General features: G+C 41.1%; 2 protein-coding genes across 8 annotated transcripts; one reads left to right on the top strand and one right to left on the bottom strand.

Annotated features, from left to right (window-relative positions):
• The first annotated feature begins 66,109 nt into the window (after window positions 1-66,109).
• OSBPL3 (oxysterol binding protein like 3) lies at window positions 66,110-249,655 on the top strand. Of its 7 annotated transcripts, XM_033194113.1 has the most exons (24): window positions 66,111-66,444; window positions 150,466-150,709; window positions 164,764-164,851; window positions 171,642-171,758; window positions 171,919-171,972; window positions 172,860-172,973; window positions 177,489-177,656; window positions 178,256-178,379; window positions 180,116-180,219; window positions 180,423-180,515; window positions 181,633-181,789; window positions 190,692-190,822; window positions 194,119-194,226; window positions 202,626-202,760; window positions 204,266-204,359; window positions 210,324-210,574; window positions 214,499-214,636; window positions 225,441-225,504; window positions 229,302-229,380; window positions 230,771-230,915; window positions 235,969-236,113; window positions 239,271-239,397; window positions 241,739-241,861; window positions 245,898-249,655. In XM_033194113.1, the coding sequence occupies exons 4-24, from the start codon at window positions 171,678-171,680 to the stop codon at window positions 245,992-245,994; spliced, it is 2,532 nt and encodes an 843-aa protein (XP_033050004.1). In that variant the 5' UTR covers window positions 66,111-66,444; window positions 150,466-150,709; window positions 164,764-164,851; window positions 171,642-171,677; the 3' UTR covers window positions 245,995-249,655. The 7 variants fall into 7 exon arrangements, with proteins under 7 accessions (XP_033050007.1, XP_033050004.1, XP_033050001.1 ...); XM_033194110.1 differs by lacking the exon at window positions 164,764-164,851 and having other exon boundaries at window positions 245,898-249,654; XM_033194111.1 differs by lacking the exons at window positions 164,764-164,851; window positions 180,423-180,515.
• Window positions 99,004-99,875, bottom strand: LOC117073326 (40S ribosomal protein S3). Its single transcript, XM_033194117.1, has one exon. It carries the CDS (start codon window positions 99,831-99,833, stop codon window positions 99,102-99,104), a length of 732 nt encoding a protein of 243 aa, XP_033050008.1. The 5' UTR covers window positions 99,834-99,875; the 3' UTR covers window positions 99,004-99,101.
• Window positions 249,656-288,358: the final 38,703 nt, after the last annotated feature.

The following is a 288,358-nucleotide window of genomic DNA, read 5'->3' as shown; positions in this document are numbered from 1 at the left end:
TAATCCCTGCTCTCAGGAAACTCACAGTTCATTGGGCAATAACATTATGTCTATCCCAAGTCCTGCAATGTATGGAATCACCCTGCCTGTATTATTTAAATAAAAATGACTCATAAAAGAGGACATAGACATAGTTATCTTCCTAACAGTGTTCTAGAACCAATTTAAAACAAGCATTTTGGTCTTCTCAACACACCAATAAATAAGTAACAGCAATGGGATACGTTTCATGCCACAATGGAAGAACAAATATAAAACACAGGAAGTAAATAGTAAATTCTAACTGGGGGTGTGGAAGAAGACTCAGGGCTGGCTAAACTGGGTCAGATGAAGGACAAGGACCCTATCAAGTGGAGGAAGGGCAGTTCAGGCAGAGGGTTTGTATAAACACAAAATACTGGCACAAAGAAGCGAAGAATATTTAGGGACCGCTGATGGTTTTGTATGACTAAAACATTCAGTGAAAGGGTGAGTGAATAACGGTGGGGACGGCATAATATACAAAAGGCAGCTACTGTCCTCAGCATTTTCCCAACATAAGAGCTAGTCTGAGATAATTATCTTAAACAACCCAGTAGTACCCCAGGCAGGGCCAATAGTATGGTTAGGCAAGTGAGATATTTACCTCCAGTGCAAAATTTAAGGGGGTGCCAAAAAGCTTAGATGGCAAGATACATAATTATTTTAATACAAAATTTTAAATAAAGACAGGATCAGTATTATGAAGTTTTCCTTTTGCCTCAGGGTCCAATATAGCTCAGCAAAGCACTGCTATATTTAAATTTTTGGCACTTGTTCATGATGAATTTTTTGTTCTAATTTTGATTTTTAAAAATATTGCATGAAAAGATTCCTTATCTTGTTGACTGAGTTTTTTGGGCACCCCTGTAAAAATTCTACACCCAAGATGAGTGCCTGGCTCGTTGTACCCTAGTACTGGCCTTGATCCTGCCAAGCCTTATTTGTTAGCATGTATGGAAGGACAAGTGTGTCACCCTGGCAAAAAGACATAGATAGGAAAGGATAAAATTCACAGCACTGGTTGCTGATGGGATATGGAGAATTAGAGAAAAGGAGGAGTCAGTATGGCAGTTCCTCAAAAAATCAGAAATAGATCTACCATACTGTCCAAGTAATCCCACTTCTGGGTGATAACGAAATGAATTGAAAGCAAGGCCTTGAAAATACATTTGCACACCCATGTTCATTGAACATGGGTCACAATAGCCAAGAGGAAGAAGCAACCCGAATGTCTATCAATAAATAAGTGGATAAACAAAATGTGAGGTATACATACAATGGAATGTTATTCAGCCTTAAAAAGAAAGGGAACCCTGTCGTATGTGACAACATGGATGAACCCTGAGGACACTATATTAAGTGAAATAAGCCAGTCATCAAAAAACAAATATTGTATTATTTCACTTATATGAGGTACTTAGAGTAGGCAAAATTATAGAAACAGAAAGTCAAATTGTGGTTATCAAGGACTGAGAGAAAGGGGAAAGGGGAAGTTGTTCAGTGTAGAGTTTCTATTTGGAAGATAAAAATATTCTGGAGATCTGTTTCACAACAATGTGAATGCCCTTAACACTCCCAAGATGCATTTTAAAATGGTTGATAAAATAGCAACTCAAAGTACTATAAAATGTAAAAGGATGGTTGAGATGGTAAATTTTATGTTATGTGTGGGTTTTGTTGTTTTGTTTTGAGACCAAGTCTGTCTCTGTTGCCCAGACTGGAGTGCAGTGGCATCATCTCAGCTCATTACAACCTCTGCCTCCTGATTTCAAGCGATTCTTGTGCCTCAGCCTCCCAAGTAGCTTGGATTACAGGCACACGCCACCATGCCCTGCCAATTTTTTTTGTTGTTGTTTTGGTAGAGACAGGGTTTCGCCATGTTGACCAGGCTGGTCTGGAACTCCTGATCTCAGATGATCTGTCCCCTTCAGCCTCCCAAAGTGCTGGGATTACGGGCATGAACCACCACACTAGGCCTGTGTGTGGTTTTTAAAATTCTATCTTGAGTGACTAGACAGTATAATACCAAAGAAACTCCAGTATATCTGGAGGGAAGATTGTAGGCTTGCTTTTATGCGTGAGTTTGGAGTGTTGAGGGACATCCAAGCAGAGATGGGAGGTGCAATTATGCAGTGATTAAGAGCATGGGCTCTGGAGCCAGCCTGCTGTAGTTCAGGCCTGGCTCAATCACTCACTGTCTGTGTGAGCTGGGCCTCATTTCCTCCTCTGTAAAATGGGGAAAATAAAAGCACATACTTCAAGTATTGCTATCAGGATTAATGAGACAATCCATGTAAAGCATGTCATGTCATGCCTGGCCCACAGTAAGTTCATAATAACTTTAGCTATTATTATAATTTTGTGTTTAATAGGCAGTAGGAACCAGTTAGAGGTTGGAAAACAAATATAAATCTGGTATTTATTAAGTGCATCGAGATATGCCAATCAAGCAGCCAGGCAAAGTGACACACACCTGCAGTCCCAGCTGCATGGGAGGCTGAGGCTAGGGGATCGCTTGAGCTCAGAAGTTTAAGGCTATGGTGCACTATGATCTCTCCTATGAATAGCCACTGCACTCCAGCCTCAGCAACATAGTGAGACCTTGTCTCTAAAAGCAAAGATACACCAACCAAAATCAATTTTGACATTGGACATTTTCATGAGACCAAGTGTCCCTGTCATAGTTAAATAAACAGTTTGTATTTCAGTTTTTGGAAGTATTGGAAAGTAACTGGAGTACACTCACGTCTGCCTTTGTGGATACTCAATAGTCCAGAACAATTGACCTCCTTAACCATTATTCCCATTTGAAGGACAGATGGTAACTTTAGAACAGCTTCTTCTCCCACATCTGCCCTCTGAGTTTCAGTTTCCAGGGAGAGAGACACTGAGCTTATAAAAGAGTTTGGGTCATAGTGTTTGATACCTCTTGGTTCCATTGAAAGATCAGGGGCCACCTTGGCTAAGGTTATTACTTTCCCTATTTCTGAAGTAGTCTATGAAGATTTACCTAGAACTTATACATCAAAATCAGCAGAAATATTCTTGGAATAGTGAATTAACAATATACCAATATACCATTCATAAAACAATCTAATATAGCCATTATAAAATAACATAAATATAGTCATAAGAGGGTTGTTCTCCCATAGAGGTAGTCTTTCTTTCTTTCTCTCTTTTTTTCTTTTTTTTTGAGACAGAGTCTTGCTCTGTTGCCCAGGCTGGAGTGCAGTGGCATGAGCTCAGCTCACTGCAACCTCTGCCTCCTGGGTTCAAGCGATTCTCCTGCCTCAGCCTCTGGAGTAGCTGGGATTACAAGCATGTGCCACCATGTCCAGCTAATTTTTGTATTTTTAGTAGAGATGGGGTTTCACCCATGTTGGTGAGGCGGGTCTCAAACTCCTGATCTCAAGTGATCTGCCCACCTTGGCCTCCCAAAGTGCTGGGATTACAGGCGTGAGTCACCGCGCCTGGCCCCAGAGAGGTAGTCTTTCTAAAAATTCTTAGTGATGTAGATGGTGAGAGCTAAGTTAGAAGTTACAAATACAGAAAAGGATAAGACTGGAATGAACCTTCTGGTGGTGTGTTGAAATCAGATGTATCTCGATACAAACCCATAGTTTAAAATGCATACACACACACAAAGCCATACATAGATATATAGATGTAGAAATAAATACACATGTGTGTGTATACATGGGTTAGTATACATACATGGATTTTCTATCTCTGCTGAGACAGTCTAGGAGCAATGACACTTCAGTAAGCAAAAAAGGATGAAGAATCAGTTGCTATCAAGGTTAAGAGCCTTATATTTCTCAGTAGTTCTTGAGGTCATCATGGTGTCACTTCAATAACTGTTAAAGAAATAGTGACACTGAATCATAAGGAAAAGGTTAAAATTTAGTCTTCTGTCACCATTTTCTGGTTAAGAAAGCATGCATACGTTGGGAGGCCAAGGCAGGATAATCACTTGAGCCCAGGGATTTGAGAGCAGCCTCGGCAACATGGTAAAACACATCTCTACAAGAAATATAAAAATTAGCCAGGCGTGGTGGGTCATGCCTGTGGTTCCAGCTACTTGGGAGGCTGAGGTGGGAGGATTGCTTAAGCCCAGGAGGTTGAAGCTTCAGTGAGCCATGATCATGCCACTGCACTCCAGCCTGGGTGACGGAGGGAGACCCGTCTCAAAAACAATAAATAAATAGATAAATAAATAAATAAGCAAGCAAGCATGCAAAAGACTTCCATCAAAACTTAGCAACCAAGTCTTGGTTTCTCAATAACCATTTTCCAACGTAAGGAGCCAGGGCTTCTTGAAGAAGTGGTTTATTCCAGGGTAGGAAAAATCCAAAATGAGCTTGGAACATTTTATGATGCAAAAGAATAAGGAAGTGCTTGACAGAAAGATGGGACTCGTCAAAAGAACACAAAAGCCAATGAGAGGAGGCTCCCAGAAAGCAAAGATGGAACAATTTGAGGAACAAAGTAAGTAATGATAGAATTGATTATACTCAATAAAATAAGAGTTACATGAGTCCTTGCTAATGAAATAACCAGTCAGTTAATTGGTTAACTTTTAAAAGGAAGAGAAGGAACAATTCTTTCTTACAGAAGAATTCTAATTTAGAAATGAAGAAAAAATGAGGGAAATAGAAAATTACCATTAGACAAACAATGACCATACTACTATAGTCATCACTATTGCAAGCAAAAGCCACCAATCAATGCTAAAATATGTGGGTGAATGCTTGAGGAAAAACAGTTTATAAGCATAGTCTGAAAGCATCTCACCCGATTTTAGATTAATGATGGAGAAATCCAACAGGCACTATCTGAACTAAGCAATCAGGGTTAACATCATCAGTCATAAGAGACACAGGCATCATATGCCCCTGATACTGTACACTGAGAAGATTACAATATCACTTCCATGGTAGCCCTCCCAAAAATACATAACCTCAATCTAATCACTTTTAAACATCAGACAAACCCAAAAGATGGAAAATCTATGAAATCATTGACCGCTACTCTTCCAAAATGTCAAAGTCATGAAAGATAAGAAAACAGTAAGGAACCATCAGATTGGAAAAGACTACGGAGATATGACCACCAAATGCAGTGTGGGATCCTGGACTAGATCTTACAACAGGAATAAGACATGAGGGTAAACAGGCAGAATTCAAATACTGTGCATAATTTGGTTAATAATGTTACACTCATGCTAATTTCTTGGTTTTTCATAATGGTACTATGGCTAGGTAAGATGTTGACATTTGGGGAAACAAGTTGAAGCACTCTGTGCTGTTTTTGCAACATTGCTGTATGCTTAAATTTTGTTCAAAATAAAAAGTTTTTAAAATTCTGGTTTTTTTTTTTTTTTGAGACAGTGTTGCCCAAGCTAATGCATAGTTGTACAACTACGTTCACCACAGCCTCGACCTCCCAGGTTCAAGCAATCCTCCCACCTCAACCTCCTGAGTAGCTGGGACTATAGGCGCACACCACTACACCCAGCTAATTTTTAAATTTTTTGTAGAGATGGGGTCTCACTGTGTTGCTAGGACTGGTCTTGAACTCTTGGGCTCAGGCGATCCTTCTGCCTCAGTTTCCAAAGTGCTGGGATTACAAGTGTAAGAAAAATTCTTAATAAATACAGCTTCTCTAGGAAAAACTCCACAACATATTTCATTGTTTATGAATTAGCTCCAAGTGTACTTCTGACGCTTTGTTAAAATATACATTTCTCAATATATAGTTACAACCAGTGTGTATATACTGGTGTTTACCTCCCCCGGAATATAATTTTACTCATTCATTGAATAATTCATTTATTGAATGATTTTATTTTAATTTTTATTATTTATGTATTTATTTATTTTGAGATGAAGACTTAGTCTGTCACCCAGGCTAGAGTGCAGTGGTGCAATCTTGGCTCGCTGCAACCTCTGCCTCCTGGGTTCAAGCAATTCTCCTGCTTCAGCCTCCTGGGTCACTGGGATTACAAACACATGCCACCACGCCCAGCTCTATTTTTTTTTTTTTTTTTTTTTTGTAGTTTTAGTAGAGACGGGGTTTCACCATGTTGGTCAGGTCTCGATCTCCTGACCTCAGGTGATCCACCTGCCTCGGCCTCCCAAAATGCTGAGATTACAGGCTTGAGTCACCGTGCCTGGCCTCATTCATTGAATAATTGGTACTTGGTCTTTGCTCTTGAAAAATTTACAGTACTGTGAGGACAATAAACATGAAAAAAGATATCAGAATAATATGATAAGCTTCATAACAGGTAGGTGAGCAAAGGGCTGTGGGATATAGAGAAGCTACTGTCTATTTTTAAAATGAATTTGGAGTCTAACATATTGTTATAATCTGCATAATTATGTATAAAGAGCATACACTCTTCCACAGTGTAATATACTGCAGCTGACAGAGCTATTTTTTAACCAGAACAGAAGCATTGGGTTTTTTAGCTCTTCTCACTTTTGGGAGACAAGAACAAGTCCCCAAGTTATGCTTGGGGTCAGCAAGCAAGATCAGTGAGAGGAGGTAGAAAGACTTTCCTTTGCAGAGAGGGAAGATGACTCCCCACTTCCCACCTCTGCAATTATACATCTGCTGTTGACAGTCCATGGATTGCAATTTAAATCAATTATTCTAAAAGAAGGTGAGTTATGGGATGAACAGAGCTCAGTTAATGAGGGGTAAGGTCAATCAGATTCTCATCAAAGAGCTCAACTAATTCATCTTATTTCTGAGATACAGCCTCCCCAGAGAATCAACTATTACACCACTTTTCATAATTGCAGGTAATTGAATAATCGGCACAATTCATTTCCCCAGCAAGGCTTCCCTGTCAATTCTGCCCCTAGGTAACTGTGAGGACTGGGGACCCTACTGAGTATTACTGCTTTAAGCCTCCATCTCACCCAGCCCCCAGTGATGCCCCTTGCTCCTGCACCTTCAACCTCTTCCTCTCTTCTGGCTCCTTCCCTCATGCTGCCAATAGGTAGCCATGCCAGACCAATCTGGTTCAACTTTTATGTAGCAAAATTATGAGTTGTTTTTCAGTTGCCATGGACTCTCAGGTTACATAACCTAAGCATGCTCAAATGAACCAAGCATACAAGCACAGGGGGAATCTGAGTGCTTGGACAGAGGAGGGGGACTGAATTAAGAAGTGAGCACCACAAGGTAGGATTCAGGATCCAATCAGATCACACCTCATTACCCTATGCTTATAAAACCCAACCCAGCCAGCTTGGGGAGGCACTGCATCAGGAAATATCCCAGGTATTTTCCTTACTTGTTGCAAGCAATAAAATCCCCTTGCTAAATTCTGCTTGGTTGTGACCATTGGGTTAATACCCACCAAGTGACCTAACCCACCCATTGTGTGGGTAACAAACATGTCCAGGTCTCTTTCCCTTACTTCCTGGAACTCATCTGAAGTTGACTCAGATCTCTTTGAACAGAAGACAGATGGCTAGGAAGACTAAAAAAAAATTTGCTCTGCCCAAAGAAATAAATAAAGATAGTAAATAAATAAATGAATAAATAGAACCAATTCCTCCCTTGGACCTTTACCCATCTATAGCCACTTCCCTATCCATCTCCTTCCCTTCTCCAAGTCTTTGGTGCCTCAAAGTCATTGGGTGAAACCTGAGCTCATAGTTTATCTCCACACTAATGAGCAAACAACCCTCCCAAACCACAGTTTCTTTCTATTCCACGATCTCGGTTGGTGGCCCCTCTATCACCCAAGTCACCCAAGCCAGACCCGGTATGTGGTCCTAGACACTTGCCTATCTCTTTGTTCTCATATCTTAGTGTTCATCAATTTCCACCAGTTCTACCACCTTAAGTTCTTCCAAATTCATTCTTTACCACTGACTCCCAATCCCTACTGCCATTGCCTGGACTCAGGCTTCCTCATTTTTGCCCAGACTGTTGAGACAGCTGTCCCTCTGCTCTCCCTGCCCTCTCTCTCACCTGGCCTTCCATCTGTCCTCCATATGTTATCCAGGTACAGCTACCTCTCCAAGCCCTGGAATGAAACATTTCAGGTTTATCTTAGTGTGGCCTGCACAGCCTTTCTTAATCCGGCCCTTCTGCACTTCAAATCCTCATTTTCTACCTGCATAAGAATTTTTACTGAAGGACTCCCTCATGCTAGAAAGTGTAATACTGATAGAGGCAGAAGGCAGACAAATGCCTAGGCAGATAGGGGCAGGTGTCCGGTGAAACCCAACCTTCAAGCCAGAAATTGTCCCAAGTAAAACCTTAGACTGGATTGAGAAACTGCCTTCCCATTTGGCACACTTTCCTCTGATTAATTCCCATCCTTCATCTATTTTACATATACCTACCCTTTCCTAATTGATTTTCTCCACTGCCGTGCCCACCTTTGAGTGATATCTTCTCTTTGACCTTTTTGTATACTTACAAACCAATCAGCACATGCTCCCTATTCTGAGCCCATAAAAAGCCCCAGGCTCAGTCACATTGGGAGAACTTTCCTGTCTTTGGGTAAGAGAATCACCTCCCTAAGGTCCCCACATTTTGCTAAGAGCTTTCCTTTCACTTAATAAATTCTACTCCACTAATTCTTTGATGGCCACGTGCCTAATTCTTCCTGGTCATAAGACAAGAACCTGGACCTAGCTGAGCTAAGGAGTAAAAATCCTGCATCGATGCTCTGTGTTTTATGTGAGTTATTTGATTTAATATTCACAAGAGTCCTTAGGTGATGGCATTATTTTCTCATCCCTTCGTCCCTGTCCTTATAGAAAGATAATTTTTAAAGTGTGGTCAAGAATTGCATTCAATTCTTTCCAAAGGCTTGTGAGAAAAAAAAAAAATAAAAATGTAAAAGAATTTTGTTCAAATTTACACAGATTTTAAGTGGTGATGCTGAGACTTGAACCCAGGTGTTCTGGCATCTGGGTCTGCTTTTGACCACAAGCGCCCAACCTCCCAAGCCCCCAACCTGGACATACACACACCAGCAAACCTGAATGGTCATGGTTTGCATATACACAAAATACAGTATTATTTCCTGACTTTGCATGTGCTATTTCCTCTCTTGGAATACAATTCTTCCAGTTATTTGCCTGATGAACTCCTATTTAGCCTTCAAAACCCTGCTCTAATATCACTTCTATGAAGATTTCATGTCCCGCTTCTCTGTAGACCATTATCCATTTTTGTTATTACCTGGTTCCTTAAATAGATATATATTTTGCAGTGCTGAAATTGTTTACTTTTCTTTCTCATCATTTGGTTAGGACATGTTAATAGTCTTATTTGTCTTATTCCCAGCAGCTGGCAAAGAGTCTGCTACACAAAAGGTAAATTTTTTTTTTTTTTTTTTGAGATGGAGTCTTGCTCTGTCACCCAGGCTGGAGTGCAGCAGTGCTATCTCGGCTCACAGCAAGCTCCGCCTCCCGGGTTCACATCATTCTCCTGCCTTAGCCTCCTGAGTAGCTGGGACTACAGGCGCCCCACCACCACGCCCGGCTAATTTTTTGTATTTTTAGTAGAGATGGGGTTTCACCGCGTTAGCCAGGATGGTTTTGATCTCCTGACCTCGTGATCCACCCACTCGGCCTCCCAAAGTGCTGGGATTACAGGCGTGAGCCACCATGCCTGGCCAAAAGGTACATTTTTTAAAGTGTTTTTTAACTGAAAGGATCAGTTTCTATGTAGATTTTATTACCTTTGGGTTTTTTGGCCTTCTACTAGGAAGTAATGTGAGAATAATATTTGACAATTTAAAAATCAGTTACATACAATAGCCCAAAGGTGTAAACAATCCAAATGTTCATCATTGGATGAAGAGATAAATTGTGGTGTATACAAACAATAGATTATTATTCACCTTTAAAAAAGAATAAAATACATGTTATAACATGGATATACCTTGAGAACATTATGTCAAGTGAAATAAGTCAAACACAAAAGGACAAATACTATATGATGACTTTTATATGAAGTACCTAGAATAGTCAGATTCACAGACAGAAAGTCGAATGGTGATTGCCAGGGTCTTGGGGAAGGGAAGGATGAGGAGTTAGTATTTAAGGGGTAGAGGGTTTCAGTTTGAGATGATAGAAAAGTTCTGGAGATGAATGGTGATGATGGCTACACAACAATGTGAATGGACGAATGCTGCTGAACTGTACAACTTCAAATGGCGAAAATTTTAAATTTTATGTACATTTTAACACAATTTTTAAAAATGAGCAAAAACAACACCACAAACACACAAAAATTATCAAGGTCATCAAAAACAAGGAAAACTGCCACAGCCAAGAGGAGCCTGAGGAGACACAAGCACTGACCATAATATGGTGTCCCAGTGAGATCCTGGGACAGAAAAAGGGCATCAGGGAAAAACGGAAGATGGAAAAAGTATCGATTTTAGTTAATAATAACATAACCACACTGGTTCATTCATTGTAACAAATATACTGTACTAAAATAAGTCTAATGTTACTAATTAATTAATGTTAGTAGGGAGAATTGAATGTGAGACATGTAAGAATTCTCTGTACTATCTTCATAATTTTTCTGCAAATTTAAAACATCCTAAAATTAAAAGCCTATTAAAAAATCAATTAGATTGCCCCTTTATTAAGGGTATTCCAATCCAATTAATCAAGAGTATGTATTTTTTTAAACAAATAAGAATTTGTATTTAAAAACCCCAATTCCAAATTAATTTTATACATTGCGATCAAGAAGAGATTTAGAAATCTGTCTACTCTGCAGCTTTTAGCTGCTGACAGCGAATATTTCATGTAAAGGACATAACTTAAGTGGAAAATATGGAACAGAGGACGTTTATGCTGGGTCATGAAAGAGGACTCGATGCATTGGCAGGGAGAAAGGACACTTCCAGGGAAAGGGAACAGCACACGCGAAGGCTTGGGTGTGTGGAGGAGCTTGGTTGGTCCCGGAAGTGGGGAGTAGCTTTCTTGGCTGGAGCTTAGTGTCTGCAGACTTCCAGCGGGAAGGATGGGTTTGGGCTCTTGGGTATGGGACCTTGGGTGCCATGCAGAGGACCTGGATTCCATCCTAAATGCCTCTCTCATGTGTCATGCCTTTCCATCCTCTTCATCCCTGCTGCCATTGTCACAATCCGGCTTTTGCCTGGGGTATGACCGCAGCTTGCTAATGGCTCTCTCCCATCCATTCTTGCTCTCCTCTGATCTGTCCACACTGCAGCCTGACAGATCTTTTAGACCCCTTTCTTTAAATCTATAACAAGCAGCAGTTGAATCAGAACAAGGAATAGCGGTTACCAGGGGCCAGGGACTAACTGCAAAGAAGCAGGAGGGAATTTCTGAGTGATGTGCTGTATCTTGGCTGTGGTGGTCACTCAATGAGCCACACACTCAACAAAAGGACATTTTACTGTTTTTAAATTATACCTCTGTAAAGCTGATTTTAAACCAACAACTTTTGTTTGTCTTGGGATGAAGGCCAGTACCCTTGAAGTGACCACACCAGGCCCTGCATGACCTGCCACTTTCTCATGCCCCCTTCTGTACCCCCTCCCCCTGCCACTCAGTATTCTGCCCCAGCCTCACCAGGTTTCTTTCTGTTGCTGGACTCCACGTGCCCTGCTTCTCATCAGAAACTGTGCCTATGTGGCTCTTTCTGGCCAGGTTGCTCATCCTCTCTTCGCTGTCCACTTTACCAGCTGAGTCCTGCTCATCCTGCAGGTTGCAGTTTAAATCTTAGATCCTGCAGGGGCCGTTCCTGGTTCCTCTGGCTCTTGTTGCCCCCCACTCACACTTCTGTGCAACACTGAGCGCATCTGTGAGCAGCTATTGGGCATCTCTTATGCCCCCTACACTGGGTGATTCACGAAGACGGCTTCTTCACCAACTCTTCTTACTACCTAGCCTAGTGTGTGATATGGTTAAGGGATTAACAAATATTTGTTGAATGCATAAACCTATCTGAGGGTTTTAAATAGATTTAAGAGAGTTGATTTGTGTGTGTGTCTATGTGTGTCTGTGTGTGTGTGTATGTGTCTGTGTGTGTGTGTTTAATAGAGGTTCTCAACTAAGTGGTCTGAAAATGTCTGGGGCATCTCTGTTTCTCACAATGACTGAGAGGTGCTATTGCCATCTAGGAGTCCAAGGCCAGGCATGCTAGATGTTCCTCAAGCCTCAAGACAGTTCCCTTGGGAAATGCTGTTTTAGAAAAACCATGCTACCTGTGCTGGAGATACATTTGTGCAGGATGGAGGACGAGGAAGGAGAGGTTGAAATCAGAGTGACTAGCTAGAAAACTATGACAATCATCAAAAACCAGGAGTGGCTGGTGACAGGGGAGGAAGCCTATACTAGGTAAAATAGAAGCAGGATAAGAGCCAAGGGGGCAAATTGAGGAATATTTAGGAAATAGAACCAACAAACCTGGTAATCAATGGGATGAGAGAGTCACCGTTTGAAGAAACAGAAGGGATGTAAACATGAAGGTAGGTGAGCAGGTAGATGTAAGATGTGTGACCTTAGGCAGGTGACTTAGCCTCCATGTGTCTAGTTTCCTTCCTTGTAAAATGAGAGAATACCCACATCACAGGGCCGTTGTAAGGGCTACATTAATTGAGTTCATCAACATAAAGCACTTGGAGCACTGCCTGACACATAGTAAGCACTAGATGAGTATTTTATGTTAATAGCTGTAGATATAGGAATAAATAGATACAGAGAATAGCAAGACATATGTAAAGGGAGGGAGGGATGGTGAAGAGATGGATAAATGGCACCTAGATGTGGAAGATGAAGGCGGGAGCATGGTTCCCAGAATGTCTTTGCAAAGGCAGTCACACATTTGAGTAAATCTAGCCACACTCTCCCCCTTCTCCTCTGTCCAGTGTCCAGGATAACAGGTGCTCTTTGTTTTATAGGACAGAGCCACAATGACTAATCAACACCAGACCACTGCCCCACACGAGGCAGACAGCAGGCGAAGGGCTGATGTGAGAGAACTGTGCCATGGCAACCCCGTGCAGATGGCCCTGTAAGGCCCATTGAGCAGAACAGTCAGAAAGGGCTCCAGCCACCTTGGTTCAGGGCACTCACAGGGGACTGACAAACAGCTTCATACTTCTCAACTCCCTCACCTTTCCTGCTCACTAAACATTTTGTCCTATGCCCATTTTCTCCATTCTGTTGTCACATTTACCAACACATGATAAATGTAGGAGTCCATGAATATTATCTAAAGCAACACTGACCTGGGAATCAGACCTGTGCTCCAGTGTGGACTACGAAACTAGTTGTTAAGACTTGAGCTGGTTACTTTATCTCTCTGGCTTCAGTATTTGCATTTGTAACCACATAGGGCAATGCCTTTTTGCCTGCAGATTGTGCCTGAAGCTCCATGCAGCCCTAACATGCGTGGGTCTTTGACTTACAACCTGCAACCTGGGCAGTGTCTCCTCTCATTGTTCTTATCCCTTAACCAACTCTCCAACCCTTCTGTCTCATAGTGTGTCCTCTGCCATGCCCTTGACCTTTAATATTATTTTCTTGTCTTTCTGCTAATCTCCTAGAAAGTGTTCAAGTTTCAGTGTGAGTCATTCCTTGGCTTCCTTGAGTTAAGGCGCTCAGTCCTCTATGCTCCCAGTGCACTAGATATGTACCCGAATGTGCATTACCCTCACAGATTTGTTCACATGTCTGTCTTCCCAAAAGGCTGTAATAGCTTTAATGCAGGAATTACATTTGGTACATTTCAGAAAACAGAATCCACTCTAACCAGTTTAAGCAGGAAGGGATATTAAATGACTTGTAGCATCATCGGGAGGGGAAAAGAAAGACTCAAGATGAAGCTTCCAGGAAACACTCACAGGGCTACACTGCTGAACTGGGCCACTAAGGGAGAGCTGCTAAGTCTTTTGCTATCAGGAAGTCTCCAGCTTGACAACTGCCCCACCATTAACACAATGAGGAACTAAATCCTTTCCACACATACTCACAGTCAAATTCTCAAAAGGAGCTAGAGTCTGTTCAGTGCCCTCATTTCTGTATGAATAGGATTTCTTGCACCAGGTCACTCCCTAAATTTCTGACCAATTTAGAGATTGTTTGCTCTTGGGCTAGATGCTAAGTGTGTCCAAAGAGCTTCAGTCAAAGAAAGTCAAGTTCATCTGGTGCAAACATAGTGAAGGGTCATTGGGGATGAAAGTGTGGCTAACACATTTCCTCTTTCCTACTGTTGAGGAGATTAATTTTCCCATTACCAATGCAGTTCTTTGGTGGTGATTGGTGACAAGTCAATCATCTGGCTGATTATCAATTAAATTAAAATCTGCTGTTAACCCTAACAGTCTCTTCAGCTAACACCTGACACAGAACAACAACTGCTTTAACAAAACAGGCCAAGATCATAGAATCTTAGAACTAGGAAGAAATTCAGGGATCATAAAATCCAGTGCTTACTGAATACCACTTTGTAACATACAGAGAAAAATAGGACAATGTAATGAGTTTTATTTTATCTAAATGAATTCAATGTAAAGACCTGGCTTTATTCTGGGATTTTGTTGTTTTTTTGTTTGTTTGTTTGTTTGTTTTTTGATCCTCCTATTTCTTCAGCGATATATGGCTTTTGTTTGTTTAGACTTTTCTTGGTAAAATAAAAATTAGATTTTCCTTTGGGAATCCTCTCTTCAAGTTGCCTGTTGCTTTTTGATCTTATTCTGTTCATGCCCTCAAAGGCCTATACCACAACTTTACTATGACCTCGTGTCACCGTCTCTTTGTCAATTTCATCCTGTATTCCCCATCACCTATCAGGACATGGACTCCAGCCTCTCAGCACACTGAATTTGTGCCTGAGCATGTGGTAAGACCTCAAGATAAAGATTTATCTTTTGTAATTCTTTGTCACTGCTTCGTCCCATGTCACATCTCACAGGGAATTATTTTGTCACTCTCCCTTATAAATGAGGCTCAATTCATTTGTGAGAACTTGAGCTGTAATTTGTAGTTTGTCATGGCATGTTTTATCTACTTTGACTTGGGTTATTTCACTCTGTCTTATCATTTAACAAGCACATGGTCTATTTTTACTTCTCCTAACTCTAGCTTTTATTCCACCTATCCTTCTCCTGCTGTATTTCCCAGGATTTCTTTTTCCGAAATGGTTTCTTATGATCTCACTTATCTTAAATCCAAACGTAATATTTAGGTACAAGAATCTATGACTTTGTCTACCCATTCACAAACATTTACTTATCGATGATTTCTTTTTAGGTTGCTTCCCTGGGCTGGTGAGCTCTTGGATCCATTTCTTCCCCCCGCCCCCACCCCCCCAGATCTGCCCTGTGTCACAGGGCTGTGTGGCCCCATGCAGGCTGGGCTTTACAGGGCCCTGAGTCCGTTGGTTTCCAGCTGGCTTTGTGCAATGGGAGACTGACTATGGGGTCGGGAGAAGCTCAGGCTCCAGCAGCCATGTCTTTCCCCACTGGCCTCACCGCTGCCGGCAGGCCCATCAGGGTCCCAGCTCGGATGACACCACGTCTCACCCAGGTCCCCTCAGCCCAGCAGCTAGATGGCTTCTTGGTGGTGCTCAGCTCTGGGGTGCACCCCTTACTCTAGCAACTACTTCCATTGATCTCTGCTCTGAACACTCAGAGAGCTTTCTGTTTTCCAGGTTAGACCCTAACTGACGTAAAGGTGTATTCTCAGAAGTGGAATTGCTGCATCACAAACTTTAAGACTTTGCAACGGAAGGTTAAAGAGATCTCTTTATGCTTTCTTACTCTCCCCAAGGCCTTTCTTCCACCTGTAACTTTCTGAGCACGCTCAGGGCCCTTGCCTTCTACCATCTTCTCTGTTTACACATCTCAGCCTCTGGGCATTGGAATATCTGTCTGATCACAGTTCATTTTTAAAAATGATAAACAAAGCAAGGAGGTGAGAGGGAAAGTCACCACTTCCTGTGGTAATTGTTATTTAGGCTTTCAGAACACGCCCAGGCAAGTAGAAAGAATAAGCAATTATCTGCATAATTCAAGCAAACATTGACTCCCCTTATCTGACATGAGTGGCTAGTAGAAGGAAGGGAGAATTTGAATTAATTATTAATGTCTTTGAAATCTCAGGAATTAGCTAAAGAGTTGCTGAACTCATGACGTCATTTTCTATTGGGAGTCTGGTGAAGGAATGGCATCTGGCTGGCCATTTCAACCATTTCACCAAGTTTTGAATTTTGGCAGGACTAAGTCAAAGAACAAAGTGACTTTTGTGGTTTCTGGAGCAGAAAGACTTAGTGACTTTAACTCAGCAAGCCAGATGAGAAGGCTCCAGGCACTGCCTCCCCAGGCATGGAGATGGCTGCCTATAAATCTGAGTTACTGCATTTTTCACTTGCATCACACAGGGCCCTGGTTAGAAACAAGGCTACTGTCAAACTTGGGTCAAGGTCTGGCTTCGTGTTGTGATTTACCAAATAAAAACTATCAACTGTCTTTTTCAGGCTGCTGATTTATCTTTAGCTTTCTCTGAATTTGTGACTCTTAAAGACTCTGCTTATTTAGCAATGTGACATAATTACGAAAATAAATTGTATAGCAAGCCATTCTTTGAGTGCAGACATAGGGAGGCAGCTGCAGTGGAAAGAGCCCTGATCTTGCAGTCAAGAGATCTGAGTTTGAGTCCAGACCTTGCCACTCACTAACCGAACAACCACACTCACCCGCCAAATCACAGTGAGTTTCTTATCTATTAAAATTAAGTGCTATTGAAAGTGAAGACGTTAACATGAAAGAGTCACATACAAGTGCAAATTAAAACATACAAGTGCATACAAGTGCATTATTAAATTTTTCACTTGTATTTTTTCAGCATTGGTTGTGGACTTGTGCTGACTCTCCGGCTACTTGCATCCTTTCATTAGTCCATTGTTAAAAGCAATGGATTCATATCCTTTGCCCACTTTTTGATGGGGTTGTTTGTTTTTTTCTTGTATGTTTGTTTGAGTTCTTTGTAGATTCTGGATATTAGCCCTTTGTCAGATGAGTAGATTGCAAAAATTTTCTCCCATTCTGTAGGTTGCCTGTTCACTCTGATGGTAGTTTCTTTTGCTGTACAAAAGCTCTTTAGTTTAATTAGATCCCATTTGTCAATTTTTGCTTTTGCTGCCATTGCTTTTGGTGTTTTAGACATGAAGTCCTTGCCCATGCCTATGTCCTGAATGGTATTACCTAGGTTTTCTTCTAGGGTTTTTATGGTATTAGGTCTAACATTTAAGTCTCTAATCCATCTTGAATTAATCTTCGTATACAGAGTAAGGAAAGGATCCAGTTTCAGCTTTCTACTTATGGCTAGCCAATTTTCCCAGCACCATTTATTAAATAGGGAATCCTTTCCCCATTTCTTGTTTCTCTCAGTGGGCAAAGGATATGAACAGACATTTCTCAAAAGAAGACATTCATGCAGCCAACAGACACATGAAAAAATGCTCATCATCATTCGCCATCAGAGAAATGCAAATCAAAACCACAATGAGATACCATCTCACACCAGTTAGAATGGCAATCATTAAAAAATCAGGAAACAATTGTTGGAGAGGATGTGGAGAAATAGGAACACTTTTACACTGTTGGTGGGATTGTAAACTAGTTCAACCATTATGGAAAACAGTATGGCAATTCCTCAAGGATCTAGAACTAGATGTACCATATGACCCAGCCATCCCACTACTGGGTATATACCCAAAGGATTATAATTATTCTACTACAAAGACACATGCACACGTATGTTTATTGCAGCACTATTCACAATAGCAAAGACTTGGAATCAACCCAAATGTCCATCTGTGACAGACTGGATTAAGAAAATGTGGCACATATACACCATGGAATACTATGCAGCCATAAAAAAGGATGAGTTTGCGTCCTTTGTAGGGACACGGATGCAGCTGGAAACCATCATTCTTAGCAAACTATCACAAGAAGAGAAAACCAAACACCGCATGTTCTCACTCATAGGTGGGAACTGAACAATGAGATCACTTGGTCTCGGGAAGGGGAACATCACACACTGGGGCCTATCATGGGGGGGGGGAGGGGGGAGGGGGGAGGGATTGCATTGGGGAGTTATACATGATATAAATGATGACTTGATGGGTGCTGACGAGTTGATGGGTGCAGCACACCAACATGGCACAAATATACATATGTAACAAACCTGCACGTTATGCACATGTACCCTAGAACTTAAAGTATAATAAAAAATTTTAAAAAAAATTTGGAAAAATATAAATACATTTTATGAATATTGCAGATTTTAATTCACCAAGAAATTAATAAACTGTATTTCTGTTTTACTTAAAAAAAAAAAAAAGCAATGGATTAAACAGCATGCACGTCAGGGTAGCTAGTCAGAGGCCACCATCGACATGGCTACATGGGAGCCAGGGTCTGAAAGCCACAGCTGTAGTAACCCTCTGTTTTATAGTCTGGTTTCAAAACAACACACTGAAAGAGCCTAGCCAGGCTCAGATGGGAGCACATCCCATTCCTTTGCTTCCTCCCTCAGCTCGCCCTTCCTGACTTCCTGTGAGTGCCACTATTTGGACATTCTGAGGTCCTAGCAGCTCTCCTCCCATACAGTTGTGCGGACAGGCTGCTCTCAGCAAGCCAGACCATCTTAGGCCGACTAGACACAGTGAGCATGAACATAGTGAACAATCTTTTAAAACAGACCCAGAAAATAACATGAAGCCGAGAACAAGGTAAATGTCATTTGCAATTTAAAGTGTGGTATCATAGGAACAAAAGCGCTTTGACCATCACTGAAGCTTTGTTTTCCCAGGCTAGAAAAACTGTGACAGAACAACTAGGAATGAATGTACACGTATTTCGTTTTGCTCTTATAAATGCTGGATCAGAGCATGCTGCCTCAACTGCCTACATCCTTTCAGTCCAGAAGAATAACCAGCAGACATCTATCTTCTCCGCAGGATGAGAAACTAAGTTTCATGGATGCTCTTCAGAGATTTTTTTCATTCCTTTTTTTTTCTTTGAGACTGAGTCTTGCTCTGTTGCCCAGGCTAGAGTGCAGTGGCACCATCTCGGCTCATTGCAACCTCTGCCTCCCAGGTTCAGGCAATTCTCATACCTTAGCCTCCCAAGTAGCTGGGACTACAGGCATGTGCCACCATACCCGGCTAATTTTTGTGTTTTTAGTAGAGACAGGGTTTTCCCATGTTGGCCAGGCTGGTCTGAAACTCCTGGCCTCAAGTGATCCACCCGCCTCAGCCTCCCAGACTGCCGGGATTACTCCAGTAGGATTTTTCTGAGTGTTCCTAGGATTGTGATAAAATATTATAAGGCCATGAAAATGGCATTGATCTAGGCCTAATGAACTGATGAAACAAATATTTGTGGGTATCTTCTATATGCCAGGTGCAGTTCTAGTCAATGCACTGAAAATACAGCAATGAATAAGAAAGGTGATCCCAGACCTCAAAGGGCTTATATTCTGGTGGGGGCGGGGGAGGTAGATAAAAAAGTATACAAATAAACATGCAATATAAATTTTAGTAGCCATAAGTTTTAGTAAAAATAAATAAATATGTAAAGTCTAGAAACTTACTATTTATATATAATAAGTATACAAGAAAGAAGTTAGAGACTATTTTAGATGAGGTTGTCAGGGTAGGTACCTCTGAATGACATTTGAATTGAGACCTAAATGAGGTGAGGAAGTGGCCTCTAAGTCTGTTTGTGAAAGGAGGAGCAAACTCCAATAGGATCAGCATGAGCTCCTGAGCTGGGTGTATTTGCAAAACAGTGAGGCAGCCAGGGTGGCTGCTCAGAGTGTGATGGGGAGAGCGCTAGGAGATGGGTCTGAGCCCAGCTCCTACTGCTAAGTAGCCACAGGACTTGGCTCAATTTATTTAAATTCTAGGTGCCATGGATTTCTTGTAATTATTAAGGTTTTTGATAGCTATTAACAGAACCCAATTTTAGTCTAGGGTAACTAAAAAATAGAATGTATAATAAGTATACAAGAATGCCTCCCAGAAAGCCAGGACAGGAGACCATCTAGTCCTCAGGACAGAACTAGAACCAGGACTTGTGGCTAACAAGACATCACCACCACCCACAAAGCAAGACTTTCACTCTGTCTCTCATCTTTATTTCTCTCTTAATGGCATATTTCTTCTTTTCTCTCTACTGTCCAGCTTTATCTGTTCCTCTGCCAAGAGGCACCTCCTATAATCCCTGAGTTTGCCCATTTAGCCCAAATGCCAGCCATTCCCCTGTCCTGCCTCTGCTCTTGTCTCACACAAGCATGGACACAGGGCTCAGCACCACTCCAGAAACAGCCTGCACTCACCAAAACATAAGAGGCCCATCTGGCTACTGAAGAGTTTGCAGGACAGTGCAGGGGTTACCCTGCATACTCCTGGACAAATTCTTCAAACCCATCCTCTGCCTCCAAATCTTCCCAGCAGCACCTCTAATTAGGGTTCTTCTATTTTGCCCCGACTCTAAATACATCATCCAGTGTGCTCCTGGGTCACCCCCTTCTGCACCCAACTCCACCAGGCTCCTCAGTCTCTCAACCCTTCCATGCAGGGGCACCAGCTTTCCCCTGGCTTCTACAGCTGAATGTGAACACTCAGCATTGCCTGTCCTATCTTGGGAGTCGGCAAACAAAGATTCTCCAGACCAGGACCCAGTCTCTCAGAGGGTTGACTCACTCACAAGTTACAGTTCCAGCCCCTGCTGTCACTGAACCTTGATTTCAAACTTCTGGAAGAGAATATCTGATTGGCTTACCTCATGCCACATGCACACTAGAGCAAGCTGACTCTGGTCCAGTTCACTCTGGCCAGAAAGGAAGGACAGATATACCAAAGGTGGCATTACACTCCTCATGTATGAAACAGAGGCAATGACACGTTCCTTTTGCAATATCGTATTAGCTAAGTGAAATAATATCTCATAGGGGGCATTCCACAGTAACTTGCACTCAGTTAATGTTACTCTCCTCTTTTCAAAAAACAAACCAAAATAATGCACACATATCACCAACAACAGCCAAGCTGAGAATCAAATCAATAACTCAATCTCTTTTACAACAGCTGCCAAAAAAAAAAATAGAATACCTAAGAATATACTTAACCGAGGAAGTGAAAGATCTCTACAAGGAAAAGTACAACACACTGCTGAAAGAATACATAGATGACACAAACAAATGGAAACACATCCCATGCTCATGGATTGCAGGAATCAATATGGTGAATGACCACACTGCCCAAAGCAATCTACAGATTCAATGCAATTCCCATCAAAATACCAACATTATTTTTCACAGTATTAGAAAAAACAATCCTAAAATTCATATGGAATCAAAAAAGAGCCTGAATAGCCAAAGCAATCTTAAGCAAAAAGAACAAATCTGGAAGCATCACGTTACCAGACTTCAAATTATAAGGCTATAGTTGGCAAAACAGCATGGTACTGGTATAAAAGTAGACACATAGACCAATGGAACACAATAGAGAACCCAGAAATAAAGCCAATTACTTACAACCAACTGATCTTTCACAAAAGCATACAAAAAATGTAAATTGGGGCCGGGTGCGGTGGCTCAAGCCTGTAATCCCAGCACTTTGGGAGGCCGAGGCGGGCAGATCACAAGGTCAGGAGATCGAGACCATCCTGGCTAACACGGTGAAACCCTGTCTCTACTAAAAAATACAAAAAACTAGCCGGGCGTGGTGGCGGGCGCCTGTAGTCCCAGCTACTCAGGAGGCTGAGGCAGGAGAATGGCGTGAACCCGGGAGGCGGAGCTTGCAGTGAGCTGAGATCTGGCCAGTGCACTCCAGCTTGGGTGACAGAGCGAGACTCCGTCTCACAAAAAAAAGAAAAAAAAAAGTAAATTGGGGACAGGACAGCCTATTTAATAAATAGTGCTGTGAAAACTAGATAGCCACATGTAGAAGAATGAAACTGAATCTCTATCTCTCACCTTATACAAAAATCAATGCAAGATGGATCAAAAACTTAAATCTAAGACCTGAAACCATAAAAATTCTAAAAGCGAACCTAGGAAAAACTCTTCCGGACCTCAGTCTAGGCAAAGAATTCATGACCAAGACCCCAAAAGCAAATGCAACTAAAACAAAGAAATAAATGGGACCTAATTAAACTGAAAACCTTCTCTACAGCAAAATAAATAATCATTAAAATAAACAGACAACTTACGGAATGGGAGAAAATATTTGTAAACTGTGCATCCAACAAAGGACTAATATCCAGAATCTACAAGGAGCTCAAACAAATCATTAAGAAAAAATAATCCCATCAAAAATTGGGCAAGTGACATGAATAAACATTTCTCAAAAGAAGATACACAAATGACTAACAAATATCCTCCTGCCTCAGCCCCTCAAGTCGTTGGGATTACAGATGTGCATGACTACACTCGGCTAATTTTTTGTATTTTTTGTAGAGACGAAGTTTCATCATGTTGCCCAGACTGGCATTTAAGTATTTAAACCTGTATCCCCTAAATCTAGTACATGCATACACATAGGTATATATGAATGTATTATATATTACATATATAATATGACATATATATATATACATATATAATATGACATATATTATATATTATGTAATGTATAATATCTGATAGGGAGCATTTCACAGTACCTTGTGAAGTAATTGCATAAGTAATTATATAATATTATATAACAATATAGGCAGGAGCAAACAAAAATGTTCAATATCACTAAACATCAGAGAAATGCAAATTGGAACCACAATGAGATACTACCTTACTCCTGAAAGAATAGCCATTATTGAAAACGTTGAAAACAGTAGATATTGGGGTGGATGTGGCACAAAAGGAACACTTACACACTGCTGATGGGAATGTAAATTACTACAACTTCAATGAAAAACAGTTTGATTTCTTAAACAACTAAAAGTGGATATACCTCAATCTAGTAATCCCTCTACTGGGTATCCAGCCAAAGCAAAAGAAGTCACTTTATCAAAAAGACACTTGCATCCATATGTTTATCGCAGCACAATTCACAATTGCAAAGATACGGAACCAAATTAAGGGCCCATCAACCAATGAGTAGATAAAGAAAATGTGTTATAATGAAATAGTACTCAGCCATAGAAAAGAACAAAATAATGTCTTTTGCAGCAACTTGAATGGAGCTGAAGACCATTATTCTAAATGAAATAACTCGGGAATGGAAAATCAAATACTGTATGTTCTCACTTACAACTGAGAGCTATGGGTACGAAAGAAGCATACAGAGTGATATAATGAACTTTGGAGACTCAGAAGGGGGAGGGTTGGGCGATGAGGAATAAAAAACTACATATTAGGTACAATGTCCACTAAAATCTTAGACTTCACCACTATACCATTCCTCCATGTAACCAAAAGCTACTTGTACCTCACAAGGTATTGAAATAAAAAAAATGTTTTAAAGAAACCAATAAACAACCCTCAAAAAATCTCTCCCTTGATTTTCCAAAATCCAGCTTTAATATGCTGCCCAGTTCTAGACCTTGTATATACAAATTCATGTGAAAAATATAGTCTCTGTAGACGTATTTAACAAGTACAAAATATTATGACACAAAAGTATCTAGATCTTATTCCATCTCTTGTGCCCTTCTCCCTCGTGCTGAGGAGCTCTTGGTGTCTGATAGGATTGTCCCCTTCCACTTCCTGGTCCATCTTCCCCTCTGCCCCCATTCTAGGATCCTAAATTGCAGATCCCAGGTAATCCAGTGAGGAAGAACAGAGAAGCAAGGATGGGAATTGGCTTTGAAAGGGGAGGGACTAGAGTGAGCTATAGGAAGAGAGGCTCTTGGACAGATTTCTGTGGTGAGAGACAAGAAGAGGAATAAGGAAAGAGCATTTGTTGTTACCACAGGCTATGCCTTGGATCCTCTCTAATGATATTTGAGAGATTTGAGAAATACCAGTAAGATTGGGATTACTTCTAATTACCTTTGACTGCTGGGATCAGTCTGCAACACCCTGCTGAGACTAAGCCAGGTGGGTGCCTGGGGGGGTTAATTTGTCTGTGGGCATGTGTATAAAACCTTTACATATAAAAAGTATATTAACAATATATTGTATATTACCTAATATTTAAAAAATAAGTAATGTGTCATGTTATATATGCAATATATAATATATTCATATATACCTATGTGTATACGTACACTGTATTTAGGGAATACAGGTTTAAATACTTACACACCAGCCTGGACAACATGGCAAAACCAAAACCCTGTCTCTACAGAAAATACAAAAAATTAGCTGGGTGTAGTGGTGTGCACCTGTAATCCGAACTACTTGAGGGGCTGAGGCAGGAGGATGGCTTAAGCCCAGGAGTTCAAGGCTACAGTGAACTATGATTGCACGACGGCACTCCAGCCTGGGTGACAAAGTGAGACTCTGTCTCCAAAAAATAAATAAGTAAATAAATATTTAAACTAATGAGGTGTGAGATGATTGGAATATAAGACAAGACAGAACATAGTAATGTATGGAACTGAGTATAATAAAACATTTAAGGTATATCTGGGGGGTAGAGGCAAACCTGATTTACAAAATCTTAAACCAACTGCTGTTTTCTGGGTATGAAGGGTATTTATGAAAATTATGGAAATTCCTTTGACATTTAGACAATGCATTCTGTGTGAAAAGCAGTTTCCTCGAGGGAGTTTCTAAATAATAATTTTGCTTTTCTACTGTACAAACAAGAGTCTTTATTGATGTAGCATTCAGTATAAGAATGCCTTCCAGATCACCACTGCACCCTTTCACAAACCATCTTTGATGAAAAATTAAACAGCGACTAAGAGACTTCCTGCTTCACAGCTAATGAACAGGCAGGAACACATTCAGGAAACTTGAAGCAATTTGAAAATTTGCATCTAAACCCTTTTAAAATAAATCATGTGTACTTTTCAATTCTGATTATAAAAGCAGTGTGTACTGTTGAATATTATATAGAAAAGAATACTATGTAGAAAAGATCTAGACATATTTACATGCAAACATATTATTTGGGGGGGTGTGTGTGGGTGTTTTAAAGCATTTCACAAAATATTAAGGAAATCCAGGGTGACAAACACAAAAGCACAGAGGCCGACAGATATGAAAATGTGAAGGGCCAGACATATGACAATAGGTGTTAAGCAGTTTATTTGGTAGAAAAGTACTACTTGTGTAGCTATGCGACTGTTGAATTATTGTGTATGTTAAACAAAACACTATACTAGAAGTATCTAATTCCCCTACGGTTTTTTGTAAGCAATGAATTGAAAAAAACCTCTGTGTATGCATTTTCCCTTACATATGTGTGCATGTTTATATATGCAATGTAAAATACCTAGAAAGATAAATCCATAAACTGCTATTGGTGCTTATTTTTGAGAAATCAAACTCACCGTGGGGGACTGGTAAGATAAAATGTTAAAGGAGAATTTTTATGTTTTGCTTTTTTTTAAATTGCTTGACTTTTACAATGGGGGTGTAGTCATATATTAGTGAGTAATTTATGTTTTATAAAGATTATGATGTAAATCATTAATTTTGTGTTAAATTTGGAAAGTGAGAAGGATAGACAAAAATCACTCATAATCTTACAAACTGAGATATTGCTAGTGATCAGTGTCTTCATCTTCTTGGGCTGCTGTAATAAAATATCATAGACTGTGGTATAAACAACAAGCATTTGTTTCCCACAGTTCTGGAGGCCAAGAAGTTCAAGATCAGAGTGCCAGCAGGGTTTGGTTCTGGTGAAGGCTCTCTTCCAGGCTTGCAGATGGTCAGCTTCTTGCTGTGGCTTTACATGGTGGAGAGAGAGAGCTATCATCTGTTACAGGGCCACTAATTCTATCATGAGGGGTTCACCCTCATGACCACATCTAAACTTGATTACTTTACAAAGGCCTCACCCACTAATACCATCACGTTGGGGGTTGGAGATTCACCATAGGAATTTGGAGGAGACCCAAATGTTGAGCCCACCTGAACGATAAAAGCTTGTTGGATGAACAATCTTTTATGGTATATTTCCTTCCAGTCTTTTTTTTTCTAAGTGTATTTAGAATAGTTTGGATTGGATTGTATACACATAGTTTTATACATAGTTTTGTATACTGTCATAACTTCTTTCCTTATCATTTTATCATTATCACCTTAAGATGGATTAATGTCAATGGAATTAGTGGGTCAAAGAACATAGACTTTATATATTTCTTATGCATATTCCTAATTAGCTTTCCAAGAAGGCTGAATAAATTTACCGTTCTGCCAACAGGCTATGAAAGTACTTGTTTCCTATAAAACAAGTTTTGTTATTGATTGCTATTAAATATTTCTACATTATGAAAAATTTTGCATATTTGGGCCAAATATTTTTTGTAACTTGTTTGCCTTATAATTATTTATAATAGCTATTGAGAGAGTCCAATCTTTTTTTGTGATTTTGTTTTTTACATTTACTTTAGGTTTAAAAAGTCTTTTCTTATCTAGCTGTTGGAAACAATATATTTTCTTCTAATTGTTGTGGATTTTTGTTTTTATTTTGTTTTTTATTTATTTTGTTTCATTTTTCTTCTTCACATTTAGCTCTTTGATTCATGTAGGATTTATCTGGATGATAATGTAAGGCAAGAATCTAAGTTGATTTATTTTCCCCTAATACCTTTGATTAAATTTCCTTTTATTAATTGGATGATTGTCTTTCTAATTGATTTATAATGTCTCCTTTATAATAAATTAAATTAGTTTATATGCTATAATTTGCTTCTTAGCTATCTATTCTGATTCTTGATTTGTATGTTAGTTCTCATGTTAGAATTTAGTTTTTAAATAGGTTTTTGGTTTTTCATGGGGCTTTCGTTCATTTGAAGTTTTGTTTGTTTGTTTATATTTTTGCTAGGCATGTTTTCCCATAATTTTTTAACCTTTTCAAATATTATTTTGACTCTATTAATCTCTTTATTCTTCTGGATCAACTTTAGAATTTATTTTGAGTTACAAAAAAGTCCCTTGAGATTTTAGGTTAGTATACTTAAAGCTGTGAAACAACATATGAAGAACTATTTTTTTCTTGAATATTTAGTCTTCCATACAGGAATATATTTTTTTACATCTCTTAATTTATTCAAAGCTTACTCTCTCTCTCTCTCTGTAGATATGGAGATATATACACACACACACACACACACACACACACACCATAATAATGGAAATTTGGATATTATTTGATTGCTCATTGTCTCTTGACCCACCCACTTGTTGTGTCAGCAAACTGAAGTTCCAGCAGGCAGCTCCTTCTTGGGTAGGGAGAAGGCAGTGAGTTAGGCTCTGCATTCACAGTATTTTCCAGCATAGACTCCCTGAATTGGATCAATGGAATGTATGCCAACTAATGAGGAGATTTCTGGAAACTTCCCTCTGTCCTGGAGTTCTCAGCCAGCCACAGGACCCAGAATTGTCACCATTAATATTTAAGCTAGAGTGGAATTGCTACCAGTCATCATCTATTAAAAGCGAAGGAGTGGAAACAGATTTGAATAAAGCAGCAAGAGAATTCAAGCCACCGTGCATAGGCTTATTCCAGTCACTTTATTGATCTTGCAGTCATTCAACGCATATTTTATACAGTTGAAATCACTGAACCCCACTTACTGTGCTATGGCAGCATATTACATATAGATGGCGGTATGGTTGACTTCAAATCACTATATTGCATGGCCCTTCACTATTCCAAATATTAAATCCACAGATACAAAGGATATTCTGTATTTGGATTAGGATGAGACAAATAAAAATATTTACCCCGATTGTTTGCACCACAGCTAATTCTAAATTTCTTGCTCTGGAAAAATTATTTGGACACTTGTATGGTTCATGAGAGTACCCACATAGGATCTGACCCCATGAGCTGATGTAGGATAGCAGCCACTAGTCCTTTACTCCACAAAGGGCTCCACTGAACTCTTCACTATGCCACACACAGCCACCTGCCATGCACATTATTTCCTCCAATATGCCAGATACAAAGGTAGGATTCCCACACCTATGCAGCTTCAATGACAGTGCTTTGTAAGGAGGTGGCAAGTACCAGTGGGATAGGTAGTCAATTATTTTGCTCAACTTGAGGGGACTCAGGAAGACCTCTACCCCAGATATCTCCCTCTACTCAGGTGCTGCAGTTCTCAACACCCTCTATGAAATTCAGTACTTTTGGGTTAAACGTTCTTGTTTCTCTTTAGATTTCATTTAATATGTAAATCTGGTTTTGGAGGTGCAAAGTCATTAACACCTTACTTGAAAATAGTTTCTCAAAAATTAAAGAAACTGACACTATTTAAAAATGTAAGCCCTGGGGGTTGGAGAAATCCTCTGAAAGGGGTGTTGGGGAGGAGGAAACAGGAGAAACTTGTAGAAGGCCAGTTGACTATTTTGTGATTTTACCAGGCATAGCCTTAGATACATAACTATGACTGATGTCATATAAACCATTACACATGTTTACTCATGTTATTTCCAGACATTTTATACTTTTTTTTTTAATATAGAGTCTTGCTATGTTGCCCAGGCTGGAGTGCAGTAGCACAATCTTGGCTCACTGCAACCTTCACCTCCCGGGTTCAAGCGATTCTCCTGCCTCAGCCTCCCAAGTAGCTCGGACTACAGGTGCCTGCCACCATACCCAACTAATTTTTTTGTGTGTGTGTTTTTAGTAGAGACGGGGGTTTCACTGTGTTGGCCAGAGTGGTCTTGAACTCCTGACCTCGTGATCTGCCCAGCTCGGCCTTCCAAAGTGCTGGGATTACAGGCGTGAGCCACCATGCCCAGCCAACATTTTATACTTTAATTAACATTATTAGTACAACTTTTAAAAAAATTATCTCCCCTTTTTTAAATCCCTTCTTCACCAAGGATTTATTGGCTGCTATTGTAAATCCTTTATATTTGAGAAGACTAATGTATTAGTCAGGGTTCTCCAGATGAACAGAACCAATTAGATGTGTGTATGTATCTGGAGAAAGAGATTTATTTTAAGGGATTGACTCACACAATTCTGGAGGCTGGCAAATCCCAAATCTGTAGGGTGGACCAGCAAGCTAAGACTCAGGAAGAAGTGATGTTGCAATTCATGTCTGAAGGCCATCTGCTGGCAGAATTCCTTCTTATTTGGGGGTCAGGCTTCATGTTATTAAAGCCTTCAACTGATTGGATGAGGCTCACCTACATTTTGGAGGATAATATGCTTTATTCAAAGTTCACCAATTTCTATGTTAATCCCACCCACAAAAACACCCTCACACATATATCCAGAATAATGTTTGGCCAGGCCAGGCACGGTGCCTCATGCCTGTAATCCCGTCACTTTGGGAGGCCAAGGCGGGAGGATTGCTTGAGCCCAGTAGTTTGAGACCAGTCTGGGCAACATAGTGAGATTCTGTCTCTAAAAAAAAATAATAAATAAATAATAATAATGTTTGGCCAAATATCTGGGCATCGTGGCCCAGCCAAATTGACGCATAAAATTAACTATCACAACAAATTTCCCAAGTCTGTCTCCAATCCTTAAATATAATATAGTGCAGATACAATTTAAATAAAAACTCCAAAGGTTGCCTTGAGCTAGGGTTGCTGGTAAAGGCCAGACTCACTCACTGGCTAAGTAAAATGATGCTGCTTGCTGTCAACTCAGAATCATTTGTCTCTCTATTTGTTAGACTAGCAGTTTTTGTTCCAGGACCTTTTCACACTCTAAAAATTATTGAGGACCCCAAAGAACATTTGTTTTTGCTTATATGGGGTAAATTCTATGATATTTACCATATTGTACCATAAAACTAATACATTTTTAAATGTTTACTAATGCATATGCAAACAACCAATAACAAAATCAGTCCGTGTTAACATAAGCAACATTTTTATATTCAATAACTGTATTTCCCAAAACGAAAACAAAAAGTACTGAGAAAAGTGGCATTGTTTTACATTTTTGGAAATTTGATGCAATGTAAAGGAACTGGATTTTTATAGCTGTTTCTGCATTCAATTTGTTACCATCTATTAAAGTATATGGAAACAATCTGGCTTTGCACAAACATGAAATTGGAAAAGAAGTATTTTATTAGCCGTTTTAGATACTTGGATATTCTTCTTCTAAACCATCTGTTACATACTACCAAATACCCATTGTTTATCAGCCAGTAGTCTTTTTAAGTAAAAATAATGTTCCATGGGGGAAAAAGCGAGCAAATAGAAAACACCTAGCTCAACTCATGACTCAAATAAATGCAAGTAGTCTGGAATCACAGATGTAGTCCTGGTCACAAAGGAGGGGTGCGGAACAGTGGGGAGCGACTCTGAAGAGGGGAGCAGATGAAACGCAGCCCATCCTCTTTAGAGCTGATGATGAAAAAGGATGGCTGTTTAAAAGGCTTGTCATGCTGGGGGTCATCAGCACATGTCCCCTTTGCTTGACTTGGGGCCCCAGAGTGCTCTCTGAGGCCTTCTTACCATTTTGGCTTCCACCAACTGCTTTGCTCAGTTTCTAAGACCTGCTCACCAGGAGCCTGACTTTCACCTTAGCTTCACCATCTGGTTTTGAGTGCTTTGTCCAGCTTCAGAGTGCTACTGTGTTGGGCTCAAGCTTGTCCAGCTTCTGACCCTGAACATGTTCTCCACAACAGTATCCCTTTGAGTCTGGTGTGCTAATCCTCTCTTTGGTTCTAGAGCTTTTTATTTTTTCTTAGAATTTATGACCCAGCAATTGCAAGACACAAGCCTGTCTTTTGAATTAAAAAAAAAAAGTTCTAAAGATGGATATTTTCTGTTTTTAAAAAATCTCTAAGTGGCTAAACAAATATCTACTACATGATATCTTTGGGGATGGAGAAAAATTTGTATTCCAATAGAAAATATACATTAGGGCCTATCCTTCAAAATGATCAAATGATCAAATTCTAGCTTATTCATTGTCCTTTTTTTTTTTTCTGAAACAGTCTCACTCTGTCACCCAGGCTGTAGTGCAGTGGCATGATCTCAGCTCACTGCAACCTCCGCCTCATGGGTTCAAGGGACTCCTGTGGCTCAGCCTCCTGTGTATCTGGAATTATAGGCATGCCGCACCACCATACCCAGCTAATTTTTGTATTTTTAGTAGAGCCAGGGTTTTGCCACAATGGCCAGGCTGGTCTCAAACTCCTGACCTCAAGTGATTTGTCCACCTTGGTCTCTGGAAGTTCTGGGATTACAGGCATGAGGCACCATGCCTGGCCTCATTGTCTTTGAGCCCTATTCATTGTCTTTGTAAGTTGTAGGTAACTGATAGATAAGTAAATTCTGTCTTGTCGGGCAGTGATTTTAATTAACTTCCTCCTTATGTGGAAAAACCAGCTTTGTCTTTATTTGCAATTATTTTGTGAGATAAACAATGTTCCCTATTGTTTAAATTGGGTTTTCTATTACTTGCAGCCAAAAGCCTCCTGAATGACATATCAGGGTCAGTAGTACTATGTTGCCTGTCCCCACAGATTTACTGTATAAAAACTCTGAAAGATGTTTGATAAAACTTATTTTAAGTGATGACATATAGTAAGTGGGAAGGATGACACATGTGTGCCCTGAGGTGGCTGGATGCTTTTTTTTTTTTTTTTTTTGAGTCCAAGGATTAGAAAAGAAGTTAGTTCATATATGCTTACGCTAGGCTTTAACATAGTTGCAGTTTTTATTTTTGATACTAACTTACAAAACCAAGTCTCACTCACATATTTACATTAAACTGGAAGTAGCCATTGGAATTCAAGGAAAAATGGTCAAGTAGAAAAGTCTTCAGTTAATGGAATATTAATAATACAGTGATTAATATACAAGGTATAATTTATTGCCATTGCATTTCATTGTCAGCACTTCATCTGTTATCATTTGTTTCAGTGCTGCAGGTGGCTGAGTTTGTAGCTCACCATAGAAACGAGTGCTAGTTTCTAGCATAATACGCAAGACCCTTCTGTCACCTTTAAGGGATGGTACTTAGTTATAGTTTGGGCAAGCTTTTAGTACACATACAAGAGACCATTTATGAATTCCCTTTGATGATGACAGTTACCATAAAAGCTCTCCCCAACTGTAGAAACCACCCCTGTCCCCCAATTTACAGGCACTTGTAAATTAGAGCCTTTCTTTTTTTTTTTTCTATTTGTCTAAGCATGCTCTGAAAATTGGGTTTCCATTTAGGGTGATAAAAATGCTCTGAAACTACATGGTTGCTATGTTTGCACAAAATTGTGAATGTACTAAACATCACTGAACTATACGTGTACCTTAGCTGTACATTGTAAATGGTTAAAATGGTAACTTTAATGTATGTATATGCATTTTATCACAATAAAAAAATAGCTTGGGCTGGACTCAGTGGCTCATGCCTGTAATCCTAGTACTTTGGGAGCCCGAGGCAGGTGGATTACCTGAGGTCAGGAGTTCAAGACCAGCCTGGTCAACATGGTGAAACCCCTGTCTCTACTGAAAACACAAAAACTAACTGGGTGTGGTGGTGTGTGCCTATAATCCCAGCTACCCGGAAGGCTGAGGTGGGAGAATCATTGGAACCTAGGAGGTGGAGGCTACAGTGAGCTGAGATCACACCACTGCACTCCAACCTAGGAGACTCCATCTCAAACAAACAAACAAAATTGCTTGAAAAAAACTTTAAAAACCCTTTCCAATGATTTTGATGTGAAGCCAGGTTTCAGAATATCTGCATGAGAAATGGAAGATATACCTAAGAAATAACTAATTCTAAGAGAAGAGATTTGAGGTATCCAAGCTTGACCTAAGAATGGTCCCCCAGCTCAGACAGGAGGGTAAGTTGTAGGCACACTTGGTTTCTGTCAACAAGCTCTTAGAGGTATGAATGTTAAAGGCATCTTCAATAAAACAGCAAATATTAACTAGGAGATGCAATTCAAAATGGCCAACTGAGTGGGCATTGACTTACCCTTCCCCTTCAATCCCTTTTGACAGAATGAAAATGAAAGCTAGGAGACAAAACAAGACAAACAAAACCTAATCAGCTTCAGGACAGAAGAATGGACTCAACTGAAAATCAAATCAGAGGAAGACTGAGCTGAGGGCCTCTCCCAAAATGATGGAAAATAAGAGAAAAAAATGAGTTATGAAGGATAGATCTAAAGTTCCTAATAACTTTATTATTATAGGTCATCCAGAGATGTTGAAAAGGTAAAAACAATCAATAGAATGTTTCTTTTCTAAATCCCATAGCTGAAGACATACGAGTTCAGTTTTAAAAGGGCTCACTAAGTACCTAGCAGAATTAGTGAAAAAATAACTAGTCATTGAAACATCCTACTAAAAAATCTGAACTACAAAAATAAGGAAAAAGTTCTGAGGGCTTATAGTCAGGAAAAAGGAACAGATTATCTATATTGAATCAGAACCACTGAAAATAGATTGTCAGAGAAAATGGAGTAATTCACTACCCTGCCAAAATGTAAATTAAGAATGAGAAAAAAATAAAGATATTTTCAGATATGTAAGGACTTGAAAAATGTATCCTTCACAGACTCTACATTAAGAATTACTCAAAATTGAAGGTATCAAAATGAAAAATAAATGCAGGAAAGAGAAAGACATAGGACACAAGAAAAATGAACAAAGATACTAGTAAAACTTATATGTAAGTCCAAATAATTCTTGATAATATGGATGAAAACCTTAAGGCAATTGTTAAGGAATTCTTCCTAAGAAAATAAAAGCCTTATGTTAAAAATAAAAACTATCACAATCCACAGTAGCACTGTCCAATAAAAATATAATGCAAGCTATAAATATGAGCCATTTATGTGATTTAAAATTTTCCAGTAGCCATATTAAAAAGAGTAAAAAGAAACAGGTAAAATTACTATTAATAATGTATTTTATTTAGCCCAATATATCAGAAATACTATCATTTCAAAATATCAGTATAAGAATTATTAGCAATAGATTTTACATTTTTTTCATACTAAGGTTTTGAAATCTGGTGTATATTTTATTCTTACAGCACATCTCAATGCAGTCTAGCTACATTTTAAGTGCTCCACAGCCACAAGTGTCTGGACCTATCATATTGGACAGCACAAATCTAGAGTTAAGAGTGCAGACGATTTTAAGAAAATGAAGATTTAGGTGGGGAGTAAAAGCATGTAAACAGTCTTGTCTTATTCTCAGAGTAGGCAGCAAGGTAAAAATGCTGACCAGAAAATGTTAAGAATTAATATTAACCAATGTATAAATTCTAAAATACTGAAGAAAAAAGTAGAAGTCATCAAATGAAAGGCAGAAAGTGAAGACAAAATAAAAAAAAAACAGAAATCATGGCTGATATTTTAAAAATTACAGTACATTCAAATTTTGGAATGCTGTGCTGCAGTTAAAAAGAATGAGGTATGCTGTGGATGTGTCATAAACAGTGTCCGATAGTGCCCAGTGATTCCTGCTCATTGACATTTACACCCTTGTGTAACTGCTTTTCCTTGGGTGTGGGCTGGACTTCCTGGCTCTCTTCTTGAACAGAAGTGATGAGATGTCACTTCCATGATTAGGTCATTAAAAGGATTTGGTTTCCATCTTGAATGCACTCTCTCGCACTGTCTCGGATCACTTACCCTGGAGGAAGCCAGTTGCCATGTCCCAAGGCAACTCTGTGGGGAGGCCTGGGTAGCAAAGGCCTGAGGCCTGGCAACAGCCACGTGAGTGTACTTAGGAAAAGATTCTCTCGCTCCCAGTCAAGCATTCAGATGAGACCACAGCCTCAACCAACAGCTTGCCTGCAGTCTCATGAGACACTTTGAGCCAGGTCACCTAAGTGAGTTATATGTGAAACTTATCCACAGAAACTGAGATAATGAATGTTGGTTGCTTTAAACCCCTAAGTTTTTGGATAATTTTTCTGCAGCAATGGATAATAATACAGTAGCTTTAATTTAACATTAAGTATAAAAACTCAATTACTGTTTCATACATGTAGTAGGATCCCATATGTGTGTGTGTGTGTGTGTGTGTGTGTATATATATATATATATTTTTTTTTTTTTTTTTTGAGACAGCGTCTCGCTCTGTCGTCCAGGCTGGAGTGCAGTGGTGCAATCTCAGCTCACTGCAAGCTCCGCCTCCTGGGTTCATGCCATTCTACTGCCTCAGCCTCCCAAGTAGCTGGGACTACAGGTGCCCGCCACCACACCCGGCTAATTTTTTTGTGTTTTTTTAGTACAGACGGGGTTTCACCATGTTAGCCAGCATAGTCTTGATCTCCTGACCTTGTGATCCACCCACCTTGGCCACCCAAAGTGCTGGGATTACAAGCGTGAGCCACCGCGCCCAGCCATCAGATCCCATATATATTAAAAACACAAAAATAAAAATGTATGGGAGGTAGATAGAGTAAGAGTAATTGATATGTAATTATTCCCGCCTTTCCTCTCCTCCTTTTCCTCCCTCTACAGACTAAAGTGAGTCTTCGCCTTCTCCCACCCTGCTTTTAGATACTGAATCAAGACAATGCATATAAAGGGATGTGCCTGAAAGTAGGGAGGATTTACTGAGAGGCCAAGCTAGTCTACGCAGTACAGAGCTGAAAATTAGGGAGAAGAGAGAGGAGAAAGATAGGCACAAACTGAGGCTTGAGAAGAGTTTTGTAATTTAGCATGCGAGATCCCTAGAGCAGCTTGAAAAGTGGAGTGTGTGGTGTGAATTGGGGCACCTTTAAGGGTTTTCAAAAGATCAGTACAGGGGTTGGAAATGCTTTTTAATGAGCATTTTATGCATAGACTTTATTTCTTTAAATTTAACTTTGTTTAGAGACTGGACTATGTGGAGAATATAATTTATTAGAGTTACGTGTGTATAGAGATAAATATTGACACATAAAAATCTTGTAAGGAAGCAATGAAAATTGTAGTCTATGTTCTTCTTTTAGATTTGAAATTTCATTAGCAAGCCTTTATTGATAAAAATTTGAAGGAGCTGTTTCAGTAAAATCTCTGTAAGATACTGATGGTATAAGAGTCACCAATCAAGACATAATTTGCACGAATAGCTATGACACAGACAGGGATGAGTGTTGGTGGCCCCACTGGTGACATGAGACAGAGCAAGAGAGGAAAATGGTGATACCACCAGTATCCAAGAGGCCTTTACTATAAACACCTGTGAAACACCGAGAATTCATTAAAAGGAACTTTGAGGGGTGCCGAAACGTGTACTGTGGGAGTCAGAGAAATTCTGTTTCCTGACTGACTGGAAACCCCAGGATTGTGAAGCCTGGAGAAATAAGGATGACAATTTCATAAGACTACTAACACCCCCCAATTATCCCCTAAGCAATGCTCCAAAAACTATCAGTAAATGAGGTCAGCTCCAGAGTGCAGAGAAATGGGAACTCTCAAATAGTGTGATGACAGTATAAATTGGGAAAAAAACAACTTAGTAGATGGCAGCTTGGCTTTTAAAATATCTGAAGGAAGGTAATTCTCCATCCATATTCCCATTTCCACATTCCCTAAACATCTTAATCATCCTTTGCCTCTGAAAGGTTGCAAACCACCAGGGGCATTACATTTACTCTGGTATAATAACTATGTGTTGTGTGTCTCCCTTGTGTTGACATGGTGCTGGAAGCCATGGGATCCAAACATCCTGCAGTGTATGTCCCTGCCCATCAGTTCTTATAATCTGGTCAAGGAGAAAACACACACCCAGCGAACAGTCGGTGACAGTGTTGGGCACATAAGACTATCTACTGACTGCCAAAGTACAGAAATACAAGTACAGGAAAACCTTTCTTTCTTCCTTCCCTACCTCTAGCCATTTAATAAACATCTATTGAGCAATTACTATGTGCCAAGTTCTGTACTAAGTCCTGGGGAAAAAAAGTTAGCAAAAACCCTGGCATTCAAATATGTTGATGTAGATTGGGGAGACAGATGAAATAATCACACAAATAAATATGAAATTATATAAAGTGAGGAAGAAAAACAACATAGTGCTTTGAAAATACATAACAGGCCGGGCGCGGTGGCTCAAGCCTGTAATCCCAGCACTTTGGGAGGCCGAGATGGGCGGATCACGAGGTCAGGAGATCGAGACCATCCTGGCTAACACGGTGAAACCCCGTCTCTACTTAAAAAAATACAAAAAACTAGCCGGGCGAGGTGGTGGGCGCCTGTAGTCCCAGCTACTCGGGAGGCTGAGGCAGGAGAATGGCGTAAACCCGGGAGGCGGAGCTTGCAGTGAGCTGAGATCCGGCCACTGCACTCCAGCCCGGGAGACAGAGCGAGACTCCGTCTCAAAAAAAAAAAAAAAAAAAAAAAGAAAATACATAACAATATGTATGGATGATACATGACGTAGTAGAATGACTATGGGCTTTGGAGCCTGAAAAACCTGGCTTAAATCATTATTTCTCTACCTGGGGCAAAGGGCCATTTTTGTTCCCTGGGGACACTGGGCAATGTTGGGTACAGTTTTGGTTATCTCAGTTGGAGGTTGGGGTGGGGTGGGGGGATGCTACCAACATCTATTGGGATACTGCTAAACATCCTACAACGCATACAATGCTGCACTCCCTAACAAATATTATCTGTCCCAAAACATCAATAGTGCTAAGATTGAGAAACCTTGGTTTAGACCCTTGAATATGAGATTCAAGTCTAGTTTGACCCCAAATTCCCTGCTCCTCTTACCAACCACCCTTTGCCTCCTACTAAGTAGCCAAAAGATGATATTGCTCATCTTGCTTCTAGTATGTCCTTAACTTCCTTGAACCTGTTAGGCTATGCCTGGATTTGCATCACAGTTGTCATTGCTGTGGTGTAGTGGCATGAGGTCAGACTTCAGATTCCAAGAGCCCCTGTTTCAAACTTACTTTGTCACTTTCTATCTCTGTAGTATTGGGCAAGTCATTGGACCTCTCTGAGCCTCAGGGTTCTCAACAGTAAGATGAAAATGGTGGTACATGTCAAGCACGTGGGCATAATACACACACAAGAAAGGGCTGCTGTTATGATTATTTACAGCAGAGAATGGCATTGCCTGTAAATATGGACTTCCAGATCCAGGGAAATAGGATAGTTTGTCCAAAATTAGAACCATATCTGACTCTAATGTAAATTAGAGTTTTATACGTTCGTTCATAAAATGTGTTTGAGATATGAAATAAGCGTTGTAGGTTTGAAGAGAGAAAAGCACTGGACACATATATCTGTAAAGGAAAAAGACAGGACCTTTGGTGTTTGTGTATACAGAGCCATTGTTTTCTGTTAAAGGAATCTATCTGAGTAAGAAGCTTCCAGCTAAAGCACTTGAGCTGTAACTTTTGGCAGCAGTAGTGTTGGGACTCTTAAACACCCTGTGTTTCTGGAAAGCTGGAGTCAGGGTTTTTGTTCCTGGAAGTGACATTAAATTGTCCATTTACATCCAGGAAGTCTATTAACCACGGATTGTAATGCATCACAGCACTTTGGAGATATTTGGGCATCAATTCTATTGCATTCTTTCCTGCTGGCTACCACCTTTTTTGACATTTTATCCAGATGAGCAAGTTGTTGTCAATGGATCTGCATAACTCTGAGCAGCTCTGTGCAAGGAGGCCATGGAAGGGCCAGTGACCCCTCCAACTGAATGGTCAAGGGAGCTGTAGACCCCTCAAGCTGGAGGCTCAGAGGCACGTAAAGGATCATGTTTGGACTAGTTTCTAATCCTGCTCAGCCACTCACTAGTGGTGCAACTTGAGTTCACCAACCTTTCTGAACTTTAGCCTCCTTATTTTGGTTTTCTGTGCCTGGCCCGTTGTGAGTCCTTTTGAAAGTTTTAGGTATTACCACTGTGACATAAGTATTATTCTCCCTATTTTTATGTAGGAATATTGAGTGATACTCAGAAGGGTAAGCTCGAAGCCATATATTTGGTTGGTGATGAAACCAGTATCTAAACCAAAGTTTCTCAATCTTGGTACTATTGACATTTTACACTGGAATGTCTCATTAATATATTTTCATTGGTTACATGTTGAAACAACAACATTTTAGGAACATGGTATAAAAGAAAATATGTTTTGGCTGGGCGGTGTGGCTCACGCCTATAATCCCAGCACTTTGGGAGACTCAGGCAGGTGGATCACCTGAGGTCAGGAGTTCGAGACCAGCCTGGCCAACATGGTGAAACCCTCATCTCTACTAATAATAAAAAATTAGCTGGGCATGGTGGCGCACACCTGCCACATGGTGGCAGGAGAATTGCTTGAACCTAGGAGGCGGAGATGGCAGTGAGCCAAGATTGCACCACTGCACTCCAGCCTGGGCGGCAAGAGTGACACTCCATCTCCAAAATAAATAAATAAATAAATAAAATAAAACCAAAAACCATAGTGAATACACAGATTCATTTTTATTTGATTGGGCCAAGGCATCACTGACATGTCTTTGACACATTTTGAGCAGCCCTAGAAAGGTTTCCACACCAGCTCCCTCAGTCTAGCTACACACATGTCCCAGCAAAACATCGCTTCATTCCTGAAAGAAGCCGTGTGGGTCTTGCCGTGAATACACAGCCAAGACTATAAAGAGGTCTTGAAAGTGCACTGCTCAGTCTGCTCTTGAGAAAGAAAGAATGAAATTTGTTAATTCAGTGGGGTTAGAATGTAGACAAGCCACAGTTAGAGTGTAGAGAAGAGGTGCAGAACAGATTTAATTGCAGGCCTAAGACTGCTGTCCTTAGGAAACGCCTGCTTGCAAGGTTAGCCCTAGGCTGGCATCTGGGAACTCAGATGTAGGGAGGGTTCCCACAATTCCTTACCTGGTAAAAGTAGCCTGAAGTGTCTGTGTAAACAGTGTGGTTGATGCTGTACACCTGCCTTCCTCTGGAAATCTGGTATTTTAGTATATGTCAGGCAAAGAGTGCCTATGTGACCATCCCCCAACAAAAACTCTGGGCCCTTGGCCTTCTTGGTTGGTAGATCTTCACGTGTGTTGTCACAACTTGATGCTGGAGAAATCAAGTGTGTTCTGTGTGACTCCACTGGGAGAGGAGTCTTCATTGCTTGTGCCTAGTTTCCTTGAGACATCACCACATGTGTATTTTCTCTTTATTGGTTTTGCTTTGTGTTGTTTTGCTGAAATAAATCATACCCATGCAGATGACTATACACTGAGTCCTGTGATTCCTCCTAGAAAATCCTTCAACCTGGGGATGGTCTTGGAGATCCTTGATGCAGAAGAGCAGCTGTTAGCAGAAATAAAAGACCTTTTAAGCTAAATACTTACAAAAACTTGACACTTGACATCATTGGTACTTTTAAATTATTAAAGCAATAGCACTCCAGTTGAGATTACTATAGCATACAATTGAGTACATAAACAACAATTTTCTGGATTACAAGCAGCCCAAGGCAATCAAACATGTGGTAGGTTGTTTTTACCTTTTATATAAGACTCTCCTGAGAAAACCGTGAGAGAGCTGGAAGCAGGGCCCAATCAGCTGAAAATTAATTAGAAGCTTTTTTCTTCCTCCTAAACTGTTAAAAGTCACTCAATCTCAGGATATAACTTACTTGGAATATTCAAATTTATCTTGAAGATTTAGATTCAGCCCTTCTTTACTGGAGTAACAGCTACTGAAGAAATATATACAAATGTTGTTATCTGAGGCTTGAATGCAGTCTCTGGAAAAATCTTTAGAGTAATGTCATCTTAAAGAACAGTCCAAAGCACTTTATGAAAGGGAAATAAAAATGAATAGTGAATAATGAGTATGCAGGAAACTGAGGATGACTGTCCTCAGGGAATTATTTACTGAATCTCTGATTTTTAATGTATGGTTCCCAGAGACTGTTTAGAATTGAGCGTTTCATTCAACCTTGGTGTTTTAGGACTTGGAACTCTGCACCAAACCCTGGAATTTCTAAGTGCACTTTCCCACCAGTTAGATCATACTCAGAGCGCTCAGAAGGGATGCAGGAGCCAAATGGTCTGCAGTCAGATATGTTAATGGAGCGATCCACACTTCTCCGATTTCCTCTCTTCTGTAGGGAGAGCCACATGACAAAAAACATGTCAGCTACAGGCACCAAGGATAATTCTCTACTGTCCAACTTTGGGCATAAAAAGTCCAGGATGTTTCTGGTGACTCTTGTGGAGCTGGAATACATGACTGACAGTTTTTTTGTGCCCCATTTGCTTTCTCTGGAGAACAGAGAGCTGTCTGGAGTTGCAGTGGCTAGGAGGGCAGAGCCAACTGTAAGTAATAGGAACACATTGCTGAGAGCCTTTCATGTACACAGCATGACCTGGGGAAGCAGGAACTTGATGAAGATAGAGGAACCATTCTTGGCCTTAAAGCTGTGTGCAATCTGACATGTGTATCATACCAACAGGATAAAAAGAATTAATCAAGAAGCATGAACTCCTTATTGAAAGATTGGTTATCCAACAATCTCAACTTTCTGGAACCCAGATAAAACTTAGAAATTAAACACAAAATGGAGTCTGTTCCAAGATGGCCAAATAGGAACTGCTCTGGTCTGCAGCTCCCAGTGTGATTAATGCAGAAGATGGGTGATTTCTGCATTTCCAGCTGAGGTACCTGGTTCATCTCATTGGGACTGGTTGGACAGTGGGTGCAGCCCATGGAGGGTGAGCTGAAGCACGGTGGGGCATCGCCTCACCTTGGAGGTGCAAGGGGTCAGGAGATTTCCCTTTCCTAGCCAAGGCAAGCCATGACAGACTGTACTTGGAAAAATGGGACACTTTCGCCCAAATACTGCACTTTTCCCATGATCTTAGCAACTGGCAGACCAGGAGATTCTCTCTCGTGCCTGGCTCAGCAGGTCCTATGCCCATGGAGCCTTGTTCACTGCTAGCACAGCAATCTGAGATCAACCTATGAGGCTGCAGCCTGGCAGGCGGAGGGGCATCTGCCATTGACGAGGCTAGAGTAAGTAAACAAAGCAGCTGAGAAGCTCGAACTGCGCAGAGTCCATCGCAGCTCAGCAAGGCCTACTGCCTCTACAGAATCCACCTCTGTGGGCAGGCCATAGCTGAACAAAAGGCAGCAGACAACTTCTGCAGACTTAAACGTCCCTGTCTGACATCTCTGAAGAGAGCAGTGGTTCTCCCAGCACGGTGTTTGAGCTCTGAGAACAGACAGACTGCCTCCTCAAGTGGGTCCCTGATCCCCATGTAGCCTAACCGGGAGACACCTCCCAGTAGGGGCCAACAGACACCTCATACAGGCAGGTGCCCCTCTGGGATGAAGCTTCCAGAGGAAGGATCAAGCAGCAATATTTGCTGTTCCACAAAACTTGCTGTTCTGCAACCTCTGCTGGTGATACCCAGGCACACAGCATCTGGAGTGGACCTCCAGCAAACTCCAACAGACCTGCAGCTGAGGGTCCTGACTGTTAGAAGGAAAACTAACAAACAGAAAGGAATAGCATCAACATCAACAAAAAGTACGTCCACACCAAAACCCCATCTGTAAGTCACCGACATCAAAGACCAAAGATAGATAAAACCACAAAGATGGGGAGAAACCAGAGCAGAAAAGCTGAAAATTCTAAAAACCAGAGTGCCTCTTCTCCTCCAAAGGATCGCAGCTCCTCACCAGCAACAGAGCAAAGCTAGACAGAGAATGACTTTGACAAGCTGACAGAAGTAGGTGTCAGAAGATTGGTAATAACAAACTTCTCCAAGCTAAAGGAGTATATTTTAACCCATCACAAGGAAGCTAAAAACCTTGAAAAAAGGTTAGATGAATGGCTAACTAGAATAAACGGTGCAGAGAAGACATTAAATGTTGTGATGGAGCTGAAAACCATGGCACAAGAACTTCGTGATGGAGGCACAAGCTTCAATAGCCTATTCGATCAAGTGGAAGAAAGGATATCAGTGATTGAAAAATAAATTAATGAAATAAAGCAAGAAGACAAGATTAGAGAAAAAAGAGTAAAAAGAAATGAATGAAGCCTCCAAGAAATATGGGATTTTGTGAAAAGACCAAATCTACATTTGACTGGTATACCTGAAAGTGACAGGGAGAATGGAACCAAGTTAGAAAACACTCTTCAGGATATTATCCAGGAGAACTTCCCCAACCTAGCAAGGCAGGCCAACATTCAAATTCAGGAAATACAGAGAACACCACAAAGATACTCCTTGAGAAGAGCAACCCCAAGACACATAGTTGTCAGATTCACCAAGGTTGAAATGAAGGAAAAAGTGTTAAGGGGAGCCAGAGAGAAAGGTCGGGTTACCCACAAAGGGAAGCACATCAGACTAACAGCGGATCCCTTGGCAGAAACCCTATAAGCCAGAAGAGAGTGGGGGCCAATATTCAACATTCTTAAAGAAAATAATTTTCAATCCAGAATTTCATATCCAGCCAAACTAAGCTTCATAAATGAAGGAGAAATAAAATCCTTTACAGACAAGCAAATGCTGAGAGATTTTGTCATCACCAGGCCTGCCTTACAAGAGCTCCTGAAGGAAGCACTAAACATGGAAAGAAACAACCAGTACCAACCACTGCAAAAACATGCCCAATTGTAAAGACCATCGACACTATGAAGAAACTACATCAATTAATGGGCAAAATAACCAGCTAACATCATAATGACAGGATTAAATTCACACATAACAATACTAACCTTAAATGTAAATGGGCTAAATGCCCCAATTAAAAGACACAGACTGGCAAATTGGATAAAGAGTCAAGACCCATTAGTGTGCTGTATTCAGGAGACCCATCTCACATGCAGAGACACACATAGTCTGAACTAAAGGGATGGAGGAAGATCTACCAAGCAAATGGAAAGTAAAAAAAAGCAGGGGTTGCAATCCTAGTCTGGGATAAAACAGACTTTAAACCAACAAAGATCAAAAGAGACAAGGTCATTACATAATGGTAAAGGGATCAATTCAACAAGAAGAGCTAACTATCCTAAATATATATGCACCCAATACAGGAGCACCTAGATTCATAAAGCAAGTCCTTAGAGACTTACAAAGAGACTTAGACTCCCACACAATAATAATGGGAGACTTTAACATCCCACTGTCAATATCAGACAGATCAACGAGACAGAAAGTTAACAAGGATATCCAGGACTTGAACTCAGCTCTGCACCAAGTGGACCTAATAGACATCTACAGAACTCTCCATCCTAAATCAACAGAATATACATTCTTCTCAGCACCACATTGCACTTATTCTAAAATTGACCACATAATTGGAAGTAAAGCACTCCTCAGCAAATGTAAAAGAACAGAAATCACAACAAACTGTCTCTCAGACCACAGTGCAATCAAATTAAAACTCAGGATTAAGAAACTCACTCGAAACTGCACAACTACATGGAAACTGAACAACCTGCTCCTGAATGACTACTGGGTACATAATGAAATGAAGGCAGAAATAAAGATGTTCTTTGAAACCAATGAGAACAAAGACACAGTGTGCCAGAATCTCTGGAACTCATTTAAAGCAGTGTGTAGAGAGAAATTTATAGCACTAAAGGCCCACAAGAGAAAGCAGGAAAGATCTAAAATTGACACCCTAACATCACAATTAAAAGAACTAGAGAAGCAAGAGCAAACACATTCAAAAGCTAGCAGAAGGCAAGAAATAATTAAGATCAGAGCAGAACTGAAGGAGATAGAGACACAAAAAGCCCTTCAAAAATTCAATGAATCCAGGAGTCGGTTGTTTGAAAAGATCAACAAAATTGATAGACCACTAGCAAGACTAATAAAGAAGAAAAGAGAGAAGAATCAAATAGACGCAATAAAAAATGATAAAGGGGATATCACCACCGACCCCACAGAAATACAAACTACCATCAGAGAATACTATAAACACCTCTATGCAAATAAAACAGAAAACCTAGAAGAAATGGATAAATTTCTGGACACATACACCCTCCCAAGACTAAACCAGGAAGAAGTTGAATCTCTAAATAGACCAATAACAGGCTTTGTGTAGGACCTAATGGGATCTCTCCTTATCTATTAAACCCCATCCAGCCCTGGAATGTCTACTTGACAGTGTCTTCTCTGCTTATACAATGGTTAGATTCCAAAAGTATTTATCAATCTAAAATTATACAACATCATTATTTGCAATTCTTCCTGTAGAGTTCATGCATTTATTTATTATGTTTATTATTATTTATTTAGTATTTATTTATTTATTATTTATTGAGGCAATAATTAATAGTCTACCAACCAAAAAAAGTCCAGGACCAGACAGATTCACAGCCGAATTCTACCAGAGGTACAAAGAAGAGCTTGTACCACTCCTTCTGAAACTATGCCAATCAATAGAAAAAGAGGGAATTCTCCCTAACTCATTTTATGAGGCCAGCATAATCCTGATACCAAAGCCTGGCAGAGAACCAACAAAATAAGAGAATTTTAGACCAATATCCCTGATGAACATCGATGCAAAAATCCTCAGAATACTGGTAAACTGAATCCAGCAGCACATCAAAAAGCTTATCTACCATGATCAAGTTGGCTTCATCCCTGGGACGCAAGGCTGGTTCAACATATGCAAATCAATAAATAATCCATTACATAAACAGAACCAATGGAAAAAAACCACATGATTATCTCAACAGATGCAGAAAAGGCCTTCAACAAAATTCAACAGCCCTTCATGCTAAAAACTCTCAATAAACTAGGTATAATAAGAGCTATTTATGACAAACCCATGGCCAATATCACACTGAATGGGCAAAAAAAGGAAGCATTCCCTTTGACAACCAGTACAAGACAAGGATGCCCTCTCTCACCACTCCTATTCAACATAGTGTTGGAAGTTCTGGCCAGGGCAATCAGGCAAGAGAAAGAAATAAAGGGTATTCAATTAGGAAAAGAGGAAGTCAAATTGTCCCTATTTGCAGATGACATGATTGTATATTTAGAAAACCCCGGCCGGGCACGGTGGCTCAAGCCTGTAATCCCAGCACTTTGGGAGGCCGAGGCAGGTGGATCACGAGGTCAGGAGATCGAGACCCTCCTGGCTAACACGGTGAAACCTCGTCTCTACTAAAAATACAAAAAAACTAGCCGGGCGCGGTGGCGGGTGCCTGTAGTCCCAGCTACTTGGAGGCTGAGGCCGGAGAATGGTGGGAACCCAGGAGGCGGAGCTTGCAGTGAGCCGAGATCGCGCCACTGCACTCCAGCCTGGGCGACACAGCAAGACTCTGTCTCAAAAAAAAAAAAAAAGAAAAGAAAAGAAAACCCCATCATCTCAGCCCCAAATCTCCTTAAGCTGATAAGCAACTTCAGCAAAGTCTCAGGATACAAAATCAATGTGCAAAAATCACAAGTATTCCTATACATCAATAACAGACAGAGAGCCAAATCATGAGTGAACTCCCATTCACAATTGCTACAAAGAGAATAAAATACCTAGGAATTCAACTTACAAGGGATGTGAAGGACCTCTTCAAGGAGAACTACAAACCACTGCTCAACGAAATAAAAGAGGAAACAAACAAATGGAAGAGCATTCCATGCTCATGGAGAGGAAGAATCAATATTGTGAAAATGCCCATACTGCCCAAGGTAATTTATAGATTCAATGCCATCCCCATCAAGCTACCAATGACTTTCTTCACAGAATTGGAAAAAACAGCTTTAAAGTTCATATGGCACCAAAAAATAGCCTGCATTGCCAAGACAATCCTAAGCCAAAAGAACAAAGCTGGAGGCATCACACTACCTGACTTCAAACTATACTACAAGGCTACAGTAACCAAAACAGCATGGTACTGATACCAAAACAGATATATAGACTAATGGAACAGAACAGAGGCCTTAGAAATAACACCACACATCTACAACCATCTGATCTTTGACAAACCTGACAAAAACAAGAAATGGGGAAAGGATTCCCTATTTAATAAATGGTGCTGGGAAAACTGGCTAGCCATATGTAGAAAGGTGAAACTGGATCCCTTCCTTACATCTTATACAAAAATTAATTCAAGATGGAGTAAAGACTTAAATGTTAGACCTAAAGCCATAAAAACCCTAGAAGAAAACCTAGGCAATACCATTCAGGACATAGGTATGGGCAAGGACTTCATGACTAAAATACCAAAAGCAATGGCAACAAAAGCCAAAATAGACAAATGGGAACTAATTAAACTAAAGAGCTTCTGCACAGCAAAAGAAACTACCATCGGAGTGAACAGGCAACCTACAGAATGGGAGAAAATTTTTGCTATCTACCCATCTGACAAAAGGCTGATATCCAGAATCTACAAAGAACTTAAACAAATTTACAAGAAAAAATCAAACAACCCCATCAAAAAGTGGCCAAAGGATATGAAGAGACAGTTTTCAAAAGAAGACATTTATGCAGCCAACAGACACATGAAAAAATGCTCATCATCACTGGTCATCAGAGAAATGCAAATCAAAACCACAATGAGATACCATCTCATGCCAGTTAGAATGGCGATCATTAAAAAGTCAGGAAACAATAGGCGCTGGAGAGGATGTGGAGAAACAGGAATGCTTTTACACAGTTGGTGGGAGTGTAAATTAGTTCAACCATTGTGGAAGACAGTGTAGCGATTCCTCAAGGATCTAGAACTAGAAATACCATTTCACCCAGTGATCCCATTACTTGGTGTATACCCAAAGGATTATAAATTATGCTACTATAAAGACACATGCACACGTATGTTTATTGTGACACTATTCACACTAGCAAAGACTTGGAACCAACCCAAATGTCCATCAATGATAGACTGGATTAAGAAAATGTGGCACATATACACCATGGAATACTATGCAGCATAAAAAAGGATGAGTTCATGTCCTTTACAGGGGCATGGATGAAGCTGGAAACCATCATTCTGAGCAAACAATCACAAGACAGAAAACCAAGCACCGCATGTTCTCGCTCATAGGTGGGAACTCAACAATGAGAACACTTGGACACGGCGGGTGAGTATCACAGACTGAGGCCTGTCAGGGGGTGAGGGACTGGGGGAGGCACAGCATTAGGAGAAATACCTAATGCAAATGACGAGTTGATGGGTGCAGGAAACCAACATGGCACATGTACACATATGTAAGAAACGTGCACATTGTGCACATGTACCCTATAACATAAAGTATAATAAAAAACAACAACGACAACAGCAACAAAAAACAAGGTATTATTTGGAAACCTTGTATTTTGGATATTAAAATTCCACTTTTACTCTATTTTTCAAGGTATGAAATATACTTAAGAACTTTCAGTTTATAAAATGGTATAGATAAGAGGAAATCTATACAAGTGACTTAAATGCATCAACTCTACATGAAGATGTGCAATTACTGATATTGTATAATTTTAGATTGATAAACACTTTTGGAATCTAACCATTGTGTAAGCAGAGAAGATACTGTCAAGCAGACATTCTGGGGCTGGGTGGGGTTTAATAGATAAGGAGAGATCCCATTAGGTCCTACACAGTCAAATTTGAGAAAAGCACTTGCAATTAGGTTTCAGACTTGCCCTTCTTCTGTTAACTTGTGTTTTTATTTTATTGAAGTGCATCATAGAACCCAATCAAAAAGAGAATAGAGCCAAAGGAAATTCAATTCTTATTTGATAATTCATTTCTCAGAGAATCAAATCATGTCTTTTTAAGGCAGCTCAGTTGTATCTTAAGTGAAACGACTCAGAAACAGAAAACAAATACCACATGTTCTCACCTATAAGTGGAAGCTAAATAATGTGTACACAAGAACACAGAGTGTGGAATGATAGACAGTAGACTCAGAAAGGTGAGGAGTGGGACTTAAGTGGAGAATGAGAAATTAATCGGTACAATTGTACTTCGTTCTGATAATAGATACCCTAAAAGCCCTGACTTTACCACTACACAATATATCTATGTAACAAAATTACATCTGTATCTCAGAAATTTATATAAGTAAGATGAAAACATGAAATTCATATGTAAGCATGATTTCTTATTAAAAAAATGAGACAGGCCGGGCGCAGTGGCTCAAGCCTGTAATCCCAGCACTTTGGGAGGCTGAGACGGGCGCATCACGAGGTCAGGAGATCGAGACCATCCTGGCTAACACAGTGAAACCCCGTCTCTACTAAAAGATACAAAAAACTAGCCGGGCGAGGTGGCGGGCGCCTGCAGTCCCAGCTACTAGGGGAGGCTGAGGCAGGAGAATGGCGTAAACCCGGGAGGCGGAGCTTGCAGTGAGCTGAGATCCAGTCACTGTACTCCAGCCTGGGTGACAGAGCGAGACTCCGTCTCAAAAAAAAAAAAAAAAAAAAAAAGCAAACAATATAAGGACTAATAAAACAGAAAATTGAAAATAAAAACAAAAGCAAAAAACGCAAAGAGAAACATCTTTCTTTTTTTTTTTTTTTTTTTTTTTTTTGAGACGGAGTCTCGCTCTGTCGCCCGGACTGGAGTGCAGTGGCCTGATCTCAGCTCACTGCAAGTTCCGCCTCCCGGTTCCCGCCATTCTCCTGCCTCAGCCTCCCGAGTAGCTGGGACTACAGGCGCCGCCACCTCGCCCGGCTAGTTTTTTGTATTTTATTTTTAGTAGAGACGGGTTTCACAGTGTTAGCCAGGATGGTCTCGATCTCCTGACCTCGTGATCCGCCCGTCTCGGCCTCCCAAGTGCTGGATTACAGGCTTGAGCCACCGCGCCCGGCCGAAACATCTTTCTAAAGACTGAGAGTAGGAAAACACCTCATAAAATTTTTAATTCTTAAATTATGTGTCAGAATATATTATTTGAAAACTCTTCGGCAGTTCAAAGTAAGAAAGTATAAATTCAATAAAGTTAAACAATTTTAAGGCATTAACAACTGAGCTAAAATGTAGCCGGGTAAAATGTATAATGATACAAATGAGATGAATACATGATACAAAAAAAGCATGAAAGTACTTAATAGAGAAAACAGGATTGAGAGTAAAATAAGTCAAATGAAAATGTGAAGGTCAAGTTTATAAAGTTTTCTCAAAACATAAGAAAATAACTAGATGAAAATACACAGATAAGATGTTACAATTTAAGAAACCAAATACAAAAATTTTTAAAGACCAATCATTAACATGTTCTGCAATATTTAAAAGTGAAACTATAAATTAAAAAATAATACAAACACCAAGTCAATTGATTCACATTGTTTTCCAAAGAATGCCATTTTAAAATTGTAATACATCCAATCCATAAATATTTCTTTACTGAAAACTTTTTGCTTACTTTATTTCCATCTTTTCTAATTTTGTTCATGATTTATTGTAACATATTAAGAAAATCGAACATATTTATAATAGCTGCTTCTTATGTATCCTTGCTTCCTAACTCTAATTTTCTGTCATTTCTGGCTCTTTAAAAACACACATTTTTATAATTCTGGAACATAATTTCCTGTTTGGGAAAATGTGTGTTAATATTTTATTAGATGATAGAATTTGTTTTTATACATGGTTCAATGCAGAATTTTACTATATTTTAAAAATGATGTTGGACATTCTTTTAATCACAACTTCCAGAGAACAGCCATAATCTAATGAAATTTTATGAAATCCTTATTGTGCAAGAGTACATAATAAAGCTGCTAGTTGTAAACTTTTACTTATTTTCAATGTTTTCATGTATTTTTAGGACAACAATTAAAATCTTGTGTGGAAAAAAGAAGAAATTAAACACAAAATACTTCTTAACGGTCAGAAAGAATGTCAAAAAGTTCATATTATTTCCTCAAAAGCATTGCTGCTTTGGTCCTCACCTAGAGTACATTTATTCTTTTTTTTTTTTTTTTTTGAGACGGAGTCTCGCTCTGTTGCCCAGGCTGGAGTGCGGTGGCGCGATCTCCACTCACTGCAAGCTCCGCCTCCCGGGTTCACGTCATTCTTCTGCCTCAGCCTCCCGAGTAGCTGGGACTACAGGCGCCCGCCACCGCGCCTGGCTAATTTTTGTATTTTTAGTAGAGACAGGGTTTCACCGTGTTAGTCAGGATGGTCTCGATCTCCTGACCTCGTGATCCGCCCGTCTCGGCCTCCCAAAGTGCTGGGATTACAGGCGTGAGCCACCGCGCCCGGCCTAGAGTACATTTATTCTTATTTTATGGGAAAAAAAATCTGACTTCAACCTCCACTAAAACTGCTGTAAATGGACATCAGTGCCTTCCTTGAGAAAATAATGTGCTTTCACTTATGAACTGATTCTCTTGGCAGCATTTTTAACGTTGAATCCTTTCTCCTTTTCTTATGACTTTTAATCAATTAAATAATTGGATAAAGAAAATGTGGTACTGGTACATATACACCACAGAATACTAACCTGCCATAAGAAAAGAATGAAATCATGTATTTTGCAGCAACACAGATGAAGCTGGAGGCCATTTTCCTAAGTGAACAAACTCAGAAAACAGAAAATCAAATACTGCATGGCCTCGCTTACACATGGGAGCTAAACAATGGGTACACATGGACATAAAGGTGGACATAATAGACACTGGGGATTCCAAAAGGCGAGAGGGTGGCAAGGGGGCAAGGGTTGAAAAATTACCTGTTGGGTACAAAGTTCACTGTTTGGGTGATGGGTATGCTAGAAGCCCAGACCTCACCATATCTCCATGTGATGTATCCATGTAATAAACCTGCACATGTACCTTCTAAATCTACAATTTTTCAAAAGAAAAATGAATAATAACTTAAAGTAAAATTTTAAAAATTAGGCTGGGCAAGTGGCTCATGCCTGTAATCCCAGCACTTTGGGAGGCCAAGGCAGGCGGATTGCCTGAGGTCAGGAGTTGGAGATCAGCCTGGCTAACAAGGTGAAACCCTGTCTCTACTAAAAATACAAAAATTAGCCGGGTGTGGTGGCACATGCCTGTAGTCCCAGCTACTTGGGAGGGTGAGGCAGGAGAATCGCTTGAACCCAAGAGGCGGAGGTTGCGGTGAGTCAAGATAGTGCCACTGCACTCCAGCCTGGGTGACAGAGTGAGACTCCGTCTCAAAAAAACAAAAAACCAAAACAAAACAAAAAAATAAATTAGCCATTTTAAAGTGTGCGGTTCAGTGGGATTTAGAACATTCAATGTTGTGCAGTGACCACCTCTATCTAATTCTTAAACATTGCTGTCATTCCAAAGTAAAACCCTGAACCCATTATGCAGTTTTCCCCATTCTTAGCCCCACACAGTCACACATCTCCACTTATCCCTATGGATTTATTTATTCTGGACATTTTCTATAAATGAAATCATACAGTATGTGGTCTTATGTATCTGGCTTCTTTCACTTAGCACAAAGTTTTAAGGTTCATCCATGTTGTAGCATGCATCAGTACTTCATTCCATTTTATGGCTATATTTTATGAAATAGTATTTATGCATAATGTTCCATTTTATGGATATGCCAAATCGTATTTATTCATTCTTCACTTGATGTACATTTGAGGTGTTCCCACTTTTTTGCTGTTATGAACAATGCTGTTATGCACATTTGTGGTGTTCCTAACTTTTCCACCTCAGTTTTCTCATCTCTAAAACTGAGTTGATAATGGTAATTACCTCATGAAATTGTTAGGATTAAATGAGGCTTAAGCACTTAGAATCATGTCCAGAACATGGGAAAGGCTCAGTAAATCTTTATTATTTTCTTAATACATAAGCACTCAAAAAGTATCAGAAGTTGGTTTGTGGTAGGACAAATGACTTTAAATATCTCAATTCTTGAAGTCATCATTATCTTACTTTAATAATTAATGTAAGAAATAGTAACCCTGAATTATACGTGAAAGGTTAACATTTCAACTATGGTCAGCATTTTTAGGAGGTAAAAAGGCAGGGATGAGTATGACACCATCTTGATGGATTTCCATCAAAACCTAGCATTAGGGGAAATAAATAAGGCCTTACAGAGAGCCAAATGCCTTTTTAAAAGTAATAAGTTATGAGTTTGAAGAGGTAGTGTGAAGATTAGCTCATGTTCTAAGGGCCTTTAAGTGCCATATCTCAAGGAGTAGAATTATGTGATGAAAATTATAAATGAAGAAGAGCACCCTGGAACTTCTGAGCCCAGCAGATGTGAGATGGGAGTGGAAGTAGGAGGACCAGAATGGATATTTGTACAGAGGTTGGGGGATTGTCCTGGAGAGGTGACTGGGCATATGAAGAAGAAACAACATACCCGAGAGCCACTTTGTATGAAAAATTGATAGAAAATTGGAATAGACCAGCAGGAGAAGGGAAGATTCAGAACAAATGTTCTAAGCTTATGTGAGGAAAGGGCAGGAATGTCACACATGGGAATTAGAGAGTTGGAAAGGGCAGGAAGGACTGCTTTGACACCTGTCTTCCCACACGTTTTACTTTCTATTTAAGATTAAAAGGAGATATAGCAACACTCTTGGCTGCATTCGTGAGATATCCATTTCCCATTTCCCCCTTGCTGTATCAGTCACAATGGGTTGAGGCCTCACTGACACGGCTTAGCACCCTTTGAGCAGCCCTGGAAAGGTTTCCACACCAGTTCCCTCATTCGAATCTGCATTTCCTAATGAAACGTCATTTCATTTCCTAAAAGAAGCCATGTGGGTCTTGCCAAGAATACACAACCAAGACCATGAAGAAATACTTGAAAATGCACTTGCTCAGCCTGCTCTTGAGAAGGAAAGAATGAAGTTCTTTCCTTCTTCAGTGGGGCTCACGGGGCTTGGCTTGTGGACAAGCCACGCTTCAAATGTAGAAATGTGCAGAAAAAAAAATGAATGGCAGGCCTAAGACTGCTTCCTTAGAAAGGCCTTAAGGCTGGCCCTTGACTGGCCTCTGGGAACCTAGATGTTGGGAGGGTTCTCACAATTCCTTAACTCATAAGAGTGGCGTGAAGTGTCTGTGCAAACTGTGTGGTTTATGCTGCACACCTGCCTTCCTTCTACATTTACTAATTGAAACTCCAGTTTTTTGTTTTGTTTTTCAGGTATGAACCCTATGGTCTAAATCAGTCATGGCAGAAATTTTGTCTTGTCTAATGACTGCTTTCAGTATGGATGGGCATGGGCACCATTTCTGACCAATGATACACAAAGGTAACTCAGCTGGGGTCTTCTGGGAGAGGTTTTCATACTTATAGAATGTGCTCAAGGAAGGTATATTCTTTTCTGCCTCTGGACATGAGTATTTCTGGACATGATATTGATAACTGCTATGTACATCCAGACTGAGGAGGAAATCCTCATGGTAAACTTGGCAAAGCAGAGGTACAGAAAGAACCTGAGTCTTTTGCTGACATGTTTGAACTACTGAATGAACCCAGGTCGAAGTCACCATATCTCCAGACTTTTTGCTGTGTGATAGTACATCTTGTTTAAGTGATCTTTAATTGAATTTCTCTTATTTGGAGCTAAAGTATCCTAGCAGACAATTAAAATATAATTCCACTACCTTGTTAAGTGAATTTAGATTATAGTGTTTTGTTGTGGTTATTGTTTCATTGAGAAGAGGCTCTTGCTATGTTGCCTAGGCTAATCTGAAACTCCTGGACTCAAGCAGTCCTCCTGCTTTGGCCTTCCAAAGTGCTGGGATTACAGGTGTGAGCCACTCCACTGCACCTGGCCTAGATTGTAGTTTTTGAACAAAACGTATTTATGTATTTGTTTAACCAACAGTTTATGGAATGTCTTTTGTGTGCTATGTGAATGGAGGACATCCAAGAAGGATAAGAAAAAGAGCTTACAATTCAGAAGGGAATATAAGTTCCCACATTTATATTCCCTAATATAAATAAGTATATAATTGTTTACCCAAATAAATATATAATAAATATCATGGCCGGGCGCGGTGGCTCAAGCCTGTAATCCCAGCACTTTGGGAGGCCGAGACGGGCGGATCACGAGGTCAGGAGTTCAAGACCATCCTGGCTAACACGGTGAAACCCTGTCTCTACTAAAAAAAATACAAAAAAAGCTAGCCGGGCGAGGTGGCTGGCGCCTGTAGTCCCAGCTACTTGGGAGGCTGAGGCAGGAGAATGGCGTAAACCCGGGAGGCGGAGCTTGCAGTGAGCTGAGATCCGGCCACTGCACTCCAGCCCGGGCGACAGAGCGAGACTCCGTCTCAAAAAAAATAAATAAATAAATATCATATGAGGCATCTTAAGTCACATGAGGTACTACAACATAATGCTGGTGTTATGTAAGTTGTTTCATACCAACATTGTTCTGAGTTCATGTTATTCAGGACACAAGTTACTCCAAAGCCCTGAGCAGAGCTATCTTCCTGTCTTGTTGTCCAGAATTGGGGCATAAGCCCACTCATGCTTAGAGCAGTCACTGACAAGTGAATGCCCACCATGACAGATTGAGTCTCTAGGCGTGATCAGGACAGAACTTGTAAAGTTGAGGTCTTTTTGGTCTGCTTCCTCCAGTAAGAAGAGTACCCACGTGAGGTACTCCCCTGGTTTCAAGCTCCTTAAAGTGACAGTTGCTTGTGGTTCAAGCACACACTAGCTAGCCTTCAGCTAAACACAAATGGTCAATCCAGCGAAGAATGTTTAGCCTCCCAGAGCTCAGGCTCCCTCATTCTATTGAGCTATTATGATTTTCTATTTCTCTTAGTTGGGAAGAGGTTGCCCAGGTACCATCCTATTCAAGGGATACATGGTTCGGCTTACTGGATAAACAAGCAGTCTTTCTGACTCTTATTTGTTCAATGTATACTTACTGTCCACTTCCCTTAGAAATGTGGCTCTATAATGTGGGAGAGGATGAGGTGAGAGCGACAGGCTCCAGCATCGCCACAGCAACACCAGCTAGCACCGGCTTGAGGAAAGCAATTTTCAGAGCCATATTCATGGCACATCTTTTAACCCAGTAAATCCACTCTAGAAATTTCCCTAAGAAGGAACTAGTGGGCAAATAGATACTTCATTATAACATGATTGAAAGAGAGATCAATTAGGTTTCCTTGTGAAAGGAAGGTTTATTAAAAATGAAATTACTAAAAAATAAATTTTTATAAGTATCTTCCTTTCCTTAAGGACCTGTCTCAGCTGATTACATTATTGCTTTCAATCCCTGTAATAAACGACGAGGCAGCTATTAGGAAGTTCATTTTTAAAATAAAGAGGCAAAAATTAAGAAGGGTTAAATTACTTGCCCAAGATGAAAGAACTACTAAATTGAAAAAGTAGTACTTAAACCTAGTTTTTTTGTATTCAAACCAGTTATTTCTGTTATGGTACAAGTTAAATTGATATTATACATATTTTTCAGGGCTTTTTATAGTCTTCATAATGATCATTTGAATGAATATATAATATTTTGTTGATAATCATGACATAACAATTAGGAAAACATATATAATATCAAATCAAAAACATAACTTAAGTGTGTATTTACCCTAAAAATACAACTACATGAAAAAAATATTACAAGGAAACATTGAACAATAAAAACAGCTGTTGTTTTTAGGTAGCATTATAGGCAATTTTATTCATTTTCTTTAATGTCTATTACTATTATTATTAATATTATTTTAGAGACAGGGTCTTTTCATAATGCCCAGGTTTGTGTGTAGTGACTTTTTACAGGCATGATCATAGCCCACTATAGCCTTGAGCTTCTAGACTCAAGTGCTCCTCCTACCTCAGACTCCCAAGTAGTTGGGACTACAGGTATGTGCCACCACGCTTGTCTAACTTCTATTATTTTTTGTTTTTGCTATTCTGTTGATGTTATTTTGTACAGTTGCTTTTGCAAGAAATACTGGGGTAAAGCAAACACTGAAAGATCATTCTTTTGGAATCATCAGACTTTCTTCCCCATCTCATAGTCCCAGCAAGTTGCACTCACTTTGAGGAAGGAAAAAAAAAAGGATTCTATAGGTATTGATATGTCTAATTCTAAGCATATACTCTTCATAGACAAGTTTATTTTCGGTTCCAGGAATTCAGTTTATTATCTTAACAGTCTGTAAGAGTAAGAGCAAGATAGTCACAGTTTCCTCCCTGAAGTGCTAATTTCATCTGAGTGTGATATTCCAACTGCCGTGGATCAGTAGGGAATTGTGTGTAAGAAATAAGCATCAGGGAAGAGGGCACTTTGTTTTGATGAAACCACAGGTTGAAAAAAGCTTTTCACCTTTGTGCTAGTCTTTTCATATCTCCACAGTGTTGTTTAACCAGCAATATATGGAATGTCTTTTATGTGCTATGTGAAGAGAGGACACCCAAGAAGAATAAGAAAAAGAGCTTATAATTTAGAAAGAAATATAAAATGGGCACCCAAATAAATACATGATAAATATAATATGAGGCATCTTAAGTCACATGAGATACTACAACATAATGTGAAAACACAATTTTCACCTTCGTAAAATACTCTCAAGAATTATCGTGAAATGACTTACACACAATTCCCTACTACTCCACAGCAATGGGAATATCACACTCCACAGTGTTGTGGAGTTGAGAAGAGGCTAACACAAAGGTGAAGAATTTACTTCAAGTAAAGGTAACACTATACACAGACATGGAGGATTCCTAGTTTTCATTTCTGTACATGGGAAAGGTCTTTGTGAACCCGGCTATGGCAGGATGGAGGCAGCCAAACTAAGCCTACTTCTACCATTTCTTTTGATACATTCGGCAGAGTTGATGTGGACATTTTAAGGAATAGGGAAATATATTGAAGAGGAAAGGGATAAAATAAAAATCAGTTAACTTATGACCTTGGCAAAATAGCAACTTTAAAGGAGGCAGCCTCTTTCTGTTGTCGAGTTGCTACAAAATCATCTCTATGACCTTAGCACGAGCATGTTATCTCCAATAACATCTCTGCTCACTGGGCCTGGGGTGGGCATCCACCTCCCACCTCCCCAGCTCCAGCCACCATTCAAGTTTTTTCTTTGGGATTCTGTTTATTCAACAAATATTTGAATGCTTACTAGGTGCTAGGGATTGAGACAGGCACTGAGAGTGTGAAAGTTGTCAGAATCAAAATGGAGTAATTTGTGTTAAAAACTCTGACAAATAGAGGTGGGGAAAGCCATGAAGGGAGAGTTCCCAGGCTTGTATGCTTGATACCCAGAACTATCCCCAAAGACTCTGCAGAAACCACAATCTTGCACAAAAAAATACCTCTGCAAGGGCGTCTACCCAGCAACTGCCTGTCCAACCTCAAACTGGCGCCACCTTTGTTACTGATCCTTGAAGCCAAGGATAATTATCTCAAAAACAATGTAATTCTCTTCACTTTTCCCTTAAAAGCCTTTACCTCCCTGAATACACACATAGGTGACTATGGCACACATAGTCCCACTGGAATGCCCTGTCCAGGAATAAATATCATTTTCTTTTAGAGAGCCTCTCTCTGTTTTTTATTTAGGTTGGCAGAAGACTAAACATATACATGATCTTCGACTTGTGGAGCCTACAATCCAGCTAGAAGACAGAAATTAATCAGAAAAATCACCAAAAATAAACATAATTTCAATGGTGATAGGTGCTACCAAAACAAACAACTCCTCCACACTGCTCCAAAAAAACACACAACTTAGTTTCAACCAGAGCAATGATAGGCTGAGTTGACCTGATTGTGAACATCAAGGAGGACTTCCCTGAGGAACAGATGACTGAAGGAGCACTGAAGGAAGTCTGCATTAACTAAATGAAGAGAAAGAAACAGCATATTCCAGCAGAGAGTGGGAAAAGTTTGTCCAAGTGCCCCATGCCAGGAAGGAACAAAGTCCTGGAAGCAGATCAATGTGGAGAAAGGGAAAGGAGGAAGGGGCAAGTTGACACAGGATGAAGCTGGTTGGATGTCAGATCACATGGAACGTTGAAAACCATGTAAGTAGTTTAGTCTTTATGCTAAGAGCAATGGGAAACTGTGGAGGATGTTCATGATCAGATTTGGGTTAAAAAAAAATCACTCTGGGCCAGGTATGGTGGCTTATTATCTGTAATCCCAGCATCTTGGGAGGCTGACGTGGGCTGACAGCTTGAGCCCTGGAGTTTGAGACCAGCCTAAGCAACATGGTGAAACCCCATCTCTAGCAAAAAATGCAAAAATAAGCCGGGCATGGTGGTGTGTGCCTGTAGTCTCAGATACTCGGGAGGCGGAGGCATGAGTATTGCTTGAGCCTAAGAGTTTGAGGCTGCAGTGAGCCATGATTCTGCCTGCCACTTCACTCCAGCTTGGGGGGTTGAGTGAGACCCAGCTTCAAAAAAAAAAAATAAAATAAAATAAAATAAAAATAACTCTGGCTTCAGAGTAGAGAAGGGATTCTAGTAAGAGCAATGGTGGCTCCTGGTCTGTTGTAATTTTCCAGGCAAGAAATGATGGTGGTTTACACTACAGTGGTGATGTTAGTGGATATGGAGATGGGAAATGAGGAGGAATTCACAAAGGTTTTCTGGGTTACTCAATAAAAAAGGAAACATACCACAAAGCATAACATATAACAACTTTTTCTGCCAACATATTTGTTGGAGATTTGGAGGAAAAGATATGATGAATGCTGGGGCTTGGATCACTCAAATTCTAACCCAATTTCCTTCTAATGTGCTTTTCTATAGTGGAGAGGCCAGAGAGAGAAAATTGCATTGCAAATTCCCTGCAGTTAGATTTGCAGATGTGGTTTAGAAGGTACCAACCCAATGCACTTACATAAGATGAATTCGGGAAAGAGGTAACAAGGGAAGAAGCAAGATTCAAGGCATACTTTTTGCTGGTGTGGCTTGTAACAGAAGGAGTAGGGTTCTGGCAATTCTGCCAAATCTTTCTGATTTGATAGGTGGCCTCCTAATGGTGGCAGGAGCTATGGCAATTGGCAGCCCAGTTTGGCAGTGCCTGGCACATAAATGCTTAAAACTCATGGGCTACTATTATTACACTTAGGATATGCAGCAGATAATAATATAGGATGTCTATGTGCTACAGAGACAGAAACTAAGGGATAATTAAATGCTCACCTCAACTTCTGAGGTAGTTCAGTCCTGAAGGGAATATTGTTTCATGGTTTAATAAAGTGTATGACATTGGTGTCCCTAAGCCCGTGTTATATTCCTTTTTACAAGTAGCCTACGTGCCACAGTATAACAAGCTAAAAAACCTGATTCTGTCAAATGTTTGGGAGAAAGCTAGTCTATTGAAACTAAAGGAGGGCTGGGGGCAGTGGCTCATGCCTGTAATCCCAGCACTTTGGGAGGCCAAGGTGGGCAGATTGCTTGAGCCATGGAGTTTGAGACTAGCCTGGGCAACATGGCAAAACCCTATCTCCACAAAAAATACAAAAGTTAGCCAGGTGTGGTTAGTGGTGGTGTGTGCCTATAGTGCCAGCTACTAGGGAGGCTGAGGCATGAGAATCACTTCAACCCAGGAGTCAGAGGTTGCGGCAAACCAAGATCACACTGTGGCAGGCCAGGTCTCATGCAGGCTTCCGTAACAACTGTGTCAGTACCGACTGAGTGGATAAGTTCAATATGAAAAGCCAGTGTAAGAAAAGCCCACCAGGAGTTTTGCCTAGGCCTTTCCTGGGTCGGAAAGCATGACAAAATAATGAAGGAATTCTTAACAGGACTCATTTAGGATTAAACAAGTTTTATTGTGAGTCTGAAGAAACCCCCCGGGGTTCCACAAACAAGCTTATTGGGGGGTCGGAAGGAACTCACCAAACCTCCATGATTTAGCAGGAGACAAGATAAGAGTAATCATTCCAGCACCTGGACCTATTCAGATTAAGTAAATTTACTTAGGCTCCAGAGGAAGGTCTTCAGGACTCAGACTTTAGTTATAGATTAAAAGAAGTTAATTATGTCTTAGATGAATGTACACTTACACGTAGACATATAACTTAGAAAGTATATAAGCTCTGGAAAACTTTGTAATTTGGAGTTGGTCTGGCGATGATTTCCAAGCCTTCTCCCTGTAACCAGTTGCAAAAATAAAAACTCTCTTCATCCTGAGTTCATCCGCATCTCACTATTGGGCCACAAGAAACAGCAGCCCAACACTTAGTTTGGCCTGGGAACACCACCACCACACTCCAGCCTGGGCAACAGTGAGATCTTGTCTCAAAAAAAAAAAAAAAAAAAAAGAAAGGAAACTAAAGGTGAGCATCCTCCTCTAGAATATCCCAGAAATCCCAGAAATTGTAAACAGCTGATGAAAAACAATTTAGAATTAGAATAATCTGTGACTTTTAGTTGCACTGATCATGTTTTTTTTGTTTGTTTGTTTGAGACGGAGTCTCGCTCTGTTGCCCAGGCTGGAGTGCAGTGGCGCAATCTCCGCTCACTGCAAGCTCCACCTTCCGAGTTCAGGCCATTCTCCTGCCTCAGCCTCCCGAGTACCTGGGACTACAGACGCCTGAAACAACGCCCGGCTAATTTTTTGTGTGTGTGTATTTTTAGTAGAGACGGGATTTCACCGTGTTAGCCAGGACGGTCTCAATCTCCTGACCTCGTGATCCGCCCGCCACAGCCTCCCAAAGTGCTGGGATTACAGGCGTGAGCCACCGCGCCCGGCACACTGATCATGTTGACTTAAACTAAGCAGGAAATGTATCTGAACCAGGAAAACTAACAATGTTGCAACTTCCTCTACAAGGATAACTTTACTGTAATAAATAAGAATTTTTTTTCCAAAAGTTAAAAATGTTAACAAAGACATGCAGGAAATGGCTCTAGCTCCTAATTCCCAAAATAATTTCTCTCTTTTCTGAACACATTTTTGGTACCTCTCAGGACATTTTCCATTTTTTAGCTTGTGTTGTAGTTATTTATGTCCACATCTGATCTGCCCAATATAGAAAACTATAAAAGCACTGAAGGGACACTCACTGATTCATTTTTATTCACTTTGAAGTGCTTGCTAAGAATGATCCCTTATACAAAGCAGGCAATCTAATAAAGGAATTGGTGAATTTTTGAACAATCCTTGTCAAGAATTATACTAACAGTTGTAAAAGAATGCTTACAAGGTGTTCATATGCAACTAAATACTTTGATTCATTTTTCAGATAAAAGTGAAGGAGGAAGAAGATGAGTAGGGCTGTACAGGTTGTAGAGGATGGCAACTCAGATTTAGACAGGTGTTTTTCCCACTTTCCACAAGCAAAAAGATGGCCGTTTAAGAGGGTTGGAGATTTAGCCTCTGACCATTCATAGGATGTATGATTATGGTCAAGACACTGGGAACTTTCTGGGCCTTGCTCCACCACCCCTTCATAAAAGAAGTTGATGAAGTGATAAACAATAGTTCCTCCTCACTTGTAATTGTATCAGAAAACTGAAGCTATTAGGGATCTTAAGTTCATCTAGCCCCAGAATGGCAATTCAGCATTATCTTAGATGCTGATCTTGGCCTATCAGTGGCAGCTTCTTGCAGTGTTGAGAACGATTCTGAGGCTCTATTTGGACTCAGCGGAAAAGGCAGCCTTGACTTAATAATGATGTCTGATACAAGGCAGGAGGAAAGTGGCAGCAAATAAGTCAAGATATGTCATCCCCAATTTAGCCCAATGCCTTCTCTTCACAGGAAAAAAATAAGACCAGAAGCTCATATGTTGAGTTTACCATGTGCCAGGCACTGTGCAAATTGCTTTTACATTCACAATTGTATTTAATCCTTAGCTTTAAGAAGTTAGCATTATTATCATTCCCATTTTACAGATGAGGCTTAAGGAAACAAAATTTGCCTGAGGTTCACACCTTAGAAACCCATATCCATAAGCATTTCCCTGTATCGCCTCCTGTAGGCACTTACTATGTGTTATGCCAGTGGTTCTCATGGGGGGATTTTGCCTTCCAGAGGACTTCTGGCAAAAGTCTGGAGATTTTTTGTTGTTACAAATGGGGAGGACAGGGTGTTCCTTGAATCTAGTAGGTGGAGTCCAGATATGCTGCTAAATGCACAAGACAGCACCCCTCCCCACCCCTTGCCTCCAGCAGGAAAGAATTATCTTTACCTAAAATGTTAATAGTGCTGAGGTTGAGAACTCTGTATGCAGGAACTGTTTGCAAATGGATGATCAAACTCTTCCTGTAGTCCAGCAGGTACATAATTATCTCCATTTTACAGACAAGGAAAGGTGATCACAGAATGAGGTGGTCATCACAAGACAGGAACTGAGTTAGTTTGATTCTAGAGGCCCTCAGTTTCCTTTACTATCAAAACATGCAAACTCAGGTAGCACCTGAGTACCTATTACCGATTTCAGAAGCTAAGACCACTGTGCCAAACGTGAAAAATTCCCACTGTGGTGGGCGTGTCTCCAAAGAGACAAAGTATTTGTTCAACAGTTCAAAGAAGAGGGTCTCTAGGAACTCTTAATATGGAACCACTGATCTTTATTAGACATTCAAATCGTTATTTTAAAATAAGACTTTGAGGAGAAAGCTAATTTTAGAACATTAACAAGCTTTTCAAGAATAATTAGCTCGGCTGGGCGCGGTGGCTCAAGCCTGTAATCCCAGCACTTTGGGAGGCCGAGACGGGCGGATCACGAGGTCAGGAGATCGAGACCATCTGGCTAACACGGTGAAACCCTGTCTCTACTAAAAATACAAAAAAAAAAACAAAAAAACCAAACAACTAGACGGGCATGGTGGCGGGTGCCTGTAGTCTCAGCTACTCGGGAGGCTGAGGCAGGTGAATGGCCTAAACCCGGGAGGCGGAGCTTGCAGTGAGCTGAGATCCGGCCACTGCACTCCAGCCTGGGCGGCAGGGCGAGACTCCGTCTCAAAAAAAAAAAAAAAAAAAAAAAAAAAAAAAAATTAGCTCTGCGTGGGTTTCAACTTTTTTTTTTTCCTTTAGATTTTAGGAGCTGGAGAGCCTGGAAGCTTATTTAGGAGTAGAAGAGGAAATGAAACTATGAAAAGCCACAGTACAATTCCTTCCTTACTTGGGGACAAGGCACAATGTGAATAATTATCTCATCCTGTCCAATTAACGCCTCAAGTACACACACAAACACACACACACACACACACACATACAGAGAATGTACACTCTATAATGATTTGATTTGGAAGACATTAATGAAAAAACCCAGAACGGCATGCTAGTGTAAACAACAAAGTCCTATGCAAATAACTTCCTTTCGGATTGAAGGTTGGTCTCCTACAGAAAAACCAATGCTAAAGAAACAGGCGGAGAGGCTGAAGATGGAGAGCAAAAGAAAAAGAAATAAAATAGCTTGAACGAGGAAGGGGACTGGCAGGAGGAGGGCAGAGCAAGCCTCTCTCAGAGAGGAAGTATAGAAAAATGGAAGGAGGTTTGGGAAAACCCAGTCTAAGCTGCTCCGGCGGCGGGGCTGGGCGTGGGCAAGGTGCCTCCTTGGACTGTGCGCGCGCCTGCCAAACACGTCCTTCCACTACCCATCCAGCCACCTGGCGCTGGTCAGGCTTTGCGAGGTTGTTTAGGAACCGCGGAGTCACTCGATTTGAAATCTTCTCCAATAAGCTTTTCCGTGTGCTGACGCAGGCGGCCTGACAGTCGGTTTGCTAGGCAGCATCTCTGGCGCCTCCCGCCCTCGCCCGCCGCCTGTCAGATCCGAAACAGACAGTCCCAGACATTTCGCGAGGGGGATGGTTCCAGAAAGCGGAGATCTGAACGTGGTGAATGAAACGTGAACAAAATAGCTCCGGAAAGAGTCTCAGAAACCTTGAACTGGGGTCAGTTTGGAGACTGGAAATGCGACGAGCGCCTCAGGTGGTGGTTGGCAGGGGGATTTAACACTGTGGAGTCCTTTGTGCCAGGCGCCGAGCCCAGCGAGCCACGCGCGGTGCCCAGCTGGGTGAGGTCGGTCAGTTGGGTCTTCAGGGAGGCTAAATACCCTGTCTTTGCCATTCCCTTCGCCTGGAACGCTGTTTGCGAGACTGGGTGTGGCAGCTCCTTTCCCATGCTCAGGAATCTGCGTAAAAGCCACCCTCGCCTAGAGGCCCCTCAGGGTGAGCACCCCATCACGCACTAAACCACTTTCGAAAGCTGGGCTTGGCTCTCATCTCAGTACTAACAGTCCGTCAGCCTTTTATTTTGTGCATAGATATGTATATTCTCTTCTTTATTGTCTGCCTTTCCACAAAAATGCAAGCCCCGTGAGTACAGGAGCCTGGTACGCCTTTCTCACAGTTGCAAGCTTGCAACTGCTCCTGGCACATAATAGGTGCTCAGTAAATGCTCATGCCCTTCCCACCCGCCACCTGCGGCACTCGACACATTTGCAGTCTGCAAACTGACCCCAAATCATCGGCTGCTTGCATTCGTTCGTGCTAGGATCAAAGAAGGCCATTGGGCTAGTGGGAAGTCAAGTCGGGTGGACTTTCCTGTCTTTCAGGGAGATTTAATAGTAACGACGGTGCTCTCCCGACCCCCTACCCCCTTGCACATAAACTGCACAGAACAATATCACTCCGGCACGTATCTGCACGGCTGCCTCTGGAGGTAGGGTCACGTTCTCCGAGTCCCGGGTCTCACAATGATACTGTCCTTTGTCATCTCGTGCCTAGAGTGCTGCCTCATATATTTCCTCTGTTTTCGACTCCTCTGCCTCAGTCTGACTTCCTCGGGAGGTAGAGTTCTCCTAGCCTGTGCGAACGAACGCAAGGGTCCCCTGGAGCCTTCTTCGTAAACCTGCCCCTCCCACTCTGCCTTCACTTCTTCCTCCTTCACTGGCCAGGAAGAGCCACTCGAGGAACAATTACCGAACGCCTACAGCGAGCAGGCACCGAGCTGGGCCGCCGGCAGCCCCCACTCCGTGCCTCCTCGCAGCACTCGCCTACCTCCGCCCTCCCAACCCGTCTGGAATCCGGGATCCCTAGTTCCCCGGCTGCGTCAGGGAACCCGCGGGTTTCTTCCGAGGGCATCGCCCCACCTCCTTCCCCCAAAGGCAACTTATGACTGGTCGGAGCGTGCGTCACTCTACCGCCCTCCCGCCCCCTCGGGGCTCCGCCCCCTGGCCTCGCAGGCCCCTCCCCTGCGCTCCAGCCCCTGCGCTGCTCCTCTGGCTAATCGCCGGCGGCGCGCGCCGAGAAGTTCTGGGCAAAGTACTCAGAACTGGCCGCGTGCTGGTGGCGCCCGCCAGCCGACCCGGGAGAAGGGACCAGAGCGCGACGCGGCCAGGGCGCAGCGCGGCTCCGGCCCCGTCTGTCCGCGAGTGGCCATCCCTGCCCCCGACTCCTGCGGCCGGTGCGAGAGCTGTCAGCTGCACGTTGCGGGGGGACCGGAGAAGCCGGTTTGCTTTCTCCCGGGTCTGTGCGCTAACCCCCGAGCCCGGCACCGGGGGAACTAGGGAGCGTCTCAGGCTGCACAGCGCTCAGGTGAGTGGCGGGGCGCCTGCCTAAATGGGGCCGAGGTGTCGGGGGGCCTGGCGGCGGCGCGGGCTCGGAAGGGCTGCGGTTTGGGGGGCGCCGCAGGTCTCTGCAGAACCGGAGTCTGCCCGTGTCGGCCGGGGAGGATCCGGCCCTGGGGCAGACCCAAGCCTGGGAGCTCGCCCTCGGTGCCGGCTGCAGCTCTCGGGGAGGGAGGACCCGGTTCTCACCCACCCTAGGGCTCCGTCCCTCGAGGGACGATTCAGAGGATTGACTGCCAGGAGGAGCCGAGCGCATGGCTGGGGCGCAGGTGCGGGAGGACGCGGCGCGCGGAGCTGTCCTGGGCAGCGGGGAGGCTCTGCGCCGGGGCTGGAGGCTCAGGAAGCCTGGTTAATTGGGCGGAGCGCGACGCTTTACCACATCCGCGGGATGGGGCACGCCGGTGAGACTGAGACAACGCTCTCGGGGCAGGCGCTCAGCTCGCCCGCCTTCCCAACCCCGGCTTGCCCAGATCCCCCGTGCCGGGCTGGAGCCCCAGGGCACATTCCTTTCCTGTCTAAATTTACGTATTCATCAGCTCTCTGGCCCCTTCTGGAAATTTTTTTCTTTTGACTTTCCAATTACTGCTGGTCAGATCACCTTTAGGCTCACCCTAACTCTTGTCTCAGTGTCTCTCACATTGGTCCTTTCCCGGAGACCCTGCAGCATCTTAGTTCAGGGTCTTAGGGACTTATGCACTCTTTCTGAACGTTGTCTGCAGTTGGGTTTTCCTACCTCTGTCTCTGTTTATTCCATGGTCAGGTAAATTCTTTAAGTACTATCATCATAAGCCAGATACTCCCAGGCAGCCCCTTAGCACTGCCCAGCTTCCCGGGGAGCGTTCGTAGCCTCTGGAGTCGCTGATGGGCACTGTCGTAGGTCGTCCAGATACTTCTTAAGCCGGGGCGCGCCGCCCCTCCTTCGGCAACGCAACTTGCTTACTGCCTTCTGCACACTTGTGCTTGTCCTTCTACACCTCACAAGCCACCAGTCTCCCCAGGCAGGACTCTTGGAGCTGAAGGGACTGTGAAGTTTTCGGTTTCCATGTGTCTGCATACTGCGCAGAGGTGCTTGAGACCCCCTCGGTGTTGCTCTGACCCTCAGAGTGTGAGTATTGGGATGAGGGCATTTAGAAATGTTTTAAACTACAGCTGCTAAAGAGATACTTCCACAGATAGGTGAAAGCGAAGGCCTGGTTTCTCATCATCTACACTGTACCCCGCAAGTATCATACAAGGTGAGGTCCTCCTGGCTAAAGGAGATCAGTCAGGCAGGCCTGGGCTTGTATGCATCCAAGCTAAATGACCATCCCGTCTAGCCAAGCCACATCACCTGTTTGCTGTTGCTCGTAGAAGTTAAATTTCTCCCTGAAATTGTCTCCTTGGGTTATTGGGTTATCTGTCTTCTCTCATTAGGGTGTAAGTACCAGGAATGCAGAGATCTTGTCTGTCTTGTTCATCACTTGATCCTCTGTGTCAAGAACACATAGTAGGTTTGCAATAAACATTTATAGAATGAATAAATGAAACCTTCTCTGTAAATATGAGAAATGAGATTTCATAGCTGATTTTGATTTTCATCTTTATCCTTAATTTACTATTGGGAAAATTAACAAATAGCAATACTAGGAACTTTTGTAGATTAAAGCTCATTAAATTTACAGAAGTCTGTTAGCTAGGTATATTTAACCAGATGGGAAATTGAGGGTCCAGCAGGTTAACCAGTGTTGCCAAGGTTATCCTGGCAGAACTAGGATTCCAGCTCATTTTGTCTCTATTGTGCTGGACCTCTTCCAATAAACTAAAATGTGGTTTCCACCATTACAGCTAATAGACGTTTAGCTTTATTTGTATCAAAAGCTATGGCTTAGCCAAAAGATTTACTGTTTTCTTACTGAGATATATTTCAGTAATCGCTAATAGTTACATCATAAGCCAGATACTCCCAGGCTGCCGCCATAAGCTGTAGTTTTCTTTTTCCTTTCCTTTCCCTTTCCCTTTCCCTTTCCCTTTCCTTTCCTTTTCCTTTCCTTTCCTTTCCTTTTGACGGAGTCTTGCTCTGTCGCCCAGGCTGGAGTACAGTGGCATGATCTTGACTCACTGCAAGCTCCGCCTCCGGGGTTCACGCCATTCTCCTGCCTTAGCCTCCGGGGTAGCTGGGACTAGAGGCTCCCGCCACCACACCCGGCTACTTTTTTGTATTTTTAGTAGAGATGGGGTTTCACTGTGTTAACCAGGATGGTCTCCATCTCCTGACCTCGTGATCCGCCCGCCTCGGCCTCCCAAAGTGCTGGGATTACATGTGTGAGCTACCGTGCCCGGCTGGTAAGCTGTAATTTTCACCATCTTGCTGGGCAGTGTTGTGAGGTTATCTCCATTTTTCAGGTGAAGAATTGGAAACCGAGGTTTAGGAACTTGCCTAAGGTCACCAATAAATTGCTGAGCTAGATTTTTTAATAGTCTGACTTCAATTCTTGCCCCACTATTTAATTAGATGTTAACTCATGATAGAGTCCAATGATACAGATATTAAAACCATCTGAGATTGTGCTGTAAACTTTCTGGTGCCGATCTCAAGTGTCTAGTTGTACTGTTTTCAGGTTCCTTGAGACTCTTACTGCCATTGATTTTTGTGGTTGCGTTTATGGTTTGTGGGCCTGGTGGATTGGGGACTTTTAATCCAGAAGGAAAGGAAATCCTCCTTTCATCTAAATCTAAAGAGAAATCTGATTGGTTTTACTCACTGTGGTAAATGAACCTCTCAAGTAATGCTTTAAAGCTCTTAAAGAAAGTGCTGGAAAACCACCTAGTTCCTCTGTTCTCTAATGCAGAGTGGAGAGTTAGAAACTGCTACTAATTCCAAAAGCTTCTGCAGTAGGCTTTCAGTAAAACAACTACATTTCAACTCCACTCTTGCACTGATACTGAGGGTGAAAAGTTGGGGAAGAGTGGCATGGGTACCACCTAAAGGGCTCATGGCAAAATGGGATGGGGAAGGAATTAGTGATTCCTTCTTTCTTCTACTTCATTCCAGTTTGGGTGCTGGTGTAACATTTCCCTCTGCATAAGGGTCTGGATAATGCAGTTTTATTTATAATGTGCTTCTTGGCAGTACTATATTTTCCTATTTGTTAATTCTATTTCAAGAGTACTCCAGGAAGGTTTGGAGAACTCTGCAACCTGGAATGCCTGAGGAAGAGATTGAGGTGTAGGATACTAGGGAAGATGGACACTGTTAGGTGGAAAAAGTCTTCCATGCATTAATTGAGAGTTGTTTATGGTTCTCTGCACATTCCTTTCCTGTCTAAATTTACATATTCATAGCTTTCTGGCCCCTTCTGGAAATTTTTTTGTTTTTTTTTGATTTTCCAGTTACTACGTTCAGATCACCTTCAGGCTCACCGTAACTCTTGTCTCAGTGTCTCTCACACTGGTCCTTTCCTGGAGGCCTTGCAGCATCTTAGTTCAGATTCTTAGGGACTTCTGCATTCTGGCCTAACATTGTCTACAGGTGGATTTTCCTACCTCTGTTTTCCTGTCTCTGTTTTCATGGTCAGGTAAATTCTTTAAGTACTGTCATTATGTTGTTAAAAATTATTGGGTGGCTTATATAGTGAATAACGTTAATAACAGTAGTAACAGCTGCTGAACTTTTATGTGTCGGGTGCTGTCATAAGTTCCTGTACGTGCATTATTGCATTTAATCCTCAGGGCAGCATCAAAGCAGGCATTGTTATTATACCTCTAGTCTCCAGATGAGCCTAGGAAAAGTTAAGTTCACAACTGCTTTGCAACTAACATGGTGGATCTCAGACTCAATCCCCAAGTTATTTTCTCTACTTACTTGCACATAGATTCCTTAGCCTGAAGTCACGATCCAGCAGACTGGGCTCAGCTTTGGCCTCATCCCATCATTCCCCAACCCTGTGAACTGGTAGTCTGAGTTTTATTAATCAACAAAGGATTTTGCCTTTGTCCATGCACTCCTGTTGCCTAGAAAGCTCTCTGGTCTCTCCGTGTGAAAACCTAAGTCTTTCAAAGCTGGACTCATAAACTACTTTTGTCAGCATAATCTCTCTAAACCCAATTTCCCAGAGCATTTGGTTTTTTAAAATATGAGAAACTTCCCAGTTCAGTTTCTGATCACAAAGTATATTGCTGGTGTCCTTCCTTCCTTCCTTCAGCACTTCTTACCTTTTATCTTCCCCTATTCCTCTCATCCTGTTGCCTCCTGTGCTAGTAATTTATTCAAACTTACTGCCTCCCTTACTAGATTTTAAATGCCTTGAAGGCAGGGTGAATGTGTGTTCCTTAGGTTTCTATTCCTCACGTCACTAAACATGGTGTCGTATCTATAGTAACTGTTCAATTGAAAAAATATTAATTATATTTGCTTGCATTTTGTTAGAATATTCTGTGAAAAGGTAATTGGAATGTGACATTTTGTTTTCTAGTTTTCTAATTTGTTTTAATCCACAGTATTTTATGCCATCATCATTTTATGATGAAGCAATAGAATATGCCATCATCATTTTATGATGATGTAATAGAATTTCTAGTTAAATCCACGAAAAGCACCTGTTCTGGTTGCTGTCATCTTTGGACCAAGGAGATATTGCAAGGAGATCTCAAATTCATATGTATAATAATCATTGTCTGTAGAATAAATATTTTGCCTATGTTATGTACTATTTTTTCATATCTATGGTAATGCTGTTAATAAAAATGTACTAAAATCGTTATGGAATTCAAATGGAATTTTTGTGAATATTTTATGGATCAATGAATATTTCACATTTTAAAGCAGATTTGCAAGACCTTCTCTGAATCAGCTCCTGCTTCCCTGTCTAGACTCATAGCTCACCACTCACCATTGAGACACAATTCACATATTACACAGTTCATCCGTTTAAAGGTACAACGTTTAATGGATTTTAGTATATTGAGAGTTGTGCAACCATCACCATCATTTTAAAAAATTTATCACCCGCTAAAAAACATTTGTACCCATTACCAGTCATTCCCCATACTGCTCGTCCATTCCCCCCATCCCCACCCACTAATCTACTTTATGCCTGTATAGATTTGCCTATTCTGGACATTTCTTTTTTTTTTTTTTGAGACGGAGTCTTGCTCTGCCACCCAGGCTGGAGTGCAGTGGCCGGATCTCAGCTCACTGCAAGCTCCGCCTCCCGGGTTTACGCCATTCTCCTGCCTCAGCCTCCCGAGTCGCTGGGACTACAGGCGCCCGCCTCGTCGCCCGGCTAGTTTTTTGTATTTTTAAGTAGAGACAGGGTTTCACCATATTAGCCAGGATGGTCTCGATCTCCTGACCTCGTGATCCGCCCGTCTCGGCCTCCCAAAGTGCTGGGATTACAGGCTTGAGCCACCGCGCCCGGCCCTGGACATTTCATATAAGGGGAGTCATATAGTATGTGGCCTTTTGTGTCTGGCTCCTTTCACCTAGTATGTTGTTTTCAAGGTTAATTTCTGTTGTAGTATGTATCAGTACTTCATTCCTTTTGATTGCCTAGTAATACCCCATTATATGTATATACCATGGTTTTATTTATCTATTTGCTAGCTGATGGGACTGGCATTTCTAAAAAAAGTTTGATTCAGGCCGGGCGCGGTGGCTCAAGCCTGTAATCCCAGCCCTTTGGGAGGCCGAGACGGGCGGATCACGAGGTCAGGAGATCGAGACCATCCTGGCTAATATGGTGAAACCCCGTCTCTACTAAAAAATACAAAAAACTAGCCGGGTGAGGTGGCGGGCGCCTGTAGTCCCAGCTAGTAGGGAGGCTGAGGCAGGAGAATGGCGTAAACCCGGGAGGCGGAGCTTGCAGTGAGCTGAGATCCGGCCACAGCACTCCAGCCTGGGCGACAGAGCCAGACTCCGTCTCAAAAAAAAAATAAAAATAAAAAAAATAAAAAAAAAGTTTGATTCTAATGCGACCCTAATGTATAGTCCTGAAGTTCCTTTGAGCCCTGTTCGCTATTTTATCGTGGAGCTAGAACAGAACCTGGCACAAGATAGATGCATAATAAACATTCAAATGACTGCAGCATTTTACTAAAAGTGTAACTCCTATTATGTTGCAGTCAGCAAAACGTCTCGTCGTTAAAAAGAGGTCCTCATAATTGATTTTTTAGATACTGATTTGAACAAACCAACTGTTAAAAAGAATCAAGGAACTTTGAACATGGCTGCAATGCTACAGTTTTTAGGATTTGCTTTGAAATAATCTGGGGGTGAGGAGGGGGAGTACGGAGGAAACAAGGCTGTCCGTGAGCTGATGATCGTTGAGGCTGGGTGATGAATTCTCTATCTGTGGTGTCTGCTGGGCAGCCATTGGTCGCATGTGGCTATTCAGCCTTTAAAATGTGGCTAGTCCTTACTGAGACGTGCTGTAAGTATAACACACACACTGAGTTTCAAAGACTTAGTATGAAAAATAATGTAAAAATACCTCAATTTTTAAACATCACATGTTGAAATAATATTTTGAATATATTGTAATAATGTGTAATTAAAACTAACTTGTTTTCTTTTACTCTTTGTCTACTTAAGAAATTAAAATTACATCTATGGCTCCTATTAAGCTGGGCAGTACAATGCTATACTTTTGTATATATTTGAAATTTTTCATAATAAACAGTTTAGAAATATCAAAGGCATCTTTTAAAAGTCTTGAGTATCATATTTTTATAAAGGATTCTTCTGGTATGAAAGGATTGGGAAATATTGATTTTTTTCAAAGATGCTTCTTTGCAGAAGCTTATAGCAGGCAGGCTATAGCCTTCCAATATCATTCCTGGACTTATTTAAGCTATGTGAACATTTAAAAATTCTTTTGTAATAATAAATGAAATAGCAGTGTGACGAATTGCTTCTTTAGTTATTAATCTGAATGATTTTGTTGTAAAGTTGATGAAATATTTCCTTCATCTTGGAAAAATACAGAAGACTCAGTGGTAATTTCCTTGTTCTGAGTCACATTGTTTGTACCCCTGAAATTGAATTTTCTCTGGACTTGGTTTATAACCACCTCTCCCTAAGTCTGTTGTTTGAGAGCTAGAATATGGTTGTTTCTAGATGCTCCAAGACCCCTTGAGTAAGAGTGGAATATGATTGTTAGGGAATAATAATAATAATGTGTGGGTTTAAAGCCAAGAAGCAAATTTCTTTCATAAAAATTTCTTTAGATGAAAATTATGTTGCTGTCTGTATGTCTGTGTTTACTTATGAAAAAAATATCTGAGGTAATCAACCTAGTTCTCTGAGCGAGTGTGGGCTGGATGAGCAATCTTAGCGGAATCCTCATCTATGATTTCTGAGATTGCGTGAGAGTAGATCTGAATTAAAAAATAGCTTAAATGTAAAGCAGAACAGAATCAAATTGCAATGAGCAGTCCAGTGCGGTATTGGCAGAGGATCCCTGAACAGTTACTATAAATAAAGTTTGCTATTTTGTTTACCCTCTACAGTTAAAATACTAAAATCTTTATTTTTAGTATTCTGTGGGTCAGATACTTTCCTCAATGTAACATTTCTCCAAACATGTATTAAAATGTAGTACTTGTAAAGATTTCCACCTCCACTTGTAAAGGTTTTCTGTCTTGATATCAAATACCGTAATGGTTACAAGAACTTTAAAATTATAGTTTACATCTTATAAAATATTTTTCCCTCCCCAAGTAACTTGTGGTGGACAGTCATCTGAAATATTTAGAAGCTAAAGCTAATATATATGTTTTAATCTACATATAAGTATACATATGTGTGTAGATATTTATGTATGCATATATTTTTTAATCTCAGCAACTCCTATTAAATTTGAAGGAGATGCCTCCCTAGAATTAAAGCATGCACTAAGATTTTTGCTCATACATTTCACAAATATTTATTAAGCACATGCCATGTGCCAGACACCAGTCTGGGTGCAGGGGATGTGGTGATGAATTGAACAGATACGGAAACCTCCCTTCAAGGAGCTTACAGACTAGAAGGGGATGTAGACATTAAAGAGTTGCAGAGAGTTCATTAATTACAGTGGGGAGATGTGGCTCAAAGGGAGTGAGTCTGGGTTTTAATTGGGACCCTGGAGAGAAAAGTTTCATTGTTTTTGTAGGTTGTGATTCAGGCTGCTGAAGGGGGAGAAAAGAGAATGTGGCTGGGGAATCCTCGAAGGAGGATGAGAGGAGCAGAGTCCTGCCCTTTTGTGTCTTTCTGTCATTGCTAGAGGCCATGTAGAACTGAGTGGGAGGAGGCCTTAACTCCTCTTTTGAGGTTTTGAATTTCTCTCTCTGATACGACACACCGGTTTGTTTATTTGCTAATGCGAGTTGAATCCAAAGTTGAGTTTTTAACACCTTTGTAGCAGAAACAGAATGATATCTAACAACCTGCCCTCCAGCATAGCCCTGCGTGGAGCTTAAAATAACTTGCTGGCTGGATTCTAGTGTAGCTCAGTTGTCTGGCATCTGAGGCACAGTGGGTTAGCGGTATGTAAAGCCTAAAAGAATACAGGGAAGCCCACTTGGGTTTTTCTCAGGTGTAGGGCTGCTTCGTGCAAATTCCTGATGTATACAGAATTAACTGAGGTTTCCTTCAGAGCTTGTTGGAGTTATTAGGGAAGGGGAAACCATCCTTCCTTTGAAGGTGGAGGTAATTATGAATAACAGTGATAACAGTGGCAGCCGTTAGCTGTTGGGCGCTCCCCATGTGCCAGGCTAAGTGCTTTACTTACACTACCTCTTTAGCTCTTACAACTTAGGAGGTGGTTACTATCATTCCAGTTTACCAGTGTTAAAACAGAGACTGGGGAGCAGTCACTTGCTCTTTCGTTTTTCCAACATCCCTTTACCCTTCCTGATTTCCATTCGATAAATCACTCCTTGCCTCTGGATATATAGTCTGCTGGGACCAGAAGGAGGGGCCCCATTCCCCTCAGCTGTGGTCCTGTGAGCCAGGTCAGTCACATGCCTCTCTCTGGACTCTGGGTGTGGGAGGGTCATGGAGAGTCTGCTGTGAGATGTGTCATGGCCAGACCATCTGTGCATACAGCTTTGTTGTGGTGTAGCTTTCTATCCCACAGAGCTGTGCCCAGGCTTGCCTCTCCAGCCTCCTCTTAGTTCCTTGAACTGGTTTTTTTCCTAATACATGTTCTTTGGCTTCATTTACCAAATTGTTTTCTGTTGCTTCCACCCAAAGAACCCCGGCTATCCAGTCTTAGAGAGGGTGAAGTAGTTTCCTATGGTCACACAGAGAGCAAGCAGCAGAACTGGGGTACAGTTAGGTCATTCAGCCTCTATTGCCAAGCCCTTGACCAGAGACCTCTTCTGTGTGCTGAACAGCATTGGACTGGCAGTCCCAGGAACTAGGTGTAGTTCCTGTGGTACCTGCCTCTGGGGCCTTGGGCCACTCCTCTTTGAGCTGGACAGGGTAGATGGGATGAAATCTGTACGTATCTAAGTGACACCCAGTTTGAGAGGATTTTCCTGTCTGTGAGACTTTTGGACACATTTTGTCCCGGTTTTCTAAAGGCTTTTACTTTGAGGTTTGAGGAATGGTTTGAGGCAGTAGTTTTCAAAGTATGACTCCAGGAGATGTATCAGTGTCACCTGGGAACTTGTTAGCAGAACTTGGGTGGGGCCCAAACCCATAGAATTGGAAACTCTGGGGGTGGAGTCCAGAAAACTGGTTTTAGCCCTTCGGGTGATTATGATGCACACTAATGTTTTAAGCCCCAGACATTTTCATTTTATTAAAAACAATTTGTTATGTACAAGGTGCTACCTAGAAGCAGGGAGCAGGCAAATGTCAATTAACCAACAGCCCCTGACCTTAAAGAATATTCACTTCAGTTCAGGATATATATGTTTATAGCACTCCTCCTTCTCCCTACAATTGTGTTTTTTATATTTATATATCTGTCTGTATCTCTATATATCGATCCATCTTTTCTCTACTTATATAAACAAGATACTAAAGTGCCATAGGAGCTCAGGAGGAGTGAGGGAGATGCTTTTGCAGAGAAGTCAGTGTTTGAGACATGTCTTGAAGGGCACATAGAATTGAGATAAAGAAAGGGATGAAGGGGCCGAGTGCGATGGCTCATGCCTGTAATCCCAGTACTTTGAGAGGCTGAGGCAGGCAGATCACCTGAGGTCAGGAGTTCGAGATCAGCTTGCCCACATGGTACAACCCAGTCTCCACTAAAAATACAAAAATTAGCTGGGCATGATGATGGGCACCTATAATCTCAGCTACTCGGGAGGCTGAGGCAGGAGAATCACTTGAACCTGGGAGGTGGAGGTTACAGTCAGCCAAGATGGTGCCACTGCACTCCCTGGACGACAAGAGTGAGACGGGAAAGGTAGGAAGGACGTTCTAGGCAGAGGTGGTAGGTAGGATGAGCCAAGGCATAACATTTTAAGAGTTGATGGACTATCCAGTTTGATGAAGAGAAGGACTGTGTAATGGGAAAAGTAAGAGCATACAGGAGTGGAGAGGTAGATTAGGGTCCAAGTGGTGTAAGTCCTAAATCCCATAGTAAGTCCAAAGACTATTCTGTAAACAGCGAACAAGGAGGTGACATGGTAAGAGCTATCTTAGTGGAAAGTGTTCTGGTGGTGACAGAGAAGGGCAGAGGCTGGGAGTACAGGCACAAAGTGATGAGACCTGAACTGGGATGGTCACAGTGAGAGGAGGAAAAAGACAGATAATATCAAAATACTGGGAAGTTATAATGATAGCCCCTAGAAACTAGGAGTTGGGAGTAGGGTTGAGGGAGAAAGCAAAGATGATTCCACAAGAGATAATAAGTGGTGTTGGTACAATCAGGCAAAAAATAAAATAAATTCCACATGGATCAAAACTTTAAAACAATTAGAAGTACAAAACAATACACTTTTAATAATAAGATGAAAAATCCTTTCTAGATAGGACACAAAATCCAGAAGCTATAAAATAAAATATTGATTTATTTGATTACATATCATTTTTGTGGGGTCAGTTTTTAAAAATGATGTCAAAAGGCAATCAACACATTTAGGAAAATAATTGCAATTCATATCACAAAGACCTACTTTTATCAGTATATAAAGAACTCCAACAAATCAGTACGAGAAAGGCCAGTTACTGTAAAGGCAAAGAGTTTGAACACATAGTTCACGAAATGGCATGCAGATGATTCTTAAACATATGAAAACTTTAATCTCACTCATAAAAAGAGAAAATGCAAATGAAAACTTCATTGAGATGCTATTTTTCACCTATCGGGTTGGCAAACATCATAAAATGTGATAATAGTGTTGGCAAAGGTTTGAAGAAACAGGTATTCTGTATACATCGTGGATGGAAATGTAGATCGGTCCAAACTAGCAAGCCATTGGCAGTATCTGTCAAAATTGCAAATGCATGCACTCTTTGACTCAGCAATAACAGTCCTAAGAACTTTATCCTACAAATATGCAAAATTCACAAAATGATGTATATGCAAAATTGTTTCTTGCAGTATTTGAATAAATAGATTACAAGTAACTTAATTTTCATCAATAAGTACTGATTAAAAAATAATGGAGCTGTTAAAAATGAGGCAGCTCTAGCCGGGCGCGGTGGCTCAAGCCTGTAATCCCAGCACTTTGGGAGGCTGAGACGGGCGGATCACGAGGTCAGGAGATCAAGACCATCCTGGCTAACATGGTGAAACCCCGTCTCTACTAAAAATACAAAAAACTAGCCGGGCGAGGTGGCGGGCGCCTGTAGTCCCAGCTACTCGGGAAGCTGAGGCAGGAGAATGGCGTAAACCCGGGAGGCGGAGCTTGCAGTGAGCTGAGATCCGGCCACTGCACTCCAGGCCGGGCGACAGAGCAAGACTCCGTCTCAAAAAAAAAAAAAAAAAGAGGCAGCTCTACATTTTCTGATATGGAATGATATGTGAGATTTATTGTGAAGTTAAGAAAGTAAAGTATAGAATATCCATATATATTTTATATGTGTATATACATATACACATGGACATATATTCATACGTATATGCATACATAGTTAAAACTGGTGGGCTGAGGCTGGTGCTGTGGCTCACACCTGTAATCCTAGCACTTTGGGAGGCCCAGGTGGGCGAATCAGCTGAGGTCAGGAGTTCGAGACCAGCCTGGCCAACATGGTGAAATGCTGTCTCTACTAAAGATACAAAAATTAGCTGGGCGTGTTGGTGTGTGCCTGTAACCCCAGTTACCCCGAAAGGTGGAGGCAGGAGAATCACTGGAACCCAGGAGGCAGTGGCTGCAGTGAGCCAAGATCATGCACCTGCACTCCAGTCTGGGTGACAGAGGGAGACTCCGACTCAAAAAAAGCAAAAATCCTGGTGTGCTGAAGCCAGTTTACACCGGTATGTGGGAACCAACTGTACACGACTTCCCAAGCCCTTGGCTGATTACTTCATGTTGGTAATTTGAAGCCAGCCACAGTGGGGTATTTACACCATGGAAATCAGGAAACACAAGACATGAGAACATTTTTGTTTTTGTTTTTCCAGAGAGCTGGTTGATAAATGTTTAATTGTACTCACTGTATATATATATAAATATAAAATATCTTTTGAAGATTATAAAAGAGGTTGCTGTAACATCAGATTCTCCTAGGAAGGAGTAACGGAAGACAGGATAGGTATGAAGTTGAACTTATACCTTTTGAATATTGTTCCATGTAAATGTGTTACTTATTTGGAAGTAAATGTATAAAGCAAACCAAAAAGTAACTGCAGAGTTTCAGGCCTATGTGACTGTGTTATTTCTGGTGCCATTGACTACTGCTGGGGAAAACAGGAAGATGAGTAGATCTTAGAGAAAGAGAATGCTTTTGGTTTTGAATATGCTGAGCTTTAAGTGTATGGGTGGTATCAGTACAGACATGTCCAGCAATAGCTCAAGAGAGAGGGCAGAGCTGTTGATCAGTTCTAGGAGTCAGCAGTTTAGTTAAAATTGTGACACTTAAGGCGGCCCTCACCTGTAGAACAATGTTGCTATAACCTCAGCCTGAGTTGAGGCAGGTCCCAGGAGAGAAAGGGGGAAGCATGTGGTACCTTGGGGAAGGTAAGCCGAGAGATGGGTAAGGAAAGGGTAACTAGTCACAAAGATTGGAGGACCATAAAATAATAACAATGGTAGTTTCTTAAATGAAATATTTGCTGGAAGTGAGACACTATTCTCCGTACTTTTTGAAAGAACATCATCTGATTTAATTCTCACAATCATTCTCTGGGGTGGGTACTTTTTCCATGATAACCGTTGAGTTGGGGAGGGTAATTTCAAAGAATAAACCAGGAGAGATCTCATGGGAAGGGTGTTAATAGAGCAGGACCTTGAAGTGTGATACAATTTCAAAAGGTAGAGAAATGGGAGAGAAGGACATTTCAGGTAGAGGGGAGTGATGAGCAAAGGTGGAAACAGGGTTATCCCTTGCAGCTATAGCGTAAGAATTCATGGGCACCCAAGGGTGGTACATGGCTACTTCATCCTCTGGTCATTGGAGAGCCACAGACTGTTTTGAGCAAGGTAGGATGTGTTAATCTGTTCAACTGGTAGTCAAATACAAATGTTAAGTGTTGTATGATTGGAAGATTTCTGTGTGTACGTTGTGGGAAGGAGGGATGATAGGAAACAGGAAAAATTACCATAAAAATTTGAGATAATGTAGATGGCCTGTGAATACAGATTTAGACTGTCTGCGAAGAGGCATTGTGATGGCTTATGCAAATTCAGTCTCTCAAGCTGAATTTGCCTGTGTGGCAGTGTATTGCTTATCTTATGTATTAGTCACTTAGGGGATGTTTTTCATATATTTTCCAGAAGACTGTGAATGGGGAATAAGCAAAGGGGCGGTAAATAAAGAAATGATTATTTGTTGACATACATTTGTGTGTATGTGATTTATATATGAGTTTTGCCTGGGAAGTAATGATCAGCCTCATGAGGCACACACAAGCCCAACCTCTTTAGAGAGGCACTGTGTTTGTACTAGCAGTTATTTTACCTTATAAACATACATATACACAAACATAGTGTAAAATTCCACCCTAATTAGGTTTTCAGCTTAGTCTTTCTCTGGGCCAATGTCTTCTTTAAGTTTGTTTTGTATGTGTGTCATTAAGGAATGATACAAATAATAGGGTGTCAAAAAGGAGAGTCTTTGGCCTAAACATTGCTCACAAAAAGGATTGCTTGGCCTTCTTCGTGCACACCTGCCAATGCATCATACTTCTGACTTGTAATTCCTGTTTTTCTAGTCTTTCATCCTGTGGGGCAAAATAACATTCCAGCTTGTTTGTTACTTTCAGTTCTGCATCATTTGTTCCTTGATTAAGGGCCTGGAAGCCCCGCTTGTTTGTGGCATCCAGAGGTCTTATTTTCCTGCGTGTATCTAGTTAGGTGTAGATAGATCTTTATATTAGATGACTGCCTTTTCCGACCCACAGATAAGATGCCTTTGTCTGACGGATGCTAGGGGCCAGAAGGACAGGTGGGAGTTTGGTTTCTTTTGTAAAATGTGCAGTGTGTGGTCTCCACAGGTGCTGGATTTCTCTTCGTGGTTAAGAACTTCCCAGTCTGGGGAAAATACCCATGTTGTAGGAAGTGAGATCTGTGGGTCTTGCTGTAGCTAGTTAACTCAGGCTGAGGTTATAGCAAGTCATGGACCTCCCACATCCTTTTGAACAGTACTGTTTCTCCTTCTCTCAGAGGACTTGTGTGAGACTTAGCCAGGTGTCAATGGATGTGAAGGGGATTTGGAGGAAACAAGGGCAAGGCAACATTCTGGCTGGGCAGGGAGCCAGCTGGAGGGGTGGGGCCACATGAATGGGCCACACCCTTGAGGGCAATAGTTCTGAACCTCAGCAGTGTCAGAGTGTCCTGGAGGGACTGTAAAACAGTGAGTTGAGTCCGTGGCAGTGGCTCCTGCCTATAATCCCAATACTTTGGGAGGCTGAGGTGGGAGGATCGCTTGAGGTTAGGAGTTCAAAACCAGCCTGCTCAGAATAATGAGACTCAGTCTCTACAAAAACAAACAAATAATTATTTAATGAAACAAATTGCTGGTCCCCACCCCCACAGTTTCTGATTTAGTGGGTTTCTGATTTAGTGGAACCTGAGATTCTGCAGTTCTAATAAGTTATTAGGAGATACTGACTCTGGTTCACGGACCCCTTAGCAAATCCAAGCATTGGTTCAGTAGGCAAAAGACCAAGTCTTAACCAGCCTGGAGTCCATTCTGATTCTGAGAAGAACGAGAGAATTCTGGTTATTAGATTGTCATAACCCCCTTATTTTATATAACACTTCCACAATTGTAAATCACTTTAATATATGTTGCTTCTCACAACAAAATAACCCTTTGAGGTAGGCAGGGCAGGTATTAACCTTGTTGGATGACTAAGGAAAATCAGATTGAAGACAGATGACTGACTTACCCTGGGGGCAAAAATAGCTTAGCTCATACTTATATCTAGATTTTCTTACTGTAGATTTATTGCTCCTTCTACATTGTCTTTTTTCCTTGGAAAATACTACATTTTATTCAAATGATTTTTAGACAAAACAAAATTAGGGAGATGTAGAATCCTTTCCCTCATGCATTCACAGTAAATGTTTTTTGAAGACATAATACAGAGCACATACTTATTGTTGAATAAATGAATGAATGGTTTCCATAACTCACTAACTCTACTTCTAAACTCATGCACTTTTAGTGGCCCAGTAGTATCAATTACAAATAATAAGAAAAGCACAATAAATTAATTAATACAACATGCCTATTAAAAATACTTCCCAAAAGATTGCCTTTAAAGCTAGTAAAAAGCGGCCGGGCGCGGTGGCTCAAGCCTGTAATCCCAGCACTTTGGGAGGCCGAGACGGGCGGATCACGAGGTCAGGAGATCGAGACCACCCTGGCGAACATGGTGAAACCCCGTCTCTACTAAAAAAATACAAAAAAAAACTAGCCGGGCGAGGTGGCGGGCGCCTGTAATCCCAGCTACTCGGGAGGCTGAGGCAGGAGAATGGCGTAAACTCGGGAGGCGGAGCTTGCAGTGAGCTGAGATCCGGCCACTGCACTCCAGCCTGGGCGACAGAGCGAGACTCTGTCTCAAAAAAAAAAAAAAAAAAAGCTAGTAAAAAAGCTTAGAGATCATCTGCTCAGTTATTGCTCAATGTTTGTCCAACTTTACTTGTTTTACTCACAGCCCCCGACACAAAACAACTTTTAAGTTTATAATAGTTTTAGAGGAAGAGAAAAGATGGGAAGATAGTACAAAGAATTCCCATATGCCCCCAGTGGTTTTCCCATTGTCAACATCTTACCTTAGTATGATACTTTTGTCACAATCAGTAGACCAGTACTGTTGCAGTATTAATAACTAAAGTCTATACTTTATTCAGATTTCCTTAGCTTTTCCTTTGTGTCCTTTTGCCGTTCCAGGACTCCATGTGGGGTTCTTTGTTATCTTAGTTGCCATGTCTCCTTAGACTCCTCTTGGCTGTAATAGTTTCTCAGGCTTTCCTTGTGTTTGATGACCTCGAGAGCTTTGAGGAGTATGGTAAAATATTCTGTAGAGTATGTCTCCATTGGGATTGGTCTGATGATTTTCTCGTATTGGACTGGGGTTATGGGTTTGGGGGGAAGAAGATTACAGAGGTAAAATGCAATTCTTATCACATCATATCAAGAGTATATGTTATCAGAATGATTTATAGTTTTGGTCATGTTGACCTTGCTCATCTGGCTGAGGTAGTGTCTGTCAGGCTTCTCCACCATATGGTTATTTTTTTCTTCCCCTTTCCATACTATACTCTTTGGAAGTAAGTTACTATGCACAGCTCATATCTAAGGAGTGAGGAGTTACGCTGCACTTCCTTAAGGGCAGTGTAGCTACATAAATTATTTGGCATTCTTCTGTGAGTTGGATTTGTTTCTTCTCCATTTGTTTATTCAATCAGTTTTTTAAATCAGTGTAGATCCAGTGATCTTTATTCTATACTTTGGATTATAATTTAGTAGTACTTTATTTTGTTGCTCAAGGTTGTCCAGCTTTAGCTATTAGGAGTACTTTCGGTTGGCTCCTGTATCCCTTTGACGTAAGTCCATCATTGTGGATTTTTTTTAGCATGTCCTTACTTTTTGGCACTACAGGGTACTCAGGCTAATCTTGTATAGTCCTTGTCCCTCCTCTACAATCATTTTTTTGTATGGGTAGTGTTGGTCTTGACCCACTAAATTGATTTCATCACCCACTACATGGTTTATTACCCACAGTGAAAAACACTGATCTGTTTTCGCTCCTCACATGTTAAAGATAAGAAAATAGACACCTCAGAAGGTGAAATGGTTTATCTAAGGTTACGCCTCTGGTAGCAAATCCCAGGCTTGGACAAGGTCCTCTGAACTTGTAGTCCTGACCCTTTTTTACCACTCCATGCTGGCAGATTCCACCACTCAGAGTCTGGTTCAGTGTACTCCCATCTCACCCAGGTCCTTTTGCATAGGCAGTCAGATGTGCACTCAGCCGGATGTGCTACTGTCTGCCCTGGGCAGATATCAGCACAAAGGGGAAAGTGGGTTGGCCGGATTCTTGGTGGAGGTTGCCATGGTGAGTCTGTGTTGCCTGGTTGGAATGGAGTTTTGTCATGGTGAAACAATTACAGACGCCCAGAGTGGCACTGCTGACATCAGCATTTTGCAGTTGTGGTTTGACCACATGACTGGCCTCTGTGTTCTGGGGAAGTTGGCAGAAGAGAGGCTTTTAGAATCCAACACCTGCTTCTTTGAGTTCTCTTCCTTTCCATGGGGGAGGATGAATTCAAGAAAGAAGTGAATTCAAGCAGCAAACCCCTCAGATTTCACTTTATCCTGTGAACTCCTGACATCCACAAAAATAGAACTAAGTAGACAGGTTTTTGGTGTTCTAAAAGCCCAAACAATCCGGTATTAGGATCGGGTGTGAAAAATCAGTTATGCCAAGAAGCTTATTTTCTTTTGTGAGCGGAAATAATTCAGTCATCAAAAAGTTCTGAAGATGCAGGGAATAATAAAGGACAACCTTAGTTCATATTCATTTCCCAGAGTGTTACATTTCAAAAATATTTTAAAACTTTTTGTTATAATTGAGGATGGGCACTCTGGCTGAAGAATTATTCCTATTAAGGGTTTTAAAAGAATTCAGCAATGGTGCTGTATTAGGGCATTTGTTTGCAAGTGACAGAAACTCATCCAGCATAAGGACAATGTAAAAGAAAATTTATTGGCTTATGTTGCTGAAACGTCCAAGAGTAGTGCTAACTTCAGGCACAGCTGGACCTACGGGCTCAAGTCATGCCGTTAGAGCCCTGTTTCTTGCCATGTCTTAGCCTGTTTTCACGTGACTTCATTCTCAAGCAGGCTTTCTCTGTGTCTCTTAGCAGCTATAGGCTTGTTTCCTATATGCCTAGCAACTCTTAATTCTGTAGATGCGTCTTGGCTCTGGTTGTTTCCACCTGGGTCATGTGTCTGATCCTGAACCAGCTACTGGGGCCAGAGTTGTCAGGGCTGTTACTGGCCAGGCACGGGCCAAGCATTTTGTTTTGTTTTGTTTTCTCTTCTCTTCTTTTCTTTTTCTTTTTTTTTCTTTCTTTTCTGTCTTTCTTGTCTTATCTTTCTTATCTTTCTGTCTGTCTTTATTTCTGACAGAGTTTCACTCTTGTCGCCCAGGCTGGAGCATATGGCATGATCTCGGCTCACTGCAACCTCCGCCTCCCAGGTTCTAGTGATTCTCCTGCCTCAGCCTCCCGAGTAGCTGGGATTATAGGCGCCCCACCACACCTGGCTAATTTTTTATAGTTAATAGAGATAGTGTTTCACCATGTTGGCCAGGCTGTTCTCAAACTCCTGACCTCAAGTAATCCACCCGCCTCAACCTCCCAAAGTGCTGGGATTGCAGGTGTGAGCCACCGAATGTCTCTTTATTAAACAATAGAAAGGTTGATGTGCTGATACCAAAATGGGGAGTTGGCTGGGCAGACAAAAATAATGTATGTCTGTCCTTTATGATGTTGTGAACAGTGAGGATAAATGCTTGATGAATGAGTAAATGGCCAGCTCGATGCTATCCATGCATTTGTTTATTTAGTCCTTTACCAAGTTATATTCATTTATTGTATGGACTTTTGAGCCCTTTTAGAGAGATATCCTTGTTTAATGCACTATGCCGACTACCAGTCCTTGGTGGGCCCTGTTTTAGTGTGTTCAGACCACTATAATAAAATGCCAGAAACGGGGAAGTTTATAAACAATAGAAATTTGTTTCATTCAATTCTGGAGGCTAGGAAGTCTAGTATCAAGGCACCAGCAGATTTGGTGTCTGGTGAGGGCCTGCGTTCTCATAGATGGCACCTTCTAGTTGTGTCCTCTAAATGGTGGATGGGGCAAGGCAGCTCTCTGGGAGCTTTTTTGTGGGAACGCTAATGCCATACAGGAGGACTCCGTTCTTAAATCACCTCTCAAAGGCCACACCTCTGAATACCATCACCTTGGGGGTGAGAATCTCAACATATGATTTTTGTGGGGGACATAAACATTCAGACCATACATAGCAGGACCTCAGCAAATGCTTCTTCTTGTGAATTTCAAGTACACTTGGCTAGATCATGGTGAGCCTCTCTTCCCTGAACCTAGTCAGATACTGCTCTAAGACTAACCAGGTGAGTATTAGACAGTTTATGATTGGTTTTGGCTGAATGGATAGCCAAAAGACCATCTTTAGTAAAGACACAGATGTCCTTAATAAATCTGCTTTACTGTTGGGGGAAAGAAGATATCTTCCTTTTTCCCTTCGTGCCATTCTTAGCTCAGATTATCGGTGGTTAATTCTAATCCTTCCTTTTGTAAGGGGGAGAAGAATTTAAAAAAGAAGAATTACATGAACAAAGAATTGTTCCAGGTTTAAAAAAATTATTTCGAAGTTTAATTATTCAGATCCCTTGCTGGTTTTCCTTGTTGCTACCTGCCTTCTGCAAATTTCGCTGCTTATTAGTACCACTTCCCGAAGGTGGGCAAGGTAAGATTGAGGGGTGTAATTAAAACCTTGATAGCATCCTATCTTTTTTCTTATTTCTTTTTGGAGGGACTCTGTACTTGGTGATACTTCTGTGCAAAACCAGTTTTGTACATTGACCAAGATGAACTGTGATGGATTATCTGTGAAATTCAGTTAATTATCTTTTTGTGTTTCCTTTTACAACAGGAAGTTTAAAGTTGGCTGTGAAGTCACCCCTGGTTACTGGTGGTCACCTAGACTTCACATCTTTTTCCTTTTCTTTCCTTTTCAGTTTTGTTGGGATCAGATTAAAAATGAATTAATGTCAGATTCGGAAGAGGGTAAGTGTTTGGGCCTGTTCATCCGTCTCGGAGTGCCTCTTCTATATTTTACAGCCCAATAGAAAAGATTTTTAAAAATCTGCCTCCATTGGCACAGATAATTGAGTTTACTATATTTTGATTTTGTGTTGTCCAGCTTCTGCATTTTTTCTGCTCTGCTTGACTAGCTTAGCACTATCAATTTATTTTCCTGTTTTTAATCTCCAAAGTATTTGTATGTGGGTTGTGGTCAAGATTCATAAAAAACATTTTGATTAGGTTTCTCATTCATTTATATACCACACAAGCGGGGCATGCCTTTGTATTATGAGAATATTTTTAGAAGAATAATGAGGTGGAAGGATCTGTGTTTCATTTCCCTTAGTTTTCCTCTATTCAGACACCTGCAGTTGCCATTAATTACTCCTCCTGCGGTACTCTTACACTCTCTTTGTCTGTTGTGCAGTGTTTTAAAATAATATTGGGAGGGAAGCTAGGTGCTGAGGCATATATCTGCACTGGAATAAATAATAGTTTTTTTCTTAGTAGTTCAACAGAAGGTTCATATAAGAGTAATAGCTATTTTGGTACTATTTAAGGAAATTCTTTTCTTTTATCTTTCTCTGCAATCTTTGCCTACTCTCAGTAGCTGATCTCTGTTGGTCACCTCACTTTATTCTTAATCAAAAAATTGGAATACGATTTGTGACTCATGCATTGTTTCGGAAATAGAAAAAATTTTTTGTCCAAGTTCTCTTTTCAGTGATAGGCTCTTTGGTCAAACCAGTGCAAATCAGTTGGGTTTTACAAGTGGCTGATAAGCATGTCAGCATTTAGAAAAACATTCATTCATGAAAGGTATTTTAAAAGGAATATATTTTCTTTTGGAAGTTTCACCTATTGATTTATTTTAGGAACATTTTTATTAAAGTATAATATGCCTGCAGAAAAGTATGCAAAGCATCAACGTATAATCTAATGAGTTTTCAGAAGATAAATAACCTGTGTAAGCAGCATCCAGAACAAGAAACAAATTATTACCAGCTCTTCCGAAGTCCCTTTAATATAGCCCCTAGTCCCTATCCCTACCCGCAATGGGTAATTTCCATCCTGATTTGTAACACCATAAGATTAGCTTTGGTTGTTTTTGTAACTTAGGTAAATGGACTCATGCTTTAGGTCTGTGAGAGTCATTCATACTTTGATATGTGTTTTTAGTTTGTTTATTCCCATTGCTGTTAGAATCGCATTGTGTTAATATGCCAAAATTTATTTATCCATTCTATTATTGATAAACATTTGTTTTTTTTCTGTTTGGGGTTTTTATGATTAGTGCTGCTAGGAATATTCTCATACATAACTTTTGGTGAACAAATGTGTGCGTTTTTATTGAGTATATACCAAGAAGTAGAATTGCTGGGTCACAGAGTTAATATATGTTTAGCTTCAGTTGATTCCCCCAAACAGTTTTCCAAAATGGTTGTGCCCATTTACGTTTCTTCCAGCTGTATATTCTAGTTGCTCTGTGTCTGTACTTGTTCTTTTCTTTTTTATTTTAGCCATTCTAGTGAATGTTTAAAAATTAAAATTCATGGATTATAGAAGTCTCTAATCCCCTTTAATACTTTGATCTTAGTTATGTCCTTTAGTCATTCAAGTCACAGCCAGAATTTCAGTGTTAAAACAAACATTAAAAAAACTTAGAGAAAAGATGATCAGCATTTAAGTGGTGATATGGATGTCTAGGCCAGAGAAGAAGTCTGTGGATCTTCACTTTATTCTCTTATCCCCATCACTAGATTTACAACATTGGTTTGGAAGTTGAAAACCACATATGCAGTTAAAATGCAGTCTTTTTAATTCAGTCTTCCATGCCACATTAATTGAGTGAATGTGCTGAATATCACAGGGAATGCTAAGATGAAGAATATAATCTGGACCTTCAAGAAGTTCATACGTGTACATGGAAGAGTGAAGTGATGCTATTATGAAGCATTAAAAATGCTCCCTGGGCACTCTGAGGAAGGAGTGATTAAGTCCTATGAGAGGAATACAGGAACACTTCATAAACATTGAAATGCCTTTGAACTTGACAGTTTTGTAGGTGAAGTTGGAAGTAATGGGCGTTTCCCAAAATGTAGCCCATTTGGGGAATAGCAGATAGCTCAGAGTAGTTGGATCATAGAATGTGCAGAGTAATACAAAGGGAGAAAGTTAAAGGGCGTGAAAGAAATTTTTTTAATATTCAAAGAGAGACTGTCAATAAAAAAAAAAAAAGCCAAAAAAACCTCATTAGAAAAAGCAATTAAAACACATGGAGATAGCATTTTTTACTATCCTATTGACTGAGATTTAACAACAGTGTTTGATGAGAGATTTATATTGATCAGCATGTGGAGAAATGGTCTTCATTTATGGCTGGCAGGAGAGTAAATTGCTCTAAACCTCTATGGTGGACAATCTGGCGGTCTTTTTGAAAATTGAAAACGTGCATGCTGTTTGACCCAACAATTCTCCTTTTAGAAGTGTACCTTACAAATATGCTTATATGTGAGCAAAAGATTATGACAGTAAAAGACTGGAAATAACCTAAATGTGGGAGAATGTTAAGTAAATAATGGCTTATATAGAGAATGGGGGAGCTTCCTCTTTATTGATATGGAACAGTCTCCAAAATTTATTGTTAAATGGAAAAAAGAATGTGTAAAACAGTATATGATGGCATTTATGCAAAAATTGGGGGAAATGAACATATTTCTGAAAAAATAAGTATGGAATTGAGTATATTAATTGCTTCCTGAGAGAACAAGATCATGAGGACTTTGAATTCTAGTCTAACAGTTATATTTTTTTAGGTTTATAAAACTCATCTAAGTGCACTCCCTCCTTTTTGGTTACTGTTCTCACAGTAACCAAGTGAGAAAGCAGTTTTTATTTGTGTTTTACAGACGAGAAAGCTGAGACTCAGGAATTTAAGCAAAATAATTCAGTGGTTGATATTAGAGAACATTAAGTATATTATTTAAGAAATCACTTACATTTACTGTATTTTGTTACTAAAAAGACAAAAAACAAAATACTAGAGTATTTTTAGAATGAATGTGTACTGAATAACAGCAGTTGAAGCTTAGTGATTTGAGACATGTTTATTAGTAATTTTATCTGGATCCTTACCTGAGTACCCTATTACCATGATCAAATTTCAGCTGTTCAATCTAGATTAAAGTTTGGTTTCATACTCTCTATCCCTAGGTGGAAACGTTGGAATTCGTTAGGAAGGAAGTAATTGAGGCCTTGATAAGTTTTTGCTTAATGCAACCTGAGGATTTGTTTTTTAGGGGCATTTGGAACTGTAATCCTGTTTTTTGTTTTTTGCTTTTTTAATTGACCGGAAGGCAGGTATTGGATTTGATGGTGAGTTTTTTTTTGGTCTTTTTTTTTGTCTGTTCTACCATGTCTCAGCAAAGTGTGGATTAATGTGACTTTAATAGTATTGGCCCCCTTCTTTTAGAGTATTAAATTCCTCTCTTATTAGAAGCAATGGGCCTATTCAATTACAGAGACGGAAACTTTCTAGAGTGGCTTAAATAGCAGTTCTGCCTACTTAGTCTTACACCTGCATAGCACCAGGCAAGGCAGATAGCATGACTTATTCTAGTTATATTGATGAGCAGACAGAACTCATGGTTGTAAAGGGATGTGCCCAAAATCTTACCACTTTAATTGATGGAAGAGACAATGAATTAAAAAACTAGAAATTCAGTAAAACAAAGAGAAAACATTTTAAAAAGGAATTTCAACGGACTAAAAGAACTCCATGAGAAGAAAGTAATAATGGTTGAAAGGTAAAAGCATTAAGAAAGGATAAAACCTGAATTTTTCTTATAAAGAAACAAAACAATATATCTCCATTGAAAAATAAAATTTTACTAAGATAACACAAGTATCTAAAAGACAGATGGGAAAAACCACAAAATATAGAAGAAGGCCTGTTTTACAAGGAAGAATACAAAGAATCAAAAAGTTTTAGGTCTAACAATGAGACTAACTTTATAAACAGAAAACCTTCCCTGATAAATGTATATATGCCTCATGTGCATAAGACAAAGGAAGATGGCCATTGGATAGTGAAAATATGAAAATGGTAATTCTAGTGCTTTACGTGTTTTATTCTTCAGTTCTTCATAACAACAAATACATGGACAGGGTAGGTGGGACATAAAGCCCACCAGAGTAGAGAAAACTAATGAGAATTGGTTTTTAAAAATTAGGTGTATTCTATTCTGAGTGCCCTCATTCCATAATGAATAAAACAGTTCTATCCACTGGCATCCTTTGCACGTGTGGAAATATCTCAGAAGAACAGGGAAGAGTTGGTTAACTGGGAGCCAGGTGGCACCTTTGAGGCTGAGTCAGGGGCAGGCTTTTCAGTATTTCAGTCACAGAGCAGTTTTATTGAAGCCTTCATGGCTAAGTGGGTACATGCATGATGGGAATCAGCACTGAGTTCATATCCAGATGTTGACTGTGGGTCACTTTCATCCTGGGAGAAGTCAGTGAGTATTTTCCATGGAGACTGATCCAGGGCCTGATGGAAACGGGCATTTTCATTAGTGATGTAGAATATAAAATGGAAATTATACTCTTAGGGTTTGCATAATCTCATAGCTACAAATGCAAGGTTTTCTCAGCCAGACCAAGAACTAGTTTGAGTGAAAAAAATCTGAAAGATCTGTGACTAAACTGCACAGCAGTGGCTGTGCTGAAGAAGCTCAATGATGGTATGTTTTTAAAAAACATTCATTCTGTAGATATTTATTGAATGCCTACTAATGTGTCAGACCCCCTTGTGGGTCCAGGGGATACAACAACAAAGTCTCTGCCCTCATCGAGTTTGCATCATAAGCAAATAAATATATATGTCAGGTGATAGTAAGTGCTGTGGAGAACAGTAAAGCAGGGATAAGTAGGTTAGAGTGTATAGGGGACGGGGTGCTGCTATTTGATTTTACATAGAAATGGCTGAAGGCCTCTCTGATAAGGTGACATTTGAACAGAAACCTAAAGAAAGAGGGGAAGCACAGATTTCACAAACATCTACTTAGAGAAAACAGGAAGTGCAAAGGCCCTGAGGCCACCCCAGTAGCCTCTCCTCCACAGAACAGCCAGGGAGAATCACTAGAATGGAAGCTCTATGAGGGCAGGAACAACATGTATCTCATCTACCGCTGTATTCCCAGCACTAGAAAAATTCCCAGCACATTGTAAGTGCTCAGTATATTTTTGTTGTTGGGATAGATTAATTGCTAAATGACATGGTAGCCCCCAAACTCATTATGGGAAAAATTTGCTTTTTTCCTTATTGGTGGGGAATTAACTGGTAAATTGACCTGCTACTGGCTTTCAGCAAATTCATGAATGATTGAACTCTAACAGTTTATTAATTAAAAAATAATTTTGTGGAATTCTGTTATGTGTCAGACACTGTTCAAGTGTTGGTAATATGTATAGTAGTGAACAAAATAAAATCCCTGCTTTCGTGAAACTTGAAATAAGGCTAACTCCCTGGCAGAGTTGACAAATGGTCAGATATTGAGAATCAAGAAGTAACCAAGGCACATTATGGATCTTTGAGGCCATGATTATGGAGGCATGTTCACATTTCCCTTGCCTGCCCTGTTGCCGCACCCTCTACTCCATCCTTAGATCCATTCCTTTAGTACTGTTAGCAAGAACCCTTGGCCCCCATGGGATACTTTTTATGCTCTTTCCAAAAAACCTTTCAAAGTGTCTTCCACTTTTATAATTTCTAGGTAATGTGGTTTGGTCATCATATTCCTGCTAAAAATTTCCAGGTTTGAAATTAAAAGAGAGGGTCAATGCAAAATGACTTTTTGTTTGTTTGTTTAGGGTCCACATCTTTAATTCTTTTCAGTGTACTGTTGGAAGAACCTAAGTTTATTTGTAGGAGATGGGGTCAGGAGGATTGCAGACTTGCCTTTTTACATATTGGCCCCCTCTGTCCCCCCACCTTTTTTTTCCTGATTTGTGTGAGAATTGGCCAGGCAGCACTGAGTAACAATGGTTGGGATAGAGAGAGTGCTATTTGTCTAAACACTTTGTTTGCAGCAGAAATGCCAGGGTTAACTGGGTCTCTTGCGGATATGATTATATGAATTCAAGCAGTGTATATGATTCTTGGCATGAGAGTAGCTGTAAAAATATTCATAATTATATAGAACTTTTAAATCTATTTTGGTCTGATGCCTTACCTTGGGACTGAAAGATTTTGACATCCTTGTGGAGAAAGGATTAAAAAGTAAGTCTCTCTTGGTGCAGAGAATAAATAACTTCACGTCTAAAAATATCTTAATGTGCAAAAAAAAAAAATTAATCCAAAGTGTTTGGACAGACTTTGCAGCGCAGCCAGATGATTCCTGGTGCTCAGGAGAGTATTTTGGCTTGAGTGATTCTGTGTTTGGACATTATCACTACTTTGTTTGCCTACATGAAAACGATAGTTTTGGGAGAAAGTAGAAGAGTGGAATACCATGAAAGAGGAAGGAAAGTCTTGGATGAAGAAGAGCTTCACAGGGCCTGTTTGGAGCTGCCATTTCCAGTGTACCTAGACCCCTTTCTCTGAGTTTGTTCTAAGGTTCATCTAGTGACTGAGGAAGTGTTCCAGACTACTGAGCATCATTGTGATGATTACCATGAAGATTATTTTCTTCATGAGCTGTTTTGTCTCACATTTTGTAGCAAAAGCTATTCCTGGGATACATGTTGCCTCCGTCTAGTTCATGCCGTTGGACATTTAATGGAGAGTTAGACGGCATTGACCAATTATTAAATGGAGCTCCAGTTGTGCCTTGATCTAAGTGACTTGGAGTTTTATTTTCATTCATTTGTTCAGCATTTATTGGGCACCTACTATACCAGGATCTGAAATAGGTAGTGGGTATAAATCTGCAGCTTCTGTTTAGAGTAAGCTTCCTTCCCTGGCTATGAACTGTTTGATCACTGATACAATCTGACTGCTTCCTAATGTGCCTAATTCTTTTTCTGATGATCTATTTAGTTTTCATACTGAGAATAATAAGGAATGCTCAATTAATAAACCATTTTTTAAGATGAATATTCAAGTTCGGTTGCAATTCAGCAGACGTAATACTTTTTTTTAACACAATACTTTTATAAGACACACTTAAACTCAACTTCTGAGCAGCCTTTCTGGCAGAGATAGGAAATTAGAACCTGCTGGTGTAATTTTTTTTGAAAGAAACTCCAGGGAAGAGTTGCTTGGTTGGGAAAGATTGGGCTTACTCCTTGGCAGAGCTGACAAATGATGGCATATTGAGAATTGAGCTATAGATGGGTTGCCAGAATAATTAAAGTGATGAAGCAAAATTACTCAAGTGAAGGCTTTAATCTTTTAAGATAGTATTATTAGCAAAAGCCCAGAGTATGTATTTGTTTACTTTTTAGAGACATGGTCTCACTCTGTCGTCCAGGCTGGTACACAGTGGTGTGATCATGTCTCTCTGCAACCTTGAAATCCTAGGCTCAAGTGACCCTCCTATCCCAGTCTCTCAAGTAGGTGGAACTACAAGCATGCACCACCATGCCTGGCTAATTTTTAGATATTTTGTAGAGACAGTGTCTTGCTGTGTTGCCCAGGCTGGTCTTGAACTCCTGAGCTCCAGGGATCTTACCACCTCTGCCCCCCAAAGTGCTGAGATTACAGGCATTGGCCATCCCAGAGTTATTTTAAATGAGACTGGGGAGGGGGAGCAGGGTTGGTAGGGAATTGGGTAGGGAACTATTTTAAATCTGGGAACCTTGATGGTACTCTTGTTTATAGATTCAGCGGATGGTTTGCATATTGGTAGAGCAGGCCTAGAATCCTGGAAATAACCTTACCATAATCTCTATAGAGTTGATGTAATGCACAGTTAAGAATGTTGCAGGATTTTGCCTGTGAATATACATATGCCTGGCATGAACTGTACTGAGATACATAAAAAATTTGAATACCTAGTCTCCAAAGGTGGCTCATATGAGGATCTTTCCATATTTATAGAGCGACATCTAAAATTTCATCCAGTTTCAGGATATTCCTTAAGGGTATTAAAAACAATATTTTAGACATATTAGATTAGATCATATCTTCTGAGGTTTGTGAGGTTTCAGTTTGCTACAGGGCATTGTATTGAATGTCAGGAGACCTAGATAACCGGGTGTATGATTAGTGATTACATGACATTGGGCAAAACTTGAGCCTTGTGGGCCTCAGTTTCTCTGTCCTTAAAATAAAAAGTTGGACTACTTATGTTCTGCTTAGCTTCTTAATTTTTTTCTTAATTCTGTTTAGATTACAGATCCTAACCCACATGAAATATTAGCCTATTGAACAGAATTTTGTGCATCATTTCAGTGTCTGGGTAGTTCAAGTGCCTCCTGCCTATTGCATTCGAAGACTAAAACTTAAAGTCTGAGCTCCTTTTTTGAAGCTTGAAAGAATGGCTGGTGGGGAGGCCCCTCTCCATTCATCCCTGTCCTTCCTTTTAGTTATTAGATGTTATAATCCAGTTAATAATATCCCCAAGAAGTGTTGCCGTCAACAGTACTAGAGCTCTCTACAGTCTCATTCATGTTGGAATAAAATGATTCCTTTTTATGTTTTTAAAAAATGAAAACATTTGAGGTCTCACTGGAAGTGTTTATTCATTCGAGCTGAAAGATGTACCGTGGGTGTTGTGATTTTGGAGAGCTTCTGCAGCAGGTTTATGTCTAGAGTGTTTTGTCCCTGTTTGTGTTTGTTTAGACTGAAATTAATAGTTTTTCTTGCAAGCTATGAGGATCATTAATACAGGTTTCTCCCCCGTGGTGTGTTTGTCAGCTCTTACATGGAAGAGCAAAATGAAAGAATATTTTTTCTTTTAAGCTCAAAGCTTATGTCTTTACCATTAAATTGGGGAACTTGGGAAAAAATAAAAAAAAAAAATCCTGTGTGTGTGAGTAGGGGAAAGGATTTGTGTGTATGCACAATGATAAAGTTTAAGTCATAAATACTAATAGTCTTCTGGCTTTTGTAAACCAGATTTCTTTCTTGGATCTAAAATTTTTTTATTTTTTGTGCCTACACCCGTAGTCAAGGATTTGATGTATATATTTACAGTGATTTATTTTTTGGTTCACCTTTGTTTTTCATTTTTCCCCTTCCTTTTTACCAGAAGGAATATGAAGTTACATATAAATTCTACATAATTGAAAAAGTGATTTTGATTTACTTTTTACTTGAGCAAGGAGTTGCTTTTACTTAAAGGCATTTCTATTTTTAAGAAATTTGAAAAAACCCCACTTAAGGATCTTACATTAGGCCACTAGCATTTACATTAGGCCACTTACATTAGGCCACTAGCAAATATTTTTAGATAAGATTTTGATTGATTTCTTTCAGTCTAATTCCATAATCTCGAATTTCTTCATTTCTTTTCTCCTACTTTCCATCCTCTTGATGTTACAATAATCAATAATTTTATTTAGGAGATTCTTTCTTTTTGTTGGGGCTGGTGGTGGGGAGGGAGATTGTTGTTTTGAATATTAAATGATCATTTAATGGGGCTTTGATACAATATCATATAAATGCAACTTTAATCCATTAATTCAGATTTAAGGCTTAGCTTTATATAAATATTAAACTTAATTTTTTTTTTCAACTCAAGTTCAGTCTCCTCTGATTTTGTAACAGACTTCTAACTGTTGAGCATTGACTTTAGACAGTCCTCTGTGGTGACTTGAGTTCCAAATTACACAACGACTTTCATTCTGCACTGATTTGTTCTGAATGACCCTCTTTCTTTCATTTTACCCTTATCATCTTTGGCTAAGAAATTTTACACGTTTTGTGTATTGAACTAAATAGTTTATGTTTTTCCCTTTTGAGAGCTTTGATGAGTTTAACTTTTTCTATATTTCTTGGATTTCAAGTTGTAAGCCCTAGTTATAAGGACTTAAATGAATATTGATATAGGCATTTCGATTCTCTAGAAATCTGCTTTCACCAATGTGTGTGTGTGTCTGTGTCTGTATTTTTGTATGTACATGTCAACGTGGATGGATATTTGCTCCTGGAGCCTTAATTGCATTACTAATGTTTTTTTCTGGTAAAGAAAGGCAGTATGGCAAAATGACATGTTTCCTTAGGAGCTTTTGTGCTGGCACTCCATGCTGCTACAAATACTTTTTATGACCTGGCTTGCGAATCTAATCATTTATAATAGCATTTCTGTGGGGGAAAAAAACAGATTGCAAATTCCAAGCAGTTGACCTATAAACATATTTTTGAAGCATGAAGTATCGGTAAATTGGAGACTGTTGAAACAGGTCCATAAGGTCTGGGCTTAATTTGGGTTCCCATGAAAGCAGAGCCTGAAGCAAGGAGATGGATGCAAATAATTTATTTGAGAGGTGATCTTAGGAAGCAGCGCTGAGGGAGCAGGGAGAGAGGCAGGGAAGGAGGAAGTCAATAATAACAGGGTGTGTTATAGTTAGAGCATTTACACAGCCATCCCTGTACCTCTCTGCTTGAGGTTGTGCACTGGGCCATTTGTACTCCTGCTTTTCTGGGTCACTTTTGCCTTCAGGCTGAGTTGATACTGCCCAGCATCAAAGAAGGCTCTGGGGACAAAAGAGACACTTAGGCTGTCTTTAGTGGGAGGTGTCAGCTTGAGGCCACCCTATTCTGAACTCCCCACCATGGCGATGGCTAAAATCAGAGGTGGGCGGAGGGAATACGACAAGGGGACATCAGGAGTATCTGCTGCTAACATCTAAAATGGATTGATTATATACAGTTCAGCTAACCTACTTCATTGAATCAAAGACTGTGTCAATTGTAAGATCTCCCATTAGTTTATGTACCACTAAGAAAGAAAATGTCCCACTGAGGAAAGAAAATATGATGCCAAGTAAACTATGATGGCTGTTAAATGTGAGACACACCCAGTATCAGAGGTATTAAAATAGGAGAAAGAATGTGTTCCAGAATTGGTGGAACACAGTATGTGATGAGTACTGTGAAGCTATGCTGTAGGTCTGTATGTCATATTATGGGAAGATGTCAGGAATACATTGTTAAATGAAAATGGCAGGTTATACAACAATGTGTGAAATGTGGTTCCGTTAATGTGAATAAGCAGATTGATAAATTCTAGGTGAATTTACACTAAACTACTAATATGAATTCTCCCCAGTGTGGTGAGATTACTCACTATGTTTTCATGGTGAGATGTGCATGGTGTGACATAGTTTACAAAGAAAAAATAAAGATGTAGAAGTCCAGAGAAATCATGATATGCAGACTCTTTTGGTAAATCATTAACGTCATAAAAGCCAGATCTAAAACCTCCTCTTGGAAATTGTTTAATTAATTTCTGTTTCTGTTGACTAGGAGCAGTGTTGTCGTTAGGAACAACTGATTTCCTGTGATGACTCATAACTCAGCCACATACTTTGTATCCACACCTTGGAAGAGCTTGTCCTGAGGGAGCCCCATCTACCCTCTCAGTTAAGATACTTCAGATCTCTTTCTTCACTGTTGATGACAGAGGGCTTAGTGAGATTAGCTGGCTTCAATATTAGCCTAGGTAGACAAATACCAAATCAAGATGTAAAATTGAGGATCCTGAGATCTTTAAAAGATAATTTGGGAATTATTTACTCAAAGAAAAGATGGAGACTTCCTCTTCCATAGAATGGATAATAGAGTAGGGCTGGAGGAAGGTATCGTAGTATCACCCATTCCAATACACCATCTGATTCTGTAATCTACGCAGCTTTGCTGATGGACATCATTTAGCCTCTGAAAGCTTTTCCATTGACTCAGTACCACTGCATGAAACCCATTCCAGCTGTGAGCTATCAAATTGTTAGAAGGGTCTTTTTTTTTTTTTTTTTAAAGATGAGGTAAATCTGCTTGCTTTGACTTCCACCTGTAAGCCGTAGGTCTACCTTCTGAAGTATTAATAGAAAAGTCTAATGTCTTCTGTATGGAAGTACTTCAACTATTCCTCTGAAGTAGAATAAGTCTGATGTCTTCCGTACAACAGTGCTTCACATATTTGAAAATACCTATCTGTCTTCTTTTTTTTTTTTTTTTTTTTGTCTTTGTACCAGATTTTATTAAAGATCTTTACAGAGCAACATCCAGACTCCAGAATACAGCTGCCAAGGAGACCCTGCTATGCTGTGGGGACTGGCTGGGGCATGGCAGGCGGCTCTGGCTTCCCACCCTTCTGTTCTGAGATGGGAGTGGTAGGCAGTATTTCATCTTTGGGTTCCACGATGCTCACGTGGTCAGGCAGGGGCTTCTTAGGGCCAATCTTACCAGTTGGGTCCCAGGGCAGCATGATCTTCACCTTGATGCCCAGCACACCCTGTCTGAGCAACACATGGCGCACAGCAGTGTCAACGTAGTAGTTAACAGGGTCTCCACTGTGGATCATCAGGCCATCCACAAACTTCATGGATTTAGCCCTCTGTCCTCGGAGTTTCCCAGATACCACGACCTCGCAGCCTTTGGCCCCGCTCTCCATGATGAACCGCAGCACACCATAGCAGGCCCTCCGCACAGCAAGCCCTCCTAGGAGTTTGTAACGCAGAGACTCTGCCTGGGCAATGGCACACAGACCTCTAGTGGCCACCTTTTCAGCATAAAGCTCTACACTGCCCTCTGGAAAGCCAAACCTCTTCTGAACTACAGCAGTCAGTTCCCGAATCCGCCGGCCCTTCTCACCAAGAACATTCTGTGTTCTGGTGGCTAAGATAATGATTTCTGTCCTGGTTGGTGTAACTCGCACCTCAACTCCAGAGTAGCCATCTTCAGCCAGCTCCCGAGTAAGAAACTCATTCAGTTCAGCTTTGAAGATGCCATCAGCGACAAACTTCCTCTTCTTGGAAATCTGCACGGCCATCTTGCCGCCGCGTTCCGCCGAAAGAAAAGGACCTATCTGTCTTCTAAGACTTTCTTTTTAGGCTATCATTCCCAGACTTGAAACCACTTGGGAATCTTCTCTCTCTCTCTTTGTCTTCCATAGCCAAGGGAGACTGTTTCTCTGTGATCTGTCCTTATTAGCTCCAGCTCAAGGGATTTCTGTATAGGTCTGTGCGCTTGCTGTATGGCATATGATAGGTTGTCTTAGTTTGATTTTTTTATTTCTTGTAAACGATTTAGAAATGAACATTGGATTAAAAAAATCATTCTTTAAGCTTAATCTGTGATACAATCTCTTGCATCTTTGGGACACAGTGAATGGATGGAGCTCTCTGGGGACATTATATTGTCCGCCTGTACAGTGTCAACCAGCACTGATCACAGAATCTGGCACATGGGTAGTATGCAATGAATGTGTGTGTGTGTATTGTGTGTGATTTAATTGGATATATATGTATACATATATATACACATGCATATATTACTTGTGTTCAGATTATAGTTTAGTTTGCAGCATATTTCTGATGTTCAAATTTCAATAAATACTGTGCTATCTACTCAGAAATAGTGATTCCTAGATATTTTTGGCAATATTTGGCTTCCTCCTTACCCATATAGATAAGTTGCTGGTATGGTGTTAGGGATTAAACATTATGCTAAAAGTGTTACTTTGAAATTCATTTCTTGATAGGGACTGAGGAAAGGTAGTTTCTGTGAAATAAAGATATGCAACTTTCAGGGGTAGTCACCAGGGGAGCAAAAGCAGCAGTTGGGAGTGATGCTCTGGAGGTTTCTGGTGCCTGGGTAAAGCTAGGCTGCATACATGCTGTGGGCTGATTCCTTCTGTAGTTGTTGAACTCTACCTGGAAGAGCTTTATTCAGAGAATTTCCTAGCTGTCTTTTTTCTATATTAATACATTTTTGGCAGGAGAATAGTGAATAGTGACATTGCACACATTTATAGGAACTCAGTTTTGCTTTTATTTTCTAAATCCTTTGTCATGGAATTGTAAAGTCTTTCTTAGAAGGGACCTTGGAAACTTAGAACCTCCATCTGATGTTTTACTCCTCTCTACAACACCTTGACTTGACCATCATCAAGGATGGGGCACTCCTGACTTTGTTTTTTGTTTTTTATTTTTTTTTGAGACGGAATCTTGCTATGTCACCCAGGCTGGAGTGCAATGGCGCAATCTCGGCTCACTGCAAGCTCCGCCTCCTGGATTCATGCCATTCTCCTGCCTCAGTCTCCGGAGTAGCTGGGACTACAGGCGCCCGCCACCATGCCTGGCTAATTTTTTGTAGTTTTAGTAGAGACGGGGTTTCACCATGTTAGCCAGGATGGTCTTGATCTCCTGACCTCGTGATCCGCCTGCCTTGGCCTCCCAAAGTGCTGGGATTACAGGCGTGAGCCACCGCGCCCGGCCCTGACTTTGTTTTTAGACAGCTCCATGCCTTGATAGAACTCAGCAGTCCAGCCTCCTGTGGTACAGATTTTTTTCTTTGTTTTACAATTTAAAGACATGAAAGGGGCTAGAATAATGAACAATAATGCTTATCCTTTTCATTTTGAGCCCAAGCCAAACAGTAAACCTTTATTGGATGCCTACTGGGTATTGTGTTAAAGAAAAAGGTTAAGGCAGTTCTTATCCTCACAAAGCAAATGATATAGATGGAGTACTCTCTCTCTCCTCCTCTCCTCTTTTTCTTTCTTACACACATCCCTGCTACTTCAGCTCATGAATCCAGAGCATATGATAAAAAATGATGTGAGTCGAGGAGGGAGAAATGTCTGCCACATGGAGTGGATAAGGTGGACCTGAGCCTGCCCTTCTTAATGGCAGGACTCTGGTTGTGTAACCTTTTGTTGCTTAAGAGTCCAAAGTCCAAAAGCAGCTCTGTAACCCTCTTGTTAGGCTAATCATTCAGTTAAGCTTAGTGTATTCAACAAAACAAGATACTTGTACTGAGCAAAATAACAGATAATGTCTGTTATTTCCCTGTTAATGTCTCATATCTAAAATATAGTCTTCTACCTAAACACATTTATTAACTAATGGAAACTTACCCCTTTAAAATACTGTGGAAGTTTTAAAAACTGACCAGAAGTTCATAGATGAGGTCTGTGTACCCTTCTCTTAAATACGAGTTGGTTTGTGCTCCAACCGATAAAAGTACGGCAAAAATAACACTATATGACAACTTGGTAGTCTAGGTTGTGAAAGGCTGTGCAATTTCTGCTTACTTCTCTTGGGACATTAGTTCTGACCATGCTAACTGCCAAGTCAAAGTATGGCTACTCTGAGATTCCATGCTGGAGAAACCATGTGTAGGTGACCCAACCAGCAACCCCAGCTGAGCTCCCAGCTGATAGCCAGCATTGACTACCAGCCTTGGGAGGGAGCCTCCTAAGACACCTACCCAGCTGAGCCTTCAGATGACTCTCGCCCACCTAGCTGCAGCCCCACCTGGCATCTGATTGCCATTAAATGAGAGACCCTGAGCCAGAGCTGCCCAGCCCAGCCTTTCCTGAATTCTTCACCATTTAAATTATGAGCCAGATAAATAGTTGTTTGAAGCTGCTAAGTTTTGGGGTACTTTGTTACTTAATAATACTAACTGGAACAAGTACTAAGAAATAAAAATGTTTAAAATCAACTCTTTATACATTGCTCTAAAATGTATTCTCCACTCTCCTGTTTCTTTGAACAGAGCCTTGACATAATTCGAACCTCTTATGAACAATGAGCATCTTACCTCTTACATTATGATTAATGTAGTTATGTCCTCAAGGTATAAAATGAGTTGCAAAGAGACTCTAGACTGCTCATCTTTTCAGAGTCTTACGTGTACTTCTAGTTTTTTTTCCCTTGCTACCAGTAATCATTTCACCATATCAGAGTGTGCCACTTTCAACATGTTGAACCACATTTGGAATCATTGTGTTCAAATTCAGATACTGCCCTTCATGCAGGATGTTTTCAACAAGTATTTAGTGAGTGCTTGCCTTGTGTCTGGCCTTGTTCTAGGTGCTAGATGAGATGTTAAGCTTTAAGATAGCAGTGATTTTTGTCACTGATATATTTCCAGTTCCTAGAATAATATTAATACTTGTTTTCACTAAGTCTTTGTTGAATGAATAAATATACAGGACACTGCTTTAGGTTGTCAGAGCACATACTCATGATGGATTCTGCCCTTAGAAAAATGAATAGGATGGAGAAGGAACTGGAAACTGTTTTCTGAGAGAATAAATGAATTAAATGGAGATGTTTAGACTAGAAAAAAGAAGGGTTGATTGAAGGAGGGAAGGATTGTCATGTGGAAGAGAAATGGTACTAGATTTGAATTAAAGTGTTTTTCTTTTTTATTTGTTCCTTTGTTATCAAGTGATAATATTATTTAAGATAATATAGGTGGTAAACACCACCCAAGACTTGATACTCAAGTAATCAAATCTTGAATAGGGTTTGCCACCAAATGACGTGGCAGTGACAGTTCTGGTTTAAGAATGCTGCTTTCTCAAATACGAGGAAAAATCTCCTCATGGAATCCATCAGGAAAAGAAAGTCAGATGTTAACTCCATTGGGCCAGAATGATTGTTTCCTGTTTTCTGGTTTCTAAAATATTTTTTGAGAATGATGTCATTGCTCATTCATTTAAAATGTCACTATTAAAGCAAATGAGAAGGGCGTTATAGAGGAGTTATGTACTTTGCTAGATAAGAAAAATACAAATACCATATTGTGGTACAAACCTTTGGATAAAATAGCGCATACAGGAGAACCTTTGGCATTCCTTCTCTTTTGAAAGAGAGAGGATGATTGGGTTTATTGAGATTTTATATTTTTAAACATCACCATGGCATTTTTTTTTTCAGAGTCTCGCTCTGTCACCCAAGATGGAGTGCAGTGGCGCAATCTCACCTTACTGCAACCTCTGCCTCCTGGGTTCAAGTGATTCTCCTGCCTCAGCCTCCTGAGTAGTTGGGATTACAGGTGCGCACCACCATGGCCAGCTAATATTTTTTGTATTTTTAGTAGAGACAGGGTTTCGCCATGTTGGTTGGGCTGGTCTCGAACTCCTGACCTCATGATCAGCCCGCCTGGTCTCCCAAAGTGCTGGGATTACAGACGTGAGCCACCGCACCCGGCCACCGTGGCATTTTTAACATTTGGAGTTTCTTCTTATTAACGTCACCACCATAGTCCCAGTAATGATCAGGTAAGTTTAATGCAAATGAGAAAATAAAAGCCTTTGCTCAAAAGTCTCACAATAACTTTAGGAGGTGCTACAGCCACTATTGTAACCAGACATCTTATTTTAGTGTACGAAGAATCCAGTAATCTCTTCAAGTCAAGGTAACTTTTAATCTTTGGTTTCTCCCTAATAAAACTGTTTCCTTAAATTTTTTTTTTTAAATTTTAGACTGGAAAATTTTTAATTTATTCCTTGGTTTTTCTATGCCTATGAAAGGAAATAATTGACTACTTATAGTCTCCTGTCCATGCTAGGAAGACAGATTAAGTAAAGGATTCTTAATTCAACTATTATTGTCTCTTCCAATTTGTGTTTAATCTGAAACATAAGTAAATTTCACAAATTGACTTATCTGGTGGAGTACAATGATAAATATCAAGATTCAAAATGGAGCAACCAAAGGCACATCTGTTTATGATATTTACTCTGGATAATGACATCTTCAGCAGTCCATCCCAATTTAGTCTTATCATAGTGAAGATATAGTCCGCACCAGGGAACGTGAAAGCTTTTCTTAGAGTCACATTTCCATTTTAGTAAATTCCACTTTCTGATCTGTTTCAAAATTGAATCTGTTTCTTAGCATGACTCTAATAGTATATGGGTTTCCTTGGAGATATGTAGAGATAACAGAGTTATAGTGTTAACTCTGATCTTATCTAGTTTAATGGAACTCTTCTTAGAAAGGTTTGCTGTTATTTCAGTCATTAAAATATCCCACCAAAGCAAATATAGAAACTATGCAGGTAAGATTTGAGGTGATAAACTTCAGTGTATGAATGTGGTGCTTGATTGCTTTTCATATTGCAATGAAATAGCGAAATGAACAGACTGAAATGTGTTTTGTCCTTCCTTTAAGCCTCTAAGGTACAAGCACATATGTACAGGCTGCCTCATAGCTTGAGTATCCTTGTCTCAGTCACTGTGTCGTGATTTGCTGTGGTCGTGATTTGCTCCCTAGACTATTGGAGAGTGAGAGGGTCAGATTTATCAGTATGAATCTAGCCAGTGTACTGGGCATGGCACTGCACCAAGACAACCATAGAAGGGACATAAATTAGTGAATTCATGAACCCCTGGGCTGCCATAGCCAGGAGAGACTATAGTACTTAATGATCTACAGCATAACTTGGGAAAACTTTCTGAGGTTCTGTTTTACCTGGGCATTTCTTCTAGCCCTGGGTTGGTGTTCTCTTTGGAGCCAGAGAGAGGATGGCCTTTGCACTGCTCAGCTCCTTTAAAGTTCCAGTGTCACACAGTTGTTTGTAATGTAGTTTCTTAATCACAATTGTGAAATCTGAATAGTGACAGGTTTTGGGCTTTTTGTGGAGTTCATTTGATGGCATAGTCTGCCCTGCCCTGCCATGAGGCTATTCATGATCATTATCCCACTTAATAGGGATGTTCATACTTGCAAAAATATCAGTGTTTCTGACTGTGAGGTGCTGCTCTAGGCCCTGCTGGAGGTGTTGTAAAATAGAAGACAGATGTATTGTGTTACCTTAAAAAAGCCATTTTGAATATTCCTAGCCTTGAAGGTTTCAGAAAAGGAACTGAAGACTTGTACCTAACAGGAAGAAAAATGGCCATCACCATAGAAACACAGAAGCTTTCATACTTTGCATTTGTCCTAATATTTCAGGGACTCTAAATTCTGTATGGTTGAGTAGATGAGACCTGATAGCAGGATTCCCTATTCTCTTGGTGATCAGCATGGAATGCATAGATTACCATGGGACAGAGAAGAGGCCTGTGAAGGATCTAAATCCAGGAAACAACGGAAGCAGTGTCTGGAAAGGCGCCAGACAGACATGGCTTCAGGCACTCCTGGCTACAAGTGTACTTAGTGCCATGGTCAGGCGTGGGGGCCCTTAGCTGTATTTAGAACTACAGGTTCATTATATTAGTTGTATAAAAGAATGCCTGTGCTTAGATTGACTATTTACTAAATTTGGTTTAGTTCATTCCATATTGTATGAATTTCATTCTTTTCAAATAGCCGCTTTGTTTTCTTATAAAGTTCTGAGGTTAAAAAAAAAAAAAGCATCTTGAGATATTGTTAAGGGAAGGCTTCTTGAGTCAGTTGGACACAACATACATTTCTGGTGGTGCCCAAAGTACTTGGAGCAGATGGGCAACAAGCCTTACAGAACAAAGCTTATTCTTTTCTGTTGTGTTAATGTCTTACAAAGAGAGACGTGAGCAAAACACAGCCCTGGGTCCTTGGAATGACACTGAAGTGTGGATACTGATACCTATACAGCTTGCCTGGCTTGCCTTGCATTTAGGAGAAGTGGAGTAAAATGTGAGCGATAAAGGGGCAAAGGAAGGTTGAGTTGGCGCTTGGGAGGCCTTCAGTACCACCACTGTGTAGTTGGACTTCATTTTATACATCATTTGTTCACAAGTTTTGCATTTAGAATTCCATGCAATGATGTATTACACTTCAGATAACTAAATGTGTTACTTTATGCTAAATGAGAGAGCTCTTCTGTTAGGTGTGATTATGGTCAAGTGGGAGAACAGATTGTCATTACTTGATTTTTGTGGTGGGAATACTGTGACCTGTCTTACAGGATGCAGGTGCTGTAAGAGCTTGAAAGCCAGTGCTCTGGGTGAAGAGGAGTCATTGCAGGTCTTTGCATAGAGAGGAGTATTCAAAGAGATACTTTAGGAGGATTTGGTTGGCAACTCTATGTGGCATCATTTAGTGGGGAGAGCTCACTACACCTTGGAAAGCTACGGAGGAGCTATTGTAGTCATGTAGGCAAGAGATGATAATTGCTACCTGAACCTGGCAGGTAGCAGCAGGAGTAGAAAGAGGGGAAATGTTGGGAGTAGAGACTTTAAGAGATATCCTAGATGCATCGGATTCATCTCCGCTTTTCTCATTTTATTCCTCCAGGGTTTTTATAAATTGATAAGAAGAAAGACCCATTTAGGAGGAATTATCTGATAATAGACTGGAATCTTTAGGATTTTCTCAGGGTTCAGGGCAACGTTTCTTATACATATGTGAAAGGTCATCTACCTGAAACTATTGCTAAGGCAAATAGATTTCTCCTTAAAAGAAATAAATGTTGGCCGGGAGCAGTGGTTCACACCTGTAATCCCAGCACTTTGGGAGGCCAAGACAGGCAGATCACAAGGTCAGGAGATGGAGACCATCCTGGCTAACATGATGAAATCCCGTTTCTACTAAAAGTACAAAAAATTAGCTGGATGTAGTGGCAGGAGCCTGTAGTCCCAGCTGCTTGGGAGGCTGGGGCAGGAGAATGGCGTGTACCTGGGAGGTGGAGGTTACAGAGAGCCGAGATCGTGCCACTGCACACCAGCCTGGGTGACAGAGCGAGACTCCATCACAAAAAATAAACAAATAAAAAAAAAAAAAGAAGAAAGAAATGTTAAGAAGAGCGATGTGGGAAGTGTGAGCTTTGGTTTGTAGCTGTCTCCTGTTTGCCTTTGAGCCCCTTTCCTGTTATTATCCTCCGCTGTGCTTATATTGAGGACTTACCTGACATCATCATTCACTGTTCCTCTTCTCCTTGGTGTTAGAGACATCCCACACCACCTCAGCAGCCCGGTCCAGTGGCCAAACCCTGCTGCTCTCACTTGGAGATGGTTATCTCTGAAATGCCCTTTACTCCATCACAGCCCCTGTCTTTCCTGTCTGCTTTCTGTCAGTAAACCTTTTCTTCAGACTCATTGTGAATTTATTCCCTGATCTGCACCCTGTTTGTTCAGCCTGTCCGGTCTTTACTCTTCCACACCCTTTACTTCTCCCCGGTGTACCTAGACTATATAGTTAACCCTTTTGATGATCTGTCATTGGTACCAGTAATTTCTACACCTCCTGATCTTCTATAGGATTCATTTCTTTCTCCAACCCTGATTCAACACAACAGTCTACTTCTGTCCTTGTACTCAGTTTACCACTCTGCTTATTGGCTTTCTTACAAATTTATGATTTTAATGTTAACAGAGCCTTTTGATATTTTGATCTGAAAATATATTTTCGGATCCAAAGTTCACACCCTTTCCCTTTTTTTTTGTAGCAGCTATTCCAAACCTTTATTATTTTCTTCAAGAATACAGCTTTCTTCCACAATCTCATTCTCAGCATTTGACCTTGTTTTCATTTCATCTAAAAACAGAAGTCAATAGGAAGAAATTCTCCCAACTTTATTTTTATTTATTTATTTTTCTTTCTTTCTTTTAGTTCTGGGATACATGTACAGAACATGTAGGTTTGTTACATAGGTATACATGTGCCATGGTGATTTGCTGCACCTGTCAACCCGTCATCTAGGTTTTAAGCCCTGCATGCATTAGGTGCATTAGGTATTTGTCCTAATGCTCTCCCTCTCCTTTTCCCCCACTCTCCTAACTTTAGTTGTGGCCCCCTGTTACTGATTTTTTCCCCCTTCTCAGTGACTGAACTGGGCCGTTCCGTTCTAAATCTTCACTGTCTCCCAAGGCCTCTTGATAACATTTTGGCCTGTCTGTTAATGTTTGAAACTGTTGACTATTAGGATGATTTTGGCTGCAAGTAATGGAAAACCCAAATAGAAGAAACTACGTTAAAAAAGCCTGAAATTAGGGCAGTTCCAAAGTTGCTTAATTCAGTGAGTTGACTGTGTCCTCAAGGACCCAGTTTCTTTGGTCTTTTCTTCCTGCGTGTTTAATTTTTTAAAATATGCAACATGTTAACTTTTTGTCTCCCATACTTTCCTTAGGGTTCCATTGGCCAGGATTGTTTCAGATGCACTTACCTAAGCCAATCAATAGCAAGGGGGAAATGGGATTACCTGATAGGTTTAGAATTGTCAGGATTTACAGCTGGGGTTGGGGAAGAGCCCAAGCTCTCCTCAAGCACCTAGCTTCCTAATAGCTGAACAAAGTTGGAATTCTTATTAGTCACAAAGAAGCACAGGAGAGTGGCTACTGGGCGGACGATTACCAGTAGCTTATACCTTCTCCATGCTCAAAGACCTTGGTCCTTTGGATTATGGACAATGTTGTTCTTCCTTCTCTGAATATTCTTGATGTCTTAGTTTTCTTCATTTATCTTTCCTCTTTCTTTCTCTCTTTTTTTTTTTTTTTTTTTTTTGAGACGAGTCTCGCTCTGCCGCCCAGGGTGGAGTGCAATGGCCGGATCTCAGCTCACTGCAAGCTCCGCCTCCTGGGTTTACGCCATTCTCCTGCCTCAGCCTCCCAAGTAGCTGGGACTACAGGCGCCCGCCACGTCGCCCGGCTAGTTTTTTTGTACTTTTTTTTTTAGTAGAGACGGAGTTTCACCGTGTTAGCCAGGATGGTCTCGATCTCCTGACCTCGTGATCCGCCCGTCTCGGCCTCCCAAAGTGCTGGGACTACAGGCGTGAGCCACTGCGCCTGGCCTCTTTCTCTTAAGTACTGCATTTCCTGGGATACTTACCTCACTGTCTCTTCTTGCTCAATGCTGATTCCTTGGGCTATCTTAACTATTCCTATGATTTCATCTGATATCTCTATGCTAAAAATTCTTGAATCTTTATTTCTACACCAGTTTGTACCCCTTGTACTCTGTTTCCTTTCATTTGTTCTTGTGTTCTGCATCTTAATTAATCACATCATATACTGTGTCAAATAATGTTGCCTTCCGTTATATACTTTTCCTTAATAACAGAATCTTTTTTTTAAACAAGGGCTCACTCTGTCGCCCAGGCTGGAGTGCAGTGGCCGGATCTCAGCTCACTGCAAGCCCCGCCTCCCGGGTTTACGCCATTCTCCTGCCTCAGCCTCCCGAGTAGCTGGGACTACAGGCGCCCGCCACCTCGCCCGGCTCGTTTTTTGTATTTTTTAGTAGAGACGGGGTTTCAATGTGTTAGCCAGGATGGTCTCGATCTCCTGACCTCGTGATCCGCCCATCTCGGCCTCCCAAAGTGCTGGGATTACAGGCTTGAGCCACTGTGCCCGGCCACAATTATTTCTTTTATTAAAAAGCCTCCCTCATGCCTGTTTTGTCATTTTAATGGATGTCTTATAGGTTATTATGTAGTTGTACTACAAATTATGTATCCAATTTTCTATGCATTAATATGTCTGCCTTTTTTTACTAGTACAAACAACCGTATGATGAGCAACCCTGTACATATTTTTTGAAAGGGGGCTTAAAGGAAAAGCCACTAAAGGTTCTTGTGAGTCATTTTCAATGGCTACATACAATTTTTAAGAAAATGCCTTATGTAAAAATGAAACAAACCCATGCAGTAGAAATAATTAAGTCTCCCAGAAAGAAAGCATTTCAGCAAAGTGATAATTTCTGGTGTTTCCATCTGCCTGTTGCCAAAAGTCCAAGAGTGTTGAATCCCAAGCCAAGGAATAGAAGACATAACTGAAAATTGGCCTAATTCAAACTTTTGTCATTACATTGCTTCTGAAGGGTGAAATATTTCCAGAAAAGATCCATTCAAAAGTAAGCTGTATGGCAAACTCTATTTTACAGTATTTATTTAAAGGATAAAGCCATTTAAGTGGTTATGCTGAGTTTCATCCTGATTTCTAAGCCGATTTTGAGAAGGTCAGCTTGCATGACAGACTTCTTGACACCCTAGTGTACTTTGTGGTACTCCCTAGTGGTTGGGGGCCGAAAGATAGATATGTTTTTGATAACACATACATTATATGAGGATTGTTTTCCATTTGGGCACAGCAGGTACTCTATTACTCTAGCAGTAAATGAAGGTGTTTTGTGTTCTTGACAGTGTTCAATTCACTTATGTTCTATTCCTGGCTTTTACTGTGTCTTTGATCCGAGGAGCTTGGTTATCTGTCATTAAAGCTTAAAACTAAAACACAAGAAAGGATTATAATGAAAAGGTTATTGCTTCTGAGACATCCAGCAAAGCAGGCTTACATTTGTCAATAAGATCAGTGTTGAACATGTCATATCTGTGTAATATTTGAATAAAAATTTGTTGAGATCATTGATACTGGTGTTTTTAAAATGAGGCCTGTATTGAAGTGGTGAGATTTAATTTTTCACATAAAAGACTGCTCCAATATGACCTTATTTTCCATCAGTTACAAGCTTTAACTCTTGGCTCCAGCTGAGAAAATTAACTTTCTCTCAGATTCCATTTTAGAGCAGTTAAACACATGATCTATCTGCATTCTTAAGCTTTGCTTCTCTCTTGTCGTCTGTAAAGGTATTTATAGACTAAACTGATTTAATGCCAACAAATCTTAGTATTTGTTGTTTTACTCTATTTATGCTAAGTGGCACAGCTCTTGTGTATATATGTTTCACTGTATATTTGACTGAAATTCCAAATTTTGATAGCAAAAGCAGATGGTAACTTTGGGAAATACCCATTGGTTTGCTTTTCTCATAGCTAATTATTTAAATATCAACTAATTATTTAAATATCAACTTCTCATCAGAACTGAGAGCGTAGGCAAATACTTGCCTCAACTGGAGTTTAAGATAAATAAATAATAGAAATGCAACATTTATTTTTTACACAAGCTTAAAGTTTGCTCAATTCCTAGTTTTTCTTGGGAATGGAAGCATAATCAGAAATATTAATGATTTGAGTGTTTTGCAAGGTAGGGTGAATCTTGTTTGGGTTTTAGACTAGCTTGTGACTATTAGTAAAGTTTTCTGGATGCTTTTCTGGATTTTTTTTTGTTCTCCTGATGTTGGGCATCTTTTTAAATATTCATAAACTTACGATATTTTTATGCACGTGAAATTATTCAGTAACAAATCAGAGTCCATTGAGAGAGAAAATGTTCTAAAGGGTCTATGTTGGCAAGGTTGCTTTTTACCTTCATGGGTTGGTTCTTTTTTTGACTCTAGAACAGTGTTAATAAATAGTCAAGCTGAAATGCCTCATATTTGACTGCCTTTTTGGGAGTTTGCAGGTGGTACTAATGATCTTTTCTCCCTTGAACACGTGTAATTGAATGTTCCTGTCCTCTTTATCCTCCATTTAACCTTGAGCAGTGAACCGCCCCCTTAGCTGGGTCCCAGTTCTGCAGGCGTCTGTGTGCGTGGCCTGTTATTTACTCTCTGAATCACTGCTGGCCTTATTAAACTATTTTGGGCAGCAGCCCTTCCATTCTCCTCCTGTGAATGGTGAAGACTGGAGTTGCTGCAGCAGCATCAGGTCCAGTGTGGAATCTGAATATGGAGGAAAAACGGTTCACTGGTTTGTAACATGGCATTCTGCATTACAGAACAGTGAGGGTCTGCCCATGGGGACCACTTTGAGTCTTGAAAGTTTTCTTTTGTTTTAAAAAGTGATCTTAGAAAGATTGTTCCTGAATGCCCAACTTTTAAAATGCTTGAATATAAGGCAGTTTGGTCTTTGCCCCTGTCTTAGTCCATTTGGGCTGCTCTAAGAAGATAGCATAAATTGGGTGGCTTATAAACATCAGAAATTTACTTCTCATAGTTCTGGAGGCTGGAAAATGCAAGATCGAAGTACTGTTGGATTTGGTGTCTTGGGAGGCTCGTGTTTTGGTTGGTAGACAGTGCCTTTTTGCTGTGTCCTCACAGGGTGGAAGGGACAAGGCAGCTCTGTGGGGCCTCTTTAAAAGGGCACTAGTCCTATTCATGAGGGCTCTGCCTTCATGACTAATCACCTCCCAAAGACCCCACATCCCGATGCCATCAAATTGGTGACTAGGTTTTAATGTATGAATTTCAGGGGGACATAAACATTCTCACCAGAGCACCCCCTTTTCCCTTTCATTTTCTCTAGGATGCTTATGATCCTGGTTTGTGTTGGTGGTGTTCTCTTGCTCTTGCATTCTAACCTATCTCAGACCCCTGGGCGCACAGCTTGAACCTTGACCAGAGAATGCTGCAAGTACACTGGATAAAAAGGTGACCTCCAGTCCGAAATGCCTGCATTCAAATTCCAGCGATGGTGGACAAATATGACCTTGTTAAACCTCAGTTGCTGAAGCTTTAAACTGGGACAGATGTGCCCATGCAATTCTTATTAATTAAATAAGACATGGTTTATGGGAACTGGTTTATGGGGAAACTGACCACTGGTTTGAACTACTCTGTAGGGAAAGCCCTCTGGCCTTTGTTAAGGAGAGATTATCATTCATCTAGTCGACGTGTTTTGTTTTATAGATTAGTCATTGAGACGCGAAAGGGTTGTGCTTGCACAGTGACACAGCCGTATGTGGGAGAGTGAGGACAAGAGCCCAGGTTTTTCCATTAAGCCCCAGCTGTCCCATATATATTGCTGACTCAGGGCCACATTTGAGACAGTATCAGTCTTGTTGGTGGAAGTGTTTGTTGTTCATCAGAAAATGCTTTTTCATATGCTGTTTCACACTTCTCTTTATAGCCTTACATCCCCTTCCTTTTTTTTTTTTCTTTCAGGAAAGACTGTATTGGTTGCCTATTACTGTTATAGCAAATTATGTTGCTTTGGGCTTAAGTTGTTTAAGTTTATGGCTTAAACCAAAACAATTTTATTTTCTTTCAGTTCTGGAGGTCAGAAAACTAAAATCAGGTGTCAACGGGCATTGTTCCTTTGGGGGGCTTTTGTGGAGAATTCACTTCCTTGCTTTTTCTGTCTTTTAGAGGCTGCTTGCGTTCCTTGGTTCATGGCTTCACATCACATCTCCTTTTCTTCCTCTGTTTCCATCATCACATTGCCTTCTGCATCTCCTGACGCCCTCTTATAAAGGCCCTTGTGGTTAGATCAGACCTCCCAGGACAATCCAGGATAATCTCCCCATCATATCTGCAAAGTCCCTTTTGCCATATAAGATACATTCAGTGCTTCTGGGGATTAGAACATGGACATATTTGGGGACCATTATATTATTCTGCCTACCACAGACAGACACCTGCCTTATAACCCAGAGATCCCAAATTATCTCTTTTCACCTATAGTTCTGAATTCTTTCCAAGTTAAATAACATTTATCAGTCTGCTCACAAACATTTTTGCTAGCCATTCATACTCCTCCCTCTGTGCCCCACAGTGAATACCTTCTTCTAGAAAAGACCTGTTCTAGAAATGGAAGGAACTGGCAGCACCCCTCAAATCACTGTTCAGATTTGTTGGCTTACCTTGATATCAGTTCAGGAAGCAATGGTTGGGAAATGGATGTCGGGGAGCATCTGTCTTCCCACAGCTCACTTTTTGCCTCTGAACATGCACTTCCTGTGAGAATGTTAAATAATTTTTGGAATTAAAAAAATCATCTTCACATTCTACTATGTATGTATTTGGCATTTGGATTGGAGAGAGGTTTGCCTTCTTGTTTTTGGATATAGGTCAAGTTTGAGTGACAAAATCTCATTGATGAATTCATTTAATCAGAAGTCCTTCATCTCAACCTAGGTTCTCAAACCCTTAAAGACTCCACAGAAGGCTTTCAGAGAGCCAGACCCTTTGGGACTGTGCAAAACCATGTAATCCTTTCTGGAAAGACTGGACCATAACTTTCATTCAATTTTTTAAGAGGTTAATCTGGAAAGGTTAATGACCAACTAATTGATGGCTTTATTCTTCATTTCCCCCTTAGGTAAGAGGCCCTTTGAAGTACACTGCATATGTATTTTTAATAAGTGATCTTTTGTTAGCTGCAACTCAGCATCCCCCGTTCACATTGAAATAGGCCTCCCACTGAAACCCATGTCTTTTTTACTGTCAGCAATAAAAAATTTACTTACTTTTTTTTTTGTTTTTTGGCATATTTTGAGGTATCTTTAGAACAGGAGATGGAACACCTTTGTTAAGTGTAATCTTAATCTTGGATAGGCAATATGTAATTTGTTTAGACAGAAATTGATGATAAAAAGTGTTGAGTTTTTCCCCCATATTCCAACAAGCACCAGATATTTTATTTGCACATTTTTTTCTTTTAGTGCATATTTCCTTGGAACTGAAAAAACTAATTTCCTTCAGTTTTGCCATGCATTTCTCCCTCACCTTTGATCATTAGTTACCCTTTCTTCTAACTGCTAAAGTTTCCTCATAAAGAATGTATGATATTTTCCTTCCTTTATCATTAACAATGCCTTCACCTTTACTTTACCCTTACCTTGCTTTATGAGAACCCAGAGAGGTGAAGACTAACTTTAGGGATTTGGTTGGTTTTTTTTTTTACATTGCTAGATATACAAGGCTGAACAATAGTAAAGAGATATTGTATAAGCATACGGCAGAATATCAGATGAAGTGCAAAGATTTGCCAGTTGATTCACTCCACAATTTAAAGCTTAGTGAGCAAAGCATACATGACCAAGGATGATTACTTATGCTTTTTGAATCAGGAATGTTTTTAAAAACAGGTACAATTTGGAGTTAAGCTCAGATGACTGTGAAAAGGAATGCATTAATGTTCACATGAAAGTTCATGATTTGGCAGATTAGCTTGGAAGCAGCAGGCAAGGAGGGAGCCTTCCATTGAATGGAACTCCTTTGTTGATTTATTCTTATTCCTTGAAACAAAGTGTGGTGTTTGGGAGAGAATTATAGCATGAAATAGAATTTATTAATATGCAAATTCTCTTTGAAAACTGTGGGACAATCTGTAAAAAAAAAAGTGCTTAACTATTATGAAAGTATTGCGATATTTTTGGTAAAACTTATTTATGTTCATTTTTACTTAGTACAAGAATTTAAGCCTCATTTGGCCCAATTAACTATTTTATCAATACGGGAAGAAATGAGGTGGGATAGATGGTCTTTATGGCGTTATGCAACTATTTAATGACAAAGTCGGTGATAAAATTTAAGACAACGATCCTGATCCAGCGACCTTTCAGTATACCACATTGCCTGTGTTCCTTAGAAAGAGGAAAAAGTTAAACACTGAATGAAACAGATTTCAGACCTTCTAAATTAAACTACAGTGAGGCACACCTGCACACCCATCAGCATGACTAAAATGTAAAAGACTGACAGTAGCAAATGTTGGCTGGGATGTGGAGCAACCAGGGCTGTCAGGCATGGCTGGTGGGAGTATAAAGAGGTGCAGCCACTTTGGAGAGCAGTTTGGCAATTTCTAAAGCTAAACATGCTTACCCTCTGGCTCGTCATACTGCCTTTTATATGTACTCAAGAGAAAGACCTGTAACACAAATGTTAATAGCAACTTGATCGTAACAACTAAAAACTGGAAACAACTCAAATGTTCATCAGCTGGTGAACAGATAAATTGTGGTATATTTATACAACAAAATGCTACTCAGCAGCAAAACAGAAGGGACCAGTGATATTAGCAACAACATGGCTGAAACTCAGACACATCATATTGAGGCGAGGAAGCCATAAAAGAAAAGAGCATATTCTGTATGATTCCATTAATACAAAGTCCTAGAACAGGTAAAACCAGATGGTAGTGATAGAAATCAGAGGCATCAGGGTCAGACTTGACTGCAAAAGGGCATGAGGGAGCTCTTTGGTTGAGGAAATGTTCTTTGAGGTGTTGATTGAAGTGATGGTTACATAGGCATATACATTTGCTCCAAACTCATCAGTCTGTACACTTAAAAGGGGAGCTGTATTATCCCGTTCTCTTACTGCTATAAAGAAATACCCTGAGACTGGGTCGTTTATAAAGAAAAGAGGTTTAATTGGCTCACGGTTCTGCAGGCTGTACAGGACGCATGGTTGGGGAGGCCTCAGGAAACTTACAATCATGGCAGAAGACAAAGGGGAAGCAGGCATGTCTTACATGGCCTGAGCAGGAGGAAGGGAGGGAGGAGGAGGTGCTACACACTTTTAAACAACAAGATCTCACAATACTCACTATCATGAGAACAGCACCAAAGGGGAAATTTGTCTCCATGAGCCAATCACCTCCCACCAGGCCCCACCTCCAACGTTGGAGATTACAATTTGGCATATTTGAGCAGGGACATAGACCCAAACCATATCAGGTGCATATAAATGATACCTCAAGAAGCATTTTTTTCTTTACAAAAAGAGATAAGGTAGTGAGAAGCTCAGGTGTTGAACAGCAAAGCACAGTTGGTATAAAGTGTAAAATATTTTTATCTTGCCAATGAATTTTCTGTGGTCCTATTTTCTCTCTCAAAATGGTAAACCTTATGTTATTATGCCCTTACCACTTGTCTGAGAATGCAGACATAACTAGAAGCAAGTGTATCACTGTGAAAAAAACTGAACAATCCACCCATACACATTTTCATCAGCAAGTTTCTTCTGTGCCTGAGGATATTTTGCCAACTTAAGCAGTAATCATGGGAATCATTGAGAGCTTCAGTTATTAATTCTTCTTTAGTCACCAAAATTTTACTAGCATAACTATATATGCAAGTAAAATAATACCCCAAGAAATGCCAAGTGCTATTCTGTTCTCTAGGAGGAAGTTTAGAGGATTTGTAGACTGAGTAGCTTGGAGTTATTGCCATATTCCTTGCTAAAAAGTATAAAAATAAAAACGTTGGCATCACAGTTGGTGTTCTGAGTCGTATTTTAAGGTCTGCAAGCTTGTAGCTTAGAAAAATGCTATTCAGAAAACTCTAAACTGCACATAAAACATATCTTCGTTTTTGTCAATTCCCTTGCTGGCTTCTTTCTTTTGGGTTTTCTTTCAGAGATATCTAGGACTAGAATTGAAGACATACAAATCCTCTTGAAATGAGTTCCAGACATACGATAGAAGCAGCACTAGTTCTAACTGAGTCAAAGATCCCCAAACATTTTCTCTTGTGGCATGCTTGAGGATGATTAAGTAACTCTTGGAACCCAAAGCTCACTACAAAAAAATCTATTTGAATAAAAATTTGTGATTATATCCATTCAAATTTTCTTCTGTTCAATTCAAAATAATGCCAGCAGTCTGTTTCTTACAACATTGACTACATTGATTTTATTTACATGGATGCAATTATTAGTTCATCGGAAATTTTTTGAGTACCTGTCATATGAGGTCCTGCTAGGCAGCAGGACATAAGAATCACAGAGACCAGGTCCTCCAGGAGCTTACAGTTCAGGTAGGAGAGAAGCATGTACATATCTTTATTGTAATAGTGTTGTATATACAAGGTATATGCAAGGGCAGCCTGGTGCATGCCAGCCTGGGAATGTTAGGCAGAAATGGACAAGAAGGCCTCATTTGAGCTACGACCTTATACAGTGGTCACTCTGCTGTGCCCACAGTAAGGGTGAGCATGGCTGCTACAAAGGTTCAGAGATAGTCTGTAGAGAACTGCAGGTAGATTTGCATGGCTGGAAGGTGGAATGTCAGCTGAAAAGTGGTGGGAATTGAACCTTGTATGTAACATAGAGACTTCCTCTTGCAAGCCAGTAGTCCTCAATCCTGTACATTTCAATCATCTGGAAAGTTTTTTTTAAAAAAATGTTTATACCTGGATCCTGGGACCATTGAATTAGAATCTTCAGGTAGAGCATGTCCTGAGCATGTATTTTTCTTTGCATTGTCCATGGATGATTCTGATTTGCAGCTAGATAACCTCTTACTTGTTGTAGGTAATGAATATCCACGGAAGAAACTTGATCAGGGGCATGGCATGACCCTACACGTTCAAACTGAAAACTGGAAAAGTTTGCATGAAACGGAGTCCATCTTATAAACACTACTTCTATAGGTGCAAATAGGTCCCTATCATCCCTAGTTTAGTACACCTAAGGGGTAATTGTTCTAGACACAAAGAAATAATAGGATCCAATTACCACGGCATACCAAGCCCTGTTATGGGAACTGCCTGATAGTAGTGTCTGGCTCTTCATCACACCATTGCAAAACTGAAGGCTCATAAGATTTCATCTCTAGCTGTTTAAGGATCCTTTTAATGAAACAGGATAAACTTTATATTTCTAATTCCGGTTATATCATCTTGTCTTAATAGTGATCCGTGGAAACTAAAACTGGTATTCTGTTCAACCTTTTCCATATCACAAATCTGGGTGAAATAAATATAGCTAGCCAGCCAACTCTCTTCATTCTAGCAACATTGAGATTTAAAGGAGAAAGCTTGCTTTAATTACACCATCAGTCAAACCTATGTCTATTCCTGCTTTTCTCTTGTATACAATTCAGTGATTCTATCTGCTACAGTGATAGAGAAAAGCAGTGAAATGTTCCAATCAAAATAGGAACTGCTGAATGCATGTTTAGCCCTGAGAAACTAGAGAATGCTCTTGCAGAGAAGGATTCATTCCTTAGGAGTTAAACTTGAAAGGAAAGCCATCTTTGTAGAATTCCTTTGAGATATTTCGGTGCCTCTTGCCTCAAGCAGGCCTGTCCGCTGACTGTTTAAAAGGAAGACAAATTTTATTATTAAATAAGAACTAGCAAGGAAAGATGGAGAAACGGTATTGGGTCTTTGAGTATTTGGGCTGGATTTGGGATATTTCTTCTTTTCTTGAAAAGGCATCTGGCCACATTATAGGCAGACATCACCCCCAAGTGTTCCAAAAACTCAGACGACAATAACAAACTCAGATGTGTATGCCCATGTCAGCCCGGAAGGCTAACCACCCACCGTCTACATGTGCTTCTGGGGTTGATGTTGAAGGGGCTGAGGGAGGTTTGTTATCACAGCTGTAGGCTTGTAAACAGTCTACCAGGATAATTTCTGTTTCAGCTATTGGCTTTTTAAATCCAACTCTGTGCTAATATACATGGTATTTAAAACACCTAATTCTGTGGTCATGTCATTTAGAAATCTTTAGTAACATTTTTTTAATATTAATTGTATGTATAGTTCCACTGTGCTCTTACAAAGAGCAGAAAGACATATAAAAAGGATGAATTGCTATGCCTTTTCCCTTGTCTCCTTTGTGTATAAACACACAAAAAAGAAATGAAAAAGAGTAACAGCTATATATCATTGACTCTTATTCTATCTAAAGAAGGGAAGACAGGCAGACCACCTGAGCCGGGACAAATCTGACTGCTAGGCAGAACTGTGAGCGTCTATAGGTCTAAGTATCTCGAGAATAAGGGGAACTTGTTGGTCATCTAACAGCCTTCTGATTACTGTCCGATCGGTGAGCTGCTCATACAGGCCTCAGGGCACCTGATGAAGTTGGAGATAATTGATGTCACCCAAACATTTAAAAATGGAATTGGCTGTCTCAGAAAGAATGAGTAGTGAGTTGCCCATCAGAGTATCAGTAGCCGTTAAACTCAACCTTGTACAAAGTGGGCAGGCATTGAGGAAATGTTTACTAAGTTAAGGTTATCATAACGATACTGGGAAGAAGCTTAGCCAGATGATGGCAATTCTTAGAGCCAGTTCTGTGTAGGAATCCATACTGGGTATTGTAGCAATATGAAAGTCACAAGTACAAAAGTGTATCGGTGTTAGACTCTTACTACTTTTCCCCTTTTTATTTTTTATGTTTTTACGTAATTAAATATATCATTTTGAATATATTCTCATTATAAAAATGTTGAAAATACAGAGAACATATAGAGGAACAAAAAATCTCTTAGCATTGCCACCCAAATGTAGCCTCCTATCATCTCCCTGGGTATTTTCTTGTGATCTTTATTTTCAATGTACATTTTTACATAGTTCTACGTACTTTTATATTCAGCATTTTTCTCTTAACCATAAATATTTTTAAAGATGATATTATTCACTGCATGAAATAAATGTATTCTAGTCTTAATTTGCTTAACTTTTATTCTACTCTTGGGCATTGAGGTTGTATACACTTTTTTCTATTGCAAATATTGAGTCCAAAGGTATGAATATTTTATAGAATTTTGTTAGTGATAGCTAAGTAGGTTTCCCAGATATTTTAACTTATTTATCCACAGCATGTGTCAAAATTGCCAATGTTGCTTCTCATTAGGTGTTGATATTTGAAATTGTTTTTCTAGATTTCATAAGTGAGAAATAGACTGGATCAGGTAAGAGAAGGTTTATTGGAGTGGTGCAAGGGGGCAGCTCTCAGAGCCCCTGGCAGGCAGCAGGAAGCACCGCTGTGACGTGGGAGGGCCTCCCACTCGGTGGACAGAGCCCCATGAGGATCTCCCTTGGCCCCAGCCGGCCGCCTGCCCCACTCTAGCTGCCATCTTCCTGGTCTCCTTTGGGTTTCTATTTACCTGCCCCTGTGTTGTTGCATGTGCATGCTGTCTGTCTGCCTGTCTCTGTGCCTCACACTCTGCATTTCTCTGGGACTCTTGTCTGTCAGCCTCTCTTCTCTTTTAGTCTCTGCCTCCCTCTGTCTGCCCCGCTGTCCCATAATCACCCCTGCTTGCTCCTCTCATGGTTAAAAATAGCTGCCCTGGCAGTCCTACTCATCTACTGAGTTCAGTGGTCTTCAGAGTCTGCCTAGGTCACTGTGCGTCTAACTTCCAAATTCTTCCACGTTCTGAGGAAGGGAATCAGGTGGGCTCAGCTAGGTCAGCACAGTGACTGCTCTTGGTTGAGGTCACTCCAGTGGCCAGGGAGACACGAGGCACAGACCCGGATTCTGATTCACCCTGAGAGTGGAAGAGGCTGGTTCTAGGAGCAGGTTGCTGAGGAGTGGAGATGCTCTTCTAGCCCTGACTTCCCAGTCCTGAGGAGCTCCACTCTGTAGAGAGAGGTCAGCAGGCGTGCTTGGGCTCCTCTGTGGGCCTAGTGATGGACCTTTCTAGATAGATAATCTATCTTGATTGATGGAAACTATCTTCTAGGATTAGATTTGCTGTTCTGAACTAAGGAAGATTTGCTTAATTGGTTCCACCTCTGATTCTGGGTGTGTGTTGGGGTGGGGGAGGTATGTGGTGGTTATAGTGTAGAGTATCTCTGATGCTCATGTTTACATGTTTTTTTCTTTTTCTTATTCTTTTCCTTTTTTTCTTCGACTCCCAAAACTGTAAGCAAACTTGCTTTTCTGTTTGTTTGCTGCATCGACCCTAAGATAATAAGCTTACCTTGGAATCAGAATTAGCCCTGTGGTTCTCCCTGAGAGGGTAGCCCATCATTTTCACCAAGAGGTTGGGTTGGGGGGACAGGGTTGGACAGAGATCCTTGACCTGAAAACCTGAAGCAGGACTGGGGGGTTACATGCAGAGAACAGAGTTCATAGCAAGACTGTGAGTCAGAAGCAGGTGGTCAGGCTAGAATGAGGTCAGACTGAGGACCAGGGCAGAGCTGGCAGCTCTGTGGAAGTCACAGGAGAACCAGGAGAGGGCATAAGGAAATGGGGGAAGGGCTAGGGAGATTAGCCTGCCGTTTTACACACTTCCCTTGGGTTTTACTGTAACGATGAATCACATAGTACATTTTATGTATTTAATTGTTTAATGAGAAAGTCATGTTTGTAGAACCAGACTCTAAAAGCACCACAGTATCCACTGAAAACTTAATTTCCCTCCCACCCTGGTCACTCAGCCATACAATTCCCTTCAGAGGAAATTGTTCCCTGGTTGAGAATATCAAGGCACAAGGAAGCAGATTTGCTCAAGGTCACATTGTTGGCAAGGACAAGCCACTTTTCTAACACCAAAGTTTGTGCTCTCCCCAGTCCACCTCACTGTGCCCTACTAAGACTTTTTGTAACACAGTCCAGACAGTACAGTGTTTGTAGATAGTTTGTATTTTTTAACCTTCTATTTTCTATTTCTCACCTAAATAATGTCTTTTCTGAGGCCAGGCCAATCCTGTTAATCCCCATTGCACTGTATGTAAATTACTTTGCAGTAGTTAAAAAGTAAAGAGCATTCACAATACTAATGATGTTAGAAGTATAGAGATTCTGGCTGACTAGGTGGCTCACGCCTGTAATCCCAGCACTTTGGGAGGTCGAGGTGGGTGGATCACGAGGTCAGGAGATCGAGACCATCCTGGCTAACACCGTGAAACCCTGTCTCTACTAAAAATACAAAAAATTAGCCGGGCGTGGTGGTGGGCGCCTGTAGTCCCAGCTACTCAGGAGGCTGAGGCAGGAGAATGGCGTGAACCTGGGAGGCAGAGCTTGCAGTGAGCCGAGATCACACCACTGTACTTCAACCTGGGAGACGTGAGACTCATCTCAAAAAAAAAAAAAAAAGTGTAGAGATTCCATAAGCATTTTGAGGTGGCTGCTATGTGCCAGCCTCTCAGCTGGGTGCGAGACATAGAGGTGGTGAAAAATTGAATCTGTATTGATCATAGATGTTGAGAAGCTGCCAAAAGTCGTGAATCTACTTTTACTAATCTACTTTTCATGTATCTTCCTTATAAAATACATTTTTGAAAAATCCAGCAATTTGGCTTTCTGTAAGAACGGCAAGTTCTTAAAAATCCAGTAATGTGAACTCATGTTTGTTTTCATTTCCAAATTAGCAGAATTGTACTGAGGTTAGAACTCTGGGATAGTAGCTTAAGGAAGCCACAGGTCCTTCCTTCCCTCAGACTTTAGAGATCCCTTGTGAAGGATTTGTATGTCTCAGTGGGACTAGGATGGAATTCCCAATGTGGACCATGCCCTGTATTTGCTCCCCAGTTTAGGGTACCTGAGAGGTACCCTAGAGGGTACACTGTTTCTCTTTCCTGCTGCTGCAGCCAGGATGCTGCCACTTCTGAGCCACATTCTGGAGTTGACCTTGGAAGGCATGATTAGCTTGAAGTGCATTGCATAGGCCTCTCTGGGCTGGCCTAGGCACATGACCAAACATCTATGAAAAAATGTGTTTTGAGTAGTGTCAAAGAGCTGATTTACAATTACCTTTCGGAGCTCAACCTCTCAAAAGTTGGGATTGTCTGTGCTTGCCCTGTTCATGTTGTTCATTTGACTGCAGACAGTGCAATTCAGGCTTTTCATTAGCTATGTCATTCTTTGGATTTGTGATGGGTTGATTTGTGTGAATATGGGTGTACATATGTGTATCTGTTTTAGCCTACATCATGATATTTCTGAGAATTAGAGTTGTAACTTTTTTTTTTAAATGTGGGCTTGAGTCACTGCTAAATGTAAAGCAAGCATGTAGAGCAAAGATCAATCAATTGTTTCAGAGTTTGAAAGTCATTTTCATGTCACATCCAGATTAGACTTTTAGTCACTCTGTAAAGATTTTCATTAGACCTTGGATTACACATAAATAGATGCTCAGAGATCTAAGCTGGTGCTGCCTCCTGGGATAGAAGAAAGCCTTTGAGATCTTAGAAGACCCCAGGTTCATTGCTAGATATCGTTGTCAACAACTTCTCAGGTGAGTTCTAGGATGACTAGGGTGGCAGCAGGATTGACAAGTCTTGTCATAATTTGTACAGGTGTTTCAATGTGTAGAAGTTGAATCTGACCTCTGACTTTTGCTATTTCATTCTTTTATTTCCATGAGTTCCTAGATGGTATAGATTTAATAGACTTTATGTAGACTGATCCGAAATCACAGGGTTGATTTTATTTTATTTTGTTGATTTTATTTGGTCATTTGTTTTCAACTGAGCTTGCTATTTTAAAGCAGTCTTGGTGGGGTTTTCATAACTTTCTTGTTGGAGTTTTCAAGGGAGTTTTACATTTAGATATAATTCACATACCACAAAATTTACTCTTCTAGAATATATGTCAGTAATTTTTTTAGTATATTCACAAAGTCTTGTTACCATCACCACCATGTAATGAATCTCTATCACTCAAAAAGAAACTCCGTATTACTTTGTTTCCTTCAGCCTCTAGCCAGTCCCTGGCAAACATTAATCTGTTTTCTGTCTCTATAGATTTTCTTATTCTGGACATTTTATATAAATGGAATCATATAATATATGGCCTTTGAAAAGAGATCTATCCTCATTCACTTAGTGTAATGTTTTACATGTTCATACATGTTGTAGCATGACTCACTATTTAATTCCTTTTTATGAATTAAATAATATTTCATTGTGTGGATATTCTACTTTTTATTTATGCATTCAGTTAATAGACATTTAGCTTTTTCTACTTTTTGACTATTATAAATAATGCTACTGTGAACATTGCTGTGTAAGATGTCGTGTAGACATACATTTTCGTATGTCTGGGTTTATACCCGGCAGTGGAATTGCTGGGTCACATGGTAACTCCATGTTTAACTGCCAGAAGGTTTTCCAAAGTTCACGTTCCCATCAAACTGTATAAGGTCCCAGTTTCTCCACATCCTTGATAACACTTGTTATTGTCTGTTAATTAATTAATTTTATATAAACATTTTAGTGGTACCTCATTTTGGTTTTGATTTGCATTTCCTTAATGGTTAATGACATTGAGCATCTTTTCATGTGCTTATTGGCCATTTTTTGTGGCTTCTTTGGAGGAGAAATGTTTATTGTAGTTATTTGCCCATTTAAAATATTGGGTTTTTTTTTATTATTGAGTTGTAAGAGTTCTTTATTCTGCATACTAGACCTGTATCAGATGATCAGCAAATATTATCTCTCATTCTGTGGATTGTCTTTTTATTTTCTTAATATTGCCCTTTGAAGTGCAAAATGTTTTAATTTTGATAAAGTCCAGTTTATCACTTTGTCCCCCCTTAGTTGCTTGTGTTTCAAGTGCCATATATCAGAAACTATCACCTAATCTGAGGTCAGGAAGAGTTACCCCTGTGTTTTCTTCTTAGAGTTTTATAGAGTTAGCTCTTGCATTTATATCTTTGGTCCATTTTGAGTTAATTTTTGTACATAGTGTGAGGTAGAGGGCCCAGCTTTATTCTTTTGCATGTAGATATCAAGTTCCAGCACCAGCACCATTTGTTTTAAAGGCCTTTATTCCCCTTTTGGATTATCTAGGCCCTTTTGTCAAAAATGAATTGACCATAAATGTGAGGGTTTAATGTCTACATTCTCAGTCTGATTCCACTGATCTGTATGTCTGTGTTTATGCTAGGACACGTTGTCTTGGTGCCTGTAGCTTTGTAGTAACTCGAAATCACAGTATGACTCCTCCAACTTTGAAAATACTATTTTTTGATGTGTTGCTGATGTCTGTTCTTCTCCCACACGTATTTTGAGATATCTTTTCTTTGTCATCATGAAGTCATATTGGAAATGCTATTTGAAGTGGCCATGAATTCATTTTCAGATCTAACCTTGGTATTTATATAAAAGATGTGGATTTGGATGGAATCAGACATATTCCAAAAATTTGGCCACTGGCTCTGTTTCTTAACTATCAAATGAAACTCGACCAAATCAAAGGGTAATTCTGGGAATTAAATATGTGACATACGTAAGAGCATCTAACATTGTACCTGGGAAATGTTAGGTACAAAATTTATGTCTGTTGCCTTTTCTATCCCCTTCTCATGGATGCAGAAGCTTTCTTGGTACCTTGTAATACAATTCTAAATTCTTCCTTAAAATCATTCTTCTTCCATTTAGAAACTGTTTTCTCCAGGGTCATGATAGGAATTGGAATTACTGAATTTTCTAGTCTGTGCTGCAATATTTGTATAATGTTTCAGACTAAGTTCACTGCTCTATCTCCAGTGTCTAAAACTGTGCCTGACCAATAGTAAGTGATCAGTGAACATTTGTTAAGTGAGTACTAAATGTTGATCCTATTTCCTTATTTGCTTGGATAACTATAAAGTTAATTGCTTGTATATATGTTTCTAAGTGAGCCCACATAACAGTTGTGTGAATATTTAATTACTGAGGTATTTTCCACAAGATTTTTAAGAGTAGTTTATCCGGCTGACCTAGTGTTTTAACTTTCTTGAGTGGCACTTCTTTCTTCCAAATACTCACATATTCCCATCTAGATGTTTTCTCTGTAGGGTAATTCCAGACTGAAATAGGAAGGATTGAGTCTGGGTAGTAAAGTTTAAACAGCAAGTGGAGAGGGGAGTAGGATATTGGGGATGGCAAAGATATGTGGTCATGAGAACCAAGGAGGGAAACTTAGAGAGGATAGGGTCAAGTAGGAAAGCACACTGCCAGCTTCTGACCATTGCCGTGGTGTTTATGTGACGGTCAGTTTCTCATGACTCTGTTGACTTCTCAGGTCTATACATGAAACTGTAAACAAAGAGTATCCAGGTGTCATTACTGGCTACTGTGAGCCTGATACACACTGAGAAATGGCACCTGTCTTGTTATTATGTGCATCGAGAATAAGCCAACCTTTATAGGTAAGAGTGCAAGTCATTTTGTGAGCTCGTAGGATCACTGAATTTGAATGCTAGACAGGATCATCAGACTGAAGGAATGTTGGTAAATGGGAAAGTGTTGCCTCAGAGAATGGATTCCATTATCAAATAGGTTTGGAATGAGTTCCACCAAGTTAACAGGTTTGGGTTTTGTTGTTGTTGTTTTTGTTGTTTAACTTCAGAATTTCTCAGAGCCTGTAATGTGTCAACATATGTTACATGGTGTCTTTAAGAGTGAATGTAAGAGCAGGACTTCCCAAAGATGACTAAAAGGCTCCCACAGAGAACCTTCGGGGACTGGTACTTGCCAGGGCATATTTTGCATAGTTATGGTTCAGGGTAATGCCTTTATTTCTCAGAGATGAAGTCGTATTCTTTAGTCTTTTTGAGTTGCTGTTTCTAAGAAAGGTCATGTCTGCTGATACATAACATAGAAGCTGACTGTGTCTGTTCTCTTACTAAGAACTGTCACAAAAATGAGAGCTTAAATTAGGAATTACAAAAAAATTGATGAAACTGTCTGTGTAAGTGTATATATATAAGTTACAAAATATCCTATGCTCCAGGATATCAATATTTGGGTTTTTAAAATCTGTTACTTGTATTGCTCAGTCTGTGTGGTGCCTGATAATCCTTGATATAGCAAACTTGAAAATTCGATTTCTGTGGATTTTGCTCTGATGCACACTCCTTAAGATGGAGAACAAGGAAGAGGCAGGAGGACAAACTATGGAAAACATGACCACTGACTTCTGCTATAGAATAAACAAAATATGGACCACTATCATGGTGCTGGGGTAGTAGATAAGCTTGTCACTGGAATGCATTCTTGGAGTTCTGTGGTAGAGCAAATTGTATATAGTTACAAATATGGGTGCAGCCCTCTCTATTCCTAGGAATTCTTTTTCCTTCCCTCTTTCTACTCACACACTCATCCTTCCTTCCTTCTTCTAAGTCATCAAATAGGAGTTATTTATTTAATTTTCTAAAAAGAGAGAGAGAAATGGGAGAAAATGGAAGATGTCTTAGTGGCTGCTAGTAAACCTGGTTTGTGTGTGTTGGTGTATGTCACCATTGTGGTGTAACAGCAGCACAGCTGGGAATCCCAGCATGGATAATTTCCATTGACATCTCTAGTGAAAATACCCAAACACCACGTTTTTCTTATCTGCATTATCAGGGGGTTTCTGCACTTCCCTAGTAGATGATGGTGTTGGGAGGAGTGGTATTAGGCAGATTCTTTCACCTTAGAGCATGGCGCATAATGTATCTCCAACAATTGAGACACAGCCAGAGAAGAGGGTCAGGGAATGAAGAAGACTGATGGAGGTGTATGAGTCAGAATCTGAGGTTGGGGAGTGTTGGGGGAAATGAGAGAAACACAGATCGAGTGAACAAATGGAAAAAGAACCATGCAAGCCAGAAAGGTAATTGCTATTTTATTTTTACTTCATTGATGTTTCCCTAATTTTAAAAAATTAGGCAAAAGAAAAGAAAGTAAAAAATCTCAAGCAGAAGATAACAAATGTTAACATTTATTTCAGCCATGCCTCTGTACATACAGTGAGAGAGGAACAGAAGGATGGATAAATGATGGGCAGAAATAATTGTGTAAGACTGGGTTCAAACAAAACATGGCTTTAAAAGTAAAATATTCAATTTGATCTTACTTGAATTTAACAAAAGGGAAACAAATTGTCCATTTTCTGAAAAGTAATTCTGTAGCATAGGAATATTTGTTCTCTTAGGTTCAGAAAAGAGATGAAAACCGTCACGAGGTTGGGAGTCAGGATGGATTGAGAATAACAGGAAAACAAGATAAACATCGAGTGCCTTCTCCCTCTATCCCTGCCTGGCTTTCTGATGTATGCTGCTTGTTTTATTTTTGTTTTGTTAGGCTTTATACTTTTAACACTCTGTAGCTCTAATTTCCCCTGGGTATCCCTCCACCTATTTATTCCTAATCAGTGTACTGTTAACCATTGGTCTTTTTACTATGGCTTTTCATTCTTAAAAATGTAATGGGCTGGGCATAGTGGCTCATGCCTGTAATTCTAGCACTTCGAGATGCCGAGGTGGGTGGAACACTAGGTCAGGAGTTTGAGACCAGTCTGGCCAACATCATGGTGAAACCCCATATCCACTAAAAATATAAAAATTAGCTGGGCGTGGTGGCAGGCGCCTGTAATCCTAGCTACTTGGGAGGCTGAAGCAGGAGAATAGCTTGAACCCAGGAGGTGGAGGCTGCAATGAGCTGAGATTGCACCACTGCACTCCAGCCTGGGCAATACAGCGAGACTCTGTCAAAAAAATAAAATAAATAAATAAAATTAGTGTTTGGTGAGCAACATGGTGATTTTTTTTTTTTTTCTTTTAGAAAGGGGTTTTGGGTGCCATATTCCTTGAGTTTGGAAATATTTCATGTTTGAGGATTATTATGTTTGGAATCATCTGTTGCCTTTATTTTTGAAAGACAACTTTTCTATTGCCAAACTGTCTTCTAAAGAGGTTGCTCACATTTCTCGTCTAATAGCAATTTATGAGAATGCCATTGATCTTTTTACTTCCATGGGGGAACTTTATGAGAATGCCATTGGTCTTTTTACTTCCATGGGGGAACTTTAAAGACTTTGCCTGAAATGACAGAACTCTATTGGGTAGTGGCTGAAGTAAGTTCGAGTTGGTAAATCAGTGGCCAGATTATGGAAAAACTTACATGTTGGAGAATCAACTGTTTTCTTGGTGAGTTTCTCCTTTCTTTGACCGATTAACAACTTTCCAGCAGGTCAAATGAGAGCTACTGGGCAGCTTTGTGGAGCTGTTTACAGACTTTGTAAATTGTGTGGGAACCCTCTTAAAAGATTTTTCATTCTGTCTGCCTGCCCACTGTGGAAAGGCACCTCTCTGGCTGATGGTAGATTTAGGTTGCCATCTGAAGGTAGTAGAAAGTGGTAAATAATTTCATCTACCAAAAAAATTGGCATCTGATTTTTTTTAACTGATAACGTTTTTGATTATGAAGTATGGTCTTTTGCCTTGCCTGACAGCCTGTTGTCTTGATACTGAGCAGTCCTTATGAACTATAGCTAAACGATTTCCAGTTGAAGCTGTATGAGCTGGAGGGTCTGGTCGTGTAGGGCAACTCATCTCTTGTAGTGACACAGTTTGAAGTACTTGTAAGTTTACATTGGGCTTTTTACTAAAAAACTTTGCTGATCTCATGTAGAAAACCAATAGCCTGTTTCATCTTTGTTTCATTTTATCCAGACAATAGAGGAAATGGGAAAGAAAATTGCCCAGATGTGATTTCATACACTTAAGTTTTGGCCATCAATACTTTGTGGTGGCTCAGATGTACACCAGCCATTGACTTTTTCAGAGGAGGTGAGCAGGACATACCTGGAAGATTTCAGGAGGCAGAAATGTGTCTAGGTTTGCCCATTTTTTGCTACAGAAAAATGGGAGAAAATAGGTGGTTTAGAATGGTATGGCCTAAAACTGGGCTCTCCAGTATGATAGATGCCAGTCATCTGTGGCTATGCAAATTTCAATAATTTAAAATGAAATAAAATTTAAAATTTAGTTTCTTAGTTGCACTGGCCACATTTCATGCACTCACTGGAGCAAGTGGCTGGAAGCTACAATATTGGACAGCATCAAGTTCTACCGGCTAGTAGATGCTACTGGCCAGTAGAACTTGATGCTGTCCAATACTGGCTCTGCTGTCCAATGACTGGCTCTGGTCTGCGTGCTGATCTTTTCTTTCCATGATCCTGCGGGGTTCTTTCCAGCCTTAAGAGTTGGGCTCTTGTCTCTTCTCCCTTGTTACCTCTACTTTCTAGCTTGAGCTTACTCACATCGTGGTGGCTGAGTTGAAGGGCAACACCCTGAGACAACAGAACAAGCGGAAGTTACATTGCCATTTCTAATGCAACCTCAGAAGTCACGTAGCATCATTTCTGCCACATTTAGAAGCCACTCAAATTGGAAGGATGGGAATATAGAAGCCACCTATTGATGAAGAAGTGTCACTGTCACTTTGTTAGAGGAGCATGTGGGATGGGATGTACATTGGTGTGGTCATCTTTGAAAAATACATCTTCCACACCCAGTAATGAATCAGAACTGGCATCAGCTTGCTGTAAGCCATAAATAAGCCTTGACGTCTGCCTTGGGTCTGGAGACTGGGTGCTTCTCATTTTCGGGAGCTATGATGGTCATTGTTCTGTGCTGAGGCTGTTCTGTCTTTGGGTGTGAGGATGGGAGAGTTGCCTTTTGCATAGTACTCGGAGTTCTTTGATGAAAAACGGCAAGCACAGAATGGTTTATTAGAATGCCCTTAATGTGCTAAACTCCCGAAATCAATGGATGTCTGCAGTGAATCTGCAACATAGGGGAATGTGCAAGGAAGATCAGGCCCCTGGTTGCTGGATTTAATTTTTAAAATTAATTTGATGGAAGGCAGCTTAGAGTTTTAACACATTACTTATATCCCACATTTTGACTTACATTTTCTTATTTGTAATTCCTATGAACTATTATTTTTTGGTAACATTCTCACTAGATGTAAACTCCTAAAGAATTAAGATCCATCTTTCCGCAAATTTTTAAAGTTTGATAAATGGATACTTGAGAATGTTTTCTTACTTCTGAGATAAAATAAGTTTAGTAAAAATCTTCTGGCAGCTAGTGTGAAGGGGAGGGAACACAGGTTATCAATTTGATAAACAAACAGCGTGCCACCTACCGTGTCAATTAAGAAAAAACAAAAACAAGAATGGGACAGAGTCTTCAAATTGCTTTTGATCTATACACTCTACTGAAGAGAATAAAATAGCCATGCCATTGTTAGCACTGGGAACAGAGGTGCTTTTAGATTTTTCTTGCCTTTTTAGCTCTAGTCTACCAGTAACCACCCCACCTTTTTAAAACCTGTTTTCTCTGCCTTTTCCTTTTATGTCTCTCTTTTTACTAGTTTGTGCTAGTTTAAAAGTGTCTCAGGTTAAATTTTTTGCAGTAATCTTTCTTTCCCCTAGAAGTGAGTAAAACTTCCTGTATCCCTTTTTCTCCCCACCTACGTTCCCTAAATTAGTGATTCTCTTACAAGGAATTGCTTATTATTGCCCCTGCAGTTTTAGAAGGATACCTCCAAAATATGTCTTGGGGACTTAGATTTATAGAATTTGGTTTAAGCTTAAATTCTCAGTCCCAGGGTTATTTTTAGTTAAGTGGACAAACAAACGTGAAGGGTGTACATCTGATACATGACCCACTAAGGTATTTTGTTTCTCGTTATTTGAGTGTTCAGTTAGCACTTACAGAGCATTACCCATTGTTAGCTGGCTGTTTACATTTCTGAAAAGATGATAAGTAGATTTTTATAGGAAATAGGGAAGTTTTAAAACTTCACGTTCACATTTCATAGTAACTCAATTGATAGTCTTTTGAGATAAGTAATGAAATGCTGTCTGTGGTTGCCAATTGTTAAAACTCTACCAAGCTTCCGCAAGCAGTTGTCAGTTAAGGGAGCGTAACAACACCCACTGATAAAATTCAAACCACCAGATGTTATTTTAAGTTCTTGGGTGGTGCTATCTTTTCTTACCCTTTAAACTGCTAAGTCACATCCTGCTTTGCATTTCAATTTGTTATAAATTGGATGCAGCAGACATAGGCCTGGCATAAGATGCTCAAACACAATTAAATACCAAAATTAAAGAAGGCATTTCTGTGGAGTTAATCTGTCATTTCTGGATGCAAGATTATATTAGACCAGTGGCTCAACTCTTGCTGTTTATCCAAATCACCTGGGAGCATCTCAGGATGCCCTTGCCCTGGCCTCATCCCCAGTATCTGGACCAGTTGGTATGAAATGGCACCAGGCTTTGGGATTTTGTAGAAGCTTCCCAGGGTGATCCTGTCATGCAGCCAGGGTTGGGGTTGAGAAATGTTGTAGGAGGTGCCCCTCCCTGCCCAGCTCACAGCTTTGTCCTCCATGGGTCTCTCTACCTAGTCAAGCCCTAGCCACATCTTCATGGCTCCCTGCAGGCCACCTCTTCCCAAGCTTTTTCTCAAAACTACAGCCCCACCGAGCTCTTCCCTTGTGACTGCCCACAGCACCTACCAGATGGCCCACCCTGGGGTGTATTCTGGCTTATTTCATTTGTGACATCTTCTCTCTTTGATCACAGTGGTTTCCTCCTTGGATTAAGCTTCTGTCACTTAGTTTCCATCACTGAAGGGTTAGCACAGCAGTGGACACATAGTAGTTACTTTATAGGATGTATACTGAATTGAGTTTTCATCAATGTGCCTGTCTTCTTTTGGCCACCTGTTTTTCCACTGTAGCTTCCTTTATTAGCCCACATTTACTCATAAGTATTTCTTCCTTGTAAGGTGTAGAAGGACACGTAAGAGTAACTAAACTGCAGAAGGAGGAGGAAAACTCAGCCCATTTCTGATTTCTCCATTCAGGAATGGAGGAGTTGTCGTAGGACCTATGGACTCATCTCTCTCCATTCAGAACATTGATTCATCCTGATCTGTAGTGACTCTTGGGACCACATGGGTGACAAATGCAACATGAAAGGGGCTGGCTTGCTAGAGAAGGTGAAAATTGTTTGAGGATTGGATCTCTACCGTCTATCCTATTTTGAGAATTTGGGATTATTTCAGGCCAGGATAATATACACCTTCAAACTGAAAATAGTAGCTTTTGGCTGGGTGTGGTGGCTCACACCTGTAGTCTTAGCACTTTGGGAGGCCGAGGCAGGTGGATCGCCTGAAGTCAAGAGTTTGAGACCAGCCTGACTGACAGGGTGAAACCCCATCTCTACTAAAAAGTACAAAAGTTAGCCAGGCATGGTGGCGTGCGCCTGTAATCCCAGCTACTCAGGAGGCTGAGGCAGAAGAATTGCTTGAACCCGGGAGGTGGAGGTTGCAGTGAGCTGAGATCGCACCACTGCGCTCCAGCCTGGGCGACCAAAGGGATACTCTGTCTTAAAAAAGAAAAAGAAAAAGAGAAAGAAAGTAGTAGTTTTCCTTATTTTGTCAAACAATGAAAAGGATTCTCATTGCCAGAGGTTCCTGTTTCTGGCACAGAAAGCTGGCCAGGACAGGGGTGATTGGCAGCTTTCTGTGAAGACGTACAGAGGTGACCTAAGGTTCCTAATTTTAAGGCATGCCAGCTTCTAGGGCCAACATTATTTGTACTATACCTGTGTAACTGAGAGATCCAAAAATTAAGTGACTTTAACAAGATTAAAGTTTATTTCTGTCTCATGTAACTGTTCAGATATTGTTATTCCTTGGCTGGCATGGTGACACTACGGTCTTCAACTAGTGGCTTTCATTTCTGGGTCCAGCTGTCAGCACCTCACAGACCTCAGGAATGGGGAAAGGGCAGGGAACATGTGCATCTCTTTTAGGATCATGACCTGGAAGACAGCTCTGCTCACATCTCATTGGCAGCCCTTAGTCACAAGCCCCCACCAAGCTGCAAAGAATGCTAAAAGTGTAAGCCTCTTATTAGATGCCCACGAACCAAACTAAAACTCGAGAGTTCTATTATTAAAGAAGGGGAGAGTGGATATTGCTGGATAACAAGCCACGGCATGCATGCTAACTTGCCAAAATATCACATCTTACCAGTTATCACCCCTGTTCACTGGTTTGGGTAAAAATACACTAAATGTCAAAAGAAACCTCAAATGTATTATGAGTTCTATGAAGTCATGGTAGGAAAGTAAAGAACTTGAGGGGGATGTGTGATGTCTCTACCTTTCGGGGAAAGGTAGACCACGAGCTTGAAGAGGACGTGGAAAGTATACACATAACCTACAGCACAGATAGTGTTGACAAGCGGAGTTTGGTTTGTGGAGCAGGCTCTTGCCATCTTTTGAGGACAAGTGTGTTTGGCAAGAGATTTGCTAACCTGTTTAAGAGAGTTGAACTGAAATTTGATGGGAAGGAAAAACATCAAAACTTGATTGGCTGGCCAGGTGTGGTGGCTCACGCCTGTAATCCCAGCACTTTGGGAGGCTGAGGCGAGTGGATCACAAGGTCAGGAGATTGAGACCATCCTGGCTAACACAGTGAAACCCCATCTCTACTAAAAATACAAAAAATTAGCCGGGCGTAGTGGCGGGCACCTGTAGACCCAGCTACTCAGGAGGCTGGGGCAGGAGAATGGCGTGAACCTGGGAGGCGGAGCTTGCAGTGAGCTAAGATCGTGCCATTGCACTCCAGCATGGGCGATAGCGACACTGTGTCTCAAAAAACAAAACAAAAAAAAACTTGATTGGCTGGAGAACAATAGGCAGAGCAAAGATAAGAAGACCAATAACAGGAGGAGAACGTCAGTAATTTCTTTTTTAAAAAGCCTGGGCAGCTGGTTGGTTATAATACCTGCAGCTCTTTGCCATTGCGCAGCCTATGAGAATGAAGCAAAATAAACTTGAAACATTGAAACTTGAATATAGATAGCATCACTGGATCTGTCTCACCATGGTTAGCATGGTTCTCATGACTAGAATATGATTTTAGAAGGGGATGTTTTACTGTAAAGAAGCAGTTTTCGGGAAATCTAGACCTTAATGATGAATCCCTGGGTAAGGGGGCATGGTAGGGAAGAAAGATTGTAATAGGATCAGTATTATGGATGGCCAGATGGAGTCTATGGAGGGCGCTCTCTTCTCAGAAACTGAAACTTTAGAATTAATACCACATGGGCTGATAAAAAGGAGATTCAATCAGATAATCACCCACTGGATGTTTCATTCTGCTAACTTCTGATAAACTCTTGACTTGTTTTTCTGATTATTTAATTTTTAAGAAAACTGAAAAGATAATGCAGAGATTGATAGCTCCGGGTTTCTTTCTGAGCCACCAAAGAGGCATTAGCCAGTGATGGAAAGTGGCAGGAATCAGGAATTGAAATCCCCAAAGAAGGATGCTTTGGGCATAACAGCTCTATGATATTAGAAATATCTGAAACAAGTCAGAGAAAAGAGAGAAATGATGTCTCTTGTGGCCAAAGACTTAAACTGGCAAGGAGATCTCACAAGGAAGGAATAGCTAAAATATTCTGAGATACAGAAGTAATCTCAAGTGATTCCAGTGAACAGTAAAGACAGAAGGCTCCTATGGGAATAAATAAATGTGCTCACACAGAGAACTCTTTCCCTGGCTCAACAAAGATTGCTGCCAGTCTTTGTAAGTTACTTTTCCACAGACTGTAGAAATGTGAATAAAATGCAGTGCTCGAGTGAGATGTAGACCCAACATCTAGCAGTCAGGATATGAAGAGTGAGTCAGGGTACAGGAAACGTGACTAATACTTTCAGGTAGCACAAAAGTAAAGCAGAGTCCAAGAGGAAACAAACCCTTTGGAGTGGAAGAGAGGTTGAGAAAGGCTTCATGGAGAAGGCAGTGCTGAAAGTGATCTTCAGAAGATGGAGGACTTTGCCACAGACAGAAGAGAGAAAATGGGTTAGGAGGGTCCTCCATGAAGAAGGACTCACTAGGACGAAGAGAGAGTACAGAATGCAGGGTTTGTATATGTGAGTTGTTAGAGATGAAGTTTGAGTAATAACAGCCAAAGTGTAACTGAGTGATGTCTGGCAAGGACTGTACTGAGTGTTTTACATGCATTATTTCAGTCAGTCTTCACAAAACCCTGTGAGGTTAGTACAGTCATTCATGCCTGCTTTTGCATGACGAAGCAACTCAGACATTTAGCCACAGAGTGAGTGAGAGGTAGAGCCAGAATCCAAAGCCAGTAAAATGCAACTGTATAGTGGAGGGTTTTGCCTGCCAGGCCTTGCTATTTTACTTAAGCCTGTAGGCATTGGGAATTTGGAGCAGGGGAGAGCCTGGAGATAAATTGAACTAGGGAGTGAATATAGGGATTGAAGCGTTGGGAGAGAAAATGTGGAGTCAACTGCGGGGCCTAATGGTGGTCTAAAATGGATCAGTTGTTTTGAGAATAGAAGAATATAAAACACATTGGAGGGTGATGAGGTCAGTGTCAGGGAGAGATAGAATCTACAGTACTGGGGGCTCTGGGAGAGGGAGTTTGGTTGGATTAGTAGAGGGTGGGTGTCTTAATCAGAGTCAGGAAAGCCAGTGGCAGGTATTAATATCAGCATGAGGGAGTGATGAGCATAAGCTTGCTGTTCCAGTGATGAATCCAGGGGCCAACACCAGGCTGGGGACTGGAGTGGGGGTAGGGAGCAGAGTAGAGACTTTACTAAAGTCAGGGGCCTGTAAGGTGATCAAGAGCTCCAGTGCATAGAGAGAAGTGGATGAGGGACAAAACTTTGGTGAGTGCCCGTGGAACTGGGAGAGGAAAAGAGGAGCCAGTAAGCAACACTTGAAAGATAAGAGGTATCAGCGCTCCTGTGTTCACAGAAGCACTGTTGATGATAGCCAAAATGTGGAAACAACCTAAATGCCCATCAATAGATGAATGTGTGAAGACACCGTGGTAGGAACAGAGTGGTCAGTGGCCTGGAGAGCAACATGCCCATGTATGCTTGTGACTACTGTAATAAATACCTCACTCATGACTCTTCATCTGTGAAAAAGATACTCTACAGTGGTATCTACAAAGAGAATATGAAAGACTGCTGTCAGAATGGGGTGGAAGAGCAGGCTCAGAGCCCGATGGACAAAACAATGGCTGCACTTCAACAAGGAAAGTTTCCTCCTGCTCCATTCTCTGCCCCTCCCCAGCAGGGGCAATGATCCCACCTTCCCCCAAGTCTCCCTGCTCCTCTTTGCCCTGGTATGATGCCAGCACCTCCTATAAGGGGCCCTCTCATGATGTCAATGATGGGTTCTCCTCCTCCTGGGATGATGCCAGTGGGACCTGCTCCTGGAATGAGGCTGCCATGGGAGGTCACATGCCAATGATGCCTAGGCCCCCAGTGATGGAACCTCCCACCTGCTCCATGATGATGCCTGCTGAGCGCAGAATGACTCACTATGCAGATGAGAACAGCAGGGAGGCCTCTTTATATCAGTTTCCTGTTACTTCTTCTGCTTCACCAGGAGATCATGGTTCTGTGACTCTGGGTGATTTCTCTTTTTTTTGAGATGGACTCTGACCCAGGCTAGAGAACAGTGGCGCAATCTCAGCTCATGGCAACGTCCGCCTCCCAGGTTCAAGCAATTCTCCTGGCTCAGACTTCCAATAGCTGGGATTACAGGTCCCCGCCACCACGCTTGGCTAACTTTTGTATTTTTAGTAGAGACAGGGTTTCAACCATGTTGGCCAGGCTGGTCTTGAACTCCTGACCTCAAGTGATCCGCTCACCTCGGCCTCCCAAAGTGCTGAGATTACAGGCATGAGCCACCGCACCTGGCCACTGGATGTTTTCTTAACAGCATGGCAAGGAAGACTTATGCCCTCTTCTTGTCAAAGAGAATAGTTTTAGAGCCCATACTTATCAGTATGGAGTCATGACTCTTAGCCCTGGACGCCTGTGAGAATGTCCTAAAGAACTTATTCCACTTCAATCATGGACTCTGGGCTGGGGCCTGGGCAGCAGTATTTTGTAAAAGTTCTTCACTAGTTTGCAGCCAGGGTTGATAACAATTGGTCTAGACTTTTCTGAAATTCCCTTTCTGTTTCTAATAATCTTCACAGGATCTACCCAATTTTCATTTTCCGATACCTATCTCACTCTCTCTCATCCGGCATAGCTTACTGTCAGGTCCCATGAAGATTGAAGTCATTCAGTTCCTTCATCTGTTTGGGCTAAATTGGTATCCAGAACCCATTTAGCAGAGCTGGGTGCACATTTCCTATCTCTTCTCTGTCGTGGGTTTCAAGTTTATCTTCTCTGTGGTTATTCTATTCTTTCCCGTTAGTACTTCTTTAAGAAAAAAGATGGAAAACAAGTGGGATTGGAGCAATCCTCTTGGCCTCGGATGCTTTGTGAAGAGAGTTTCCACACCCAGAAGCTTATATTCTATTTGTGCGTCTGGCTCTGGCTATGTGTCCACAAAGCCCTTTAGTTTTCACCACTGCGGTTTGCAAGCCTTGGCTTGCTCCTGATACCAGTCCTGCAGGCATTATTCCAGCATGGTTGTGCAACACTCTTGATTATGAGCCTGGCAGTACACTGTTCTAGTTCCTCTTAACTTTACACAGACACACACACACACACGTTTATTATGATCAGAACACTTAACTGAAACTCTGTATCCATTAAACAATAACTGGCATTCTCCCTTCCCCCCAGTCCCTGACAGCCACCATTCTCCTTCCTGTTTCTATGAATTTGATTGTTTTAAATATCTCATATAAGTGGAATCATGCAGTATTTGTTCTTCTGTGACTGGCTCATTTCACCTAGTGTAATGTCTTCCAGAGTCATCTGTGTTATTGCCCATTGTAAGATTTCTTTAGTTTTTTATGGCTGAATAATATTCTGTTGTATATATAGCTGTCCCCTGGTATCTGTGGGGTACTGGTTCTGTGATCGCCGCAAATACCAAAATTCATGGATGTTCAAGTTCCTGATATAAAATGGCAAAGTATTTGCACATAACCTGTGCACATCCTCCCGTATATTTAAATCATTTCTAGATTACTTACAATACCTAACACAGTGTAAATGCTATGTAAATAGTTGCTATACTGTATTGTTTTAAAATCTGTATATTTTCATTGTTGTATTGTTATTGCTGGAATACTGTTGCTCTGTGGTTGGCTAAATCCACAGATGTGAAACCTGCAGATACTGAGGGCTGACTGCATATACCACAACTAAAAGAGTTGACAGTTATATTTTAACATTTCAACTGTACTTTTTCTGTCCCACTTCTCTCCTCCAAAATTATTCTCTTTGATAGGAAGAGGGAGTAAGTCTTCCTTGTCATGCTGTTAAGAAAACATCCAGTGGCCAGGTGCAGTGACTCACACCTGCAATCCCAGCACTCTGGGAGACTGAGGTGGATGGATCACTTGAGGTCAGGAGTTTGAGACTAGCCTGGCCAACATGGTGAAACCCCATCTCTACTAAAAATACAAAAATCAGCCAGCTGTGGTGACACCTACCTGCAATCCCAGCTACTTGGGAGGCTAGGACGTGAGAATTGCTTGAACCTAGGAGGCAGAGGTTGCAGTGAGCTGAGATCTCACCACTGCACTCCAGCCTGGGTGACAGAGTGAGACTCTGTCTCAAACAAAACAAAACAAAATTGGTGAGAACATGGTAGCCAGTGGGGAGGACACAGTCTGATGAAGTCAACCCTACAGCAAAACCCACTGTCCCGGGTGACATCTGTGGTCAGGGGTCAGGGGATATGTGCCAGTAGTGAGGCCCATGTGATCAGGAGGAGGGACTCAGCACTGGAGCAAAGCCCTGGGCGTTCAGGTATTGAGTGCTGGCAGACACAGGGGTGGATGTGTTGGCAGACACAGGGGTGGATGTGTAGCAAACATCTGTCTTTTTTTAAGGAGGATGTCAGACTTCTGAAAAGTCCACTTGAGATACTCATAAACATATCCGTTTGGTGATGCTCTTGTGAACAAGGTAGAAAACCAAGATCTGAGTCAATAGCATTTCTTCTGGTGAAGGATAGTATTACATTTGCATAAAAATCATTTGGAAATTATCTTTCCCTCCTTCTCCCAATCTGCCTGCAAGTGCCCTCTCCCAGGAATCCTACCAGCTTTGAATTGTCCATCGATGAACTTCAAAAGGCTAGTAGTAAGCAACAATGGCCACTTGGGTCTCTCTTGATCTCTTCCTTACTTCACTGGCAAGTATCTTTGATATGTGGCTTTCTGATTCTGTGAGCTAGAGGCTATTATTTGTGTCTACTCTTTCCTCATTTTTCACTTGTTCTAAGGACATTTGTGGCCATAGGAACTGTCAAGTTGAGGCTAGGAGCCATAGGGCTCACCCAGAAGATGAAATGGAAGGCATCTTAGTGTTGGAAGCCAAGTATTAGGTTGGTACACAAGTCGTTGCAGTTTTTGCCAATGAGAAGACCACCAGTACCAGAACATCTTGCCAACAGCCCAGCAGCAGCTTGTCTTACTTTCTAACTTAAGAAAAAAGTAATTTATTTACACATTGTCATATTCCACAGAGTTTTTGAAGCGGCCTCCAATAATACACTGCACATGGAAACCGTCCGTAGTTGAGAGAATTGGAGCACAGTGACGATAGAGGGAGGCCAAGCACAGAGAAATACTCATCTCTTGCTACTGAGGATTATCAGTGGTGAGCCATCAATTTGACCCTCTGTCCATCCTAGTACCTCAGACAAAGAGGGAGGTGCTCTGTTCACAGTCTCTGAAAGCTAAGAATAAGCCAGTTGTTTAGGCGTGGCGTTCGAGAGTCCTTTCTTTATTATTATTACTTTTTCTTTTCTCTTGTAAATGACCGTAGAAGAGACTTTAAAAAAAAGAAGCCTCTGTGCAGTGTAAGTTGGTGTGACCATTTTGAATAGCAACTTGGAGTATCCAGTAAAACTAAAACTAGTCCTACCTTAAGGTGCAGCAGCTCCACTTGCTTTAGAAAATTACCATCACAGCCTCACGGGGAACAGATACAAGTTGTTCATTGCATCACCATTTTTAATAGGAGAGAGTCAGAAACATCTGAACGAGTAAGTTCAAGGCATAGTTATGTTGCAGGAGTGGAAGAGAACATGTGTTTTTGTGTGTGCAATAATTTTCAGTGAAAATAAGCCAGCTGCAGAGAGAAATTAAGTTTAAGAAAACCCAGAAAAATGGTGAGTATGTATGTGTGGAGACCCATTAATTTTGGATGATAGTAATATGGATATTTGTATATATCCTTTGCGTTTTTCTGATTAAAAGAGTAAAATACCCATTGTGATGTTGTGCAGGATGGTGACCAGTACATCCTACACTACCTGACTTACAGCAACGTTGATTGCCTTCTGCTAAATGGTCTTATATGGATTAGCTCATCTAATCACCTCAACAACCCCTTTCAGGGAGATCCTTTAATTATTCCCATTTTGCAAATGAAAAATTGAGATCTAGAGAGACTAAAAGCTTAACCTAAAGCAACTTAGTAAGGCTGGCCTTGAACCTGGGCAGTTAGAGTCCACAGTGTGGGGAAAAAAGAGGTCAGCTTGTTACTGTGTTTATATAGAAAGAGGTAAATTTAAGAGACTCCATTTGCCTCTGTATTTGAGATGCTGTTAATCTGTGACTCTACCCCCAATCTTGTCCTTGCTGGAGACATCGCTGTGCTAATTAAAGTTGAAAAGATTTTGGGCTGTAAGGAATGTGCTTTGTTAGGCAAATGCTTAAAGCCTGCTTGTGGTTGAAGGTCGGTACCATTCTCTTAAATCTCAGTAAAAGAAAAACATCTGTCTCCTGCCCGTCCCTGGTAAATGTAACATCTCCGTGTATCTGTATGTCTTACTGCTGATTTACTCCCTTATCTTTTGGCAATAAATACTGAGGGAACTCAGAGACCGGTGCCGGTGTGGGTCCTCTGTAAGCACAGCACCGGTCCCCTGGGCCCCGCTTTTCTTTCTCTATACTTTGTCTCTGTGTATTATTTCTTTTCTCAAGTCTCTCGTTCCACCTAACGAGAAGCACCCACAGGTGTGGAGGGGCAGGCCACCCCTTCACACAGCTTTTAGTCTTTATTATACTGCTCTACAAAATCTTCCAGTATCGTACAGTGGGTTGGTTATTTATTTATTGGCAGCAGTTATCTCATTGTAGGCCACGGGCATACTCCTAGAAGACAATGCAGGGAAAGCAGTTCTTAGAGATCAGAATAGGGTAGTTCCATTATCAGATGATATGGCTTGAGCTTGGTGCACACATTGTCTTGTCTTTTTGGATCATTTAATGGTGGCTCACAGCCCAGAAGCACCTTGTCAACCCTGGTCCTACACCAGAAATACCTGTGGAGGTTTAGGAATACCAAAGCCTGACCCCACCAGAAATTTCAACATAATAGACCTAGGATAGGATCTGTTTATTAGCATCTTTAAAAGTTTCTCACATAATTTTAGTATGCACTCCGAGTGTGATCCACTGAATGATAAAGTCTGGACAGTACGTAGTTCAAAGTTATAATGTTTGGCAAGAGCCTGGTGAATGGGTGTTTTGTGTTGAGGATCAAGGACAGGTCCGTATGTGCTGACCTTGATGACCAGAGTGCAGCTAATGTCCTGTGAAATCATGGCTCTTAATCAGGATAAGGCAATGCGTCTTAGCAGGATAGATCTGTCTTACCAACTCGGTCTCTCTCTCTCTTTTTTTTTTCTTTTTTTTTCCTGGATGTAGTCTTGCTCTGTCACTTAGGCTGGAGTACAGTGGCGCCATCATGGCTCACTGCAACTTCCACCTCCTGGGTTCAAGCAGTTCTCCTGCCTCAGCCTCCCAAGTAGCTGGGATTACAGGAGCCTGCCACCGCGCCCAGCTAATTTTTGTATTTTTAGTAGAGACGGGGTTTCTCCATGTTGGCCAGGCTGCCTTGAACTCTGACCTCGTGATCCACCCGCCTTAGCCTCCCAAAGCGCTGGGGTTACAGGCATGAGCCACTGCACCTGGCCATCTCTCACTTTTTTTTTTTTTTTTTTGGAGACAAGATCTGACTCCGTCGCCCAGGCTGGAATGCAGTGCAGTGGCAAAATCTCGGCTCACTGCAACCTCCGCTTCCCAGAATCAAGTCTTTGTTTAAGCCAGAGGTTTGGCTAGAATTCATTATTAGGCTCCATAATTCTGTCTAATGACTGATGTTATAGCGCTTGTTGTTTTGTTTACTCAGTGATGACAAGTGTTTCCAGCGTAAACTGACAGCCAGATACCATTGTCCAGCTTTTTGTCTCATGGAAACTGCGCACTTCAAATATGCATCCAGGTGCATTTCATTTGCTGGATTGGGCTCTGAGCAATCTGATCTCCCCTGAAGAAGTGGATTGTGAAGGCCATGGATGGAGCAGGGAATAGAAATGGATACTGTGTTTGAATGTGCCAGAGTAAGCATTTGAGTCTTTAGGCCTCTTGACTCCTGTCTTGCCAAAAGTCAGAATAAGATACCAAAAAAAAAAAAAAAAAAAAGGTTTGTGGAGGAATTGTTTGACTTTAAGGAAGTGACTTGTGTGGACACTGAGCCTTAGTACTCATCTCCCAGAAACAGTCAGGTATTGATGCCCTTGGATCAGACCAGCGGTTCAGATAGTTCAGACACATGGACAGCACTTTAGAGGTCCAGGATCACCAATTGGTATCTGAAGTTGTTGTGTTTAGAACCTGCTTCCAGAAACTTCTGATGCTGAATCTCTGGTCTGTTGTGCTTAAAGCCAAGTAACCAAAGCCCTGCTTTTGACCATGTGACATTTTTGAAATTAGGATGTTTCAGAGGGTACCATTTGTAAAAAGATGCATATCTAGGATTTGAATAATTTTATTTTACTGAAGACCAGAAATAGATATCCCACTTTAAAAATATATAGTATTAATCCAGGACGTAATTTCTTTATATATTTTACTGGGAAATTGCAAACTATTTGGAATTACATGCCATCTGGCCTTCCTGAAAGTCGTTTCCAACTATGGAAGCAAAATCTGTTTCTCAAGCAAAACATGGCCAAGTGTCTGAGTGCAGACCCCCAGGCCTAATGGATTAACACGTAGCTGTGTTATATGCCACTCTTTGCAATCTACCAGATAATATTGCTTTTTTGGAGAGCTAGTGGTGATGAATTCTGTGGCTTTTATCTTTCTGCATTTATGTCTTCTTCCAAAGTAAGCACACTGCTTTAATGATTTAACACTAGTCTGTTCACACTCGCGTTACGGATTTTGGGAGATGTTAATATGTTGAAGGACACACGTTTTAAGATGCTGTCATCTTTATTTGTTTGTAGTTGAAGGAGGGGTAGAGCTTCTTATCTTGTGCTGCACCTGCCACTTTCAGGAAGCCAGGAGAGAGGAGGCAATGAGCTTTTACATCTGTTGAGTGTCTATTCTATTCTAAAGCCAGACATTGTATCCTCATTTTCTTATTTAATCCTTCTAATTTTCCTTCCTTCTCTCCTTCCCTCCCTCCCTCCCTCCCTGCCTCCCGCCCTTCCCTCCTTTCCCTCCCTCCCTCTCAGGCTGGAGTGCAGTGGTGCAATCTCAGTTCACTGCAACCTCTGCCTCCCAGGTTCAAGCAGTTCTCCTGACTCAGCCTCCTGAGTAGCTGAGACTACAGGCGTGCACCACCATGCTCTGCTAATTCTGATATTTTTAGTAGAGATGGGGTTTTACCATGTTGGCCAGGCTGGTCTTGAACTCCTGACCTCAAGTAATCTACTCACGTCCACCTCCTAAATTGCTGCAATTATAGGCTTGAGCCACTGCATGTGGCCAAATCCTTCTAATTTTCTGAGGTGGCTATTATTATTCCTCATTTTATACAGGAAAAAATAGAAATCAGAGAGCTTAATACACTTGTCAAGGTGTACAGAGTTTGTAATAACCAATTCAAACCTAGGTCTGACTCCTTCCAGCGCACATATATTGTGTGTAATGTCACCTTTACATCTTTTCCCAAATTGTGTCATCTTTTCTAAGTCAAACCTACTAACATGAGTCTTAAAATCAGCCTTTGTTGCCAAAATACTTGACAGTACATTGATCATTTATTCTTCCCCATTCTGGGTAGAAATCAGAGTTCTCTTTTCCCAATGGAAGCCCCAGGACAGCTTATGTTTGCATGTCATATGTCCATTTGACTTTTCACCAAAACACTAGCGTTTCACACAGTCCTGACCCATCAGCTTCTCAAAGGTGGGTGGCAGTGGTGAGAGACGATGAAGCTCATCTCATAGGCACAAACAGGGCATTTTTGAACTGACCCAAGTGCATCTGGTGTATGATACCTGTTGGATTTGGTGGCCTCTATGATTTAGATGAAGGGGAGGGCCATAAGTTTTCTCCTCCTCAACCTTACCACCAGGTAGTTTGTTGAAACAAAAGCAGATCCCAGACTGAATTCTGTCACACATCAAATACTGACATTAGGCAGAATGCACCAAAGTAGCCATAAAACCTGTTCCTGTAAGCTGAGGAAGTCCTAGCTCTCCATCCTTAAGGTATGTTGACAAGTACTTGCAGGAGAGATTTACTCAGGGACAGCAATCTGCAAAAAGATCAACTCCAGGGGACCAAGAAGCCTTCTTGGCAGGTTGTAAATGTTCTATTTTTTTTTTTTTTATCCAGCTGATGATTATTTGAGTATTTGCAAGCATAACATTCTGTATGTGCACTTAAGATTTGTGCCCTTTAGTATATCTGTTATTTCTCAGTACAAAATAAAGTGGAAATAAATGTTTGCCCTTAAATTATTCACAGTCTGTGAGCAGGGAAATTATCATATATTGTTCAAACCCATAAACCCTTTGAATTAGAGGTTTTCCATGGAAGGGTCTCCCGGGGGGAGTGAAAGCACTCAGGGGTCTTTCATATGCACTGTCCTGCCGAGGCCTCCTCTTTGGTGACCCCAGCCCATCCCTGTGGTGTCCCCTAGAGTGGACACAGTAGTTGCCTCCATCCAAGTGACCATCTTGGCACCTGGGATACTTTAGTCTTGGGCTACTGCTGCCTTCTTTCATTATTCTTCCCTGTTTTAAGTAGAGTCATGCATCGCTTATGATAGAAAACACTGTGAGAAATGTGACATTAGGCAATTTCATCTTTGTTGTGGGAACATCATCGAGTATACCTAGCAAACCTGGATAGCAGAGTCTGCTACACACCTGGGCTATGTGGTACGGCTTACTGCTCCCAGGCTACAAACCTGTACAACGTGATACTCTCCTGAATACTGCAGGCAGCAGTAATACAATGTAAGGACTTGTGTAATAAACATAGAGAAAGTACAGTGAAAATACAGAATTATAGTCTTATGGGACTACCAGCGTATATGTGGGCTGTCACTGACTGAAACCCCATGATGTGGCATGCGACTATATATCCTTCTCTTGGAATTTGACTTCTTTTACTTTTTAGGCCGCTTTTGGTGGCTTTAACCAAATTCCTGATGAGGCTAGGCAGGAAGGTTCTGGGGAATGAAATAGATCTATTTCCCTGGGCAACAATCCCAGACTCCACCCTGGAGTGGGGCATGGGAGGGGCTACGGGTCCCCTCTCTTTTCTTTCCCAGAAAGGGAAAGGAGACAGGGGTAAGGCTCACCAGGGGGTCGTGCTGGCAGAGCCCTTAGCTCTAAGTGCCAACTTTGATAGTTACTGGATTTGGCCTAGCAAGCCCTGTCTGTTGCCTCCCAGGTAAAATTCTGCAGGACAAAGAGATAAAGATGACTCCGGATCAGCTGCCTCTAGGACAGGGTTGTGGTGTTTCTGCTTTGGCCGTTGTAGAATTGCTGTGACTTTCATTTATTGCCCACGTTTCTCTCCCTTTACATTGCACACACACCCCTCTCATCCCAGACTCTCGTTTAACAGAACCTCAGCCTTAAAGAAAAAACTAAAACATAGCTTGTACACACACACACAAACCCTCCGCTAGTATTCCTAATCTACTGTGGAATCTGTTGCCATAGCAGCAGGGAGCGGCTTCCCCCTCCCCTCCCCAAGCACAGACACACACTTCATCATGGGGCTCCCATCACGTTTTTAATTTTTTTTCTCTTTCTCAAACAGCAACAGCCAACACTGCTTTTCCACAAACTATTAATATATCTTTACAGTACTCTCTTGGTACTTTTTAGACTGCATTTGCTTCTGACTTCAGGTACACCTAGTCATGCCCCCATAAGTAAGGCTAACTTTATGAAGAGGCTGGTGCTGGTTTGCTTTTAGTCTTACTTATTATTGGATCCAATACTAAATGAATAAAGAGATTTGGGGAGTTATCTAAAAGTGACATGGGAATTGAGCTCTATGGCTCTGGGCACCTTAATTTCATTTTCTGAGATTTTGTATTTCTTTTCATTGTTTTGATTTTAGCTTATTGCTTTAACATACTCTTTTTTATTTTTAAAGAACTACGTGTTAATGAAGGCATAGGAAAGAGTATATGATAATTAGCCAAGTTTGATATCATAGTTAACTAGCTGGTTCCTAGACAAATATATGATACTCTTCTTTTTATGATTAGACTATGTGAACATTAATAACGGAATGGGTTAGATTTTTTTTTATGTTAACATGCTTAGGAAAGTTGTAGAATTTACTTGAACTTAGTGTGTTAAATAAAGTCCTGGTTTTCTGAAGCCAAAACCAAACATGTTAGTTACTCTTAACCCAGGGCTGTGGGAGAAGCCAGTGATTCTAGGCTCACATTTCTCCTCTTTGAGAACTAGAAACCCCTCCATCAGGGCAAGACTCCCAAAGAGCTGCAGGTGGCAGTCCAGCTGAGTGCTTGTAGAGGGCGCCCCCCCAGCCCCCCGCCACCCTTCTCAGTCGCCTTCCCCATCACAGACACTGTGCCATCTTGGAAATGGATACTCTGCTATAGGAGGGAATGAGATTTTGCCTCTTCAGAGCTTGATACCTCCCTCCTGATTCTTTTTAGTCCAGCTCCCCAGGTCTCTTAGGTCTCAGAGATGGAGCAACAGCTGTTATCATCAGACCTGGTCACCAGAGAGGGATGTGCTCATTTCCAGCAACGTAGTTGCAAGTTCCCTAATCTCTTAGAGACTCAGTTTTCTTCTCCATAAAATAGTGATGATACTCCACTTCCGTCATGCTGTTGATTAAATGAGACAATGCTTGTGGGAATCCTTACTATAGTGCTGGGCAGTAATTTGTATGTACTCAATGAATGATCATCCCTTCTCTTTAAATATGCTCATAGATGATATGGAAAATTCTACTTTACCCCCCACAGTTATTTGTCATATCATGTTGTAGTTTTTAAAGATTTTTCCAAAAACCTTTGGGAGAACAAATCCTCTACCCTACTACCAAAAAACCAGGAAGAACTTTTAAAAAGTTGTAATAAACTACACATAAAATTCACATTTTTAACCATCTTCAAATGTACAATTTAGTGACATTTAGTACATTCACAGTGTTGTACACCCATCACTGCTAGCTAGTTCCAGAACTTTCTTCTTTTTTTTTTTTTTTTTGAGTCAAGAGTCTTGCTCTGTCACCCAGACTGGAGTGGAGTGGCGTTATTTTTGCTCACTGAAGCCTCCACCCTCCCAGGTTCAAGCGATTCTCCTGCGTCAGCCTCCTGAGTAGCTGGGATTACAGGAACCCACTACCATGCCTGGCTAATTTTTGTGTTTTTAGTAGAGACAGAGTTTCGCCATGTTGGCCAGGCTGATTTCGAAATCCTGACCTCAGGTAATCCGCCCACCTCAGCCTCCCAAAGCGTTGGGATTACAGGCATGAGCCCCTGAGCCCGGCCTAGTTCCAGAACATTCTTATCACACCAAAAAGAAACTCTGTAGCCCTTAAGCAATCGCCCTACTCTCCCCCCAGTAACCACTAATTATTGGCCTTCTGTCTCTATGGATTTGCCAGCTTTGGATATTTCATATGGAAACATACAATGTTTATTTTTTTGTGTCTGGGTTATTTGACTTAGCCTAATGTTGTCAAGGTTCATTGATGTTATAGCATGTATCAGTACTTCATTCCTTTTAATATCTGAATAATATCCCATTGTATATATATACCAGATTTTGTTTATCCATTCATCAGTTGTTAGACATTTGGGTTCTTTCCACCTTTGACTATCATGAATACATTGCTGTGAACATGGGCCTACAACTTTTTGAGCACCTGTTTTCACTTCTTTTGGATCTATACCTAGGATTGGAATTACTGGATCATATGATAATTCTGTGTTTAAATTTTTGAGAAATAGAACAGCTACCAAACTGTTTTCCACCATGGCTATGCCATTTTACATTTCCACCAGCAACGTCTGAGGGTTCCAATTTCTCCACACTCTTTCCAACACTAGTTATAATTTCCCATTTAAAAAATTATTATTATAGCTATCACAGTGGATGTGAACTGGTGTCTTACTGTGTTTTAAGATTTTTTTATAGTACTGATTTTATATGTGTCTGGACTCAAATTTCTATATTGATGTTCTTAAGCCTGCTGTATTGCAAAGCTACATGAAAAACCACCTATACAAAATTCCCAACAAGAGAATGGTGTAAAGCTTCTTTTCCTTCTTGGCCCGTGCTATAGCTAAACATCGTGACTCTGTAATCTGTAGTATGTTTAAGCCACTTGCAGACAATTTGTGGCAAATTAGAGATGATATCTGATGCCTCTGACCTTCTTTCTAATTTCTCTTTTTTAGGTTTTGGGGTTTCCTTTGGGTCACCCAAATGTTTTTTAAACACTTTGGATAAGAGCTAAACCACCTGCCACTGGGGACTTCCATACTCTCGGCTCCCTTGTCATCTGATGGCATTTTGACTGTCTTGAGGCCAAGTGACTTGCTGTTCATGATGAGTGATGAGAAGAACCTTGGTGTGTCCCAAAAATTGGTGTCACCTTCAAGGAGCACAAGTAGCTGCTCTTCCAAGCAAGGAAGTCGACAGGTAAAGTTTAACTCATGCAAAATTTAATATGCAAATATAAGCCATCAATTTTGCTGGTTAAAATGCGCACATTTATTTGGGAAATCCTACTTCTCAGTTTAAGAGCATTTACTTTTGGTTATCTCTTGACTGTGTGAGAGAGTAAATTCTGTATAATTTTAATAATGTGTGCCTACCAGGTGGAAAGAACTGCATTTGGTTCTTCATGTAATTTTGTTTAATTCTGGCAACTGTCCTCCAGTGTAGGTATTAACATCTCCATTTTCCCCATGAGGAAGCTGACTCAGACTGACCAGGTTACTTGCCCGAGGACACACAGCTAGTAAGGAGCAAAGAAAGAACCAAAGCTCAGTCTGTTTGGCTTCAGAGCCCACACTTTGCTTTATATCCTGCTAAGCAAAACAAAAAAACAATCCATCATTTTTCCAGTAATTATAATATCCACCCCAACTTTCTTCCCTTCATCACACCTTTTATGGCAGCTTGTAACCACAGATTGCCCTGTTAGTAGCTTCGAGTCTCACCTGCTTTAATATCTGTAATGGATGAGGGAACCTAATCTACAGAAAAATTGTCCAAAGGAATTAAGTAAGAGGAAGAAAGAATTGAAACAAAGGACTGAATCATTAACTCCTAAATAACTGTCGGGTAATTATATGTTGTTTCTTGGTGTCCTTTCTAATGAATCTTTGTTGGCAGAATTTGCTGGTTTTAGATCAGTGGCAGTAAATGCACAGTAATCATTATAATTCTTCCCCTCACAGTGAGGTGGCGAGAGAATGAGCTGTCAGAAAGCTGAATTTATGACCGAAGTGGTCTGTGAGCCTTTTCAGCACCTGCTGGCTCTCTTGGCATTTCCTTTTCCTCATAGGAAGTGCTGGCCTGAGAAATCACCCAGAGTCTTTGGTTCCAGAATTGGAAGCAGCAATTAAATAACTCCCACCTCAGTCACATCTACACATTTATGAGACATCATCAGGGGTCTCTCAGACTGAGCGTTGCCTGGGATACGGAGCTTTGCCACCCATGAATCTGTGATTCCAGGAAACTTAGATTTTGCCACAGGTCTGACATTTGGGAAGCCCTCCAGGATCTCCCCTGAGGGGTTAAGAAGGAGAATTTTGTCAGCACTGTCATCGGTTCCTTCTGGGATTAAAAAAAAAAAAAAAAAAGAAAAAGAAAAGACTAAAATTAGTCATTGGCTAATGCATCATGGCTCCCTGGAGTTCTGTTTTCATGAGGGTCACTGTGCTTGTCCTCTTTGTCAGCTTTCCACAGGAGTATTTTTCTCCCTAAGCCAAAACTCTGGTTGGGGTTAAAACAGCATGTGGTATATCCCCTACCTGCGCCATCTTCCTTACACCCAGGGATTGTTATGTCCTTCTTTGATAAAGGGGGAGAACATGATTCCTTTAAGTAGCAGATGGTGATTACACCATAGGAATTGGAACAGTACAATGAAATTCTCAGATCAAATACTACGAAAACTTTTTTCAGTGTGTTATTTGGAATTGACTGGGTTTTTACAAAGCTTTTTTGGAAGTTACATCATAAAGGGTAAGAGGAATGTGCTTGATGCCTCAACTTTTTTCTGACTTGGAATGCTTGGTCAGTCAGTCAGTCATTCATCAAATGGTCATTTTTTATATTTAGGGTCTCCTGCTTTAATATGCATATAATGTGGCTTTATAAATGGAGACACTTCTATTTCTTCTGTGGCAGAGAAAGTGGAGAATTTAATAAGTTTATTTCAACTTCATCCTATAGTTATAAAGCCCGTGTTTGATTTCCAGAGGTCATTTTCTTAGTCCATCTGCTTTCTCATCCTTCTGTCGAAGAAAGGTGTTCTGTCCCAGGGTATGCTTAGTGTTTCCATCCATGTGGTCCACCTTGGCCCCCCCATACCCACTCTGCCTTTGCAAACTGGCCCAAGATTGTGCTTCCGTCTTTAAAGGTGCTGCAGCGGTGCAGGAACCCTTGAAGCTCTCCTCCCTTAGAGCACACAGCCATCTCCGATGGTCTGTCGGTCGCTAAATATAAGGATGACACTGTGTTTCCAGTCACGTCACTGAAGAGTACCAGTTAAACACTTAAAACTTCAAGATTTACATAGTAAGAAATTTAATTAGAGGAATATGAAATATAACTAAAGATAATCTGTGCAAATACCTACTTGTATTTCAAACACCAGTTTAAAGTCATTTTCAAATTGCTCTTTTCCTTTCATCTTAAGGGGATACATCTGATGTTGATTTTATTGGTCATTTTTCTTAGTGCTAACTTTTCTCATGTGCTTTGGAATTGCAGCTTAGAGCTTCATCTAGAGATTGCTTTCCATGTATTCTTTCTCTGCACTCACCCTGACCCATCTAGGGATTTGCTGTTGCCAACTTCCTACCTCTCAGCACCCCAGTGCAGAGTCAAGTCTAATATTTGCAGCAAGGGCCTGCTGTTCCGTGATGATGATGGAATACCTGGGACCCAGCACCAGGCCCCAGACAGCATAGCCCAGTGCCTGGCTGTGAGGCTATGTCTCCCTCCTCACCTCTCCCTGGGCAAGCAGATTTTTAAAGCTCTCTTTCATTGTGGTGTGGGGGCTTCCCCCTCCACAGTTTCAGATTTCCAGCAGCGAGCTTGGCTCAAGTCCCAGCCTTTTCCTGATGACATTTTTCACCCCATTAGCCCACAGAAACAGGCTAATGGACACCTCTGTCTACAGTATACTTTACATTTCTGTTTGGTTCTGATCCATGGAGATACTTATCTTTTTTTTGCCACATTATTCTTTTTTTTCAGGTTTGTTGAGGTAATAAATGACAAATGAAAGTTGTATATATTTATGGTGTATAATGTGATGTTTTGATACATGTACGCATTGGGAAGTGATTACCCATTATCAAGCTAATTAATATACCCATCACCCCCTATAGTTATTTTTGTGTGTATGTGTGGTAAGAACATTTAAGATCTACTCTTACAGCCAATTTCAAGTAAATAATGCAGTATTATTAACTATAGTCGCCATGGTGTTACATTAGATCCCCAGAACTTACCATTCTATCATCTGTTTCTCTAAGTGTGACTTTTTTAGATTCCACATGTAAGTGAAATCATGCAGTATTTTTCTTTCTGTGCTTGGTTTATTTCATTTAGCATAATGTCCTCCGGGTTCATCCATGTGATTGCAAATGACAAGATTTCTTTCTTTTTTAAGGCTGAATAGTAGTCCACTGCATAAGTATATGTACCACATTTTCTTTGGAAATATTTAATCTTGTTTTTTATTGCACAGACAAAAAAGAGCCCTACGTGCTTATAACTTTGTATATTTTTGCCATATTTGGAGTGAGGGTGACATTTTGTATGTTTTTGCTGTATTTGGAGTGAGAGTGGCAATAGGGAAGGGGCACTAAATGCATGAACTTAAAACACCATCTTAGCTGGAAGACATGGTTTTTTAAAGTCATTTTTACTTAAGTTCTCATCCAGTATTGCCAGGTGACCTTGAGAGTCTCTGTACTCCAGCCACACTAGCTTTCTTTCACTTTCTGGAGCTGAATTTTCTCTTGTCCTTGTTTCTTGAACTGAACTTAAACTTGAACCCGGTCTTCCTATCTCAGACCTATTCATATAAAATCTCATGGAGCTATGCGTTTATGTATTGATACTCTCCTACCTATATATCTATGTTAAAAGAGCTTGCTTCCTTGAAGGAGAAAATGATTGAGACCTGGTGTTTTCATTTTTACATCTGACCTAAGACAAAATGTACAACTTAGGGCCATAAAAACCCTAGGAGGAGGGTTCTATCGTCTTTTAACTTAAATGTTGGGGCTCCTGAGATTTTAAAAACAGTAAGCCTCACTTTGCCAGTATGAAAACAACCTGTCAAGAAAATCTCTTCAAGATAATTTGAGGAGAAAGGTATGCATAGTGATTAGAACATTAACTCTCCAGTCTTGGGTCCACCCATTAATTGGTTCTATGACCTTAAACTCTCCAAGCCTCAGTTTTTTCATCAATAAAATTGGAATAATAATAGTTCTTTTCTCATAGCATTGTGGTAAGGATGAAAAATAAGTACTTATTCCAGGGTCAGACTTAGCATAGATGCTGAGTAAATGTAGACGTATGTTTTTATCATTATAGTTAACATAATTTGACCTTCATTCGTATTTGTGAAAGTCCTAAATGCTCATAGTCAATAGTTCTAGCTTTTTTTCTCCCAGGAAGTTTTACAGGATCATACATGTATCCACTCATACCTTTTTAGTGTTGTACAAAAGCCCACTAAAATATACACCGTACATGTGAATATATACTTTTAAAATAAAAAGTGCCTTACTCCACACATTAACAAAATGCTTTTGTGAAGAATACAATAGAATGTTTAATAATTGGGCTACATTTGACATCTTTAGGCATAGCCTATACCTAAAACAAGTGAAAACAGTTGATGAATTCTTACCCCATTCTGCTAAGCCGTGCCCTTGCTTGGGTGGTAAGTGATTTTCCCCTCTCGCCCCCTATGCCAGCATCTATCTCTTGGTAGTAGCTGCACAGAGCATTGTGTTAAGAAGGACTTTGCAGCTGAGTCTGCATTCAGGGGAAAGATTGCCATATTTTTAGCTGTGACTTCTGGGCATAAGCCAGGGAGAGCACAGCATGGGCACTGTGTTTGTCACCCCTTAGTGACAGAGAAGAATTGAAATCAAGAGCTCTCTGTTGCAATCTTTATAATGTGTTATTGGATGAACTTCAGGTAACCGTAGGTTGTCTCAGTTCTCCATTCATAAAATGGAGGAAAAACTCTCCTCCCGCCTTTTCCCCTGGAATGCAGTAAGAGAACATGGAGTGTTTTCAGTGGCTAAAAGACATTGAAAGTCTTTGGAGAAAAGTCCTCGGTAAATTCAAGAAACTGGTATAATTACAGATAAGCTGCCTTTACTTTGGCCAGTTCTGGAAGCAGAACTCACATGACCTTGTTTCAAGAACCCTGACACTCTGCAGAATTGGTTCTTTTTGAAGTAGATCACTTTTCAGATATCATGCCTTCACTATAGAGGAATCTACTTTTCTTGTAGGAACTAAAGGCACCCTGCTTATTTAAAAAAAAAAAAAAAAAAGGTTGTTTGTCCCTCCTGACTGTCTTAATCATACCCTATTATTTGTAGAGTTCTAAGTGGATCTTCAATGTTCTTCCTCATCCCAGGTTTTGGCTCCACTATTCCTTTAGCTAGAATGATCATATGAAACCTTACTACCCTTTTGAATTATGTCATTTCCTTAGCAATAATTTTTATTTATTGCTTTAAGATTTTAAAATAATTTTTATAAAAACAAGATTTGCTCATTGTAGATCATTTACAAAGTAAATGTGAATTGCTATGCTTTAATTAACTTGTTTTTAAATGGCTGCTGATAGGTCAAATAAAATGCCTGAAAATGACCGTGGTTTGTGGAGGTCATTGGTGTCATTGTCAGATGGTTTCCTTGCAGTCCTGGGGGTGAAGGACTGATTAGTGTTGATTCATGAGAGACTAGGAACAGAGGAGTAGAACAGCCCAGTTCTACCAGGCCGCTCGACAGGATTTGAGAGAGGCTTTCGCACATGTTCTGGTTTGGAACCTTGAGCTTGGCTAATACCATGCTTAACACTGCCATTGTCTCTCCTCTTTCAGTTGCTTCATTGGTTAAAAAAGTGTATGGTTCTTTAAGTACTGGGTCCTGTGTATACATCCTTTTATTTCTCATAGCACCTAGGACAGGGCTTTGCACGTAGAAGATACAAATCGTCGGATAGAATTTATTGAAAACCAGCGACAAATATCCTTCTATTGGGGCAGGTGAGAATGTATGGCCAGGTATACATGGAGAACATGCAGGAGCAAAAAGCCCACAGATTCTTAAGTTCCCCTGCTCCAGTGACAGTTGTGAGGATCTATAATAAAATGAAGAAGGGCTTCCCATTGATTTTATTCAGCAAATGATAGCATCCATAAATGTTCTTCTATACCTGCGGTCTGTGAAGGAACTACTCTATTGAACGTCTGGAACAAAAGTAAAGATGCTGGCTCTAGAAACTGATGTGTGTTCTCACTGGCTTTGCTTCCTGCTGGATAACCCTGCCATGTTTTTTTTTAACACATTCTGGGTCTCAGCTTTTTAGCTGTGAAGTTTGGATAATTTTGCTTACTTTTGAGAACTAAATGAAACAGTAAATAAGAAGCATCTAGACTAGCACATGGGAAACATTCAGTAAATGTAGATTAAATTAATGAATGAATTTAATCATTCATTCATGCAGTTGCTCAGTAGAATTAGGTTAGGGTTAGAATTAATCATTCATTCATGCGGTTGCTCAGTAGAAAGATTACCATTCACAAAGTCTTGTAGATACATTAAGTGGGTTAAGGAATATCTAAGTGGGAGGGAGAATTGCTATTTTAAAATGTGTAAAATATGAGTAATTGCAATTTCCTCTTATCTTTTTCCCACTGCCCCCTTATATTTCCTTTCTAGAACTTTCAAAGTAACACATTCCAGAGACCAGATTAGCTTGATAAAGATAACTGAATATGCTTTGTCTTTATCAAAAGAGTCCTATAGCCTTGAGTTTTATTTCTTCAACCAATATCTATTGAGAGCCTGTTATTAAAAGGTCCTGAGCAGGGATATACGAAGCTATGAAGGACAGGACAGCTGAACAGTTCATCATAAATAAGAAATCAACTCTGACTGGAAAGACTATGGGTTGTAAAGAAAGCACAGCCTCTATTCATTTTTAAAGTGTATTGTTAGCATTTGGCATAGAAGTTAGCAGTAGAGAGTAAATCCTGACAAAATAATTGACAAGTGCTTCACTCATGATTGCAGGGGTTTTGAAATGGAGAGATCTGTTGCTATGTAAGTTTCCATACAATTATGCAATTCACTCTTGTCACCCTGCTAATCTACAGTGACTCGAACTCTCCTAGGGTCACCCGATGAGAGCTTATTTATGCAGGGTATTAGATTATGCTGCACTCCAGGGAGCCCAGCCTGGCTGGGCTCTGGGCCGGAACTCATAAAACAGGTGAGTGGAATAGGGAAGAATTTGCTAAGGAGGGAAAAGAGAATTAACACTTTAATGTCCAGGTGTTATTTCAGCTGTCTGGGTATTGAAAATGCTTAGTCCCATTTCTCTCTCTTTTTTTGAGACGGAGTCTCACTCTGTTGCCTATGCTGGAATACAGTGCCACAATCTCGGCTCACTGCAACCTCTGCCTCCTGGGTTCAAGCGATTCTTCTGCCTCAGCCTCTTGAGTAACTGGGATTACAGGTGTGCTCCTGTAGTGCCACCATGCCTTCAGGTGATCTACCCTCTTTGGCCTCCCAAAGTGCTGGGATTACAAGTGTGAGCCACCGTGCCCGGCCCCATTTATTTCTTTTAATTTCATAATGTCTTTAGAGATACTAAGATTTAGTATCTCTAAATTTATTTCAGTATTCAGTACAGGCTGAATAAACACCACAAGACAGTCCAATCAAGGAGGAGGGACCTTGGAAACATCGTGGTTGTCTCACATTGTTCTATGATGATCATAGAAGAGGAGAGGCAGTGAGCATGAATGCTCGAGCCAGATGGCCAGTGTTTGAGTCTCCAGCTGTTTATAAGCTGTTTGATCTCAAAGTTAATACCCTCTCTGTGCCTTGTTTTCTTATTAGGTGTAAATTGCTTAGTTTGAGGAGAGCATGTAGTAGGAAGTGCTATGTAAGTGTTTGACAAATAAACATAGCCTTTTGTGAGCAGTGGAGTCCCGGGAGCCCTTAGGCAGTGTCACAGCTGCTTCCCTGCTTCTTTCCAGCTGGGAGGCGGGTGGCACAGTACAGGGGCAGGCAGTTTGGCTTGTGTCTAGGCTGCTCTCAGAGGAAGAGTCAGCATGGGACACTGGAAGTGAAAACTCTCCGATAGCATCTTCACAGCTCATAATATCCTTTCATGCTACCCTTTGGAGTCTCAACACAACTCAGTGAGGTCTGTAATGTTTCCCCCACCGTGGAAAGGAAATACGGCCCAGAGATATTAACTGGTTTGTTCAGAGTCCCATGGCTAATAAATGGTAGGGGACCAGGCAACCAACTATTTGGAGAGCACTGGGTTTTTTTAGATGCTAGAAGGCTTCTTCAGAAGTTTATTCACATTCCATGCCTTATGTACAAATGGTCATTATTTAAACAAGCCTCCATCAGCTCACATCTTTAAGAATGCAGGGCCAAGAGGAACGTGGATGATTGAAGTAGCCTCAGGATCGCCGTTTGCCTGGAGCTGGTTTTTTTTTTTTTTTTTTTCTTTTTCTTTTTTCTAGTGGACCCCACTGAGAAAAATAATGAACTATATATTTCTTATAGTTTTCTAGATTCTCATTTTCTGGGCCTTTTACTTCTCTTCCTTACTGCTGACCTTTTAGCCACCCCTATGGTTATGACATACCTGAAAGGTAGGAAGGCGAAGAAATAAGACTGAGTTCTCAATATATTCCCACTCTGAGTAAGTCTTATAAGAAACAAACAAACATTTGATATCAGAAAAGGTTAAAGTATCGGCTCAAATGGCATATTTGAGTTGTCAGGACTTCTTTGTTCCTTTCCACATCCACAGATGACAGACTGTCAGCTGCATTCCACACTCTGAAGATCACGAGAAAGTGAACTCTTAAAACACTTCTGGAAAGTTGCTGAACTGTCTGTATTGTTCTGCAATTCCGGAATAATAATCACAGCAAATATATTTGGGTGAGATTTAGAAATATTACTTTGATGAAAACTACATGGAATGCCTTAAGAAAATAAATATATTTTATTGGGTTGGGAGTGGGCACATTTAAGATGCAGGAAGGCAGAACCCTGGCCCAGATGCTCCGGTGGAGAACACAGTGTAGCAGCTGTACAAGGTAAGGGAATGTTCTCAAGAAGCTGTTGATGCAAATGTAAACTAAACTGACCGATTCAACAGCTCTTTCCTGGGGAGGGGAAAGTCTACTTCAGTAATTTGATAATATGAAAAAACTAAAGGTCCAGAAGTGACAGCGTAAGAAGTAGGACAGAGGCACAACAGAATACTTCCCTAGTGTCATCTGACATTGCTCTAAAACCTACACCCTGGCCCTACCATCGAGTTCAGCTGTGTTTTCCACTGCATCTGTACACAAGCCCACATCACCATCTAAATCACCTCCTCTCTGGTCCTACTTCAGATGAATCACATTCCTGGCACATCTTGGCCCAGTGGTCCCTGGTGCCCTGTGTAGTGAGTTGAATCATCAAAAAACATGTTTACTTCCTACTTAATTAAACTAAAAAGTTACTGCACAGCAAAAGAAATAATAAACAGTGAACAGACAACCTGCAAAATGGGAGAAAATATTTGCAAGCTATGCATCCAACAGGGAACTAATATCCAAAATATACAAGAAACTCAAACAGCTCAACCACAACAACAAAAAACAAATAATCTCATTAAAAAACAAGCAAAGGACATGAGTGGACATTTTTCAGAAGAAGACATACAAGTGGCCAACAGGTATATGAAAAAATGTTCAACATAATTAATCATCAGGGAAATGCAAATCAAAACCACAATGAGATACCATCTTGTATCAGTCAAATGACTGTTAATACAAAGACAAAGAACAACATGGTGGTGAAGATGCAGAAGAAAGGGAACTCTTTCACATTGTCAGTGGGAATGTAAATTACTACAGCCTCATCGGAAAACAGTATGGAAATTTCTCAAAGAACTGAAAGAAGAACTACCGTATGATCTACTGGGTATCTAACCAAAGGGAAAGAAATACATATATCTAAAAGGTACCTGCACTCATATTTTTATTGCAGCAGTATTTACAATATCAGAGATCTAAAATTAACCTGTTTCCATCAATGATTGAATGGATAAGGAAAATATGATATGTACACACAGTGGAATACTGTTGAGCCATCAAAAAGAGTGAAATCATGTATTTTGCAGCAACACGGATGGAACTGGACCAGGTCATTATCTTAAGTGAAGTAAGCCAGGCACAGAAAGACAAATATCACATGTTCTCATAAGTGCGTGCTAAAAAATGTGTTTGGGTGGACATAGAGAGTGGAATGATCTAGATAACGGAGACCCAGAGGGTGAGGGTGGGGGAGGGAGGAGGAGGACGAGAAATTAGGCATTGAATACAATGTACATGGTGATGGATACCCTAAAAACCCTGACTTGACCACTGTGCAAACTGTGTATGTAAGAAAATTGCACATGTACCCTATAGATATATACATTGTTTTAAAAGAACAAGATGTGTCCACATCCTAATGCTGGAACCTATGAATGTTACCACATTTGGAAAAAGGATCTTTACAGATGTAATTAATTTAAAGATTTGAGATGAGGAGGGCATCTCAGATTATCCAGGTGGGCCCTAAATTCACTGACAGATGTCCTTATAAGAAACACGTTGGGAGGCCGGGCGCGGTGGCTCAAGCCTGTAATCCCAGCACTTTGGGAGGCCGAGACGGGCGGATCGCGAGGTCAGGAGATCGAGACCATCCTGGCTAACACAGTGAAACCCCGTCTCTACTAAAAAATATAAAAAACTAGCCGGGCGAGGTGGCGGGCGCCTGTGGTCCCAGCTGCTCAGGAGGCTGAAGCAGGAGAATGGCGTAAACCCGGGAGGCGGAGCTTGCAGTGAGCTGAGATCCGGCCACTACACTCCAGCCTGGGCGGCAGAGCAGGACTCCATCTCAAAAAAAAAAAAAAAAAAAAAAGAAACACGTTGGGGAGAAGACAGACATAGAGGAAAAGGTGATGTGATGGTGGAGGCAGAGAGGAGTGATGCAGCTACAAGCCAAGGTATGCCATGGAATGCTGGCAGCCCCCAGAAACTAGGAGAGGCAAGGAATGAATGAATCCCCCTGAGAGCCTCCAGAGGGAGCGTGGACCTGCCAACACGTTGATTTTGGACCTCTGGCCTCCAGAACTACTAGAAAATAAATATCTGTTTATTTCAGCCACCAAAGTTTGTGACTGCTCATCAAGTTGGCCTCAAGAATCTAAGACACCCTGCTGCTTACTGTGTGTCAATTTTTCTGGAAGTCCCAGCTCAGGTGGATCTAGGCCTTGGAGATTATGCCTGTCTGAGCTCCTGCAGCAGGTTTGTGTCACTCTCCCATTTGACATTTACAAATTTTCAACATTGTGGTATCCCTTTTATTAACATTTGTAATGTAAGTTAGATTCTTGAGAGCCAGCGCTTGATTTTACGTCTTTGTATCTCTAGTTCCTGATGATGAGCTTTGGACCTTTGAGCAGGGACCACCCTATTAAAGGGAAGCTCCATTACAAACTGGACTATAACATACTTAGCACTAAAGTCATTCCTTCTTTGATTTGTAAAGTTCTCTGAGATCTTAACATTGTCGCTAGGTTCTCATTATGAGAACCAGTTGTTGTGTAGCACTGTGAAAATAATACACTTCTGATTTAGATCAAGATAAAGAAGAGTTTATTGTGCTAAACTTCTGCCACCTACTCCTGTGATTCTAAGTCATGCATGTGTTGATTAGTCAGAATGTATCTCTGCTTTGATTGCAAATTTCAATTAGCTCTGAAAAAATAGTTTTGAGCACTCTGTAAGAGAGAACACTGTTCTCAGCTGGTGCTGTCCAGCAAAGCAGTGGGTCTCCTTGAAGAATCGTGAATGCCCTGTAGTTGGCATACAAAAGAATTATATCTGAGTGTAGAGTCTGTGATTCTCTTTTGTGCTCAGACACCAAAGGGCAGGGCTCTGTGACATGTCACTGAAAATTTTTTTAAATTAAAAGGTAATAAAGGTAAAATATTAAAACAGTCCTGGGTGATATAAAAAGGAAAAATGTCTCACCTCTGGCCCCAGTCCCATTCACATAGGAGCCTGTTTTGGAGTTTTTCTCCCCTCCACACATGGTGTGTGCTCATGAGTTGGAGTCAAAAGACCTGGGTCCTGGTCCTTAGAAGCCCCTCACTCATTTTTGTGGCCCCAAACAAATCACTCAGCGTAGATTTCTCATCTCTAAATGAAAGAGCTGGGTAAATGACTTCCTCATTCTTTGTCACACTCTGAGACTTAAATATTCCATGATGGTACAGGAAAGCCAATCATTATGGTATACTTTGAAGGGAAGAGAAAAGCCCAGAAGAGACCCTTGAGTTACTTGGGTGGACACAGCTATCTTGTCTTTACTGACTAAGCCACAAGCATATGGTGGGCAGAAACATGCCCCTGGAACAAAAGACAGACTTGTTCCGCTAGGGGAGAGAGTAGTGGGGGTGAGAGGCAGGACTGGTAGGGGAGGGTCAGTAGGTGGCCCTGGATGGACTCAGCTAAGTGCTAGTGTGCTTCTAGGGGATCTTGTCCAAAGTGGACACTCAGCTGCAAGGTTCTGCGTGGAATCTCCAGACTCAGTCTGCAAATGGGTTCTGCCTCTTAATAGTTTGTGATCTTGCACAAACTAATTTGGAATTTCAATTTTCTCATCTGTAAAATGAGGATAATAATAGTTTCATTATAGAATCACCACAAGGTACATCATATTAAAAAAAATAGTAGTTGTCACTTTTGTAACTATAATCACTACCACAATAGCAACTATAAAAACCCCATCACCACCCCAGTGGGCTGCATGGCCAGAGAGGAATGACATTTATGGGCTGGGTGTTTTCATCTTTAATAGTCCAAGAGACCCTGCTTTCCGAACAGAGCATTAGGAGGAGAGAAAAATGCATAGAAGATGCTGTTTGTAGCTTTACGGGGCTTGATACAATTAGGGGAATATTTAACAAATATTAATGATTTCCACATATATCTGAGGGGCCTAAAAACATGCCAAAGTAATTGTAGCCATAAATGCTGAGTGAGTAATCAACAGTGTGGAAAAAGTCATACATGCATTGAAGTGTTTTTATTAATGCTGTTTTAACTATAAATCCATCTGCGGTCAATACAGTTGGAATGCGTTTTTCTCTTTGGAAACTCAGGATGGGAATGACCTCAGGTGGAGCCACCGACAGAACTGGCAGCCCACAGGGTTTTGTCTCCCTGCTGTCAGTATCAGCTGCTGGCAAGGACTGCTTTTCCTTACCTTCTCAAGGGTTCACCACAAAGACTGTGTGAATATTCTCCCATTATCTAAGTAATGAAGGCACCAGTGTTTTTGGTCTGTGGCTAGCCAAGTTATAAGACTTGAAACATTCTGGGGCCTGAATCATCTGGATATTCACTTCCCTAGCCCTGGCATGAGATTGGAGAGCTACATCTCTGTGTGAAGGGAAAGAAGGGACGGTGACAGTGGCAGGTAGTGACTGCTACTCCCATGTAGCCATCAGAACCCAAGTGGGAGCTTCATTCCTCAGTCTCCTGCTTTCTTTAATTTTCTCACTTAGATTCCAAAGTCAGGAATTGTACCCGAGGTTATAGGGCTAACGCAAATGCTGCTGTTTAGTCCAACATGAGTTTATGATAGAAGATTTAGAAAGGATCTCATAGCTCACTTGTTCTAAACTCCCTGCCAGTCTTGGAATCTTCTCTGTGGTGCCTCTGCCAAGTGGCCACAGCCTCTGACGGAACACTCCAGAGACTTCCATAGAGCAGCCATGTCGTTTTTGTTATTTTTCATAGCACTCAGTAGATAGTAAGACAACCCATCCTTTAGGCAGAGCTGGAATCCAGGGCTTTGTAGTTCCCACCCATTAGTCCTGGTTTTGCCCTCAGAGTCTGTCAAGTCAAATCCCAATTTTTCGAGACAGCCTGGTGTCCTGAAATGTGGCTACTCAAGTTGGGCTTATGGTCCAGCAGCAGTGATAGCCTCATCTGTGCAAGTGCAGAATCTCAGGCCTCCCCCAGACGTACTGAATTTAAATCTGCATTTTAAACAAGATCTCCAAGTGACTGACATGCAAATTACAGTTTGAGAAGCACTGAGTGAGAGCTCATACACTACCTTTCTCCCAGCTAATTTTTTCTTTTCTTAAAAATTGCCATTGCTATCAGACCTGCTGGTGCTAAACAAATAAACAAACAACCATAGCTGAGAAACATCTAACAAGAAACGGCAACTCCAGCTCACAGTGATTGAAATGTGAGTACAGTTTTGGTCTAGCATCAGTTAAAGCTGTCATTCTATTAATTGAAAATCTATTGACAAGTATTGTCAGTGTTCATAAAACAATCATAAAAGGTAATGCTGATGATTGTTAGCCTTTCTTAATAGGCTGTAGAAGATCCTGAATGCCTTTAAAATCATCAAAGACAGATTAAATTACATGATTTAAGGCTGGGTATTGCCTTATGATTTTTAAAAAACTGATAAACAGATTAAACAAGTAATCAGGACACCCGTTTTCCAACCATGCCTGAGAGAGGCAACCACAAAACTTTCTTCCCCAACACTCTTCAGCTGCAGGAAGAATAAAAGTTTAAATTGTTTTCTATTTCTGACATCACTGCAAGGGTAGTGACTGAGGATTCAGCATTTGAAAGGTGCCTGTGGAAACAGCTGTGCTGAAGGGAAGTGCTTTCAATTCGTGCACTCAGCAATATGGAAATTAACTTGGCCAGCACATGAGCATGAATAAACGCTTAGCTGCCTTTGCAATCACAAAGTAGCTTTCTATCTTTGGCACTTTTCAGACATTCAGTAAAACAGACTAAATTTAGTGCCAGATGACAGCGCCAGACTGTCTTCAGTGAAACTCAAGCAAAAACCTTAAGAGGCCACATCCCCCAACCCCTCCCATGTTTCTCTCTCCATCTGGTCTTCATGGTGACCTTTAAGCTTGACACCCCACAGGACGAGACATCAGTGCAGCCGTGTTGGGCTAAGTCAGCAGGGCCTTGATTTCCCCAAGGGCCCAAGTCTACCCTGTACTGTGTCTCAGGATATGCAGCTCAAGGTGCGTGCCCTACTCTTGGGTCACCAGGAGACACTCCTAAGTCCTGGTTCCTTTAGCCAAAAGAAATCAACACCCCTCTTGTTTTCTGTCCTGAGTGCCAACTCATTCTAATCCAGCACACGTTATTAAAGTCCCATGTCCTGAAGGTTCTCGGGGATTCTTTTGATACCCCCCTTGCTTTGCAGACTCATTCAGTAAATATTTATTTCGGCCCCTATTTCCCAGGTAGTAGTATTGTAATAAATAAGACACAGTCCCTGTCCTCACTGAACTCATGTTCTAGCTAGGGAGGCTGATAGTGCAAGGTGACTGTCATCCAGGGAGGAGGTTTGGACCTAAATGAGAATTGACCAGGCTAAGAAATGGGGCAGACTTTCCAGATACGAAAAAAATGAATGGCAAAGACTTGGCAGCCTTAAAATGCACAGGCTAATTTCCCTTCCCTGTTTGGTGGGACTACAGGATAGGGAAAATGGTAGCTCTGAGCAGGGTTGAAGACCTAACTTGCCTCCATCCATACTGCACTGTTTCTTAACTCCTTCCAATTGTCTCAAGGTCTCGACCCTCCACTGTTCCTCTACCCAGTGGGATTTACTCCTTTTTCTTCATCAGAATTTACATACTTAAACTACAGTAAAAATGCAGTATGCTATAATATGTGACAGAATGATTAAAAATGTAAGTTCTGCAGTCAGGTGGCTTCATCACTTGGTTTTATAACATCAGAGAAGTTACCTAATTCTCTCTCCCTCAGTTTCCACATGCAAAAAAAAAAAGAATAATAAATCCAATCTCAAAGATTGTGCAAGAATTAAACATGATCATGTAAGTATGGTGTTTAGCACATTATCTGAAATATAGAAGATGCTTAATAAGTGTTAGCTATTGTAATTGCTCTATTCTTTCAACATATTTATTAATATCTACTATGCACTATTTTAAGTAGTGAACAAGACAAAAGGTTCCTACTTTCATGGAGCTAGAAAGTGTTTTCCAATTATTTTATATTATTATTGCTTATATTGTTATGTTTATGTATTATTTCAGCCGACCCCGCTGTATATTTAAATGGCATGCTGTGCAGAATTGTGGATACAGCTTAATATTTCTTTGTAAGCCAGCTACTCAGTGCCATTTACTTGGTTTGAGAACTTACTTTCTCGGTTTGAGACCCCAACAATGAATAAACCAGGAGAAATATTTTAGTTCCTACTATGTATATACTTAGTACTTTACTAAGATTCTAAGCAGGTTGAGAAAATGGTCACTGCAATAGTGTGGGAAGAAAAGACGAAAGCACTGGAGATAAAAATGAAAGGGAAGAAAAAAAACCTTACCAGTTAATTAATTGCTAAATTATTTGGTAATGGGCAGTAATAATAATGTGATTTACAGGAATATGTGACTGATGTGGTTTGGATAATTTAGAAATTTCATGGAAGGAGGTAGAAACCAAACTAAAATCCTGAAGAGTTCGCATGGTTGGTAAAGATCAAGAGAAGATTCTGGGAGGCCAAAATATAAGTAAATCGCCAACGTGGAAATAAAGACAACCATTTTGTCACACTCTTTTTTTTTTTTTTTTTTGAGGCGGAGTCTCGCTCTGTCGCCCGGGCTGGAGTGCAGTGGCCGGATCTCAGCTCACTGCAAGCTCCGCCTCCCGGGTTTACGCCATTCTCCTGCCTCAGCCTCCCAGTAGCTGGGCCTACAGGCGCCCGCCACCTCGCCCGGCTAGTTTTTGTATTTTTTTTAGTAGAGACGGGGTTTCACCGTGTTAGCCAGGATAGTCTCGATCTCCTGACCTCGTGATCCGCCCGTCTCGGCCTCCCAAAGTGCTGGGATTACAGGCTTGAGCCACCGCGCCCGGCCATCACATTCATTTTTATATTGCATGAAGGACAGGACACAACAAGGCCCCGTAAGTGGTTGTTGACTTTAGTGCAAGTGAGGAATTAATGGAATGGATGAGAGCCAAGGTTAGGATGGTGGCTGAGGAATCGAGAGGAAGGAAGTAGAAAATACACATTTTGAAGATGGAACCAACAGGACTTACTTACAAGAAAATATTAAAGCCTTTACAATTTTCAAAGTGATTTCACATATGCTGTGTCCTGGCCTAGTATTCTTTCTTACAGCGGCACACAGAATTTGCACCAAGTTCATTAGTGGTCCTTACCCTGTCATCCACGTAACCAATGTCCTCTTATTATGACCAGTATTTTAATGATTGCTTTACTCTCTTGTAAATTTGTGTGTATATATATATAATTTATATATGTAAATATATATAATGTATATAATTTTTTATATATTAAAAATTACATATATATATATACACACACACACACACTTTTTTTAAGAGACAGGGTCTCACTCTTTCACCCAGGCTGGAGTGCAGTGGTGTGCTCATAGCTCTCTGTAGCCTTACACTCCTGGGCTCAAGCGTTCGTCCTGCTTCGGCCTCCCAAAGTCCTGGGATTAGAGGCATGAGCCACGATGTCCAGCTGAAATTCATTATTAATGTCACCTACTTGAATACATAATTTTGAAAATGTCAGCATCGTGCTTCACTGTAATATAAAGGAAAATTCAATGAATGTGGTTAATGTTAAAACATACATTTCAATATGTGAAAGCCCAGGCATGACCACACCAGAAGACATAATGAAGTGATCAGATATACCTATACATAGAAAGGGACCACTGCAAATGGAGAGGATACAGGTGTGCTGTATTAATAACTCAAATAGCATGGCCTTCAGCAACGTCGTTCTCTAAAATAGTGGGAGACACTTGGTAAAGTTCCAACAAGAACAAAATACAGTCTTCCCTCAGTTACTCAGCACTTACATCCCAAGAGTGCGAAAAACCATGCGAAAATACTTTGATGTATGTGTGAAACGGAGTTCGGTTCCATGCTCAAGTGATGTTAAGTACATTTCACCTACAGAAATGGCTAATGGCACTTTGGGAAGTCTTTGGGGTGTGGGACAGCATTTTCATTGTGCAAGACCAAGGCATTGTGGGACATCTAACATTCCTGGCTCCCAGCCATTCCATGCCAGAGACATCTCCTTATCATTGTCACAACCAAAAGTGGTTCCAGGATTCCACAGTGGTCCCGAGGGAGCACTCACAACCTCACTGAGGACCACCAGGCTAGATGTTGGCCTCATGACTCATGGACAGTGACAGGGGAGTTGGCGGTGGGGCGGGGGGGTCAGATTTGGATGTCGAGTCCAGAAAAGGAGTTGGTTGCATTGCTTTTTTAGCCAAGGAGATTCTTCACTTTCTTAAATATTTCAAATCTGGCTTTTCCAACCTGGTAACAGTTTCAAGTTCTGACCCTAGGTGGAAGATAAAATGAAGAAAACACAATATTTTGTAGGAAAAAAAAATCAACTCCTATTTTTGTTTGTTTATTTATGTTAAGGGCCAACAGATGTGCTTTAATTCCCTGCGCTCCTTGATGGCTCACTGATAGGAATGCACTCTGTCTCAGGAGGAGGAACAATCCAGTTCTAACAGGAATTTTTGAAATAGTTCTCAGATTTAATTCTTGTTTTCCTTTAAACTTACAGGTATGATCTTATCTCCTTTTTTTTTCAGTTTTGTAAAGGATGCAATAACGTCTGATTCCTCTTGGTATTTGCTCAAAACAATCGAGTGTTTTGAGCAGATGTGCATGATTGTTTAGTATTAGTGCTCTGCAGGTTGCTTCTGCCTGGGACTCTTAAAACAAACAAATCAAAAGGACTTGATCCACTTAGAGTACTTTCCAGAGGATTTTAGGTCTTGGATTTTTATTTAACAATGACAACAACACTCACACCCCCTTCTTTAACAAATGTGGATGCATTGTATCTCATTTGTAAATAGTCATTTGGCTCAAAGATACCGGGCATACTTCAAACGCATACTAATTTATGACATTCCAAGATGATAAATCTGTTTGCAGACTTATTCCAAGACTAAGTTTATTCATTTGCCAATCAGATGCATACTATTCACAGGACAGCAGGTTAGGTATTGTGGGGAAATCAGAAATACTCTGGACCCTTTATGCCCTCAAGGAGCCTACTGTCCAGCAGGGATGATAAAATCTCATGTACATATTATCATAAGTAAGTGGTGAACCTCCGGAAAAGTGAGATGGAGTCCTTATGGAGTCTCTAGGGATTAAATGGTATTTTCCACTGGAGGGGGTGAAATTTGAGGTGGAAGTTTTAACTTGACAACCTTAAAGGTTCATTAACATTTAGACGGGTAAAGTGTGTTAAATTTTGAGGAATGGCTTTCTGAGCTAAAATAAATTCAAGTAAGATTTTTTTTGGTGTTTTTAAGTAATAGGAAATCTGACTTCCCATCACTTATTTGTATGCATTTATTGTCTGAGTGTAATTAAGTGACTTGGAATAATTGGTAATAATTGCTATGAAGAAATCTCATTCAACATTGCTACCTTCCTTAAAAAAATCATCTAATTTAAAAGCTGGATCTTTTTTCTAAGCTTTGCTTTTTTCCATTGAAGAAGTCTCTTTCACAACTCTGGATCTTGGGAATACCACTGTGATATTTTAAAACTCTGGAATGTACCTTTAATTGGATTCACAGTGAAGTGCTATCAGATAGAAGACAGACCCATCACGATCATGATATAAAGAGTTCCGTTGCTAACGTAGGAAAGGGTTCTCATTACCAGGTGGGTCCCATGTATTGAACTTGAGGACAACACAGAAACTGAGCCTGAGCCACTCAGGACCTTGTGTGGTTTCTGTGCCCTCCCTATTAGACCACTTGTGTCCCAGGACTTGAATCTAACTGCCTCCTGGTGCTGGTTCAGACTCACTGTCCATCTCCCAGTGCCCTTGGCTTCTGTCTGTAGCACCTGCTTGTGGGCTGGAGATTTGACTCAGAGCAAGTTAGTCCAGGTGAAATCTTGGCTAAAGTGTCATGCTTGTCAAAACTTAATTACTCTGTGTTGGAAATATTTTCTGTTGGATCTGGCTGGCAGTTACTAAGTATATGTATAAATGTATAAATTATCAAGGCATATTCTTTAAGATTCGTGCATTTCATGTAAATTATATCCCAGTAAAAAATTTAAAAATAATAATAAAAATAAACTCTCCCAGTCACTGAAGTATTGCCACTTTTGGTTTATCTTCAGGTGATTAGCAATGATGTATTCCTTTTTAAGTATTTAAAAATAAATTTTCAGAACTTTTAGTGTTTTTCTTTTTTATTTCTTTTAAAATTCTTTTTCAATTAGTTGAAATAACCTAAATAGCCAATAGTAGAAGATTAGTTGTAAAAACTGTTTGTAATAATTGGCCAAAGAAAGAAAAGTTTTTGGAACAAAAAAAGATGGAAAAAACAAATTTCTGGGAAAAAAGAGTGAAAGTTCTTGTTGCAAAAATATACTTTTAATGCATCCAGATTTCCGGTACATTTAAATACCTAGAATTTGTGGATGCTGATTTTCAACAAAATAATTATTTCAACCAAGTTGTCATATTTACTGATTTGCATTGTCTCATACTTTTTAGCCAATTCTTAAACCAGCTTCCTTCCCCCGTCAACACACCACACACACACACTCTCTTCTGGTTAAAATTCAGACTGAAGTCTAGTGCTGAGCAAACAGTAATTGCATGGTAATGTCAAAGTGAACAAAAATAGAACTTACAGGAAAATCTTTACATTTAGCTGTGCCTATTAAGATTCAAACACCGAAAGAAACATTCTCTTCTCAAAAAAAGAGCTTTAAAAAAACTGAAATTCGATGCCACTAAATTATAGAATTAAATCTATGAAGCCCAGGGACTGTATGGAAATTACATTTGGATTTCTTCTCCCCAACAAACCCAGCCAGCCTCCCCATCTTGAATAAATTTACTGATAGGATGCGTGCTTTTTACCATTATTATTTTTCAAAAAGGTAGACATTTAACATCAACTTTTTTGCTGGAACAGGACAGCTGGGAAGTGGTGGAAGGACTGAGAGGGGAGATGAATTACACCCAGGAGCCACCAGTTCAGAAAGGATTTTTGCTGAAAAAGAGGAAATGGCCCTTAAAAGGTTGGCACAAGGTAAGATTGGTCTTGGCCTCCCCTTTATTTGCATTCACACTGCCCTGACACTCAGCACCTGGTTCTTAGGCACTCATATTTAATTTCTAGTTGTAATTTGAGACCAAGAAAAGGGCACCTAAATTGAATGTCTTAATTAATAATACTTTCTTCCCCACAGAGATTCTTCTATCTGGACAAAGGAATCTTGAAATATGCCAAGAGCCAAACCGATGTAAGTCTTTTCGTGGGCCCGGTGTGGTATTGAAGAATCCTAAAGGGGTAACCATCAGCTCAGAGATGAGAGTGCGTATAGTTGAGGGTAGCTCCTCTCAGAACTGGAAATCATAGAGGGGAATCACTTCTGTCTGAGCTCTGGGTTCCAGGCAGGCTCAGTTCCTCCACCAGGTCCAGGTGCAGGGGCTCCCCCAACACTCTCTGGGCATGCAAAGGTCTGTTCTGGTCTTAAGGTTGTGCTAAGGAGTTCCCCGGGTGGGAGAATACATCCTTGCAGCTAGATAACAGGAACAAAACATAGGGCGTCCCTCTCTCTTGTACTGTGACCAAGGGGTTCAGGGGAGAAGGCCCTGGGTGAAGAAGTTCCTTTTCAAAATAATCCCAGGCAGTTGGTGCGTGAGGGCTCTGAATGACCATTTGTCCTGCCCCTTGAAGGAGTCCTGCTCTTCTCCCTTCTTCCTTTTCTGTCCTCTCAGTCCCCTGCTCTCACTTCTTTTATTAATACATCACTTCTAAATGAATGCAGACACCAGAAACTAATTCAGCGGGAGGCAGTGCAGTTGACGGTGAATTCACTGCTATGGGAGTCAACCCACAGTGTTTACTCTTTTGCTCCCTCACATCCTGACTGTGTAAACTGCTTGTTACTTAACCCCTCTGTACCCCGGTTTCTTCATCTGTAAAATGGGGAGAGTACTTCCTACCTCAGAGATTCAGGAAGACAGTGCATGTCCAGCACGTAACTCAGCACTGGCTCACGCTAAGTGCTTGAGGAGTCGCAGTGTTTGTGATTTTACTGTCAGTGGGTGTGGAAGGGTGTGTCAGGGTTGTGACTACTGCTTTTAACACCATGGTTCCCAAGTGACCCTCTTGGTGCCTCTGCAGATAGAGAGAGAGAAGCTGCATGGCTGCATTGATGTCGGGCTCTCAGTGATGTCTGTAAAGAAGTCATCAAAATGCATAGACCTTGACACTGAGGAGCACATCTACCATCTGAAGGTGAGGCTGCTTCCCACTGTGCAGAGTTGACTTATGTTGGGGAAGGATTGTCAGTTATTATACTGTTGGTGATGCCTTTCGGGGATTCAGCCAACATGTAGAAGACCTTCATTACCAAAGTGTTTCTCATGGACAGTGTTGGTATTTGAATGGGATGTCATTGTGCAGCAGGACTGTCAGCACTGCTTGAAGGTTTAGCCTCCTGGTCACCTCATCCCCTAGATACCAGCCTGCCCCCAGTGATTGTGACAACAGTCAACAATGAAAAATGTTGTTTCCGAACCATCTCCACTCAGGCAGTCACATCTTTAGTGAAGAACCATTTACTATAGGTTAAAATGTGTTCCTGAAATATATATAACATTTAGGCCATGGAGCCCTGTTTTATCACTTTGGCTAATTTTATAGGAATCCCACTAAAATTCTAATATTGTAGTGAAATGTCAGGAATTTTTCCCCTAAAGCGTGGGTTCCGAAATAGTACTTCAAAGCTGCTTACCCTCTTGTGCTGTCTCTCCTGCCGATGGTAGAGATAGTCAAAGCATGAAGCGTGAGATCTAGATCTGGTTCAAATCTTGATGTGGCTACTCACTAGCCATTGAACTTTGGCAAATTACTTATCTCTGAAAGTCTCAGTTTTTTCACCTAAAACAAAATGAAAATTATTATAACACTCATCTTGTCGGGCTGCATGTAGAAAACTTGGCCTAGTGCCTGGCCCAGGGTAAACTCAGGAAGTGTAGTTATTGTATGTGCTTGTTGGATGGTACCTGAATGTTAGAAATGACTAAGAAAATACTAATTGAGAAAATACTAAGACTGTTTTCTTACTTGGGAAAATTACTTGAGATATTGGGAATGGGGCCCGAGGATTAGGAAAATGAAAGCATGAGATCATGAGCTCCTTGTCTCAGTGTGTCCCTGTCCTCTCTATGGCATGTGTGTGGTGATTGAGCCGTGTGGACCACATACCTGTGGTTGGTTGAATGGGCAAGACAGTCAAATCTTCACTATTTCCTAGCCTAACTGTATCTCTGGGTGTAGCTAATTGTGTAAAGCAAGGTTTCTCAGCCTCAGCACCATTGACATTGTGAGCTGGATAATGCTTTGTTGTGAGAGGCTGACTTTGTATAGCAGGATGTTGAGCAGTGTCCCTGCCCCCTGCCCTCTCTCTAGATGCCAGTAGCATCCTTCTCCAGTTATGACAACCAAAAATATCTCCAGACATTGCCAGGCGTTCCCTAGAGGATAAAACCACCCCTGGCTGCAAATGACTGGTGTGAAGTATGGGAGGGAAAAGCCTATATCTTAAGAGAAAAAAGAAATTTAAGAAAGAATACTATCCTTTATTCTGTTGCAGTGATCGGTCTCCACTAGAATAGTTTAGGTTATTTCTCCAGGTACTTCCAATGAATCTTAGCTCTGTATTTTGACATGGTCAGAAATTAATAGGTTCTTATTTGCCCACTATTCTGGTTAACAAAATAAAAGTAATTATGAATTAATAATTTTTAAAGGGTTAGAATACCCTAAAATATATTGAATGCTAATACTGTGATAAATGCAGTTTAATATTTCTCTATGTGATTTGCTTTAAGTTCTGTTTGGTTTCTTGTTCGTTCTTTTGAACATCAGCTCTGATTCTTAGCGTAGGCAAGTATAGTTATTTGAGGGTTCTAGTTAATAGACTCAGTCAGGCAGTTTTAAATTGTGGGCTGTTTGATCCCGTTTATTTTATGGATACGGGATCCTGGATAGCAGAGAGATTAAGCGGCTGTTCACCCATGACCCTAGAACTACTTGAGAGACTGGAACAGGACCCTGGACAGTTATTTAATAAAGTGCTCTTATTTTTCTACCTTGTTTAACTGATAAAAAAGTGAGTTCAGATGAGTGCTTGGGCACTGACTTATAAGGGCCTCTGAGAATAGATCAGAGCAAAGGATGACACAAGATTCCTGTAAAATTCCTCTTAACCACATCTGGGAAATGAAATACATTTCAAGAACATAATTTAGGGGAGACAAATAGGTGTGAGTCTGTTTGTATTGCTTCTTCCTGTAAATGACACATTAAAAAGCCCCTGCAGGTGCTTCCAGTCTTATAGGTACTTCTAACAATCAGCACTAGAGCCAACCTAACAGTTCCTCAGTGAGTGATATTGCTGGCATTTATTTGCATATCCTAGCTCTCATCTCTGGCATTAGTAAAGATTTTCACAAATTGACCTGAACTTTTCATCTTGGAAGTTATCCTACTGTGCATCCCTTTGGAGTATCTTAAATTATAGCTTCTTAAGTCTTAATGTTCTAATATATGGGTATCTATCATTTTTTTTACTTTGAAAATATCAATGCATTGTCACACACACACGCGCACACACACACACACACACACTGACTTTTTTTTTTTTTGAGACTAAGTCTCGCTGTCACCTAGGCTGGAGTATAGTGGCGCGATCTTGGCTTATTGCAACCTCTCCCGCCCGGGTTCAGGCAATTCTCCTGCCTCAGACTCCTGAGTAGCTGGGACTAGAGGTGCATACCACCACACCCAGCTAATTTTTGTATTTTTAGTAGAGACGGGGTTTCACCATGTTGGCCAGCATGGTCTCGATCTCCTGACCTCGTGATCCACCCTCCTCAGCCTCCCAAAGTGCTGGGATTACAGATGTGAGCCACCGTGCCCGGCCAAAATTGACTTTTAGGAAATATTTGTGGTATATAGGTGCTTGTTATATTCTTTTTCTATATATCACATATATTTTTATAAATGTTTGAAATATCTTTAAATAAAAACTACTAGTTACAAACAGTATTCTTCATGGAAATTAGAAATTGATAATTGCTCATTTATGGAGAGAATGGCTAAAGGTTTGTGAGTATGAGAGGAAAAAGAGTTGGAAAAATAATATTGCTGTACAGTGCTTTATTTCTGAGAGTGGGAGAAATGTTCTTTCAAATAACCTTCACGTTCATTAACATATTATATTAGTTCATTTTCACACTGCTGATAAAGACATACCCAAGACTGGGCAATTTACAAAAGAAAGAGGTGAATAGGCTTACAGTTCCACTTGGCTGGGGAGGTCTCATAGTCATGGCGGAAGGCAAGGAGGAGCAAGTCACATCTTCTGTGGATGGTGGCAGGCAAAAAGAAAGAGTTTGTGCAGGGAAACCCCGCTTTATAATACCCCCAGATCTTGTGAGACCCACTCACCACCACGAGAACACTATGGGAAAGTCCTGCCCCCGTGATCCAGTTCTCTCTCACTGACCAGGTCCCTCCCACAAAATGTGGGAATTCAAGATGAGATTTGGGTGGGGACACGGAACACAGCCAAACCATATCACATATACTCCTCAGCAATGTATTCTTTGTTGGAGAGATGAACAAGGTTAAATATTTTAGGAAGAATTTACTAATTCATTCCAGTTCAGAAAAGATTGATCTGAAAAGTCTGAATTAGAGAAGAGTTCAAAAAGAAAAATGGTGCTCATATTTTCAGTAGGGATAGAGAAGCTGGGATTAGAGAACTTAGAAATGCTTTAAGAGGCAGATAAATATACATTTCAATTTATTTGTTGCTTAATATGATTGGCAGTGTTCTGTTTTCTTAAAAATAGCGTAACAGGCCAGGCGCGGTAGCTCATGCCTGTAATCCCAGCACTTTGGGAGGCCGAGGCAGGCAGATCACAAGGTCAGGAGTTCAAGACCAGCCTGGCCAACATGGTGAAACCCCGTCTTTACTCTAAAGATACAAAAAATTAGCTGGGCGTGATGGTGCATGCCTGTAATTCCAGCTACTCGGGAGGTTGAGGCGGGAGAATTGCTTGAACCTGGGAGGTGGAGGTTGCAGTGAGCCAAGATCGGGCCATTGCACTCCAGCCTTGGGCGACAGGGCAAGACTCCATCTCAAATAAACAAACAAACAAATAAATAATTAAATAAATAACAGTTGGATTCACTCATAGAAAGCCAAAATACATACTTTGTAAAGATCATTTTTACTCTGCATTTCTTTCTCAAACTTGTTCCTGTAGACCACATCAATGTAAACAGTCAGTGAGGGGCTATTTCTCCATTCCTTTTCTTATTTATGTATTTTTTTTGAGGCAGAGTCCCCCTCTGCCACCCAGGCTAGAGTGCAGTGGCTCAATCTCGGTTCACTGCAGCCTCAACCTCCCAGGCCCAAGTGATCCTCCCACCTCAGCCTCCTGAGTAGCTCAGATCACAGGCGTGTGTCGCCATGTCTGGCTAATTTCTTTGGTATTTTTTGTAGAGATAGGGTTTCACCATGTTGCCCAGGGTGGTGTCAAACTCCTGGGCTCAAGTGGTCCTCCCTCCTCGGCCTCCCAAATTGCTGAGATTACAGGCATCAGCCACTGCGCCTGACTGTTGAAATTATGTGCCAACTGAAAAAGCGGATTTCGGGAGTGGCCTCAATTTGATGAGTAATTGTTCCTTCCCGTGAGTGATTCTCTTCTTTCCTTTTTTCAATTGAATACATCATAGGTCAAATCAGAAGAAGTCTTTGATGAGTGGGTATCGAAACTTCGCCATCACAGAATGTATCGTCAGAATGAAATTGCCATGTTTCCACATGAAGCTAATCACTTTTTCTCAGGGTCCACTGTCACAGACTCTGCATCTGGGGTGTTTGACTCCATTTCAAGTAGGAAGGTAATGAGTGTTTTGCCAATAATGAATCTGAGAACGGGGTGGCTTTGTTTCGTGGAGTCCTATCTTGGGAGCTGATTCCGAAGAAGGAAAGGTTTTCAGGGACAAGCAGGTAGGCTTGGGGTGGTATTTAATTAGTCTGTTTGCCCACTGAGTCAGAAGCAAGACCAGATGAGCATCTATTATTTGGGGGGGACAGTGACTGAAGAATAAGGAGGAATTTAGCATCTCTGAATGAACTAGCTTTGTCCTGACTGGTTTGAGTTTGGTTTCCTTTTCTGGTTGTAAACTACAGTAGGTATGCATGTAGCTATGCAGGATTGCAAAATAGTTCCAAACATTTATATTATTGTTTTGGTGTTATTATTAATATGTGATAAAAGAAGAAAATAAGGTCCACCATTCAAGCATGCCATATCATAGCATGGTATGGCCAAACCAGGGTGATAGTCAGAGGTCTTAGTACTTAGCTAGAAGCTTCTTCCTCATTATAGGCAAATGGTGTCCATTAGTGACTAACCCACTCTGTTATCCTTTACCTTAACATGTCCCTGCTCGGCTCTGTTTCCATTTACAATGTGCTTTTGTCATCTGTGGAACAGCGTAGCAGTATATCAAAGCAGAATTTATTTCAAACTGGAAGCAATGTATCATTTTCTTGCGGTGGTGAGACACGAGTTCCATTATGGTTACAGTCTTCAGAGGACATGGAAAAATGCTCCAAAGGTAGAGTGACTTGAAACCTCTGCTTTCTGTCGTGGCTATTAGATGATACTGGTTTGGTGTTTACACTTCAGATGCATTTGTGTCCTTCCCCGTTGCTTGTCCACATTCCCTTCCATATTTTGCTTGTAAAGGTTGTACCCATCATCAACAAGAGACACTCTCCTTGCAGATCTTTGCATCTTCACCTGGCTGTACATGCAGACAGGTTTCTTCTTCTGTTCCTTCAGTATTGATGCCTGATACTGATGCCTGATTTCCACATGGGCCTCTAAGTCAGTCTCCAAGGGCAGAGTCTGACACACACCCAAGATTGAGAATCATTGTGCTAGAGGTGAGGGGGTGATCAGATGGAGATCTTCACGACTTAGGTGTTCTCTACCCTGACTGCACGTTAGAATCACCCAGAGGACTTTTAAAATGCAGTAATACCCATTCCCAGTCCTCTGTCTCAAATCGTCTCTTTAAATTGGTCTGAGGTAGGGCCCTGGTATCACTAATTTTCCAAAGTTCCCCAAGTGATTTTGATAAGGCGCCTGCCATAAGGAAGCTCAGCATTCTCAACCTTAATTAGCCAAGACCGACTTAGGGAACTAAAAACCAAAAAGATCCACAGCGGGATTGGGAGTGCTCTGATTGAATTGTCTGGGGGTGGGATTTAGGCATATATAATTTAGAAGATTTCTCCAATTGATTTAAAAGTGTAGCCATGATTGAGAACCACTGTTAGAGAAAGATACAAGAGGCAGCCTTGAAAATTGCATTATCTCTTGTTGAATCTAGGTAGTATCACCCTTGGGACCATGTAGGCTTTGCCCCTCCAATAAACATCACTCATGAGCTTTACCGAGTGACAGCTTGTCAAAGCAGTCGCTGGAGCCTTGTCTCTGGAGCAGCAGCGTCCACCCGGGAACTTATCAGAAATGCACATTTTCAGGCTCAACCCGGATGTACTGAATCAAAAACTAGGGGTAGAGCCCAGTGAGCTATGGTTTAACAAGGTCTCCAGGTGATCCTGATGATATCAAAGTGTGAGAGCCTCTAGCCTAAGGCATTTGGGCCTGTATTCTTTAGCAGAAACATCCATCAGCATCCAGCGAACAGCAAATTATGGACTATCTTTTGGGTTAGCGACTGGGATCTGGTTGGAGAGTCCTCTTATGTCCGCTCAGGTCCATCTGCAGAGGCTCATTATGATCCTCAGGCAGGTCCGTGATTGATAAAGTTTTCCTTAGAGACTGGTACAACTTTCATTTTAGTGTTATTAATGTGCATTAGGTCCTGACAAGTGGATAGCATCAGCATATTACTACAGGATTAAACTTAATGATGATGATGATGATGGCTGATTTATTTAGTTTTTACTCTATGCCAAACACTCTTCTAAGAACTCTGCAATATCAACTCATTTAATCCTCACAACTGTCTTGTGATCTACATGTATAATTATCCCCATCTTTGTGATGAGGAAGCTGAGGCATGCAGTTTTGCAGTTTTCTCAATAGTTACAGTTCATTAAGTGGATTCAAACTGAGGCAGCCTGCTTCTCAAGATTCGTGCCCTTAACCACTAGAGTCTACAGCCTTTCCTGTAAAAAGGGAAGTAAAATTTCCGATCCTTACAGATGAAAAAAGAAAATCAACCACAGATAAATAAGGAAAAGTAGCTGGCATGGGGACAGCACAGTGATCCCTCTTGCTAGTGGACCATTGTGAGCACTGTCCCCTTTTCCCCCACAGACCTGGCGCACTGTCATGCCTACCTGGTAGAAATGAGCCAGCTCCTGCAAAGCATGGATGTCCTGCATCGGACATACTCGGCACCAGCTATCAACGCCATCCAGGTGAGCCCGACCCCTCTTCTGTTGACATTCTGGCCCTCTTCTGCTTTCCTTTCTCCTCCCAGCCTTTCACTAACAGTGGGATGCTGTGGTCAGTTGCTTCAGCCAAAGTCAAGGGGATGGAGGTAGTCACCTTGCTATGCATTTATCCTTGTCGGTTTGGTGGACTTTACTGTCTGTGCTCTCTTTCCTGTTTTGAAACAAAGGGTGGAGCTTTTGAAAGTCCCAAAAAGGAAAAAAGACCACAAAGGAGGTGGCGGTCCAGAGCTATTGGCAAAGATGCTAAAGGAACACTACAGGTAACCATGGCTTCCCCCGACAGACTGGTTTCTTCATTGGCCCTGCTCTGCGTGCCATGTGCCGGGAGCTGCCTTGCCTCAGCTAGGAGAATAGATGAGTGAATATTCTGTAGTTGTTCTTTCCAATGTACTCTGCAGAGAGATGAATTGAATCGCTTAGACTGTCTGGGTGCTAGGATATGCACATAATGGATCGTGGGCAAGGGAGATAATATTTTCTAAGGGAAAAAGGGTGTGAGGTTGCAGGGACTGCTGCCATTTCTAGGGCTTTTGGTTTCCCCATCTTCACTGTTGAGCCTGCCTGTGCTCTTCCCTGCTTGTGTTTGTGCCTTGTTTTGTGGCTGCAGTTACTCTGTGCTCTGACCTGTGTCTTCTGCTGATGCTCCATGGATTTGTCATCCCTCTAAGCCCACAGGCATGATTCGCTGGGCACAGGACATGGTGTAGATTCTCCTTGGTCTCTTATCTCCAAACTCCCAGTCCCTCATCCAGGATTCACTGTGTCATGCATGCGAGGAGCTTTCCCAGTGCACAGCTAAGCCACAGGCCAAGATTTACAGCTTAACGGTTGCATATTAAATTGCAACATTTTTAGAATCAACATAAATCTCAAGCTTCTGGTTAGGTCACCTGATACACTCTTGTATACTCTTTGGTTCAGAGTAGTTTATGGACTGAAGATAAGCACTTTGGAAGTAAAGAAGGTCCGTGTACAGATGAAGGTCATTTGTTTTGTAGAAGCCCTAGGTACAAAGGAAAGCATTTTAAACCTATCCATTACTAACCGCCTGGATCCATGGATGATTATTGCCATGAGGAAGGAATTGAGTATAAATGAGAACGCCTGGCAGCTTTAGCTGTCATTTTCAACCTAAAGCTTTAATGCTTCTATCATTTCCAAAAGAATATGTGATTTCTCACCCATTTTTAGCTCACAAGAAGCAAGTTGCTGTGGAAAGTGTTGTCCTGACTTCTCATTTTTAAAAATAAGTTATCACTCAGTAGAAAGACCTACCTATAAAATGTTTTCTGTTACTATATTTCAATCTTAGAATCAAGTAAATATTCTAAGCAATCTGCATCTGAAAAGAAATATCTCCCTTTGGTGTTACTTCAGGTCCCCAAACCTTTTTCTGGCCCAGTAAGACTACACTCCTCCAATCCTAATTTGTCAACACTAGATTTTGGAGAAGAGAAAAATTATTCTGATGGCTCTGAAACCTCATCAGAGTTTTCTAAAATGCAAGAAGATCTGTGTCATATTGCCCATAAAGGTAAATGAGTTTTCTTTCTTCCTAGTGTGTTTGATGAAAATGTTGAATGCATATCTGAATGTGAGATGTCCTTAGAGAGGGTATCTTAGTTGGTTCATTTTCTGCTCTATTAAGATTTAGGGAAACCTAATTTTTATTTTATTTCCCTGGTAGTGGAGAATGTATTGGCAAGAACTGTCTTTTTAACCTTGTAGGGGAGAGAGTTAGTACTTTCAAAGCTGAGCAGTTCATGTGATGCTGATGGGAGTGTAAATTGGTAATTTTCTGGAGGGCAATATGATATTATTTTCCCACTATTTTAAAAATCTGCCTATCTAGCAATTCCACTTTGAATAATTCATTGTAGGAATTAACTTAGAATTTATCCAAACAAAGTATCCATTTTGCATTGTCACATCAAAAATTAGAAATAGGTATTCAACATCATTAGCCATTAGGAAAATGCAAATTAAAGCCATGATGAGATATCACTACACACCTATTAGAAGAGCCAAAGTTAAAAGAAAATATAGTATCAAATGCTGGTGAAAATGCATATAAATTTAATCTATCATACATTTCTTGTAGCTATGTAAAATGGTGTAGCCACTCTGGAAAACAGTTTGGCAGTGTTGTATAAAACTAAACATGCATTTACCATGCAACCTAACACTCATTTCTGAGCATTTGTTCCAGATAAATGAAAATTTTTGTCCACACACAAATCTATACCCATGTTCAGAGCAAGTTTATTTGTATTGGCCAAAGACTGGAAACAAACTCAAGTGGTTTTCAACAGACGAATGGTTAAACAAACTGTGGTACATCCATACAATCGAATACTACTCAGCAATACCAAGGAACAAACTATTGATATACATAGCAACTTGGATGGATCTCAAGGACATTACGCCGAGAGAAAAGAGCCAATCTCAAAACATTACATAGTATAGGTGTATTACTCCATGTTCATGCTGCTGATAAAGACATACCCGAGACTGGGTAATTTATAAAGAGTTCCATGTGACTGGGGAGGCCTCACAATCATGGCAGATGACAAAAAGCTTGTCTTACGTGGTGGCAGGCAAGAGAGAATTAAAGCTCAGTGAAAAGGGAAACCCCTTATAAAACCATCAGATCTCATAAGACGTGTTCACTACCACAAGAACAGTTTGGGGAAAACCGCCCCCATGATTCAATTGTCTTTCACTGAGTCCCTCCCATAACACATGGGAATTATGGGAGCTACAATTCAAGATAAGATTTGGGTGGGGACACAGCCAAACCATATCCATAGGGTTCCACTTACATAAATATTTTGAAATGATATAATTATGGAGATGAAGGAAGTAAAGGGGAGTGTGATTATAAAGGGGTAGCACAAGGGATCTTGTAGTGATGAAAAGTTCCGTGTCCTGGTTGTGGTGCTGGTTACAGGAATGTGGACATGTGATAAAATTGCATTTACTCATACCCACACACATATAAACGGATCAGTGCATGTAAATCTGGCGAAATCTGAATAAAGTCTGTAGATTATACTAATGTCAACTCCCACATTTTTATATTGTATCATAGATGTGTAAGGCGTAACTACTGGGAAAAACTGGGTATAGGGTATGTGGGACTTTACTGTTTTTGCAACTACCTATAAGTCAATAATGATTTCAAAATAAAAGGTTAAAAAAATAAAAATAATCTAAATGCCAAACAATAGAAAATTGAATTTTTTCAAAAATGTAATAGAATATTCACTACTGCTAATAATGATAGCTACTTAACATCGAGCATATAACTGTCGTGTCAGGTATTTGCTAATTACTTTACATGCATTATTTTAATTCTAGCTGTAGCCTGTGAAGTAGGTATCGTTGTGATCTCCATTGCATAAATAAGAAACTTGAGACTTAGACAAAATAACAGCTTCCTGAGGGTCACATGGTTATAAAGCAGCCAACATGAGACTTGAATTCTCACCTGTTTGACCCCAGAGTCCGTATTCCTTACCTGGTATTTCTCTGCTCTTACAGATGGAGTGGCCAGGATTATTTTTTATAGACATAGAAAGATGTCCTCAGCATAAAATGTAAAGTAAAAATGTAAGATTACAAAGCAATATATAGATATGATTCTATTTCGAGCATATATAGGTATACTAAAAAGTCTGGAAGGATATATACCAACATTTTAGTGATGGAGGCTGGAGTTATAAGTTCTTATTTATCTTTCTGCTTAACTTTGTTTTCAATTTTCATGTATTATTTCTTAAAGAGAAAATGGATTTAAAATGTTTCAGTGGGAGGGCAGTGTGTAATGTGGGAAGATAAAAGATATTCTCTCTATTGCCTTCCTTTCCTACTTCATATTTTTCTTTCGTACATTACTGATTATTTCAGCTCTCTCTTCCCTTACATGTTGGATATGAGGTGGGTTATAAGGAAACCATTTCATCCTTTATACAGATTGCTACCTTGAACGCTTGTCCTAATTACCGTTAGAATGTTGCCAGTATTTTGCTGTGCTATTGTACAGTCCATCTGTGAAATGGCAAGAGTTACCTGGCCCACCCTTAAAGGCTCTTCAAAGAATTTGAAGAATTTAAATGATCAGCTGCATTTAGGGCATCTTAAGTTTTGTGGGAGGAAATTCCTATAAAACATTGTTACTTTTTAATAATATGAACTTTAAAAAAAATGAGAAGATAATGCCTCCCTACACAGAGGAAATGTCCTGAGTTTCACCTACATTGAAGAAGCTGCCTCCTCAGTGGGACAAAGGTCGCCATATTGAGTGGATCCATTGATCCAGTCCTCCTGCAGAGGCCTCCACCTTGTTGAAAGTCTGTAATGGGCCCCAGCCAGCAGTTCTGTCTTTCCCACTTTGTGAAAACCTGCTGGCTGCAGAGCTGCCACATACCTAGCCTGGGCCAAGGTTTGTCCTGGAGAAAGGTCCAACGCAGTTATTCAACAGTCGTCTGAGCCCTGTGGGCTTACAGACAGCAAATTCCACAGGGAGCCTAACAAGCTGTTTCATTCCTGTGGTTTTACAGTACACTTGCAGAGATGGAAAGATCTTCCTTTTCCTGGTTCAGGGAGTCTCTTACACAGATGGTAATTTGGGGGCCTCAGAGAATAAAGACAGCTCTCAGGTTTGTGCTAAGTCCTGTGACCTTGCATGCCTTCTCACTTCCATACATTCAGACTCGAAGCATCTTGACCTTTCTTCTTTTTAAACCTCATTTTGTTACTGACAGTATCTGTTGTACTTTCTCAACTGCATCACTATTCTGTTGACTACAATTCCAAAGCAGCTGAACTAAAGGCAAGAATCCCAGTGATGTATCATAGTCTCTGTGACCTTCAACTTGTTAAATGCATCTGAATTCTCCTGGTTTTGTAGATCAGATGGTAGGGAACCAATATACACCCATCCTAGTTTTGAAGTCCTTATTCTATATTATAGACTGTGAGTTTGATTTTTATGGCATATTGTTGAACCAGTTGTTGGCTTATGTTTCTGTCTTTGTGTGGATGTTCACACACATAGAAGCAGAGAATGAAATGTATTGAAACCTAAAAGTCTTAAGTAATTTTTGTTGCATGTATTAGTTTTTACGTTTCCCAAAATAATTTTATGGATCGCTTTGCGCATACAGTACTTCTAAAAATGAAACAAAAACTTCATGATTAAAAATGTTTGGAAAACACTGCTGACTGTGGTCTCCTTTTGGATTTACATAAGAATAGTAAATAATAAAGGCCCTGAGAAGTCCTGCAGCAAACAACAACAACAACAAAAAAATCTGTTGGCTTTGTTTAACTCAGTGACTTTCAATGTTATTTGGGAATCTTCCCCCCATTCCCAACAGCTATTAACATCCTGGAATTTAAGTTTCTGAGAAACATACTTTAAGAAACAATGTAAATAATAAGCCTTTTTTGGAGCTCCCTCTATACTGGCTAAGTAGGCCACCTCTGTTACTGACTAGCTGTGGAACTTCGACTTCATTTATTAACCTCTCTGGCCCTTGATAACCTGTTAAATGTCATATAGTAGTTGTCCTGACTCTTTTGATTCTCAAATTCTGTAGTTACTTTCTTTGATTATTTTACACTGAATAGAAAGAGTCCATACTATTGCTTATTGTTACAAGAAGGTTTTCTGAGAGAGTGGTCTGTTAGCAGAAACAGAAATGACCAAACTTGGTGAGTAGATTTAGGATGGCAAAGCAAGGAACAAGACAGGACTAGGGTCAGGTGTTCCAAATGGAAGTGGATATCTGTGTTCTCTGACTTGGAAGGGAAGCAAATGATGTTTTAGGGACACTTTTCCTACAAGTGAAGGAAATCATTATTCACAAATGTGAAAGCTAAATAGAACAAAATCAAAACTGTATTTACCTATTCTTTTCTTCCTGGATTCTTTCTCTGTGTTTGAGTAGTAATTATTGAGTGGTCATTTTATGAACCATTTTCAGCTTATGGAAGCATTGAATAAAAAAGCCAATTGTGTTACAATGATACCTCTTTCATAGATCAAAAAGCTAAAAGAGATATATGACTCAACAAAAAAAAGCCAAATAATTTATTGTTCATAAATTAGAATTCAGCATAAATGTGCTGAGCAATTAGATTCATAAGTAGGATCATTTAGTAAAGTTACCTAATGTATCTAAATCAATTCAGATGGAATATGGGTTAAAAAGTATTGTGAAATCATGGGCATCCTGTGAGGTTTGAAACTTCTGCAGATTACAGAAGATCAGAGTTTCCCAGATATATTAGGAATGTTAACATTTTAAAGAAAATTCACCTAAAATTTGATTTCCAATTAAAAAGGGGGGAAAATGAGTCTTACTATTTGTTAGGTGCTCTGTGATAGTAGGTTTTCTCCTTGCTTAAAGCACTCCTCAGATGTGCCCATTATCTACATGTACAGATGTAGAAACCAAGGATTTGTCCTAAATATAAATGGCAGCTGCAACTAAGTGTTAGAGGTAGGATTTAACTTCTGGCTGGCCTTATTAGAGAATTTCTTTCTCCTGTACCACACTGCTTTCTAGAGCGGTGCCCATGACATTCATAACTGTTTTCTCCAAGATCTTATTCTTTCCTGATGCCGAGAAACTGCTAAAGAAGGAGCATATTAAGAAGTAGAGCTCAGATAAATTGAGTCCAACTCTCCTTCAGTATTGACTCTCACTATCCAAACATTCCATCTATTATAGTCTCACCATACTAACTCAATAAAAGAACAGCTTGGAAACCTTAGAAACAGAAAGGTAGTGACCATGAAGAGTCACTTGTACGATGCTTATGATGTTCCAGTCTGTAGATGCAACTTAAGACTTCTTATAATCAAAGACTCAGCCTGTGCCTGCCTCTCGTAGTCCAGAAAGGGTATCTGAGAAGTGGCTAATGACAGTTTGGGACAGAGATAAATAAACATAGATGCCACAGTTGCCTTCCGATATTTGAACACCTAATGAAAGAGGAAATACCTCCTGTTTGACAGTGAAGAGACACTGAGGCAAATGTCTTAGCAGCAGGGAGGACTTTCTGAGTCCCAGAGCACAATGTACCATTTTAGGAGATAGCAAGTGCTCTGACAAGCATGAGCCAACAGAGCATTTGGCAGGGAAGCTGGAGATGTGAAGAGTTGTTCATGTTGTGGGTAGGTGGCTTTGATAATCTATGAGGTCCTTCATACCTCCGAGCAGCTAAGAGTTTCTGTGTGGCTTTATTTATTGTCAGGTAACCATAGATGTGATGCACTCATTTGAATCTTCTATTTTTTAAAGCTGTTTATTTGTCTTTAGTAAGCTTAGATTCATGTTAGAAATAAGTAAGAAAACACTCCTGTCACAGAGAGTGTTCCTGACTTTTGGGATCCTGTGTCTTAATTAATGTAAATGTGGGGTCTCTCATGAGCAACCTCTGATCGTTGCCCTGTGTGTGGCAAATCGTTAGGTGGCTGTGAATGACTATTTTAACGTCCTGAGTGGGCCTTAATAATCATTTAAGAAATTTAGTACACGGGGATCTAGTCTTCCAAACCCTTTTTTTCAGATGATTTAGGAAGCGTTTTATACCTTACAATAAAATATAATGACTATATGAGTTTCTTTCTGCTTATCTTACACCTGCTGCAATCTTGTCAACTGTACCTTTTGAACCAAATATTGTATATTCTGCCAGTTTTTAAAATTTATATAGGACTCTTCTCATTTGGTGGAAAGCCTTGCTTTTCTGTGAGTCACCTGGAAGCCAGAGGAATTGATTTGGAAAAGTGGCAGCCAGCTGAGTGCCACATTTATTTTATTTGGAGCAATAAACAAGACAGGGGAGAGGTAGCTCCCCAGGGGATCCACTGAGATGGCCATGGGCATCCTGTGTGTGTGGCAGGCAGGGGAGAGGCATAGTGCCTATCTAATAGGACATAGGATGTAGTCCGTAACTGTGTGGCTTCTGCTCTCCTCCTGTGGCTGTTCTCCTATAACTCCATAGATTCTGGCCAACCCCTCATTCCTAGAATTTCTACCCTGTGTGCAGTTACTTACAAGCTTTGTCCTGGCAAAAGATTAAAGCGTCCTCTAGAGCTGCTGCCAACATTTCAAGAGACTGCAGTCACCATCACTTTCATCCTCATGCATCTCCTTCATTGGTATCACTATGATTATTGCAGTAACACTTGTTATGTATTACATACCATGCATTGTGTTATGTGCTTTACCTGCATTCTCTCTCTCATTCAATCCTCATGACAACCATTTAAAGTAAAAGTTATTATTATCCCCATTTACAAATGTGGAAACTGGAGTTCAGGCACATCATTTACTCATCCAAGGTCATGGAGTGAATAGATGATGGAGTAGGGAAGAATCCAGGGCTGGTGGTGGAACCCCAGCTGTTGGTCACTCTATTGTCCTGCCTATTTTGCTCAATTAAATTGTTTAAAGCAAAGAGCTAAGTGTGTTTCATAGGCATTGTTAGAAAATTTTAGTTCCATTTGACCCCCATTTTCTCTTGGCAGAGGCAGCGCCATTGTGTGTGTGTGTGTGTGTGTGTGTACACAAATTGTAACTTTGTTAAGATGTCTCATGTCCATCACTAAATGCCACAACCTCAGACAAGTTCAGCAACAACATATAGAGAGGTTTAGTTGTCCTCTTTGCTATTAAATGAAGTAAGTCAATAATGCCTATTTAGTTTCTGTGTTACTAAATAGGCCACTCTTGAATAACAATACCTCTAAAAATGCAGCCCTGTGGAATTCAGTAATGTGCTAGGTCATTTGAGAAGACATCTGTCTGAGTCTCTTCCGTCTTCCTGCTCTTCTAAAACAGAATATAATCAAGGAGATTGGAAAGATAATATTGAAATGTGATAGCCACGATCAGTAATTTAGAAAACAGCTTCCTCATCCCTAGGAAGTAATTTGTACATGATGTGATCAAAACCTAATGAATAATGATTTTTTTTTTTTTTTTTTGGCTGTATGTGTTAATGTTTTTTAAAACTTCAGTTCAGGCATTGGAGGCCATAGTGGCTAAGCCCTCATTGTACCTGAGTGCTCACTCAGGAACAGAGTAGCTGAATGCCAGGGTTAGAGCTGGGGTGTTCTGGGTCCTGCAGCTGGAAGGGCTAACAAGCAAGGAGGTAGACAATAAGACCTTGTTTTGAAACAAGTACAAACTTACAGAAAAGTTGCAAGAATTATACAGAGAACTTCTGTATACCTTTTACCCAAATACTTCATTTTAAATATTTGCCACATTTATTTTATCACTCTCTCTCTACATGCACACTTTCACTTTTCGGAACCATTTGAGAGTAGGATTCATACATCATGTTGTTCTTCATGGCTTTATACTTTAGTATATAAAATAGGAATACTCTGTTATATAACCCCAGTATAGTAATCAAATTCAGGAAATACAGCATTGAAACAATTTTATCTATTCTACCTTCCATATTCAAATGCTGTCAGTTATCCCAATAATGCCTTTAGTATCATGTTGCCCCTTGAGTCAATTTCATTGTCATTCCTCTTTTGCCTCCTTTAATTGGGAACAGTTCCTCAGCCTTTCTTTCTGTTTCATAAAATTGACACTTCTGAATAGTATAGGCCAACTTTTAAAAATAAAATGCTTCTCATTCTGGGGTTGTCTGATGTTTCCTCATGATCAAATTCAGATTACATAGCCTTGGCTGGTATGCACCAAAGGAGATGTTGTATCTTTTTCAGCGTACCTTACCTGGAGGCACATGGTCCACCTGAGTCTCACTGATAGCTAATTTTAATCACTTGATTAAGGTGCTGTCTAATTTTTCTGCTGCAGTGTTAACATTTCCCCTGAAAAACCAATAAGCTTTGTTTTTAACCCTTTCCAGTCTTTGGGGATACAAACAAAACAAAACACAGATCATTGAGGATCCAGAAGCAAAGTCCAAGCATCAAAATATCTTGATGATAAGTCATAAAGTCATGAGACGTTATAGTGGATAGGGGCCTTAGAATTGCCAGATGTGTGTGAATGCGAGTTAGTTTTAATAGACTTAATTTTTTTCGAGCAATTTTAGGTCCACAGCAAAATTGAACCAAAAGTGCAGAGCTTTTATAAGCCCCCTGCTCCCATGTAGGCACAGTGCCCCTGCCATCAGCATCCCACACCAGAGTACTGCATCTTTTACAGTCGATGAACCTACGTGGACACATCATCATCCAGAGGCCTTAGTTTACATTAGAGTGTTTTACATGGCAAATGTGTTTTTTAAAAGTCAGGGTAGAGTGTGCATTTGCTACACTCAAAATATTCAGGGCTGTTACTTTGCTTATTTCTTTTATAAGAGATAGTTTTTTTTCTGTATTTTGTTTTAATTATGCCTCCTTATTCCTTTTTATAATGATTATATCTCTATAGTTTACTTCACTTTAAGGTCAGCTTTTAATATCATGTCAACGGAGAGAGAGAAACTGAAGCAGCTGATGGAGCAGGATGCCTCCTCCTCCCCATCTGCTCAGGTCATTGGTCTGAAGAATGCCCTGTCATCTGTAAGTTACATGTCTGCATCCAGGAATGCCTGAGATGTGTCCAGGCTCATGAATGTTTTGTAATTTCTATTTCCATGGTTGTGTTGAAAATTCAGGAGAAAACCAAATTATCCGAATTATATTCTAACCTTTCATCAGATCTGTTTATTTGAAACATCAAAACTTAACCTATCCAAATCTTAATAGCTAGTATTTTATTAAGCGATACCTTCTTTAAGTTTGGTTTCCTCTGACTGATCTAAATTTTTTTGTTTCTCTAACATTTTTATTGTACGTTTTTGTGTGTATGTGTGCATGTCTTACAAACATTTTTCTGTTAATGCATACAAAATCTGACAGTTTGGAGGAAATTTTATTGGCGTGAGAAGCCACAAGTTTAGCCTTACTTTCCAGATGACGGGTGGCAGAGTGAAATTTCCAGTTCATGCTCTTACCTTCTCTATTGCAAAGCACTGATCCTGTTTACTACTCTTTGAAAGACATGAGAGCTATTTTGTTTGATTGGATAGTACAAGACATCATTTAGCTTCCCCCCCCGGCCCCACCTACTGTGGCTACAAAGAGATGAGTCACATGAAAGTGCCTGTCAGGCAATCACTATACCTTCATAGTAACAGGAAAATCACTGACAGGGTCCCAAATGATTCTCAGCCATTCTGTCTCTCATTCTCTCTCCTTTTTTCATCAGTTTCAATTAATTCCTCAGAATAGTTAGGCTCCGTTAAAGTGCCATGTCCTACCTCGATTTGAATAAAGTTATCTGGTTTTTTTTTTTTTTTCCCTACATCTATTAGGAGGCTAGAGAACTTTTGAAATATCATGCTGATTTGGTTTTACTCTTTTCCTGTACTTTGGAATTCCTACTTTAGAAAAAGAAAGAATGTGTGCACATATGAAATCACCATTTGAAGCAATACTGAATTTTCTATTTCAGGTCACGTAGGGGAGATGAATTTTAGGATCTTGTAACCAGAAGCCAACACAGGCATTGAGAGAACTAGAAAATGTTGATTCCTATTTTCTATTCATCGTATTGCTAAGAAAAGTGATGCTCTTGATATAATGTTAGTGATAAATCCTTTGCCAGTAGCACGTATAGTTGTTGTAGAATATGTAAGGAATATTCACTCATGGACCAAGTATGCTATCTTCAAAAGAAATTAAAAATAACATTGGCTTGCTCCATATATAAAAAGAGTCTTAATGTTGTCTTAAGGTGACAGATAGAATCACCCCCTTTTTGTTGTAGCAGACAGCCATACACTGGGTGCCATTTTGGTTTGAGAGAAGCAGAAGCAAAGTGTTTTTGGTTTTTTTCCCTGAGTTTCTTATTGTTCCCATTAAGCTAGCTTTTAGTGTATTCACAAAAGGTACCTCTGATGGGCTTCCAAGGCCCCTCACCCGTAATCTTCCTCTCCCTGCTTCCTCCCACAGAAGCCTGGCCTCATCTTGTCAATCTGCCTGTCTGGCCACTGAGACCTATTTGGCTGTGGTATCCTAGGCCAAGGCTGTTCTCACCTTCACTAAGGAATTCATTCTCACCCATATTCATGATTTTGGAAACTTCGGATAAAACTGAATGATCCTTTCTTTCCTTTTTGGCTTGGATTCACAATTGGGTTTAAGACTTGCTTTTTGAAAATACAACTTTTAGAACCATATAAGAGCTATCAGAATGGGTATGTCGGTGCTGTATGTACAGTGTTGCTATATTTTCTTCTTCTGCCTGTGGCTTACAAAGGAAAGAAAAACTAATAAAATAGCACAATTTTCAGGCTGTACTAAGATTCTAGCCTCCGTACCACTGACATATTGGCCAGAATAAAGTGAGTGCTCCAGAGAGATTGTTACATGTGGTTGTGTGAGCTTAGCTCTTGTACAGTGCTTCTTAAGTGGTCCTCAAGGATTTTCAAATAACCCATATGTTCTGCGGGGACTGAAAAATAAAGCCAGCATCCCTGCTGGAGATCCAGGTAGAGGATTAGGCAGTGCCACATCCTTCTGTGCTTTCAGCAGGTCAGTCCTGCAGGCCCTGGTGGATGGAAAAGGCTCAGAGCTTCTTAGAAAACAGTCAGGAACACAGACACAGGCTGAATCTGCGTGCAAGCGCCCATGGAGCTGATCCTGTGAGTGTCTGGAAAGACAGTCAGGAGAACTTAACCCCTTCCACAGACAGACCATTGGAGAACAGTTGGTCATGAAGTGCACAGGAGTATCAGCGTGAAAGAAACAGCTTCCTTTACCTTTCAGTCACTTTCCTCCTAGTTGACAGGTTGAGATAAGGAATGGGCCCTGCCCAGGGAAATACAAAGGAGGCCTGGGGTAGTCTCAGATGTGCTTTTCATCTCACGTTTACCCATTCCCAGAGCCATGGTCCTTAAGCCCTTATGCAGGTAAGTGAGGTTTACTTATTTCTTTTTTGAAATAAATTGCCTTAGTCCTGAAGAATGAATAGAACAATCAATACTCATATTGGAAAAGAATAAAAATCTTTCACAAAGCCCTACTTCCCAGCACACAGCACACTTTCTTTCTTTTTTTCTTTTCTTTTTTTTGAGACAGGGTCTCACTCTGTCACCCAGGCCGCGATCTCAGCTCACTGTAACGTCTGTCAGCCTCCCAGGTTCAAGCAATTCTCCCACCTCAGCCTCCCCGGTAGCTGGGACTGCAGGCATGTGCCACCACACCCAGCTAATTTTTGTATGTTTTGGTAGAGATGGGGTTTCACCATGTTGGCCAGGCTGTTCGCGAACTCCCGACCTCAAGTAATCTGCCTGCCTCCACCTCCCAAGGTGCTGGGATTACAAGTGTGAGCCACCATGCCCGGCCTCCAGCACACTTTCTAATATCTGATTCAGTAGGTATGATAATTAAGTAGCATTGAAATACGTCCAGTCATAAGGGGTGGGGACAGCATATTCTTCAAAGCTGATAGAAGCCTGGATTCCTTAGGAAGGGATTTGACCAAAGAGACTCCAGACCACCGGTCTTAACAGAAGCTGACAGTGTCTGTGACTTCCCTCTCTGTCACGCTTACCAACCCTCCTTCCATGTCTGGAATGAGAAAAGAGAAGGAGCATCATTTCCAGAACCTCCAGTTTGTCATCTGCCAGGCTTCTCAGAACCAGTATCCTCTTGGAGAGCATTCAAGGAAAAAGTCCAGAAAGTGTGCTCTCAGACCACGTCACTGAGAATTTCGTCAAGCTCTTAGAGATTGTTCCTGCAGGGCCCACTGCTGTGCTTTTCTGAAACATCCCCATTTATTAACAGAGCCCCACTATTTTAACATGTTCCAGGCCCTAGCACAAAACACAGATCTTAAAGAACGCTTACGCAGAATCCATGCCGAGTCTCTGCTCCTCGACTCCCCCGCTGTTGCCAAGTCGGGTGACAATCTGGCAGAGGTGGGTAGGTTTCTCATCTGGTAATGTCTCCTCAGCTGCCACCCGCTCCTGTGATACCATCTGTCCAGTTGCACGGCCTCCCTGCTTCCCCTCGTGGGTGCTGTTCACCTCTCTGCCCTCCTCTTCTGGGTGCTGGCCGCAGCTGGCTCATGGACTGGGGTCTCGGGCTCAAACGCTTTCTTGAGCGTATGCTGCTAATTGTATTTTTAAACTGCTCCCTACCCCTGAACTCTTCTTTCTTTTGTATTTCTTCACCCTGTTTCGCTCCTAAATGTCACCCCTTTCAGTAAGTGATACTGGAGTGGGAAGTATAGAGAGAGAAACATTTTCTCTTGTTACTACTGAAGAAACCTACATGACTCTGACCTGCAGTATCTTGGTTCCCTGCCAGCCTCCTCCCCCTCTAGCCCTTTCTCTGTGGCTGTTCCCTTCTCCCTTTTCTGTGATTTTATTTTTCTTTTATAGAATGTGGCTGTACACTCTGAGGGAAAAATAATACTTCATTACAATTAAAGTGTCTCTTGGTCAGTTAAAAGTATGTTAAAAAGTTCTTTCCTCAAGACTAGGGATGTTTATCCAAAATAGTCTTTGCATGTTTAAAATGAGAAATTTCAGAAAAGTACAAGTAGGTTACTCAAAAAATAAGTAGGAAAGAGTAATGAAAATAAGAACTGTTTTTAAGCTATTTTTTATATTATATGCCTGCTTCAGATATGCTAAATTTTTATTAAGAAATGAATTAGACTGAGTACACTTAAAATAAAAAATATAAGGCAGTTAATAGACAAGAGGTGTGTGTTTATATAAGTTTTTAAAAGAAGTTTATAATGTTTAATCGTAATCCTTCATCCTTCTTTTCCTGTCCTCAAAAAAAAAAAAAACAAACCCCTCACACACCTTCACTCCTTGGGAAGCCATTGTGCTGGGTGGTGAGGCGAGTTGAGGCTGAAGTCAGTCAGTACATGGACTATAGGGCCCCGGGCACCCAACCCATTTGGAGACCATATGGTGCCATGTGTGAACAGGCCCATCCGCTCTCATGAGCCTCACCCTCTGTCTGACAGAAGCTCATGGGTCTCTACTACTTCTGAGGCACATGCTAGTGGTTAAGTATGACGTTCCTTTATAGAAACACTACCCCCAAGAGGTCACTTTTCAGATATTTTAGACCAGACCTAAACCGTCACCGGCAGCATTGAGCACCTAAACATTACTTATGGCACCTTGACTTTGGGCCTGGGCAGGCCCTCTTTTGAATCTGCACATTTTCTAAAAGCAGGACCCAGTCATGGCCAGGATCAGCCATTACTGACCAGCTGCCACTTACTATGGTATTCTCTGGAGTTTGTGCATGTTTTCAGACAGTTATTTACCTTTTTAATAGTATTATCACAATTTACTTATTTAACAGGTAATTAAATACATAACCTTCATTTATTCTTTTGTGAATTTATGCTTGGCATGTCTACTTGGAACTATTTGTGTTTTGGAAAGGAAACCAAAATCACAAGCCTTTTAAAATACATGTTTTTAAACTATATGTTTAAAACGCATATTTTAAAACTGATCTTAAAAGTAACATACCTGAAAGCCGAAATGCTGTACACTGTCCTTGAGAGGTAACAATAACATTCTTCAAACATACACCTTCCAAAACAGCCTTCTTGAGTCTACATGCAGTTGTCATCTGTATCTATTTCCTCTTTCAGAAATTTTCTGTTTCCCTTATTTTTATCCCTTTTATCATAGAGTGACTCAGGCTAACTTTCCCAGCAAAGGTAAAGTTATTGTTGCCTTCAGGACGTAAGTAGGAAAGTAAGTGAAAATGGCCTCCCAGACTGAAAACTTGACTCCAGTTAACTTTTTTTCAGTAACTCTGTTACCTCTGATACTCTACTGGGGAATAACAGTCTCCAACAATGGGGTCAGCCCAAGGTGCTCTCTTTTTGGAACTCTCACTTTCTTTGCTCACTTTGTTACCTTTTCTTTAGCCTCATATATTACCCATCTTTGGTGTTGGGCCTGGCTAATTGAATTCTAAAATGCCCACGTTTTTAAAAATCAAATTACTCCACAACCTACAAATTTCTCCTGTTTTATATTCCTGAATGTGAAGATTTAATATTATCAAGTTATCAGTTCTCAGATTATTTTAGATTCCAAATGAAAGGGCAAGTGACTTTGGGAGGTAACACTATACTGTATCCAATGTCCATTTAAGAGACTAAAAAAGGCCAAAACTTTTAAAGAAAAGTCTGGAAGAGAAGGGAACTTAATTCTTTTAATTGTCTGTTTGCTATATCAGTGTGCCCTTGAATGCATTACCTCACAGAATCCTAACCATGACTCTATGAGTTGGATGGTGGTGGTTTCATTTGAGAAACAACAGAACTAAAGCTCAGAGAGGTTAAATAACTTCCTCCAGACACACAGCTTGTAACAGACAGAGCTGGGATTTAAATTCACATCTAATGAGGCCAAAGCAATTCTTTTCTCAGTGGTATACACTGCTATATAATGAAGAACAGTATGCCAAGCTAGAAAATAAAATACTCATTGAAGCTCCAGCAGTTAAAATAAGATGATGATGGGTAAGAATGGGATGGAGTAACTCTCTTAGGCATAAACGTTATTTTGTATATAAAAGAAATACAGATTATGGTTCAAAAAGGCATCAAAAACCAATGGCAAAGAGGTGGATTATTCAATAAATTAGGTTGGCACAGCTCAAAGAAGTTTATTACATTATTATTATTAATTACCATTATTTTGGAGTTGCCCAGCCTGACCTTGAACTCTTGGACTCAAGCAATCCTCCTGCCTTGGCCTCCCAAGTAGCTGAGATTATAGGCATTCACCACCCACCATGCCCTGCTCAAAGCAATTTAAAAAGAAGTTTAAATCTTCATTGCATGCTAAAATGAATCAAAAGCAAATTCAAGTTAAATATAAAAATTCAAACTGAAAAATATTAATGTAAATATCAAACTGCTAGAATAGGGAAGATTTTCTAAATTGGGGTACAATAGAAAAAAATTTCAAAAAATGTTGATTAGATCTGACTCTCTTTTAGGAAAAAGTAATGTGTGTCAAAAAATAAGACAAATAATAGACTGGGAAAAATATTTTCAGTGAAATTGACAGACTGAGATAATGCTAAATCACTGATAGTGTTTTTCATATGTAAGCAATGAACAAATAATATCAAGTAACTTAAAACTTTAATAAGTAAATGGAAAAAGACCATAATTCTCTCTCTCTCTCTCTCTCTCTCTCTCTCTCTCTCTCTCTCTCACACACACACACACACACGCACACACACACACACACACACATATACACTCACACACAGAGTGGGAGGGAGGGAGAGAGAAAGGGAGATAGGTATGGGTTTTCTTTTTTTTCCTTTTTCTTTTTCTTTTTTCTTTACTTATTTTGCAATATTTGTAAATTCACAGGGAAGTACGAAGAAATGCAGAGGGAGGTCCCATGAACCCTTCATCCAGCCTCTCCCTACATTAACATCTCTACAAGCTTGTTTTTTAAAAAGGAGTAATTATTCAGCTTAATGAAAATTAAAACAGATTAGCTCAAAAGTTTTCTAAATTATGGTATGCAGTGCCCTTAATATAGAAAAAACAGAGGTTTCCTTACTTGTTGATGTGATTAGGTAATATATATTTTGCCTTAAAGGTTATTAATAATTCTACTTCCAAAAGTTGATTCTAAGAAATAACACGATACAAGCAAAGATATATTTACAAACATGCTAAACCATTTTCGCAAATCTGTAAACATCCCTAATTTTATTACTCTGTGACACAAATATATAATAAAATATTTATCAATTAAAGTTCATTGTCTCAAAGAATTTTGAATGGTCTGGGAAAATGTTCACAATATAATGGTTAGTGAATGAAGCGGACATTAAATTCTAAAATGCCCGCCTTTTTAAAAATCAAATTACTCCACAACCTACAAATTTCTCCTGTTTTATATTCCTGAATGTGAAGATTTAATATTATCAAGTTATCAGTTCTCAGATTATTTTAGATTCCAAATGAAAGGGCAAGTGACTTTGGGAGGTAACACTATACTGTATCCAATGTCCATTTAAGAGACTAAAAAAGGCCAAAACTTTTAAAGAAAAGTCTGGAAGAGAAGGGAACTTAATTCTTTTAATTGTCTGTTTGCTATATCAGTGTGCCCTTGAATGCATTACCTCACAGAATCCTAACCATGACTCTATGAGTTGGATGGTGGTGGTTTCATTTGAGAAACAACAGAACTAAAGCTCAGAGAGGTTAAATAACTTCCTCCAGACACACAGCTTGTAACAGACAGAGCTGGGATTTAAATTCACATCTAATGAGGCCAAAGCAATTCTTTTCTCAGTGGTATACACTGCTATATAATGAAGAACAGTATGCCAAGCTAGAAAATAAAATACTCATTGAAGCTCCAGCAGTTAAAATAAGATGATGATGGGTAAGAATGGGATGGAGTAACTCTCTTAGGCATAAACGTTATTTTGTATATAAAAGAAATACAGATTATGGTTCAAAAAGGCATCAAAAACCAATGGCAAAGAGGTGGATTATTCAATAAATTAGGTTGGCACAGCTCAAAGAAGTTTATTACATTATTATTATTAATTACCATTATTTTGGAGTTGCCCAGCCTGACCTTGAACTCTTGGACTCAAGCAATCCTCCTGCCTTGGCCTCCCAAGTAGCTGAGATTATAGGCATTCACCACCCACCATGCCCTGCTCAAAGCAATTTAAAAAGAAGTTTAAATCTTCATTGCATGCTAAAATGAATCAAAAGCAAATTCAAGTTAAATATAAAAATTCAAACTGAAAAATATTAATGTAAATATCAAACTGCTAGAATAGGGAAGATTTTCTAAATTGGGGTACAATAGAAAAAAATTTCAAAAAATGTTGATTAGATCTGACTCTCTTTTAGGAAAAAGTAATGTGTGTCAAAAAATAAGACAAATAATAGACTGGGAAAAATATTTTCAGTGAAATTGACAGACTGAGATAATGCTAAATCACTGATAGTGTTTTTCATATGTAAGCAATGAACAAATAATATCAAGTAACTTAAAACTTTAATAAGTAAATGGAAAAAGACCATAATTCTCTCTCTCTCTCTCTCTCTCTCTCTCACACACACACACACACACACACACACACACACATATACACTCACACACAGAGTGGGAGGGAGGGAGAGAGAAAGGGAGATAGGTATGGGTTTTCTTTTTTTTCCTTTTTCTTTTTCTTTTTTTTTTACTTATTTTGCAATATTTGTAAATTCACAGGGAAGTACGAAGAAATGCAGAGGGAGGTCCCATGAACCCTTCATCCAGCCTCTCCCTACATTAACATCTCTACAAGCTTGTTTTTTAAAAAGGAGTAATTATTCAGCTTAATGAAAATTAAAACAGATTAGCTCAAAAGTTTTCTAAATTATGGTATGCAGTGCCCTTAATATAGAAAAAACAGAGGTTTCCTTACTTGTTGATGTGATTAGGTAATATATATTTTGCCTTAAAGGTTATTAATAATTCTACTTCCAAAAGTTGATTCTAAGAAATAACACGATACAAGCAAAGATATATTACAAACATGCTAAACCATTTTCGCAAATCTGTAAACATCCCTAATTTTATTACTCTGTGACACAAATATATAATAAAATATTATCAATTAAAGTTCATTGTCTCAAAGAATTTTGAATGGTCTGGGAAAATGTTCACAATATAATGGTTAGTGAATGAAGCGGACATTAAATTCTAAAATGCCCGCCTTTTTAAAAATCAAATTACTCCACAACCTACAAATTTCTCCTGTTTTATATTCCTGAATGTGAAGATTTAATATTATCAAGTTATCAGTTCTCAGATTACTTTGGATTCCAAATGAAAGGGCATTTGGAATGCCCTTTCAGATAGACTGTCTATCCCAGTTTTTCAAAATAAAATTTGTCCACAAATATTTTAATATGAAAATACCAGCAAGTTAATAGGGGCCACATCCACTCTCACATTCATACAATGGTACTTGAAGTGATACTTATTTGCATTTTTAATTTTCTGTTTTGAATACATATTTTTGTTTTCAGAATGCATTTTAATTTTGAAAAAAACTATCTTGCAATATTGTTTGGGCGAACTTTATAAAATTACATATATAGAGATATGAAAATAGCATGATTATTTCACAAGAAAAATGTGTCAAAATGCTTGTAGTGGTTGTTACAGTGTGAACTGTGAATGTTCCTTTCCCTCCCTTCTCTCTGTTTATTTAACTTAGGGGTGTTCAATCTTTTGGCTTCTCTAGGCCACATTGGAAGAAGAAGAATTGTCGTGGGCCACACATAAGATACACTAACACTAACGATAGCTGATGAGCCAGGAAAAAAAAAATCACAAAAAAATCTCGTAATGTTTTAACAAAGTTTACAAATTTCTGTTGGGCCACATTCAAAGCCGTCCTGGGCCGTATGTGGCCCCTGGGCTGTGGGTTGGACATCCTTGATTTTACTTTTTATAATGTAAGCAATAGATAAGCAACCAGTCATGCATTATATATGTGAAAGGAAATTATTGAATTGAACTGCCTGGGTTAATATTTTAACAAATGAGATCCTGAGTTGTTTAAGACACCATGCTGGAGACTTGGAGCTGCAGCAGTGCTGATGAGTTTTTAGTACATATAAGAAGACACCAGAAAGGGCTAGGGGCTAGGAGTACTATTTTCAGTGTTGGTCAGCCAGGAAATCCTTCGGACCCATCAGTCTAGGAGGAGGAAGATACAGAGAGAGCAGGAGTGACTAGTAATAAATTAATGAGTAGAACAAGTAAATAAATCATGAGCATCTTTTGTGACAGGAGCACACAGAAGACACAGGACAATTCTGTTGTTTGAGTGAGTGACAGAAGCTGTTCGTTATGATGTTTTCAAACTCGGTAGCTTTATGCCTGGCTCTTTTGAGGAGAGAGACCTTTTCCTTGAAGTTAACATCTGTGATACAGATTCTAAAGTGATCTCTTTGTTAGGGTAGAGAAGAGGCTAGGTTTTCAGAAGGCTACATGGGTATTAAAATGGGTTGGATCATTAATACTTTGGGCAGATGCCTTATTTAGGAAAGGGATATATATTTCAAGAGTTTGTAGATACATATTTACAAACGGAAGCAACCAGTTTGCAAAGGGACCACTTGCCTTTTATTACAAAAATCTGCTATGGCCCTCCTGTTGTAGCATCCCCTCCCTATGAGACTGAGGGGTGTGTCCTGAATTCAGACAATTTCTGGGCAAGATATAATCTGCCTTTTCCCCAAATTATTCTGGATGATATGGAAGCAACTTCTTTGCTATCCCAATAAAAAATGTGAGTGGTTTTACTACTACCTGTCTACTCTGATTGAAAGAAATCAAATCATCCTGTCCTGAATCTGTTCTTTTTCCTCAAGTGCCACCTCCGTGAAGCCCTCCCCAAACAAAATCTCCCTAATCAGAATCAATCTCTCCACTTTGCCAGCACTTTGTCTATTCCACAGGCCTGGTCTGATATGTGTTGGATGCAGTCTCTCACCACTCATTCAGTCCACAAACCTTGTCTGGTTCATTGTTATATCCTGCCATGGCCAGCTCAGGACTTTAGTCCTCCCCAGAGGGAAAGTCCAGACCCAGCGGAGTGGAGAATAGAGGGTCATGTGAGAAGAGAAAACAATGATACTCTGTTGTGTTATTTGTACAGAGGCTTATAAAGAGGACTGGGGACTTCCTTTCCGTGCAGAGTCATTGTGGGTGGAAAGAGACAGACAAAGAGAACTTATGTCATTCATCCATGAATAATAAATTATCTGCCACCAGGGTGCTTCTGTACCAAAACACACTGTGTATTTGTCAAGGGACACCTCAAAAGCAAAAGCAGCATATTCCTTCAGAGAGCATAGGGGCAGAAGAAATCAATGTTGCTCTGAACCAGCCATGCAAGGACATGCATTCAGTGCAATGCAGAGGAGATTTTAGTATAAAAAGAAACATCCAGCAGTGGTAGCGAATAAGAGGATATGATTCAGAGAGCATTGGAATTTTTCCCTTTTTAAATGGAACAAAGAGTGACCTGGACAGTTGTTTTTGCCTTGTGATTTGTTGCATGTGTGTGAGAAGTGATAGTGCCTATAAGTGAGCTGGCCATATTGGGGGAGAACTTTGTGTTTTGCATGAGTCTCACTTCTCAGCGTTGGAGCTGACCTCTGCTTTGAGTTGCTTATTTGCATGGGCCCGTGACCTTGTGTATTGTGCAACTAAATCACTTATTTTCTTTCTCTTGACAGTGTTTCTAAATGTATACATTTTTGGTTTTGTTCTTCAAATAGGAAAACTCCCGAGATGAAAACCGAGCTCTAGTTCATCAGCTTTCTAATGAAAGTAGACTCTCCATCACTGACTCCCTTTCCGAGTTTTTTGATGCTCAGGAAGTTCTGTTATCTCCAAGCTCTTCAGAAAATGAGGTTTGAGCAATGTTTACAGTTAGGTGCCTCAAAAATCTCTCTTGTTGCTTTGCTGGTTAATCTGTTCAGTAAATAGTCCATAATCAGAAGCACTAAACTCAGTGGCCCTTTTTAGTCATTGTATTCTGAGAGTTCTATCATAACTCATACCCAAAAATGATACCATATGTGAGAAGAAAAAGTAAAAGTAGAGAGCATTGGATATTTTCTCATTTCTGTGACTTGATGTGTTAAATTTGTTATGCTTTTTTTTTTTTTTTTTAAACGGAGCCTTGCTCTGTTGCCCAGGCTGAAGTGCAGTGACACAATCTCAGCTCACTGCAACCTCCGCCTCCCGGGTTCAAGTGATTCTCCAGCCTCAGCCTGCCAGATAGCTGGGACTACAGGCATGCATCACCGCGTCTGGCTAATTTTTGCATTTTTAGTGGAGACTGGGGTTGGACCATGTTGGCCAGGCTGGTCTCAAACTCATACTCCTAACCTCAGGTGATCTGCCTGCCTCAGCCTCCCAAAGTGCTGAGATTACAGGTGTGAGCCACTGTGCCTGGCCTCTTTTTTTTTTTTTTTTTTTTTTTTGAGACACAGTCTCACTCTGTTAGCCAGGCTGGAGTGCAGTGGTGTGATCTCTGCTCACTGCAACCTCTGCCTCCCAGGTTCAAGCAATTCTCGCACTTCAGCCGCCCAAGTAGCTGGGGATACAGGCGTGCGCCCCATGCCCAGCCAATTTTTGTATTTTTAGTAGAGACGGGCTTCCTCATATTGTCCACGCTGGCCTCGAACTCCTAGCCTTAAGTGATCCACCCGCCTCAGCCTCTCAAAGTGCTATATTTCTTTTCAAGTACAGGTTAATAATTTTGACTTCTACCTATTTAGTAATGTAATATGTCTACTGCAGAGAAGGAAATTAGCATCCTGTATGTTTCTTAATCATGAAATTTAACCTACATTGATTTATAATATATAATAATTACATTTTTTCATAATGTGGTTATTGTAATATTAGTTTATAACATTATTTGTTTTACATTGATGCATAACAATTATACTTTCCTGAATAGCAGTTATTATAGTTAATATTGCTTTGTGTCAGTGTGTACTAGTAATATTACCCCTTAAATATAGACATAGTCATCTTGTTTAGGTATTAATTCCCATAGAAGATACTTTTTACACAAATAGCTCAAAGACAAATTGTAACTCCTTCTACTCAAACACTAATTCTAAAAATGCAGTCAGAATTAATAAGAATCTTTATAATAATAGTCTTGAGCTTGCTTGCTGTTTTTCTTGTGAGAACTAATTCAGAATGTATAAGAATTTTAAGAACAGGTATTTGTTGTGAATACCTCCTTGGCAGATTGGTATATGGACCTTTATGAAAACAGTACCCAAGACTATTTATAGTGTGGGACTCAACATGTTTGATCATTTGGAGTAAGGGTTTTATGAAAATCTGGCTCTTGTTTATTCTAACTCTAATGAATGTTATTTCTTCTTTCCCATAGATTTCTGATGATGACTCATACGTCAGTGACATAAGTGATAATCTTTCCTTAGATAATCTCAGTAATGATTTAGATAATGAGAGACAGACCTTGGGTAAGATTTACATTATTTAATCTCTGAAAAGTTTGGATTTTCATAGAATACTAATACGTTGTATAGTTAACTCTTGAACAATATGGGGGTTCAGGGTATATGCTGATATCCCACACAGATGAAAATCCATGTATAACTTTTGACTCCCCAAAGATTTAACTACTAACACTCAATTAACACATATTTTGTGTGTTATGTGTATTTGAGACTGTACTCTTACAATAAAGTAAGCTAGAGGAAAAAATGTTATTTAGAAAGTCATTAGGAACAGAAAAGATATTGACAATTCATTAAGGGGATCATCATAAAGGTCATCATCCTGGTCATCTTCATGTTGAATAGGCTGAGGAGGAGGAAGAAGAGAAGGGGTTCGTCTTGCTGTCTCAGGGGTAGCAGAGGCAGAAGAACACCTGTATACAAGTGGACTGATGCAGTTCAAATCTGTGTGGTTCAAGGCTGAACGGTGTAGAGGACCTGCTACAAGCAAAGAGCTCTAGCAAGTACTGTGTAAGAAAACTAAGACATGGACCCCACCCCCTAGGATTTTATAATCTAGGAGAGGAGACAGCACCCACATGTGAAAGATGTATTAATTCAAATAAATTTATCTGCTTGTACAAATTTTTATTTTTATAAAGTGAGTGTATGCCAATTATATGAATATAAAAAACGTAACAGATACTTTTTTTTTTGAGACGGAGTCTCCCTCTGTCGCCCAGGCTGGAGAGTACAATGGCGCGATCTTGGCTCACTGCAACCTCTGCCTCCCGGGTTAAAGCGATTCTCCTGCCTCAGCCTCCGGAGTAACTGGAGAATACAGGCACGCACCACCATACCCAGCTAATTTTTGTATTTTTTGGTGGAGATGAAGTTTTACCATGTTACCCAGGCTGGTCTCGAACTCCCGACCTCAAGTGATCTACCTGCCTCGGCCTCCCAGACTGCTGGGATTACAGGCGTGAGCCACTGTGCCTGGCCCAGATATCCCTTTTGCAGTCTAATGTTGTCTCTGTGGACATATTAGAATATGGTTTTTTGCCCTTAGATATCGGGGGGTTTTATAATTTAGGAATGAGATAGGACTTATATAATAAAAGATATGATCCGAGTCATCATTTAGCTTCAGATTCTTCAAAACAACACATTTGAAAGTAACAAATGGCTACCTGTTGGACGGACCCCTCAGGGTATCCTAAGATGACCCTTTACTAAGATTACTGCTTGATCCCAAGAAGGGAAATGATGGGCAGGAAAGATATTTCATAATGCTAGTTCGAACTGTGGAATATCTGGAGTGTCTGGCTAGCCCCCCAAACAGCTCTGATTTAGGACTTCAGTAAGCAGATTGGCCTGTTTAGGAAGGTGCCCTTAAAAAGAATCTGCCTACCTGGACAGTTCCCTGCATGGGTCCTTGTAGCATCAAACACTTACCAGTGTTGGTACTCAGTTTGCCTTGGAGTCTCTAGGTTTGTCTGCACTATGCATTGGATACTCGAAGCACCACCTATTTTCATATCTACACGGAGGAGAGGGACCATGCCAGGCACCTTTTTGATATTTCAGTGTTCTTCAGTTCAATGTGTATGTGTGAACTGATGAATTGTTATCTGAATGCTTAAGAGCCACCTTTTGGGGGACCACAGTATAGGGGAAGAAAGCAGGTAGTTTTACCATGCTTTGGAAGAGTATCCTTTCAGTATCACACCTGCTAGAAGTGAGATGCTCATCATGGTTGGTATTTTGTTTGAAATGTTTCTTGGGAGATGAACCCCTTAGTGGAAAAGTCTAAGAACAGTGGGTTGGAAGAAGAAGGCCAAAAACACTGGAGCAAGTTTGTGCGCTACTTATTTTTCCAGAAAAACAAGGAGGCAAGTTGAAAGAGAAATGAAGAAACATCACTCCCTTGGCAAACAGCACACACACTAAAGTGGTGCTCCCACCGTAGATGAGGAGGATTGACGAATGTGGAAGTCCTCCATTCCTTTTAGAGAGGGAGCCATAGGGAGTACAAGAGTTAATGGAGTGTTCAGAGGTCAAAGATAGAGGGCATGGTTCAGAACCTAAGACCACAGCTATGCTGTGTTGATACCAGCCAGGAAAAGCCTAGAGGTTAGAACTGGTTCTATCGTACTCTACAGCCATGTTGCTAGAATGCTAACTAACATTCCTTTTTTGTGTGTGTGAAGACAGATTCTCACTCTGTCCCCCAGGCTGGAGTGCAGTGGTGTGATCTCGGTTTACTGCAACCTCTGTCTCCCGGGTTCAAGCAATTCTCGTGCCTCAGTGTACCAAGTAGCTAGGATTACAGGCACACACCATCATGCCCAGTTAATTTTTTTGTATTTTAATAGAAATAGGGTTTCACCATGTTGGCCAGGCTGGTCTTGGACTCCTGGCCTCAAGTAATCCACCCGCCTGAGCCTCTGAAATTGCTGGGATTTTAGGCATGAGCCACCATGCCTGGCCTACATTGCCTTTCTTGAACAAGCACTGGGCAAAACCCAGCTTTCTTCTTTGTCAGTGTTTGAATACTAGAAGTGTATGTCCCCCAGTTCTTTACAGACATTCCCAGGGTTTGGGGGAGATTATATTTCTAAGCATCAATACTCTACTGAAAAGATTGGATATAGAAATAACCTTTACATTTCATGTCATCATTTTGCCTATGTTAGGACCAAGGTCTTGATACACTATTGTTGTTTGAGTTTATAGTAAACATGAGATTTTTAGACTATTTCCTATAAATTTCTTCCCCACAATGTTGCTGGGCACACATTAGGATCTGTCTCTATGCTGGGTACTTTGGGGAAGTTAAGTGGTTAAGAATGTGGATTAAGGGACCAGACTTCCTTGGTTAGCCCCAGCTCTGCCACTCAGTGGTTGTGTGTTCTGGGACCAGATACTTACTTCCTCTATGCCTTATTTTCTTCATCTGTGAAATGGGGATAATAATACTGTTTACCACAAGTGGTAGTTACAAAGGATAAGTGGGAATAATGCATGTAAAATGCTTAGAAGACTGCCTGTCACAGAATAAAATGCCAGATATGTGTTAGCTGTTAGTAGTATTGGTGGTTATGATGGCGGTGGAATAGCACTCTTTCAAAATTTAGATTAGTGTAATCAAAGAAAATTTTTTGAGAATACAAAAAAAACTGTTTTCAAAAATGACTGTAGGCAAGGCACAGTGGCTCACACCTATAATCCCAACACTTTGGGAGGCTGAGGCAGGAGGATTGCTTTAGGCCAGGAGTTTGAGACCAGCCTACGCAACATAGCAAGATCCTGTCTCTAAAAAAAGATACAAAAACTAGCCAGGAGTGATGTAGCATGTCTGTAGCCTAAGCTACTCAGGAGACTGAGGTGGCACGATTGTTTAGGCCCAGGAGGTCAAGGTTACAGTGAGCTATGATCGCACCACTGCACTTCGGCCTGAGTGAGCCTGTTGAGAAGGACCCTATCTCAATAATTAATTAATTAGTTTTAAAACTGCCATTTGCAGCTACTTACCTATGTTGTATTTACCCGTATTAAGCAACTAAAACAGGCTGGGCATAGTGGTGAACACCTATAATCCCAGGACTTTGGAGGCTGAGGTGGGTGGATCACTTGAGCTCAGGAGTTTGAGGTCAGCCTTGGCAACATAGTAAAATCTCATCTCTACAAAAATACAAAAAATTAGCCAGGCATGTTGGCATGCGTCTGTGGTCCCCGCTACTTGGGAGGCTGAGGCAGGAAGATTGCTTGAGCTGGTGAGGCAGAGGTTGCAGTGAGTTGAGATTATGCCACTGTACTCCAGCCTGGGCAACAGACCAAACCCTGTCTCAAAAAAAATGTAATTTAATTTTAAAAAAGCAAAACAAATTCAAAAGTTAATTGAATGATTAGATTAACATGAGACGCACAGTGTGGCCCTGTTTTCATGTGTTTCTGTTCATCAGAGCAGCCCCTTTATTCAGTGATTGGCTTTATAATAAGTAAATGTTAAATATGTATGTTTAATAAAATATATATTAATAAAGTATGTTTATTTATATATAAATAAAAAACAAAATGCAAGAGATTTCATTTGAAAACAGGTACAGTGGAGGATAGGAATTTCAGTGCATGAAATGAAGGAAAAGATTGATAGATTGACATACCTAAAATGGGTGTCATTCATCAAAATACTCCATGGAGCAAATTTAAAGGTAAATGCCAAGTGGGGATTAAATTGTAAAACAAATATAAAAACAAAAGAGTATGGTCGTAATACATAAATAGGAAGGTAGGCAATTCAGCAGAGCAAAAGTGCTCATGAAAGCACTCCAGACCACACAGGAAATCTTTTAAATGTAAGCTAAAACAAGGAGGTTACACCGTCCACCTGACAATCTGACAGAAATTAAAAATGAAAATGACAAACCTCAAGAGTCCTCAGGAGATGGATGCTCACATTTGCTGCCGATAAATGGGGAAGTTGGGGGCAGCCTTTTTGAAAAGCAGTCTGATTATGTGAATCAAAAGTCTTAACAACATTCAGAGTTTTTGACATAGTAATCCCACTTCTTTGTATCCTAAGAAAATAATCAAAGATACAGGCAAAAAAATATTTTTACCGTCATTAAAAATGATGTTAAAAGAAAACTCTTAGGTTCCGGGGTACATGTGCAGGTTTGTTATGCAGGTAAACTGCATATCACGATGGTTTACTCTACAGATTATTTCATCACCAAGGTCATAAGCATAGCACCCAAATAGGTAGGTTTTTGATCCTCACCCTCTATCCACCCTCCACCCACCTTCCACATTCCAACAGGCCCTGGTGTCTATGGTTTCCTTCTTTATTCATGTGAACCAACGTTTAACACCCCTTAACAAGTGAGAACATGCATTTGGTTTTCTCTTCCTGTGTTGGTTTGCTTAGGATAACGGCCTCCAGGTCCATCTATGTTGCTGCAAAGAATATGATCCCATTCTTTTTTATGGCTGCACAGTATTCCATGGTGTATATGTACCACATTTTCTTTACCTAGTCTACTGTTGATGGACATTGAAACTGATTCCATGTCTTTGCTGTTGGGAATAGTGCTGTGATGAACATACACGTGCGTGTGTCTTTATGGTAGAACAATATATGTTCCTTTGGGTATATAGTCAGTAATGGGATTGCTGAGTTGAATGGCAGTTCTGTTTTAAGTTCTTTGAGAAATCGCCAAACTGCTTTCCACAATGACTGAGCTAACTTACATTCCCACCAGTAGCGTATAAGTGTTCCCTTTTCTCTGCAACCTCACCAGCATGTTATTTTTTGACTTTTTAATAATTGCCATTCTGACTGATATGAGATGATATCTCATTGTAGTTTTGATTTGCATTTCCCTAATGATTAGTGATATTGAGCAAAAACTGATGTTTTCAAAAAATTTTAAATAATATGGAAAAATACTCTGTTAGCTGAACAAGCAGAATATAAAATATGCTTACAGTATGAACAACACAGATGGAGAAAACATGAAATGAAGATACTCCAATATATAAATGGCTGCTATTTTGGGATGGTGGAGCAATGAAATGACCATTATTTCCTGTATTATTTTCCTGTAATAAACACAATTGTTTTACCAGAATTTAAAGTGATTTTTTAAAAACTTTACAAGTTTTTATAAACAGTAAGCAGCTATAGGCATAGAAATCCAATTTCCAGTTTTATTCTAAGTGTGTGTGAGCTACGAGGAACTGGATTTTGAGGAGCGATTCAAGGTCTTCCCTGTGAATAAAGTCGATGGGTTTTAGTGTGTGTCAGTTTGGGTATTTAATTGCTCAGAATTCTTTTGCCGATTTTCTGACTTCCAGTCATACTCTGGACAACTGAGTTTAATAGTAACATTGAGTACTTGCTAGCTAAGGTTTTATTCGTGGATTAAAAATAATAGAATAAAATGAAAAGCTTTATAGAGACAACCAGGCCTCTTTCCCTTTCAGGGCCTGTCCTTGAAAGCGGTGGGGAAGCGAAGTCCCGGAGAAGAACGTGCCTGCCGGCACCCTGCCCGAGCAGCAGTAACATCAGCCTGTGGAACATCCTGAGGAACAACATCGGGAAGGACCTGTCCAAGGTGGCCATGCCGGTGGAACTGAACGAGCCCCTGAACACACTGCAGAGGCTCTGCGAGGAGCTGGAGTACAGCGAGCTCCTGGACAAGGCGGCGCAGATTCCCAGCCCCCTGGAAAGAATGGTGAGGAATCAGCCTTCCCTTGTCACTGTCCAGCCTCAATCCCCGAGCCACGAGGCCATTCACGGGGCCCATCAGAGACAGCCCCTGTTCCCTCTGGTTTCATTTTGATTGTTCTGTAGACAGGTTCATTACTCAGAGCTGTCTGGCTTCCTCCGCCTGGCTGTTTCCAGTCACCTTGTCAGGATTTGGAGGCAGGGTTGGGGTGCTTCTCTGTGGCACTCGGTGCCTGGGGTAGTTCTGTTCTGTGGGTTTATGCTTCCTCTTCCTCCAGAAGCCTTCTAGCTGATTGTTCCAATGTGCCCGGCTGGAAAACATGTCTTTAGGGCTGTCTGCATGTTTATTTTTACTTCCCTGGGTGGACAGAATTTAATTTCTCGAGCTGTTTTTCTCATCCAGGGTAAGTTTCCTCTGAGAAGGTTTGTGTTTATTTCTGGAATTGTCCCATCGGCTCCTAGGTTTTTGGAAAATAAGGTTCACTAGAGGAGGTTTTCACATCAGAAATACTCTTTTTTTCTCTCTCCCTCTTATTTTATAGAGTACTTAAAAAAAAACTCTTAGAAAAGCCCACCTTCTCTTCTCTACCTGGCATCAGCTCCAGTCACAGCATGCTGGCTTTTAAAAGGGCTTCCAAGTATTTCTCATCTTTCCCCCGTCTCATGGGTAGGGAGACTGGGAATGGAGTACTCAAAGGGCAAGACTTGGGCAGATCAGCCCTCTATGACTGTGACTGACTTTGTTCTTTTTTTTTTTTTTTTTTTTTTTGAGACGGAGTCTCGCTCTGTCACCCAGGCTGGAGTGCAGTGGCGCGATCTCGGCTCACTGCAAGCTCCGCCTCCCGGGTTTACGCCATTCTCCTGCCTCAGCCTCCCGAGTAGCTGGGACTACAGGCGCCCGCCATCTCGCCCGGCTAATTTTTTGTATTTTTTTAGTAGAGACGGGGTTTCACCGTGTTCGCCAGGATGGTCTCGATCTCCTGACCTCGTGATCCGCCCGTCTCGGCCTCCCAAAGTGCTGGGATTACAGGCTTGAGCCACCGCGCCCGGCCCCTGACTTTGTTCTTGAACGTGGGCGTCTATACCTCTTTTTGCTTCTTCATATTTAGTGCCCTTAGAGCGGTAAGGTCATTGTCTCTATGGGATGCTGGGACATCAGTGTCCCCCAAATGCAGAGTCTCTCTCCTGGGCGTTTGCCAGTTGGCTACATTGGAATTGGAGTGGCCCCTCGTCTTCACAGACCTAGCCCTGCCGACACCCCCCATTGATAGAGGATGCTATTCTTTTCTACATTTTAAGCATTCTGTAGTTTTAGCGCTTAGTAAAACATGATTACTTCTATGATTTGAAGATTGAGGGGAAATCTTACCTGCTGTCTGAGAGGGATATCCCATCGTCATTCTGCCCAGTCTCCAGGACCTCCCCTATCAAAGAGACTTTCTTTTTTGGAGTCAGGGTGTTTGTCGCCCAGGCTGGATTACAGTGGTGCAGTCCTACCTCATTGCAACCTCGAACTCCTAGGCCCAAGCAACCCTCCTGCCCTGGGGCCCAAAGCGTGGGGATTACAGGCATGAGTCACTGTACCTGGCCCAAAAGACTTTCTTTCTTGTTACTGATAATCAGGGTGGGAGACAAAAACAAGCTGTCTTTTTTAAACTCTTCTTGGTTACTTGTCCCCAGATCATTTTTGCTGAATAAAAGGAAGGCAAAACTTCTAGAAATAGCTTCTAAGGCAAGTGTTAAAAGTCAGCATTTATGGACAGCTCTTTTCTTTAAAGGAAATGATTGGCTTTGAGGGCGAAAGTTTCTTAAAGATGTTTCATCCTGTGGCAATTTAGAGACCCTTAGGATATTCAGATGATTGATTGGTGTAATTGCCCTTGAGCAGAGGTTTGAGGAGAGGCTTCTCATCCCCAGCATAACCAGTAAGCAGGAGTCTTATCGCATGGGTTTTGTTTACTAACCTGCAGGTCTGCTTATGCCCCTGCCTGGACTCTCCCTCATGCTGCCAACCCGTAGGGAGACTGCTTCCTTCCGCCTCCCCTTCGGTCTCTCTTCCCCACAGCATCATGCATGGCACTAGGTTCTTTCATCGGTTGTGTTCTATTTTACATGGTGAAGGTGACTAAGGGTTGATTCAGCATTCCATACACGGTATGGCTGTACTGTTTCACAGGTTACCAATGTGGAGAAGCAGGGAGAGGAACACACACCCAGGTTTCAAGAACACAGGCAGTCACAAGTAGGACTGACTTGAGTGTAGTTGATTTTTTCTTCTTTTTTTTTTTTTTGAGACAGAGTCTCTCTCTGTCACCAGGCTGGAGTGCAGTGGCACAGTCTCGGCTCACTGCAGCCTCTACCTCCCAGATTCAAGTAATTCTCCTACCTAAGCCTCCTGAGTAGCTGGGATTACAGGTGCGTGCCACCACATTCAGCTTATTTTTGTATCTTTAGTAGTGATGGGTTTCACCGTATTGGTTAGGCTGATCTCGAACTCCTGACCTCGTGATCCACCCACCTTGGCCTCCCAAAGTGCTGGGATTATAGATGTGAGCGACCGTTCCTGGCCTTATTTTTTTTATTTTTATTTTTTTTGAGACAGGGTCTTGCTCTGTCACCCAGGCTGGAGTGAGTGCAGTGGTGCAATCACGGCTCACTGTAGCCTCGACCTCCTGGGCTCAATCAATCCTCCCACTTCTGCCTCCCAAGTAGCTGGGACCACAAGCATGTGCCACCACACCCAGCTGCGTCTGTTGTATTTTTTCTGTAGAGAAGAGGTTTCGCCATGTTGTGCAGGCTGGTCTTGAGCTCCTGGACTCAAGTGGATCTGCCTGCCTTGGTCTCCCAAAGTGCTGGGATTACAGGCATGAGCCACTGCACCCAGCCAAATATAGCTGATTTTTATAAGCCATCCAGCTGCTCTAGAGAATTCTATAGCATGTGGTGGTGAGGTGGCCCCTATTATAGGCAACACCAAAAATTTAGCAGAAGGTTATAAAGGAAGGTTATGTGACTAGTGAGCATTTATGAAAGGCCCTCAGCTCTTCTTCAGTATAAGAAACTGCATGAATGGTGCTGGGAAGAAGAAATCTTGAGATTGTTACTACCCGACATTAGAAAGGAAAATTTGCCATCACTGCTTAGGTTTAACTGTTTTCACACACATGGAAAAAAAGACAAAGAAGGTAATGTGCCTCCCTGGTGCCCTGACGGGGAGCCGCTGAAGATGCCAAGACCTCACAGTGAGGGCCGCCCAGAGAGTTTGTTCACTTTGTGTTCACGTAAAGTTTTTCTTCCTTCCTCTCTTTATTTTAATTTTTTTTTTTTTTTTTTTTTTTATGTTTCACTTTTCCTCCCAAAAAAGCAGAACTTTAAAGTCACTATATCCTGTGGCTTGTTTCCCAGGCTTAGGAAATGACTCAGATTTTCTTTGGTCAAAATGAATGTTTTGGTTTCTATGATATCACATTTTGAATGGTTAAATTTATGATGCTGATTCCTGAGTTTTGGAGGGATGTTTTAACACTCCTTTTTTAATACTCTTTCCCCACTCCACCCCTAAAGCCTTAGCACCTTATCAAGATCCTCAGATACTGTCAGGCTTAAAAGTACTGGCCTCAGCTTAACAGTTTCCAGAAACAGTGTAGTCCAGTTTAGAAATGTCATCGTCTTGATAGCATCTCCCAACTTTTCGGCATCAAGATAAACGGACAGCTTGAAAACGTTGGATTAATTCGTTTGGGGGCCCAAATAAACATTATTTAAACCTACAATTTTAAACCTGTGTTGGTTTGGTTGTTTTTAAACAACCAAAGACAAATCTTTGGCTTTCTGAAAGAAAATCCTGGAGGTTTTATTTTGTTAAGTTCTTTGTGAACAATAAAGCTCTTGGTGACTCAGAAGTGACAACGTTCTTTTCTCTTGTCCTTAGGTGTATGTGGCAGCCTTTGCCATATCAGCGTATGCATCTAGCTACTACCGAGCTGGGAGCAAGCCATTTAATCCGGTTCTTGGAGAAACATATGAATGTATTCGGGAGGACAAGGGCTTCCAGTTTTTTTCAGAACAGGTATATACACCCTTTTTTGCTTGTTGGGAGGGGTTGCTTATGTCTCCCATTCAATGTGCTTCTGAAATATTTATTTCCTACCTTTCACTGGCTTCAAAGCAGCCGAGATAATTACAGTACTTTTCAACCTAAAGGGAGGGATCGATTTCTCTTCCACTGAAGCCAAGCCACCACCCAGTGGCATAAAGGTACCACCAGTAATTCTGCACACTTGCTTGGCTACATGCATTGCCGGTGTCCTTTCTCTTTAAAATCGTTAGCACAAGGAATTCTGAAAGGGTGAACGTTGGCCCAACCTTCAATGTAGAGGTTTAACATTGCTCCCTAACACACTGACATCGTTATTCCAGAGCATGAATGCCCCCAGCAGAATGGGTAGCACCAGATAAATGTGTTATTCTCAATTTTGATTTGAGAGGAATCATTCATTGATGTATTTATTCATTCTAGTCAATAAATTATTTCTAGAACATATACCATGTGCCTGCCACTGTTCCAGGTGCTAGGATATCACAGTGGGGTGGGGCTGAGGGATCTGGACAGGAGTCCCTGCCCTCATCTGATGGATGCACAACCTTGTACTCATGCAGCCTAAGGTTCCGTCACACTCTTGCCATAGAAGTAGCATAGAGTAATACTCAGACATCAGACAGCCTAGGATCCATCCTATCTCATTTCTACCTCTTACTAGCATTATAACCCAGGGCAAGTTACATAGCTTCTCTGTGCTTTAGTTTGTTCTTGAGAGTGGAGATGATGACAGTTGTATGTACCTCACATGGTTTTGTGATGATTCAGCGAGACACTGTCTGCAAAGCGCTTGGAGCAGTGTCTGGGACATGAAGATACATGTTATATGAGTGTTTGCTGTCATTATTGATGCATGCCAGCATGCATCAATAATTTGGGGTGGGAACATCTAAAATACTTGTCAATAGGGAATTATTTACCTAAAATAGAGTGTGTACATATTGAAAAATTTTTAAAACCTTCTCTTACTAAGATGCGCAGGAAGAAATTTTTTAAAAATTATAACAAATTAAAAAAATAAAATATACCCTCTCCCACCTTGTTAAGGTAGCAATCAAACATGTTCACTCTCTGTATATCCCTAAATCCCTAGGAACGTTAAACATCATTGTTTCTATACATTTCTCACCCCCCAGTTCTTAGAGAACTGAGGAGAAGTGGGGGGTGGATTGCTAAAATATTCTTTTATCTTGCTGCTCTCTTTATCAATGGATTTGCACTACAGGGAGAGGAAGGGAAGCGTGGGTTGGCTGAGAGACTTATGATGATAGTGCTTATCTTAACTGTAAATGATAAGGAGTGTTCTCTGGAACTTGAAGGAAAATGAATATACAGTAACCCAAAGCACACTGTCAGTAGCTTGCCAGTTAGAAGCTAAAACAAGAAATTAAACATGGACTGATACTGGGGAAGTAGGGAGCTAAATCAGTAGTTAAAGGGGATAAGATAATCTGTGTGATTCAAAATTCATCTGGGTTATTTAAATACTGAACCTGAAATAGAATGAGAATAAATGAAAATATAATTTGGTTTCCATGGTATCATATGCACTCTTGTGAAAAAATAAAGGCCAAAAATAGCCTCAAACTACAGCAGACAATCAGGACAGGATGAATAGCTATAAGAAAAGAATAGTAACATGAGCTGTGTAAAGTTGAGCTTCAGTCCTCTGAGCCCTGGTGGGACAGGGCCCAAAACAAGATCTGTTTGTGTGTTTCCCATGGTGGCACAGTGGGGAGAAATCAGAGCTCCTGGGCACCTGTGCACAAAGACAGAAAGAGGGTTACATAACAGCATTTAGTTCCATGAAATAAGCAAGAAAGAGAAGTGGTTATTGTTAGTAGTTTAGGATGTGCTGGGTGTAGGATGTGCAGACCTGCCTGCTTCCAATCTTAACTCCACAGTTTGCTCCATGCGTGACCTTATGTAAGTTCCTTCAACTTTCTAAGCCTCCCTTTTTTTTTTTTAATCTATAAATTAGGAATGATAATGTTTGACTAATAGGTTGTAGTAAGGCTTAAATAAAATAATACACTGATGGAAATACTCAGTAAATGGCTACTGCTCTTACATTTACTGGGAACTTCTACGATGCTTTTTTTTTTTTTGAGACAGAGTCTCACTTTGTCACCCAGGCGGGAGTACAATGGCACGATCTCAGCTTATTGCAACCTCTGCCTCCCAGTTCAAGTGATCCTCGCACCTATGCCTCCCAAGTAGCTGGGACTACAGGCTTGTGCCACCATGCCCAGCTAAGTTTCGTATTTTTAATAGAGATGGTGTTTCACCATATTGGCCAGGCTGGTCGTAAACTGACTTCATGGGATCCGCCCACCTTGGCCTACCAAAGTGCTGGGATTACAGTCTTGAGCCACCATACCTGGCCTACAATGCCTTTTATTATAAAGTATTAAGAATAGTAAGAGTGGCCGGCCGCAGTGGCTCACCCCTGTAATCCCAGCACTTTGGGAGGCCTAGGTGGGTGGATCACGAGGTCAGGAGATCAAGGTCCATACTGGCTAACACGGTGAAACCCCGTCTCTACTAAAAATACAAAAATTTAGCTGGGCGTGGTGGCAGGCGCCTGTAGTCCCAGCTACTCAGGAGTCTGAGGCAGGAGAATAGTGCGAACCTGGGAGGCGGAGCTTGCAGTGAGCTGAGATCACGCCACTGCACTCCAGCCTGGGCGACAGAGCAAGACCCCATCTCAAAAACAAAAACCAAACAAATAATAGTAAGAGTTTGGAAGGCTGAGGTAGGTGAATCACTTGAGGTCAGGAGTTCCAGACAAGCCTGGCTAACATGGTGAAACCCCATCTCTACTAAGAATCCAAAAAATTAGCCAGGTGTGGTGTCACATGCCTATAATCCTACTTACTCAGGAGGCTGAGGCAGGAGAATCACTTGAACCTGGGAGGCAGAGGATTCAGTGAGCTAAGATCGTACCACTGCACTCCAGCCTGGGCAACAGAGCAAGACTCCGTTTCAAAAAAAAGGGAAAAGAATAGTAAGAGGAGTGTTGACAAGGCAGAGAGGAGCCTGAGGAATGACTTGATGAAAGAAAACTAGAAGGGCATGTATCTGTAATATATACTTTCTTATGTTCAAATAAGGTATGCTATATCTCCACTTCTAGTACAAGTGGCTCGAAGGGGCCTTAATGTTGCTGGTGAGTCTCTGACAGAAGATGGCTATCAGGCAGCCAGGAGTTCTCACAGCTGGCTTCACCATGGTCATACCACCAGTCCTGATCATCATGGAGCTGCTTCATCTGTCTGGAATTTAGCCTGATGGCCACAGATAGTTGGTTATTTTAATATACCTAAGAATGGATGAGTATCTCAGGGATAAATTCACACTAAGCTTACAAGAGACTGATATATAAACTAGAATGCTACTATATGCATTTATTGTGAAAAATAGACCTGCTCTGGGGATCAGAAAGCATTGTCCAGTGTGACTAGGTATGATTTTCCCATAGGCAGATTACTGGGAAGCCACTGAGAATCCTAAGTGAGTCTACAGTGTGAAGATGCACCTATGTGATTCAATACACCAGGCAGCCCTCTGCCTTAGGAGTGGGAAGGGCGTAGGGTCGGAGCCTCCCTTTTCCTGGCCCGCAGGAGCCTATCAACTCAGTGCCCCTCTTTCCCTCTCCTGACCTTGTCTATTCTAATTTAACACGTCTGAAGAGTGTGCCAGAGCATTTATTCTGTTTCCTACTGGTACCTGGTATGGCTCTTTCTGCCTCCAGCCCAGGAGACAGTCTACCTTGATGGAGGCAGCATGACTCTGCCCTTGTCCATTATGTGTCATTGATATACTTAAGCTCTCATGGCTTAGAGGTTTGTTTTCTTGCGCCTCTCTACAGTGAGTACAGGTTTCTGGATGACTAATATAATAAACTGGGCAAGCCCCCTGAATTAATATAGGGTGGAATTTTTTTCTAAGGAGGATGTTGATGGAAATTATATCTCCAAGCTTAAGGACCTGGCAAGAAACAACTTGGCCTTTCTTCTGAGTTTCCTAGACAACAGTCTGATTTGGAAAGCGATGGCTGTCTCTCCCTCAAAGCCCCTCGATTTTGTTATCCTGTGGATTTGCTGGATATGTGGATGTTCCAGGTGGTGAGCAGCCAGGCAAGTGGAAGTCATTGCTGCTTGAGAGTTCGACTCCGTTGAAACTTGCCTCTCTATTGTTTCTCATCTAAAAGACCCAAAACCACAATATCAAAATGACTCATGTGGTCAGAAACCAGAGAAAGCATTTCTTGTTAAAAATTTTTCTTATAACAAGTATTAGATGTGTAGAGTGTTCTGTGCATTCATGATCTTACTTGATCTCCAAAATAGCGCTCTGTGGAAGGTGAGGCAGGGATCAGTTACAGGCGAGGAAACCAAGGCTTAGAGGATTTGAGCTTCCCAGTGGCCCTCAGCAAATGCTAGATCTAACCCAGCCCCTCTGTTTCCATCCCTGCGTCCTTTTCCCCTCACCTTTTGTGGGGTCTCTTGTGTGGACTCAGTGACTGTGCTCAGAGCTAGTGGAGTCTGCGGTGGATGTGAAAGCAGCCCTTTGTGTATGCTGTTCTTTCTTGCCATGAAGAGTCTCTCCAGACTCACATAGGACTTTGTTTTCAGCTCCCGTGGTAGACTGGGGTGTGGCCTTTGTGAAAGAGGAACGATCAGGAGTGAGTCATACACATTCCTGTCCTGGGTTCTGACCCTCTGGCTCGTCCACCTTCTCAGAGGTTTCCTCTGTGCCAAAAAATCCAATTCAACCTTGGCTTTCTACACAAACCCACAAAAGGAGGAATTCAGAGAGGAGGGACTTCCCTTCTTTCCTTATTGGTCAGGGACTGAGCATCCTCTGGCAGGTGATTCCCTGCTTGCTGAGTCCTCCTGCTGCCTGGCAGAGCTAACACACTGTTTTTGAGCTGCATCAAGGGAATAGATGGGTCAGAAAACTTATTTCAGTTGGCTGCGTTCCTTTTTTCAGACCTTTGGGAAAGGTTTGGTGTTGAAAGGATATGCAATTAAGCTATAGTCTAAAAAGTAGCTTTTCCTAATTACATGAAACTTTAGTTGTCCAGATCATTGTTCATTTTAACCATTTACCCACCCACCTGCATACCCTTGAGAGTGTCAGAAAAGCTGAGTGCAGTTATTAAAAGTTACTAAAATATAAGAGATTGAAATGAAGATATTTTCCTTTGCTCTACAGGCTCAGCTTTTCTTCCTTTTCTGTTATTTATTGGAAGACTCTGAGTCCATACATTCTTGGACAGACTTATACTTGCCACACCCATCACTTCCTCCTTGCACACTCATGTAACCTCTCTGAATAGTCCTTGTATCTACTAGTAAGCAGTTATTTATTACCTATTAAATAAGTAAATACCATCTTAGAGACACTGTCAAAGGGTAAATTCAAACCATTCAAATAAAACCAGCAGTAAATCAAAGATGAGACAACAAAACCATTGCTTTGTGGTTTTCTACATTTCTAGGGCAAGTCAGCACTTAATGTGTTTTTGTTTTTTAATTTTTTGCTAGAAGCCATGTGTTTATGAGATAAGTGATTCACTCTGAACATGGGAGAAGGGAAAATAATTGACATCTGCATTCTCCCCAGAATCAGGTCAGAATTCTTGGCATCATCCTTAATAGCTCTTTCTCTAATAACTCACATCCTCTCATCAGCAAATCCTGGGGTCTTCCTTCAGAAACCTGCCTTCTACAGCCAGCCATTTTCACTCTGTCTCCCATTTGGTGCTGGTCACCTAGCTCAGGCCACTAAAATCAGTGACTGGTATTATTGCAGTTGGACTCACTACTGATCTCCTGTTTCCAGAGCCAGTTAATTCCTTATCCAGCAGCCAGAGTGACTGCTTAAAACAGAAGCAGCAGCTGCTCTAAACCCTCCACCAACTTCCCAAGTCACTTGGAATAAAATCCAAAGTCCTGGCCATGATCCACAATGCCCTCAAAAATCTCACCCTCAGACACTTCTCCTACTTTCCCCGCCTGGTCATTTAGCTCTGCCACACTGACTTTGCTGCTTCTGCTTCGTACCAAGCATTTTCCAGCCATTGGCCTTGGCTGTGTCCTCTACCTGGGACGTGCTTCTCTCAGATATCTGTGTGGTTAACTTCCGAACTTCTCTCAGCCCCACAGGTTTCCATTATTAGAGTCCTGCCCCACCACCCTGTCTAACCAGCCCTCCTACTCACTGTCCCCACATCCCCATGCCCTGCTTTATTTTCCTCAACACACATTACTACTGACAAATTATGTGCTTCTTATGTGTTGTTTGTCTTACCCACTTCCATACTAAAATACAACTTCCATCAGGGTAAGAATTTTTGTTTCTTTAGCTTATCATTGTACCCTTGGTGACTAGGACAGTGCCTGACACATCGGAGGCAATCAGTAAGTGCTTGATGAGTGACCTGGAAAGAATGGCCACTTGGTCCCCCTCTCTGGATGACCTCTTCACCTGGCACTTGCCCTCTTTTTCATTATTGCCCTGTATTGCTGCAGGGAAGTCAGGACCTGGGAGTACTGGATAGTTATGCCTTGGAGCAGTTGCAGGGGAGAACTGATGGTATTGAAGGGCTACTTTTCTAAATCTGAAAAAGAAAAGCTTACAAAGTACAAAAATACTGAAAATACATCCTTTCCCTATCTGCTTCTCCCTTGACCTCTTCTATAAAGTGCATTCAAAGCATAAATTAAAAATGATTAGGTCAAGGTAAAGAAAGGCCTCAGATATATAAATAAATTATAAATTACCAGAATTCTTAACTGCCAGGGGAACTATATTGGGGCTTGTAGAAAGAAAGATAGATACATGTGTTATCATATGAATACTTGCATAATAAAAACCGTGTGTAGTAATTCCTTGAATGCTTGGACATCCTTACCAATCAAGAATTGCTCTTCTTTGATTGGAGAGGAAGTGATAGGGAAGAATGCTTAAAAAAAAAATGTCTAAATTGGGTTTATTCAATAGGCTAACAGACAGCTTCTCTTCCAGGGCTGGGTCAATTCAGACAAATGCATCTACTGCCTTTTTTTGCCTGAGTTAAAATGTAAGGAGAATACAGACTCAACCAAAATCCTACAATAACAAAGACAGGTTAGATTCTGCTCATTATTCTCTACTCTAATAGATTTTAGAAGGATTGCCATCAACAAAGATTAGTGATTAAGTGTGAATTACATTTTTCCATGGGCATTGAAGTTAATCAAAGCCTTTGTATAATATTTTCAAGTTGGCCAGCATCCGCTGCCACCTTTGATACTAAGATTCGAAGAAGATATTAACATCAGATGTTAGAATCAGAGCATTTTGAAGCCAAGAGGGATCCTCACACCTCATTTTACAAAGAAATATGCGAGACTCAGGTTGGAAAGGTCAAATTCAAAAGGTTTTTTCTCTAAATGTCCATGAGAAGGAACCTTAATGATGTGTCCTGGCTTTGGGGAGGGACAACGAGCCCTGGATCTGGAAGAGGATGACGTAGGTTTGGAGTGCTACCTTTATCACTCATTAATGGTGTGGCATTGGGGAAGCTCTTTGCTGGACAGAACCCCTATTTCCTAATTTATAAAATCAGGCTAATGAAGATAGTAAGAACCAAGTGAAAATACACTCATTAAAAAGAAAGCAAAACATAGTCTCTGCCTCATCCACATCAGCATACGATCCTGGACAGTTTGTATGTGTTCTCTTTTAGTTGGCCAAGTCAGTGGAATCAGCCTTATTTCACAGATGAGGTGACAGAGGCTGAGGGGATTGGAAAGCTGTGAAGGTCAAACAGCCAGCAGATGATGTTGCAGTCAGGGCTCAGGTTCGTGGAACGACAAAAACCTTTCCCTCATTCCCGGACACTAGTGTAGCACATGGCAGATGCTCCACAAATAGGAGGAAATATACAAAATAATAATAATAATAATAAGCTATCAATGTAAATCTCCCCAGAAAGCTTTGTAAAACTCTTAAAAGCAATGTGGGCCAAATAAACCATTCCCAAAGGCCTGTGTAAGCCATAAAGAAATAAGCAAAGTTACTGATATTTGAAGGTTGAGACTTAATTCAGAAAATGTGTTGAATCCATCTAAACTTAATCTGCTAAACATTCATTCATTAACACAATAGTTTAAAAAAATCAAGCTTGTGTTGTTATGAGATGTGTGTATACAGTAGGGGTTCTTTTATAGTTCATATGGATAGTGTATCCCTATTTTATGGTGTTTAAAATTATTACAAAAGAGGTGTATGGTTTTTCTATACTGTGTTTGGCTTTGATGTTTACATTCGGCCATACCTGTAAAGATGCCAAATTCTTCATCAAAGCTATAGTACTCTTCTCCCACATTGCTACATTGTTTTTGTGGGATGAATATAATCTACTTCATAATAATCCACTTTAAAATATGTCTCCCTTATGGGGGAGAGGAACATTTCATAGCTGTCCTTCCACTCTGTAGTGGGTCATGCCAGGTTCGGTGGAGAAGTGGGGAGTGGGGATTGTCTTGAGCTGATTTATGGTTGTTTTTAATTATTATTATTATTATTATAGATAGGGTCTCACTGTATTGCCCAGGCTGGTCTTGAATTCCTGGACCCTGGGCTCAAGGGATCCTTCTGCCTCAGCCTCCCAAGTAGCTTACAGGGCTGTGCCACTGCACCCTGATTTTGTTTTATATGGCCCCATGGTTTCAAAGCTAACTCCACTGTTTTCATTGAGAGACAGCTAGTGAAGAAAAGGAGAAGAATGTAGCATTTTTTGATATAAAGTATCTCCAAGTGGTAGGACTTTTTTAAAAAAGACAACTGGATATGGTGGCTCACACCTGTAATCCCAGCACTTTGGGAGGCTGAGGTGGGAAGATCACTTGAAGCCAGGAGTTCCAGACCTATCTGGGCAACATAGCATGACCCCATCCCTACAAAAAGTGAAAAAATTAGCCAGGCATGGTGGCACACACCTTTAGTGCCAGCAACTTGAGAGGCTGAGACAGGAGGATCACTTGAGCCCTGGAGGGCTAGGCTGTAGTGGGCTGATTGTGGCACTGCACTCCAGCCTGGGTGGCAGAGTGAGACCCTGTCTCAAGAAAAAAGACAACATCAAAGGAAATATCAGAGAGTTACATTATGGGATTAGGTTTCTAAGTCAGTGCTTGAAGTGAAAATTGCCCTTGAAAATCCCACAGGCACAGAAGGGCTCACGTTCTTAGGAGGCACATGGGAACTAAGACAAACCAAAGAGCAGCAAATTTGAGTCTCCTGCTTTGTATTGCAACTGGTGTTTATGTTCATTGAGGAATCTGAAAGATACCTACATGATTTACATCTTTGTCTCTACCTTTCTTTGGCCCACACAGCTGTAATCCCATGAGTCACATGTGGGTATGGTGTGTGTGACTGCATCCTCCCAGCCCTGCAGTCCTCCAGCTGGAGGCCTGGCACACAGTAGTAGTTTTCAAACCATGTTCCTCAGCCGAGGGTCCCAGGAAGGTGAACAGCTGTGGATTTGTTACCCACTGTCCTCCCTTCCTCCCCACCTGTTTTCTCAAGCAGGGGCTCAGTATTCTGGGTTCTTGATAAGATGGGTTTGAAAACCGTGCAGCTGCTCAAAACATTTTTTTTTTCCTTTTTTTGCAAAGTTTGAAAACCAGTGAGGTAAACCAAAACCGCTTGGTCTTTCCTTTATCTCTTCCCTGACTATCAGTGTGGCTTGGGAAATGTTACTTAATCTTTCTGGTTTCAGTCTCTTTGTTTATAAAATGCAGGCTTTGAGCTAGATACTCTCAATGTAAGACACCTCTGCTAGGAATCAACTACACCAGAGAACTTTCTGGAAACAACCCTGGCAGCATTACTGTGGTTTCACCAGTACTGAATTAGAATAACAGCATGTACATCTCTCAACGTTCCCTGAGTGCAACTGAGATAATGAGGAAATAGAGGGAGGAGCCATTTTCTCTTCAGCCTCTTCATTACTGAATAAAATGAGTAATGACTCCTTGCCAAAAAGCAGTCTCTGCTCCAGGGAGTTCTCTTTTCTGGAATGAGATTACTTACTTGCTCAAGATAGTTTTTATCTTGACAAAAAAATAAATAAAATGTTCTTAACAGTTGACTAACATTTCCTCAACAATTGTGTGTTTCCCCCCTCTCCTTTTTTTTTTTTAATAGAAACATTCTTTTTAAAAAAAATTACCTTGCATTGGTCTTCTTGTAGGTGATTTGAAAAGAGGCTGGCCTTTATTATGCAGAGTTTTCAAGAGTTAAATTGGCTGAGCCTGAGGAAGAGCATTTAGGTTGCTTGTTAGAATACTTGTTACTTGATATCTTAATTAAAACATCTGCAGCTACTTTCAGAACAGCTGACAGAGATGTTGACACATTGGTAACCAATGTTAGATTATATGTTATGGATGAGCAATCCTCACATGTCCCTGTTTTTATTTTTATGTCTTTCAAAATGCACCTCTATCCTCATCACTCGCCACCTGGCCGCCCTCCCACGGAGGCTTCTGGAGGCTTCCATTCAAGGGCCTTGCCCTCACCCTTGACCAACCTGAGCAAGTGGGAGCTGACTGTATCAGGAGCGCCCTCTTGAGGACAGACTTGTTGAGGGAAACTAAAGAAGTTTTTCCTTCAGTTCAGCACTGCACAGTGTTACATCTCAGTGCAGTGGAGAAAGAATGGATTTCATGAGATGCAAAAGTTCATTTTTTGTTTTTCTGTCCTTTGTTTCCATCAGGTCAGCCACCATCCGCCTATCTCTGCATGTCATGCTGAGTCTAGAAATTTTGTTTTCTGGCAAGGTAATGTGCTAATACATTTTACTTCCATCATATTGTGTAATATGTATCTATTTACTTTATCCAAGAATTGCTATCAATTCTTACTGAGATCAAAAGTGGTCCCTGGATTTGGGCCTGGTTGGAAGGATCTACGTCACCTGTTCTTGCCGCTCATCTCTCACTTACTTTATCTGAGCCTCCTCCATTTATTTCTGTAACTTTATCTTATTTAAAAATCATTTGAAATGCTTCACATATTTCAAGAGACACTAAATATTTACAGTTGTTTATCAGAGTGTAGACAGCAGAGGAGTTTTCTGCTTTTGTCAGACTTAAATTTTATTTCTGAGGTCATGTTTTACATTGCTTATTACTTCTTTTCATTTTTGAGATGATTGTTCCTAAAATTTTGTTCAGTTTATATTTTGAGTTGGGGGTGGGTGGGTAAATCTTCTGAAGAATAAATAAGGCTATAGCTATTTCCTAGATGGATTAATTTTGTTAACCTCTCAATTTATTAAAAAAAAGTGTACTGTAGAAGGAAAATATAAGCATCCTAAGTTTTTAAGACAGTAAGCACATATACATTTTTAAAATATTTTTCTCTGCTACCACTGATATCACATGTTGCCTTTACACACACACACACACACATGCACACAGGCAGTCTATTAAACTTTAAAAGTACAAAACAGTATACTGTAACCCCCTTCCCCAGCCACTCAGTTTCTCTCTCTGGAGGCAATCAGTATTTCCAGCTTAAAGTGACAAGTACCATGGTTTTCTTTCTTCACCTTTGCTATTAAAGTTTAAGATTGAAACTGCTCTCTCACCAAAACCCTCTGGAAATATTCTCATAAGGTTCCTAGCCTCCTAACTGATAAATCTCACTCATGCTATAAGCACCTCTTCTTTGTTGTTTCAAAAGTTGGATTTTTTTTTTTTGTTTGAGATGGAATCTCAGTCTGTTGCCAGGCTGGAGTGCAGTGGCGTGATCTCGGCTCACTGCAACCTCTGTCTCCCACGTTCAATAATTCTCCTGCCTCAGCCTCCCAAGTAGCTGGGACTACAGGCATGAGCCACCATGCCCAGCTAATTTTTGTATTTTTAGTAGAGATGGGGTTTCACCATGCTGGCCAGGATGGTCTTGATGTCTTGACCTTGTGATATGTCTGCCTCGGCCTCCCAAAGTGCTGACATTATAGGCGTGAGCCACCTCGCCCAGCCAAAAGTTGGATTTTTTTTTTTTTTTTAATGAGAGGGGTCTTCTCCAAGTAGTTCTGTGTGCTTCCTACATTACATCCTTCCCTTTCCTGAGCATCCTTCTCCTAGGCCATCCTTCCCCATCAGCCTTTTCCTGAGCAATCCACCTATTTCCATGGGCCTAGGATTCCCAAATCTTGGTTTATAACCCAGCCTGACATTTCTCTGCCTTTTATGTAGGTTATGTAAACCATTTCCATTTGTTGTGATTGTAGATGTAGCTGGGCTTAAATCTGCCCTCATGATGTTTCTGTTCTGTTTGTCACATCTGTTCTTTGTTCTCCTTTTCCTCTTTCTCTGCCTTTTGGATTGAATAATTTCTTTTTTTTTTTTGTTGAGACGGAGTCTTGCTCTGCCACCCAGGCTGGAGTGCAGTGGCCGGATCTCAGCTCACTGCAAGCTCCGCCTCCCGGGTTTACGCCATTCTCCTGCCTCAGCCTCCCGAGTAGCTGGGACTACAGGCGCCCGCCTCATCGCCCGGCTAGTTTTTTGTATTTTTTAGTAGAGACGGGGTTTCACCGTATTAGCCAGGATGGTCTCGATCTCCCGACCTCGTGATCCGCCCATCTCGGCCTCCCAAAGTGCTGGGATTACAGGCTTGAGCCACCGCGCCCGGCTGGATTGAATAATTTCTATCATTCTCTTTCATCTCCCCTGTTAGCTTATTAGCTATACTTACCTGTTTTATTTCTTGTTAAAGTTGTTACTTTAGGATTTATGTTATATATTTTTAATATCATCAAATAATATTATGCCAGTTTCACCTATAGTGAGATTTACAGAAGTATACTTCCATTTTCCCCTCCCAACCTCTCTACCATTTTTGACGTACATCTTACTTCTGCATACCATAAATCATGTAGTACATTGTTACTACTTTTGCTTTAAACAGCCAGCTATCTTTTTTTTCTCTTAGTAACAATTTTATGAACATACAACTTATATACCATATCATTCACCCGTGTAAAGTGTACAGTTCAATGGTTTTTATTCACAGAATTGTGAATTTTATAAACTGTGCAGTTATCAGCACAGTTAATTTTAGAACATTCTCATCACTCCAGAAAGAATCCTCTTTAGCAAATATTACCCCGCCCCTTTTCTCTCAACATTCCCCAGCCTATAAATGTGCCTGTTTGGGGCATTTTATATAAATACGATTATACAATATGAGGCCCACTGTGCTCGCTGGTCCCAGCCCCACCTCCACCTCTCTCACCTGGACCCCAGCCAGGGCTCCCCACTGTCCCCTCTGCTCCCACCCTGTGGTCTGTCTATCCTCAGTGCAGCAGCCAGATGGGATCCTCTTGCTGTTCTTTTTCTATTGCCTGGCTTCTCTGTTGGTACCACCATTCACGCAAGTTAGAAAAACCTGACATTGTTCATAAATTCTTTTTCAGTCTGTATCTAATTTGTCACCTAATTGTGCCTGTTTCTTCTTCTTTAGTATTTCTGGGCTCACTCACTTCCCCATGTCTGTTGTCTTGGTTCCCTTCATCCCCATTTGTTATCCCCTGGGCAACTGCAGTAGCCTCTTAACTTGTTGCCTTGCTTCTCCTCTCTCCTACTCCTGTTCCATTCTCCGTATGGCTTCCAATTGCCTTTGCAAGGTCCATGTCTAATCACATCAGTGGCCTGATTGTTTCCACTCATTGCACACAAACCAGACTCTTAGCCAGGCTTGGAGAGCCCATTGTTCTTCGTTTTCAGTTTTGTTTGTTTGTTTTTTGAGACAGAATCTCACTCCATCACCCAGGCTGGAGTGCAATGGCACAGTCTTGGCTCACTGCAACCTCCACCCTGGGTTCTTGCCTCAGCCTCCTGAGCAGCTGGGACTATAGGCACCCACCACAATGCCCAACTAATTTTTGTATTTTTAGTAGAGAAGGGGTTTTACCATGTTGGCCATGCTGGTCTCGAACTCCTGACCTCAAGTGGTCCACCTGCCTCTGCCTCCCAAAGTGCTGGGATTACAGACATGAGCCACTGCACCTGGTTTTGTTCTCAACCTTTCTACTCTTCTCTAGATAAGACAGTCTGAGACCTGTAGGATAGAACCATACTATGTGACTATGTTTTCCTATACTTCTGTCCCCTTGGACAAGCTATTTAGCCTTAAATTGCTTTTTCTCTGCCCAGTGAACTCCTGCTTTTTCCTCAAAGCCCCATTTAGATGGCCCTTTCTGACAAGCCTCTTCTGATGCTTTCTCCAAACATGTTCATCACTCCTTCTTCTCAGGTTTCATTTTACCTTATAGCACACTTAGTTATAACCTGGGCCTCTCTGTGTGCTACTTGTTTTCACTTCTGTCTGCCTTTCGTGCTGTTAATGCATTCATGGAAAGGACTTTATCTTATCATTTCAGTTTCCCTGATTCTGCTCCAGGGGCCCAAAGGGTTGGTACTTATATTTTATGAAAAGTTATCCTATATAATAATTGACTTGATTGTGAAGAGGTTGTACTATATAGTGATTGATCATTTATCTAGCCTAGGAACTATTTAATCTACCTAACTCTCCTGCTAAAAATGTAATATTTGGTATTTCATTTCAGATGTGAGATGGAAAAACAAATTCTGGGGCAAATCCATGGAAATCGTTCCAATTGGCACAACCCATGTGACTCTGCCAGCGTAAGTTCTTCTTCTATGATTAAGGAGCTTTATGGAATTTAGGGCCAAGATTTTGCTTTGGGAGCCGGATGCCCACCCCCCCGCCCGTTGCATTGAGTGTGTGTTTTTTCTTGTAATCTGTCTGACAGTAGGTTTAAATGTTCCTCCTTTTGGCAAGCTCACTTTTAAAAAATGTTTCACCCTCAAATGGAAATGCCTCCTGGAGACCAGAGTTCCCCGAATAGATGCTTATTAAAAACTCATTTCCACTTCCTAGCAAGATTAAGAATGGTGGTTTTGGCTGGGCACCGTGGCTCACATCTGTAATCCCCGCACTTTGGGAGGCCAAGGTGGGCGGATTGCTTAAGTCCAGGAGTTTGAGACCAGTATGGGTAACATGACAAGACCCTGTCTCTAGAAAAAATACAAAAATTAGCCAGGCATAGTGGTGGCATGCACCTGTATTCCCATCTACTCAGGAGGCTGAGGTGGGAGGATCCCTTGAGCCTGGGGAGGTTGAGGCTACAGTGAGCTGTGATCATGCCACTACACTTCGGCCAGGGTGACACCCTATCTCAAATTAAAAAAAAAAAAAAAAGTGTTTTTCCTTTATTGTGCTGCTTTGCTGTCAAAATCCCTTTTAAGAAAGGTATGGCCTTGATCTGATAGGGGTGATTGATACTTATTTATTAAACAAGATGCTTCTGAGCAGGGACTCTGGAACTGGACTGCCGGGATTCACCTGCTCACTCTGGCACTTACTGACAGCGAATCGCTGGACAGTTCACTTCACCTTTCTCATCACCAGTTTCCCCGTCTAGAAAGAGAGAATAATAAATCACCTACTTCCTAGGGCTGTTGTGAAGATTAAACCAATAATATACATAAAACACCTAAAATAGTACTTAGCACACTGCATATGTTTTGTAAGTATCTGGTCATATTATTAATACCATTTTCCTCATAATTATTGAATTCCATAAGTAATATCTGAATACTTTCTCATCATAAAGGATGCAGGCAATATATGTTCAGCAAATTGTATAAAATCTTCATCCCTTCCTCAAGCTTTCCTTTCCTAGTTCAGCAACATTGGACAAGCCCCTCTGGCTCTGAACTGCCTCCTCTGTCAAAGGAGGGAGTGGGCTGTTCCAAGAGACCACCAGCTTCTAGTGAAGCCTCTGGTAGCTTCCAGAGTGCAGAGTCTGAATGCTGTCATTCTCTGTGGCATGCACGCCTCCTTGGAGAGTGGAGGCTCCTAGAACATCTAGCGTGGTGTGGACACTCAGCCAGTGTTGCTTCTGTGAATAAAGGGATGAGTAATGACTTATTTTATAAAAGAGCAGAGTTTGTTTGCATTTGCTGCTGGCTCTTCTGGAAATTGGTACTTCTACTTTTTCCTTCTTTTTAGTTTTGGGGATCATTTTGAGTGGAACAAAGTGACCTCTTGCATCCATAACATCTTAAGCGGGCAGAGGTGGATTGAGCACTATGGAGAGATTGTCATCAAGAATCTGAATGATGATTCCTGCTACTGCAAAGTGAATTTTATAAAGGTAACTCCAGTGACTCTCTGAGCTCTGTCCCTGGAAAGGCTGTGGCAGAGCCAGGGCCCCAGAGCACAGGGCATTTGAGAGATATTTCACCTTCACCTTTATGCCAGCAGGCAAGCAATGCTGGAACTCCCTGGTCCCAGCTGCACCTCTGTCACCTAGACCAGGGCAGTGGCCCCTCCTGGGGGCCACTAGGGTCTGTCCTCAGTACAGCAGCCAGAGAGACCCTTTTAAAACATAAATCACCATGCTGCAGTGTGGATACACCTTGACAGCATTATGTTGAGTGAAATAAGTCAGCCCCAAAAGGACGAATATTACATGATTCCACTTCTGCAAGATTGCCAGAGGAATCCCGTTCACAGAGAAAGAAAGCAGAATGGTGGTCACCCGGGGCTGCAGGGGGGAGGAAGGGGGAATTAGTGTTGAATGGGTATAGAACTTCAGTTTGGGAATATGAAATCAAGTTCTAGAAATAGATAGTGGTGATGGTTGCACAGCATTCTGAATGTATTTAATGCCACTGAATTGTACCCTTAGAAATGGTTAAAATGGTCTATGTTACATTAGGTATGGTTTACCACAGGCTCTTTTTAAAAAAAAATCTCATGCTGTATCATTCCTTTGAGCAAAATCCCCCAACAGCTCCCATCTTTCTCAGAGTTGAAGCCTGCATCCTTATGGTGACCCGCCAGGCCCTGCACAGGCTACAGTCCCCGTCCCCACCCTTTCACACACATACTTGAACACTTGCAGATACACACACCACCTCCTTCCCCTCCAACCTGAACTTCTCTTTTTCCTCCCTCTTTTTTCCCCACTGTCCTCTGGCCACACCGGCCTTCTTTCTCTTTCTTCATTTCCTTCTGCTTGGGCAGCTGTCCCCAGATCTTTCCATCACTAGCCCTAGCCCCATCCTGTTATTCGCTGCCTATCCTGTCCCATTTTCTTCAGAGTGCTTGTCACCATCTGAAGTCAGCCTGCTTATCGTTGCTGTGTGTGTTTATTTTCTGCTCTCCATACCCTCCTCATCATCCTTGACTCCAGAAGAGCAAAACCTAGTCTATCTTGCTCACTTCTGTAGTCCTGATACCTGAAATGGTATCTGGCACACATGAGAGACTCATAAACATTCAGAGAAGAAATGGAAAGATTGGCCAGAGGCAAAAAGTATGGAGTCTCTTTATCATTTTAACAGCCTTGCTGGGCAACCCTCCCTGCTTTCTCTCCCTCCTAGATTCCTTCATGCTCTTAAAAATTGTATGTAGTTAAAACAGCTTTAAAACATGATCCTCCTCAAGGAATATTTGCATTTAACAAAGATGGAAATAATAAGCAGAGAGTTGAGGTTTTACTGTGGAACTTCGTGTAATGCCTCTCTGCACCACCTGTAACCTATAGGGAATACTTAGGAAGAGGTGGATTGGGGTCTTTATTATAACCTCAAACTGGTTTATAGAGCAACATAAAGCCCATAATGACCTTACATGTGGGACAAAATAAAAATGACCCTACCCTGAAAGTTTTGTCTGAGCTCTCTGCAAACAGAAACAAAAGGAAGCCTGAAGCAGGGATATATTACCTGTGTCCCACGTGAAAGCCACATTGCTCTCAACGTTTTCTCCAAGGAAACATGCTCCACTCCCGTATCTACCACCTACCTGGTTCTCATCCACTTACATGCAGAAAATGGGTTTTATAGTCATGAGAGATGAACACTGGGCATGTCTGGTGTTGAAAGAGATGCTGCAAGCAGATGCCACACTCGCCTGTGGAAGGTGACAGTGTCCCTTGGTGGCTTCCAGCAAATTCTCAGCACTGGATTTGTTGGCATATATCTCTAAGGGAAAATCTGACACCTGATTCAGAATAAAATTAAGAGCCCTGGTACCATGGCTCACACCTGTAATCCCAGCACTTTGGGAGGCTGAAGCAGGAGGCTCACTTGAGGCCTGAAATTTGAGACCAGTCTGGGCAAAATGACAAGACCCTATCTCTATAAAGAAATTTAAAAATTAACCAGACAGGGTGGCATGCACCTGTAGTCCCAGCTGCTGGAGAGGCTGAGGCAGAAGGAGCACTTGAGCTCAGAAATTTGAGACTGCAGCGAGCTATGACTTTACCACTGCACTCTACCCCGGGGAACACAGTAAGACCCTGTATTATCAAAAAATAAATAAACAAACTTAAGATCTTTTTGCTTTTCCCTCATTCTTACATGGCTGGAGAACTTAACTTTAAATTTCTAATTCAACTCTGAGACACTTCCGTGCGCCACCATTTTTACCGCAGCCTTGAAATGCAGAAGCTGAACGACCGGAATCTGACCTGAAAATGCCATTCAACATTATTGGTTTCCAAATATGGATTCTGTTTAAGCTGAAAATAGTACTAGGGTTTTTTGATTTATGGAGAAATGCCTTTGCCATTCTTTCATAGAAACTTTTAGGGCAGCCAGGTAATTTGGGGGGAAAAAAAAAAATCAACTCTAGGGCGCTAGAGCTCCCTCTGCTGGCTGCAGTGTGGAACTGTATAAAATCCTCTGGACTGGGCTGGCCTGAGCTGAGCTGAACTGAGCAGAATAGAGTGCAAGGTTGCCTCTCACCAATACATAGTGAGAATACCCACGCTACTCGCTTGATGTATAGAAACTGAATCTTTTCCTTTCTTGTTTTTGTTCTTTTTTTGTTTTGTTTTGATATGGAGTCTCATTCTCACCCAGTCTGAAGTGCAGTGGTGCAGTCTGAGCTCACAGCAACCTCCACCTCCCGAATTCAAGTGATTCTCGTGCCTCAGCCTCCCAAGTAGCTGGGATTACAGGCACCCACTACCACAGCCGGCTAATTTTTGTATTTTTAGTAGAGATGGGGTTTCACCATGTTGGAAAGGCTGGTCTCAAACTCCTGACCTCAAGTGATCCACCCACTTCGGCCTCCCAAACTGCTGGGATTACAGGCATGAGGCACTGATCCCAGCCGAGAACTGAGCCTTCTTTTACATTGTATGTAGCAAAGGAAGTAATGCAAATGTATCTTACACAAATATTAGTTGAGTTACAAACTACAGATCGTTAACCATTCATTTTTATTAAATAACTAAAGGTATGAGTTTTTTAAAGCCAAAGTCCAAGCATAAAAACAAATACATAGACCAATGGAACAAATAGAGAACTCAGAAGGAAATCCACACATTTATAATTAGTTGGTTTTTGACAAAGATGCCAGGAACTCACAATGGGTAAAGGACAGTCTCTTCAATAAATGGTGCTGGAAAACCTGAATATCCACATGCTGAAGAATGAAATTAGAACTTTATACTGTATACAAAAATCAACTGAAAAGGACTAAAGACTTACAGTAAGACCTGAAACTGTAGAACTACTAAAACAAAAACAAAAGGGGAAAAGCTCCATGACGTTGGTCAGGGCAGGTACTATTTTTGGATATGACCCCAAAAGCACAGCAGCAGCAAACATAGACAAATGGGATTATATCAAACTACACAGCAAAGGAGACAATCAATACAGTAAAGAAACAACCTATAGAACAGGAGAAAATATTTGTAAACTATACATCCCCTAAGAAGTTGATATAAAAAATGTATAGAGAGCTCAACAGCAAGAAAACAATCTGATTTAAAAATGGACAAAGGACCTGAAGAGACGTTTCTCAAAAGAAGACATGTAAGTGGCCAATAGATATATGAGGAAAAAATGATGAACATCAGTAATCATCAGGGAAATGCAAATTAAAACCACAGTGAGATATCATCTCATATCTGTTAGAATGGCTATTATCAAAAAGATGAAAAATAACATGTTCAGGAGGCTATGGAGAAGAGGAAACCCACACCATTCATGGAAATGTAAATTAGCACAGCTATTATGGAAAACAGAATGGAAGTTCCTAAAAAAAATTAGAAATGGAATTACCCTATGATCTAGCAATCCCACTACTGGGTGTATAGCCATAGGAAATGAAATCAGTACGTGAAAGAGATATCTGCATTTCCATGTTCATTGCAGCAATATTCATAATGGCCAAGATAGGGAAACAGCCTAAGTGTCCAACAATGGATGAATGGAGAAAGAAAATATGGTACATATAACATATAACAGTGAAATACTGTTCAGCCTTTAAAAAGAAGGAAACCCTGTCATTTATGACAACATAGATGAACCTGGAGGGTAAGTGAAATAAGCCAGACACAGATGCCACATAATCTTACTTACATTTGGAATCTAAAAGAGTCAGTCTCATAGAAGCAGAGAGTAGAATGATGGTTGACATGGGTTTGCCAGGGACAGAGGGGAGGATTGAGAAATGTTGGCCAAAGGATTCAAAATTTCAGACGGGAAGAATTAGTTCAAGAAATCTGTTGTACAACATGATCACTATAGTTAATAACAATGTGTTGTATACTTGAAAATTGCTGAGAGAGTTTTTGTTTTTGTTTTCGTTTTTTTTTTTTTTTTTTTTTTTTGAGATGGAGCTTCACTCTTGTTGCCCAGGCTAGAGTACAATGGCGCGATCTCGGCTCACCACAACCTCCACCTCCTGGGTTCAAATGATTCTCCTGCCTCAGCCTCTCGAGTAGCTGGGATTACAGGCATGTGCTACCACACCCAGCTAATTTTGTATTTTTAGTAGAGATGGAGTTTCTCCACGTTGGTCAGGCTGGTCTCGAACTCCCGACCTCAGGTGATCCACACGCCTTGGCCTCCAAAGTGCTGGGATTACAGGCGTGAGCCACCGTACCCGGCCACTGAGAGAGTTAAGTGTTATCATAAGTAAGTATGTAAGGTAATACATATGTTAATCAGCTTGATTTAGCCATTCCACGGGGTATACATGTTTCAAGACACTATGTTGTACATGATAAATACATAAATTTTTAATTTGTTGGTTAAAAAAACAGAACCCAGAGCTAGCAAACTAATATGTAGTATGGAACCACTCTTACAGTTCTTTCTCTAGCTTTTCCTTTTTTCTTTCTTTAATATCTGTAACAAGCTGATGCTAAAGGACTAAGCCAACAACTCTCATTTGAATCCTAGGCAAAATACTGGAGCACTAATGCCCATGAGATTGAAGGCACAGTGTTTGACAGGAGTGGAAACGCAGTTCATCGGCTGTTTGGGAAATGGCATGAAAGCATCTACTGCGGTGGCTCCTCCTCTTCTGCTTGTGTATGGAGAGCAAGTGAGTATCTGGGTTTGTGGACCCCAGGCTGCGAGGGGGTGGGTGAGTGGGCATGGCAAAAGAAACTACAGAGGACAGGAGCGGTGTCTGTTCAGCATCTCCAGCCTCTTCTGCTTTGAACTAGGTTAGAGGTGTTGGCCCTCTTCCTTCATCCAGTCTTCACCTACTTGTCATGCTTACTGATAGCAACACCTCTGTTGGGCTCCTGGGTCCCGGGTTCTTAACCCCAGAACAAGCATTGCTAATCCACGGGCATTCTCTGAGGGAATCTTGCAGTCCACATGTGTGACTATACTGGGTACTATGAAAGAATATCAGTGAGATGCAAGAAGGCATTCTACAGCAAGGACAAAGAGGAAAAGCAGTGACCCAGGAGACCTACAAAAGCTAGCTATCCCCAGGCTGACCTAACCCCAGAAGCCATCCTTATCACTCCTGTGATTCCAGAGGGTGCTGAGCTCTTGGAGCAGATACGGGCAGAAGAGCTAGGGAACCCCAGCTTTCATCAGCATGTCCCCACCACACTTTAACATCTTATTCCATCTTCTAAGTCCAAAAATTATGTTGTTTCCAAGTCACAGCCATATTGTAAACCATTGTTTGTTAGGATGCTTTAGGTCGGTAAAAAAACAAACAGAAAACCATTTGACTGGTGGCTTAAACTGTTAGGCTATGTGCTATTACGTAACAGTAAGTGAGGCGGTGGGTGGCCCCAGGGTTGTTACCTAGGCAACTTACCTGTGTCAAGGGCACACGGATCAGTCAGGATACATTCTGCCACTCCCAGTGTACTGTGGTGTTTCCCCTAATGGATGCAAAATGGTTGTTACCATTCAGTGTCATACCCCTGCATGACAGTGTACCAAGCACGTATTGAGAGGACAGAAGAGTTTTTCTCTCTTGTGCCTCTCTTTTCTCAGGAACATTTTCTAAGATTCCCCAGCAAATAGGACTTTACATCATGTCAGCCTGCAGTGGGTTCAGACCCATCCGTGAACCAGTCATGGGCAACAGGGTAGGCAAGAGAGATTTAGATGTCTTGGAGTAATCCCCAGTAAGGGAATAATGCCATTTGAACAGAATCAGTATTCTGTTAGCAAGCAAGAAAGAGAAATGATGGTCAAGTAGGCAGCCAGCAGTGGCTCTTTCGACGGGTAGCTGCCACATCTCCCACCGTTGCAGAGGTTGCCATGAAGTTAGAATGAACTGGCACCAGTGGAAGCCTTCCTAGCTTCAGAGGCACACATGAGATTTTGCAAATGGCACAATCTGTCTCCTTTGCTTAAAGTATGCATCACAGATGAGAACTACCATCCTGTCTCAATGTTAAAGTACCACCTTGATAAAGCGACACTGTTTAAATTTTTGTCACTGTCATTATTCCTTGACTTTATGTCTCTCTAATGGCAATGAGCATCTCTGGCCCATCTTTAAGAAAAAGCACTATCAGGCCGGGCGCGGTGGCTCAAGCCTGTAATCCCAGCACTTTGGGAGGCCGAGACGGGCGGATCACGAGGTCAGGAGATCGAGACCATCCTGGCGAACACAGTGAAACCCCGTCTCTACTAAAAAAAATACAAAAACTAGCCGGGCGAGGTGGCGGGCGCCTGTAGTCCCAGCTACTCGGGAGGCTGAGGCAGGAGAATGGCGTAAACCCGGGAGGCGGAGCTTGCAGTGAGCTGAGATCCGGCCACTGCACTCCAGCCTGGGCGACAGAGCGAGACTCCGCCTCAAAAAAAAAAAAAAAAAAAGAAAAAGCACTATCTTTACTCCCTGGTTACTGGGTTGCTGACCAAGACACCACAGGAAACTTTGCTACTATTTTTATGCTTAGGATACACAGAGAATTAGACTAATTACAAGGAGGACTTCTGAAGATTCAAAAAATTGGTCCCGGTTAGGCATGGTGGCTCACGCCTGTAATCCCAGCACTGTGGGAAGCCAAGGCGGCAGATTGCTTAAGGCCAGGAGTTCGAGACCGCTCTGGACAACATGGCGAAATCTCATCTCTACTAAAAATACAAAGATTAGCCAGGCATGGTGGTGTGCATCTACTGTAGTCCCAGCTACTTGGGAGGGTGAGGCATGAGAATCACTGAAACCCTGGAAGTAGAGGTTGCAGTGAGCCGAGATCCTGTCACTGTACGTCAACCTGGGTGGACTGAGACCCTTTAATTTAAAAGAAAAGGTCTGCATAAGAGTTCTTGGAAAGCGTTTCTCTTGTTATGTGTGAAGAGCTTAGACTATAAGTAGATCTTAGTAGTCTACATTGGATTTATACAATATATAAATTTGGGTATGTTTAGCTTGAAAAGCTGGAATTCCAGTTAGGGCAATGCACCTAATGGTTTAAAGATGTAAGATTGGGGGGATGGGGGGCCAGGAATGGAAGAAAAGAATAACACTTATTAACCACTTGCTATGTGTTCAGCACTGTTCTAGGTACTAAACAGAGTTTCAGTAGAATTTGACGTCACTTAAAAACAGATTCTCTAGGGTGAGAATCAGGAAAAATGGACCCAGAGCTTATATTAGTATGTTTATTTGTTATTTTTATTTTATTTTTGAGACAGAGTTTCTCTCTTGTCACCCAGGCTGGAATGCAGTGGTGTAATCTTGGCTCACTGCAACCTCTGCCTCCCAGGTTCAAGTGATTCTCCTGCCTCAGCCTCCCAAGTAGCTGGAATTACAGGTACCCGCCACCATGCCTGGCTGAGTTTTGTATTTTTAGTAGAGACAGTGTTTTGCCATGTTGGCCAGGCTGGTCTCAAACTCCTGACCTCAGGTGATCGGTCTGCCTTGGCCTCCCAAACTGCTGTGATTATAGGCATGAGCCACCACGCCCAGCCTAACATGTTTATTTTAAAATCAAATTATTTTCATAGCTTAAGCACTACAGAAACTTCACAGCATTGTATAAATTTGCCTTCTGAACACACTTAGGAGGCTACATCCCTTTAGACAGAAGAAAAATTATAGAAAAGAAAATGTATAGAGAAATGTTCAGTGCCTGTTCATTAGTCAGAATATTTTAACAGAAGTGGAAGGGAGCTGAGAGAGAAAATTTGTAGCGAGGCTGAGATGAAAAAGGTGAAGGAATTAAAATGTAACATAAGCGACATGCACGTTAGGGGTGAATGATTTATTTTCTTCTTAGATCCCATGCCGAAAGGCTATGAGCAATACTATGGCTTCACACAGTTTGCGCTGGAATTAAATGAAATGGATCTATCATCAAAGTCTTTATTACCACCTACTGACACGCGATTTAGGCCAGACCAGAGGTAAGGATTTTTTTAAAGATTTTTCTCTCCAGAGATGTAAAACGCTTTGCAAAAAGTCGTATTAGCAATCCTCGGGCCACCAGAGGCACCTGAGAAAGGTGGAAAATGTCATCAGGAGTTGAGAGGTGGAGACGCTTTAAACAATTGTGTCACGGAGGAGCTGGGGCCCAACTCGAATCCATGTGTGGCAGGACCTTTGTTATCCGTAAAGCCCCATTTCCATTGAAATGCCAAAAAAAGGTGTTTATTTTGAAGAGTTTGACTGCATGCAATCATCAAGAACTTAGTGTGTATTTGAGAGGGTGGAAACATCCAGCTCCCCGAGCCCTCAGATTTAAATGATTTTGGTGCACTGAGATCTAACTACTGATTTCTAGGTTGCTACTCACAGGGTGTGTGATATATGGTAGGTCTTTTCATCTTTCCCAGCCTCAGTTTCCTACTCTGTAAAATGGAAATAATAATGTCTCCCCTAAGGTCTTTCTAATTAAGACTGAAAATCTAGAAGCCCAAGGAAAGAAAAGATTGTTACATTTGGCTTTAATAAAAACAAACACCACTTTGGGATGCCGAAGCAGGTGGATCACTAGAAGTCAGGAGTTTGAGACCAGCCTGGCCAATATGATGAATCTCCGTCTCTACTAAAAATACAAAAATTAGCCAGGCACGGTGGCATGTGCTTGTAGTCCCAACTACTTGGGAGGCTGAGGCACGAGAATTGCTTGAATCTAAGAGGAGGAAGTTGCAGTGAGCCAGGACCACACCATTGCACTCCAGCCTGGGTGTCTCAATGAGACCCCGCCCCCCCCCAAAAGCAAACATAAGCCCTTGTTTTATTGTTTTTATTTATTTTGTGGCAAAATAAATAAAACTATATAAGGTCAAAAGATAAATGATAAACAGAGAAGTCCATATCTGCAACTCATATCATGAATTGCCTCTAGAAATCTAGTAATAGATCGGAGGTAAATTCATTTTGCAGGGGTTGAACACTCGTTAGCAAGCGCCTAAAAAAGGTGTGAAGCCATTTACATATGTCAGCTGTAACAGTAGGTCCCAAATGGGCCCATTCCCCTAATTTATTTTAAAGAAAGCCACACACAGAATGCTTCAAGCTATCTTGCTATGCACATTATGCTTGTACTGTTTCATGCAGTTTGTCTACTTTTTTAGGGAAGTCTTTTTTTGTATAAAATCTGTTACAATTGTGTTTCTTAAATCAAACCTAAGAATGGAGTTAATTTGAAATATACAGTATATATTAATAACGTATATGGTGTTTAAAGAATGGTAAGCATTGTTAATGTCTATAATGAACATTTTCAATTAAATTTATCTTAACCTTGTGTTAACAAAAAAAAAAGAAAAAATGGACATAGGAAAATGAACAGTCCACAAAACAGGAAATGCAGCTATCCCTTAAACATCTGAAAAGATTCTCAGCCTTAGTCATAATAAGAAAAATGCAAATTTAAAAATCATGTCGACATCCCATTTTTTTAACCTATCAGATTGACAAAAATTCAGAAGTTTTATACATTCTGAGGTGATGGGGAAAAAAGGGCACTCTCAGCATTGCTGATGGGAATATAAATTGCTGTAATCCCCACAAAGGGCCGTTCAGTTATATATAAATTACACCCCCTTTCACCCAGCAGTTTCACTTCTAGAAATTTCTCCTGCAGATTTTTCCTACTTACTCATGTAAAATGGTGGATATTCAAGGTCATTTATTGCGGCATTGTCACACTGAAAAATTGGGAACAATTCAAATGTCTATCCATAGGAAATTGTCTAAATTCAGATACATCCACACAACTGGATATGATGTGGCTATTAAAAAATGAAGATGTCTATGTATGTCCATGGAAAGATCTCTGAGATAGATTGTTAAATAGAAAGTAAACCAAAACAAAAAATCAAGGAATACATAGCATGCTACCATTTATATTTTTTAAATAGAGGGAAGGGTAAGAATATGTATTAATATTTGTTTATATACACATGAAGAATCTCTAGAAAGATGCAGAGGAAAATAATAAAGTAGGTTTTCTAGGGTAGTAGGGTGAAGGTGGTTGGAATTAGAGACCAGGAAGAAAGGAAGACTTTGCCCCAAATTCTTTTTTGTAGATATAATTTTTGAATTATGTAAATATCACCAATTCAAAAAATGTCTTCTCTGACTACTTCAAGATACTGATTAAAGGGTTGGGGGCAGGGTCTTAGGTATAGGAACGGATTTTGAATATCCAGTTGTGGACATATACAAGTTGAGTAGTAATGATTGTTTTGTTTTCTTGAATTCATATCCTTTCATTTTTTTTTTTCCTCAATGCCTCAGGTTTCTAGAAGAAGGGAACTTAGAAGAAGCTGAAATACAAAAGCAGAGGATTGAACAACTACAGAGAGAAAGGCGGCGAGTCTTAGAAGAAAATCACGTGGAGCACCAGCCTCGGTTTTTCAGGTTCGTGCCCAGATTGAGTAGGTTTTTGGTTGATAGGTGGTGCCAGCACGTTATGTTGCTGGTTCACAGCAAGTAAAGAGCACTGTCCCCAGATGAGAGCATTCTCCAGGCTTTTCCTGTTTCCGCCTGGGGGAACTGGTCCTCTGTGCCAGGCTCTTCCCTGGCACTTGCCTTCAGGGCCTCCCTCTTTCTGACTTCAGGCAGAACGAGGGCCTGTGTTTTTGCATTCCTTGAGCTTTCCCAGTGCCTCAACCAGTGAGTTTGCAGAGGAGGTCCTCAGTCAGGGAGCCTGCCAGAGCTAGGTGCCAGTGCCAGGTCAGCTTATTAAATTCACAGCTAAGGTTGGTCACCCCCATAGGCACATTTTACACCATGACAGAGATCATTCACAATCACTCCACAGTTAAGCAGTATGGAAATTCCAAGCAGTCTGTTTTCTTGCATTGTAGAAGTTCCAATACACTTGGGCTTGCATTTACTGTTATCTTTAAAATAACTTGTCAAGAAGGTCTTGTTAAAATAGATTTAATTTTTTTTTTTTTTTGAATACAGAATCTTGCTCTGTTGCCCAGGCTGGAGTGCAGTGGTGCCATCTTGGCTCACTGCAGCCTCCACCTCCTGGGTACAAGCCATTCTCCTGCCTCAACCTCCCGAGTAGCTGGGACAACAGGTGCATGCCACCATGCCCGGCTAATTTTTGTATTTTTAGTAGAGACGGGTTTCACCATGTTGGCCAAAATGGTCTCAATCTCCTGACCTCGTGATCCACCCGTCTCGGCCTCCCAAAGTGCTGGGATTACAGGTGTGAGCCACCGCGCCCGGCCAATAGATTTAAATTTTTAAAGGAGGCATGAGAGATCTTCAACCCTTCACCTCCCCATCTCCTCCTATAACTGAGCAGAAGAGAAAGCCTAAGGCAGGGAGGGGATCTGTTGAAGGAGTTGGTATAATACCCCGGAATGGGGCCTGACTCTCCTCACTACGAGGCCAGGGCCTATATCATTTTAGTTTTTCTGTTTGTTCTTTTTTTAAAAAAGTTAAATAGGCATTATGTAAAAAAGCAGCAAGTTCCTGCTCTGCTCCATCTACCCAAGTCCTTCCAGGGCCACCAGTGTCTTTTCATTGTTTGAGGATGTTTTTTGTGTTTTTGTTTGTTTTTAGTGGACAACAGAAGTACTTTTATGAAGATTTAGTTATTAATAACAGCAGCAGTAATAAAATATGTATTCCAAAACATCAAAATAGTAACAAATAAGGTTTTGTCTCGAAGAATATGATGCTCTTTTCCCTAAAGTTGATGTAGATTCTACTAGATCCCTTCTGATCATTTCCACAAATTCACCATATCAGTGATTGAAAATCAACTGGCCAAAATTTCATCCTGAAATATTCAGGCTTCATTTAAACATTTAAAGAATAAGATGGAAATGTTACATTCTTTTTTGAAAAAGGCAAGAAATAGAAAAATGGATAGATTAACAGACTGCTCAGTTGATTTACTGATCAGTTAATAAACACAATACACCCTTAAATAGGTTGGTTCTTTTTCTTCCATACGTTGTCCATTTTCATTAAAAAAAAAACTACAATTATAAAGATGTTCATTACAGTACTTTTTAGGATCATTAAAAATGATAGATAACTAAACTGTCTCAAGGACTAGTTAAGGAGATTCACCAACTGGATCCAACATGAGACATTAAGGATGACCTTAGGAAGCCTGTGGAGCTCTGCTGGAAACACATTACCATGTAAATGCAAGATACAGAATATGATTGTGCTGTCATTGCAATCAGGAAGGAATTAGGTCTGGAATGAAAAAGGGCAGCCACTTCCGCTGGGCAGCCGTCGCTCTCTTTCTGACTGTCTATAAAATTATCATCGTATTAGATGGGGCAATATTTTTAAATTGGAGAAGGAGCAAGAGCTGTTCAGCAGTAGCAGTCCTCCATGGGACTGTTCATATTAGAAACCTGGCAAAGAGATTTTGGAGAGGAATATGGGGACTTGGATGTTGTCATTAACACTTACTGAGGAACAACAACAAAATCACTGAAAATTCTAAGTGGAAACTGTAGCTCAAACCAAACTGAGCCTCTTTGTTTTAAAATGGTGAACTGTCTGATACACAGATTGACTCATTTTTAAACACATAGTGTTACTGGAATAGGGAAACAAGTGTGATAAAAATCTACATTCCTGAGAGTGTGGGAAAACAGGCACGCTCCACTTTGCTTCTAAAGCATATAGTAATATCAGTCAGAATCACAAATGCACATACTCTTTGACCCAGCCATGCTAATTACAGGAATTGTTAACGTAACTATACGCACACACATATACAAAATAACATGTACTGAGCTAGAGTTTGGAAATAACCTAAGCATCAGTAGGGTACCTGTTAGGTAAATTGTGGTCCATCCATACAATGGAATATCATACAACTGTATAAAAAGAAAATGAGGAATCCTTTATTGCTGGAGTCACCAAACTTTTCCTATAAAGAGCAAATGATAAATATTGTTGGTTTTGCGGGCCATCAGGTTCAATTCATTTAGTAGCAATTATGCAGCCCCGCTGTTCAGCATTGAAAGCAGCCATAAACAGTATTTAAACAAATGGCCATGGCCATGTTCCAATAAAACAGATTTCAGAGATATGCAGAAGGCTGGATTCGACCCTTGGGCCATAGTTTGCTGACCCTTGCCTTATTGTACTAATCGGAAATGATCTCTAATATATTTCATTATGTCAAAGCTGAAAGAGTAGAACAGTGTCTGGTGCAACATTATGTCAGAATGAGAGGGGATAGAGTACGTGCTCACACACACACGCACACACACGCATGGAATTTCCCTGAAAGAATGAAGCCGATAACATCACTACCTCTGAGGAGAAGAATCAGGAGGCTGGCAGAGAAGGGGAAGATAAAAACTTGAAGCTCTATACCCTTTTGTGCCCTTTGAAATTTGATCTGTGTCATATATTCTCTATTCAAAGAATAAAAAATCAGGACTAATCTTTCCAGACTCTCTTATGGCTTCCAATTACTTTTTTTTTTTTTTTGAGATGGAGTCTCGCTTTTGTTGCCCAGGCTGGAGTGCAGTGCTGTGATCTCAGCTCACTGCAACCTCCGCCTTCTGGTTTCAAGCGATTCTCCTGCCTCAGCCTCTCGAGCAGCTGGGATTACAGGTGTCTGCCACCATGCCCAGCTAATTTTTTGTATTTTTAGTAGGGACGGGGTTTCGCCATGTTGGTCAAGCTGGTCTTGAACTCCGGACCTTGTGATGTGCCCGCTTCGGCCTCCCAGAGTACTGAGATTACAGACATGAGCCACCACACCCAGCCTCCTTTAAAAATAAATAAATAAATGTTAACCACTTCCTACGCACAACCTGGTTGATGTGTAGCTTTTGTGCAGTCATTCCCAAGGTGCTGACAGTCATACAAGTCATGTTTTGTATATGACAGACTCTCCCTGCATCCTCCTTCTGCCAGAAGCACCACTTTTCATAGCCTCTAAGTTTGAGAAGTTAAAGTTAAGAGTAACAAAATGGGCTGGCGTGGTGGCTCATGCCTGTAATCCCAGCACTTTGGGAGTCCGAGGCGGGTGGATGACCTGAGGTCAGGAATTCGAGACCAGCCTGGCCAACATAGTGAAACCATGTCTCTACTAAAAATACAAAAGTCAATCGGGCGTGGTTGCACGTGGCTGTAGTCCCAGCTACTCAGGAGGCTGAGGCAGGAGAATCGATTGAACCTGGGAAGCAGAGGTTGCAGTGAGCTGAGATCATGCCACTACACTCCAGCCTGGATGACAGAGCGGGACTCCATCTCAAAAAAAAAAAAAAAAAAAAAAAAAGTAACAAAATTATTTCTGGATTTCTAATTCCCAGAATTCCCAGTCCCAACACTCTGGGACGCTGAATGCGTGTGCGAATGAGGATGGGGAAAGCAGGGCGGTTAGGAAGGAAAAAGACTTGAGAATATGACGCTGGTTTCAAGAGTCTGCAAGAAATTGTTTCTTCTTTCACAGGAAATCCGATGATGACTCGTGGTTGAGCAACGGTACCTATTTGGAACTTAGAAAAGATCTTGGTTTTTCCAAACTGGACCATCCTGTCTTATGGTGAAAAAGTAAAGAAGAAAGATAACATTAGTGTATTTCTCCTGTGCTTGCTTTCTGAAGCGGCACAAACCTGTGTTTATGTATTTAAACCATACTCTAGGATGATCACTTATGCTTAGCTTAGCATTGTAACTCATTAATTCTGTATTTTCCTCAGTGCATTTCTTTACAATTTCAAATGTTACCCTGATTGTTTATATGAATGTAGAACACCTTGACATTTCTTTTTATATATAAACTATTTAATAAAAATGAAAGATTGAATGTTCATGTGTGGGTTAAAAAAAGAGGCTTTAACACTAATTTTCCAAAGTTTAGGAAAGATTCCAATTAAATTTATGCCTTATAAAATTATGTTGTAGGAAAAAAAAATCAACCTCTCCCAGGTGCATTAAGAAGTGAGAATACCCAGGGTTACTCACCCACTCGTAAGCTACCCAAGTTTAATTTGGTAGCTGAGATATCTTTTTGCCTCAGACAGCTCTTGAATTGCTCATACAGAACAATTCTGCTGGTGCTGGAGTCTGAAGAATATCTTCATTTGCATTTTAGTGGTTAGGGAGAGGATATAAGATTAATGGAATGTATATTTTTATATAAGATGAATATGGCACCTTCTTGAAAAGGAAGCAGTTGAACTTGTTTCTCCCTATAGTTCTATTGCCTTGTATGCAAAATTGTACCCTCTTGCTCAGAGAAATTCATTAATAAGAGGAAAAATTCCAATTAATTAAATATCACAGTAGCATCCCAGAGAGACAGTAGGAAATTTCTCCTTAGTGAGAGCTGAGTCCTTGAGAAGTTAAGAGACTGTTTCCTGCTTCCCAGCCCACCCCTACTTTTTTGACCCTCTGTTTGATCACCTCCCTTATGAGTATGGAATGTCCCAGTTTAATATAAAACATACAGTTTATTCCACACAGCAGTTTGACTTTGTAAAAGTTTAGTAAAGTAACTGATTGTTTTGGATAACTCAACATGTTTTTCTTAAATGCTGTTTTAGTATTTTCTACCTCTTAATAAGCACCATATTTTAGATCTTGTATACAAAGTTTGCCATCTGCCTTATAGACAAATGTAGAGAATTGATGTTCTTGCTTTGTGTTGTGTTCTGGTAAAGCTTTAAGTAAGTATCTTACCCCTTTCTTATACTTTCTTGTTATCCATATCATTCTTTTGTGAGTTTTGCAGCAGTCTTGAATAATACAGATTATAACTACTGAAAGGGGAACCTTTGCCTTTTTAAATGTGTTATTTCACATTACAATAATATGTGTAGTAGTTGAGTTGTGTTATCAAAGCAATTCCAACTTCTGCCCAGATGACATTAAAACCAAAGCCTGATTGTTAAGCCTTTTATTCTAAAGTCCATAGCAATCCTATGGAATATCAAGTATAATGATGTAGTAAAAAGATTTCTCCAGAAAACACTTTTAGATACTTAAAGAAATTCAGAGCATATCGAGTGTTATGAATGAAGACTAAAATAATTACAGGAAGAGAATGCATGATTTTTTGTTGTCATACCAAATAACCAGTTGGACAATATTGCATTTTCAAAATGGAGAGTTATTTAAAGTGGATCTGTAGCCTTCTGGAATCTGCACGTGACTGGCATTTTAAAACAACTCATTAAATATGGGATTCATTTTATCGAGATGCCAAGATGAACACAATGTGAATATCATTTCCATTTCTAAGCAGTTGAATGACACAGTCAGATTCTTTGGTGTGTGCTTTGTTCTTTCCATTTCAAGCATTTATCCAAATTCTGCTCACAGGCATGAGGAAGCAGGCTGTAGATTTAAGGGCACTCAAGGGGAAAACAAATGTAGTTTCCACAGTGTGAGGGTAAATGTAGAATCTTAGTAATATTGGCTGTTAAACTGGCCTGCTCCAGAGACTGGCTCAAAAAAGAAAGAAGCAACGAAAACAAAATTACAGGCTGAATGGATGTAGCACTGTCATGCAGCATTTGGAAATTCCTTAATTATCCTAATGTTGTTATTTCACTTGCCCTCATGCTTTATTTTAGAGTCCCAAGGACAACTGGAAGAAACATCACCTCTGTAGTCATCTTATTTGAGCTGGGGGTGGGAATGAATTAAAATATGATACAGAATTATATGCAGATTTTAAAATCTAGTCAGTACTAGCATCTATAAAGGGCTTTTCTGAAATTTAAACAGCTTAGTGATGCATCATGATACTATAAGCTTAAAACTATCTTGAGGGGCAAATGACTTCTTTTTTCCTTCTGTCTCTTTTCTCAAAAGCATCTTTACCCCGAATGTTGTGTCTGTAGGACATTTTATAGTTTTAAGAGGAAGAAAACAGAAACGTGGCATCATTTGGGAAGAACCAAGGTAGAATTTAATTTTCTGGACTTTAAATTTCCTGGTTAAATAATACTAATCACTGTACCATTTGAGTTACATGTTTTAACCTCTTTTTTCCCCCCCGTAATTATTCCATCCAAAAGTTCTGGTGAATTACACAGAAATTCTTGGAAATGGGACTTTGTGCAGGTAACCACCCTGCACTTCAGGTGATGTTCCTGTCACAGCTGTTGACTACCCCGTGCTGCAGGAAATCCATTCAGAAATGAGCTAACAGTCTCAGTGTAGCAGGAGAGCCAATCAGTTCCCTCCCCAGGCCCCAAAGCACCCCAAGGCTGGTATTCCTTTGAGTCAAAGGTATTAGTAATAAAAGCCTCAATGCAGCTTCTCCATGCAGTTCCTCTCCTAGAAGCCAGGTGGATTCTGGTCCTAACTAAAGAGATGGGAGTTCGCTTGAGGGCAAGAAGTACCCAGGATGCCCAAACAGCCGCACAGGTATCCTGTGCTTCCTGTGAGACTTCTGGGGGAAGTATACAAACTAATTTTTTTAAAAATGTTTACTTCACTTACGCTGCTGCTTTTCTCATATTCTGCTTTTAATTACTTGCAGTAAGTCATTTGCTTGGGCTTCAAGCACTGTCCCCCATCTGCATCTTCCAGATTTATCATGAGTGGTCTTGTTCTACTGTTAAAGATGTCAAGCCTAAAAATAAAAATAATAAAGTTTTTATTTGGCTGTTGAACCTTGATGTAGCCCCTACTACATACACTACAAGTTATGCCTTCTGGCTACCACAGAACCTCTGCAGACGTTTTGGTTATGAGTAGAAGCAATAAGAAGTTGTCCTTATAGTCTTAGGAATAATGGTTCCAATGTATTGGCATAATTTGTTTGAATGTCTTTAATTTTGATATTAACACCGGCATAAATCTATTTTTGCTACCAGATGATAGCTATTTTTATTTGCTCTATTTTCCTCTGCATTGTACTAATCTGTTACTCAGTCTTCATTTTTCTATGTTGGAAACCTGTGTCATGTAAATATCTGCAAATCATGACGGTCTAAAGTGCAAACCATTTTCAGAGACTTTGGTTTGGGGAAATACAGTGATCAGAAGTGGCTAATTTATTTTGTTTCTGATTATTTTATCCAGAGGATACTTTTTTAATAGATATTTGTAAATCTTCCACTTAACCACTGAAAATTATTTTGTTTGAATCCCACCCTTCCATCCGTACCTCTGTGCCTCCCCAAAAAGCTCCTATTAATTTGCTTATCCCCCTCATGTAGCTAGTTGAATGTGAATAAATAACATGGAAAAGAGGCCACTTTTGTCTTTGTTTTTCCAGGTTAATGGGAAGGTTATTTGGCTGCTAAAAGGGAACAGAACAGGACCCTTGCCTGAACTCTTTGGAGGAGGAACACATCGAGTTACTGCAAGTGATGGGGGTTAGAGATAAGAATATCCTGGGACACAAAACACTTGGAACCCATAGAGTCACTATACCTTTCCCCTAACATTCCTTTCCACAATTGTAGATCGCCCTGAGCCCATGGAAGAGAGAACCGAGGCAACTGGAGCCCCAGACAGGACACCTCCAGCCCCAGGCGCCCCTCTGTCGATTCCAGAGTGCTATGAAAATATTATAGTTGATTCTTGAGCAACCCAGGGCTGGGGTGCCAATACCCCATGCAGTTAAAATCCACATATAATTTGACTCCCCCAAATCTTACCTACTAATAGCCCACTGTTGACCAGAAGCCTTCCCAACAACACAGATAATTAACACATCTGTTGTATGATATATGTAATATAGACTGTATTCTTATAACAAATTAACCTAGAGAAAAGAAAATGTTATGAAGAAAATCATTAGGAAGGGAAAATACATATACTGTTAGTAAGTGGAATAAAGGTCACAATAAAGGTCTTTGTCTTCATTGTCTTCACGTTGAGTAGGCTGAGGAGAAGGAGGAGGAGGGGGGTTACTCTTACTGTTTCAGGGGTGGCACAGGCAGGAGAAAATCTGAGTATAATTGAACCCACACAGCTCAAACCCGTGTTGTTCATAAGGGAGGAGACCACCCCTCATATTGTCTTATGCCCAATTTCTGCCTCCAAAGAAAGAAGAAGCAAAAACTAGAAAGCAGAAATGAAATCCACAGGCAGACAGCCTGGCGTGCGCCCTGGGCCTGGTAGTTAAAGATCGACCCCTGACCTCACTGCTTGTGTTTTCTGTAGATTCCAGACACTGTATGGGAAAGCACTGTGAACATCCCTGTCCTCTTCTGTTCCGTTCTGGTTATTGCTGCATGCAGCCCCCAGTCACGTACCCACTACTTGCTCAATTGATCTCAATCCTCTCACGCGGACCCCCTTAGAGTTGTAAGCCCTTAAAAGGGACAGGAATTGCTCACTCGGGGAGCTCAGTTTTGTAAGTCTGCTTGATGCTCCTGGCCGAATAAAGCCCCTCTTTCCTCAACTCGGTATCTGAGGGGTTTTGTCTGCGGCTTGTCCTGCTACATTTCTTGGTTCCCTAATGGGCAAGTGAGGTGATTAGCAGAGGTTGAGGCAGCCCCCTAAGTGGGGCCTATGCTGTGGAGCATCCCTGCAGGGCACTCCAGCCGGCTTTAGTGGCGCAAATCCTGAGAGCACTCCTGGGTGGACAACTGCCCTGGTGGAACACCTCGCCACAGCAGCTCACGGTAGGGCCCATGGAGGATTAACACAGCGGCTGAACACCAGAAAGGAATTGGCGCTTGGAGTCCAGACATCTGCAACACGGTAAGACCAGTCTTGGAACTTGCCCACTCCATCTGAGTGGAAGCCTGGCCTGATCACCCACGGCATGCCTTGATCGGCGCCTTGGTTTTGGTTTTGATTTTGACTAGATTGGCACTGTTTTGGTTTAGATTTCGGCATTGACTTTTGGATTTGAACTGTTTGGCTTTGATTTTGGTTCTGACTTGGCTCAAATTGCTTGATGAATGAGTAACTCCTTATCCGACTTTGGTTTTAGTGTGAATTGCTTGGGGAGTGAGTGACTTTTTGCCCTCTCTTCCCTTTCCTCTTTGTGGTAAGAGTGTTGTTTTGTCTCCTGAGAGAGGAAAATGAGTAAAACACAAGGTAAGTCTACCCCATTAGGAGCTATGTTCAAGAATTTCAAGAAAGGATTCAGTGGGAACTATGGAATCGCTATGACACCTGGAAAGCTTCAGGCTTTGTGTAAGATAGATTGGCCAGCATTAGAGGTGGAATGGCCGTCAGAAGGAAGCCTAGACAGGTCCCTAGTTTCAAAGGTATGGCACAAAGTAACTGGGAAATCAGGACACCCAGATCAGTTTCCATACATAGATACTTGGTTGCAGCTAGTTTTAGACCACCCACAGTGGTTAAGAGGACAGGCAGCAGTAGTACTAGTGGCAAACGGACAGACAGCCAAGGAAGAAAGAGGAGCTCCACTTCCGCCGGTCCCTCCCTTAGGGGAAGAGGAAGGAGAGAGGAGAAAAGCAGTAGTAGCAGCTGGCAGAGGCAAGGAAAGACCAGCAGAGAGAGGAAAAGAGGCAAAGGGGGAAAGAGAGAGAGGAAAAGAGGCAAAGAGAGAAAAGAAGAGAGAGGAAGAGACAAAGAAGGAGTCAAAGAGAAAGAGAGAGGCAGAGAGAGAGGAAGAGACAGAGATAGAAGAAAGAGAAAGAGAGATATACAAGTAGTTAAGAAAAAAACAGTGTATGCTATTTCTTTAAAAGCCAAAGTAAATTTAGAACCTATAATTGATAATTAAAGGTCTTCTCCGTGACCATATAACACTCCACTTTGTTGTCAGCATAAATAACGGCGTAGCCCGATAGCACTGAGGCCACTGACAACCCATAGCCTTCCTATCAAAATTCCTTAACCCAGTAACCCGGGATGGCCCAAATACATTCAATCTGTAGCGGCAACAGCTTTGCTAACAGAAAAAAGTAGAAAAATAACTTTGAAAGGAAACCTCACTGTAAGCACACCTCACCAGTTCAGAACTAAGTTAAAAAAAGAGAGAGAGAAAAGGGGGGCAGAATTTATGTGAAAAGAACGTTATATAGTAAATTCTTGTCCTAAAATAAATTAACTGGTTGTTTAAAGAAAGGGATGTTTGCAATAAGTCAGAAAGTTGAGACATGTCGAAGAATTGTCTGTGAAAGTCGTGAAGCAAGAAAAAAAAAATGTGTGTTATAAAAAAGGAATTTCTCCGGGCGCGGTGGCTCAAGCCTGTAATCCCAGCACTTTGGGAGGCCGAGACGGGCGGATCACGAGGTCAGGAGATCGAGACCATCCTGGCTAACATGGTGAAACCCCGTCTCTACTAAAAAAAAAAAAAAAATACAAAAAACTAGCCGGGCGAGGTGGAGGGCGCCTGTAGTCCCAGCTACTCGGGAGGCTGAGGCAGGAGAATGGCGTAAACCCAGGAGGCGGAGCTTGCAGTGAGCTGAGATCCGGCCACTGCACTCCAGCCTGGGCGACAGAGTGAGACTCCGTCTCAAAAAAAAAAAAAAAGGAATTTATGCAAGAAATGTTGTATAATTTAAAAGTAATTAGGCCTCCTGAAGGTAAAACTATTGAAGAAACAGTTTATATGCAAGGTATATAAGAAAAGTAAAATATACTTTTAGTAAAAGGATTGTAAGGAGGCATAAAAGTGTGGATTTTTACCTACATTAGAAGGTTAAAAAATTTTTGAAGGTTTAAGCAAGTTTTAAAACGTTAACTATAAAGAAAATTCTGTGTGTAAACATGAGCTAAAGTTAAAGGGGTATCATCCAGTTTCTCTGTGAACTGGACATTAAAGTTAAAACACAACAGGGTTTTTTTTTAAAGCACTAACCTGCTCTTTTACAAAAATTATAAAAGGCTAAAAAGAGTCTATAAAAATCTTACCTTATGGTCAGACATTAAAAATTAAATAAATATGTCTACAAAGTTTCATTAAAACTAAGTTTAACATTAATAATACAGTAATATAAAGGTGAAATTTAGCTTATCTGGTATAAAAGTCATACAGAAAGCATTGTCAAATATAAAATGGTGTTTGGCTTTCTTTGGTCTAAAAACTAATAAAAATAGTTGCTAAAGGAAATTTCTCAGTAAGGTGACACCAACGTACTATAAAGTCCGCTGCTGATGTCCCCACATTTAAAACAAAAGGTCAATTTCTTAGAAATGATATACTTGGTTTATCTTGCACTTTCCTTTCCCTCAAAACTAAAAGTCTTTTAGCACATGTACCACCCCTACAATTTCTGTTAAACCAGCACCAGCCTGAAAATTACGTTCTCATCGAAGGATGGAAAAAAGAAAAACTTGAGCCAGCCTGGGAAGGACCCTACCTTGTGCTGCTAACCACCAAGACTGCTGTGTGTACAGCAAAAAAGGGATGGACTCATCACACCCGAGTCAAGAAAGCGCCACCGGTCCAGAGTCATAGGCCATAGTCCTGGGGAAAACCCTACCAAACTAAAGCTAAGAAAAATTTAACTCTTTCATCTATTCTATTACTCATTCTTCTTTCCTCGCTCTATTGCTGACCATCTAGTTATTAACATAACCAAGTCAATTTTGCCTCAAACCATCGCATTTAATGCTTGCCTTGTTATACCTTGTGGGTACTTGCCAAGTCAAAGACAGCCCTCTACTTCAGAAAAGTACCTCTGTTCCTCCTAACTCTCCTCAGACTAGGCATTAGTAAATTAGGACCATTTTATCTGAGGAGATTTCAACAAAGACCCCAGTGTCAACCAGGAGTCTCACTCCCCATTGTAGAGCTTTTATGCCGTAGTTGGTCCAACGTTCTGTGGGCCACTAAAGAGCAAGGATGGACTGCCCCAACCAGTTTTTGTGATTTCCTAAAATCATACATTCATTTTATTAGAGGATCATAGAAGTTAAGGACTTAAAACAAACATTGACAATTAAGACAGGATACCAAGATGCAAATGCCTGGTTGGAATGAATCAAATATACCATTGGCCTGTTAAACAAAAGCAATTGTTATGCTTGTGCACATGGCAGGCCAGAGACCCAGATCGTCCCCTTTCCACTAAGGTGGTCCTCCAGTCGACCAGGTGTGGACTTCATGGTAGCTCTTTTCCAGGATTTGATAGCCTGGAGTAATAGGTTGTGCCAAGCTCTCTCTGCTATATCCCAAAGTCTGGCACCCTGCGGGTCAGCCCCTGAGGGCCATCCAGCTTCCGTCTTCCAACACTGTGTTCACTTCGTGTCTCTCACGACAGGGAGGAAACTTAGCGTTCCTTGGAGACCTGAAGAGATGCAGTGAGCTTAAGAATTTTTAAGAGCTTACCAATAAGTCAGCCCTTGTTCATTCTAAGCAGATGTGTGGTGGTATTGTGATGGACCTTTACTGGACATTCTGCCGAATAACTGGAGTGGACCGTGTGCTTTAGTCCAATTGACTATCCCTTTCACTCTGTCATTTTATCAACCAGAGGGAGGGTAGGTGATAGAAGAGGGATGGATCTGGTTATCAGACGGAAGAGTAGCTATGCCACAACTGCTAGGAGCTGCAGTCATACTGGCTGTGCATGAGACCACCCACCTAGGCCAAGAGTCACTTGAAAAGTTGTTAGGCTGGTACTTCTACATCTCGCGTCTGTCAGCCCTTGCCAAAACAGTGGCACAGCAGTGTGTCACCACCTGGGAGCACAATGCTAGGCAAGGTCTAACTGTCCGGTCCGGCATACAGGCTTATGGAGCAGCCCCCTTTGAAGATCTCCAAGTAGACTTCACCAAGATGCCCAAATGTGGAGATCTCATCCCTAGGTTTGGACTGCCCGTGTGAATCGGCTTGGACAATGGGCTGGCGTTTGTGGCTGCCTTGGTACAGAAGACAGCAAGGGTGATCAGGTGTAGATCAAGGATTAGAACATAACCCTCTTGCAGCCATGGTGAAAAGGACCCCAGACTGTCGTCTTGACCACTCACACAGCCGTGAAAGTAGGAGAAATCCCAGCCTGGATCCACCACCGCTGGGTGAAACCCGCAGCACCTGAGACCTGGGAGGCGAGACCAAGCCCAGACAATCCCTGCAAAGTGACTCTGAAGAAGACGACAAGCCCTGGTCCAGTCACACCCGGAAGCTGACTGGTCCATGCATGGCTGAAGCATGAAGAAACTCACCATGGGACTTATTTTCCTTAAATTTTGGACTTGTACAGTAGGGACTTCAACTGACCTTCCTCAAACTAAGGACTATTCTCAGTGTATACATCAGGTCACTAAGGTAGGGCAAAAAGTTAAAACTGTCTTTTTGTTCTATAGTTATTATAAGTGTGCTGGAACTCTAAAAGGGGCATGTTTGCATAATGCCACCCAGTACAAGGTATGTAGCCCAGAAAGTGACCAGCCTGATGTGTGTTATAACCCATCTGAGCTGAGCCCCCTGTGGTTACAGTTTTTAAAATAAAATTAAGAACAGTCACCTGGTGGGGTTTAAACCATATTAAAAAGAATCCATTTAGTACATTCCCAAAGTTGCAAACCATGTGGACCTACCCAGAGTTCCACCGGGACTGGACAGCCCCCACTGGATTATACTGGATATGTGGGCATAGAGCTTACACCAAATTACCCAACCAGTGGGCAGGTAGTTGTGTTACTGGCACTATTAAATCATCCTTCTTCCTACTGCCCATAAAAACAGGCGAACTTCTGGGCTTTCCTGTCTATGCTGCCCGTGAAAGGAGAAGCAAAGCTATAGGAAATTGGAAAGATGATGAATGGTCCCCTGAGAGAATCATACAGCACTGTGAGCCTGCTACTTGGGCAAGAGGTGGCTTGTGGGGATACGGGACCCCCATTTACATGCTCACCTGAATCATACGGTTACAAGCTGTCTTAGAAATAATCACTAATAAAACTGGCAGAGACTTGACTAGTCTGGCCCAGCAAGAAACTCAGATGAGAAATGCTATCTATCAAAATAGATTGGCTCTCGACTACTTGCTAGCAGCTGGGGGAGGGGTCTGTGGGAAATTTAACCTTACTAATTGCTGGCTGCACATAGATAATCAAGGGCAAGTAGTTGAAGGCATCGTTAGAGACATGACAAAACTGGCACATGTGCCTGTGCAAGTGTGGCATGGATTTGATTCTGGGACCATATTTGGAAAATGGTTCTCAGCACTAGGAGAACTTAAAACTCTTATAATAGGAATAATAATAGTAATAGGAACCTGCTTACTACTCCCTTGTTTGCTACCTGTACTCCTTCAAATGATAAAAAGCTTCATCGCTACCTTAGTTCACCAAAATGCTTCAGCACAAGTGTACTCTATGAACCACTATTGATCTGTCCTGCAAGAAGACATGGGTAGTGAGGATGAAAGTGAGAACTCCCACTAACGAGTGAAGTTCTCAAAGGGGAAAATAATGGAGGAGACTACCCCTCATATTGTATTATGCCCAATTTCTGCCTCCAAAGAAGCAGCAGCAACTAAAAGGCAGAAATGGAACCCACAGGCAGACAGCCCGGAGCGCACCCTGGGCCCGGTAGTTAAAGATGAGCCCCTGACCTCACTGCTTGTGTTTTCTATAGATTCCAGACAATGTATGGGAAAGCACTGTGAACATCCCTGTCCTGTTCTGTTCTGTTCTGATTACTGCTGCATGCAGCCCCCAGTCATGTACCCGCTACTTACTCAATTGATCTCGACCCTCTCACGTGGACCCCCATGTAAGCTCTTAAAAGGGACAGGAATTGCTCACTCAGGGAGCTTGGTTTTTGAGACTTAAGTCTGCTGATGCCCCCAGCTGAATAAAGCCCTTCCTTCCTCAACTCGGTGTATGGGGGGTTTTGTCTGCGGCTCGTCCTGCTACATTCACAGGTGTGTGTGTGTGTGTGTGTGTCCTAATGTGAAAAAGGAAAATGCTTACTACTCAAACCAACTTAATCGCCCTTATAAATAATTTACTCATCTCCCATACCTGAGTTGTGTCTTTTTCAATTCCAGAAACACCCTTAGTTCCATTTGCTTCCATTGATATATTAATGGTGTTACACGATGCACTATACCCCAGAGTTACTGACATAAAGTCACATCTCTGCATCCCTGAAAACACTTAAAAGAGACATCCAAAAGCAATTCATGAACCTTGATCCTGGCTTAAAAGGAAAGGAAAAACAAGCTATAAAAGACATTTGGATAACAGTGGAATTTGCATATGAACATAATGAAATTATTGCCAATTTTCCTATGCATATTGTGATATTGCCTGTTGAACTGAAATCAAATCTGCCCTTAAAGGAGGACTGTTTTTCACCATTATTCAAAATAATGTGTTATGGCCACTAAATGTCTTTAAAGGCAGCCTCAGAATATTTTAACATGATGGTATTGAAACATCCTAAGGTGTCAGCTTTGAGAAGGCAATACAATTTGAAGGTATAAGTTCCAAACCATTAGTTGAGTCATACCAGTGAAATACCAGCATTATCACAGTTAATGTCCATCAGTGATTAGCACATCAGGACATCACTGTCCCCTTAGATGATAGCAGTAAAGGATTTCTTTTTATGGGCTTATTAGTTGGTGCCCCTGCAGGAAACAGAATCCAACTCAGATGGTTTGAGAGACTTAAATGAAGGGACTACTTATAAGGCTGTGAGCAGGCTGAAGTCACCGAGAGATTAGCAACAGTGGGAAGTGGGTACTGCCCAGCAGTAGCTGGGCTCCTGAGGAGGGAGCTGCAGCTGTAGAGAGACATGTGGAGTCTGCCAGAAAAATTCAGCCCAGAGTGAGGAAGAACTAACTATCCCAGGCCCTGTCTCCTCGGGGCACCACTCATTGCAGTGCCCCCTAGTGGCTGATCCCGAGAGAGCTCCAGGGCCCCAGGATGCAATTCTTAGGGCTCAGTCCCTGGGGCAGGGGAAGAGCCAGGGCAAATAGAAAAATAAGCTCTTTATATTCACCAGAATAGTTCATGTCTGAGCGTTTGGAGGCATTTTCAATAAGTAGATACACATAAGAGCCTTGGAGAGGATAGAATTTGTTCAGTGCTTTCGGCTCCCATTTATTTTACCAAAGGTGGATTATGATCAACTGTGCTTTTAGAAAACTCTTTGGGTGGGGCACGGTGGCTCACGCCTGTAATCCCAGCAGTTTGGGAAGCCGAGGTGGGCAGATCACAAGGTTAGGAGTTCGAGACCAGCCTGGCTAACATGGAGAAACTCTGTCTCTACTAAAAATACGAAAATTAGCCAGGCATGGTAGCACGTGCCTGTAATCCCAGTTACTCAGGAGGCTGAGGCAGGAGAATTGCTTGAACCCAGGAGGCAGAGGTTGCAGTGAGCCGAGATTGTGCCACTGTACCCCAGCCCGGGTGACAGAGCGAGACTCCGTCTCAAAAAAATAAATAAAAAAAAATAAACCCACAAAAAAACAAACAAACAAAAAAACCTCTCTGGTTCTCCATGACACTATTACTGTTGTAATGGCTTTAATGAGCCAAGAGCATGCTGTCTTCTTTATTAACTGCCGTAATTTAAACAAATATTAGACTAGGAAAGGTATATCGATGTAAGCAGTGATTCTCAGATTTGGCTAATGTCCTAGTGGTAATTTACACACACACACCACTGCCATCACCAGTACCACCAAGTCCCACCAGGTAGTTCAGACCCAGATAGCACCATACGGTTTGTGGATCAGCATTTGATCAGCACATAGCTGGGACACCACCTTCTAATCTCATGATTATTCCAGGACCTCAAAAATGGCATGTGGTTTACAACGATGTGCTTCTTTTCATTGAGTTTCGTTTATTGCTTTTGTACTGTCTTTGAAATATATGGGTGGGGCCATGTTCCCTCCTTCCCCTGTGATGCCTGGTGGATACACACGAGAGGCATGTGTGACTCATGGTTCCTCTCCATGCTAAATAAGCCACAACGCTGCTGCCCAGCTTAGGTCACAATGAAATTTTTGATGTGGTATCTGTTGTTTCCTCAGCCCAGAGGCATGAGACAAAGGTTGGAGAGTAGATGCCAGCAGTACTTGGCTGGTTAAGGGAACCAGAGGAGGCCAAGGAAATCATGCCCAAGGCCCTCAGCTCTTCCCTGTGCCACAGATCACATAAGCCACCACCTCCAGTGCCCCTACCACATCCAAATACAATCTTAGGGAGGAACAGTGAGGCCAGAACCCAGGAAATTAAGAGAGAGGTCATCTCTCTAGAAGCGACTGTGCATGACCACAGCCGACTGTTTACATGATCAGATCAGGCTGCTTTTTTATTGTGATGAAATATACATAAATTTACCGTTTTAACCATTTTTAAGTATACAGTTCAGCAACATTAAACACATTCACATTGCTGTGCAGCCATCACCACTGTCCACCTCCAAAACTTTTTCACCATCCCAAACTGAAACTCTGTACCCATTTAGACTAAATTTTAAACAAAGTTTGAACTTAGTTCACTTTTTCTTGCTCACCAATATGTGAAGGGCTCGTGAGGACCAGGTCGGTCATTGACAGGCTGACAGAATATTTTTCTCAATTCTGTGTTGTAGTGTGAGTTTTGCAACCCCACTCCAAAAGCCTCACAACAACCCCGTTTAGACAATCCCCGTTTGTCAGAAGCGTTCAGTAAGGACTGGAAGTTAAGTAACTTGACCAAACTCTCACAACTCATTGCTGGTGGTGAAGGCTGTGAGTGTGTCTGCATGTTTCCAAGGGCACCTCCTTGTGCTGCAACACAAGATATAAGCAGTATGATTCCGATACCCCTTTCCCTTCCAAGTTTAAATATTTGTTCTTTAATCTTAATTCCAAAGTTTTCCTTGGGTCTTTGAAGTAGACACAGGCAACCCGGTGCACAGAAAAGAACCCTGGGATGGGACTTGGGGAACCTATCTCTAGTTAGTGGGGAGACTTTGGGTAGGTCACTTAGCTCTGCAAATCTCATGTACCCCAACAGCAGATGGACAGATTATCATTAAAGCTCTAGACTGCCACTCTATGATCCCGAGAGTAGGTAGAAATGTTCTGCAGTCAATCAACAACTATTCGTGACCACCAGATATATGCCAGACACTGCCCTGCCCTCACGGAGCTTACCTATAGATTGCAAGATCTACCCTCAATTATTCTTTTTAATCCTAAAAGTGGAAATTATCTGGCCATCTGGAAGAATTATATTGTATATGTATATTGAGGGATTGTGAGATGGCAGAATCCATAGATTGCAGATAGTCCTGAGGCTGAAGAATTGCTGGGGACAGAGGGTTAGAAGGAAGGAACTGGAAAGATAGGAAGTGGCAGCCTAAAAACAGGGTGCTTGACATGTTTAAAACAAGTGAATTGGCCAGACATGGTGGCTCACGCCTGTAATCCCAGCACTTTGGGAGGCCGAGGCAGGCGGATCATGAGGTCAGGAGATCAAGACCATCCTGACCAACGTGGTGAAACCCCGTCTCCGCTAAAATACAAAAAAAATTAACTGGGCATGGTGGCACACGCCTATAGTCCCAGCTACTCGGGAGGTTGAGGCAGGGGAATCACTTGAAGCCATGAGGTGGAGGTTGCAGTGAGCCATGATTGTGCCACTGCACTCCAGCCTGGTGACAGAACAAGACTCCGTCTCAAAAAAAAAAAAAAAAGAAAAGAAACAACCAAGTGAATTATGGACTAAATAAATATTGAAACCCCTTTATGTTAAAAGAGATATTGTGATCATTATTTAGTTGATATCTCTTAGTATTTTCTGGTCAGGAACTATGCTATTAGCACATTATAAAATAAATAGTGAAATTGCAACTCAAGGTACAGTGCTGTATCCCAAGGATCTGCAATTTTTTTAAAGTCAGGTAGTACGTATCTTAGGCTCTGCAGACCACATGGTCTCTGTTACCCTGAACTCTGTTGTTGTAGCCCAAAGCAGCCAGAGGCAATAAGTACATGAATGGGCATAGCTATGTTCCAACAAAAGTTTATTTTTAAAATGCAGGCGTCAGGTGGGACTCAAACTGCAGACTACAGTTTGCTGACACCTACTCTACCCAAAGCACCATCTATAGGTGCCTGTGATGGTTAATAGTGTCAACTTGATTGGATGGAAAGGTGCAAAGTATTGTCCCTGGGTGTGTCTGTGAGGATGTTGCCAGAGATTAACATTTGAGTCAGCGGACTGAGAGAGAAAGACTCACCCTCAGTGTGGGTGGGCACCATCCAATCAGCTGCCAGCAAGGCTAGAAAAAGGCAGTCCGGGCACAGTGGCTCACACCTGTAAGCCCAGCACTTTTGGAGGCCAAGGCAGGTGGATCACTTGAGGTCAGGAGTTCAAGACCAGCCTGGCCAACATGGTGAAATGCCATCTCTACTAAAAATACAAAAATTAACCGGGAGTGGTGGCAGGCACCTGTAGTCCCAGCTACTCGGGAGGCTGAGGCGAGAGAATTGCTTGAGACTCTGTCTCAAAAAAAAAGAAAGAAAGAAAAAGCAGGGGGAAGAGGGTGGGAACAACTGGCTTGCTAAGTCTTTCCACTTTCGTCTTTCTCTCTTGCTAGATGCTTGAATGCTTCCTTTTCTTCAACCTCAGATTCCAGGTTCTGCGGCCTTTGGACTCTTGGACTTAGACCAGTGGTTTGCCAGGGAATCTCAGATCTTCAGCCACATACTGAAGGCTGCACTGTTGGCTTCCCTACTTTTGAGGCTTTGGGACTCTGACTGAGCAACTCCTGGCTTCCTTGCTCCTCAGCTTGTAGGTGGCCTATCGTGGGACTTCACCTTGTGATCGTGTGAGTCAATTCTCCTTTAACAAATTCCCTTTTATATATAGCCTATTAGTTCTGATAACATACATCCTATTAGTTCTGTCCCTCCGGAGAACCCTGACTAATACAGCACCCACGGATAAGTCCTCTCTCAAGTCATCATAGAAGAAAGCCACATTTCCAAGAAACACACACCTGAAATTTAACCAAAGTAAAGAAAGGCAAACTACTCTTTGGATCTTAGGCTCATAGAATCTTGGCAATGAGAGCACTGGAAAAGCAAACACCTTGGCCAGGCTTATCCAAAATTGTGGCTTTTCTTCCACAGAGAATGCATGCCAGTGTCTGCTGCAGCCTCTCCACGCCTGACCTCTCCTGACTTCACCATCCACATTTCCATTGCCTGTGGAAATCCCCTGGGGCATCTCACACTCAACACAACCAAGAATGAAATCATCTTCCCCATGCCCAACCCATTCCTCTCTTCTCTGTCTCAGCAAATGTCACCACCACCCATAAGCTCACACAAGGAGCCTGGGAGTAATTCTAGACTCCTCCCCTCCCTCATCCCCAGGTTCATGGGGACTAAGTACTACCCACCCTACCTATGAAGTTCTGCTTCCTCAGCCCCAGAACCCCTTCCTCAGGTCAAACTTTTAGAATGGAGCCCCCAGCTGCAGTCCCAACTCCCACCCGTTCATACTCTTAGCTGCCACCAGAGTGATTTTTCTAAAATCAGGTCTTGTCATTAATCTGCTTATAATCCTTCTCTGCTCTAAACACCTCAGCGTGATGTGTGTATAATACTGCAGTCACAAGCTTGGCCTTTGAATGAGAGAAATTGCATTTGAATCTCAGCTCAGCTATTCTGAGCCTCGGTGTCCTCAGTTCTAAACTGGGGCAAACCCCCGAGGGTAGTTGTGGGGATCGCTGGTTGCTGCCATTTCTGGAGCATTCACTCCATAAATGTGTGAGACACTGTTCTACGGCTCCCTTACTGTCCCCATTTTATACTGGAAGAAATGGAGCCCTGGGTTAGGTAACTTGCTTACAGCTACAATCTTGTACTTGATAAAGCCAGGATGTGAATGCTCTGAGCCTCTCAGCCAGCAGTTCTCAGAGTGTGGTCTTGGAAATCTCAAGACCCATGCATGAGGTATGCAAAGCCTCAAGTGTTTTCATAAAAAATACTAAGACACTGTTTACCTTTTCCTCTTTCATTCTCCATGAGTGTACAGTGGAATTTTCCAGAAGCTACATGACATGTGAGAGCACAACAGGTTAATGCAGAAGCAAGTATGAGAGTCCCACTGTCTTCTTTTAAGCTACACATCAATTAGATATGCGAAAATATAAAGCAAAGCTATTCTTCCCTCTTTTATTTTTTTTTTTTTGGTGACTCTAGCTATATTTCATTAAAAGTATGTTTTTGGGCTGGGTGCAGTGGCTCATTTCTGTAACCCCAGCCATTTGGATGGCTAAAGTGGGAGGATTGCTTGAGGCCAGGAGTTTCAGACCAGCCTGGGCAACGCGGCAAGATGTCATTTCTACAGAAAACAAAAAATAACTAGGTGTGGTGGCACACACCTGTAGTTCCAACTACTTGCTAGGCTGAGGTGGTTGGATTGCTTGAGCCTGGGATTCAAGACCATAATGAGCTATGTATGATCAAGCCACTGAACCCCAGCCTGGACAACAGAGTGAAACCTTGTCCCACCCCCTACCCCCAAAAAGAGTTTTTTCATTAACATGTAATATGTTATTATTGATATTTTACATGAATTAATATTTTTAAATTTCTGCTTGATTTTCTAAAACGATAAATATCAATAGATGTAACCCACATAAACAACGCTCTTTGGGGTTCTTAATAGTTTTTGAAAGCATAAGGATGCCTTAAGATCAAATAGTTTGAGAAACACAGACCTAACCTATACATACTATATGAAATGTATAGTCCTCAGCTGTACATAATATACGTAAAATGCTTATCATGATCCTAGTGGAGAATGAGGTGGTTTTTACTCTTTTATGAGGTGCTGTGTCATGAATATAAATTCACCGGCTGTGAGTATTGTAAGCTGCACGTCTCACGGCTTCCCCACATGCGCTTCTCTTCTGTGTTAGATTGAACTACTCTCAGCCCAGATCTCCATGCCTTTGTGCCCGCTGTTCCTCTTTGAGAAGTGTCTCCTCCCACATCTGCTTCCCCTTAACACTCAGCTCCAGCACCCACACCTTCTAGATGCCTGTCTGGAATTAGGCTGTACACCTCTCCTGCCTGTCTGTAGTCATGCTGACTTCGGCAGGAGGTCATGTTGATCTCCTTGGAAAGGGACCAGAGAGGAAGATTTTGTCACTACCCATTCAGTGCATCTGAGAAAGATGCCCTTTTCATGGTACATAACAATTTCCCCATCAGTAGACCAATGTGTGCAAGAGCTGAAGAAACATCATGGACCAGGCCAGTGTTTCCCAAAATGGGGCCTAAGCCCCTGAGTCAGGGTCACCTGGGTGCATGTTAAAATGCAGAGTCCTGGGTGAGTTAGGCCTTCTGAGGGTAGGGGCTGGAAATATGATTTTTTAAACCAAATTCTTGTGACAGTTGGGTGATTCTTACACACACCAAACTCAGAACCAATCTTCTAGATCCTACTAGGCTCCAGAAGAGGCAGCATACCATCCACTGGGTAGACAAAGGTCACTAAGACCCTACTCTGCCCCTTGCGGAGTCCATGCTCTCTGGGAGAATTATACTGGTTTGGGAGAGGGTGTAACCACCCATGAATATTTACAAAGCATGGAAACTTAACAAAGGGAGGAGTTAGTTCCATTTCAGGGAGGGTTTCACAGAAGACATGACATTCGAGTTGGTCTGAATGGGCGTTTTTCAGGCAGAGCAGGGCCACAAAGGTATCCAGGCAAGAAGCGTATGTACAAAGGGGTAGGAGTGTGAAAATGCGTGGCACCAACAGAGAAGGGCAGAAAACGGCTGAAATCCTTTGCTTGGATGTTATGTTTCTTGGTTATGCTCATCCAAGAAACTTCCTGAATATTAATTTGGTTTTTCAGCTGCTGTGTACCAGATAATAAACATGAGTTTTCTAGTCATTGGAGAGAGATTTGCACATCCTGTGTTACAAATCAATAAACTGATATCCTGGTTTATAAGCTGACCCTTGGCTAGGGTGTATCAATACCCCAGAACTTAATCAGTGTATCAGATGGCAAAATTAAGTTTCTAATATGTAACTCTAGGCCCTGGCTGTGATTTCACAAGGCAGGAGCCTTGCATGGGGCCTGCCAGAAGGGCTAGCCAACTTCTTGGACGTCCTGCCGGGGATCCTGGAGACGGCCTCAGCCATTTATTCATCCTCCTTCTTACTTATTAGCAGAACTTTAATTGTCTTTGGATGTGGGCAGCCTTGTGCTTGAAGCAGGGCAGAGCCCCTTCCCAGCCCCAAGACCCTGATCAGGCTGAGCCTAGACAGCATTCCTGCTCCTGCCAGCAGCTGCCTTCGGAATGGGCATGGGATACAGTTCTGGCCAATGAGATGAGGGTGAAATGTGCTGGCAGCTTTGGAAATACTTTCCACAATCTGAGAAAGGGGCCAAAGAGAGAAACATCTCCTTTCCCGCCTTGGGGTGCTGTTTGTGTGGACTGTTTCTGCAGTCATCCTGAGGCCAAGAAGGGGTGAGCCTCAGGGCACTGAGGATGGCAGTGAGAGATGGTGGAAAGAGCCCAGGCCGCTGGCAATGTCGCCGAGCCTCCGAATCCACTCACCCCAGAACTGCTCTTCCTCTGCACGTCTTGATACGTGAAGTGACAGATGTATGTCTTTTCTGGTTAGGCCATTTTTAATGGGGTTTTCTGTTTTTTTCCTGCTGAAAGCCCATTGATGGCACAACACACAGACACACAGACACACACACACACACACACCATGTACCACTTCCCCACCCTGGGAACCGAGATTAAGGTGTAGGAATGTAGGAATAGCCATACTCCTGGGCCTCTAGAGACTCTAATACATTTATGAAGCCGGAGGATTATTCAGGAACCCACCCACTTCTATCAATAAGATTATCTTGTCCTTCTCAAGGACAAGTTAATCCTCTCCACAGGGCCTGGCTGCCTGTGCCTTTGCCATTCTGCAATTACTAATCACTTTCTTACCTGAATGTCTTTGCTCTACTCATGGCTTCTACTTGCTCACAGCTTCTGCTGCCTAATTTCTTTCTGGATATCTTTCAGCTTCTGCAGCTGACTAACCAGCGTCCCGTGTCTGCCTTTCAGTTGTTTTGGGAAAGAGTCACATCCTCGTGTGTTAAGGCTGTTGCATCAGGCTGTCCCATGAGCTGCTGGAAGTTGGCTGCACTTGGGTCGTGGGATGAGCTCCAGTCCACTCAGCTGAGGCTTAGGTGGAGGTCACATGGGACCAGCATGACAATTATCCAGGGAGACCACTTAGGAGGGAGTTGTGGGGTATGGCAGGTGTTGTGACGTTTATCTGTTCAGTACTATGGCAGCTTGCTAGATGCCCTCCAAATTTATTTTCTCCTTAATCCAAAACAATAGATAGAGAAGCTTTGACTGGCTACATGGTTATCCAGCTAATGACAGCATTTCCCAGATTCCTGCTAGGAGCGGCCACGTAACTAGATTCTGACTAGAAAGTCAGGAGCAGCAGTGGTATGTGCAGCTTCTGTGTTGGCCCTTTACAATGAAAGAGGCCACCCCTCCGTGCTCGACCCCGTTTCCTGCTGGCAGGCCCATGGGCATAAGGATGGAAGCTGGAGCAGCTGTCTCATGCCCCAAGATAGAACCTGCACATCCGCCAGCCAGCAAGGTCGATGGGCCCTGGGACCACCTGGAGCAACCAATTTGTCCCGGACTTTCCCAATTCTAGCGTTGGAAGTCCTGTGAACCAGGGACCTCCTCAGCCTCGGACAAACTGGGACAAGAGTACAACAAAACAAAATAAAGAAATAGTCTTCCATTTGTGATGTCTTTGTTTACTTCACACTAGCCTGTCTCTTAATACAAATACATTTGGTCTAAAGATCTTTGATGACTACTTTTTTGTTGTTGCTCAGCCTCAGGTCTGATGCTGAGGTCTGAAGCTCCCTAACCAGGCTTCTAGGCCCCAGTGTCTGGTCTCTCCATGTCTGGGTTCCAGCCTTTTGTTACAAAGGCCCCGGGAAGGCTGAGACCTGATTGCTAGCTCTAACCTGGTCCTTCTGCTTGGATCTCTCATTCCCTTTCTGAGCGAGAAGGGACTTTTTGAAACCTATTGATAATCCATTCTAACGCCACTACAGACACATATGCACATACAGTCTCTCTCTCTCTCCCCCCACCCCCACCATTTTCTCTCTGTCTCTGTCTCTCTCTCTCTCTCTGTTCCTCCATCTTTTTTTTCATTCCCAGCCTTTTAGAGGGAGCCTTTATGGGAAACAGATGGGAAGCTGGAGTGGATTCAAGGGTACAATACATTTGTTTTTCTTTTTTAAATCACACAATACATGTTCTTAGCAGAAAAATTGGAAGAAGAAGTATGGTTTCATACACTTTGTTTTTGCTTTTGTTTTGGAGATGGGATCTCTCTCTCTTGCTCAGGCTGGCCTCCAACTCCTGGGCTCAAGCGATCCTCCTGCCTCTGACTCCTGAGTAGCTGGGACTGGGACTACACGTGTGTGCCACTGTGCCTGGCTTTCATAAGCTTTTTTTAAAAAGCAAAATAAATTGGAACTACAGGACATTAGGATTAGGATTTAACCTCCTTTTGTCACACCATGAGACACTACTCTCACATCAGAGCCTGGAAGAACACTTGAGCTGAGCTAATAATCTGAGGTTAGGTGAGGGGCGCTTGTTGGAGGCAGAGGAATTCAGGCTCAGTCTTCCTTAGGTGTGGGCTTGCTGTTCAATGACATCACCTGCAAGGTTGGCTCCGAAAAGAGGCAGTGACTTTCTGTATGTCTGCATTTTTCTAGAAGAGCTCTACTTTCAAATACCCTTTCTGCCCCTAAGAGCCATCTATCAAACCCCAAACTTCCAGTGGTTCGATTCCAAAACTTCATTTCCTACACCTCTTCTTGCATCCCAAAGCATCCCTAAAAGCCTTGGTCAGCCCGTTGGTGTGGTCTCTGGTTCGGATAATATACGGGGCCAGATTTTGATTGATCTATAAGCACACTAGAGAATGGCCTATGTGGACAATTTCAGGGTGTCCAAATTGTGTTGATTAAAATACTTCTCCCATTTTAGATTTTTACTGAAGAGTTCAACCCATGTAAAGGAAGCCAAGGTGTTATTCTCTATACAAGCTTCTTTCGAGTTCATATATTTTTAATGGTGGGCATTTTTGTTCATATTCTTAATCATAAAAGTAATTCATTACTTTTATAAATAGAGAAAATATGAACAATTATTAAAATAGAAAACAGTGAATATAACATTATTTATAGAACTAGAAACATTTTTAATAATTATAAGCTCAAAGGAAAGAATAAAATGAAAATTTCCTGGGTTCACACACCACCCCAAGAAAACACTGTTAATATTTTGGTGCACGGTTTTTTACTTTTTGGCACCATTTCTATGACTATCGGTACACACACTTATAAATGAATTTCCAGCCTTTTAAGAAATGAAAGGACATCATTTGCATCCAATTGCTTCAGAAAGTAAATCACCTTAAGAGCAGGAGGTGGGAATAGTGACCTAAGAAAGAAGAGAAGGAGGCTGACAGAGTGCCCTTTTGATCTTCGTATTACCAGGCTCATTTGCTTAATAGAACTTCTGTCTGCTGCAGGAAGTTTTAATCAAGGCAATCCATTAAGGATATAATTTTAATTGAATTTTTAAATGACATAAAAACAAACTCTGATCACATATCGAAGACCTGGTTATAAGACAAAACCTAGGATTTGCTTCAAAATAAAATAGTTGGGAATGGGGAGCTGGGTACAGATGAAACAAGATTGCTCATATGTTGATAATTATCAAGCAGGATGGTGGACACAGGGGAGTTTATTATACTGGTCTATCTTTTTGTATAGGTTTGATGATTTTCCAAAATAAAAAGTTAAAACAAGTGACAGTTAAACCCAGAACTGGCCTGGTGACAGACACAATCTGACCCAGGTCCCTGCATCTTCTCATTTTGAAGACTTCTCTTTTCTTAGAAGTACCGCCACCATGTCCACTGTGGCCTGAACCCCAGGAGCTCTTCTATATCACAACTCCTTCTTAGCAGAGATTCTTTTTTTTTTTTTTTTTTTTTGAGATGGAGTTTCACTTTTGTTGCCTAGGCTAGAGTACAATGGCCCAGTCTCAGCTCACTGCAACCTCCGCCTCCTGGGTTTAAGCAATTATCCTGCCTCAGCCTTCTGAGTAGCTGGGATTACAGGCGCCTGCCACCACACCCGACAATTTTTGTATTTTTAGTAGAGACGAGGTTTCACCATGTTGGTCAGGCTGGTCTGGAACTCCTGACCTCAGGCAATCAGCCTGCCTCAGCCTCCTAAAGTGTTGGGATTACAGGCGTGAGCCACCGTGCCTGGCCTTTTTTTTTTTTTTTTTGAGATGGAGTCTCACTCTGTCACCCAGGCTGGAGTGCTGTGGCATGATCTTGGCTCACTGCAACTTGCACCTTCTGGGTTCAAGTGATTCTCCCACCTCAGCCTCCCAAGTAGCTGGGATTACAGGTGCCCGCCACCATGCCCAGCTAATTTTTGTATTTTTAGTATAGATGGAGTTTCACCATGTTAGCCAGGCTGGTCTCGAACTTCTGACCTCAAGCAATCCGCCCAGCCCTGGCCTCCCACCTCCCAAAGTGCTGGGATTAGAGGCATGAGCCACTGCGCTGGCCCTTAGCAGAGATTCTGAGAGGCTGCTTGGGGCAGGTCTCTCAGATAAAAAGGGAAGGAGGACAGCAACCTAAAGGCGTCCCCAGCAGCTCCTTGCAAGCTTGAAGCATCATTAAATCCCGTCACTTCACATGTTTGTGTTGATTTTGCATTCCAAACAATATGATTTTTAGGCAAATTTTAGAGTCAACATCTCTGAGCTTTAGCTTCCTAATTAGTTAAATGGATATCACACACTGATTTTATAGTACAGAAATTAATAAAATAACATATATTGAAAAATTATCTAGCAGTTTGCTAGACATAGCAAATGATCAACAGTCATCACCTTCCGTTTTCCTGAGTTACTAAGAAATCTGAAAGAGGGTCTTTGCTTTCCTAGACTTACGGTAGAGTTCAGAAGATAACGTGTCCATATAATATTTTGTAACAGCATGAGAAAAATATACCATAAGACTTGGTATTGGACTTCCTCTCAGGAAAAGAACTGTTTTTGTTGGGAAATTTAATTTGATGAAACACTGCGGGTGAAATATGACACCCCAAAGGTATGGATCACCAGAAGACAAAGAAACCACAGAGATGGCAAAATCCCAGGGCCACCTACTATGCATTATTTAGTTGCTTGTTTTGCTTCCTTGCAAACTCCATTTCCCCCAGCATTCAGAAACATCCTCCATATGCAAGTGCCTTGTGTGGGTAGTATTTGTGTAAATGAAAGGCAGGGGCTGGGTTTCACATCTGGATCAGCTCTAAAGAAAGGAATGTGTTATGGCCGGGTGCGGTGGCTCACGCCTGTAATCCCAACACTTTGGAAGGCCAAAGTGGGTGAATCACAAGGTCAGGAGTTCAAGACCAGCCTGACCAACACGGTGAAACCTCGTCTCTACTAAAAATACAAAAATTAGCCAGGCATAGTGGCACGCGCCTGTAATCCCAGCTACTCAGGAAGCTGAGGCAGGAGAATTGCTTGAACCCGGGTGGCGGAGTTTGCAGTGAACAGATATCGTGCCACTGCACTCCAGCCTGGGTGACAGAGTGAGATTCCATCTCAAATAAATAAATAAATAATTAAAAAAAAATTTTTTTTAAAAAAGGAAGGAGTTGGTAAGCATGAGTAAGTTTGCAGACCCAGTATCTTAAAGCCAGAAATGGGCACAAAATTGAAGTTGTGGGAAAAGCATGATGTCTTTTGGGAGGTCGTGGGCCTTCTTTGAGGGCTTAAGGTAGGTAAAAGATGGACAGGAAGGAAGGAAAGGAGGGAGAAAGGGAGGAAGGGAAGAAGGGAGGGAGGGAGAGAGGGAAGACAGACCAATAAAGTGAATATTATACTGTTTGTGTTAAGGGGCAAATGAGTGACACCAACAGGAAATGACTTGGAAAGAGATGACTTCTTTGGAGCAGCCATGATGGAGTTAGAAAGGAGTTGGAGGATGAGCAGGGCCTGGGAGTCCCTCATCGCTCAGACTGTACTGACACAGGAGTCTCTCAGAAAGACAGCATTTTCTCCTCCTAAAGGAAGCAGGATGATTTTTTTTACAGTCTAGATTTCACATACCTTCAAAAGACCTTTGTGCATCTAAGAGACACACCTCTATGTAAACACACGGAAATTTAAAAGAAATTGGAAATTGTGAAAAAACAAGGATGTGCTGGGAACTAGGAAAGATGTGGTGGCAGCATTTGAGCTTTCTGGTAACCTCAGGAAGGAGGGATCAAGAGCTTTCCATAGCAGACAAGTGGAGTTACACTGAGAAGGAGAGCACCAGATTCTAGAGAGAATTCTTTCAGGGGATGTGTTCATAGATATATTTAAGCTCCCTCACTTGACAAAACCTAAGAGGCCATAGCACCACAGCATCTATTTTAGAAGACACAGGCTCTTAGAAAGGTGAGGGAGAGGGGGAGCTATACTGACAAGTTACAACATGACTGTGACTGTTAATTAGCCTTAAAAATTCGTTAGATCTGCATAATGTATCTGAAGCTGAGTCTCCATAAAACATACAAAAATAAGAACCGATAACAAATTGTAGATGGAAGAATATGAATTGCCATCAAATATGAATACAATTAAAATGAATTAGTCATAAACCATATTAAAATGAAGGCTACAAATATTTGGATTTATGATTTGCACTAAAATGTAAAAGAATAATAATAGCACTTTATCCTAAGCTATGAAGTAATGTTTCTCAATGTGTTTCAGATGATGATATATATAACGTGAGATGTCTAAATCGTAAAACAGAATTAGAGCCCAAATGATTTAAACAGCCATGTAAGAGTAGACACTGAATCGGTTTACATACAAGGGCTTAAAGTGCCTAATGGAATTGAGTTTGTAAAGAAAAGAAGATGGAAAAAAAATTTCTTTTATTGTTACTGACAAGTTTCCAGGAGACTAAAGACAGACGTTTCAGGGATGGAGGTGAGAAGAACAAGTTTACCTGTTGTTGAGTTTTGGCTTGCATCGCCCACCTTGGGTTAAGAGCACGGTATTCTATAACAATGCAATTCCCATTGTCTATAATCAGTAACTACTACATCTACCTCACCCCAACCCCACAGGTCCTTGAATGCTGTTGGATGTCTCGTTGGCTGTAATTGCCAAGTCCATAGTAATTAAAGTCTGTTAAGATCAAGTCTCATTGAACAGCCTCTTTCATAAATAAAAGATGTATTAGCACACAGAGGAAGAGGGAACCAGTCAGAAAGAAACACCTTTCTAAGTTCTACAACTAGATTTCTGAAATATTACTGAACTATATGGAAATCCATTCCTATAATTCCAACAGTCTTTGCAAAGATATAAAACCAAGTTAGTGATGGAAACTACTAGAATCTGACAAGAAATATGCCCATGAAATCAACAGCTATCATTTATTAGGTACCAAATGCATGCCAGGTACCATGCCAATGATTGAACCAAGAGTTATCTCTAACCCACAGCCACAGCTGATTGTTCATTCTTTATGCATTCAACAGATACCTGTGGAGTGCCGGCTCTGTACTAGACATGGTGTGAGACACTGAGGACACAGCAGTGAGCAAAGACAGGCATCACTCTACCCTTTATGGAGCCTACATAAAACAGACAGTAAACAAACACACAATTAGTTCATTAATTACAATTAAGAAAATTACTATGAGGAAAGCTATGAGAATAAGTAAATGAGACCTTAAACCTGTGGGTCAAAGAATGCTGGCTAGAGAAAGAGAAGTTTAAGCCAAGATGCGAAGATAAGCAAGAGGCAGCCACATGAAGAGCTGGGAACAGAAATGGTCCCTGCAGATTTAGCCCCTATGGAAGGCACTCAGCACTCCTGAGGAGCTGAGGGTGGGCCAGCGAGGCACCTTTCTCACAGAGTAAAGGGAGAGGTGGACAGAGGCCAGAGGATGCAAGGACTTGGGATTCTGTATTTAGGAGCAATGGGAGAATTCCCATCCCAGGCGTGGGACACCCAAACCTCATGTCACCAGCTCATTCTATGTCTGCTGGCAGCCCTTATGAACGAGGGGCTGTTGCACATGAACTGAAGACAAGGGGACTGCATGAGGTGAAGTTTTTCAAATGGGATGACAATAGCCAGGCCACTACCTCCATTCGCGTCAGGGATGCTCTCAGGTTGTCCAGTGGAGCTGGAACAGGATTGACTGGGACAGGACTTAGAGATTCTTCTTAGGAGTCCCTTGCCTCCCTTCCTCTTGGCCTTTCCTTTCTTTAGAAATGTTCCTGCAGCCAGGCAGGCACTGGAGCGGTTTTGTAGCCATCTGGGACCTTTGCACATCAAGTGAGTGTGGAACATCCAAGTAAGCCCTCCAAGTACGGTCTAGACACTCTTTTCCAAGCTCTCTGGGGTACCCTTTTGTAACCTATAAATACCAACTAGGGGTACAATCTGTAGAAGTAGAATAGAGGCCCCAAAACTCAGGCAACTTGCTCAAGGTCACACAGCCAGTAAGTGGCAGAGCCAGGATGCAAGCCTGGTTACACTCCTACTGCACCAAAGGACCTATTTCAGACTCTAAATAAACAAAAACATGGCTGGGCGCAGTGGCTCATGCCTGTAATCCCAGTACTTTGGGAGGCCAAGGCGGGCGGATCATGCGGTCAGGAGATCGAGACCATGCTGGCTAACACGGTGAAAACCCGTCTCTACTAACAATACCAAAAAAAAATTAGCTGGGCGTGGTGGCGGGCACCTGTAGTCCGGGCTGCTGGGGAGGCTGAGGCAGGAGAACAGCGTGAATCCGGGAGGTGGAGCTTGCAGTGAACCGAGATCAAGCCACTGTACTCCAGCCTGGGCGACAGAGCCAGACTCTGTCTCAAAAAAAACAAAAACAAACAAAAACATTAATGTGTCCACCACAAATTCAAGAGCTCATAATCTGACTGAAAGGTTTCTTTTCCAGGGACTCTTTCCTTGGCCACTGTATCAAAAATTCCAAAAGTTGCCCCCTGTAACTCTTTGGCCTTTTCTTTATTTTGTTCCTTTTAGCATTTACAGTTACCTGATATGCCTTATATTTGATTTTTTCAAGATGTTTTATCTTTGGCTTTCTGAAGTTTCAATACGATATGCCTAGCTTTAGTTTTTTTGTCATTTATCCTGCTTGGTGTTCTCTGAGATTCCTGGGTCTGTGGTTTGCTGTCTGATGTTAATTTGGGGAAATTCTGTCATTGTTGCTCTAAATATTGCTCCTGGTTCTCTCTCTTCTTATATTTCCATTACACTAATGTTACACCTTTTGCAGTTGTCCCAGTTTGGGAATATTCAGTTCTTTTTTTTTTTTTTCAGCCTTTTTTTCTTTCTGCTTTTTGGTTTTGAAGTTTCTATTGATATATACGCAAGCTCAGAGGATTTCTTCTTTTCTCAGCAGTGTCCAGTCTACAAATGAGCCCATCAAAGTCATTCTTTATTTCTGTTACAGTATTTTTGATCTCTAGCATTTTTAGAATTCTCATCTCTCTGCTTATATTACTCTCAGGTTCTTTCTGGGGTGTTTTCTGGCACCAACCAGTTCTCTGATTCTGCAATTCTCTGACACCAGCTGGGTGTCCAACAATTCAATCCCATTCTGACATCAACTCCCAGAGTTAGCATAGACCCCACAGGTGAAGAGCTGAGTTTTACAAGTTGCAAGTATCAGGTTTCCAAGTAACCCACACTTCTGTGTAACTGGGCTGCAAATGTGGGGATTCTCACGACTTTCTCCTCAAGTTCAATAATTCTCTAGAATGACTCACAGAACTCAGGAAAGGGCTGTACTTACTATTACCAGTTTACCATAAAGGATACAACTCAGGAACAGTCCAAAGAGATGCATAAGGCAAGATATGGGTGGAGGGAGGAAGATAAAGCTTCCCTGCCCTCTCCAGGCACACCCAGTACCTCAATGTGTTCACCGACGTGGAAGCTCTGTGAACCTCATCATTTAGGAGTGTTTATGAAGGTTCAATGATGTAGGCATGGTTGATTAAGTCATCAGCCATTGATGATTGAATTCAGTCTCCAGCCCCTTTTCCCTCCCTGGGGCTTGGGTGTAGGGCTGAAAGTTCCAACCCTCTAATCACATGGTTTGGTCTTTCTGGGACAAGTCCCATTCTGAAGTCATCTATGGACCCTCAGCCAAGAGCCATGTCATTAAACACCAAAAACAAACTTCTCATGCAGGAGTTCCAAGGGTTTTAGGAGTTCTGTGCCAGGAACTAGGGACGTAGACCAAATCTATTTTATTATGCCAAAATTACCCATCTGTTCTTGCATGTTGTCTACTTCTCCTGTATTAATTATAGTGAATTTTACATTCCTGGGCTGATAATTTCAACATCCCTGCCATATCTGTGTCTGGTGCTGATGCTTGCTTTGTCTTTTCAAATTGTGTGCATGTGTTTTTGTTTTGTTTTGTTTTTTCCTTTTCAGCACGCCTGGTAATTTTTTGTTGAAAGCCGAACATGATGTACTGAGAAAGAGGAACTGTGGAAAATAAGCTTTTAGTGATGTGGTGGTGAGGTATAGGGCTGGGGGAGGCGTTCTATAGTCCTGTTAATCAATCTTTAGTGAGCCTATGTCCTGGGCTGTGAAACTCAGTTCCTTCCACCCCTTATGTGGGGCAGAATGGCTAGAAGGGACTGGAGTTGAGTTAGGCTCTGATAAAACCCCAATAGTTTAGGCTTTGGTGAAACAGTTTCTCTTGAAGACAGGCCTCATTAAGAACAGAATGCTCTGGCATGTTTCAAAATGGCTACGTTCCCCGCCTCCCGCTGCAAGAATGAGGGGAGTTTTTTCCTGATGTTCCCTGTGAGAACCTGGTTAGAGCTCCTGGAGGTAAAACTCACAGAAGTGTGGAGAGTTTCTAACTCTCAGACTTGTCCACTCTGAGCTTCCAGCAGTTCATCAGTTACAGTTCAGGGCTTCCACTCAAGCAATGGTTCCTGTGGTTTCTGCTTTGGTAAGTTGTGAGTCTCTGAATCTGTGTCTGTGTCTCCAAGACAGTGGTTTTTCTTGTGATCTCATTTCTCTGACAATTCTAAGAAGAGCTGTTGACTGAGTTTGTCCAGCTTTTTAACTTGTTAGGATTGAGTGACGACTTCCAGGTCCCTTTCAGATTGTACCAGGAACAAGAAGTATATTTTTTGCCCATTAGAGAACGAGCTTTATGACAGCAGTCACTTAAGTCTGTTTGTGTCTGTTGTTCCCGACTGTATCTCCAATGCCTAGGACAGTGGCAAGCACCTACCAGGGGCTCAATGAATGTGTTGAGTGAATTTTCTCTCTTTATCTTCACTCATTCACTTAACTAACATACCACAGTATGATAGAATAAAACAGTATAATACAATGTAATATAAATGCCGTTTCTGCTGGAACTGCTGATGAAAGCCATTTCATAAGCAAATTAATTTGGTGAACCAGATTGCTTTAAGGTGGTGCTCCCAATCTTTGTCATAGCATGGCACACATAGAAAATAAAAGCGTTCATTCAGCAACCAGCCAGAGGCTCATGTTTCAAGGGTTGACACCTCAATCTCTAGTTCCACTTATCACTTGTGTGCTGTACCACTTGGGAAGCTCTGCTTTAAGGGTAACACCTAACTTACTGAAGATACCAATCCATTTGGCTAGGCCCATTTGAATGGGTCCCAAGGACTAAAAAGAGCTTAGGGCAAGAAGAGAGAAAATGGTGTAGATAAAAGTTCTAAATGACACCTCCCCATTGACATGCAGGGCCCTCCCCAGTCTGGTCTCAGCTGATCTTTACAAGCTCAGTTCCCTTCCCTCCCCTACACCTTCCATGACATTTCATCTGGCTCCCTTTACGCTGTTCCCTCTCCCTCTATGCTAAATCTTACCGTTCTTCTATTAGCTCCAGGCACAGCCCAGCAGGTGTTTCTCAGTCGTCCTAAGCAGAATCCCCTCCCCTGCACACTACAGTTTTCGGTCCACAGCACTGCAGTTGAGTTTTTTACTCCAAATTTTAAAGTTTGAGTAACCTCAGAGGCCGGGTTTAATCTTTAATTTTCAGATGAAACACAGGGAATCAGAGAAGTAGAGGAACTGTGCTGACCACAAAACCAGATGGGGGCAGCCTTGGGACATGGGTGTCCTGCCCCTCTGCTCTTTGTTCTGCTCAGTTTAATTTCTTTTGCTAATGATGAAACTTGATAATTTATTAATGGGCGAGAACTGATTCATTGCAGAGTCTATATGATCAGTAGCAACAACCAGATGACTCTTAATAAAACATTAATAAAGCAAAGGCAGATGGTACTTAATAAAGTATTACACAAACATGCCCGAGAGCCATCAAAAGCATTTTTTCTGCACTTTCTAATAATGGAGAATTAGTAGAGAAGATATAAAAGGGGAAATTGGCCTCTAAACTATGATCTAGGAAAATGTCTTTAAGTTTTTTGCAGATATTTTGGATAATACAAAATTTTTAATTTAACTTTATCCCGCATTTCTTAGCCCTACAACGACTGTGGTTTGTAACAAGTTTGTAAGAAATGACAAAAACTTTAGTAGAAACAAAAAAAAAAGTTCTACAACTCCATTTTCCTTTGAAAATCCAACCAAAGTCATGCTACCCAACTCTTCTCACTTTTTTAGAAACACAGACCCCTAGAATTCATAAAAATAGTGTAAACATTCTAGATAGAGGTTTCCTCTTGCAGTGATGGGGGAGGGAGAGGGAGGATAATGAGACTGGACATGAATATACAGAAACTTCTGTATATTCTGTATAGTTTTATTTTTTAACTGGGTAGTGGGTACATGTGTTCATTATGTTATTCTTATAAACCTTTATATCAGACAAATATTTCATCGTAATTTTTTTTTTTTAGATGGAGTCTAACTTTGTCACCCAGCCCAGAGGTGCAGTGGTGCAATCTCAGCTCACTGAAACCTCTGCCTCCTAGGTTCAAGCGATTCTTCTGCCTCAGCCTCCTGAGTAGCTAGGATTACAGGCGCCCACCAGCACGCCTGGCTAATTTTTGTATTTTTAGTAGAGACGCAGTTTCACGATATTGGTCAGGCTGATCTTGAACTCCTGACCTCAGGTGATCCACCTGCCTTGGCCTCCCAAAATGCTGGGATTATAGGTGTGAGCCACTGTGCCCGGCCCATAATAATTTTTTAAATGTTAAAAATAACATTTCACACCAGTTTGAATGGTGATCATTAAAAAGTCAGGAAACAACAGATGCCAGAGAGGATGTGGAAAAACAGGAATGCTTTTACACTGTTGGTGGGAGTGTAAATTAGTTCAACCATCGTGGAAGACAGTGTGGCAATTCGTCAAGGATCTAGAACTAGAAATACCATTTGCTCCAGCAATCCCATTACTGGGTGTATACCCAAAGGATTATAAATCATTCTACTATAAAGACACATGCACACGTATGTTTACTGTGGCACTGTTCATAATAGCAAAGGCTTGGAACCAACCCAAATGCCCATCAATGATAGACTGGATAAAGAAAATGTAGCACATACACACCATAGAATACTATGCAGCCATAAAAAAGGATGAGTTCATGTCCTTTGCAGATACATGGATGAAGCTGGAAACCATCATTCTCAGCCAACTAACACAGTAACAGAAAACCAAACACTGTATGTTCTCACTCATAGGTGGGCGTTGAACAGTGAGAACACATGGACACAGGGAGGAGAATATCACACACTGAGGCCTGTCAGGGTCTGGGGTTCTAGGGGAGAGACAGCATTAGGAGAAATACCTAATGTAGATGATGGGTTGATGGGTGCAGCAAACCACCATGACACATGTATACCTGTGTAACCTGCACATCTGCACATGTACCCCAGAACTTAAAGTATAATAAATAAATAAAGTGTTGTACACAATCTGGATTTTATTAAAAACAAAATAATGAGTATAGGTTGACTGTGCAAACATGCAAACACACACACACACACACACACACACACAAAATGTAATTCAGTATCATGGCCATAGAAATCACTAGACTGAACTACAGCAGTTGTTTTAGGAGTCACTAACCTAGAGAACATTTAAGAACAGAAGAAATAATCTGTTTTCAGATTAATTTACCTAAAGGTAAAAATATGGACTTTGATGTTTATGTTTAAATGTTTGACATCTTCCCCAGATTTACCCATTAGGCAGTAGTCAAAAGTTAGAGTGTGGAACTCAGATCTGAGTTCAAATCCTCATATATATTGTGACAGATTTATAGGCTGCCTCTCTAGGATTCAGTTTTTTTCCATCTGTAAAATAGGGACAATAATAATTTATAGAGTTGTACAAAGATCCAATGAAATGATGTATATAAAGGATCATGCTGGACAAAAACAAGCAATCCAAAAAATGTGGGTATAATAGATATCTAACTTGGTGCTATTAAAAGAAAAACTTTAGATAAATGAACTTTAACAGAGTTTAATTGAGCAAAGAATGATTCTTGCCTCAGGCAGCTCCCAGAACCAGAACAGGTTCGGAGCAACTCTGGGGCTGCCACATGTCTGGGTAACACTGAAGGACAGAAAAAGAGAAGTGACGTACAGGAAAGGGGAGTGAGGTTCAGAAACAGCTGGTTTGGGCTCAGCTCCACATCCACCTTATTTCAACACTGGGTTGAGCAGTTGGCCCTGTGATTGGCTGAATTGTAACCTAACACATCCAGTGAGGTTACAGTTCACTATACTCAGAGCAACCTTTAGGCTGAACTGGAAATACTAAGGAGGGAGCTTTAGGCTAAACAATTTAACAGTGCCCATTGTTCTAACTAAGCTAAAAATAGCAAAGCTGTAGAATAATTTCATATTATTTTTATTTTTGTAAACGTTTTGTGTATTTTCAAAAAGAAAGGATGCGCATCGACATTTAAAACTTAATGGTATTGTTTATCGCACTGTGACTCCTCCAGGGGCTATTAATACGTCAAATCTATTTCTAATTCTGGGATGTAAGGCTAATCATTCCTAGAGAGGAGGTCCAGTGTTACCCAGGGCCAGGCTTTTTGGTGAGGAAGGAGAGGTGAGAAATGGATTTGGGGAACTTTGAAGCATACTTGCTCAGCCTTCTCTGTAAGGCCCTAAACAAAGGCTGGTCTTTCCATGGTGTGTTTTCCCAAAACTCCCTCTCCCAAGTCAGAATTGCTGGGACCTTTTAAAGCTTTTTCATCACGTCACTCCTCTAGTGGTTGTAAGCTTCTTAAAGGCAGGAATCCAGATGTGTTCAGGTACACAGTAGGCACTCTCCAATATGTATAAAATGGAATGGAATTCCAGAGAGTCAGACACTAATAATGATACCTACCATTTATCAAGTGTCTGCTGGTATACCTAATCACAGTAACTCAGTGAGCTAGGCGTGATTATTCCCACTTTCCAGATAAGGAAATGGAGGCTTGGAAAAGTGGTGACAGCAAGTAGGAGGCAGAGATGGAACTCAAATGTAGCATTTGCACCAACTCCAGAATCATCAAACAGCCATGTCTTAGTCAGCTGCCCACACTGACACTGGGATTTGCTTGCTTTGGGGTGGTGTTGATTTTTTAAAATTGTTTTTTAATATAAGAAAGTTAGCAAAAGAAGATGGATTTACTTGCAGAAAGCAAGCCGACTTGATTTCTTTTTTTTTTTTTTTTTTTGAGACGGAGTCTCGCTCTGTCGCCCAGGCTGGAGTGCAGTGGCCGGATCTCAGCTCACTGCAAGCTCCGCCTCCCGGGTTTATGCCATTCTCCTGCCTCAGCCTCCCAAATAGCTGGGACTACAGGCGCCTGCCACCTCGCCCGGCTAGTTTTTTGTATTTTTTAGTAGAGACGGGGTTTCACCAGGATGGTCTCGATCTCCTGACCTCGTGATCCGCCCGTCTCGGCCTCCCAAAGTGCTGGGATTACAGGCTTGAGCCACCGTGCCCGGCCCCGACTTGATTTCTGAAGTCCCTGTGTGCCCATTCCCACTGCATGTCTAGATTCCTTACAGAAATGGAGCCTCAGAGCGAAAGGACAGGTACAGTTTTTTGGGGGAGAAAAAAAAGAAGCTTGAAGGTTTCAACATACAGTATTAGAAAAAAAAATTCCATTTCTACCAACAGTTTGAAACAAAAGCTTTCATGATATCACAGGTGCTTAAGGTGACAGAAGCTCTACTTCCAGAGCTGTTTTCTTTTCCATCCTTCAGAACAACACATTTATTACACTGGTGCTTTTAGCAATCAGTCACGATTGAGTCAGATGCCAGGATAATTTTCCTTGCCAAATTGCTTTTTCCATTGCAATTAGCCTTTTTAAGGACCTTACCAAACAACATGTGTATACAATTCCCATACTCCCCTCCAATGATAACTCAGCTAAGAAGTTGTATCACTAATAGATGAAACGTCACCGTCACCCACTCTATCACTAGTCTCTCCGTGTATTCTTAGATGACTCTTGGAATCAGGTGTAGGATTAAGAAAGGCTCATTTAAAAAAACAGAATGGGGCCGGGCGCGGTGGCTCAAGCCTGTAATCCCAGCACTTTGGGAGGCCGAGACGGGCGGATCACGAGGTCAGGAGATCGAGACCATCCTGGCTAATATGGTGAAACCCCGTCTCTACTAAAAATACAAAAACTAGCCGGGCGAGGTGGCGGGCGCCTGTAGTCCCAGCTACTGGGGAGGCTGAGGCAGGAGAATGGCGTAAACCCGGGAGGCGGAGCTTGCAGTGAGCCGAGATCTGGCCACTGCACTCCAGTCCGGGCGACAGAGCGAGACTCTGCCTCAAAAAAAAAAAAAAAAAAAAAAAAAAAAAGAAAAAAAAACAGAATGGATTATACAATCCAAAAATATGTTGTTTAAACTAAATCAGTTCAGCCGTCTGGTTTACCCTAGTTGGGATTCTATATAAAAAGCTCTGGGCTTGGCCATCACCTATTTGCCCTCTAAAATCATTTTGTACAAAGCTGAATCTGCCACTGCTCTCGAAACCCAGTTCCTTTTTTTCCAGAGCACAAAGACTACATTTTCCAGCCTGTCTTGAAATTAGGAGAGACTCTGTGACTGATTTCTGGCCAAAGGAAGGTACAGTAGGCTCCCCTTATCTGTAGTCTCACTTTTTGTGGTTTCAGTTACCCATGATCAATCTCCATCCAAAAATATTAAATGGAAATTTCCAGAAATAAATAATTCATAAGTTTTAAATTTGTGCCATTTCTTAATAGTATGATGAAATCTCATGCTGTCTTGCCCTGTCCTCTCCAGTGGCACAAATCATCCCTTGTCCAGCATATCCACGCTGTTGACACTCCTGCCTGCTGGTCACTTTGTAGCCATCTAGGTTATCAGACTGGCTGTCATGACATTGCTGTGCTTGAGTTCAATCACCCTTATTTTATCTAGTAATGGCTCCTCTGTGCAATAGTAATGATGCGGGCAATTGGGATATTCCAAAGAGAAGCTGTAAAGTACTTCCTTTAAGTGAAAAAGTGAAAGTTCTCAATATGGAAAGAAAAAAATTGTATGCTGAAGTTGCTAAGATCTATTTCAAGAACAAATCTCTCTGTGAAACTAAAGAAGGGAAAAGAAATTTGTGCTAGTTTTGCTATCTTACCTCAAACTGCAAATGTTATGGCCACCATGTGTGATAAGTGCTTACTTAAGATGAAAAAGACATTGAATTTGTGGTTGGAAGACATGAGCAGAAATGTGTTCCAGTTGATCCTGGCCAGGTTTGGTGCCATCCTCTATTTCAGGCATCCACTGGGAGTGTTGGAATGCATCCTGTACCCGAAAGTGCTGCTCCCATAAAAATCTCCCATGAGGGAGTCTCCAGGTTCTTTCCTTATCTGTCTGCTGGAGGTGCCCATGTTCAGGGCAACCTCAGCAACCTGGAGCTGAGCCTCCCCCAGCCTGGTTCCTGAAGGAATGAGGACTGTGGTTCTTCCTCCCCACCTACCCCACCCAAAACCTAGAAGTATCTTAGTTAGATTGTTTATCGAGTAGGAAATAAGCTACTATTGTATTTGAGCAATTATAATTTGGGGGTTCATTTTAGCAGTTAGCTTACCCTAACAAGGACAGCTGATCATTGTACTTCTCATCCTCTATCCTTATTGTTTATCTGTCTGCCTTTCCTGCTATACTACAAAGCCCACAGACCTGGAGGGAATGAAGCACATTCTTCTTGGTCATCTTATATCCTCAGTACCTAATATAGCACCCAGCACATAGTAGGTCACTAATAAATATTTGTTACATTAAAAAGATATTGGGTGTATGGACTTTACTTCTCTACGCTGGGTAAAGCTCTCTTGGATGCTGGACAATATTTTAAAATAATGATAATGAGATTTAAAAAGTTTGTGTATCTCTGGATTATATTACTTTGAATATTTCTGTAAATTGGACATCTGGTGACTGACTACTGGTCTTCATCATAAATGTCCTTAATGCTGATAATAATGTATATTTCTCCATGAACAATGGGCAAACAATACAGAAGTTTTTACTAACTTTGTTTATGTAATGTCACTTTCTTTTATGGCCTTTTTTTTTTTTTTGACACACAGTTTCTGTCACCCAGGCTGGAGTATAGTGGCACTATCACAGCTCACTGCAGCCTCAACTTCTCGGGCTCAGGTGATTCTCCTGCATCAGCTTCCTGAGTAGCTGGGACTACAGGTATGCACCACCACACTGGCTACTTTTTTGTGTTTTTAGTACAGATGGGGTTTCACCATGTTGGCCAGGCTGCTCTCTAACTCCTGGGTTCAAGTGATCCACCCACCTCAGCTTCTCAAAGTGTTGGGAATACAGACAGAAGCCACTGCACCTATCCTGTAATGCCACTTTCTTTCATGAAAACAAGTGCAGCAGATAGAAGATGTCTGGAAATTCTTTGCTGTTTCTCCGAGTGAGGGGTAGAATATATCACCCCTATCTTTGAACCTGGGCTTGTTGTGGAAGTTATGTTCTGGGTGTTTAGAGACTAAGTCATAAGACTTGTAGGTTCTGACTTGTTTCTTTTTCTTGAACACTTGCTTTTGGAGCTCTGAGCCTCTGCTATAAGAAGTCTGACTTCCCAAAAACCACTGCAATGAAGAGGCCAAATGTAGGGCTCTGGTTGATAACCCTCAAGTTCAGTCCCACCCCCAAGGCATCCCTGCCAGTGCACTAGATGTGAGATGCTATGGTCTGAATGTTTGTGTTCCCCCAAAGCCACATGTTGAAACTCAATCACCAATGTGATAGTATCAGGAGGTGGGGCCTTTGGGATGTGATTGAGTCATGAGTTGGAGCCCTCATCAACAGGATTAGTGCCCTTATAAGAGACCCAGGGAGCTTGTTTTGTTTGTTCTTTCCTTCCACCAGGTGAGGACACATTGAGAAGTCACTATCTGTGAACTAGGAAGTAGGATCTCACCAGACATCGAATCTGCTGTGGCCTTCATCTTGGACTTCTCAGCCTCCAGAACCGTTAGAAATAAAGGTTTGTTGTTTATAAGTCACTCAGTCTATGGTATTTTCTTACAGCATTACAGCACCCTGAATGGGCAAAGACATGGGTGAAGTTATCCAAGACTCTCCAAACCAGACCATTCACCTTCACCAGCTAAATTCCACTGAGTGACCCCTGTTAGTGCACATGGAACAGAAGAGTCACTCAGCTGAGCCCTGCTCAAAGCCATAAACTATAAAATTGTGAGCTATAATAAAGTGGTTGTTGTTTCAAGTCACTAAGTTTTGGGGTAGTTTGTTATACAGCAGTTGATAATTGGGACAGCAAATTATTTCACATTTCCTTGTTTGTCCAGTAATATTTGCATTAAGACTTTCGATTTGACAATATCGGTTGGTCATTTGCTAGCTGCCAAGTAATTTCAATTCTTCTCCTGTCTGTATCTGTGCCTTGCAATTGAATAAGAAAAGGTTGGGACACCAAGAGAAACAGATTTAATTCTGGACCATATTTAACCCTCTATAAAGCTTTTTATTTTAAAGCAGTAATTAGTAACATGCATTGGCAATACAGTCTCCAGTTTAAAAAGCACTTTTGGGATTTAGGGAGGTAAATGAAATCAGTGTTAAAATATATATCAATGTATGCCAAATTTTATTTTAATTTATGTTAGTAGCTATGTTCCTCTGGGAAGAAAGCAATATGGTAAAAGGCAAAATTATGCATATGTGAAAAATGTAGGCTTAATTTAAAGGCAACTTTAGCTGAAAAGTAATTAATAAAGGAAAGGAAACTAATTTTTATTGAGTGCTACTATGGGCTGAGTACTTTATATAATCTTATGACAATGTTATAAGTAATTTTTAAATGGGAAGTTACACAATTTGCCTAAAACCACTTAGCTGGTAAGTGGTAGGCTGGATTCTACCCAAATCTGGTGGATCCAAAGTCTGTATTTTTCTCCTTTGCAGAGGTTATTCATCTGAAAAAGTCCAGGTCTCCAAACATGGTTCTCAAAGAACTAGGAAGCAATTATGGCAGCCATGCAGAGCTGGTTTATTAGCATGTTCATTTATGACATAAATCCTGGTAGTGAGTTTTATTGACTTTTGCTGCCCTTTCGTTTCCTCAGCAAGAATCTAGGCATAGGGTAGGAAATACACAACACCCAACAGATGTGTTTCAGAAGCTCTGTAAGTTGAAACATAGTTTATATAATGAATCTTTTTGAAAGCAGATGTTTACCATCATCATTATGACCACTCCAATTGATCTCCTGTGAGATTTTCTTTCCATATCCCTCCATTTCCTCAAAGGGAATGTATCTATATGGAATAAGAAGATTGGAGTTCCATGTTTTCTTTTTATTTACTTTTTTCCAATTGGGCTAAAAGTTTCCATGTTGCATATGTTCATCTGAAATCTTCAAATACTCTAACAATAATAATAAGCACAACTATTTTTTTTAAAAAGTTATGGCGGTGCCAGAACCTTTTCATCCCTCCACCATTGGACAGGGAGAGCAGCAGACTGGAGTCAGGTGAGATCTTGAACACAAGTCATCCCCCTCTCCTAACACAGACCATGCTCCTACCCTGCTTGGGTAGGGGGACCCCTATTGCACTTCCTATTTTCTGTTCTGGAGAGTCTGTACCCTGTGGTGGGTTAAAACCCAGATGGTGCTGAACAACCTGCGTTAAAATCATGGCTCTGTCTCTTCCCAGCTGTGTGAGCATTCCAGTTTGTGCTTCAATTCCCTCATTTGTAACTTGAAACCCTTAAATAGTTGTAAGGATTAAATGAGTCAATCATTGCATGTAATGTACTCAGAAGCATGCTTGGTGACAGTAGACAGAAAGTGCTACATAAATAATAGCGGCTGATATTATTACTGGCTTCCTTGGGCATTTAATTAAAAGACTGGGCAGGACAAAAAAAAAAAAGAGTGACGGAATTTGAAGCCACTTAGGAACTGTTGCATCAAAAAGTTCACCCACTCTGAATTACAAGTGGTAACACTCTAGATAGAGGACTGGGGCTTTTTGGAGTGGGAACCTGATGAGTATACTGCTTATGAGGATATTCCTTTTTTTTTTTTGAGACGGAGTCTTGCTCTGTCGCCCAGGCTGGAGTGCAGTGGCCGGATCTCAGCTCACTGCAAGCTCCGCCTTCCGGTTCACGCCATTCTCCTGCCTCAGCCTTCCGAGTAGCTGGGACTACAGGCGCCCGCCACCTCGCCCGGCTAGTTTTTTTTGTATTTTTTTTTTTTTTTTGAGACGGAGTCTCGCTCTGTCGCCCGGCCTGGAGTGCAGTGGCCGGATCTCAGCTCACTGCAAGCTCCGCCTCCCGGGTTTACGCCATTCTCCTGCCTCAGCCTCCCAAATAGCTGGGACTACAGGCGCCAACCACCTCGCCCGGCTAGCTTTTTGTATTTTTTAGTAGAGACGGGGTTTCACCTTGTTAGCCAGGATGGTCTCAAACTCCTGACCTCGTGATTCGCCCGTCTCGGCCTCCCAAAGTGCTGGGATTACAGGCTTGAGCCACCGCGCCCGGCCTTTTTTGTATTTTTTAGTAGAGATGGGGTTTCACCGTGTTAGCCAGGATGGTCTCGATCTCCTGACCTCGTGATCCACCCGTCTCGGCCTCCACAAAGTGCTGGGATTACAGGCTTGAGCCACCGCGCCCGGCCTATGAGGATATTCTTAAGGTCAGTACCCTAGGTGGGAATGCAATAATCTCTGACAAGCCAGAGTCATCACCATATAATTTTATGATGAAGAGAACCAATAGCATAGATGAAAAGTCTCTTAACAGGGCTGGGATTCTTTCTTTCGTCCAACATCTCATCACATTAGCAAATCAGGGGCCCACCACCATGGACCATTTCGAACCACTCCTTCATCCAGCAACCACTAATTGTGTATCTATTCTGTGCTGGGTACTGCAAGGATGTGTACAGTCCCACAATCTAGGTGGAGAAACAAACAAAAGGATTCATTTCTTAACTCAACAATTATTTACTGGATAGCTACCATGTGTCAAATCCTAAACTAGGTGCTGGGCATAGGGAACAAAACAGACCAGCTGCCCTCATGCTGCTGTCGTTTTACAGGAAAGGATGATACATGAAATAAGTAGGAGGCACACGGTCTATCAGATGGTGGTGAGTGCAAAGGAGAAAAATAAAGCAGAGGAACTAGGAGGTGTTCCCATGGGTGGGTGGGCAGCACTTTTAATTTGGATAGTCAGCAAGGCTTTATAGTGAGCCGGATAACTACAATCTAGAGATATGTTTAAAGCATAGGGGGGCCCAAGGGAAAGCGCTGCTGGGATTCTCTACCTGCCCTCCCCGACCAGCCTCGAAGACAGCCACACAACTCCATACTCTGTGTGAGCTCTCGCAGGGCAGAGATTTCATTTTCTCTTACTCCTTGCTCTCAGCTTAGTAGACA

Source organism: Trachypithecus francoisi, unplaced genomic scaffold (assembly GCF_009764315.1).
Source record: "Trachypithecus francoisi isolate TF-2019V2 unplaced genomic scaffold, Tfra_2.0 Lachesis_group4, whole genome shotgun sequence".
NCBI classification, from domain to species: Eukaryota; Metazoa; Chordata; class Mammalia; order Primates; family Cercopithecidae; genus Trachypithecus; species Trachypithecus francoisi.
The sequence above is the reverse complement of the archived record's forward strand: the minus strand, read 5'-3'. Positions and strand labels throughout refer to the sequence as shown.

Excerpts from the sequence above, each read along its gene's own strand:
- LOC117073326 (XM_033194117.1), bottom strand. The coding sequence starts at position 99,833 with ATGGCCGTGCAGATTTCCAAGAAGAGGAAGTTTGTCGCTGATGGCATC.
- OSBPL3 (XM_033194110.1), top strand. The coding sequence starts at position 150,614 with ATGATGAGTGATGAGAAGAACCTTGGTGTGTCCCAAAAATTGGTGTCA. Across the intron at positions 214,637-225,440 it reads TCCAGTTTTTTTCAGAACAG|GTCAGCCACCATCCGCCTAT; the intron begins GTATATACACCC and ends TGTTTCCATCAG. Across the intron at positions 236,114-239,270 it reads TGCTTGTGTATGGAGAGCAA|ATCCCATGCCGAAAGGCTAT; the intron begins GTGAGTATCTGG and ends TTTTCTTCTTAG.